General features: G+C 41.5%; 8 protein-coding genes and 1 long non-coding RNA gene across 16 annotated transcripts; 4 read left to right on the top strand and 5 right to left on the bottom strand.

The window, feature by feature from the left end:
- The first annotated feature begins 245 nt into the window (after positions 1 to 245).
- On the top strand, positions 246 to 68,246 carry fbn1 (fibrillin 1). The gene is made up of 67 exons (XM_086106812.1): positions 246 to 465; positions 675 to 932; positions 4,286 to 4,368; positions 7,012 to 7,110; positions 8,823 to 8,918; positions 9,929 to 10,024; positions 19,380 to 19,577; positions 20,460 to 20,585; positions 21,476 to 21,601; positions 23,250 to 23,402; positions 23,488 to 23,745; positions 23,819 to 23,971; positions 24,072 to 24,191; positions 25,290 to 25,415; positions 27,160 to 27,282; positions 29,140 to 29,262; positions 29,997 to 30,149; positions 30,484 to 30,537; positions 30,809 to 30,934; positions 31,023 to 31,148; positions 31,241 to 31,360; positions 32,502 to 32,639; positions 32,707 to 32,757; positions 32,819 to 32,944; positions 33,032 to 33,259; positions 33,341 to 33,466; positions 35,570 to 35,698; positions 37,162 to 37,287; positions 37,735 to 37,860; positions 37,955 to 38,077; positions 39,565 to 39,690; positions 40,059 to 40,184; positions 43,671 to 43,793; positions 44,029 to 44,151; positions 44,246 to 44,371; positions 45,904 to 46,026; positions 46,139 to 46,261; positions 46,362 to 46,529; positions 47,096 to 47,164; positions 47,248 to 47,373; positions 49,009 to 49,131; positions 49,511 to 49,669; positions 49,747 to 49,818; positions 49,911 to 50,036; positions 50,111 to 50,233; positions 51,205 to 51,330; positions 51,413 to 51,529; positions 51,614 to 51,739; positions 51,816 to 51,935; positions 53,485 to 53,610; positions 55,783 to 55,935; positions 56,037 to 56,099; positions 56,167 to 56,292; positions 56,386 to 56,505; positions 56,800 to 56,922; positions 58,006 to 58,137; positions 58,554 to 58,679; positions 59,116 to 59,322; positions 59,503 to 59,628; positions 59,863 to 59,985; positions 61,391 to 61,507; positions 63,202 to 63,330; positions 63,424 to 63,543; positions 64,956 to 65,187; positions 65,274 to 65,457; positions 66,660 to 67,111; positions 67,561 to 68,246. The coding sequence occupies exons 2-66, from the start codon at positions 757 to 759 to the stop codon at positions 67,044 to 67,046; spliced, it is 8,727 nt and encodes a 2,908-aa protein (XP_085962938.1). The 5' UTR covers positions 246 to 465; positions 675 to 756; the 3' UTR covers positions 67,047 to 67,111; positions 67,561 to 68,246.
- A 738-nt stretch (positions 68,247 to 68,984) lies between these two features.
- On the bottom strand, positions 68,985 to 71,585 carry dut (deoxyuridine triphosphatase). Of its 3 annotated transcripts, XM_086107972.1 has the most exons (7): positions 71,428 to 71,580; positions 70,677 to 70,827; positions 70,251 to 70,342; positions 70,077 to 70,121; positions 69,844 to 69,918; positions 69,219 to 69,289; positions 68,985 to 69,120 (listed from the first exon to the last, which is right to left on the bottom strand). In XM_086107972.1, the coding sequence occupies exons 1-7, from the start codon at positions 71,525 to 71,527 to the stop codon at positions 69,064 to 69,066; spliced, it is 591 nt and encodes a 196-aa protein (XP_085964098.1). In that variant the 5' UTR covers positions 71,528 to 71,580; the 3' UTR covers positions 68,985 to 69,063. The 3 variants fall into 3 exon arrangements, with proteins under 3 accessions (XP_085964098.1, XP_085964099.1, XP_085964100.1); XM_086107973.1 differs by lacking the exon at positions 71,428 to 71,580 and having other exon boundaries at positions 70,677 to 71,421; XM_086107974.1 differs by lacking the exon at positions 68,985 to 69,120 and having other exon boundaries at positions 69,219 to 69,358; positions 71,428 to 71,585.
- An 815-nt stretch (positions 71,586 to 72,400) lies between these two features.
- On the bottom strand, positions 72,401 to 90,447 carry slc12a1 (solute carrier family 12 member 1). Of its 2 annotated transcripts, XM_086106802.1 has the most exons (26): positions 89,963 to 90,444; positions 87,670 to 87,810; positions 86,582 to 86,657; positions 85,166 to 85,261; positions 84,948 to 85,087; positions 83,648 to 83,758; positions 83,430 to 83,541; positions 82,292 to 82,419; positions 82,081 to 82,165; positions 81,722 to 81,879; positions 81,531 to 81,638; positions 80,880 to 81,003; positions 80,644 to 80,745; positions 79,832 to 79,987; positions 79,649 to 79,748; positions 78,882 to 78,993; positions 78,652 to 78,792; positions 77,114 to 77,220; positions 76,930 to 77,012; positions 76,489 to 76,614; positions 75,591 to 75,719; positions 74,597 to 74,708; positions 74,338 to 74,424; positions 74,130 to 74,265; positions 73,261 to 73,328; positions 72,401 to 73,174 (listed from the first exon to the last, which is right to left on the bottom strand). In XM_086106802.1, exons 1-26 carry the CDS (start codon positions 90,206 to 90,208, stop codon positions 73,039 to 73,041), a joined length of 3,120 nt encoding a protein of 1,039 aa, XP_085962928.1. In that variant the 5' UTR covers positions 90,209 to 90,444; the 3' UTR covers positions 72,401 to 73,038. The 2 variants fall into 2 exon arrangements, with proteins under 2 accessions (XP_085962928.1, XP_085962927.1); XM_086106801.1 differs by having other exon boundaries at positions 74,130 to 74,424; positions 89,963 to 90,447.
- A 7,499-nt stretch (positions 90,448 to 97,946) lies between these two features.
- Positions 97,947 to 101,758, bottom strand: ctxn2 (cortexin 2). Its single transcript, XM_086106800.1, has 2 exons — positions 101,390 to 101,758; positions 97,947 to 100,606 (listed from the first exon to the last, which is right to left on the bottom strand). The coding sequence occupies exon 2, from the start codon at positions 100,544 to 100,546 to the stop codon at positions 100,301 to 100,303; it is 246 nt and encodes an 81-aa protein (XP_085962926.1). The 5' UTR covers positions 100,547 to 100,606; positions 101,390 to 101,758; the 3' UTR covers positions 97,947 to 100,300.
- Positions 101,592 to 115,654, top strand: myef2 (myelin expression factor 2). The gene is given in 19 exon segments (XM_086106466.1): positions 101,592 to 101,663; positions 105,723 to 105,743; positions 105,745 to 105,929; positions 107,567 to 107,769; positions 108,472 to 108,524; positions 109,241 to 109,248; positions 109,355 to 109,448; positions 109,619 to 109,807; positions 109,940 to 110,093; positions 110,177 to 110,226; positions 110,308 to 110,368; positions 111,264 to 111,365; positions 112,199 to 112,240; positions 112,328 to 112,423; positions 112,530 to 112,625; positions 112,742 to 112,792; positions 114,236 to 114,399; positions 115,053 to 115,104; positions 115,260 to 115,654. Coding segments are annotated over 19 exon segments (1,842 nt in total). The 5' UTR covers positions 101,592 to 101,606; the 3' UTR covers positions 115,424 to 115,654.
- Positions 115,655 to 116,317: 663 nt separating this feature from the next.
- On the bottom strand, positions 116,318 to 126,624 carry slc24a5 (solute carrier family 24 member 5). The gene is made up of 9 exons (XM_086106798.1): positions 126,349 to 126,624; positions 123,641 to 123,820; positions 122,267 to 122,350; positions 122,065 to 122,168; positions 121,864 to 121,964; positions 120,710 to 120,996; positions 119,517 to 119,723; positions 117,865 to 117,966; positions 116,318 to 116,749 (listed from the first exon to the last, which is right to left on the bottom strand). Exons 1-9 carry the CDS (start codon positions 126,509 to 126,511, stop codon positions 116,427 to 116,429), a joined length of 1,551 nt encoding a protein of 516 aa, XP_085962924.1. The 5' UTR covers positions 126,512 to 126,624; the 3' UTR covers positions 116,318 to 116,426.
- On the top strand, positions 119,195 to 135,711 carry LOC147207502 (uncharacterized). The gene is made up of 3 exons (XR_015100418.1): positions 119,195 to 119,411; positions 119,526 to 119,657; positions 134,030 to 135,711. It is a non-coding gene; the product is annotated as an uncharacterized LOC147207502 (long non-coding RNA).
- An 8,179-nt stretch (positions 135,712 to 143,890) lies between these two features.
- Positions 143,891 to 146,778, top strand: LOC147207501 (E3 ubiquitin-protein ligase RNF128-like). Its single transcript, XM_086106799.1, has one exon. It carries the CDS (start codon positions 144,326 to 144,328, stop codon positions 145,403 to 145,405), a length of 1,080 nt encoding a protein of 359 aa, XP_085962925.1. The 5' UTR covers positions 143,891 to 144,325; the 3' UTR covers positions 145,406 to 146,778.
- A 28,350-nt stretch (positions 146,779 to 175,128) lies between these two features.
- Positions 175,129 to 197,442, bottom strand: sema6d (semaphorin 6D). Of its 5 annotated transcripts, none has more exons than XM_086106789.1 (20): positions 197,281 to 197,442; positions 191,084 to 191,255; positions 190,286 to 190,397; positions 189,188 to 189,248; positions 188,927 to 188,989; positions 188,700 to 188,801; positions 186,914 to 187,004; positions 186,539 to 186,658; positions 186,176 to 186,264; positions 184,607 to 184,824; positions 184,365 to 184,496; positions 183,645 to 183,800; positions 182,926 to 183,099; positions 182,452 to 182,592; positions 182,149 to 182,226; positions 182,009 to 182,067; positions 181,404 to 181,460; positions 180,778 to 180,960; positions 179,723 to 179,964; positions 175,129 to 178,667 (listed from the first exon to the last, which is right to left on the bottom strand). In XM_086106789.1, the coding sequence occupies exons 2-20, from the start codon at positions 191,208 to 191,210 to the stop codon at positions 177,543 to 177,545; spliced, it is 3,330 nt and encodes a 1,109-aa protein (XP_085962915.1). In that variant the 5' UTR covers positions 191,211 to 191,255; positions 197,281 to 197,442; the 3' UTR covers positions 175,129 to 177,542. The 5 variants fall into 5 exon arrangements, with proteins under 5 accessions (XP_085962915.1, XP_085962916.1, XP_085962918.1 ...); XM_086106790.1 differs by lacking the exon at positions 197,281 to 197,442 and adding an exon at positions 196,515 to 197,068; XM_086106792.1 differs by lacking the exon at positions 180,778 to 180,960.
- Positions 197,443 to 243,793: the final 46,351 nt, after the last annotated feature.

The raw sequence follows: 243,793 nt of genomic DNA, 5'->3' as shown, positions 1-243,793 counted from the left end.
GCTACTTCTAGTGATAGTAAAGTCCAAACCAAACATCCAGAGCAACTTTTACATTTTTGGCATTGCCGGTATAAGTCTCGCGAGAGCTAAATTTGGGTGGGTGTATATCGGGTGGTGTGATTCGGGAGGGGAGTTTTTGCGGTGGAGGTTGGTGTGGAAGGGAGGGGGAGAGGGGGGGGGGCAGGCAAGGGATGAGGAAAGAGCCGAGTAAGGGAGAAAGCCTCAGTGACTTTTCAGCCCTCTCCTCCTGTGGAATGCATCAGCTGCTCTAAATGATCTCTCGTGGATCCACACGCAGTTGGATGCGCACGGGCCTACTTCGCGCGTGACCGTGCGCATCTATTCACAGGCGCCCTTCGGAAGCTTGCGCTCAACTCTTGAAACTTGTATCATTGTCATACCTGCGTGGAAGCGTGAGGAACTCCTCTGCTTGGTTTGAGGCGAATCTCCTCCTCGCGAGACAAGGTAATTAATTGATCATTTTTTTCTTTGTTTGTTTGTTTGATTTTATTTTTTTTTATACTGCGTGTTTTTGCGACTCTCTAACCAACTTCAAAATACGGACTAATCACGACGCACCAGATGTTTTACTGAGTGCAATGGAGTTGTTTTGACCTTTAACAATCCTCTGCCTCTTCCCCCCACCCTCCTCTGCTCTCTTATTGTTTTTGCAGCTTTGACTCCAGACTGCACACAAGTTCCACAGATAGAGGGCTGGACAGCGGGTTAAGCCCATTGCACACTTGAGGAGTGGATATGCAGGACAGTAAGAGCGGAGGAGAGCGGCTCTTGCAGCTGGTTCTGGTGGCCCAGCTGTCACTCTGTGTCCTGCTCGGAAACGCCGCAGAGGTTCTGGACACCGGAGAGGTTAGAACCACCGACTCCAGAACCAGCAGAGCCAAAAGGAAGGGAGGGACGGACGTGCTCAGAGGGTAATGTGACTATGATAATCCCTCAACCATTAGACCCATATGGGCAGCCTTGATTTTATCCCCCCCTTTTTCTCTTCATTCTTCTCTGGAGAATCACGTGCTTTCGTCTTTTCAATGAACATCTCTAGCTACTGTGTTCACATGCAGTCATACACAGTGAACCCCCGCACGGTCGTAATTTGGCATTTGCAAATTCACTTACTTGTGTTTTTTGGTTGGGGGGTTTCTGTTATTTCCAGAAAAACTGAGCTATTTAAAAAATATATCTAACTGGTGGCCTCTTGGTCCCAAGAGGAGGTGGATAGAGTTGCCAAAAAGGATTCTTGAGTAAAAATACTTTCGTAAATTATGACACAAGTAAAACATTGTCAAGTTCAAGTTTGAGTCAACTTTATTGCCAAATGTGCTCTATGTGCAACATACAGCACAGATGAAATTTCTTTCCTTTCAACCACTAACAAATAACTACTGGAGTATCTCCAGTAGTTACCCTGTGAAAAATAATACTCAATTACGGAGTAGCTGTTGAGTAACTTCTTCTTATTAGGCCATCAAATAGCCAAAAATATCAAATGAAAATGTGCAACTCAAATATTACCCAACACTTTACATTAGACAATAATGAATTAAAACCATTGAAAAAAAGATTACATAAATGGAAGTGGAGGAGTGGTTAGCGCAGTCACCTCAGAGTTGAAAGGTTGGGGCTTTGAATCCCGTTTCTTTCCTCATTCCAAAAACATACATTGAAGCCTCTAAATTTGACTTCGGTGTGAATGTGAGTGTCAATGGCTGTTTGTCTCTTTGTGCTCTGCAACTGGCTGCCCACCAGTGCAGGGTGTAACCTGCATCCAAGTCTGAATTCAGCTGCGATCAGCTCCAGCACACCTGCAACCATAATCAGGACATGCCATACTGAAAATGGATGGATAAACTAAGGCAAATTCAGCCACAAGAAATGGTAAATTACTTTCTGTGTTTGCACAAAAAGCACAAAAGAATCACCGGGCAGCGATTGCAAAACCACAATACGTTTTCTCAAGTTTTAAATGGAGTTCTTGTCGGCTGAACTGTCAACATTTTTAGGCAGATGGATGCCAGCACATGAGCTAACTATTCCTTTTCATTATCACGGTCTTCACTCAGGTAGCTTGAGTCGTGGCAATTGGGTGCGGTCATGCAACTGCCTGGCTCTGTTTGATTGGTTAAAAGGAGTCAAACGTCACGAGGAGTTATGGTGGATTAGTGAAAGCTAGGATGATAAGTACGATTCACCCAAAATGTCACTTCTGTAATAATAACGCAGGAAATGTAACTCATTACAATCTAACTTTGGCTCCGAGGAAATATGTTGAAGTGAATTGAGGTTGTTCATTTAGACAGAAGTAGTGCTTCTTGTGGCATCTACAGTATAGGCTATTGTAAAACTTTTTTGGGGCAGGACGTCAATTACTTGCAGAGTTTCGCTGTTTACGGCTAGAGCAGAGGAACACTGTACCCACACACACACACACACACACACACACGTCCTTTATGAGCCCTGAAGGTCAAAGAATATGTGTGTGCATGTTTTAATAATAACAACAATGCAAGGCTGGCTGAGATGAGTAAGATTGTCCATGATGGGGAAGTTTGGAGCAAAGCTTAGCAATTAAATACTGGCAAGGGGATCACATTCCTGCTGCCTGCAATAATAAATTACATCCAAACAAAGGAGGCCATTGGTCGTGTGTGGCTGTGGCAGAAAGAAAGAGAGACCAAGAGAGAGACACAGAATCAACCTAATCCTTTTTCTGGCCCCCAAAAAAATGTGGATAAATCACATCTGCAGCTGTACACAGTTCTCTGCTGGAGTGTAAGTGTGGCTTTGCATGTGCATATGTGAGAATAAAAGCAAGCAAGGCTGGAGAAGAAAGACCCCGAAAAAGAGACCATCTGTGCGCCAGTGATGACAGCAAACAGCTGATGAAGGTCACACAGTAGACATTTTTATATGACATGCTTTAAGTTCATTTATGTGCACATCTGCGTTCAGGAAGAGGCTGTGTGCTGTGTCACGCTGACTTACCACCAGAAGAATGTTTCTGACATCCTCGTGATTACCTCATTGATCTGGTTTGGGTTATATCCGATGACCTGCAGGTCAACACGGATTTGAGTCTGAATTATGTAGGCCTCGAGCACACCTGTAGGCAGGATGGCTCTCAGGCAATGACATCATCAGGAAATGTTTGCATAGGTGCATCATTCAATTTTGTTTTCTAAACGCATGCAGAGTAGAAGGAGTGTTCTCGACATAATAACAGCACGCAACTGTGACGTGCATCATCCGAAGCGGTTCAGAATGAGTGCATATCAAATAACAACCACTCCCAAAGTAAATAAATAAAATGCAACATACTCATCAGATATGCAGGCGATTCATCCGATTGGCTAAAGAAAGAGTCCCATTGCTAATATACAGCAGTGTTTTAAGATACAAGTTTAATTCCTTCCATGACCAAGCTCATAACACAAAATACTCATATCGGCATGTCATCTTTGGGTCATTGAAATGAATGGTAATGCCATTCCATAATTACAGCGAGCCTCTCACCCCCCCCCCCCCCACCCCCCAAAAAAGTTTGTTTTAATTTTTTTTTAAAGAAAAATAACAGTATAATCTTGTAAATAATAAAAACATAGTTAACATAATCACAAAGAATGTAAACAAATTCAACAATTTCTGCATCGTGATTTTTGTTGCAATTTACCGGTAATTCATTGTGCAGCATCCACATCTCAAGTTTGCATTCACAAGTCAAAGCTAAAAGCTGATTGAATTGCCGACTCATAACTCAAAAACTCATCACGTTTGTACTTTAAATTACATCAGACAGTATGACTGAATTTGAAGGCCCTTGGCAGATTAGATTAACACGGCAAGACGATAGAGTCTGAAATCTGATTGGACTGGGGGAAAAAAAGATAAGACACACTGGAAAGACATATCGACACACTGGAAGCAGTCTGGCCAAGAGAACGGCAATAAGATGAAGAGAATATTGTGAGATGAAATTAATATCATTTGATGGAACAAATATTAGAATTGAGGTTGTTGGCCACCGCTTCTGAGATGGAGTTTTAATATTTTGGCTGCGTAATCAAGCTAACTGAGAGGAAAAGTAAAATCAGCTGGCTGTTGGTGTGATACAGTGCAAATTACAACCACAATCGCAAAACCATATTTTAAGTTACATTTCTGATGGTGCCAAGCAAAACTGAGCAACTCACTTGTCTAGAATCTCATTAGGGTGAAAGGGTTTCATGTCTGGCATGTGAATTGTTGAATACGTTTTGTTTTTTCTTCACAGACCCAATGTATGCGGCTCAAGGAACAATGTTTATTGCTGTCCAGGCTGGAAGACTCTGATTGGGGGAAACCAGTGTATTGTCCGTAAGTATCACCCCCCCCCCCCCCCCCCCCCAAATGGATTGACAGACCATATCAGCCTTTTTGACCACAAAATTTGAACATTGGTTATTGAACGCATTCAACTCTGTCAGGAACAGTCATCTATTTATTTGTGGCAGCTCAGTTTGTTGTCCAACAAAAACAGTGCATTTTATAACTGAGTCTACAGTGGAGACTGACAGGACTTAATTCACCTTATACCACCACAATCATGCCATACATCAAGAAACATTCATCAACTGGAGCAATTCAGAACCATATGTATCTAATGATTTTACAAAAACAAATACTTTTTTCCATAAAATACAGCATACTCACCAGATATACTGATTATTAAATGTATTGACATGTGCAGGTAGCTTGTCAAACTTGGCTTTTGCTCTGACCAACCAGTCGGATGACTGCAAAATGCTGACCATTTATTCATACATGTACTGAGTTCTGTGGAGCCAAGAGAAATATTATTTTAAAAAGTCAACAGACTGTTGGGAATAATATTGCATAGCTTCATGAGCAAATATTAGAATTGACGTTCAAGGTCAACTGTCAAGTAATTTTAGAAAATCCCAAACAAAATATTTGTATGTCACAGGTAAAGAAATTAAACAAAATACTGAAAAAAATATGAAAAAAATCTATTTTGTAAATATGACAAAGTAATTATTTTCCCGAAGTGAGATCCTAACGAGCGTCAAACCAAGAAGTGTGACGTCACTTTAAGACAACAATAGCGGAGTTCACTTTGGAAAGTGTACAAAGGCAGTCAGAAATCGGTTCGCAAAGTTACGTTTCAAACTTATCTGAGGGGATCCATGTGTTTGAAGAGTTGGAGGAAGAGGCAAGATGTATATTGGACCATACATGTTGTGCCTGAATGGCCGGACATGGAATAGAGACGAGACCCATTGGAATTGGAAGAACGGAAAACTATATAGGCTGCAGTTGTTATTGTTTGCTATTCAATGCCGTGCCGTGGTATAAATCACACATGATGGGATTTCCTATTTGGTTCATGTATTCCCGCTAGCACTGAGAGCATACACTATAGTGGGTTGGTGTCCTACATTGTCAATGCTAAGGTAGTTCTGTTGCATTGTCGGTCACTCAGCACATGATATCGGCAGCATTTAGTTGTAAACCATTACAGAGGATTCCTTCCATGCACTCATAGTTTGAATGTTTTCGTAAAGCATTACATCCTTGTACGCGTTTAGTACTTTGAATTGAATGTTTTTGAAAACAACAGTCAGAGTTATTAATTGATTGACACACCCACCTTTTTTGCAAATCCGGTTGAGAAAACAGAGGTCTTTGAAGTGCTTGTAACAAAGAATGCTTGTCGACACCGGCATGAAATTCATTCACTTTCCGAGAATGCAACTATATCCTTCCAATTTTGTGGTCCATTTATGTGCCCTATTCTTTTCTTTTGGTTACTCAAACAGATGTTTGCCTGAATACGAACAGCGCATCGCCACACAGAGCCGAGGCATTTCGCCTAATAACTCGGTAACAGTGGCAAAGAGCGGTTAACGGGACAATTAACAATGCAGTGCAATGGCTGACTCTCACTTGGCATTCTGGAAATGACATCACTCCCCGGAGATTGCCCACCAAAACCATTTTCATTGTTAAGTGCTTTGCTCCGGGTCTAACTATGAATCTAGGAGGGGTATGTAAAAAAACGAATGAAAGCATGCTTGAAATAGTTTTAGCCCGAAGTATGACTCAAAAGATGGTTGGCCAAGTTTACTTGACACCTGAACTTTAATGTAGATCAGTGCAATGTGAAAGTGTTGAGCCCGCCAGAGAATGCCTTGCTGCCGCTGAGGGCTCACCACTGTGCAAATAAGCAAAGAAGGAAGTGTTGTCCTATAGTTCCAATTCCCCACTTATTTGCTGAATTAATTGGACCGACATTGCAATGGCGAATGGATGATGTTTTCAAAGGAGAGACAAATCCTCTTAATAAAGTGCGAGCAGACAACGTGACCTCACGCCAGTGGAAATTTTTAATTCTGCTTCATTTACACCGGCATTCTTTCAGACGTTTCTTTTTATAGTTTCTGTTCTCGTTCTTTCCCCCTCCCTCAGTAGACAGGAAGGTCTGAGAGGCCGTAGCCTCATATGATTGCAGTCTGGCGGGCCGGCCGGCTGCCAGGATGCCTGTCACAGCTCTAATGACATTGTTTAGCAGTGGGGTTCAGGGAGTAGGGGTCAGTGGCTGGACTCTACCTGACCAGAGCTGAGACTACGCAGCAATGCCAACAACAGGCTGTGGGAAAGAAAGCCGGGGAGTGAAAAAAAAAAAAAAAGGCAGCAGCAACTAAAAACACTTCACTGGTGTACTTTTATAGCAAGTCTGAAAAGAGAATGGCTCAGCAACATGTGGCGCCAGCTTCTCCATGACCATGATTAGGGTTAAGGAAGATCGGGCCCCATTTTCACTGGAGCCGCTTTGAAATTTTGAGGGTTTAATGAGGTTGAGATCATAGCTACATCCTCTGCGAGTGAAAGGCAAAACCTTCAGCGAATGCATCGCTTCCGCTCTCTCTCACGCACATTGAGGACTTCCTGAAATGAAACATGTATGTTGCTGAAGGTGTGCCACGTTGCTCTTTGCAGCCATATGTCGAAGCAGTTGCGGAGATGGCTTCTGCTCCAGACCCAACATGTGCACCTGTCCCACGGGCCAAGTCGCCACGTCCTGTGGATCCAAATCAGGTGGGGCTACAGCATCTGTCATGTCTTACCTGGACACAGTGAGTTGGTTCTACTGACTTGTTGTTGCATTTTACAGTGAAAATTGGCTTGACAGTGCCCCTCCCGTCCACCCCCTTATCATGGGGCGTATACAGTGATAGGTGAAAAAGCACAATATAGAAATGCTGTTAACACACTTATAAAGTATTCCGTAGTTCTCATTCTTACGCTGTCAAGAAATAGGAGGCTTGTGGTATAACATCAAATTCGAAGAAATGAAAATAGGGAAGACTCCCACATGTACTTTCCCCAAATAGGAGGGAAAGCTGTTTATTTGTCACTTCAAAGTGACTTTAAAATCGACTTTAAAATACCAAAATAAACCTTCAGCCAAACAAGATAATAACCGTATGTGTTGTTTAAAAAAATAAAATAAATAAAAATAACATCATTATCAAAACTTGAAATTGCTTTTAAATTTGCAGTTTTAGAGCATCCGTAACTGAAAACCTAAGAAAATACAAAGTACTTCAAGAGAAAGTCAAGTCAGCATTTTCTTGAGAATAATGTGACCTGATCATGACATTACAATGCCTAAGGACCCAATTTGGGAATGTCACTTGACCAAATGCAGAAAACAAGTGAGTCATGATTGGTCGTTACCCCTGAGCAACTGTGATATCAACATGGCAAATTGGCCGCCACATGAGATGGAGAACAATGGTTGGATTTTTGCTGGTTAATTCATATTCCACAAAAGCAACATAATTCAGAATGCAGTGTTATGACTAATCGGGACCCGTAGAAGAGATTATTGTTCAGTAAAGTTGACTTGACTTCCCCCTTTAAACAGTTTATGAACATATGAAGCATTTCTTTTGAATGATCAACACAGAGAAAATTTTTAAAGTTTTTACTCAAAAGTCCAACAAATGTAGAACGATATAAAATAACAGTGAATTACTAAAAGGAATAATTAATATGCCTTAAAATGTAAAAAATGATCATTTTAAAGTTATCATGTATGTGCAAGTCAATGTGCCGTGGCATTATGGGAAAATGCTACATTTGTAGCCTTTAGCCAACAAGTACGTTCAAACATACTTGGGACTACGTTTGAACGTATTTAAATATGCTTGAACGTACTCGCACGTGCGTTTGAACGTATTTGTCAGTCCAAATCTTTTTACACCACTTTGGCAACTCCATGCTTCCGTACACTGTAATATCACGGTTGTCAATCATATCATCGCTCAGCCCTACTTGTACTGCCCTTTGGAAGATAATTTCCGGGGTAGAGGTTGTGGGGTTGCTGACGTTTATGGTCCGTGGTTGGGGACCACTGCTGTCGAGTTATTTAAAATAAATAAAGAAATTTAAAAAATGATTGATTAAAAATCAGTGATTGGGTTGTATAGCAACCGACTGATTGGACATTAGATTGGATGACATATCATTTGTCTTTGGGGATCAGTATTATGCAATCTATAATCCTGTTGAGGACGTTTTTGCTTAGACAGTATTTCTTCAAGTCCATATACAGTATATACTTTATATATTCACATGGTCCTCTTTTGGTGGCTAAAGTGTACCAACTTATAGGCAAACATTTTTTGTTAGTTTGCTAAGTTTTTGGGGCGTACACATCTGCTAAATTGATTAGGATCAATACCCACTCAATGCCTCATTAATAATCACCTAGGTGTTATATGATTGTATCGTTCTGCCCACAGTCCAGCACTGTAACATCCGATGCATGAATGGGGGGACTTGTGCTGAGGACCACTGCCTCTGTCAGAAAGGCTACGTGGGAAACCACTGTGGTCAACGTAAGTAGCACTGCTTATTTGGCCTGATTGGTCTTTTTGACAGAATCTCGTCAAAACTAGCAACAACATAAAGTGTGTCGACTGAATATAATGTTGCCTTCTCAACAAATCTCCAAAATTCGTTCTATTGTTTTTGGACCCAATTCTAAGGCAAACACCACAACTTTGAAGAACCTCTATTTGTATAAAAATGATATAATAATAAACAAGTTTTAGCTCAGTTCCGAATGACCCTCAGAAAGATGTAGAATCCATCCACCCATTTTCTGATCCGCTTATCCTCACATGGGTCATGGGGATATGTAGAATAGAATTGAATTATTCACAATATATATTGTGATTGAAACATTATTTTAACCCATGGGACGCATTTGATTTTGTTATTGTTCCTCTGCCTCTATCATCACACATGTTGAGATAACAACACCCGGGTTTACAACATGGGCCAAAAATAGTATACCGGTATTCTTTCAGTTTTAATGACATTTTCCCAGAGTACTAAAGTGTTGATGAAACTCGTGGGATACACTGAATTTAATTTGACCTTCTCTTAATGTTTGAATGTAGATGTCCAACTGTTGAGTGTTTCAATTTTGCACAACTTGCTGTTTTCAAAACAATGAACTGAATGGAACAATTCACCACAGGTATTTGAGTATGAATGGACGAATACAGTACACTAACTGGACCTGTTAGAATTTGACATCAGGAGGCCTGGACGGCACCTCGCAATTGATTTTGAATGGAACTGTTCCATTTATTAATTAACAGTAAGAAGCAACAACAAATTGTGATTCATATAAGTTGTTTATTATTCAGTTATTTGCCTCCACCAACGCACATAGCAGCAAACAGTGGAATTTGCCGTGGAGTTAGCCCAAATGCTAACAAGCCAACGCATCAGTTGTCCACAACTTTTTGTCAGTCGTTATGATTAACATGTTGCAAGATAATAATAATAATAATATGTTATGTCAACAAAACATAACCCTTGTCCTCTTTTTATACAGCGGTTTGTGAAAATGGCTGCCTTAATGGAGGAAGGTGTGTGGCTCCCAACAGATGTGTATGTACCTACGGCTTCACCGGGGCGCAGTGCGAGAAAGGTAATGATGACTCCTTTTCTTGCCTACATCCTTCACAACCAAAGTGAGAACTGGGTGCTGAATGTTTTTTTTCCCCCTCTGGAACCGAAGAGCCCTTTTGGTTATTTGTGCCACCGAATGAGGTTTGTTGTGCAATCAAAATGTTGACATGTTGTGCTCAGCGGTGACCATCAATTTCCACATCTGCTCTGCGATGAAGCGCTGGGGAATGTACCATCTATGCTCTTCGCAAATCTTCGCAACCTCCTGCGGGTGTGAACGCTCCAAAGTAGAAAAGTCTGTTCAACGTCATAAGTCAAACATGGGAGAGCTGACGCGCTCGAGGTCTGCTGCAGTGATGAGCAGCAGAGGTCAAAGTGTTGACCTCGTAAAGCTAATATTTGGATTGTAAGCAGAGCTCTTAATTAGTATTATCCCCTTTAACCAGTCCAGACTTTAGGGGCCTCTCAGAGGCGTCTGATGGATGATTTGTCCTGGTTTACACTTCAGTGTTTTCTTCAACCCTCGAACTATTAAGACGCTATCTACGAGCCGGATGAGTTGGCAACACGCATTATCTACTGAAAAACACTTTGACACACAGTGCTTTGCTTTCTGTTCCTTTCCTGTGTAGAAGCTTAGTGTTGTGGGAGCATGTTTTTAGTTCTCAAATGGCAAGGCCTATCTGCACACACTTTTTTATCTTCCAAATCTCTTGTACGTGCATCACAGGTGACATGATAACTGTAAATTTTATTTTTTATTTTTTTCGAATATCAGACCCAAAAAGTAGGCACATGAAACAGGCGTTTGAAACACCTTAAAGAAATGCTTGTCTATATAAGTAATTGTGCTTTGTGTTCGGGAGTTGATGTTTACAGAGTGCCAGATATGAGATTAGTGAAATTATGGCACATGAACGTGTGCGCATAAAATAGTCATTTATGGCCACAAAATTTCTGCCCCGAAATAGGAATAATGCACACAAAATGTGAATTCACTTTTTGTCACAGTTTCGATGTGATTAAGTGCCCATTATTTTCGTAAAATTTGAGAAATAATTACGTACGGTACTATATTTTCAAAGAACTGGACATTTCACAATAAAGTCACACATTCTTTATCCGAAACTTGAATGATAATTTATACCGTCTTCTTTTTTGCTGTACTGTTGAACGTGTAGCTATAGTGTCAGTCGAGAATAAGTTGCTACATGACAGGAAGTTACTTGGAAGGGAAACCAAGCAGCCATAATTTATATTTTAACAGGTATCCTGATCTTTTCTTACCTTTTGGATTATTTTGGTGACTCACACTGTTTGACTTTGCATCTTTTCGGCTTTGGTAGATGGTCAACTTTGCTGTTATCCAACTACGAAGGGAAGGATCGTTTGAGCATGACTTTTCTGTTGCGCCGATTCATGGCACAGACATGCTCTTTTGATGTTTCAATGGAATGCGGGTTGTAACTCAACCAAACATTTTACACATACCTGTGAGAAATATCTTTCACAAACCTGATGATGGAGGTTTGATGCCCTGTCTTTTTAAATTTGGTCACTCTGCCACCACCAGGTAAGAATGATCTTCACTGTACAGCTAACCATTGCCAACGTCCACTGGAAAATAACCAAATTGAAAAAACAAAACAAAACCTTTTTTGAGGTACTATATATCAAGTGGCACAACCGGAAACACAACAAGCATTTTCAAGTCAGCAATAGTCCATCACTATTTTATGAATAGACACAGGCTACTGCTGTTAGACACATGGCCGAAGGTTTGTTTTTTTCCTTGTCACATGCTGCCTTTGATGACACATGAGACAAAGTAATGAAATGAAGGACAATGTGCGATGATGCTCAGTGGAACACAAAGGCTACCAGAAGCAGAAGAAGCTACTATTTAATGTATAAACTTTGCTTTGCGTTGCATTAAAGTCGGTAGCAAAACGAGTGTGCCACTGTGGATTATTCAAAAGGAAAATGAAGAACGCAGTGTTTAGTAGTGGATTCAAGCATTTGATCGCTTCAAATTGAAATTAAATGTGGCTACTGGTTATCATGGTGCTTGTTGCCTTTTGGGCTGGTTTAAGAATGACAATGTTGTCTTTTGTGGTCAGTTCCACTGAGTGAACTAGATGATGTATCCAATCAAAAGTAAATCAAATAAGTTGGTTTGAATGACTGCATGGCTTCTAAAAGCTTTTATAGTGGGTAATGTTCTATAATTAGCCGTTGGAAGTGCTGAGCTGACATTTTGTCATATTTTATAGACTAAACATTTATCCCGGTGTGATATTTATGTTTCCAATGACTTCATGTTGTATTTTGTCTTCAGTGAGACAAAAAGAGGACAAATAGACCCGCTTGTGTTTTGGCTACATTTAAGTCACTTTCACAGGCATTTCCTTGACGACTGAATAAATGAAGTACATGTGCACAGTCAAACATGAACACATTAGACTCACACAGTTTTCATGCTTGAAACAGAGCTGTGTCCCATTACGGCTAGATCTTATCCTATTAGTGAGCGCACAACCACACACACTTGACCTGAAGCTGGAGTCATCTTAGGATGTGAAAAGTTTCTCCTCTAACGTGAGCATGTCTGCTGACCGGCCGGCTATAGCACCGTGCATGATTTAGTCGGACAAAAATGCACACGGGTTCGTCAATATTTTCTTTGTTGCTCCTAAATGTGATTATTGGCTGGAATGCGGGGTTAGCCACAGCTGTCCATAAGGCCGATGATCGCGTGCACTCATTTGATAAAATCAAGCATTTCCAAGCATTTGAGTTGGTGGTGACACTTAGAGCTCAAACGAGGCAGAACGTGAAGCCCGCAGACTCCTTCAATGCCTCGCTGAGTTGCTTCTATCTGTTCCAGCCCAGTGCAAACCTAAGTGGAAAGATGGCCACAAGTTGTGTGTATTTTCTGTCGAGCGTTGTGTTTTTTGTTGAAAGTAGCTGATTTGAGGCTTTGAAGATGGCGGTGTGTGCCGATGCTCCTTCTACTTTGGCTTTATTTTCTATTCCCAATGCTTACACTCAGGTGCCACTTGTGCATCAGTGGCGGATGCTGGTCTGTCAAGGAGGGGAAGCTCAATTTCGGCCTACATCCTAAAATGTGTCCGTTTATTTATACGTGGATTCTACACTCTGTTCCTTTTCAAGAAAATGATCTGTGACCCTGTCATACCAACAAGGCGTCTTTTCCAGAGACTTAACTAGTTTCCTACAACTCCAGCAACTACAGTCAAATACCCCCAGAAATAAAATATTAATTTATCGCTAGTCGTTTTCAACAAAGAGAGTGTCGCTCAGATGATTAGAAGAAGTCTCCAGTTCAACTCGGAACGGAATGAGAATTGAAAAATGCTCCCACGATGCCGACACCAAAAGATCGGTCATTGGCTCATTTCGCTGTCAATCAAAAAGAGATTCAGCCTCAGACAATCATCCAATCATCCAATCATCATGCAGAAAAGCTCAGCTCAGCGTCCGGGGCACCCTATAAACGCCCACTGTCCATAGACTCCCAGAGACGCTGAGCGTCCGATGGGCGGGACAAAACCAGCATTTATCCAATGACTCGTCTCGTTTCAATGCATTGGGACAACCTACTGTGAACTCTCTAGACGCCCAGCGTCTGCGCTGTAGACGCTCAGCGTCCACACAGTTTAAAGCACAGTGAAGCTGCGGGAATGAATGAGAAGAGAGTCGCTTCGTAACCAGTGATAAGAAGCTGATTCGGAAAAAAGTGGAGCGCATATTTAGTCAATGACATGTACACACAATTGTATGTCTACACATGTATTTGATCACTTATTTTTGGACATTTTAGGGGAAGCTCAGCTTCCCTTGCAGTCTTAGAGCAATCGCCTCTGTTGTACATATTAAATCCAGACCATAGACTGTCACGCGAAATCCCCGTTCCCTTCTCCTGTTGACTTTGTTTTGGCGGTCGGGAAATACTTTTGGTGGCGGTATTGCACCAAAAGTATTTGCCAACGGGCAAGAGAAAGTACAAGACAAAATGGAGGAAAAGGAAGAAGTGGTAGTCACAGCAACTAATGTGTAACGTATCGCCAGATTAGCATGCGGCTTCCTTACGCCGCAACAAGTATTCATAGCATCGAAAGGCACAATAACCAATCAGGATTTAACCTTTAGTGACACTGTAACGCAGGATTCTAGTTGATGTGATCTTAGACTCAAAAGAAAATATTTTCTATAGTTAGCAGAGGAAGTTTTTGTCCAACTAGAACTCTTTTGCTGTCCTCCACTCGAGGTGCGTTCAGAAATTCACTCTGCTAAAATAACGCCGCTCTGAGTGTGTGTGTGTGTGTGTGTGTGTGTGTGTGTGTGTGTGTGTGTGTGTGTGTGTGTGTGTGTGTGTTCGGAGAGGCAGAGTGCACTTCCCTCCCATTAATTTTCAAATGCAGCTTATGTTGGAAACCACTTAGCAGTTTGTGCTTGAGCGGTTTCTTTCTGTACTGCCTGAGACACTGGGCTCCGGCACTCCTTTTATGGGGCACTCCGAACAACCGAGCGGCACGTTTGAACAACCCTCTGAGTTTCCAAAAGGTCGGAGTGAAGCAGTGCGCGCCTATTTCCATATGCACCCATGATTAGGGAGCGGGGATTTGGGGTGCGAGTCTGAGCTCGACTGTTCTTGGTCTCGGTTTTTGTAAAATACATTTCCCCACAAATGTGACTTATGGTACTCCAGAGTCACTTTTATCTGTTTTTTACTTCTTCATGATGCATTTTTTGACTGTTACAATTTATACTCAGGAGCGATTTATAGTCCCTGAAATAACATATTTACAAAAATGTGAAGAATGTCTTTACGTTTGAGAGAGACTGGAACTGAGGCTAACAATTTATTTGGAAGAGTTTTAGGGATGTGGAAGTATAGTCATTGACGTTGACAAACAGTGGCTACAGAATAGTTCTTCAAATGTTTTTGTGCGATTTGGAACGAATCCAAGGAAACTCTTGGACCCACTTCCTGCCTGGCAAGGTTGTTGTTATGCATACAGTGCGCATGTCCTTGGGGAGGCAGATATTTCTATTGTGTTCAAAATATCTGGACGTGTACCAATATTAAATAGCTGGCCTTGAGTTTGAAATAAACCCTCCGCTTCGACATCACATGTACATGTTTACCGAAACACTTGTGAAAGTGTGTGAACATTTCTCCAAATAGTTTGGGAATAATTTTTTTCCGAAAGTAGAGCAGTGAAACAAAGAGCCCGACATTCTTGTGAGTTTTGGTCTGTTTTGAGATCATCGTTGGCTAGACTATAGATGAGCGGGCCGGGACTCTGACTGTGTGCGTGTGCGTGTGCGTGTGCGCGTGTGTGTGTGTGTGTGTGTGTGTGTGCGTGCGTGCACACGTGCAAGCACTCCCAGCTGAACAGGCCGTGGGTGGATCCCCCACCCCAGCTGCACACACTTCATGGAGAGAGGGGACAGATAAAATGACACCACTACTTTCCCCCTCCAACTTTCAGCCTCTCCCTATTTGTCTAAACTCAACGCTTACATTTCATTCGAATTCACAACTATACTCTTGTGCTGTTTTGCAGTTAACAGCTCCTCCAGTTAACTGTTCTACTCACAGTTTATTGTTAAACATCTGGCCGTCCCCGTCAAATTCTATGTCTATAGAGGAAAGTAAAACATGCCGTCTATATTTTTGTGAGTCAGTATCTTGTAAATCAGTTAAATGATGTCATGCCATGATTGTTCAAAGTGCCTTTATAGTGAAGTCCATAATGAAAAGGGGGAGCAGCCACAAGTGAGTCACGCGAACATGAATTATTCGGGATGAGCAAGGGACTAACTACAAAAAGTTTTATCACTTATTCATCCATCCATCCATTTTCTAATTCACTTATCCTCACGAGGGTCACGGGTGTGCTTGGGCCTCTCACAGTTGTCTTCTGGCAGTAGGCGGGTGACACCCTGAACTGGTTGCCAGCCAGTCGTAGGGCACACTAAGACGAACCATCCACACTCACAATCACGCCTAAGGACAATTTAGAATGCTCCATTGACCTGCCACGGATGGTTTTGGAATGTGGGAGGAAACCGCAGTACCCAGAGAAAACCCACGCAGACACAGGAAGAACAAGCAAACTACACACAGGAAGGCCAGCGAACCCCGCCCCCTGCACTGTGAGGCGGACGTGCTGAGCAGTCGACACTGTGCCGCCTCGCTTATTTATAGACTGTATAAAAAATGGTTATGTGAAATGTTGTTCCCAGAAAATTGTGTTTTTCCATCAAAGTTACATACCATAGGTAGAGTAGCCAAAAATCATACTCAAGCAAGAGTACTGTTAATTTAGCATAATAAGACTCCGATACAAGTAAAAAGTTGTCTTCCAATAATAATTGGGTACGAAGCTCAGGTGCTGAGTAACCAGTGATGAACTTTTTATTTTGTTAATTTCAAATTGCACATGAGTGTTCAATACACAAAACTATCTGATAGCAAATTCAAATAATGCCCAACAACATCACTTCAAAATAACATTTTATCAATAACAATAACATAAGCTATGAAGTCGATTTCAGACTAAAGAAATGGTCTTGACTTCCATTTTTTCATGAACGTGAAATCGCACAATAGACTCACCCGACATTATTAAATGTAAAAACAATGCTGACATCTGTTTCATGAGTCAAAAACGATTTGAGTTTTGCCAACTTACCACTTTTATCTTCGGCACACCGTGTACATTGCTGATCGCTTATCTCACTGTTCCTTTTGAGAGTGCACAACCCTTTCTACAGCGAGGAACAAAGAACGCCACCAGGCCCGATTGGGTTGGAGGAAATACAATTTGCATTCACGTGCTGTGGCCGACTTGACGCTTTTATTCCACAGACCATTACATTTTCTAAAATGCAAAACAAGACTGCCTCTCGTGTACTTCTCAAGTTCCAAGTAGAGTCAATATGACATAGCCGTTCTTTTCTCGCTTGGGTTAAGGTGAACTGGAGCCTCTCTGTAAGGTCAACAGAGATGTTTGCCATGCTGCACGCAATGTGTCAAACTTTGCTTCTTCGTAGGGCCTTGGCGACTTTGCGGCCAAGTGGCTACCTGGCTCCATTGGATTGATGAAATAGACGTGACACGACTAATAAATACCCGCATGTAGATAAGTACACTCCAGCACACTCTTAAAAAAAAAAAAGTTGGGTTAAATGTCAAGGCATCAAGCGGATCCAATTTTAAGTTGGAAAATTCTACTACCGGTAAATGTTTTAAGTTTTGCTTTTTTTGGAAACTATCTTTTCCACATTTCACAACAAAGAAATACGAGTTTACAAAACCCTTGTATTGTCACCCTCCAACTGAAAAATATAAGTTCACCCAACTCAGAAAATTGTCTTGGAACAAACAACTCACGTGCTTTGTTGTGCTAATTCAATTTGTTGCCATAAATATCAATCATTTTAAAGTTGATCCTAACTTAAATGACTGTTTGAGCCCCCCCAAAATACGAGTTGTTTTTTTGCAGTGTGGAAAACGGAATGTAACTTAAAGTCACGGAATGAAAATAGCCTTTCTCCTGAACAGAATTACCCAAATAAAAAAATATAGTGCACTACTCTGACAAGCACATTTCAATGAAAAAGTTACTGCAGTAATCAAGTAAATGTAAAACTACCCACCTCTCCTTTCCACACAGGTAACTTCAATATTGTTGTTGTTTTTGTTTTTACGCCATTCACAACAACTAAACGGTTCATCTCTGTTGAGGCGCAGTTAGTTTCCTCTTGTGGTTGGGAGGAGGCAGTGGTGGAACAATGGCAAACATACGTCTATAATCGAGATTGTGCTACTCAGGTTGGGAGGAAGGGAAGGAGAAGGAGGGATGACCCAGTTCTGGTTCACACAGAGTTGCCGCCAGAGGCCGAGACACGGTGGAGGCCGTGGCGCACGTGACGGGCCTGGGCCGGGCCCTGGTCCATGCACATGGGGAACGCACAATGTCCCGTTTGTTTGAAACAAATGCGCTGTTGGAACTTGTCTCCGTCTTTTCTCTCGCTGTCTGTTGTCTGCTGTGAAATGTGGAAATGATTTTTTGGGGGATTATTTACTGGATAGAGGGACAAGTTCCTCACTCACCCCACCCCCTCCATACACTTTATTTCTAGCCGTTTCCTATCTGTTGTTCACCATCTACCGAGGTTTTCACCGAAAAAAGATTTGTTGATATTGCCCAATCCAAAACGAAATAAATGACTGGTGTATGGGGAGAGACTGATGGATGTAGATAAATTTATACCCACTTTGGGATTAAGGGAATGAGCTTCTCAACCCAATTTGAAGGGGAGGAGAGACAGAGGACGTTTTGCTCATATTTAACGAAAGCTATTTAGCTTTGGTTTTAGTGTGGTGGAAATCACCGCCATAAACATGAGCTGTCAGTCAGTTTCTAGATTAGGCTATTCCTAAAAGTGTAATGATAAATAAACCGAAATGTATTCGATTTTTATGAGCTTTTTGTCTCATGAAACTTGTCAAACAATATTTTTGGATTTGAGTGTTATTATTAAGGTTTCAAATGTTGCTTTTTTTAACCTTTGATTAAAGACATCTAAACTATTTTAATTGATTTTTTTCTTTTAGTTTTTTTTTTACAAACCTACTTTTATTTCTTTATTTATTTCTTTTTTACGTTTTCTGTTCATATGTTTAAATGGTGTCAATGTACGCTGTGGTAATTTTTGTCAGCCACTTTTGTTTTCTCTGCTTTGGTTCTGAATGTCGGTAACTGTTTTGTTTGGAAATGCTTGTCGATGTCTCTGTTCGTGTGAAGCACATTGAGTTATCTTGCGTATGACGTGCCTCGCCTTTATTCATATTCCACAAGCACAAACACAATACAGTGATTAGACTAGCGAAGGCACATATAGTTGAACATATAATGCGAAGAATTTTTTTTTTACTTGACTTTCCCTTTCAGTTTTTGCCATGGTAACGTTTCAGTACGGTATCAAGTTAGGTTTGTCCCTGTATTTATCGTGACAACCTGAATGGAAATTTCCCCACAAATATTCTACCTCTTTACAACCCTTAGTGTATAACTAGACCAAGGATTCAATCAATCGAGCAAGGAACTCAATTATCTTGCCGTTGCAGTCTGTTTGCACGCAGTGCAAACGCAGATGGCGCTCCACTGAAGAAAGCTTGCGGTGCGTGGCAGCCCATATCAACCTTGTCATGATCATTGCAGTATTGCCACCTTCAGGTGTGGCGCCGGTCTTAACCGAGTGCCATTCCAGTTGTATGATTATTTTCCATCCCAGTTCACAATTTGCACTCACTCTTGTTTTGCCTTCCTTCGCAGACTATCGGACCGGTCCGTGCTTCGCCTCAGTGAACAAACAGATGTGTCAAGGCCAGCTCACTGGTATTGTGTGCACAAAGACTCTGTGCTGTGCCACAGTGGGACGGGCATGGGGTCACCCGTGCGAAATGTGCCCAGCCCAGCCTCAACCATGCCGGAGAGGCTTCATACCAAACCACCGCACAGGAGCATGCCAAGGTAAAGTCTGTGCCTAAATCTCTCTTTCTGTGTTGGCGCTTTGTTTCGGCTTTGGAAGAAAAGTTCAGCTCTAGTCATGCCTGACGCTTTTACAGTGTCTTATTACCCTTCTCGTCTGCCTTGACTCTCTCCTTCTGTCACCCCTCATCTCTATGCACCATCCCCTCTCCAGAGGATTAGTTCTAATTGGGTTAAATTGGGGTGGGTGGCAATGCCTCCCACATGTGTATGGAATGCCCGCAGTCCCCTACTGTGCTGAGACTGTCAGAGTCAGTAACACGGGTCAGTGGCGGTGCCATGTGGGAGAGCTCATTTTAGGAAAGGCGTCCCTCGGGCCGGCTGCCTTCTCCAGACCCAACAACATTGCAACCCCCACAGGAGATGAGCGCCCGAGCCAGGATGCCGGGCAACCTGGTGTATGCTCGGGCGACATCAGGTCACTGAATCCTGAGACGGTTTCACTTTGAAGCCTGCAGTCAAGTCATTTACACACTATCGATTATTAATATAAAACTGGGTACGCATAAATGTTCATTTTTAAGAATCTCAGAAGCCCCTATGGTCCCATTGCGTTTCATCAAATCCTATTCCATCAACAGACCCTTTCACAGTCGAATGAGGTCCAGCACAAGAGCTGTATCACATTGTGCAAAAGTGTCTCTGTGTCTTCCATTTCCTTAAGCGACTTGGCTTCCGTGTGTGCTCTCCTTCTGGAAAACGTTCTTTTCTCATTTTTCTTTTTTTCCTTTGTCATGTTGAAAAGTCCGAACGTGGCGGGACAAACATTCTTTAGCCTTTTTGTATCCGGGTATCTTTCGTATGTGAACTGCACGTGTACATGCGACAGCCAGCGTTAACGATAAATATGTTGTGCTTTTCCAGATGTGGATGAGTGCCAAGCAATCCCTGGCATCTGTCAGGGTGGAAACTGTATCAATACAGTGGGATCCTTTGAATGTAAATGCCCTGCTGGGCACAAATTTAATGAGATCTCACAGAAATGTGAAGGTAAGGATCAAGCTCTGGCAGCCCTATTAAATCAAATGACAGAGTACACCCAAAAATGACTTGAGTTAAAAGTTTCATTAACAAACATGAAAGTATAGTGTTTGTCAAGTTGTGGTTAAGCTGATGCCAGGCGTGGTGAACTGATGATTGCTTTGCGAGCACGGACCACACATGCGCGTTTGGGTCTTGGGCAAGCCTTAAACCAAAAACGCATCCTCTCTTAGTTCTTTGATCCAAATTGAGGTTTTTGTAACTCTGAATGGGCTTGAATTTTTATTTTCCCCATCAGTGAGGCTCAACCATCTGAATATTACAGCCACATGGAGCTCGGGAGACATTTAACTCTCGGCGGGAGTGCGGAATCATTTTTTTTTTGTTTTGTATAACCAGCGCCGCAAAACTCTTGGTAACCCTACGGCTCCTCAACTAAGACCAGTCGTGTGCCAGTGAAAAATTAGAGCTCATTAAGACATGGATATGAGAAATTCCAGACCAATTTTAACTCCAGACGACAATCGAGGGAAACACATTGAGCAGTTTGTGGTATTCATATGAATGGTAAAATACAGTACAGTATGCCCAATTTTTTTTTATTTTTATTTTTTTATTTTTTAATGGCTGAAAATAATTGCTGGAAAATGTCTGGACAGTGTAAAATATGTGTTCAACAGTTGTGTGTCACAGTATCGTGTGTCTGGTGACGTGCAACAGAGGCCCAAGTATTCAATGTCCTTCTTAATATATGCTAGATTGTGTATGCTTCGGTCACCCTGACACAGATTCAAGTTTCCATTTGAAACTCTTTCATCTCCGGTTGTGATTACATTCCAATTGCAACAAACAAACAGAAACGATTTTGAGAAAGGAAATCACACCTGTTCTCTGCTTAGATCTTGATGAGTGTTCCAACATTCCGGGTGTCTGTGGCGTTGGCGAATGCTCAAACACTGCTGGCAGTTACTTCTGCAAGTGTCCGCAGGGATATTACGTCTCGATGGATGGCTCCAGGTGTATAGGTGAGTCCATTTGGCAGGGCGAGCTGTCGTTAACCTTGCATGTGGTTATCGGCTAGTCGTGATTTTTTTTGGACCAAATCAGATAAGTCATGAGAAAAACAGCTTGAGGGAACCATTTTGTCTACATGACATCTCCCCTGTTCTCTGTTTTTTTCTTGCGAAAGAAAGTTGGTTCAAGCTTCCTGCTGGTAGAATTTAGGTCAGCTGTTTGTTTCCAGTTCCTCAACAATGAGTTGCTTTCTCAGTATGGGGCACACCCATTAAGCAATTAATTATTCAGCATGAAATCAATCTTGATTTTTTCATCCGCCCAAAACATGTACACCATTTTGTGCTTTCAACTCTGCTGGGAAAGTTTGGGGAAATGCTCTTGATTGCTCCAGTATGAATGTGCCCAAGTGCATCTTGCATAAAGTTTTAGATGAGTGGAACCAACTGCGTCTGCAGCTGCAATTGGTGACTGACTGTCGAAATTCTTTTGTATGTTTTTTCCTCCACACTAAAAAAAAATAGCAGAGTGTAGAATTTACTCAATTTTCTCCCGTCAAGTGTTTGCAGGAAATACAACCATCTGACAAATCAATTTTTTGCAGCCACTTGACAAAATGAAAGTGGATAAATTCAAAGCACAATTTTTCTCAGTGCATACAGTGCTTATTTATTGATGTTTTTTTGAGGCACAAGGAACGATTTGATTTTCGACACACGCGTAACAGGAAATAAAATATATTGTCCTTAAAAGGTGTGGGTGCACAGTCCACATTGTTTTTGACATGTTCTCAACAAGTGAGTGGTTAGAACATCCGCCTCACAGTTCTGAGGCAGGAGTTTGAAAGTTGGAGCTCTAGGCTCCTGTGTGTAATTTGCATGCTCTCTCCGTGCTTACTTGGGTTTTCTGCGGGTTTTCCTAGTCCTTCCACGTTGCTACCAATTGTCATTGAAAACAAACTTGTCCTTAAGCGTTGACGTGAGTGTCAATGCTTGTTTGACTAAATAATGTAGTGTGGCACAAATTAAGGTACCGTTACAGTTCGGTTGTATTTAACTTTCAGGTACATGTGCATCAAAAGCTTGAAAACGGTTTGTTTTGAAATATTTATTTAGGTTCAGTTTATATCTAATTTATGTGCATTGCATCTTATAGATCTACTTGCTGTGCAATCATCATAAAAGAAATCTGTAAAGTGCAGCTCACTTTGACCCACACCATCGAGGAATTTGGGTCCAGGCGGTCAAAAAAATTCACACACACACGCATAGAATATACAAAGACATTCACTCTCCTCACTAGGAGAGGTTGTTATGTGGAGGGAATGTCTGAGGCTTTCTGTCTAGTTACGCCAAACATTTTGGTTTGATTCTTACGTTTGCCTGGAGGATCGAGCACATGTTTTTGAGTCAAACCTCACCACATGAAGACTGTTGGGTCTGGGTGCGAAAGAAAAAAAGTGATATATTTGTGTTAACTAGAACCTTAGTGTTAGTCATGCGCATATCCAGTGCCAGGAACTGTTGACATGGATTCCATCTCGCGAATGATGGAAAATGTGGATCGTCTTTTTTTTTTTTTTTTGATTCCTCGCCACGCTGACGACACAGGGCATGTTCCATCGGTCCCATTGATTTTATGCCATGGGGTTTCCCACAGATGCTCGCGGCGGTTACTGTTTCGCCAGCCTGCTGAATGGGCGCTGTGCCAACCAAAACTCACAGCTGTTGACCAAAATGCAGTGCTGCTGTGACAGCGGGCGATGCTGGTCCGATGGCTCCACTCCGGAAATGTGTCCCATTCGCGGAGCAGGTCGGTTTAACACTCGCATGACCCATCTCCCTTTCATGTGCTGTCATGTTTCATTGCTAAGACATGTATTTTCATCTCACTGTAGAAGAGTACCAGAAGCTCTGCACCCAGTTACCCGATATTGGAGGTGGGGGAATCATACCTGGACGTGGACCGGGGAGCCCTGACATTCCAGGCATCTACCCACATATCCCGGGCCGTACTCCTGGTCAGGGCCCAGGACCAGGAGTAGGACCGGGACCAGGACCTGGTTGGACGCCGGGTCATTATCCAGATCTAACCCCGGATCGTCCCCCAGGTCAAGGCGAGTTTCCAGGACAGCTACCATTACAGCCTCCTCCAGGTACACCACACGACACTTTAGACATGATGAAGAAATGACCACTTTATGATATGTTTGTGCCTATTTTTGTCAGGTCCAGTCATCATCCAAACCCAGAATATCACCAACATTTGCCAAGCCTATCGTAACCTCTGCCCGAACGGCCGATGTATCCCCCTGCCGGGTGTTAATTACCGCTGTGAGTGCAACATGGGCTTCACATTGGACAGGAGAAACGTGTGCATTGGTAAGCCACTGCAGGATTCAGAGAGTGTGTTATTTCTTCTACTGGAGAGAAGAAACATGATGGTGACAATGTTTATTGGCACCTGATGTTTACACTGCAGATGAGGATGAATGTGAGAGAAGCCCTTGTGCTCATGGAGAGTGTGTGAACACCCCCGGGTCTTATATGTGTCGATGTCCTGTCGGATTCCAGTCCACAGCAACCAAGACAAAGTGCAGAGGTGACGGACACACGCATAAACATACATTCAGCATAACCTCGCTCACACACGAAACACGCTATCACACAGACAACTGAAATGCGTTCACACACCCTATGAAATGCTGAAATGCTGTCACTCACAATTATTTTTTTTCTCTCACACGAACAAACACAACTGAAACACTGTTACACACAAAACTCACGCACATCCAACTGCTCTTGCACACACTCCTGAGAATGCTCTGATATTTGCCACTGAAATGTTTTTCACTATAGCTACTAAGATATTCTAGCACACACTACTAAAATTCATACACATACATCGCTGATATTTTGCTCACATACCCTCATGAAGTGCTCTCAAACACACAATGGGAATGCACCCACACCAACCCCTAAAGCACTCCCATGCTCTCTACTAAACATGCACAGCCACGACTGAACACTCTCACAAACGACTGTTTTTTGTTTTTGGACTCACATTCAATAGTGACTACTTCAACACATTTACACGAACGACAGAGATGCTCTCATATAGACAACTGAAATGCTCTCGCATTAGCTTGATTTTTTTTTCTCTCTCTCACACAACTGAAATGCTCACTCACACTACTGAAATGTTCTCCTCCTCACCCTTGAAACACTATCCTATGCCACTGTATTTTTTGCTCATTAACACCACTGAAATGCTCACACATACTGCTAGGAAACCTCTCACACACACTACTGAAACACTCTCACACCTGAAATGATCTTACACTCACTACTAAAACACACTCTCACACGATAAAGATTTTATTTTCACTCACACGCATCTGAAAGAATCTCACATTCTACTCACAGTAGTGACTACTGAAATGCTCTCATACACACAACTGAAGGTTTGTTTCGGTATTGTCTATGAGTATTTTGGTATGGTGTAAAGGGATTTCAGTGGTGAGTGAGAGAGGATTACAGTTACGTGTGAGAGGGACTCCAGAAGTATTTTGCTGATGGGACAACTGCTCTCACCAACACACACATACTCAAATATGCACACAAAGGCATCAACAGACAGACAGACAGACAGACACACACATTAGAATGTTCTGTTCGTGATGACAGCCTTGTTTTTCAGACCTGGACGAATGTGTCGCCAATGGTCGTATCTGCAACAACGGTCGCTGCGTGAACACAGAGGGCAGCTTCCACTGTGTCTGCAATGCCGGATTTGAGATCTCAACGGATGGCAAAAACTGTCAGGGTGAGTCAACACAACTGCGTTAATGGAATACAAGTTTGGGGATTTTTTTTTCTTTTTTGATTGTGGTCGGTGTAATCCTGTCTAATGAACCTTGCTACTCTTTCAGTCAATGCTCAATGAGGCTTTTGGCAATTGGAAACAGGGTGTTTCAAGGCTGTTTGGTGCTATAATGACCAACTGCTCATGCCAGGGTGTTGTCTGTTTGGCTCATTATTTAATGTCATATATTTCATGTCAAGTCCAACATTTTTCCAAGGTTACAAGTTGTAGCCTTCCACTGATTTTAAGCAAGCCACTGGACACAAATGAAAGTGTTGAAATTTGAGAAAGTCTTCTCCCAGTGCAATTAAAGAATTCAAATGCAAAAGCAGACATCCCCCTTTTTTTTGTAAATGGATGAGATGGTTTCCAGATTAAAGCTAATGTTTTGTTTTGTATTTTGTTTTTTTTTGGGGGGGGGGGGTTGCGTATTCTAAGTTAATACTAATTATGCAATTGTAAAATCAGACAACTCAAAGAAAATAATTTTCTTCACATAACTCTAAAATTACACCCAAATAGTATTATGCTTTGTCAAAAATTCAGAATGGGTGGACTAGAACTAAGATCGCTTGAAGTAACCTACAGTATATCTTACCGGGACATTGATGTTTAATACTAACCCTTCAAAGGCAGACACAGTGCTTAATACGTCCATTCATCCATCAATTTTCCAAAACTGCTTATCCTCACAAGGGTCACGGGCATGCTGGAGCCTATCCCAGCTGTAGCACCCTGAATGTGTTCATAATACACATTAATTGCACAGAGTCCGTTTTGTACTTGGTTGCCGCCCTCCTCGAGATCGGAATGATCCACTTGATTGCCATCAACATCGGTGAAGGCCTCCTCATAGAATCTGCAGCCCAGATCCCACTATCTCTCGAACTGTTGCATGCAATTAGCTATAGGCAAAAGATGCGTGTGGATATTCTAATTTACAGGTGTCAAAGGCAAGGCCCGGGGGCCAAATCTGGCCCGCCACGTCATTTTATGTGGCCCGTGAAAGCAAATCAAGCATGTCAAGTTCCATGATGCTTGTTAAAGTCTGACCCAAAAATTCAAAATGTCAAATGTAATCCACAATAACAGTCATTATTCTTGACTTCTGATTTTAAAGCTAGTTATTCATCAATTTGTTGTGCGCTGTGTATGTAATATATGGAGGGGTTTAAACATTTACAGTATATGGCTTCCAAAAATTCACAACGGCCCTCCAATGGAAACCGTAACTACAATGTGGCCCGCGACAAAAATGAGTTTGACACCCCTGTTCTAATTCATCTCGGTAGTTTCATAGTCATTAAAATTGGAAGTTCTCATATCTTACACTCACTTTCAAACACAATAAAAGTTATATCAGCAGCGAGTTAATGAGAAATCACAGTCATTAGAGAGAGACCCAGAAGTGGATTTTCTCTCCTGTCCCATCCCACTTCCACGGAAAAAAAATCCCGACCGTCTCAGACCACAGTTAAAAAATAAATAGATAAAAATCCTATCCTGTCTCATCTCGGTTAAAACGACTCCAATTCCTTCCTGCTCCTGTTCAGAATGACTCCCACTCCCGCACCGCAGGATTCCCTAGAGCCGCAGCATTCCCTAAAAAATGTCAGCCCCTAGTAGACATGCTTGAGGACGTGTGTGACGAATGACAAGATGGTGATGCAATAACATCCATTAACTAGCTTGTGATTGTCCTCAGATCAAGACGAGTGTCTCATCCGAAACATGTGTCTCAATGGACTTTGCATCAATGAGGATGGCAGCTTCAAATGCATCTGTAAACCCGGCTACCTACTCGATGCTAGTGGGCGCATGTGTGTAGGTGAGTTTGTCACAACCTTCTATGCTTACTAATATTTAGTAATCCTTACCTCACTTTGGCCAGTGTGTCATTGGCGTAGGTGGCTTTATTTCGGTAAACTTGGAGGGTGGCCACATGCCTGGTTTGTTAGTAGTTCTGTTGTGAGTGTCCTAAGGGCAGAAAACAAAAAAAATCCCCTATAAAGCCTTGCAAAAATCCCTCAGCATCCTGGCAGCATCCCAGCTGGACATGTGGATCGCTGGGGCCTGCCTGCTCTGACGTTCTTGAGCAGCCAACCATCTTAAACATGCTCATGTACAGGGAAAAGAACTTGTCGTAAAATTAACATAAGATGGAGGAGAAGCAGCTTTTCCACTGACAAGCCAGACAGACAGACAGTCAGACATTCACTTTTATGAGTCTGCTGTTACCCTCAGTACATCAAATACATCCTTGAATGCCAATTGGATTATATCAGACACTGCAATGGACCCCTGCTATTCGTTGGAGATTGGGACTGAACCCAACCATAAATAGTAAATTTCCACAAACTTTTGAAACTCCTTCAGAATGTTTTCCAGCATTGCTCTACCCTTGAAAATACAGTATGGTGAACATTTCACAACAAAGCATGAGGATTTCTGAATTACTTGTACAAACTATGTAAACTTCAACAATTGTCAGTCAACAACAATGATCAGAACGAAATGACTGTAGCAGTGCAGTGCAGTGTAACACAATTAATATTTGACTGCACAGCCAAAAGCATGTGCGGACACTGCCCTGAGTACCCTGTGTTGGTGGTAAACTCTTCCTTTGTAGGCTGTTTGATAGGTCTGGGTGACTAAACTGGCTACAATACTGTCACTAGTGCTTTGCAGCCACAACGCAAACTGGCGGTTGTGGACAGGTTTTTGGATATTCCGATGGTCTGTCGTTACGGATTCCACTGCCGTGTTTAGTCTGAGTTTGGAAAAATTATTCTATACAAAAGCAGACATGGTTGCATCTATGATATCCTGCTGTCAACTACAAATGCAATAGCAGCTATGTTAGATTTGATGACCTTCTGTCTGTCTTCCACTGTGGAACTGCGATTGAGCAGAAGTGTGTTTGAGTGGATCACTGGTTTGATGTTTTTTGTTGTGTTTTTTTGGTGTGGCAAACAGTAATCATGTGTTGCCTCAATTATGGAGACGGTACAAAACTGTACAATTAAAAAATATATATTTTTTGTGATGTTACATACAATTTTGAATGGTACGGGGCAGCTACTTTGGATAAACACCTTGCATTGTCTCATCAAACACAAAGTGCAACTGTGGCTTCTTAACTACAAAATTGAAAGGATTAGAATTGTTCACAAATAAGACAGGGAAAAAGATGACTTGAAGTCATGTTGTTCAATTTGGGATTTGGTATGGAGATGCTGACCTAGTTAAGTCATAGGGTGTGTGTGAAGTGTGCTGACGTATGTAGTCATTAATGAAACGTGAGTCAGAAAGGTCCCTGGAGTCCCCGTCTCTCTCAGCAAACCAAAAACCATCTGCACGCTTGCAGCATTGTCGTTTATCATGATCATCAATGTGATATGCTCAAGACCGTGGTGTGAGGGAGTTCATGGAATTGATTCAGGGCCACACGTTTCACGACAATTTCCAATCAGTCGAGTCATACTCAAAGTAGCCATGCCACGCTGCAGCTGGAAGTAGATTCACGGGGCACTTTTTTTTTCCATGTGTTGAGAATTTCAGTCTGTTCAGTTACCCAATAAAATTGCACATGTTGGCAGAAAGTGGTTTAACACAATATTTTTATTTTGTTGAATTTATATTGTTTTCAAAAAAAGCCCAACCTCTTTTGTTTATCTGCTTCCAGACATTGATGAGTGTGAGATTCCAGGTATGTGCATGAATGGCCACTGTGTCAACACGGAAGGATCTTTCCGCTGTGAATGCATGTCAGGGATGGCGGTTGGCCTGGATGGACGTGTCTGTGTCGGTAAGAAACTCTTCTGCTCGATGTCCAGGGGTGTTTCGATGCTTCTTGTGCACAGAGTGACACACTCATTCTTAAACATCCTCATCAAGAACCGTGACGAGCCAAATAAAATAAAGGAAACACATTTTAAACTGCCCATTGTACTGGTATGCGTGCAAATGTTTGGCAGCTTATAATAGGACCTCAGCGTTTCATGACTGCTCCATTTTCAAGATGACTGAGTGATTCCAATGAAGACACCATTGGCACTTTTTCAGTGATACTGAACACTTGACTTTTGGGGAGTTCTAAAAGCTCTAAGCCTACAAAGTCACCGATGTAAAATTGCTCATTAACCTAGTAATTTGGTTTAAACAATCATGAAAAGCAATATATCATCCACTTCAGTGTTGATATATATTTGCCAATAACCTCACCATGTAGAAAGAAAATTAACTATGTCACGATTTGTCACAGTCTCACGATGAATAGCTTCGCACGCCTAATATCTCTGTGGGTGTTGTCATGGTAATGAAATGTTGATGTTTGTTGAGGGTCAACTGTCACCAGGATGATTTCAGCGCAGCAGAATGTCTCAAACCTCTGGACATTATATAGAGGGAAACAACGGCATGTTTTCCCTCTGTTGTTGTTTACTTCTTCTTGCCTCCTCGTTTCTCTTGTGAGCCTCCCCCTAGATTCTTCTGCCTCATCTCTCACACACTCACTCTGTTTGGTATGTCCATATGACACAGACACACACATGCGCAGCTCGTGCTACGGCGGTTACAAGCGAGGCCAATGTGTTCGGCCTTTATTTGGAGCTGTGACCAAATCCGAGTGCTGCTGTGCTAGCATCGAGTACGCCTATGGGGAGCCCTGCCAACCCTGCCCACCGCAAAACTCTGGTAAGAACATTCAAGTCACATATGGAGTCACCTCCCACCCTCTTAATTCAAAACACAGATTCGACTCTGGATGCCCCAAACACTTGGCCTGCTTTGACACGCTGGTTCCAGCAAGGGCACATACACACACGTCAAACAGGCAAATCTCAATTCAATTTGTCCCACCTAATTCAAATCTCTTTCCGGAAAGCCGACATTGCACCGCATTAAAGAGACGTCTTAATATACCATCCAGGCATGACAAAGCATATAAATCGATAATAGCATGGTATCGGATGTCTTGAATTTTGAGAAAAGGTTTTGGTTGAACTGACTAAACTGTGTTGTGTTGCAGCTGAGTTCCTGGCTTTATGTCCAAATGGCATCGGCACAACTGGAGATGCAAGAGGTACGGATGCCACTGTGTGTCGTTTCTTATTATTACGACAGGGCTGTGGAAAGCAGTTACTATAGTATTGTTTTTATTTTTATGGCTTCCAATGGCGACAGTTGTGTCCAAGGAAAGTCTGAAAAGGTTTTTAGATCTTCTACAGGAAGTTCTCTTAACCTTGACAATGAAAAATTCAAAAACGATGATAAGTTATGTTTATGTCGATCAACACCGAATATTTTTTTTTCTTTGTGCATGGATGTGTAAATGGCCGTCTTTGTCCTCTCAGATATTAATGAGTGTGCCCTCGATCCGGACCTGTGCCAGAATGGCGTCTGTGAGAACATGCTGAGAACATACAAATGCACCTGCAACGAAGGCTTTGAGGTCGACCTGACAGGCAAAAACTGTATTGGTAAGGGACTTGGCTTTTCACCAGGCAGAAAATATTGGACATCAAAAGCTTCCACGTGCAAAATCTTCATTTGTGTGTTTTTCCTCAGATATTGACGAATGTCTGGTTAACAGGCAGTTGTGCGATAACGGCCTATGCAGGAACACACCTGGAAGTTTCAGCTGTCAATGTCCCAAAGGATTCCGCTTCAGTCCGGAAAAAGATATCTGTGAAGGTCTGTGATGTATTCACTTTTGATGACGATAGGACGTCTGCAACCAGGAGCAAATACGGGATCCGTCATTTTGTTCATTTTGTTTCCGGCAGATGTGGATGAATGTGTGTCTAATCCCTGTGTGAATGCGGACTGCATGAACAGCAAAGGGTCATTTGTTTGCTTGTGTTCAACGGGCAGTTCCCTGGACAGCTCTGGGCTTGAGTGCATTGGTAAGTAGACTTTTTTTTTTTTTTTTTTGGATCAATGCTATACTACAGATCATTAGTATACTGTCTTACTTCAGAATCAGAATCACCTTTATTGTCATTTGATTGCAAACAATGAAATTTGGGTGCATTTCGTAAAAAAAAAATAGAATAAAATAATTATTATAATATACTGTACATACAGTATATATTATACATTAAAATATTATAAATATTAGAAAAAAAGAATGTGATAATGTCAACTAAAGTAAAATTGTTCCAAAAAATCCGGTCCACATACCTGTCCAATCTACATCATCTTTTTGTTTGTATTTTTAATACATGTTCATCGGAAATAACTACTCGATCATGGCACATCCGTACAGTATAAAGTGAATATAAAAACGTCGACACACCTCTGCTCCTGATATTTTTGGGATATGAAGACAATGAGACCACGAAAAATCATTTCTCAACAATATTCGAACCCTTGTTAAATTGGAGTCAGCACACACTTGTCACAATTTAATTGCATCCGATTAACCAAATTTAATTAAATTAAATACGTTTCAGATGTACTAATAGGCTTTTCCGGACATTTTTCTTGCTTTCTAGAAGTAACCTGAAGGTTTTATGCTCCTAATGACAACTGTTTGGAACTGTTTGTAATTCCCGCAGCTTTGTCATTTTGGCCATACCTGTAATTCCAAAAGGTAGATTTGGGGGACACACAACACTGCCCCTCACCAAAAGAACACCATACCTGCAGTGAAAAATGGTTGTAATGCCATCTTGCTTTGGGACTATATTTATTCATCTGCACATGGGGCCTTAGAGAAGATTTTCATGATTATGAACAGTTCTATCTAGCAGCACAAAAGCTTCAGGCTACTGTTAGCAAGTAAAAATGAATGTCAGGAAAAGCCTACTTGAACTTCTGAAACTAATTTGAGGTTCATCAGAGGCCAATTTAAACGGTGGCTGGTGTGTGGTGACTCCCATTTAACATGAGGTTGAATGTGATTGGTTAACGCTGAACAGAGCCACATCAGAGTCGTAAGATACTTCAAACATATGACCAGTTCTCAAATCACTTACATGAACTTTTTTTTCTACATTACTAAATATGAGTTTATATTGTATGTTTATTTGTCGGCTGAATCAGAGACAACTAAAAGCACTTGCTGGCTGAAGATGATTAATGATGTCTGTGAAGTCAACATCAACGGGGCAACGCTCAAGTCTCACTGCTGTGCCACACTAGGAGTGGCCTGGAACAGCCCTTGTGTCAAATGCGAAAAAGGTAAGCTCGCTTAAAAGTTTACTTGGTCCAGTAAACCATCTAAAATGGCTTTGTTTGTCATTCTCAGATCCCATTTGTAGTAAGGGCCTTGCTCGAGTCAGAGGAAACGTGTGTGAAGGTAAGTTTTGCTTTGACGCATTGTCTGGATCTGAACATAATTCCACAAATATTTCCCTCAGATGTGGATGAGTGTCAAGTTTTTCCTGGAGTGTGTATCAATGGCAAGTGTGTCAACACGCACGGCTCCTTTTTCTGTCAATGCCCTCCCGGAATGACCGTTGATATTAGCGGGAGAACCTGCATCGGTAGGTTTCACAACTTCATACCTGACGTATCTTTGAAAGCATACACGTTGAGCAATAAAACTGATGCAAATTTCCGGTCAATTCCAGACTTGCGCACAGAGCATTGCTACCTAACACATGAGGATGAACGTTGTGGAGCTCCTATCTCAGGAAAACACCGCGTGGATGCTTGTTGTTGCTCAGTGGGAGTAGCCTGGGGTCCAGAATGCGATGAATGTCCCGAGAAAGGTACCCCGGAATACACTCAGCTCTGCCCTCGTGGACCAGGCTTTTCCCACCGTGGTGACTTCATCAACGGAAGACCCTTCCTCAAAGGTATTACTTTGATCAAAGGTTGGGTTACTGTCCAAGCCGTGTTCTCTCTCTTACCCCTCATTGTCCCTTGACTCTTCTCAGATATAAACGAATGCAGGATGATCAATGCAATTTGCTCAAATGGGAAGTGCAGGAACACCATTGGAAGCTTCCGGTGCCGTTGTGATAATGGATATGCATTGGATTCGGATGAGAGAAATTGCACCGGTGAGTAACAATCAAGTCATCATGTCATACTTGAAAGACTATGATCCGCATAACCGATGAACAACACATAGACAACGTTTGGGTCAACAAAACATGCTGTTGGCTCACTTCAACTTACCGTACTTTACCTAACACTTAAACTTCCCATTTAATACTTATGTCTTGTTCTGTGTGCCCAGCAAGTGAATAAAAATATATTTCTGGACCAAGAAATGTGGTCATTGTGGTTTTACACAGACTGACACACGTTAAATTTAAGTGTTCCACCAATCAGAGGAAAATGATTTTAAGGCCTGAGAGCTCCTTGTATTTAAAGGGCTCTGGCTGGTAAGGTTTTGATGGCGTTGGATCAGGCCTTCTGGTAAGCTACATTATTGCCCTGAAATGTAAAAACAACCTTTTGTGTTTACATTTCTCCTGAAGAGAAAAATAAAATAAAATAAATAATAATACAGCAACATTTTTTTGTGAGAAACATTGTGTTGTGAATGTGATATTTGCTTATTTAAATAAAAATGAACATAAAAAAACAATTCAATAACAAAGTTAAAAACAACAAAGACAATCAAGACATGAAAACAAGGGCAGTCTCATGGTGTGATGGTTGTTGTTGTGTTGATTCTAGTCATGCACAGTACTACACTAGCACTAGCCGATCAGAAATGTGCCAAGGTTATGTATGTATGTATTTCGGATTGAACCAGTTTTTTTTTTTGTTTGTTTGTTTTGGGTTTTTTTTTTCAAAGTCCACAAGTAAGTAGAGATTCTGTTCCAATACAATTCTTGATTCCCTGTTCCGAGGGCAGCTAAGGGCGGGGGTGAGTCATTCCGTTTCTTGTGCATTTGGAACACGTTCGGAAATAATTCACGTCAGCTGTTCGAAAACTGAGAGCATTGCTCAACTTGTCGTTCGGCTATTCAGACTGCACCAAAAATTGAGCTAGGCACTAGGCGGTCTGCCTGGGGACTTGGTGCACCATTGGTGGCTGCATTCAGAAATGAATGGGAGCGGAACACACTCTACCTCTCTGAACACAACCACTCTCCAAGTAGTGCTCGGGCATCAGCTAATTTCTGACTGCGCTTTAGGTTAGAATTAGTTAACTTGAAGTCCATCTCAGCAATGAATTGCCTTGTAATAAAAAATAAAAAAAATCCCCCCAAAATCTCCCAGTCCAACTCCTGAAGGAGCACCAGCTGCAGTTCGTAAATGGCTTCAAAATAGAGTGCAACATTCCACAATAATAACGGGGGAAAACAGCAAGGTGACGCAGGTGTACAATTTGGGCATTTTTGTCACACTGAGCAGTGCACGTGGAAGGGGATAACAAAAGATATAATCCATTATCGCATGGGGTCAACAATCAGAATATTTGGCTAGTATTGGAAGCTGTATAATGTACAGCTCGGCGCCCTCAGACCATAATGAGTATTTTCTCCTTCATTGTTTCTCCACTTATTAACTTTCAAGGTATGTGCTGTGTCTGTGACGAAGTAGCACATTTTCAAAGCCATTTGGCAGCATCCAGTGTAGCTGTGTTGACATTATATGTAATCGTGTCGCGAGAATTGCTCAGCACACGTACGGTGTGACCGCAGTATATCTCGTATCCTCGTTCAGTAAATGTTTGGTTCGTCTTGTCAACAACGGATCTATTTCCGTTAGTTCAAACAACAACACATGCCTGCTGGTTGCATCTGTGATTGGTTGAGTGTGCGTGGCTGGAAGTTAACTTGCGCTGAGTGATGAAAGCTAGTTTGAATCAAAGGGATGTTAAATTTGAATAAATAAAACACATATTGAAGCTACTTTTTATTGATCTTTTATTTTACAAAAGCAAATGACCTCATTGATGGATTGCGCAAATTATGACGTGACAATCAATCACTGATTGCATAAAAAAATATAGACCGACTTTGATCAGATCGGTGTAGAGTCTAGTTGATTCATTTTGATGAAATAAAAAACAGCATTCTACTATTGATTTTCCATGAAATTGCATTTTCGAAATATTCCCTGTGCTTTTTTCAAGAAGGTCGACAAATCAATAACTCTACGTTGTTATTGTTTGATGTTTTGCTTTGTGTTCTTTTTCCCCGTAGATATTGATGAGTGCCGCATTTCTCCCGACTTGTGTGGACAGGGGCGCTGTGTCAATACCCCAGGAGACTTTGAGTGCGAGTGTTTTGAAGGCTATGAGAGCGGCTTCATGATGATGAAAAACTGCATGGGTGAGAGATACATCCTCCTTCACACACGCTTGCATAATTTGATGCATATTGCATTAGCTCTGTGGCTTTGAAGGGTTTATTTTTTTTATTCCTGGAACAATTTGGGCATGCGAGAGATCTCTTGGGTGAAGTTCTGAAAACCTGGTGTGACGCTACCATTCAGTCATTGAAAGCGGTGCTCTACCAGAGGAATTTCCAGTCATTTGGGGAACCTAGGAGATCATAATGAAGTCATGCAAAGATTTTGAATCTTATCAACTAAAAGTGGGAATTGAATTCTCCTATTTTCTGAAGATTATTGAGTGACTGAATCTGAGGATTATTATCGATAACAATTGAATCATCTCACCACTTTCGCTTAAATTGATGAGAGAATGTGTCAATATTTATCATCATTTAACATTTTGACTGCTTGAATACTCACTCACATCTTCCTGATAAAAGCATCATTCGTATTACTTTTCGCTTCATCTGTACTGCACCCTCCTCAGCTGACGCTGACAGCGGCGCTACAGCAACTGGCAAGAGCATCTGCCGGTGTCGGTCATGCACGTTTAGAGTCACTGTGGAAAATGTTGAAGCTTTTGGTCGTTTTCATAAGAAACGTTTGTGTTCATCTCACCTGTTCCAATTCTGCGCTCCACATAACTTTGCTTCATTTTCCATCAAACATGGCAACGGGTTTGTTTTGCTACCCTTTCCCTCTATCAATTCTGCACATTTGCAATATGAAGATGGAATAGTCCATTTTATGACAAGGGCGGAGGGAACACTTGAAATGATCACAATCCATCCGGCGGTTTGGTGTCTTCTTAAGCGTGTGAATTAAGCCATTTATGATAAGTTTGGGAGGCATGGGGTGGAATCTTGGAGCCCCAGGAAATTGCCCGTGTTAGTCAAATGGTAATTCCACCTCTGCTCTACTAACATGTCAGACGTGGAACTTACTGTTTATATGGCTGATTTATTCGTTATGTAAAGCCCCATGCACCACGCAATTCCTGCAGCCCGTCACTCAATCGTTTTTCATGGCATCATAAAGATAATTGCCTTTTATTACATCGTTAAACTCATTGCATTATAATGCACTTGGACCCTGCACAAAAAATATATATATATGTGCAGTTTCCGGTCTTACCATCTGAGAAAATACGTATTGCTCGATTTCTGTTCTAAATTATGTTTGGCCAACCTGATTAAAATTATTGAGCAAAGCGCTCACTAAATTGTGAGCATCAGTGCTTTTGTTGGCTGATGATGTTAGTCCACGATTGCCAACACAATAACACTAAAAAGCAGGTTGGTTCAAGAAGGGAAGGCAGACTTCATGATTTACGCCGCTTTTAATGAGTCACTTTATTTGAATAAGTTATTCCAAATCATGAAGGTCACATCCTCCCAGACAGCCAGATTTTTTTTGTTTGTTTTGCATACATCTGAGAGTTCTTTTTCTTCCCCATCAGACATTGATGAGTGTGAACGCAATCCTTTGCTGTGTCGGGGAGGCGAGTGCGTCAACAACGAAGGCAGCTTCCAGTGTGTGTGCCCCGATGGTCATGAGATCGCTCCCGATGGCTCGGCCTGTCTCGGTGAGTGACGAGGTTGTCAGAATGAAGAGTTGGGCGGACCACTCAAAAGCTTTTCATTTGAGCCTTCATCCATTCCTTTGGCAAATGAAACTCTCACTTTGGCTCTCTGGCAATAAAAAAAGGTGTGGATAGATGATGAGTGGGGAAAGCTTGCCATTAAGTGGACTGTTAGACTGTCAAGTGTTGGCTCCTTTTCGTCCATCCTCCTCTGAGTTCTCGGAGCTCTCTGGGGCTCAGCGTATGGTCCAAGTGTCTGTGTCAAGTCTTTAGATGCTGATAAATGCATGAGAACCAAAGACTTGACCCAAAAAAACAAAAAAAAAAACTGAAAAGCACAAATTATAGTTTTATTCTGTGTTAATATGATGTGTGTTTTGAGCCTGAAGCCTAGCAATTTTTTGCGCATGTCTTTGTCCTATATGAGTAAATTTAATTTGCTCTCCCCAGACATCAATGAATGTGACCTGAGCGACAAGCTGTGCAGGCATGGCCAATGTGTCAACATGATTGGACGTTACCAGTGTGTCTGTGACACAGGTTACAAATCTACTGCGGACAGACTGGACTGTGTGGGTGAGTGCTTCAGATATTACAGATATGCATATTGACAATACCGGTATGTGCTAGCAGTATGTCGTGTTTATTTGTCTGTTTTTGTTCCACTCAGACATCGATGAATGCACCATTGAGAATGGAGGGTGTGAAAATTTTTGCACAAACTCAGAAGGCAGTTATGAGTGTAGCTGCCATTCTGGATATGCTCTCATGCCTGATCTGAGAAGCTGCACAGGTAATTAGCCTGCGTTACGTTTTCATACTACCCTCTTTAGGTGTGACACAGCTGTTCATGTTTGAAAGTATTTTTTTTCCATGGTAGGCCAAGCAAATTGCTGTACATTGTGAGGTGGTTGAAACGTCAAAAGTTGTACAAACAAAACCATTTCTTTTTAAAGACTGTGTTTGTAGTGAGTTTATTGCAATATCTTTGAAGGAAGTAGACAACATTCTGTTGAGGAAGAAATTGCAGCTGTAATGTAATCCTTGGAATAATATTTAAAGAAAGAACCTGTAAGGTGAATTAGAGACCTATGCTGTACAGAATTGTTTAGCTATAGCATTAAACATCATTTCAGTTGTCCAGATTTTTTGGGGGGTGTGGCTAGCAACTCACCTTGGTGTCCGGCGTGCATCGCCCCTCTCCCACCTAATAAGAGCTTGAGTGCCTCTGTTTGTTCAATTGTGACATAGTTAATCAGCTGGCTACACCTACGCACCGAAAATACATCTTCCCTAAGCGTAGTCCAGAAACATAGTCCACGGAGTGCTCTCTCTAGAGAGCCTAGTTGCCTGCTGTGAGTGTGCGCACCTCATGCAGAGAAAGGTTGAAAGACCAAAGAGTAGGGGAAAAAGTCTGACTTGCAGCTAAAATTTGGACTGGGCCTTTGGGTTGCCATGACCGCTTTAGAGCACCTCGTCGCAATGTGGGAAAACCCTGCGATGATCTGGTGGGATAAATATTTCAGCCACTGAAGGCTTGAGGCAGATCCATTTTTGCTCAAACATGTAGTTAGTTACGTGTAGGCTAAAGAAAGATGCTCGATCAAGTAGCAGCCGTTTTTCCAGGTTGTACCAGTGGTTTTTGATTGACAGTTGTTAACAGTTCAGCAGAAAGAGCCGCTTATTTCATTTGATTTTTTTTTACCATTTTGAAGCCCCATTTTATATATTAATGTTTTTTAATCATTCAAATTTGACAGCAGTGTTATCAACACTTTTCTCTGTGGTGTGTCAAATAGCCATTTAGTTTCACTTTACAGGAAGTTTTATAAATGCGCACAAGATGTTTATGGATAAAACTAATGTTTTTGCCTTAGTGGAAGTTTTTTTTGTGTGCATGTCTATACTGTAGAGACAGCTAAGTACATTTTTAACCGAGGAGATATTTGTTTAAAAGAACAAATGGTTGTGCTGCACTTTTCTCAGGATGCTGTTTAATTAAAAAAAAAATGGAATTCAATTTGCTACATGCTTCATGTACATCCCCTCTGCTGCACCAGGCTTTCTTGATTTGCAGCCACATGTATGTTATTATTTAATTCTGCGCTGATGAAAAAATCACATGTTCACAAAGTTGCTGTTCATGTACAGTACATGTGAAACCAACTATTGACATTCATAAATATTAAAAATGAATTGATAATTAAGTTTAACAATTATTGACCTTACAAATATCGACTACTGTTGCATCTTAAAGATGAGTGATACTTTTCTCTTCAGATATTGATGAGTGCGAGGAGAGTCCAGATATCTGTGATGGTGGCCAGTGTACCAACACGCCGGGGACCTACCAGTGTCTCTGCTTCGATGGCTTCATGTCATCCGAGGACATGAAGACCTGCCTCGGTAACGAATATCATTTTATGACCAAAGCAAAATGAAGCAGCTGAACGCTCAATTGGTTTAGTTGGGGGAACTTCTGCTCATTTTAACGGTTATCCAAAAGATGAGTCAGTTGAATAGAATTTTATGACTCAGAGTGCGTGAGCTAGCAGTGAGTAATATTGTTGTTGATGATATTAAAATGAACATTGTGGTGGAGAGGAATGTGTGACATTTATATGCTTGGTTCAACTGAGAAAGAAAACAAAAAGCCCAAGACAATGATTTGAGTGCTTATGTATGGGCCGGAACAAGTGCCCATTGTGCTGCTTAGTAAAATAAAACACATGCTCCTCCATCATTTCACCCCCTTGCCTTTGTTGACTCTTAAGATGTGGACGAATGTGAACTCAATCCCAACATCTGCCTGAGTGGGAACTGTGAAAACACGAAGGGATCCTTCATCTGTCACTGTGAACTGGGATACTCGGTACGCAAAGGAACTACAGGCTGCACAGGTGAGCAGCACTCACATACACGCCCCGTGTTTTCTTGTCGTGCGCGAAGCAGCAAAATGACTGAAGTAAAACTGGATCATTGTTGAACCACAAAAACATGGTGCGATTGTCAAGGAAGCAGATTGCCACAAAGAAAGGAAATGAGTAGGAATGAAGGCGAGAGTATGGATATTTTGAGGCGCTGCTGGCAATGATTTTTAGCTTCATTCAATGACTGCACCCGTGCTTTGCTTTCCAGCCATCGCTATATAGAAAATTAAGAATATTATTTAACGGGTTTTTTTGTTATTTAGTACTTTCACCAGTCTTTCTTTTTTTACACATCTGAGATTCCATTTAAGTACAGCGTGAGTATATATAACACCCCTTCCTGTCAGTGTTAAAAACAAGTGAAAGTGAACAAGTAAAAAACAGTTTGTGTCTGTGGTTGGGTTGAACATGGGGGTTTATCGTGGGGAGAATGTTTGGCTAACCAGAGGTAGCTCTCACATTACTCACCATCATCTGAGACCACAAGCGAGAGCTCACACTCACACTCACACACACATGCACACGCACGTACACACTCACACACACTTCACAACATGGGCGACGGGAGCAGTGATTCTTTCTTTCAAACGCATGCATCACATCTCACCATTGTTTATACCGTTGCTGCTCTTTCATTAAGGTGAGTTAAACATTACGTGATAGTTGGAGGAGCTCTGTAGCCTGTAATCACCTGAGATGACCCCAGAACACATAAATACAAAGTCCATCCGGCCCGAGAGAGTTTAAAGTAGCTGCTCGTCTAGTCTGAGTGAATTCTGATTTACAGCGGCTCTTAAAAGACTGTTGGAGAGAACGAGCTGACAACTTGGATTGTGATCTGATCTGGCCTCGTCTCTCTAAAATGAGTCAGACGCAAACTCAGCAACAGCGTGTCTACCTTCAGACACAAATAAACAGACTGTCTGATGTGTGATTAAAAGTACCTATGCACACACTTGCTTTCCTGGCCCCATCGAAATATCCGCTGCAGCCAATTCCGATTCAGAGTTTGGGAACTTAAGCTCCAGAATACAGTGGAACCATGACAGTAATTTCTCTCAGGCAGGATGTTTTGAAACATGGATATCAGATGCAAATGCACAGCAATTACAGGAAGTCCAACCCAGGCATCTTTGAAATTATGAGAAAATATAAATATGGTTTTGTCTCAAGATACATGGCATGGTACCTCTGTAACATGGTTGATCCGTTCTGGAAATGTACTCCCACTGTTGTGGCCGAGGGAGGCAAATGTAGTCCAAAATGTTTGAATGAAACAGAATTTGGCTTTGTAAAAATGGGTCTACTCTCAATGTATATTTGATTGCACTGCTCTATATTATGATGGAAATGACCAGGATCTTTAATCAGTGATGGCAAAAATTGGATAGTCCAATTAGGGTTAAGAGATATGAATAGTTTTCAAAACAGATTTTGACACCAATGAAAATGGCAAATCTTTTTCATTGCTATCTTTGACAGCTTCTTCCAAATTTGACCAGGGTATGAATTTCCTGGGACTTAACAGTACATCCATTACAAGTGTGACAAACAGGATTGGACTCTAACCAACTAGCTACTTTACATTTTATTTGGCATTTGTACACTTGAAAAAGGAGAGCGGCAGTTACTGGTGCCATTTTAGCACAGACCCAAATGTAAACTGAGAACACTCACAAGGAGCATGGAGAAGACGGTAACCCTGAACTAATTAGCCAGTCTGAGTTGGAATAAGACCACCTGACTTAGTTGTCTTGTCTTCTTATGTGAAAGTCACTGTGATTTTGATTTTTAAAAAAAAGAAACAAAAAACATCTGGTCCTGCCAGTGATGATAGTTTTCCCCTTCACGTTTGATCAACTGTCATGCGTGTGTGAGAATTAACAACATCTGGTCAAGCTGTTGATGACATTGTCGTGTCAGTTGTATCCCACAACAATGAAAACCGCAGGGCAGGGTCTGTGGCTTTTATCATTTGTTGTATTTGTGTGTTGAGGAGCTGATTGGAAAGTTCTAGTGTGGGTTACAAGTTGGGTGGCGTCGTAGCAGTTCGGAAGAATATCAAGGGGATGTTCTTAACAGGTGGACTTTTCCACCGCAGGTGTTAGTGCAGTGCCATAATAGCAAACATTTTTTACTTTCAGACAGGATGCGAAGCTGGCCCGAGACAGCTGGCAGATTTCTCTTTATTTGTTTCCCCTTTGTTGCCCATCATCTGTCAAGCATTTGCCACATTGAACGGAATCTTATCCCTGACACCAGCTGTGGACGCCGACACACTTCTTGCCTTGTTTGTGTTTTGTATTTGCACATCAGAACGAGCGCCTTGTTTCATGTGCTGTCTAACATCAAAGCTTGGAGGAGAATTGGATTTAATTCCTTCCGTGATGCAGGGAGATTCATTTGCTCTCAGCCCTCAAATTAACCCCATCGTGAAGTGCAGTGTGATTAAGGCATAACCTTTCTTCGGGCAGACGGTAAAACAGCAGAACTGATCTCTAATTTTGAGGACTGATTTACTAGCCTCAAAAAGAGTTTGTTTTTTTTTCCTCACAAGAACGAATATCTTTGAGTTCAAAACAGATAAGGACAAAACAGATACCCTCATTTTACATACCCACTTCTGCAATCACACAGTCCTGTCACAAGCAGTCATGGCAGATCACCAGATCTTGACAATACTCCTTTCAACTCTGCATTTCTGTGCATCACTGTCAATTCAGCGTACTGTGACAATTGGTGTTGGCCTCTCTGAGAGCATTTTTGGGGGCAGACTGTCACAAATTGGAAATTTTGTTACACAGGATGGGCATATCCTTTTTCACCCAATTGCCACTCACTCAGGGCGAGTTAAATCAAACATAGTACGGCTTTCACAGAGTGAATTTAGTTCCATGTTTATTTTGCCTCCTCCACTCATACTTCCAATTCCATCACTTCAAACTTCATTTTGTACTGGGGTCCTTTCCAAATGTTCCTTGGTGGCCAAAACCTTTTAAGGGAGGTTTCAGGAGCCAGGTTGTCGTCTTCTCCTTGCCTACAATTCCCTAATAAAGTAGCCTTATGGATACACGCAGCTCCAACAACCCAGGACAACTTGAAGCACTACTTGAACTCACCACGAAAGGAAGGAAAAAAAAAAGATGCTTTTGTGCTAATGTATTACGTCTCATATCCACTTTTATACAGTACCTCTTGCTAACATAGCATGCAGTATATTACATTAAACAATTAAACACCAACCGGCGGGAATTTTTGTAGAAGCGATAATTAGAATGCCATACTGTCTTCATCCTTAAAGGTAATCTCTTCTCGGATGAAGGATGTCAACCGGGAAAAAAGGTTTTAGTTCTGCGATTTCTCACTTCTACTTTGATGCATTTAAAATGGAACTAGCTCGATGATGTGAAGTGTAACCATTATGTGAAATCAATTTATTTCTCCTCTCTTTGACAGATATCAATGAGTGCGAAATTGGAGCGCACAACTGTGACCGACATGCAACATGCACCAACACAGCAGGGAGCTTTAAATGCAACTGTGCTCCAGGGTGGATTGGCGACGGCTTCAAATGCACAGGTAACGCAAACATTAAACACATTAAAAAAAAGGTGGATTCTACAAATGTAGACTTTATAATAACCCACCTCCTCAAAACACAATTCCATAATGTACTTTTGTTCAGAATTGGCAATTTGATGTGAGTTAAAGCTTTTAATTGTTCAAATGTTTTTGACCATTTACTATACTGCACACAAATCGGAATCACATTTCATGTTATGTTTGAATGTATTTTTATTTATTTTTTGTAAAGATCTTGATGAGTGCTCCAATGGGACCCACATGTGCAGCAACAACGCAGAGTGTCTCAACACCATGGGCTCGTATCGGTGTGCGTGCAAGGATGGATTTTCTGGAGATGGCTTCCATTGCTCAGGTCACATATGCAAACCAGAAGCCTGTCTCAGATTGAACCAATGTAACACGTTATTATGTGTTCTCAGACTGTTTTGCTTGACCTCCAATTGTAGACAGTGATGAGTGCGCAGAGAATGGTAACCTGTGTGAGAGCGGCCACTGTCTGAACATGCCTGGCGGCTACCGCTGCGAATGTGACATGGGCTTCATCGCCACCGCTGACGGCAAGGCTTGTGAGGGTAAGACAAGATCATGGCAACAGTGCCTAAGACCATTTTTATTGATTTAAAATGGTTTTGTCATGAATGGTAACTTGTTTATCTTCTCGGAAAAAAGAAATCCATCCAAACAGAGAATGTATTCAAATGGGACTCATGAGGTATTGGAATGGGGCATGATAAGTCATGCACAAATTAACAGATTTGTTTTGGTTGATTCAGTTGCAGCGACACGAACGAAAGGCAGGATAAAGTAACCTACTCACAAAAAGATGTAGCAAAAGGTTAGTTTATCATTCCATCATCACATCTGCGGATTAATAAATAATCGATCAACTTGCAACAAAGCATTCTTAAAGTGTTTAGTTAGTATGTGACAATATTGTTTAATTTTCCCAGACCAGGTCAAAACACCAAACTACAAATGATTGCGTAAACAGTGACTGAAATGCTGAAGATATGACTCCAGTCCCCAAAATAAGTGTGTGTGTGTGTGTGTGTGTGTGTGTGTGTGTGTGTGTGTGTGTGTGTGTGTGTGTGTGTGTGTGTGTGTGTGTGTGTGTGTGTGTGTGTGTGTGTGTTGGGCGTGGGGGGTATGGGGGCGTCTGGTCACCTTATGTTAACACTTGACAATTCATGGACCTGATTCGGAAACTGAGGTAATGGATTATGGCATTACAGAAGCTGACCTTAATGATAGTTATGAAATGAACACCAAAAAAAAAAAAAACAGGAGCAAATGACTGTGATTCACAATTCAAGCAATTAAGTCTCAGGTTTTAATTTAATGAGTAGACTGAAGTCTTTGTGTGCATATATCAGACATCCCGAGATGACCTTTTCTTGTCCTTCCTTTTCTCATCTCACAAGGAAAAGGACAAGGGCACAGTATGAAATCTTTAGTAAGCCTCTCTAGATTTGTACAAAGTGTGTCAGAAATGTTTCAGGATCATCATCACAAAAGATACAGTATGTTTCAAACCGAAACTTCAAACACTGACCCACATTGAAGGGGTCCTTCAATGTGGGTCAGACGATCAACCTATGTGGCAACGCACCTGCTCACATTGCCTTGAGCATCTGACAGTTCCTTGCCAAACAGAACATCACCAGGCTAGAACAACTTCTCTACCCACTCAATCTGGCTTCGTGCCATTCCTCCTCCCCGACCTCATACAGTGAAACTGTTTTGAAGATCTGCACAACATCAGGATGACAGGGAAGGCTGAGAAAGTACATTTGAGTCCAGGAGGCTTAGTTCAAAAGGGAAAACACGCTGTTTGGATTTGACACTAGTCCTGGAACTTTTCTGACACACCTCGTATACTTTATGTGCGTATCAGTCTTGAGATGTCATGCCATTTTTTTCTCCCCCAGCCCCCAAAAGTGTCAAACTGGAGAAACGCGAGTGAAGCCTTCACTTCCTCTAGCAAGCTGGCAATTTTCCACCCATGATCCCATAATCCCTCAGTCCTGGGCCTGCCCCCCCCCACCCCCCTCTCTTGTACCACGTCTTCATTATTTCATTCTTCCTCTCCCTGTCTATTTCACAGATATTGACGAATGTACCTTCGCTGACATCTGTGTCAATGGGCGTTGCAAGAACATTCCAGGCCTTTTCAGATGTGAATGTAGCATTGGTTACGAACTGGACAGGAGTGGAGGCAACTGCACAGGTCTGATGACCATTGCCAATTGTTCCTGAGAAAAGTCTGTCGACAAAATATATTGTGCTCATGTATTTGTATGGAAATGACACTTGGGAATTATTTTTTTATTCTTTCTCAGATATCAATGAATGTGCAGACCCAACCATTTGCATTAATGGGATTTGCGTTAACATCCCCGGAAGCTACCATTGTAACTGCCCCCCAGATTTTGAGCTTAATCCAACCCGGGTGGGATGCGTAGGTGAGATGCAATAGATCCTGTACATGTTCATGATTAGTTCCTAACAACATACAGAGGTGGATGGGGGGAAAATACACTGTTTGTTTTTTTACACACACAGATACTCGCTCTGGAAGCTGCTACCTGGATGTGCACCCCAGAGGAGACTCATCTGAGAGTTTGGACTGCTCCAATGAGATCGGAGTTGGTGTTTCTAAGGCATCTTGTTGCTGTTCGCAAGGCCATGCTTGGGGGAACCCGTGTGAATTATGCCCGTCTCTCAACTACAGTGGGTCAACAAGTCTTTTCTTTGGCGTGACGTGTGTTGTACTTGTCTCTTCGTATTGCAAATTTAGGGTACCGTGAGGTCGTTTGAAGTTTTCCTCAGCTTGTGGAATTGCAGCGAGCATGTCAACCCCCTATAAACAAGAACAATTGAGTGTGTGAGCCTACAGACTGTGAACAGTGACAGTGAGCTGTTTTGTATGATTACTCACAGGAAATGAACCAATTTGCTCATGAGAACCCTTGAATCACTCCAAGTCATTTCCTGTTATTGTTCCTGTCAGCAGAAATGTCAGGCTTGGATAAATGTTGTCATCCAGTACACTGCCAGCATTCATGTTTCAGACTGACTGCTGAGTGTGTATATGTGTGTTTACCATAATTGATGTGACTGATAAAATGAGAGCGCTTTGTGCAACTCGCGTGAAAATTGCTAGCAGATGGTCAGAAACCTTATAGGAAATGCTTTCTATGCGCTCCCATCTATGTTTCGCAGGAACAAAGCTCCACCAGATGACCTTCCTATAGATTTGTTGATGTTTTTTTATGATTTGTCCTTGCTCCCCACAGCCGAGTATAAGACCCTGTGTCCAGGTGGTGAAGGCTTCAGACCGAACCCCATCACTGTCATCTTGGAAGGTCAGATGCAAACATTTGACCTTGAATGACTCCTACACGGAAATGACACCCTCATTGTGATGTTTGATTTTTTTCTCTGACAGACATCAATGAGTGTCAGGAACTGCCGGGCTTGTGTCAGGGAGGAGAGTGCATCAACACCTTTGGGAGCTTTCAGTGTGAATGTCCAAGAGGATTCGCACTCAACCAAGAGACCAGAGTCTGTGAAGGTATTGAATGATGATGCACCCAACAGACATATCGTCAGGCATCTCCAAAATAACTTTATTGGGAACAACCCCCCAAAACCCCCAAAACATCTTGCTTGAGTTACCACGTTACTTTGTATTGCTGTCATATACTGATGCACATCAACACCAATACAACACTGCCCCAAAATACTGTTCAGTCCTTACTTAAACATGTAAAAAAAAACATTTTTTTTTAAATGCTAATATATAACGTTGCCATTGATTAAAAGTTTAGGACATGGCCACCAGCACTAGACGTCCAACATCAGAGTCATACTTCACAAAAGCAAACGACTGTGGTTATCTCTTCTTCTTAAACGTCTTTTTGAAAGGTGCAGCAACCATGAATGATGCAATCGATCAAAAACTAACTTCCAAAACCGTGTAATAGGCGGAAATGAATCTGCTTGCACTTTCCTCAGTGGCTGACCAGTTTCTTGTGCACTAAAGCAGTCGTACAGTTATTGAACTAAACAGGCTTACCTACATTTATATAACCTATATATGTTCACTCATTGTCTAAAAAAAACATCCGGACAATCAATTTTGAGCCACCATAATGCCACTTGGCTCCCTCAAAATAAGGGAAGACATTTGAGTGTTCAAGAAAGGTAAAAAATTTGCTCTCAATCTATTTTCAAAATTTGAATAATGTGTAAAAATATCAGACGACGTTTGGGCAGACCAATAGTAATAAAACCCTTTGGCAAGGCAGTAGGAGATAAAAACTACAACCAGCACTGTTCTAAAGGCGCAACAACATTGAATGACATACATTGAATTTTAATGACGTCAGACACTATGTTCTCTCTTTCACAGTATTCTCTTTTACCTTTCTGAATTCATTCATGCAAGACAACTAAAACTGACCTGCAAGGACTGATGTTCGAACTCGGTAGTAGTCACATTGACTCCTATGTTTTTTTTTAATAACGTATCAATAGAAGAATTCTTGGCCACAGCATGAAGAGCGAAAATGTTAGCTCTGAGTCTTGTTTAAGTCCTTTATGATGAGTTTTTAAAAAGGCCAAAGGGATGCTATTGTTGCCCAATACTGTACATTCGTTCCCTGCATTGTAAAGTTTGGACGGTTGTCAACTGGATGAGATTTTGGTGTGCTCATGGGGTTAGTCCATTGTAGCTTTGAGTCAACCACAAATAGACATTTACAGAGGTGTCGTTATCACGTTTCTTTTTTTAAAATCTTTATTCCCACGCCCATTCTAACTCACAAATGATCCGATTTCACTCATCTGTCTCTGGAACCACAAATGTTTTTCACAAACGCACAATCAATCTCCTGGACTTTTATTCCCTGAAATACTGCCGGGACAGGCACTCAGTCTTTTGGTAAAACCACACTGTCTTAAAAATAGAACACAGATGTGGCATAGCTTTGAAATGAATCTTACCTTAAATTTTAAAATGTGTATAAATAAGTAAAATATGTGTTCATTGGATTGAACCACTCATTTCATTTGGAAACCTGAATGCAGAGTATCAAAAAACGCTGTCATAAAATGGTTACTTTGTCAAATACTTTAGGCAAATACTTTCCGACAGCGCAAGTCGTAAGTGAATAATGTGATTCGAATAATCTTTTTGTGTGAGCAGATATCAACGAGTGCGAGCGTCCAGGTATTTGTGGGCCCGGCCAGTGTTACAACACCATTGGAAACTACACCTGCATCTGCCCCGTGGACTACATGCAAGTCAATGGAGGCAACAATTGCATGGGTATGTCTGATATATATGAAGTCCAATTGTCCTCAAGGAGTTTATTTGTCACTTTAAATTCAACAATGACAATATCAGACACTTGAGCTACAGTACACTCGTGTAATTCAAAACACATCTCAAAACACATCTCACAGTTTGTGGTCAAATATCCGTTGCTGAAGGCCTTATAATGCCGTCACTTAGATGCTATTCCTTAGCCCTTGTATGGCATTTCCCATTGTGTGTTAGCAATAAACCTGCATCCTTAAAGGCAAAGGTATGTGGTTGTTTTAACTACACAAAGTGTAATTTCCTTTGTTTTATGTTTACTTTGACAATAAACTTCAACAATAAACTTGATTGCAACAATCAATTTCTATTTTGTAATCACTTCCAGATATGAGGAAGAGCTATTGCTACAGGAACTTTTATTCCGACAACAGAACATGTGACGGAGAGCTAACCTTCAACATGACCAAAAAGAAGTGCTGCTGTGCCTACAACATTGGCCGTGCGTGGAATAAACCCTGTGAGCAGTGTCCTGTGCCCAGCAGCGGTGAGGTCCCATATACTCACACACTCACAAACATACAAAAGAATGGGTGAAACAAAAGTGAATTTGTCTCCGCTTAGATGAGTTTGCCAACCTGTGCGGCAGTGAGAGACCGGGATATTATATCGACATCACTACTGGAAGAGTTATCGGTAAAAGTTGACTGACGACAAATGAGCCACGTTTACTGACTTTGCTTACAAGCTATTTTACATTCAATATTGATCTTGCTCCTTTGCACTAGATATTGACGAGTGTCGGGAAATCCCAGGCGTGTGTGAGAATGGTGTATGCATCAACATGATCGGTAGCTTCAGGTGCGAGTGCCCCATCGGCTTCATCTACAATGACAAGCTACTGATTTGTGAAGGTACAAGATTGAACGAATTTCCTTTTCTTGATGTCAACTCAAGTTAATACAAAATCCTCTCCTCCTGTTCTTAGATATCGATGAGTGTCAGAATGGGCCTGTGTGCCAACAGAATGCAGCCTGCTTAAACATGCCCGGGAGCTACCGCTGCGAGTGCAAACCTGGATATCGCCTCAGCCCGACGGGACAATGCCTAGGTACAGTATGTCCTTCGATGACTAGGTGTTTTGAATGTAGCTTTGACACTCAACTCATTTTAAAGTGGTTCCGATGACTCCTGATCTGTCAGGAAATACTCTAAAGCTCTGGTAGTAACTGTAGAAATGTAAACAACAGAGAGGGCACTGTTTGAAACTGAAGCTGCTCTTGCCAGATACTCGTTTGTAGATGACGTTGTACATAACATGGATTATCGCGTTAGTGGTGGGAATTATTACATTAATGCCATGCACAATTTAAACAATAAGTAGAATATAAACAGGCATCCCCTGTTTGTCGCAGGGGATAGATTTTGAACCCAACTGCAATAGGTGAAAATCAGCAAAATAGGTCGACTATGTCATTTTTGGATGTTTTTACCTCCCCGCAATGCTTTCAAACTTAGTTAGAAAAAATACTTTCAACATTTGAAAGTGTTGAAGTGCCCTTCAAATAAGAGGCAATGCCATATGTCATTAAGCTGTTTATTTGTCATTCCCAGTTGAGGTTTACTGTCAAACCAAGTCATACAACAAAAGAGAATGAAACATTGTATGTTTACCTACCAACATTTTCTTCCAACCATATCATTTCATTCAACCAAAGCTTAATGCTAACGTATAATGTAAAACTTCATAGACTACCGGTAGGTCCTGGGAACTAGCAAAGATGTTCTGGTAAATTTCAATCTTCAAAAGCTACTACTTTACCACACATGAAGCAGCAATGCACACAGAGCATACAAGAATACCAAAGGCGTATATGCTCTCTGCCGTTTGCTCTTTCGCTTCACCTTTTCAAGAAGACCTCAGTGCCACCCTACCCGGCTTGTTGTAGCACAGTGTCATGGTCCACTGAAGGCGTGTAACTCTGAATTCGGACTTCCCTGTATACTGTAAAAACACATGCCATTGCTGAAAATTCTGCAATTTACCGGGTCTATGTATGAGATTGTTTGTCTTTTCCTCAGATCGTAATGAATGTGTCGAGAACGCCGGTGTTTGCAATCCTGGTCAGTGCATCGACACGCAGGGGAGCTTCCGATGCATCTGCCCCAATGGGTTTAAAACAACCCGGGACCAGTCAATGTGTGTTGGTAAGACATTTTTTTACCCTGCCATTGTTGTTCTGTTTACATGTGAGCGCTAGCCCGTTTGATCTTAAAATGACATTTTTAGACATGGACGAGTGTGAGCGACAACCCTGCGGCAACGGGACCTGTAAGAACACCGTAGGCTCGTACAACTGTCTCTGCTACCCCGGATTCCAGAATTCACCCAACAGTGATTGTATAGGTACTGTACATGCATGCAAAGGACATGAGAACCGCAGCATGGGTTTTAAAGGTAATGAACAAAATTGTTTTGTGTTGTGTTTAGACATTGACGAGTGCTCGAGCCAGAGGGCTCCTTGTCGTAACGGACAGTGTGTGAACACCGTGGGCAACTTCCTGTGTGTGTGCAACGATGGCTATGAACTTTCGCCAGACAAAAGACTGTGCGTCGGTAAGAAAGTTTTGCTATTTCCAACTGTACTGTACTGTATGATGTACTAATTTAAAACTGCTCCCTTTCTTCTCAGATATAAATGAATGTGTCGTAAATCCTGGCACATGCGGCGTTGGCACTTGTTTGAATCTGGATGGCTCGTACAGATGCATTTGCCCACCTGGATATTATCTCCATGCAGAAACCTGCAAAGGTAATCTTAAAATGAAAGCAGGCAGAAGCATCGCACCAGTGCTCAGGCCTGTCCAGATCCCCACCAAAATGGTTTCTTCCATATCCCTTCGCTAAGTTTTGCAGACATTGGAACATAGTTTTTGGTTTTATGCTTGTAATATACAAACGTACATTAAACTACAGGCCCAAACAGAAATGGCTGCCTTACACTTTTTGCTTGGTGCAGGGGTAAATGCTGAACAACTCATGTCATAAACATGGTGGATATGCAATGGGCTGCAAAAGGGTGGAACATTTGTGGTAAATTTCCTTGGGAGGTTAAGATGGAGAATATTGGAAATAATTCATTTTAAACATTTTGTTTTGTCATAAAGCCCTTGTGCCGCGAGACATGTTTGTTGACATGTCCACAATCTCTTGGCAACAAGAAAAAGTGTTTGCAACCATTGAGGCTGTTGGCGAACATCTGGCCAACAGTTTTGAACCATTTGCGACCTTGAACGAACCCTGACGAAAAATCAACATTCAGCACTCGCAAACCTTTGCCGCTCAATGGGATAATGGGATATCTTTTCTCACGATTGCGACACACTCTCTTTCGCTTTCTATTACCTATCGTGACACATACTGTTTATACCATATGCACACATACCCTGTTTGCTTGTGAAGTGTCTCAATTTGTCTAACTTCAAACCTGTTTGTATTTTTCTCCCTTATATTCGATGTGACAAGCGGTAATTCACCGCCTATTTTTATCTTCTACTCAAAAACTGTGCTGACCACAAATCCAAGGCAATGCAACTCCTCTATCCACAGGGATCTGTTAGTTGTTACAGTTTGTTACTACCCTGAACTTCACAGGCAAGCTGGGAGAGACCTTTTTCCATTCCCACTCATTGAAAAACATACATGACAAACATTTACCAATTGGATTCCCGATGATGAATATAAACATCCACAGCAGTGAAAGAAGTTAAAAAAAACAACCATGTTGAAAATTTCCCCTAAAGTTACCGATATATGGAACCATAATTTCATATTAGGGCACTTTGCTTACAGAATAAATAAATTCCCTGAATTAAAAAGAAAAAAAAATATGCTTTTTGAAAGTATCCCCCCAAATTTGTCCGTTTTCTTCCTTCTTGATTTCTAGTAGGTTCCTAGTCGATGAGAACAAAGTTTTGCCTGTGCTGCTCCCCATCCATTTCTCTTTCTCGTCTCCTTCTCACACGTGGGAGTGGGCCCAAGCGCGAATGCTTGGATTGTTTTTGTAGTGGTGCTGATGAAGAGATATTCGGCAGACTTCAACACATTCCTACAAAGGGCTCTGTTTTTGGAAGCGGGGAGAAGCAGCCCTAAATGCTGAACATCACTAAGAGAAGCAGCTGGTCATTTTATGACGGCACGCATGACAGCAAGGTTATTCCCCTGTCATGCTCTGTTCAGAAATCACAGACTGTATTTGACTACACTGATTTACTGACGATTTGACTTCATCACCATTAACCCTGACAAGCGCCAAGGGGAACTTCTGCGCTGATTCTGATTTGATTTTCTTTATTTACCAGACATTGATGAGTGTTCGCAGTCGCCTGAGATCTGCATGTTCGGAACCTGCTCCAACACAGAGGGAAGCTTCACTTGCTTATGCCCCGAGGGCTTCCAACTGTCTGCCTCGGGACGCAGATGTTTAGGTAAGTATGTGAGAGAAACAAGACGACAGTATTTTGAAACGATGCAATAGATGGGGCGCAAGCCTTGTCTGTATTAGCTTTATCCCTCTGGACCGACCACCGTCCCACTCCTCACTCGCGCATGTGTGTGTTTATGTACTGCGTTTGCGTGTTTCAGGCTTGGGTGGGGGCTGCGGCGAGTCCACTGTTAGGGAGTTCCTTTGAAACACTCAAGCGATGAGATCACCTGTTCTGAGGTGGTGGATTAAAGTCTGCATTTCACCCCTCTCCCTTGCGTCAATCGTGCTTGGCCGAAGGGCGGAGGATGAATTAGCGCAGCAGGGTGGAGGGTGAGAAACACGGGCAATAAATGAGATCAAGGAGGAATCCTGTCACAATTGTTTAAGGGTTGCTTTTGTCAAAAAAGATGATTGACATGCAAAGAATGGAAAAAGCGACACTGTCCAAGAAGTCACGACACATGTATTTTGTTTCGGGTATCATTCAGGCTGATGTGTGGCCATCGGAATTTGATATTTTATCAACTACAAACGTACAAATTTGCAGCACTGTTCCAATGTTAATTGGTGAGTCGTGGGAAAAGGAATGATGTGCTTACAAACATTGCAAAGCCTCAGCTGTCAAATGCTAATGGTCTCATGTCCGTCCAAACGATACCCGAAATGAAGACGATATGAAATAAATGTATCAATGTTGTGACTTTTGAGACACCCTGTTGTAGGTTTCCTATTGCGTCACATCAGTTATATTTCATGACGTTTTCTAAGTCTTTGGTGTCATTGATGTTATTCTTGTGATACCATCTGTCATTGATGTAAACCAGTGCTTTGTCCGTGTTTATAATTTTGCACACGACATCTGTGCACAAGGCATCACGTGTTTTGCGGAAATATCTGCGGATTGGTTTTGTGGAGCACAGCAAGTAGACCCACGAAGTCGCTGTGTACACAGCACCAGGTGTTCATGTCCTCGCCAGGTGCGCGCGTGTGCGTGCGTGCGTGCGTGCGTGTGTGTGTGCGTGTGTGTGTGTGTGTGTGTGCGCACGCGCGCGGGCGTGGTCTGTGGTGGTCAAGACACTTATTTGTGCAGTTGGGTGAAGAGCTAGCAGGAGAATGTTACCATGTGCTTCTCATTACAAGTAAGAGCCAAGAAGAACAAGAGTCCTCACAATCCTCTCCATTTGCCAACCTCCTCAAGTCGCATCAAGCATTTTACCATAAAGCAAAAACAACAACAAAACAACTCCCTTTGACATTCTTATTAAGCTTAAAATTTAAACTTTAAACTCTCACAGGAACAATTTTATGGAAAAACGTGTTCATTCAGTAAGTCCGTATGGCAAAGGTTTTGTGGAGTTTTTGTTAACCTAATTTGTGATCAGACAACTTCTGGGTTCAAGAATGATAATGAATGATATTAAACCTTAAACCTGACAAAAGCCGTACAAACACATTGGACAATTCCTTTGATGGCACAGTGGTTCTAAAAACATTTCTCCTCACCGAACTGTAATGCTCTGTCACTCACTACAATGTTCCACTGAAATCCGTTACGTAATTGTGAAGTAAAAATCACCCATCAGTAATTTCACTTCAATTAAGCATTGACGGACAGTAGAAATGTTGTACAGCGAGATTCTTACTATGCAATAATATTTGATTGAATCAAGTTCACTTTTTTGTCATGCTCAGCTAATGCTAACAATTGCTGATGTCCTTGTATTTCAATTCACGGACAGACAACAAAGTCCGGCAGATTTGGAATCTGTTCAATCTGATGCAGAGTCATTTTGACTCCAGCGGGTTCCATTTTACAGTATACTCTTTATAAAATGAGTTTATTTCATTTGCATTGTTTTTTGTATTGCGTTTTCATGCAACACGGTGTGCTATTTTTATATTACATTCCCCCAAAAAATCTGAGGGTTTGCAAAGGGTTGAACAGATTCGCGGAATATCATTGGGGAATATTGATTTAATATGCAAGTAAACTGATTTAGGAGCTTGGTAACAGAACGCATTAAACTCACAGTACCACTCGTTTAGCTTTGAGCATATCCTTAGACTTACTTCAAAATATTTTGGCCTGTCTTACTGTTTCAAACTGTGTGATCTGTTTGTCTCATTTTTTTTCTCCTTTATTGTTCCATTTCATGTGTTTGCCAATGTTTAGATGTACGCGTCAGCTACTGCTATACAAGGTTTGAAAATGGACGATGCCAGGTTCCAAAGCCTCAGAACACTTCCAAGGAAGAATGCTGCTGTACCGGAATGCCGGGTCAAGGCTGGGGAGATCCCTGTGAAATCTGCCCTAGCAAGACAGAAGGTAGGTTTCCATCACACGGGCCAAAAGAACACCCTGACAGGCATGCAGATTCATACAAGACATGTTTTGCTACTCACGAATTGTGTGATATCATGTTGCAGAGGTGTATCCCCTTCTCTGTAGAAATAAGGGATATGAACGTGGGATCGATGAGCTTACAAAAGGTATGAGTGTTATCTACCATGAATCTTTATCCTCCGACGTATCACGTTAACTTTTCTTCCCTCTTAGATATTGATGAGTGCGTCAACAACCCCTGTGAAAACGGCCAGTGCATCAACACAGATGGTTCTTTCCGCTGTGAATGTCAAATGGGGTACCAACTTGACATCACCGCATTTACATTTAATTGTGTAGGCAAGTGAAGTGTCTCTTATTGTCCATTGTCACTCGCTTTCTTTCCTACATGGGCCGATATTAACATGCATTCAATATGCTTGTCCATTTCAGACATTGATGAGTGCGACATTGGTAACCCCTGCGGAAACGGCACTTGCACAAATGTCATCGGAGGCTTTGAGTGTGCATGTGAGGAAGGCTTTGAGCCTGGCCCGATGATGACCTGCGAAGGTGTGTGAAATTTAGTCTGTTTTTCTAACCTAAAAAAAAAGAGATACTTTGAACCAACTTCAGAAAGATTAATCTAATTTGTCACACCTAAAGTTATTAATTTGTCGCAAATTATACATATGATTTGGTTCAAACCTAGGATTTTGATTTCAATAATATCCATATCTGATCATTTTCTAATTATTTTTTTTCCAACCAGCCTACTTTATTGTCCATTTTTAGCATATAATTTATCTTGTTACCACTGGACTTCTGTAATTTTTTTAAGGATTTTTTTTTTGTGCTCTCTTCCAGACATCAACGAGTGTGCACAGAATCCTCTGCTGTGTGCATTCCGCTGTGTTAATGTAGTGGGCTCCTATGAGTGTAAATGTCCAACAGGATATGTGCTGCGTGAAGACAAGAGGATGTGTAAAGGTACTACAACTCCAGGACTAAGCAGTCCGAAACGCAGCTCTTTTAGTCACACACCATTTCACATGAAATACTTTATATGCACTCCTCGTGAAGTTACATAACTATTTCCTCAAGCCTTTTTAAAGCCTGAGGAAATGTAACCAGATGAGTCACTGTTTACACCTCCACTGTCTCAGATGGCACGGGGACCATGACAACCGTTGTATATGGAGGGAAGCGCCGAGACAGAAGGAACCTCTCAATGTCTATAGCGTCATTGTTTATATCCCAGCTCCAACCAGACCACCACCTCTCTTACTACTTGCCGATATTCAACTCCTTTTCCATGCCAGTGTCAATGGAGACCATATTGGGGCTCTGTGTGCATATAGCAATTAATAGATGAATTGCCCTGCAACGAATTGTGAAAATGCCCAAATAATTGATGGCCAGCTGGTGACGAAGCACTCAAAACGGAGAGGATCATAAAACATCAACACCACCCATCTTGCATGCATTTAATCATGAATTCATGGCACATCGATGACAATATTCACTAGTTAAACTATCCACCACATGGATGGTTGGATGGATACAAATCACCTTTACGTGAGACTCATTAGTCAGTCGTATTTGCGAGCAGAAGCCTAAATAACACAAATTGATGCGACATCACGAATGGGAAACCAAATGTACAAGAGGACTTCACACAAACAGTATTAAGTCATTAAACGTTTCGAATCTTTTGGCATTTACATATGATAGTCAATGTCAGGAAATACAGGTAACGGCAAAGTAGACAGCATGGCAAAGAGTAGCTACATCGGGAAAGAAGCAGAAACATTCAAAGCTAATAAGTCTAACGACATTTGCGGAAAAGTTTGAAAATTTGAATATCAATAATTTGTGATAAATAAATAAAGAAATACATAAAAAACACCCACGCATGTGGACTGACCAATAGTATAAAATACATATGTGAAAAAAAATGTGAGATTTACCAGATTGAGACATAGGAGGTTCCGGCCCAACGCCAGCAAATTAGACTGTAGGTACATGCTGTTATTTCTATCGTTGATAATGCATAGTATGTTTGTCTTGCAGACCAGAATGAATGTGAAGACGGTCTAGATGATTGTGCCAGCAGAGGAATGACCTGCAAGAACCTTATAGGTACATTTATGTGTATCTGCGCACCTGGATACACACGCCACCCGGGTGGAGATGGCTGCATAGGTAAGACTGTTGAAACCTATTGCTCGTTGTTCTTTATTGTGGCATTAACCCCAAGAAGTGTAGATTGTATATTTCAAGCACCTTATAAATCAGATGCATAATTCTTCTTCTTTATGAAACTAGACGTTTGTTTGGGCTTTACTTAGACTTTTAGAGTGTTTAAAAACAAGAGAGTAAAGTAAATGGAAATGCCCACTTTTAGCCATACCTTCAAGGTTGGTTTTAAAAACACATTGCGTTGCATTCTGTATCTGTAAAAGCAATATCAAATTCAAACAGCTACATTTTTACATTTGTTTCGACAATTTCTTCCCAAACAAAATGCTTGCATGTACTGTATGATGTCATGCAGTTGGGTCCTGACGGTGAACATTTATAATGAAGGCATTTGTTCTTCTTTTGTGTGTTCGCTTCAGATCTGAACGAATGTACAGCCAAACCGGGCATCTGTAAGAACGGCCGTTGTGAGAACGCGGTGGGAAGCTATCGCTGCAAGTGTGACCAGGGATTCATAGCTAACCCCACACAGACGGAATGTATTGGTAAGTGTGTGCACCATACGCACCTAACTCTGTACACGTGCAAACTGGACAAACAGTTATGTTACATTTGTTCAACGTGGATGAAAATGGTCGTGCAGCTTTCTTGTCGATTTTTAGCCCCTTTGTGTGGCACTTTCTCATCTCGTTAATAACCACGTGTTTGTAACTGTCAAGATAAAGGAAATCGTTTCACAGGCTTCCTCCCTAATCTAAATATATACTTCAGATTCAAAGTGATGTATTGAAGCCGGTGAGAAACACTCCAGCGAAACCGAGGTCTCAGTTGCTATCTGGCTTCTGACAGACATTAGTGATTGTGCGCGTGGGTTATCTCCTCACGTCTGGTGCTGTCTGGGTGGCTTTGTCTGCTTCCCATTAGCCACCTCTTTGTTTGTCTCGCTCTCACGTTCCCTTCCCCGTGTCTCCCGACATCTAGATAACCGCGAGGGCTTCTGTTTCACTGAGGTCCTGACTACTCTGTGTCAGATGACATCCAGTAACAGAAACATGGTGACCAAGTCGGAGTGTTGCTGTGATGGGGGCAGGGGCTGGGGCAACAACTGTGAGCTTTGTCCACTCCCTGGGACCACCCACTTCAAGAAAATGTGCCCTCTGGGACATGGATACACCACTGATGGCAGAGGTATTCGAGAATTTCGAGTGAAATAATCCGTCTAATGAATCGAAGCCTTAAGAACAAACGGCATCGAGTTCCCAAGTAACCGCTCTGTCACTTTAACGCTTTAGCAATGAGACACGAAAGACACAAAGATGCTGACGCTATTCTGTATTTCATTTTGTTAACATGAACGCTTCTGTTCAGATATTGACGAGTGCCGTGTGATCGGGAACTTGTGCAAGCACGGCCAGTGTGTCAACACTCTTGGCTCGTACAACTGTGTCTGCAAACCCGGCTACGCCACAGACATCACTGGCTCTCAGTGTGTGGGTAAGCCTACAGTTCACAGCCATCTCACTTCTTTTTATGGACTGGTTTCTTGCCGTGCCGACCTCTTGTTTACGTTCCTGCTACATTGGGAAGGGCTAAAACCACACGGGTAGATAGCTCTCACACACACCTGAGAAATACAGCCCGAGTCTGCTGATCTCATCATCGGCACTCATGGAATACTATATTTGTCGAAAAGATCAAGCAGTGTCTCACTGTTATGTTTCATTGTAGATGTGGATGAGTGCGTACAGGCACCAAAGCCTTGCAACTTCATTTGTAAGAACACAGAGGGTGGATATCTATGTTCCTGCCCCCGTGGATACATCCTACAGGAAGATGGAAAGAGCTGCAGAGGTGACACGCGCACACACAGCAAAAGAACCTCTAATATAGCAGCTGTCCTCAACTGTTTCCAGGTTGGACCCGCAGTACTGCTGAGTAGACCTGGCTCCCTCCCAGTATAATGCTTGTTCTATTCTGGGCCGTCTGCGTGCTTGCATTTAATCACAACATGCACCCAAATCTTCTATTTATCAGGCTTGTTTTAGTGCCTAAAACGAAATCCTCATCAGTGTTTATGGCTTCGCTTATCTGTATTATTCAAACTTGAGCTCCCCTACCTCCATCGTGCCCCTTTGTGCAGTGGCGCTTTTTGATATGTACAATATGTACAGCAGCACCAAGGTTATTTGAGGTAATGAAATTGGACAAAATAACTCAAACAAAATTTGAAAAAAACATTTTTGTTAACAAAAAAAAAAGCTTTTAAAAAACGATAACTAAATGAAAATACCTTTTACACTTAAAAAAATAACTATAACTAAAGCCAAAATGTAATTCTTTTTTGTCTTTGGCGATTAATTTAATAGAGGAGCCTTTGTGGTTGATTTTAAAGGTACCGGTATTTATTTTGAAATCACTGCACGATCGTTAGCTGGAAGAACAGATGGTAAAACAGTCGTCTGGGAGTTGTAGTCCTCTTAGTCCTCTAACGTGTGTGTGTGTGTGTATAATGTGTATATATGTGTGTATATACATTCAATATATATATATATATATATATATATATATACACACATACAGCAAAAAAGGCATTCTAGCTTTATTTAATCAGGGTGTGTGCATGCATTCATGCATCTAACTTTTAGAAGCAGCGTTATGCAGCACTGCACGTATTGTAATTCAAATTTTTCTGACACAAAACAAAACTAATAGCAACAATAAACTAAACTAAACTAAACTAAACTAAACTAAAAAAATCCCCTAAAACTAACATTGAAAACTAACTCAATAAAAAAATAAAACTCACTAAAACTAACTGGAATTAAAATTCCAAAATGATAATAGCCCTGGGCCCGGGCAAGGCATGAAATGGTTTCCCATGGTGCCACAGCATGTAAATCACTGACCTTTGTATGGAGAATTTACACCCTCTTCTGGGGAAGGGTGTTTAGATCTTTAAGGATTATGCTACTAAACAAATTGAGAGGTCATCATCATCAAGGAAGATTGACATTTTCGTTGATCGATGAGCTGAGAAGCTAATGTTCACTCGTTGTTGGCACTATTCAAGCTTGGACCGCCACTGCCCCTTTTTTCTGCCGTCAGGTTCATTTGCAGTTCACTTGTAGGTCACTGACTGTAGATGGACTGGAATTTGACTCCAACAAATGAGAAGCCCCCCCATACAGTTGTGCGTGCAATCATCTCACACCAGTCTTTAACGACGATGATGTCATGTCTCCCGCTTCCTTTCCAGACTTGGATGAGTGCTCGACAAAACAGCACAACTGTCAATTCTTGTGTGTCAACACCATCGGCGGCTTCACCTGCAAGTGTCCCCCTGGCTTTACCCAGCATCACACTGCCTGTATCGGTAAATGAACACAAGCAGAACATGAATTGACTTCCACATGTAAATATTTCTGTCCTCGGAAGTGCTCTTGTGTCTGTGTATACCTTAAAGGGATGAGCCGGATAAACATGTTGAGTCATGAGGCGCTCGTGACTTCCTGTAGCCCGTACGCACATGTCGTCTCCCTTCCCGGCGTCCCTTCTTGTATCCTCAAGCATGCTTCGTCATCGTCTTCATTGAACCCTCTTTGATGTCACACTTATCTTATTGGACTATACTCATTTGTAGTAGCCCAGCCTCGGGAGTCTTTGTTATGGAACTCAGCAATGGATTGTCTTGACAACCACAAGCTTTTTTCCAGACCATAAAGCAGCTCCAATGACCTCATATCCATCAAGAGGCAAAGAGCTCTCAGTCCAAAGTATACGATGGAATAACCGATGACAGCGTATGACACATACATCGTAGTGTGTTACTAATTTGTCAACAAAATTGTTGGAGAACCTGGGAGTCCACAACACACCTGTTTCTGAACATTAGCGGGAGTTGCTCATAGGCTAACCCCAATTACGGAAATCAACACTTTTCATGGCCTACTTGAAACACGATAAATAGTTCTTCATAATTTAGAGCCACTCATTCTTCACAATCAAGGTTTACTACACAGGCACTGGTTCTAGCATGCACATAATAAGATGTTGATTATGGTCTGAGGTTCAAACTTTCGATAACTGTACTCTTGAAACTGACATCTCAATAATATTAACCATCAGCTGCAACATCACAACTACAGTTGCCCGCCACACAGAATTTACGTACGGTATGTATAACAAAATCTCCTGAACACGTGGGAAAGAAAATGTGTTAGGGTCGGATGAAACCATGGTTGAACTTTATGGCCATCATGCTAAAATGTATGCTTGGCGCGAACACAACACTGCTTATCACCTACAGTTAAGCATGGCGGTGGCAGCATCCGGCTTGCTTTTCTCCAGCTGCATCTGGAGCCTTTGTCAAGATGGAAGGAATTATGAACGGTTCAAAACCTTCAGTCTTCTACCAGAAAGCAAAAAAAAAAAACCCCCAAAACAAAAACATGCTTTCTACAACATCTGAACTTTATTTGGGGTTAATGTGAGGCACTTTAAATGTTGGCAGGTGTGTACTGACTCCCATTTAACAATTGGAATGCGATCATTCATTTTGAACACATTCCAGTTATGAGAGGGTGTGCAAACTTGTGCAACCACATTGTTTCAGCTGCTGTTTCCCCTTGCCCTCTCAGAAAGATTACAAATATTTTTTTTCAGTTATGTTGCTTAAGTGACATTAATATTGTGAAAACATTCAGTTGTTGCGTGCTAATATCAGCATCAGTGTATATTGGATTGGATTGGATTGGATTGGATAAACTTTATTGTCAAATGTACTGTATGTGTAACATACAGCACAGATATCAATGACAAATTGTGACATACGGTATTATGCCCTCTGCCAAAGAGCTGAAGGGTTGATGAAAAGACTGAAATCCCAACAAGATAACATATGCTGTACATGTGCTTCCATGAAAAAAAAAATGTGTCCAGGTAGAGCGAATGCTGTGGCCAGTGCCTGAATATCGGGCCACCGTATTCTGCTCTCTTCCATTCCGTTCTATTTAGCACTTCTGCCCTATTTTGTTTTAATCCGAACCATTCCTCTTTTGAATGTGTTAGACAACAACGAATGCTCAACAGACCCGAATCTCTGCGGCGCCAATGGTGTTTGCCAGAACACTCCAGGGAGCTTCAGTTGCGACTGCCAGCGAGGATTCTCATTAGACCCCAATGGGCAGAACTGTGAAGGTCTGAAAACAGATGGCAAGCATTGTCTCAGTCACGGTTGATCAAATACAAAAGTTTTGACTCGTTTTCTGATGTTTTTTTTGCATCCCAAAGACACTGACGAGTGTGACGGTAGCCACAGGTGTCAGCATGGCTGTCAGAACTTAGTGGGTGGTTACCGCTGCAGCTGTCCACAAGGTTATCTGCAGCACTACCAGTGGAACCAGTGTGTGGGTAAGCAAATCACTGGTTCGTTCTCTTGTCTTTCTCTTATCAATATACAGTAACCCCTCTCACCCATTGCACGGTTACATTCTTGACCACCCTTGCAAAAGTGAAATCTGCGACATAGAAATACCCTATTTAAATACTGCCCTTTTTTAAAGGTCATAAACACACCTTTGAAGTAAACATTTAAAAGCGAGAAAGTAAAGGCAGTGAATAACACAAAAATATTGGACAAACGTAACAGGGTACCTATCCTTCTGTTTACAGTAAATGTCAGCTTTCCCAAACAAACACTTTCACAATCAACTCTCACAATATACATCAATAGTCATACGCATAGAGCTGTACATTACAAAATGAACCTGCAGCCTTGAAATATTTCCTGATTTCACTCTCACTCTTCTTTGAAATTTACATTGTTTAAACATGAGACTGTGCTAACATCTAGTGGCCCAAAATAGAATTACATCCAAAACAACTACCTGTATTTTCTGCACTATAAAGTGCTTCAGATTATAAGGCGCACCCTCAATGAATGGTCTATTTTAAAACGGTTTTCCTAGATAGGGCGCCCTGCTTTCTAATGCTCATACAATAGTGGCTGCTTTTGCGCTATGCATCCACTAGATGAGCCTACTGTATAAGAAATACAATACAATCCAGCTTTATTTTTATACAGCCCTCACAACCACTGCAGCTGTAACAATGAGAACTGGTCACAAACACGTGCATTAAACAGATCAATACAAATGGCATTAAAAACAATAAATGAAAGACAAAACTTAAGAAGACAATTGATTCATCATTTTTTGTTTTTGTTGCTCACATACACAAGGAGCTAAATATCCTTTGAAGTCTTACTTGTTTCCTTCTTCGTTTAGTCAGTAGTTAACTATGCTTGTTGTATTATCTTCGTGTCATAATGGCTGGGCGGAGCTCACAAAGTAGATGTCTGTTTGTTTGAGTCTGTGTTGGCGAATGCACATGTCAATTAGTGTCGGGCAGAACTCTTTTAGGTTACAATTGGTTTCTGCTAATAATCACCTCTCGATGGCATAGGAGCTCAAACAGGGAAACAACTCTATGGGGAATATGAAGAGAGTTACAGGCTCTTTTCATTGGGTGCACTGTCGGCTATTGAGAAAATGTAATGCTGTTAAGTGTGCCTTCGAGTGCAGAAAATACGGGACTGTAAATTTGGTTACTGCAAACCCGTAAATCGTACTTTTCCCCATGACATCGCACAAACTTTCGGGGGGTGGGCAAAAGACTGACATCTTGGTTATGAGCATTTACAGAAAGTCTGTAAAGTCATCTCGACGCAGCGCTGACATTTGACTTTTTCCCACTATTGTTTGGCCCATTTGAGTACACTGACCTCGTGCTTGTTTACTTCCCCTCAACTTCCTGTGACCCAGATGAGAACGAGTGTCAGAACAGTCAAATCTGCGGGGGAGCATCGTGCCACAACACTCTGGGGAGCTTCCGCTGCCTCTGCCCCACCGGCTTTAACTATGAACAGGCTTCCGGGGGCTGCTCAGACGTCAACGAGTGCTCCTCCACCCAGAACCCCTGCAAGTTTGGATGCTCCAACACGGATGGGGGCTACCTCTGCGGTTGTCCCACCGGGTACTACAGGGCAGGACAAGGGTATGCTGTGAAATGAAGGCCTGTGTTTAAATGCTGCCTGCTGATGTGTACCACATACAGCCTAATGGCTTTTATATTTGCTTCAGGCACTGTGTCTCAGGGTTGGCTTTTGGTGGCGGTGACCAAACTGTTGCTCAGGGAGGGGAGGAGGATGACAATGCTCTGTCTCCTGAGGCCTGCTATGAGTGCAAGATCAACGGCTACCCCAAGAAAGGGCGCCAACGACGCAGCGCCAATTCAACACAGGGTGAACCTGTGGATGACACGCAGGTAACTCAGTCAAGCTTGATTCGGCTGCTTCACATTTTATCAGCGTGTACGGGTGCAATCAAAACATGAGAGATACATGATTTTTTCCCTAAGTACAGTGGTGCCTTGAGATATAAGATAAGATAACCTTTATTTGAAATGTGCAGTCTACAGCAGCAAGATTGGTGGGCGGGTTATGAGAATAACTCGTTCAGTGACCATCTAAAAGACTCAAAAGTAGATCAGATCATATTTCCACACTGAAATGAATGGAAATGCTGTTAATCTGTTCCAGTCTACAACCCCTCCCACTTACCAAAAATGTGTTTGTGCAATTTAATGAGGAAAATTGGCACTCCATAATATTGTACTGTACAAATTTAAAAAAAAAGAAAACATCTAGAAAACCTGATGTGTTCGAAAAAAAGTAAAGGCATTTTTTAAATCGGCATGAAAAATATGCTTAGGGACCAATAAAGCCATCTCTGATTAAAATCTGCTGTTGACCAGTGTAATTAAGTAGGAAATAATTAAATTGTTTGTGCTTCATGATTTAATGCTCCAATCAATCAGTCATCAAAAATGTATTCACATCTTTTGTACTGCAAAAGTACGGTGCTTCACAAAACAAATGATAAAAGACATAGTAAGTACATTAACTCCCACCCAGAAGCAGTCTGTAGACTGTTGGACACGTGTGGCTTGAAGTCGGCGCAGTTCCAAAGAACGTGAAATACAGAGCATGGCTTCCGAGGCAAGGCTGAGCAAATAGTGGACTGAGGAAAAAGAAAGAAAAATTCAATTCGTTGTGCAGCTCCTTCTGGTGTGCCCGCCTTTACCAGCGAGAGGCAGTATCTTACAATACAATCATAAAGACACAAATAAAGAAGAATAGACTCCTCTTTCTACAACTACTGGAGGTGGCTCAGTAAGACACTGTAATGTTCGTCCTTTTATAGAGGATTAAGAATACATGCCTATGAGTATTATATTGTCTGTCCGTATGTGTTGCGTGACCATTTGTGTTCAAATATCCGTTGCTTTTAAAACGGCGATGATCAATGCTAACGTTAGCATGTCTTTGTCACTTTGCAGTGTGTGTTAGTATTAAAGTAAGTGGTCTTTTCTAGAGCAAATTGTGTGTTTTATGTCTAGTGTGACATCGTCTGGGAGTGCCATTAAACGTCTTGAAGCTTCTTTTTTGATCCATGTTTACTTTGCAGATTTCTGAGAATGAGATGATCAGTCTGGCCAGTATGGACATCGAGGACACCCTGCACCTCCACCTAAACATCAGTGACCTGAGCAACCGCGACCACATCCTCGAATTCATCCCGGCATTGACCGCCTTGACCGACCACGTGCGCTACAACATCGACTACGGAAACGAAGCGGGCTACTTCAAGATCAACCAGAGGGAGGGCGTGAGCTACCTGCATCTGAGCAAGAAGAAGGCCCACACTCCGGGCGCGTACGACCTTCAGATCAGTAGCGTCCCGCTGTACAGGAAGAAGGAGCTGACGGCGCTGGAGGACCGACATGATAAAGACTACCTCACAGGGCAACTGGGGGACATACTGAAGATGAGGGTGCAGATCATCCTGCATTAACCAGCACAAGCCTGTGGCGGGCAGAGGTTGATGATCCACAAGAAGCTAAACATCTCCAACTCTGGGTCAGTGTTGGGGCTGGGGGGGATCACTTTTGTTTTCCCCAACAGGGAGATGGGCTTGCCACCAAAGAGACAAGGAAGAGGGGGGGGACGGGCTAGGGGCGGGCAAGGGGGGGGGGGGTGGGGGGGGGGGGGTTACAGCGTTTATTTGCCAAAGATGATTCTACATATCATAGATACAATTGCTGTGAGGAAAAAAAATGCTGGCTTGAAAGCTCGCCGTCAAATGAACACATTGCGTTTAAGAAGTGTGTAAAACACCATTGGAAATGTGTTTCAGAATTATTGGTTTGCGTGTTGTATGATATGTGGAATCAGTGCCACTTTGGAAGGCATAAGGACAACCGGAAACTCTCATGGTTGTTTTTGTTTGTTTGTTTTTGTACAACTGTGGCAGAGTGGAAGAAAAGGATGTCCCATTAGTCTGACATGAATTCATTTCCTCCCCTCAGGTAAGTGACTGACCAAACCCGGACACAACACATTTCTGCCTTCGCAAAGCTGTCGAATCGTGACGAGAACAGTTAGGAGAGGAAAGGGAGCCACGAAGGACTATTGAGATGTAATCGTGTCTGGCTTCAACGACTCCTACCGCGTATTTAAACAATGCTTGTCCATCTCTTTCTATGGATCATTCATATTTACTGGTGCTAGCAACACAACCACATAGCTTTTGAAATGCACTGTACTACCATACCAAATTCTGATATTCCGTCAGCCACTCCAATTTCATGTCTGCTATCTTCCCTAAGCTGACCGCTCTCCTCTTATATTTCATGTAAATTGTGTTTATATTGTAATAATCGATGCCACTTTTAATCTATGATGCCTTTGTAAACTAGAGGAAGCCCCTGGAATACGGGGGTTTGTAATGGTGCTTATAATGACCAACTACTTTCTTTGTTAACTGTATACATTCACATATCTGTACACAGACGTACACACACACTTTTGACATTAGTGATGGCAAATCTGGACCTTACTGATCATGCACTGAGGCCTTCACGGCCACACAATTCTCTCACACGTACAATCAGTGCCGCATTACCACAGGCCAGCCTGACACCAGTCTGTGTTTTTGTTCACATCAGTGGGGGTTTAGTTGAACGTTCACAATAAAAAACATTCTTTTGGTGTATATCTGATTGCTACTTGCCCCTTCATCACTTCCTGTTTCTTCCATATCCTGCACCTTATTTCCAGGTGGTGGTTTCTGGCATGAGCAACATGTGTGACCGCAATGGGTGGCAAAAATGCCACATCGTGTTAATTATTGCATAGAGATTCAGATTCAGAAAACTTTATCCCCGTGGGGCAATTAGAGGGATGGCGTTTGTATAGAGGATTTGTGACCCCTTGTGGAGCTGCCCTCGGGAGGAGTACAAGGAAAGATGCATGTTGACGCAGGCAATATCCAAATCGATAGATTGCAGCCTCCGAAGGCCACATATCGTCACTACTGGAGAGTCGACCGCACGTGGTTCCTAAATTCCACAAAGGCTGCGTCCTTTGACCCCTCCTGATGAAGCCTCCCGTGTACCACATTACCTATGGTGAATTTGAACACCACGTGATGGAGTCGTGACAGAAATGACGTCATGCGGCCTAAACCGATTCTGCTGATTGAGTAGTCAGAAAAAAAACCCCACATTCCCTCCCATCCTTAATACAAATGAAGAGGTTGGTCATTAAATTATACTAACCTTAGTCATGGCACAAACAAATTGATAGCACAACTCATCAGTGGGTGAAATAATTACAACAGAGAAAAAAACAACTGTAAAGTATGTATTTTTTGTACTGCCTCTAAACTTTGTAATACTCTGCCCCCATGTGGAGAAACGCGACATTGTTAAAATAAAAGGGAAAATCAGACTGATATTTAAATATTTATTAACAAGTTCAAAACAGTGACCTCTAAACTCCCAACTTTAAAACATTCAACATTCAGGGCTTCAGTTGCTTCCAGTTGACCCGAAACCTCCTGCCCCGCGCTCAGTGTCATCGAGTTTCTGAAAAAGACATTTTCATGTACCGATAATCATTTATGTCAGTTAGTTGAAAAAAACACACTTAAACATGTTTGAAGAAGGGTTTTTGGGCTTCTTACCTCCTGTTCAACTAATTCTGGGTAGACGATTCTCTCGCACACCAGTTGAGCAACCCGATCACCTTTTTTCACTACAAGTTTTGATAAACAAAACAAAGTACATCGTGTTGGAAGTAGAAGGGGTTTGAAAATCCTTCAACCTATAGTCAATTGAATACAAAAGACAAATTGTTTAACGTTGAAACTGATTAAATACAGTATATTCGCTTTTCTTTTTTGATGCCTTTAATACATTTCTTAGAGGGGAGGGGAGATGAATCGGAGCAGTTAAAAATTAAGGAAAGATTCAACAAATATTTGGAACATTCCACAGGTGAATATGTCAATTGGAAATCAGTGAGTGTCATCGTTAGTTGTCAAAGGGATAATCCCAAAAAGGGTCACAAGGAGAAAGGCTGAGGCAAGGTTAAAAGTTAACCAAGTTATGAAACAACTGCATAAGCAAATAAATATCTTCTGAAGGATTTACAAATCATCATATTTTGATTTATTAAAGTTCTGCAAATTCCAAGAAACAGCGGTATCAATTCTTCAGGCAAAACCTGCTTTTTACATTTGAAAATCCCAAAAGAATTCAAATGATGATTATTGACAAAAGAAAGCCGATGAGAGGTCAGTAACTTACCTTTGAATTTCTCTTTGCCGAAGTTAAATAGGACAACACCAACATTCCCTCTGTAGTCTTCATCAACAACTCCAGCTAAGAATACATAGGGGGGAGTTTTATTTTATTTTTTAAAATCAAACTGATGAAGTCGGTTGTAGTCCAATTTAATGTCTTTTATTTCCAAAGGAAAAACAGGTATTATGTTCATGTCAGCCGTGTAGAAAAATGGAGGAATCTGACATTCAACTCACCCCCAACATCGATAAAGTGCTTTGCTGCGAGTCCAGATCTCGGTGCTGAAAAGTACAGAAAAATTACTGCCGAACAAGTTACTCTCTTTTTGTGGACAAAAACGGTTGAGCTGGGTTTTTGTTCGATTTTTTTTCTTTTTTCTGCACGCACGTATGTGTGGAAAAAGAACTCACCCACTCTGCCATAACAGCCATGTGGTACTGCTATCTGGATGTCAGTTTTCACTATGGCCTTGTCCATAGGGTCAATTGAATAATCATATGCACTGTATTAATAAAAAAAAAAGGTTACTTTTATTTAATATTATTTGATTTTACTATCCTTTTAGCTTATTCTGCGCTACCATTTTGAATAAACACGTGCTCAAACTATTCAAGGATAAATCATCTCCTCATAGCTTGTTTCCACAAATGCTATGATTTAGTTTATGTGCACAAAACGGACCCTTGAAATTATTAGTATTTTTAATTGCTATTTCCAAAGTGACCGACTTCATTGACTTGTAAAAATTTGATCACAAATGCGATTGAGTTATTGATGTTGATGATGATTGAGGAGTTATCTGAGAAAAATGAAATTAATAGAAAAGTAAAAGTAACCTGTAGAGGTCATATCCAGCTGCTTTTGTGGAGCCTCTGGTGGGTGTCGTGGCATGTTCTGAAAGTTTGGCGAAGCGAAGAACGGATCTCTCCTCGGCAGGGTTGCCTCTGCGCCTTTTTAATGGAGAAACTTCACAAGGATCTGCGATCTCTAGGACGGGCATGTTGGCAAGATTAAAATCGATAAAACGCCAAAAAGAAACAGTGAAAATAAAAAATAAGAATAATAGAAGAGATTTTTCTTGACCCCTGCAGTGAAGAAAACACTAGAGTGAACGAGTCTTCCCGGCTCTTTGTACAAAAATCGCGGGCTTGACGTTAGCCCCGCCTCCGAAACATACATTTTTTACATTTGTTCGACTAATAAGGTACTATACGAATGAAAACTGCTTGATATCAAACATTAACACGTTTAAAATACGTAAATGTGCATTTTAATAGAAAAATACAAAGATGAACGCGTCTTTTTAACAACATAACAGGAAACACGTCACTATTAAGTAAGACACCCAAAACACGCGTCACTGTCATCCCGCGAGAGTTCTTCGATTTAAGACTTCAACACACAACAGACGAGAAATGAATATAACGTTGCTTTCGCACAATAGCATAATAATCCAGGTGCATTGTTGTTGTTGTCGACGTGTTCACAATACAGATATCCATTATGTTTAACACATTTTTCACCCAAATGCAAATTACGCTAATGTCAAAGCTACGCATAAAGTATCTATCGTCGTCTGGTTCTTGCCTTTGTTTCGATTGATCATCCGAGAGTGAAAATGTCTCCTAAAAACACTCGTACAGCACAGGTTCCTGAGAGAGTATGCACACAATGGTGTTAGTGTCATGTTACTGTCTATCTGCTAACGATCAAGGGGCATTATAGACGTGTATAACCAGCCATTGAGGTCTGACGGACGTTGCCCCTATCGCCATATTGGATGTGGTTAGTGAGGAGTGAGGACGCCTCATTCGTTTGCCACTTGGACATAGACCAACCACAGAGGTGAGAAAAGTCCTCACACTCTACATTTATAAGATGAAGCATGAATTTGTGTGTAAGCAGATATTGAAAGAAAATAATAATGATTATGATGACGATAGAATAACAATTTAACGGGCAGGAAGCTGTTTTCCACGAGTGAACTTTTGCCAAAGCACGTGGTTCACACTCCTTACCAGTAGACAGCGGTAATGCACCTGAATGTTTCTTGCCAACCGCCATAAAACTTCACAAGAAGAATATGTTTGCGGAACAAGCAAACCCCCTCAAAGAGATCTCTCGGATTACGTGTCTAAAAAAAAAATTGAAAAAAAGTAATGCATTTTATTTGATAAATCTTTTGGTACTAATGTCAAAATATCATGTTCATTGTTGTGAATTCCGTGGAAGAGAGATACACTTCACTGTCTTTTATTACTAATTAAATTAGCGTTATTAAGCATTACAACAAAAAAAAACGGCCAAAAACAATCGAGTAATTTGCAGTAATTAAAAGCTGTTCATACAATCTTTTATGCCTCTAACATGTTGTAGCATAACTTAAATCATGACATTTGAAACGTCCTGTTTGAAATTATCCAACTATTACTCTTCATTTTATAATAATAATACATTTTATTTATAAGCACCTTTCAAAACACTCAAGGACACCTTACAATGCTTAATATGGAGTTCACTGTATCTCTTAGCAAACGATACTGATAAATGACAGACAAAATCAAAAAGAGCAAATTTTATTTGTTTTTAAAATTATTTTTTTCCCCAACTACTCACAACAGTACACTTAAATGGAAAGGCATTCGATTGCATACATTCAGAATGATTATGAAACAATGGTTATCTAAACAAAACCTTAAATATATCTAAACTAAAATAAAATATGTCGTGGGTAAGCTTAACAACACAATATTTTACTTTTTTATTTTAAAACATAAAATAAGGTTACCTTATTATCACAGTTCATGCTCTTAAATCATTGATGAAATGTTGTTTTATTGCCAAAAATACAGATGAATGATATTGGATTTGTACTATATACATTTATTTCACAGTAACAGGTCCTGGGTCCACCGGACCTGCATGTACAGTTTACTTGAAGGGATCTGACTGTGGTTGCAGGATGTTCGATGTGTGCATCTTATGCATTTAAAACAATCCATAAGAGTCCATTATTGATATTGTGACCCCAGAAAGAGTCAGAAAAGTATTTCCTTGTAGTGGCATGAGGGTTGCTTTCCGCTGATTAGTAACCCCACTACTTTGCTTCACATCTAAAGGTTCTGGAGCGGTCCTTGAACGTGGGATTATTTCAGCCGAAGCATTCATTCCAAGCACGCACATTCGTGGGCAAGGACCTCACGAGTAGAAGGTAAGCACACTCTTGTGGTTGCCTCTGATGAGGATAGTGGGTGGGAGGTCCTTGGTCAGAATGTCCAACCAGGCCATGTAGAGGAAGTCAGAGATGGTTTCCTTTCGTGCGATAGGCATGCTCCTGCAGAGGGGTCAGAGATTCTGAGTCAGATTTTTTTAACAGGTGACTTCATGTGGTTGTTGCAGTGCTAAAATTGTTGAACTTACACCACAATGAGGTTGGCTGATTTGGAGTTCTCCTGAAGCAGTTCATTCAGTCGAACCTGCAGATTGGTCTGTAAAGCAGAAACGGTTTTGGTCCTTAATGACTTTCAACAATTCCTGGGTGCACTGTACAGTAACAAGATCTCTGTTTTTTATGCACTCCTGTAAGAGCAGGTGGCAGTGTCTCAATTTGCATACTTTTGCGTTCTTTCTGTTCTATTTAATATGTAGGAGTGATTCAATTGTGAAATTATTTCAACCAGGGGTGTCAAACATTGAGAGAGAGAGAGAGAGAGAGAGAGAGAGAGAGAGAGAAGAGAGAGAGAGAGAACATGAACGGCAATTCCAAATGTAAATGCTGTTGCTAATTCTGTCCACCAGAGGGCGCTTTGACACCCACTTGAAATGAGTTTGGCGCCTGATATTGATGCACTTGTGAAGGCTATAAGATGCCAAGTTTCAGGCGTGAACTAACCCCACTTCATATAGAGTGTTGTGCCACCTTGATTGTTAGGAGTACAGTTCTGTGAAATAAATATCTACTGTAGAAACATTTTAAGACATTGGCTGTCAATGGCTTAAGTTCAAAAGAAGTTGGTGTGGCGGAACCCTTTAATGTTTTTTTTTTCCATACACTGCCACAACTTGTGTTTATGTAAAGGCATGAGGACAAGTGCACCGTCTTTCTGAAAGTTCCTACTTTAGTTTGTATGGTGTGATGTGTCAGTCGAGGTTTTCAAGATTTCCAGAAGAATGTGGAAATGTATGTCAAATGAAGATGATTTTGAGAAACGCAGTCAGTCTTTTAAATCTAAAACCATCCTGCAAATTCTCCAATTTAAGACGATGCAATCGTGCGTGTCTTCATTTACCTTCTCCTCAAATTCATCCAACTCATCATCGGTAATCTTCCAAGGCTGTGTTTTCCGCATGGCTTCAACCTGCGTGCTTTCTTTGGTCCTCTCATGAAGGCGGAAAGGTTTGATCATGTCATCCAACTTCTTCAAGCTGAGAACATACGAATACGAACATGAGGCACCTTGGTCCCGCATTGGACCGAGGAGATTTTCCAACACATACCTTTCGTTACGGGGTTTGACATGGATGTCATCGATGACTATGATGTCAGTGCAATTAATTCGGAATTTCTGCAGGAGCGACGTCATCCTACAAGACAGAAAAGGCACTTGATTAACTGTTAATTGTATGTTTATTCACCGCCCAGGAACATCTCCTCTAATTTCATCCCATCGCCCGCGGCACACCACATCGACAGTTAATCAAACCCATGCTCGTTAGACTATAATTTATAGTGAAACAATTAGCTGATTTCCCTCACTCCTGTTTATCCAGCTCGCTGCGTCCGGGCTGCCCTGCAATGAAGATCCTCATTTTGCAGTCTTTCCACTTCTTCCTGGTCGTGAGGATGTATGGCAGCAGCAGTGTGAGACCTGAGAGAAAGGAAGGAATAACAATGAAACAAGTTGCTATTTAAGTTGCTATCGATTATTATGATTTACATTTTGAAATTTGTGGTAAATTGGTGCTATTTTTGCATGGAAAATGACGCAACTTCAACGTGAGAGCCAACATGTAGACAGTGGATTTGTGCTGGCATGGCTGCTTTAGAGGGCCTCATTGTTATGGCGGGAATTAGCACTAAGGTGACCAGGTGGGATATTCTCCCGCCACCAGAGGCTTTAAGCAGATTCGTCTTTGCGGCTTAAACATAATCATGTGTTATCATACGCAAGATGCCAGCCGATGTTGTATCCATTTTCCAGTGGGGCGTGGTTTCACGCATTCAGCGGACACGGCCACAGTGTTCGAAAACAGCTTGCTTTTGCAAGATTGTGAAACCTCATCTTCAATATATACTTGGCGCTTCTTTCAGCCATTCAAATTTGGCAGTGTTGGAATAACCTCCCCGTGGTGTGTGAAAGACATTTTTGCAGTCACTTGGAGTTTGAACATAATCTGTTTCTGGGCACTGCACCGTCAAGTTTTTGTGTAACTTTTGAGCCAACATATTTTTATTCTAATTGATTCACGCAATCAGGAATCAATGTATAATTTTGTCAAAATACAAAATTAATTAAAAAGCAAAGAAAAAAAAAGCCAAATTAAAAGTCGCCCATCCTTAATACTTCCTAATTGAGTTCTTTACAAATAAACACCGGTCCATCAGCGATCGAGTTAACTCTGATGTGATAAGATGTGGAGTCCTTCCAATTTGTTGTCCTTAAGTGATGCGATTTGCACCTGCAAGACTGCTGCAAATATTCTGTAGCTCTTTATTAACTGCAGGAATAAACAACACAAGTGTCACTCACCTCCATCATCAAAGAGCCACCACACGTCAAGTGTTCCTTTGGGCTGTTTGGTCTTAAACTGAGCACTGGCCTGCACCAGCTTCTCATTCATCTTGGCAACCTGTGCTGGCGGGGGGCCGCATACCGACACTGTGGGGGAGACAACCGATTGGAGGCGTGAGAGTTTGATGAGAGGAGGCATTGTAAATCACTGAGCGAATGCGCAGAAGGAAGACGGAGGAGGAAATGACTGCCTCAGCAGGGAGAGACGTCCATTACATCTAATGTTAATTCCACAGAGGCCGGATGCCGATTCGATACAAACAAGACACTTGTCATCACAGGTGGCGAATGTACTCACACTTTGTACTTTAGTAAAGTATAGATACAGCAACTGAAAAAGTACATCTTTTATTTTGGCAGGGTTTTTTTTTTCCAGATTAAACGGAGGATTTTTAAACGCCAGAATGTCAATCAATCAACCGCGGTTGACATTACGACTCTTAGGTTAAGTCTTCTTCAAATCGTCGTCAGCCGAGGAAGTTGAAAAAAGTTATTTTGACAAAATAAGCAGTAAAACGTCCGGATATCTGTTTTGAAAGAAAGGTGTAAACTTCGACAGATGTAAATAAATACAGTAACAAAATAGTTGTACTTGGTTCTACCACTGCTTGTCATTTTAGGAAGACGCAGCCCTGTGTATATAGATGCTGGAACAAATATTGGATTACTCCCTCGACAAATCTTTTAGTTCACTTATATCCTAATGGAATTCTGGAGAAGTTTCCAAAAAAGGATGGAAAGACATTGCTTCCATTTGGCAAATGCTCTTCAAAGCCAAGATCGGAGATTTAAAGTCGCGTTTTGAAGGATTTATCACTTGATATGGCCTTTGCGAATAGAGTGCATTAAACCTTACCTCGGGTGGTGAGCACTTGCTGAGAGGATTTTCTGGACTTCCTGAACAATCCTTTGGCTTTGACTCCGTTTGACATGAAATCACTCTCCAGCGCCTGTTGCTCTTTTGCTGATTTTAGCATTTCCTCTGAAGAAAACATTTACGATACATTTATGTAGTGGCTATTAATCTTTTTATTGCCATATCGTTACATTTTGTTGAACTGCAATGGACATTGCTGAAAGATGTCTTATATAATGATGCAGTATTATGCAGTACAATTCCACACTGCTGCAAACTACACCTACAATAATGCACTTATAGATAGATATATGTAGCTAGCTAGCTAGCTAGCAAGCAGCGAACTTTGTTAGTCTTACAATAAGTACATTGTCACAAAGGGTGCTCCTTGAGACTGATAGAAATGAGATCTATAAAGATACATCTGACTTTCATACTGACCTTCTGCTTCAACAATATGAGAAACATCAAGTCCCTGGTCCATCCTCAAGATCACTGTGCCATATTCAAAGTCAAAGGCATCACTGTCAGAAAAAGAAAAATGTTTAATGCAAGTAAAAGTTCTGTTTTATTTCTTCATAACAACTGTGTGGGAGTTATGTGAGGATTTACGTTAATAACTTACTGCAGCACTCCCACATAACTCTGGACTGCTTCTGAACCTGAAGTCTTCCAGTTTCTTTTGAAGCCTATCATTAGTGTGTTGGGCTTCATGCGGCCAAGACCTGAGGCCTGTCAACATGTCAACAAATGGACCTGCATTAGCTCAGCGGACCTGCACTTTGACCACACTCGCACTCAATTTGTGGACCAAACATGACACCACATTTATAGTCGATACAGTACTGGAAAGATCATTTCCGTAGGTTTTGTATTTCCTCTTTCTGATCCACATGTTCTGGGGTCAATTATGACTTGTTCAACATCCCACCTCTAGGTCAATTATCTTGAAAACAAGCTTGTTGTGGTATTTTTCGTAAACTTGTTTACTGCCCATTGTTCAGAGTCATGTCAGAGCCGATTGACGAAGTGAAAGGGGGCAAGCACACCGAAATGGTCAAGAAAAATATGATTGTTTTTATTTGGATTCGCCAGCAAACATAATGAAGTCTGTTCCCATATATTCTCCAGTATTTATTTAGGATACAACTGAGCCTTAAATATGAATGGATCACAATGAGCTGTTAGCAAGGGTTAGAAAGCAAAGAAAACTAATACGACTGCATAGCCATTCGTAAAGGTAAGCATTATGGCCGCATCAGTAGAAGACTCCATAATCGGTTTGAATCAGCCAGGAACCCTCAATTGTAGGGCTGTGGATCGGCTATCGTGACCCAAGGAGTTGGTTGGCTGAGGCTTTACAGTTTTCTTCTCTTTCTTTGTCCAATTAAATACATTGAAATGGTACTTTGTTGCTGTTTAATTTTACGGTGCCATAAATCAACAATGTTTCGGGATTGGGGTGTAAAATATTGTAAACATTTCATTTTATAGAATTGCATTCTTGACGATTAACTTTGACATCAACAAATGTCGACAATCATATTGTTGCCACACCATATCAATTGTGCATCACTCGTAAACTCAAACGAATTGAAGCAAACCATTGCACCTTGAAAAAAATATTTTGGAGTCAAATCATAACCCGTGCATCGAACAGTCGAGTATTGAATCGGGCTCATGCCAGAGAGTCCCAACTTTTTCCGTTAACTTAGGAGACCACAGTATTTGAAAACAAATAAAAGGACCAAAAAGTTGTCCGGTTCCCCAAAGAAAGTTGTGTGGCCGGCTGTTTTATTGCCGCAAGTTAAAAGCAGATCAATCTGCACATTCTGTGTCTTGGGGCCCTCATCCAGAACAGTGTTAATCAATTCTAGCTTTTAAAGTGACGCACTGTTTGAAGTCAGACATCCTGACAATGAAAAGCCTTATCTGAGGTGTGATAGTGGAAGCCATAAGATTGTGTTCCTGCTTCTCATTAACTCATCTTGCCAGCTCCCCCAGAGTATAGCAATAGATACTCGGTGTATCTCTGAGGGACAACAATGGTCAATAAAAATGGCTTCTGCTATGTGTACATTTCATTCTCCAGTTATACGTTAACAAAATGGATTTTTCTGGGTCAGTCGGTTTGTTTTTTTTGTGTCACCTTATTATACTGACCTGCAGCAGTGTTTCCACTCCTTCCCGAAATTTATCAAATGCTACGGCGGTGTAAAATGCTTTACGTTTCGTCTTCTTCAGCCATTGCTGGTTCTTCTCCACGCCGGCGTTCATTTCTGCCAGGGTCTCTACTCTTGGACCCTGGGCAGATTAAGTGGACAAAAATTGCCTTTGGTGACTACACAAATCTTTGCGCTTTACAACAATAAGATCTGAGAATGTGACTTTACCACAAAGACTTCACAGGTGAGACAGAGTCCATAGTTCTTCGAAAAAGAGTGAGCCAGATCTAACAGAGCTGGCCTGGTGCGAGTGGCCCCTGTGAGTGCCAAGATCTGAGGCCTGAAGTAAACATCAAAGCAAGCAAACACATCTTTATTTCAAATAATGGCCACATGTTGGGATTTGAGACTAGCTTTATACTCTGTGGTTCATGTGAATCGTTTCCATCTTGATTTGTTTTCTTCCAAACCATGGACATGTTGTACGGCAATATGACAGCAGGAGTGTTCTGAAATGGCTTTATTGTGAAAAAATCGTTGAACTACACCTATCAACCATGTACCTGCTCTACCTGTTGTTAACAATTGCACATTTTTGCCTCACTGGTAACATGTCGTTGTCCACCTAGTGAGGACAAAGGTATTTCCTAATGACGCATCTAGAGGGTCTGAGATGTCAACTGCACTAGAAATAAAATTTGGTTTTACTGTTTGTCGTTTTTTTTTGGGGGGGGGGGGGGGGGTTGTCCAATTAAATTCTACCATATGGGTTGTTATGTTCACCCAAATTCCCATGGCCTTCAGAATTAGTAGTGCTGGTCCATGTAACTTCAACTAGATTAACAATGGGACAGATTCATTAACTACTGGTAATAAGATTTCAAATGTGTCCTACGGGCCCATGTAACAAATGCATACCACTGCTTCGAAGCATAGTCCTGTACATGCAAATAAATGTAAATGTTTTTTCTTTTTTTAATCTGCAAACCCTTTACCTGAAGTTTTTGACGTGATCTTCTACTCCGGTTAGAGACAGAGCATTGCTGACCGCACTGACGAACGTCACTGCTTGAGTCGACGACCCCCAGTTCACGTCTGGAGAGGATCATGACGGGTGAGTGCCACAATACCAGAGGTCAAAGGGCAAAACAAGGCCACCATGCACACAAACAGCTCACCTGGCTTCTTGACAGTGACATAAATGTAGAGGAGGATCTCGATACCGTAAGTGAGCAGTGCCGCCCACCAGTTGATGACAAACATGACAGCACAGCACAGAAGAGCACCCAGCAGGGACAACCACATGTTGTAGTATTTGTATGCTGGTCGCCAACCTGTTGAAACATGAGCAATGTTAGCAGTTAGGTAAGACAGAAATTTAAAGTGATTTTTAAAAAAAAACAGTTTGTGGTAGAAAATTGCAAAGAAGATCAACCAAAATTTGTGCAGACTTTGGGAATAGAGAGCTTGATAAAAGTGCTTGAACAGAAATTTGGCGCGCAAACTTGGTGAGATGCATGGTGAGCAGAGAGTGATGATAAGGCGGGGTCTCATCAATGAGTATTTTATAAATAAACACAGACTAGTGAATTTTAGAAAGTGGAGAATATCTGGTTCCCTCAACGGGGTCCGAAAATTAAGATTTGTTGACAATACTACAAATAATGTATCGTGTACATTGACAGTCAAAACAATTAAATTCTCTCCCAACAGACTGCAGATGGTACATAATTAACCTGTGTGATGTGAGATTACACTACGCTAAAATATGCGCATAAACAAAAGGTTAGCAAACACTGATTTATAAGGCACTCATTAACAGTTTTTACCACAGATGTTTCAATATTCAGAATTTCTGCTTCCAATTTTTTTTAATGTATTTTTTGTTAAATGGCTGGCAGAAATAATATGAAATTCAGGTGCAGTTTGTGCATTCTGATTCAACTGGAAGAATGTACTCCTATTGTTTTAAAACTCATTCGGTACTCACCTGGGGACTTTGCGTAGGACGCATGGAAGCAGGAGAAATTGATAAGTGCGTAAGAGGCCAAGAAGAAGTTTGAAATGATGGGTGCGATGACATTGAGATTCCCTATGGAGAAAAAAAGATATACAAATTGGAAAACCATTCATAAAACATTTCAATTTCAAGACTGCTGAATACATATGTATTTTAGTTGTAGTTACTGCATGGCAAGAAAAAAACATGAGAACAACTGAACAGACCGATGAGAATGAAGGCCACAGAAATGAGAAAGGTGAGGATGTAACCACGGAGGGGCTCGTCGTTCTTGCCGTGTCCTTTGGCAAAGAAGTGCAGGGCCTTGTAGATGTTGTCTTTGCACAGCGCCTGAGGCACAGATCAAAATGAAGAGTCAAGGGCAGTGCTGTACTTGAATCATATCCAAACAGGACCTTAAGTTGTCAAATCCCGCAAAGTAAGTTGTATGCAGTGGTGCCTTGAGAATTTAAATTCATTCCATGACCACGTTTGTAACTTAAAACATGCCTATTTCAAATCATTTTTCACCATCGAAATAAATGGAAATGCCAGTAACTCATTCCAGGGTCACTCCCCAAAACATTTAAAAATTGTCATTTGTTTAAAAAAAAAAAGGAAAATAGCACTCAATAATATTGTTTGATAAAAACATAGCGATACCAAAATTAAATAGAATGTAAAGATTTGTTCTTGGGTAAGTGATTTGCTTAATTTCATTGGGCCTTCGCTGGGCAGTAAAAGAAATGAAGGCGTGCAATATGATATTTTACCTTCAGTGGGCGATAGGCTTACTGAAAAACTCGAAAGTCAGGTCCCTTGTTTCTCAAGGTCCCACTATAGTTCCATATTGAGTAAATGTTTGGGAAATGACTGACCTGGAAGACTTTGGGAGCACTAACAAGAGAAGCCAGTGCGGATGAGAGCGTGGCTGAAAAAGTTCCAGCGATGATCAGGGGTCCAAAGCCTGACACCAGAGTCATCACCTGACACACACATCATTAAAAAGAGCACTTCATGAGAACCCTCATACAGTACGCAAGGCTGACACTTAGTATGAGCTTTTTACCTGGAAGTTGTTCATCGCACCAAACTTGCACGTTTCCACTGCGCAGGAAGAAAAATTGTAGCCGAGCTCACAGGCCGCTACAGCTGAACCTCCACATGACACTCCGGGAGTGATGAGGTCAGTTGCGTTTCCTGTTGCATCACGCACAACGCTAGCAGCTGACGAGAGAATTATAAAAAAAAAAATTATAATTAATTTTTTATTATTTCTCATAAGGAAAATTGAATCAAAAGCAAAAGTGTGGTTTGAACTTCCTCAAGAAATGGATTGTGTTTATGCACCGAGCGGTCGGCTATACATATTCAATTACATTTTTTGTTGTTTTGTTTTTGGGGTTTTTTTTCATGTAATGTACTTACAGACACAAAGGGCCACACCCAGGTAGGTGATCCCAGTGATCAGAATAGCCAATAAGGTGCCTTTAGGAATGGCTTCCTGGGGATCCTGGAAAGGAGCACAAATCTTCATTGGCCAATTTCACATTTGTAGTCACTACAGTGACAATAAAATGACTCTAAAAAGAAGATAGAGTGTTGGGGAATGTCCATTTGATTGTAAGGGAAAAGTTACCCGTAAGTCACCGGAAATGTTGGCTCCTGCCAAGATTCCGGTTGCAGCGGGGAAAAATATGGAAAACACCGAAAAGAATGACTCTCCTTTCCTGAAATCCGGTGGAAAATTCTCTAAAAAGATATTCGCTGTGAAGAAAAATAAAGAGAAAAGCACATCAAATGTGCTCTTGGAATAAATACACATAGGCCTGAGATATGAGTCACCCAATTTAGGATTTTCTTTGAGCCGTTATCAAGCCAATTGTATTATTATTATTTTAATTAGTTTTTTAAATGTATATATACAGTATATATATTTATTTTTTGTTTCGAGCACAAACTTGAGATACGAGCGCTGTATGGTGGTTGTGAACTCAATTTAACTACCGGTAACTCCACAAAAGCAGTTTGGAAAATAGTGAACAAGTCATCAAAAACACTTATCGTTAGTAGATGATTAGATACGCTCGTGTGCTGTAGCAGCTCAGCTAACTTCATGCCTTTGTGGCGGCCATGTTCGCTGGGGCGATGTTCCCATCAAAGGCAATGCATCAACATTGAAATGAAGTCATATTGTGCACAATTCTCAACCGATTTCCATGAGGTTTACTCTTTTGTCAATGCCAAAATGTGTGCTATCAACACAGAACATCTGGGACAAAAGTTCCCAAAATATTGCTACTCATGAAAGATTATTCCCAGTACACTTGTTGTAATTGTACAGTGTTATACGCAACCGAATGCAACACAACGTGCCGGCATCCTTTTTTTTTTCCAGTTTCCTTGATGTCCACGCAGCTCAAAAGGAGCATCTCGTATCTATGTTCATATCCATGCTTACAGTAGTCATGAAACTATTCTTCTTCGTTTGTATCCTCTATTATACTGACCTCCGGTGTCCAAGAAATGCACACCAGAAAGAGCATCACAATGAATTGAAACGCAGCATTAAATCATGATGTGCAAATTGTTAAATTATCTACGTTGTACTTAATTATGCTATTACTCTGTTTTTGTTTACTAAGTACAACATTTTAGAGTGCAATTTTCTTAATTAAATTAAATACACAAGCACAACAATTTATATCTCAAGGCACCACTGTAGTGCATCTGCTGAAAATGTGCATGCTGATAAGTCTGTAAAATTGTTTTCTTACCGTTATAATTAAATACCCCCTTGGATTTCTTGTCTTCGGTGGGAGGAATGAAGGTACCCACAAATACATTCACAATAGCTGCCAGTAGGATGAAGAGTAGAACTATCTGAGCCTGTGGGTGGCAACAGGATTTGGTTGAATTTATTGCAATGCAACACCTAAACATTGCCCCAATATGCCTGAGGGTTTTCAAACTAAATATTCAATGTGACGCTAACCTTGGCTTCCCATTCCATTCCGGCTACAGATATGCCCAACAGCAGCACCACTGTGATGACGCCAATGATTCTAATGTCATTTAATGGATCCACCATGAGTACATCGTGCTCCTGAAGCGAGAGAACACAATTACGTCACATATGAGCTACAGTAGCAGTCAGTTTTTGTGCCCAGGTATTATCTCACAGCTTCTTTGTGAAATTCCTGTTTTCAAACCGCTGTAATGAATAACAGAGCCCTGCGAATGGTGCTGTTGAATCGTTTTAACTTTGAGACCAGCGTAGCTTTTGAGAAGAAGATAATGGTTGGGCTGTGAATCTTGGCTTCCCACGTCGATTTTGATGGAGAGAAATTCCAACACATTTGAAGTCAGACATGTTTTGGCACCTCATACTTGGATCGAGTACTGTCTATATTGTATGGTAGAAACAGCGGATGTGTCACAGTAGGGAGTAGAAAGTGTGTTTTGGGAATGTTAGAAATGTTAGAAAAGATCATGTGGTGAGTCAGCATTGCTCATGGTGCGTTTGTTAGTTGTATAGAGGGATGAATACTGAAGTCTGCGCTAATTTTTGGTAAAGGACAGATTTGGGTCGGTACGATTGAGTTGAGTATCGATGTACGAGAAATCAAAGGGCACCCTTTTTCTATGTCTAAACTGATCTTTGTAATTTGTGACTGTGCTAATTTGTTTAAATCTTGCGGCTCTTTTTTCGTGCCGGTCTTAAGTCTAGCGCAAAGCGCAGTCTAACTGTGCGCTTGGGTGGAGTTTTCTTCCTTTTGTTATTTTGCTAGACTTTGCACAGGTAAAATTGGGCATAAGGGGGTGTTTGCCCCGTTGCGGGATGGAATGTTGCCGACTCACAGTGTTCTGCTTGACATGGTTGGGGGGCGGGAGGGGGGTTTAGAAAAAAGCTTATTTCTCTGCTTTTTGGTCAGACACCTGTGTTCTAGTGAAACCGACCGACGTTCTACGACTGATTACTAATGGACAGAAAGTGCTAAAAAAAAGAACTGTTTTCTGGTGAAAGAAGAGAGTGTTTTCTTTCCTTTGGTAGACTTGGTGTTTATTTTGTCCGAACACATTCTCTGGGTCTTGAAAGAAAATTCTCTAAAACAGCTGGCAATATGGGCAACACTGCTTTGAAATAGGCCGGGAGTGACTGAATTGAACACTGCTTTGGATTCATTAATATCTCCTCTACGCTATAGTGCCCATTTATAATGGCTCCATACATAAGAGTGCTGGGCTAATTAAATTAAACATTTGTGCATTGACCAGCGGCGTTTTCATATTACCTTGAGTAAATCCACAACGGTCTCAGCAAATCCAACAACATACATGGCTACAGCCACTGCATTGGCAAAGGCAAAAATCAGGCCGATGGAACCACCAAACTCTGGTCCCAAGCTGCGAGATATCAGGTAGTACGCCCCTCCTGAAAATTACACACAATGTAGATAAATCATCTTCATGCAGTTCATTATTTGATATCTGATGGAGTGTTTTGACTTACCTCCCCTGACCACACCATTAGTGCAAATGGCTGACATGGAAAGGCCGGTGATTGTTGTCACCACACAGCTAAGAGCAATAACCACTATTCCCAAACCTGAAATGTGCACAAATCATTATTTTCAAATGGACACATACAACAGCCATACAATTTTTGTCAAGCTCTTTGTTTGCAAAAATCAAACCTAAAATTGCACACAGTCGCAAAGAGGCCGAGGCTGTAGGTTATCGTCAATTGATTTGGCTACTGCATCAGTCTTAGCAAGCTTTTCAAAACACCTTCAAACAAAAGCTGGAGCTGATCAATACATTTTTGAGCAAGGAAAATACACTCTGCCCCCAGTCCCTCTGCTTTATCTGTATTCAGTACATACAGTTTCTCACAAAGGTGAATATAGCCCTCACGTTTTTGTTTCTATTTTATGATATCTTTCCGTGTGACTTGGGGAGCGAAAATGGCTCATTGGGCCCAGTCTGGACATTTTCACTTGGGGGTGTCCGCACTTCTGTTGCCAGCGGTTTTAGCCACTAACAGCTGTGTGACGACGAGTTACTAACAGCGACCCGCCAGGCTTCTCATTCTGTCTCCACCATGTTGGTTATTGCTGTCTTGTCTATGTTCCTCTGAACGAGTTATAACTGGGAAGTAAATTCCTTGTGTGTTTATTGCATACTTGGACAATGAATCTGATTCTGATTGAAGGGGACAGTAAATGCACACAAAGCTTCAACCTGACTACTTTATATTGTAGCAAAGTGTAATTCTTCAATGTTGTCCCCTTACCATAGTAGCAGCATGTCTGTCATGTTTGTAGAATGTTTTTCACACTGGCGGAAAGTAATCCCTTTCAAACGTATTTCATGGTCCAGTCTGAGACTGTTGGGAATGTTGGCTTGTCTCAGTTCGAGCTTAGGAAGTTCAATCACCGAACATTCGGGTCAAACACAAACACGGCTTATTACCACAATCAACTCGTGTTTGTTTTGTGTTGTTTTAATGGATCATTTGATCATCAGCAGGACAAACCTGATCATATCTGTCTGTGAAATCAAACTTCCTAGTTCTCTCAAAAGCCACATAAGTGCTACACTCAATTCCCTATAAGTTTTTCTATGTATTTTTTTACATAACATGCTGAGGAGACACATTTGCTTGTGATCAGTCACTCCCATCATCGCTTTTATACAATAGCTACTGTACCACAAGCACAGGTATAATAATATAATAATAATAATAGATTTTATTTATAAGCGCCTTTCAAGACACCCAAGGACACTTTACAATAACAAAAAACACAAAACAATACGGGTTGAGCAGCGGCAGCCAAATATGTATGCCAATAGCTAAATCAACATCACTAAATTCCAATCAGGAGATGCTGAACTGGACTAATTGTGTGCAGCGGCACTAACTCACCCCAGCCAGCCTGTCCAAACACCCAGGACAGGCGGATGAACAACATGACTCCCCAAATGTTCAGCATGCATCTCACCTGTGGACCACAAATGTCATGGGTGAGGCCCTTGATCTATCATCGTAAGATAAAACAAATAGGCAGTGTGTCATTTACGAACGCATTTGCCTGCAGGTCTGAGGGAAGCCTGACTTGAAGCTGCTAATGATGGGGGTTTTTTTCACCTTACTGGCATGACATTTTTGTGCGCAAGCATAACAAGGGCACAAGCACGCTCATGTTACTAGTGAAGCAAAACTGTACTGGAGTTAACCTCTGTGCTATTAGTTATACCTGTACTCGTGAAATATTAGATTTTAACCAGTATAATTTTGTAATGTCACTAATTGTACTACTACAAATAGCACACAGTTGTCAACTAGTACACAGTTTAGCCTCACTAGCAACAGTTGTTCTACTTGTGGGCTCTAGTTACTCGACTAATCCGCCCCAGTTGTTGCAATAGTGCAAAGAAATGTCTTGCTGTAGTGTTTGGTTGTAGTGGAGAGAAACCTCACCGGTAAGACATAGTCATTCTACCAGTTTGCAGAATTGTCATACAGTAGTGGAAAAAAACAGCAGTAGTAAGACAGTTGTTCTACTAGTCCGCCCTAGTTGCTGTATTACTGTACAGGAGTGTTTGATTGTACTGGACAAAAACATCACCAGTATGACATATACGTTGTTGTTGTTCTACGAGTGTATTCTAGTCATTCTACCAGTGCACAGAAGTGTCCTAAAAGTTTAAGGCAGTTGTGGGAAAAAATGTCACTGGAAAGAAGACATAGGCATTCCACTACCAATTTGTAGTCATTCTACAAGTGCAGACAAATTTCATACAGTAGGTGAAGAGAGTGGTGGAAAAATGGCACCAGGAAGATATAGTCGTTCTACAAGTGCGCTGACTTGTCTTACTACTGCGGACAAAGAGCGTTCCAATGCGTGGACAGTTCAGCGAGCTAGTAGGATATTAAATAAACCTTCCAGTCATTTTCCATATACTCTGCTTCTATAAAGCAATGGCAACCTGTTACGGCACACCCTAACTTACCAGGACACCTCTGATCCAGCCGAACTTTACAACTCCTTTGCCACTGTCAAGGTGAACGGCAGACTCCACATCATCCGAGGGGGTGCCGTCGCTCCCCTCACAGTCATCCTCCACCGTGTCGGGAACAGAGATGGCTCCGTTCTGTTGGAAAGGCGTTAGAGCAGAGTAGGGTCCATTTAAACCTTAATGGGGTTTGCTTGGAAGTAGAATGTGCATGTTTTTGTCAGGATCAAGATTGATCAATCATTTGTCAATCGATTATGCTGTGTATGCGTGCCCTTGAGAACTAAAGAGAAAAACACAAAACTAATTTTAGCGTCCTATGAAGACAAATACAGAGCATTAAATGACTCCCCAGCATCTTGTTTAGTCTGACCTCACTCATGCGTTTAATTTCGTTGTCGTCATAGCGCCGGTGTCCTTTTGAATTCGGTCAATTGCACTCTGTGCAATTTAGATTTTATTCAGTTCAAAACTATGTGTCCAGGCCATTCATCCATTAGAGAACTGTTTGTGCCATTTTTTGTTGACGGATGACCTTCCACATTTTTGATTTATTTCGAAGTTTGACAACAGGCAGAAGTACTGAAAAAAAAAGTCCAGAAAGGCTAATATAGTCACGCCTATCAAACAAAATCTCTTTTGCAATAGAAAGTGTTATAAAGGTCAAATAAAAGAAGCAGTAAAAGTCTTAAGTGTGTCAAACACTTAAATGAAGGAATAACTTCCAGCGCCTTGTTTTCATTTTCACAAGTCTTTCAACTTAATACGTGAAATGTGGTATGGACTAGTGAGAGGAGGTACCAATACATCGTTACTGTACTTCAGTAGATGTTACAGGTTTCTGAGCTTTATTAGAGTATCTGACAACTTTTTTTTACTTTTACTTCCTACTACCTACAACTAAAAACAGGTATCTCTACTTTGTAGTCCTGACTTTGTCAAAGCAGGCTCATTGCGTTTTTTGTAACCTCTTTGGATGACATCACAAGATGTAAAAAACGAAACAAAACAAAAAAGGACATAACTAGATAGAAAGGCTAAGTGAACTGCAGTTGGAATCTTGATCAATTGTAATCTTTGGGTTTTTTAAGGCAGGAAAAAAAAATAGCAGCAGCATGGAAAAACATATACCAGGGAGGAATACATGACAAAGTGTAACGTGGTGGTGTGAGCCGTGGAGGAAACCGACCCTGGACATGTACCGCCAGACAGCCGAAGGAGCAAAGACCTCTCGAGTTTCCTCAACAACGAAATACGAGTTCCTCAACTTCACCATGTGCCAATCTTGAGCACAGTCCATGAAAACAAAAATGTTCTCCGGATGTTTAAGGTAAAAGGGTGGCCAACTGACATAGTTAATTAAAGAGGCTCCACCATGTGGCGTGATACCATACTATAATAATGGACTGTTACAAGAGTCAAAACATTCGGAGAAGCAAGATCCATGGCGACAGGGCCTTGTCACAGTGACTACCTTGTGCCTGGTCGCATGCTAAACCAAAAAATAAATAAATAAAAAATACAGCCTCTGGAATTCAAAAATGCATAATCTAATCCGAAAAGAGATATATAGGTAAGGTGTATTTTTCCCTTGCTATTATTCACTCATTTAGTATGTTTTTGTTAGTTAGATTAAACATGAGCAAACATATGGAAACATGTTTTGTTAGTCTCTCCGGTCATTTTGCACTAGGTAGGTTCATAAATTATTTTGCGTGCAGAGAATTTACCTGTCACAGTCGGTACATTTTTCCTCTCACTTTAAATAATTAAGGACTTAAATCAAAAAAAAATTTCAACAGGAGTACAACAATGAAAAATGACATATCTGATTAAAGAAGTCCATCATCTAATCTATTGCCCACACTTCTCTTCTCATTTTGACACGTCTACTTGGAGATCTTATTAGTGGATATTTTGAACTGAAATCGAAGTAGTTCCCCACGTAATGAGAGTCAAGGAGATATGCTGAGGAATAATCTAGTTGTACTGTTTTTACTGGAATCTAAGGCAGCTTTTGACAAGCGTTTCCACAAACTGTTGCGCGTTGTATTCAGGTGAGAGTGGCCAGTCCAATCAGAGTCAATATTTTGGCAGACTCATTTTCAGGAAATCTTGTCACATTGGTCGTATGACTACTTTTTTGACCTCTGATTGTCTGTCAGGACCTTGACATCAATTCAAAAATAAGTGTCAGAAAATGGGTTCGCTTCTCAACATAAACGGCACATATTTGTAACAAAACAGAACAGATCATGAATGAGGAAGAAAGCACAAATTGATGACTCACCTTTTGAAAGACATCGTGCAGCTCCTGCAGCGATGGCCGCACCGCCCGGTGACCACTCATGCTCCCCGCATTACGATAGAAGTCAATGTTGGGTACGCGGTCTAAAGTGTCATGGCCGAAGGCGCTGACAACCGAGGGCCGGACCGTCCGGTAATCGTCGTCGTTCTCGTAGACCGGCGGCCCATCCAGAGTGGAATCATAAGCGAGGTTAACATGCTCCCCGCCGTTCGACTTGACCTTCTCCATCAGGAATGCTGAAGGATCTTTTCGGGTTTAAAGATTCAAGGGAACAACACCTGCTAGGGTTTGATGTCTTCAGGCATCCAAGAATGTTTTTGAAGAAAAGAGCCCTCTGACAACTGGTTTATCGACATATATATTCTTGAGGCAAACGTCTTCCAAGAGCTCCTTCTTATATACAGACTCGAGTCATCTCCGATGGCTCACCTTTATACCCTACATCCCAGGATCATATCCCAGCTATTTCAATTATTGGCTAACTCTCAGGATCAACCCTCAGAAAACCGAACGACGGGTGTCAAACTATGTCCTTGCTCCATCACAAAGGCATTGCTTAATGATTAACCAGGCCATAAAACACCAAATGAGCGATAAAGAAGCTCATTGCCTGAGCGCTGGAGAATTGATCACTAATATTATTGTCTGAAGTGCAGCACATGTTGTTCAACGGTGGCACTTTATGATGCTATGGGCATTTCCTTTGACCAGAACATGTTTTGGATGAGTCATTGCTGCAGGAAATTCCCATTGAGGAAACTCACATAACTAAGCAGCGCAAAGCTAAGTAGCAGCGGTAATAGAAGACTAATGGTGCCTTGATGATTACTTGGATTTAGATCAAGCAGCTTAACGGGATGAAATACAGGTTAAAACTTAGTGAATCTGTTACAGTATTGGCGAAATAAATGCTATTCGTCATACTCTCTGCAGGAAAGTCTTTGAAGGGAAAGCAGTGGTTCGACTTGAAGTGAAGAATTAGCCATAAAATGAGAGTTAATGTGAGACCATGAATTACAGGAACATGCCCAAGGCACTTCTCTACAGCCGCATGACTCCTGAATTGCCTTTAAAATACTTTTTAACAGGTAAACTTCCTTATTACTGGCACGCTCTGTGATTTATGCACTAGTGAAAGGCAGTCTAATGACTCGAAATCTGACCTTGGGGCTGCTTTGCAATGTGGAGAAGTAGTTGTCCAGCGTATGTTTTTATGTACATATGGAAAGGAAGCAATCCCTGGCAGTAAGGCTTATCAGTATTAGGTTGTAACCCTTTTCTTCAGGAATTGAACTGATTGAGTCAGAAAATTTTCCACACTCGCATCCAGGCTTTCTTTTTTTCTCTCTTCTTATCTTTGTTTTCAGCTCAGTAAAAAAGAAAGCTTATAATTTTGACTGACATTAACACAGATATAAAAAAAAATACTGCAGTCTTCTTCATTGGACAACACCTGGTTCTTGCTGCTGTCTTCCGCCTGGATATAAAAATCCTTCAAACTGACAGCGCCACTAGACTTTTTTGTGTGTCTGCATTAATTTACAGTCTGCAGGTCACCTCAAACAACTGTATACTCCATTTAGGACAGAACAGTGGGTCGAGCACTCCAAATTGTATCGGCAGCAACGGCGCAGGCAGGAAATCTTCATTATATTGTTGAAGGGGCTCAGGAGACAGTACACTGCAGCGTTTTCTAAGAGGTGGCTCCTCTCACTGCAATGTGAACTAGTGAGAAGTGTACATTGCAGAGAACAAAGGAAAAATCCCTGACGTAAAATGAATGCAGTCAGTAAAAGATACAACTGCTTCAGTGAATCTCATTGACCCTGTCAGTACAGGCCAATTACTCTACTTCTGTACTGTAAAATTGCAGCAGTAACTGGGACACATTTCAACCTTTTTTTTTCAATCCTGTTCCATCTGCTGGATTTGCTGACCCAATACAAGTGGACTGTAACTGTGAACTTCAACTAATACCTCACGCCACGTGAGATATTAGTTGAATTTGTCCTGTGAATCAAATCATTTTTCCTCTTTAAAATGAACTGTAGTTTTTAGGGTTTTTTTTTTTTTTGCTTCAATTCAATGAACATTGTGCTGCTCCTTCTCATGTACGTGCCTTGGCCACCTGGGGGCAGTATAATAGATTTATATATATATATATATACTGCATATATATATCCATCCATTTTCCTATTCGCTTTATCCTCACAGGGGTCGCCTATCCCAGACCCAAAAATGTTACATTTGGTCAACCACTAACATTACTTTGTCGAAGAGCGCAATCAATTTTCAATGCTTTAAATTGGTCAGAAAAAATAACACCCACAGCTTGGACTGATTAATAATATAGATTTGTGAAAAAATATGAAATTGACTCAATTGGGATATAGGAGATTCTGGCCCAACACCAGCGATATACAGTAGAAGGTCCAATATGCTCAGTAAACATCGGTAATACTGTTACTTTTTACAGCGGTAATAGCTGTCCCTCACAGGGGATAAAGAATATATGCCTGATAAGAGTGTTCCAATGTCTGTATAGATATGTTGCTCCATTATTTGTCTTCAAATATCTGTTGCTTAAAAGGCCATAACACAATGACACCAATGCTATATGTTAGCTTGTCTATAGTGTTGTGCATCGTTTGCATGAACTGAACAGACTTTTAAGTTAGCGTACAATCCTGATGATATGTTCAGTCCGAACATGAAATTCTGCATCGCCCCAGCCTCTCACGTGTATTTGTTCGCAGGGGGACAACATGTAGTTGCTTAGAGCGGAGAAGAGGAGGGGCTCCTATTTCACCTCTAACAGAAGAAAAAAAAGGTTTGAACATTGTTAGTAAATCAGGTGGTCGGTGGTTGTGTTACTTTAGCTGCTACTGAATGTTCTCTTGGATGACAGTCAGCTGTAAACAATACGCTCACTGAAGTCAAAATAACAAAAATAACACAACACAACACATAGGACACAGACAGTCGTGCAATCTTCACCAATTTTCTGCATACACTTTGTTGTCTGAAGCAGTTCTAGATGAAAGAGGAGAGGATCAAAGTGTCCTTTCACCAGTGGATCAGAGACGTCATGCTGAAAATGTGCACACGTCTGCTACAAGCTAAGTTTTGAAAGCAAACACGAAGCTGTAGCGTCCATTGACGAAAAGAGATTAGTTCACTTCTCCTGTCCCACGTAATCCGCTTCAAACTCCAAGCCGCGACTCCCAGTTCCAAATCCGCATCGGCGCTCCGCGCTAACGCTCCTTTCTTCTCGTCGTCGGCTCCTCAAGACTTACATCCATCCAGCCGCAGACCGTTCAATAGCACCGATCTCTCCGTTGAACAAAGTGGGGCTGTGAAAAATGCTTCCCATTACAGGCGCAAGACACAAGCGCCCCGGGACTGTCCAGCAACGACAGTCAAATGGCGCCGACATTCCTCCCAGTCAAAAACAGTTCTGGTATACCCATGCTGCCGAGAAGGCGCAACCACCAAGCACAGAGTCTCCTCCTTGATGAATGTCGTGGCCAAAAAATGCTGAAAAAGATTGTGGTGCTATTTGTTTCTTCCTCCCTTGTTGTTGAATCTTGACTCAAAAATCACTTGTACAACACTGTTTGTGACATTGCACATTCTAGAAGCTGAACAGCTCCTGCAATGCAATTTGTTATAGAAGTTCAATTTTTCCAACTTGAGCGAATGACTGACTGTCTGAATTTTCGGTGCAAACGCATCATCCACACCGCCATCTTTTTAAGGGAGCGCAGCGAGTGCACGTGAATTTTTGCTCTTGGCGAACGGGCTGCGCCATTATCCCCCACTAGTACCATGGTTCCTCCAGTATATACATTGATGTTACGCTGACATCTAGGCATTTATCGGCATATACATATAAATTACTTTAATGACAAAGAACACAGCAGAATGTAGAACAACTGACATAAATTAAAATGTCAAGCAGCTGTGTGCCTGTTTGCTGATTAATAAAACAGTTGACATACTGTATTTTCCGCACTAACGGCACATCTAAAAGCATTCCATTTTCTCAAACACCAACAGTGCGCCTTAGAATTCAATACGCCTTATATATAGATCAATATTCTAATTTCCTGGACTATTTTAAATGTTTTTTAAAACTCTCTGTTATAGCTGATGCAGTAGTGAAAGCACATTATAAATAAAGCTGTCTTGTATCATATTTTATTTCCTTTAGCATAGCTCCATTTAGTGGATGCTTAACCCAACCTCAGCCACGATTGTAGCTTCTATTCTAAGTGCCTTATAATGTGGTGCGCCTTATATATGAAACCAGTTTTAAAATAGGAGATTCATCGAAGGTGCACCTTATACTCCAAAGCGTCTTTATAGTGCGGAAAAATATGGTGATATTCTTGTGATAATCTGTAACTAGGCTCATATAGTGGGGCCGGCCTCCCTGAGGGTGCACGGTGCGATATTGGTAGTTGTGGGGGTAAAGTGTAATTGCACTTCCACTACAGAACGAAGCAGTGGCACTCTCATTGGCAGTGTGCGCAGGGAGTATCAGCTCTAAGTCAGGGGTTACCAACTCAGGTCCTCGAGGGCCCCGATCCACAATGTTTTAGATGCTTCCCTCCTCCAACGCAACTGATTCAAAGGTTCAGGATTGCTTTCATGCTCTGATCATTTGAATTAGGTGTGTTGGAGGAGGAAAATATCTACAACATTATGGATCGGAGCCCTCGACAACCCGAGTTGGTGACCCCTGCTCCAAGGTAAATGCGCACCCAACAGCAGAGAGCAGCCTGAAACCTGAAGAGACACCAGGGAAAAATGTTTAACAGGGATGAAACGGAATTCGTCGAGAAGATAGAAAACAATGTTGATAAGTCAAGTAGTCTAGTACAACTTTATTGTCAAATGCGCTGTATGTGCAACATACAGCACAAATTAAATTTCTTCCCTCCCAACCAGACAACAAGAAGAGTATAATACTAATAAAGTTATTGTTTTTTGTAAGTTGATCTATATTTATTTATTTTTGTCCTTTAATATTAGCAAGAATACCGTGTTATGCATTGGTGCACTTATAACAATTTTAGAAACAAATGCTACTATTCATAGTTGTGGTAGTGAGTTGAGGGGGACGTGAAATACAGTATTTTAATACCAGTACTAACATTACTAATATTAATACATCAGAGTTTAGTTTTAAAACCTGTTTCTTCCTTACTCGTGATTGATTTTTTTAGTCCAGACCCCAATTTGGGAAATCCCTCTCCTAATAAGCTATTGGATAACAGAGAGTCGTCCTTGGAGAAATCAGCATTTTCAGGTCAAAGAGGTGATTAGGACTCAACTGTAATCACAGTAGATCTTAGTGTTCATTGAACACCTGTTACAAAGTGTAAGAACAAGTAGTAAGACAAATCATGAACCTTAGCTATTACTGATTATAAATCATAAATTTTATCACTTGTGGTCTTCGGACTTCTCGAGCCTTTTGTGTTGTGATAAGATCGCAAGATACAATGGCCATTTGTTTTTTTTTTTTAAATATTGAAGCTTTTTATGCAGCCCTTAACCACTATAACATGAACATTTATTAATTTGATTGATTGATTGTTATTTGTACTTCATTAGAAATGATCATAACAGCTTTTATCCCAGAAAAAAAAGACATTCAAAAAAACAAATGGTTTATCAGTGGAATGGAGAGTTTTGCAGCTCCCGCAAATATTGACGCAAATTATACCCCTCCTCAAATTCCTCAATTGACTGTGTCCTCTGAAATATCTCAAGTCAAGCGAGATCTAACTAACCTGGGCCCCTTTTACTGGATCTATTAATGATTCTCTACTGCGACATGAGTCGTGTTCTTAATGATCATAAAAGTATTATGTTTAATAACTGACTTGCCAATTATGAATTCTGCAAAGGGAACATCTATTTCCTATCAGATAACTTTTGTTCTCAGTCAAATGTAGGCCAGATTCCATGAAATCGAGTTGAAATAGAAAAGAAACATTTGCATTAAAAAGCCTAAATAACAAAATCTAATTAAATGCAGTTTTATTCAATCTTGAGGTTTACATTTTTACAATCTATTTGTCTTTTTAAGAATAGCTCCTCTCTCTCTCTCTCGCTCTCTCTTTGGTCATCGATAGTAAAATAAGTAATTTAACAAAGAGAGTTACATATTGTAATTCTTTCTTTTTATCATTATTTTATTTTATTATAGTAACTATTTTGGTGTTGTGAAATACTAATGTTGAGTTGCTTATCACTAAAACATTAAACATATAAAGAAACAGTGATGTCATTTTTTTTTTTGATTGATGGTCAGTCTTGTCTGCAACAACCAATCACGGTGTTACTGAAAATAAGGTTTGGTAGCCAGGCATATATCTGATGAATATGTCAATGTTTGCATGCGAGAGTCCTGCACATTTTTCAAAGTGTGGCATTCTGTAATGTTGTAATAATGTTATTTTACGGACAATATGTTTCTCTCGTGAAGTGAGCGCCTCTATGAAGAGGAAAAAACCCTAAAATCCCTAATACTTGGACAATCATTCTAATATTTTCAGAGGTTGATGTGAGCATTAAGAAAGGCATTTGAGCTGTTTACAAGACTCCATGGGAGCCGTAAACTCTGGAAATCTAAAATGAATATAAATATTCTTTTCGATTCTGGAGCAGACAATTGTTGAACCGGGTCGGCGCAATATGTCAGCACATCCACTGTATTGTGTGGCTTGAATATTTGATATAAATTTGGCAAATAATATTGTAAAGCTGAGCTTACGATATTACATATACATTATACAATTAAAAGCAATAATTCCAGATTTTGCTTGATGATACATATTCATATTCACAATTTGCTTCACTTTGCCACATTCAATATGGCCGCGGCGTCAACGTCCTCAAAAAGGTGTCTTTGTAGATGTAATGTAAACGTTATCTATGATAACATTTGCTTGTGGTTGTTGCAAAAGGCGCCATTCAAGATGGGATCAGCATTGCTCCGCGAATGTATGCAGCAAAGTATGTGCTGTTGTCAAGTTGTACATTTAAGGATATTTCAAGGATATTCCCAACCCCTTGTCAGTAATATTTGGCAATACAGTATGTATTGCTGCTTGAAAAAAAAAAAAGAATGCAAGTGGCCAAGGTGAGACAGGGACATTGTCAAAGGCAATGAAAATGATGACCAGTCCAACTGCCACTGTCTGGCCAAAAAGAAAAAGCCCGTCTCAAATATTAATGCAACCGTGGATTCCAGTTTGGGTAATATTATAATGTACTGAATGAGGCCTGAGTCCTCCCTTGTTTGAAAGCTATCTAGCTGTCCAGTTAGATAGCTAGAGAGGGAGAGAGGGAGGGGCGTATCTATCTAGCCATCTGTCCATCCATCCATCCATCAGTCTGCACATCCACCTCACAATACAGAATTTGCAGGTTGGAATTCAGGCTCTAGCCTTTCTGTGTTGAATTTGAATGTTCTGCCCGTATCTTTTTGACTTTTCTCCAGTTACTGCAGTTTCCACCCACATTCCCCAAAAATGTATGTTAAGTCAAGTCAAGTCAAGTCAACAGTATTTATAGAGCACTTTCAAACAGCCATCGCTGCATACAAAGTGCTGTACATGGAGCAATTTAACATGCACAATAAACAGTAAGACAAATCGGTAATAAAGGCGGTAGAAAGCACCAAACAGTAAAACCAAGAACAAATCTAAGTCATGTTAGGTTACTTGTAGACTATAAATTCTTCCTCGGTGTGAATGTGAGTGTGAATGATTGTTTGTCATATTTGCGGGGGCAATCGTGTACTGTATATGCAGTAACATGATAAGTTGATGATATGTTGATTTGCTTTTTAGAGTCCTAATGTCCACCCTCCATAAAAATGAATTTGACACCTCTGACAAGAAATTGACAACATTCCCTCATTTCTCACACAAAGCTTTCAAATGCACACTTTTAAGTGAAGAAACTCCATTTATTTTACATCATTGAGTCAAATGTCATCAAGAAACCTCTACCAGCAGCTGAGCAGGCAACAGGTCCGCATATCTGTCATCATGATATGTCACGCATGCCCACACAACATACAGGAGCTCTAATGTTTCTAGATGAAGGCACATAAACCCAATGAAGGTCACAGTAAGGCAAATTCACAGCACTGCAGGCAAAGTGTAGATATTTGCAAAGGAAAAGCTCAAGACGTTGACCAGTCTGCCACGTGACTGATGCTCTCCATCTTGAACTATCCAGTCCTGTGTTGTCTGAAGGGTGGAGTGGGGTTGGCTGAGAATAGACGATTTCCTCTACAGTGCTAATAAATGTCCAGTCCCAATGTGACCTTCTCCTATTCAGACAGGTCATGAGAGTCTAGCAGCACTAAAAGATAGAGAACGAGTCCTTTCTTGTTCTTTAATCCTTATTTGGTTCCTTCGGCTCCATCAGCCAACCTTTGGACAGGATCCTTGACAGACATTCTTTATCATTTGTCATTCCGAGACAGATGAAATGGAGAGTAAACGTGTTTCGTTCTCTCAGACTTTGGCACCAAACAGTAAGCCATCATTCAACAGCAGCAATAACAGCTGTACAAACTCTGAATGATGGCTTCGCATCATTAAGAAACAGTAACACCATAATACAAATCAATTTGCCGTCCCCTATGTGGCTTCTCAAACTGATATGTGCACAGCAGCGTCATGTCTTTAATTCACTGTCTGACTGGATTTGATTGGCTCACACAATCCACATGATAGTTTCACACCAATACCCTGTATCCAATCACATACTTATTCTTGTGCAGGACGACTCTGCCGTGCAGATGTGTGCAATTGCTTTTGCCATTCGGAGATCACTTAAGGAAACTTGTCCCTGAGTCTACATTGGAATAATACCGCTGTGTACCGCAAAACCTCTCGCATGTCCTCCTTTCGCCGTGGGCGCCTGCACATATTCGGCTTTCGGGTGAGGTTTAAAGGGAGGTTCAGCCATTTCCGTGCCAATTGATGAGCTGAAGGAGAATATGACGCAGCATTTGCCTCACACTCACTCCCACAATACCATGTAGACGCAGTAGAAACCAGCCTAGGCTGACTGAAGAGCAAACGCTATGATCAACATACGGACACTACAGTATATTACCAAAAGTATTTGCATACCTGCCTTGACTTGCGTATGAACTTACAGTGAGTGACATGCCATTCCGAATTCATATGGTTCAGTCTGACGTCGGGCCTCCCTTTGCCTATATAGCAGCTTCACTGTTTCTTGTATTCTTTGGCATTTGACTCAGCATGATTCAGACTTGATCTACTATTTGGTGCTTTCTACCGTCTTTGTTACTGATTTATTGCTTTATTGTTGTACGTATATATGATAGTTGCTCCATGTACAGCACTTTGGATTGGACGAGAAACGTCAATGTCTTAAGGTAGAAAGTAATTTTGGAACATGAAGGCACCATCCCCAAACTGTTCGCACATAATTGGGTGCATAGAATGTCTAAAATCTCTTGCTATGCTGAAGCATCCAGAGTTCCTTTCACTGGAACTAGGTGGACAATATTTTTGAATAGTACGTCCAACATCAGTGTGTGACCTAAGAATGTGCACCATGAAAAAAAAATAGTCAATCACATTTCTGAACTTTGGGGAAAAGCTTCCCATCAGAGATGTAGCTGTTAGAGCTGCACAATGAGGAGCAACATCACATTAAAGCCCATGGACTAAGAAGGGGATGCCACAAAAGATCAAATGCATGTCAAGGCAGGCGACCAAATACTTTTGTCTTCATTGGGCCATCACTGACATGTTGGGTCCAAACTTCTAGAAATGCTCAAAGGTTAACACTTTGGATGGGAATGAACGGACAGAATGTAAAGTTTGCAAAATTGGAGGTTTGTTGAGAACATAAAGTAATTAGAAAGAAGCATCATTCTGTCGCATAGTCTTTAAAACAACCAAATCTCACTTTTTGACCTAACGCGTACACACACATTTTACTGCAGGCCGATGTAGACCACACCTACCACATGCACGGATAATCTGCAAAACAACATAATGTTGACTCTGAAACTAAATATGAACTACTGTACCGAAGTGATCCCCATGGAAAGTATTCACCTTCGGATATCAACCAAATTCTCTTTAGTTGCACTTGATTGAAACCTAAGTTTCCAATTCTTGTCAAGTAAGCAACAATGACCTGTGTTTCTGTTTGTGTGGGTGTTCCATCAGTGACTGACTGAATGCATGTGAAAGCCTAAAATAATCAAGCTTTTTGAGGACATCTCTGGATGTCTGTCCCCCTGTGTTAAGTCAAGGCATACTCAAACGTCCCTTTCTCCAGCCCTTCGATGCCGTCTGCCCAGTTAGAGGACGGCATGCTGCTGTAAGGGTCCAGTAGGATCCTAAAACACCTCACTATCAGCAGTCCCAGGAACACGAGTAGCATCCCCACAAAGGCAAACGCCGTCTTCTGTTCCAGAGTCAGAGAGTGCGCCATCATGTCGTTTCCGCTCATGGCAGCCAGGGAGTGGTTGTAGTGGACGCTACACATTGTAAATCAACTTCTAGGTGCCTCATCTCTCCTCTGACTGGGTCACTGGTTGCATGTTACCTAGACAAAGATGATGTGATGGCTTCAGATTGGGTCTGTAAAATTAACTGAAACAGTCTGTAACACTGCTAATCCACTGACGAACCAAGAAGAAATAAAGTCACGGGTAGGCAAAATGTTCAATTTAGATAATTTGCAATGCACACAAGAACTCACCGTGACTCATGAAGGGTGAAGAAATCTATAAATAGCTTCATTCAGTTATGCTAAGAGTCAAACTTCGATCTCTCCATCTTGGCACAATGTTGCAGAGATTGAGATCAAGAAAACAGCAAAGGCGGGGGTTCATGAAGTCAGTAATAAGAGGACATCTTGCCGAAAGCATGACCATACAGCTTCTGAGTTAGAATTCCAGGGTGTCGCAGTGCTTATCGTCAGATATTAAACACATGCTCAGCAATAACAATGGAAACATTGCATCGCATTCAGGCATGACACGATGGATTGTAAGTTAGTTTTGGGAAACCAAATGGCTTTCGACCTGTTGCATGGGCGCATATGTCTGCCAGACAGTGTAATTCCATTAGACATAAAACAGTGAATGCCCACATTTGCTGCAAGTTCGCCTCTGTCAGTCGTTGGTCCACAAATCTTTTCAAGCAGCAGGTGGCTCAAGAGAATGGGCGAGCCAATGGAATAGACGGTGGAATGAATTGACAGACACAAGAGAGGGAAGTAGGATGATTAGTGAGATACAGGTATGCACGATGAGAGAGAGAGAGAGTGAAAGACAGAGACTGCACTTGCAGGTGGGTGTCCTGAGAGGGAAAGCAGGCATCTTACCGTCATTATGGTGCCAATCACAGACCTGTTGATAGCACATCTTCTGCAGAGGTCCTCCCTCTCAGACAGTGCACATATATGTCCATGAAACCTACCACTATTAGCATGTTTGAAGGCTAGTTTCTTACCAAAACAAAAATCCAAAAAGGAAGAAGGCAATAGAGGAGCGGCGAGTAGGGTAGGGGGAGCTCAACCGGAGATACGTCTCTTCTCAGGGATGCTACTGCTCATCCTCGTGCCGCCTTACTTGCTGCCTCCTGCTCATTATCATTCTGTTTCTCGATTTCTTATCTCTCCCAATCGCAACGCACATGCTCCTGCTGCATGGCAACCACTTGTTAGTCTCACTCAGCTGCCCTGCTGCCTCACTCATTCACAACATTCCTGCCTCGGCAGCGCAAGGATGGCCGCAGCGGCACATAAACAAGCGATCTTCTGTCTCCTCCCTTTGCATCTTTGCAGCCTGGGTGTGTTTGTGTTCTCCCCTCAAAGTGACAACACCGGAATGAGAGTGGAAAGTCACGGTTTAGTCTGCAGGAGAAATGCTGCCTCTCATTGTGCCTGGCGAGTAAATACTGCAAAGGTATCACAACAGCATCATTCATCAAGCCGTGTTTGTTTATAACTGATTATAATGATGATGCTCTCAGACATGATGAGGCAGATGAGCCCATGATGAAATAGAGTGGTTTTACTGTTATGAAGAAAGCACAGAAAACTTGCACTTTATCTAGCCATAGCATTCAGTATGGAAGCGGCCATCTGTTATGCTGTTATGCAGTACAAGTTTATATCAGCTATGAGGCTTTTTTGTCATAGTGGTGCAGTGACTCAGATCTGAGGATAAGGAATTCCATGTGGGAAATGGTCATTGTTTTTGTGTGTAATAAATTAGAGTCTACAAGTGGTAAACTGCAAGCTCCATTTTCCATTTTGAAGTGTACACAAAAGAAAGGGGAAAATGCAACAAATAAAAAAAGATTCAATTTCTCAGAAATGCAAACTTGAAATAAATTCACCAAAATCATCAGTTTAACAACTAGAATTAGTGAACAATTCTCGTAAAAAAAAGACTGCGCTGTTCATTTTGTACTCCCTGTTGAAGTTTGTTATCAAAGTAAACATAAAACAAAGAGAATTATACATTTTGTATTTGAAACAACCAAATCGTTTTTGCTAGCTTAATGCTAACACGTCATAGGAAACCTCATAGACAGGCTTGTGTATATCATGTAGAATCAAGGTGGTTGTGTTAAAACACTGTGAGCAACAAACAGTGACGCAACACTTGTTGACGCACAATACAGTAGATCAATACTCATAGGCACATAGGCTTTATTCTCTGCGAAGGATGCTTTATATTCATCAGGATTACTGAGGAATAGAGAAATTGACTGAGGAAGGAGAAGGCTGCATGTGTAGTTGTTGTATGTCAGTATTATACTGTCCCTGGTGGCCTAGGTGCAGAAGACCAGAAGTACCAGCACTAAAGGGCCTAATTTTCCCTCTTAAGCATTTCAAGGTCAATGGTTTTCATCACCGTGACCTTTTACTCGGCAATGCGTTATAATTTAATGACGCCCAATACAGCAAATGACTAATCCGATATGATTAGAAGATCTTTAAAACATGCATAGCTGGATCTAATATTCATTTTATTCTATATCTTATGCAATTCTTACACTTGTGTGACTGAAATCTAAACCTGTTGCATAAAGACTCTCCTGTGTCCATAGGACACAAGGATAACGATTATTAGACTTTTATCTCAGGGTCAGTACACAGTATACCTTTAATGCTAATGAGTGAAGTTCACACCGCTTTTACAGTGTCGTAATCTCCCCTGAAGAGTTCAAAGACAGAAGTGTTAATGGAAATGTACAGTAATTGAGAAGTAGCAATTATTAATCCCTTTTAAGTAACAGAGGTACATTGCAATACATGGCCCTTTTTTTTTTTAAATTTCAGTTCAAGTTTTGCTGTGTCTTCTTTATAGTGAGGTTATAGAAATGCCAATCTGAAGTTCTCATAAGGTTATTACAAAAATCAATTTACCCGATAATGATGGTTGGTTGGTAAACTAAGGCCACAGAATTTATCACAACTTCAAAAGAAAAAACAAATTGCATTTTTTGAGTGTTTCTGTTTCTCAGAACTTAATTAGACTCCTCAATTTTATGAATGCGTGTATATTGCCAAGTCAACAAACGATGCATTTATTAACCTGGTTTTGTTTACTTTACAGGTTAATGTAAGTGTTATGTTAAAGGTTAATTACTTTGCAACTTCTATGCTCTGTCAAGGTCAACTTGAGACATGGTAATAAAATGAAGTCAGAGCAATCCATTCTCAGTAAGTGACTAAGAACAATGCGTTCTCAAATAAAGTTCAATTATAATTTGAATTACAGCTGCAGAGACCTTGACACACGTAAATGGATGTTTTACAATATGAGATTGTATTCGGGAATCCAACAATCATCCTGACGATACACAATGATCATTTCTGGGACAGGATTAACTACAACACTGAAAAGCCTGACTGAAAGTATGGAAACTGTGCTGCATAAGGGGAAACCAAGTTTATAGTTTCTTCCTTAGATGTTCATGGTGCGGTGCCTCAATTATTTTATCCATATAGTCTCATTGTATTCATTTGCAAAATACGTATATAAATACATTTAGAGGCCCAGCTGTGTGCTGACTAATGGTTGCTATGTATTTTTGAACTTGTCTTACCTGGTTCAACAAAGGAACTTGTTTTGATTTCGATCTTTTTCAACATACAGTACATGCAAGCCTGTTACTAAAACCTTTTAAGCCATCTAGAGGAGTAAAAAAAGTGAGTGACATGACTCAGCAAAAATGACATCTTCAAACTAATTGCTCGGACCATGATTAGAATTAAGGTAAATCCTTTCTTCTATTTTTTTAATAGTTTTTCAGTGTCTTCACCTTAATTTAATGTCTTACTTAAACGCAACACTATTTGTCGTCACATGATAAGAAGACATTAGTATCAAGGTTTTTCTTCCTTTTTTTTTGTTTTTGTTTTAATTAGATCGTAGCTAATTTTGTTTTGGACTTCTGAGCAGAGCAGCAAACACAGGTAGCATTTAGCTACTCCACCCCAAAAAAAAAAACACATTTCCAGCCCATTTTTGGCGGTGCTAAAGCACCCTTAAAATGAACACCAACACCACTAAATTTGAAGGATCAAAAATTATGTGGTAACTACCTGTCTTAAACCAAGATATGTGGCACCTTTCTTAATTTCAACCGCTCATTACCAACATAATCCTACTGTTAAAGGTCCTCACATTTGCAGCATTTAATACTAGGTAACTGTTGATGTTTTTAATTAGGAGTTAGCTGGCGTCTTTGTGCATCACATTCCAAATAAAATTACGGTACAAATAGAGTACAAGATCGAGTTTCTGTAATTTTGTTAATCATTTGAAAAATGCATATATTTTAATGTGTATGTAGACTTTACATACACATTAAAATACCGGTATATGCATTTTGAATGAGCTGTCTTCCCACAGCTCTTTAAATAAAATTGATCAGAGAGTTTAATCAATGGCCTTCGAATACCGTGTTACGCTTTTCTTTCACAAATACCGTCTGGGAATGAAGTTGTGTTAAAATGTACAAAACAATATTTGTCTTGCCTGACCGAGAGCTCAGCACCTGTAAACTGCTAAGCCTAGAATCACCCGTGACTATCATTCGCATTTATTTTTCATCATGTTACTGTATTTACCCCATGAGGATAAGGAGTTTGGAAAATGCATGCATGGATGGATTTAATAACTGTGTTTGTCAGACACACCAAACTATGTGGTATAGCAAATACTGTAAAATGTCTTCTAAAAATTGTACAGTTTATAGTTGCGCTCAATGAATCATATGATTATTTTTGATGATTTTTAAAAAATGGCCAAGATTAAAAAAGTGTTGGTGCACAAAGTGTCCTCCAATTCTGGAATGACCCATGGATGTGCATTTTTAAAACTGTGTCAAACATTGACAAACATATGTGTATTTGCAAATTGGACGGATTTTTAAAAAATCTTTATTGATCCAGATAAGGCCATTGAGAACACATAATCTTTTGCGATGGCAACCCGGCTGCAGGCAGTTGAGCAAGAGAAGGCAAAATAAGAGCAAACACAAATTGTCATATACTGGACAACAAACTACACACTAGAATGTAAACAATCTATACATAAAAATTATATATATTAAAAACAAGAATAATATGTACCCTCATCTCTTCTACTGTATTTCTTCGTCATCCTCAAGAATTCCTCCACACCGCTTGGCAACAGTCTCTGAGACTCGCGACATCCCCAAGTCTCGCGAGATGGAGCAGGTTTGCAAGTGCGTCAAGGCATCTTGTGTAGTCTAAGGAACAGCGCCACAATCATGGAAGATATCCCGTGTCTTGATGAAGAGCCAAAGCTAGAGGAGCCTACTGCATCCGTCAAATCGGACACTAGCGAGCCTGGTCCCGAGACACCCAATGGCGTAAAGACGTGAGTGAAAGACCGACCTATAGCGCTCTTCATCGAATGTATGAAGCTAAGCTAAAATGGAGTCTCTGTGATGCTAACCATTGTTAGCTGAGACGGTCCGTTACCTAGTGATGCTGTGTAATCTCCCGTTCGTAAAATCGCAAATGTGTATTTATTTATTTATTCATTCCTTGCTGCAGTTTATCTTTTAAAAGTATGCATGGATATGTTTACACTGGCTCGAACGCTGGGCATGGTAGATCAGGTCAACGGCCAACCAAATGTTAGCAAATGCACATGTTCTCAAATTTAGCGCTCGCTAAATCCTTTTGCGGAATAAACTCTCGATCCTAAAATTAATTACGGGTCTTTAATTCCGAAGCTATTTCCACGCCAATCTTGGTTGATCATCGCAGAAAGTATTTCTAGTTTAGGTACATTCAGTAAAGATTCTATGTTGGTAAATGTAAATTATTTACGTTTATAAGTCAATTTATTTACGGCTGGCTTACGGTAAATAAGTCAAGGAAGAAACCTTGTGAGGCGATCACAGATGGAGGAATACCCCCCGTCCCCTCTTCGGACCATATGAACAGTAAATGATGTTGGTTTCATTGACTGCCACGAGGGTCCATTTGATGATTCCAAAAGACCCCGGTCAGTCGATACAGAATCCCCCACAGGAACAGCAGCAACCCATGGCCAATGGCCAATTAGCCCCCTGTACGAGCGAGAGGGTGCCAGGAGAGAACAGTCAACTTTAGGTATTTATTAGTTTGAGTCATTAATAGTTTTTTTTATGAAGTAAACTATTTCTTTATTGTAAATGGCGATATAAAAACATAGTAATATTTAAAAACAAAAACAAATCAACTATAAAGTGTAAGATGCGAATACAGTATCTCTCTCTCTCTCTCTCTCTCTCTCTCTCACACACAAACACACACGCCTATACGAGCTGTGACTACAGCTCCATTTGGCATTGTCCAAGTCATCTCCTTGTTCGTGTTTTCATTTATTTACTTTTCTGACTTAATTTACATTTGGCTTGTCCCATTCAATAAACTGCTGAAGTTCAGTATCTGTCCATGGTGCTGTCCTCTTATTCCGCTTCACTTGAGTGATGGTTTACCTGAAGCTTGCTGCTGAGTCAGATTTTAGCTGAGCACACAAAGCAAATGAAATGACCAAGCAACGTCCTGTATTGCAAAAAAAAAAAAACATGAAAGTTGGAGCACAAACCGGAAAATCAAGATACCATTGTACTCATTTATCCCAAAAAGGTGAATTCAACTTACACAGTTGTAATACAGATGCCGAGTAGCATCGCTCCAACAACTAGTTGCCAATTGACGTTTTTGTCCGCGTGGGACTCAGTTACCCTCAACTTCCTCAGCTCAAAGTTTATGCACCCAGTAACATAGATTTAAGATAAGAATATTATTATATTGGGAAGGATCATAATTATCGACCATATAATACCATCCTATGGCATTAAAAACCAGTTACAGCTCACTTTTGGGGGTGATGTCATTTATGTGTGGATATTTGCTATTGGCGAGTAGCCAGAATTTATTGGAGTGGCTTTCAGGGGACCCCAGAATGCTTCAATGTAGCAAGCAGATCTACAAAATCTCCCTCATTTAATATCTTTTTAGGGATCCTGAAGATTTCAAACCTTCTAGAGAGAAACTTGATGGTAAAGAGAAGTCTTCTGGAAGCCGAAGAGGAGGCCGCTACCATCCTTACAAAGACAAACATGGTGGCGAAAAGAAAGGTGGTCAAAGGAACCGGGTGTTCATCAGCAACATCCCGTATGACATGAAATGGCAAGCAATTAAAGATCTCATGCGTGATAAAGGTAAGTCTGTCTATGGCGGGCTTTGTGTCAAGAACCTCATTTTGCTCCGAATCGTTACAATACTGTAGTTTAGTTCTCCCTTCTACGTTAGCACATGGATTTACATGTTTCTAGTAGTAGTAGTAGAAGTTACAACCTTTCTCTGGATGTACAGTGCTCAAATAGCAGGAAAGAAGCCTTCAGTGCAATGGAGTTTAAATCCTCTTTGGATTGTGTTATTGCAGAGTGGCATGATATGCTGAGAGAAAAGCTGGATATGACATTGTATCACATGCTTTGTTAGCTTATCTCAAACGTGTAGTAGAATATGACTGTATGACATTGTTGCATCTGTTGCAGAGTGAACCTTGACTCCGTGTATGAACCTTTCACTCTTTACGATATACTTTTTTTAGAGGCCTCAAAGACGGCGTAAAACTCACTTGGTATGAATGGAATCTGTTGACCACCTGATCTATAATGTTGAAGTATTTTGAATTTCCCAGGTTGAATGTAGCTGTGTGTTTCTCTGGCCTCGGCCTTTGGGTGTCTCAGTCACTGCCCACAAAGGCATGGTGTTATCTGGTGGGCTCTTGGTCTGTTTTAACGGGACATCTCCAGCTTTAGCGGCATGGCCAAGGCCGATGGCATCTTGATGACTTGGTGATTTACATTGCCTTTTGTTCTTTTTTTGGTATTTTTTCCTGTGTATGTCTCATGTAGTCGGTGAGGTTACATACGTGGAGCTCTTTAAGGATGCAGAAGGAAAGTCAAGGGTAAGTGATGTGGCCAACTTGCTGCACCAGGTTTTAAATGCCCTCAGCGGGCTCTCCTTCATCAAGTGCTTTTGAAGGTTCTGATCCTTTGGGTCTGACTAGAACTGGAGGTACTCTAGGTTGCTTCTAGAGCCTGATAGTTGGATCATGATTGACATTTACTAGAAAGGGAGATGTCCTGTTGAATTTTTGGAAAGTAGCTTTCTGAACTCCTCCTCCAAGGAGGACTTTTTTTTTTTTTTTTTGCTTTTGTTGCTGTCATTGTAAAAGTTAGTTTGTTTTGGCTATTTTCCAAAGGGACATGTGGATTGTGTGATTTGTCTACTGATTGACCATTAAATCTCCAAATGTCTCATCAAAGGAATAGAACTCTCTTGCAAGATCGGGACGTATCTTTTTCTATCCGTATGTTGTTACTTTTCATGGGATAAATGCATACAAAAGATGTAGAAGTGTGTGCCTCTATTAAAAATCTAACACTAAATGCTTTTTTTGATGCATATTATTTCCTTGAAATAAATATAATAATTGACCTTTAAAAGTGGTCTGCAATGCACCTATTGAATATTTTGTACTAAAACTAAAGTTCAAAATCAACAAAGCAAATAGATGAACACAGGAGCATCCAAGTGCCTTGGTTTTCTTTAACTGCTTTTTGTCTTCTCCCTTTGTGTTACGCAATTGCAACCTGTACCTCTGTGATATCGCTCCTTTAGGGTTGCGGGTAAGAAACATCTCCATCATCATTATTTATTTTACAATGTTTTTTTTATGAATGCATTTTGTGTTTCCTTGGTTTAACAATGTGTCTTTGTGTCCTGTTTAAACAGCGTTGTGGACTTCAAGGATGAAGAGTTTGTGAGCAAGGCAATCGAAACGATGAATAAATATGACCTGAATGGACGGCCTCTCAACATTAAGGAGGTATGTAGACTTTGTGGACCAGTCAAGAGAGGTCTACATTTGATGGTAGAGCCTCACACTTCCGATTCTTCTTTGTTTCTTTTTTATTTTTTATTTTTTTGTAGTAGTAGTAGCTCAAGCTTTAATGTCTACCCTCATCTAAGTGAACCTTTACCTGCTTCTCCTTCAAGGACCCTGATGGAGAACATGCCCGCCGTGTGCTGCAGCGCATGGGAGGCCAACAAGGAAGCCGGGGGCAGGACATGGGACCTGGTGGAATGAATATCCCCCCCTCCATCGCCAATAATCCCAACATTCCACCTGAAATCAAGCACGCGTTGCAAACTGGTCGATTGGGGAGCACAGTGTTTGTGGCCAATGTGAGGACAACCGAAATGTTCCTGTCACATGCGAGAATAGACAGGCCCGCATTATTCATGCCAACGGCGTAGTAAGAACATTGATGATATTGGACAGTGACTGCAAATGATAATATTTTGTTTATTTTATAGCTTGATTTCAAGGTCGGCTGGAAGAAGCTGAAGGAAGTCTTCAGCATGGCGGGTGTGGTAAAAAGGGCTGACGTGAAGGAGGACAAGGACGGCAAGAGCCGTGGGATGGGAACTGTGACTTTTGAGGAGCCGCTGGAGGCCCTGCAAGCCATTTGTATCCTTAGCCTGCCAGCAGAAAATCTAGAAAAACTCAAGTGAATGCTATTATTTTTCATGACTCCTTGACGCTGAAATCAGCCATGTTCAATGGACAGATGCTCTTTGATAGACAAATGCATGTTAAAATGGTGAGGCGTTTCGAATCATTTTGATGGGATTTGAGTGAATGTCGAAACGTAAATACACTACATTTTATTGTGTTTTGACAGGATGATAAATCACTTCCCCCTGATGATTATCGCCCAATGGAAAAAACAACTCAATTACCGCGTAAGTGTGCTGCTGGGGTTGAGGTTATTTGCATGGAGGGATGCTAGAGACGCTTTTCAGTGTCAAGAAATGAAATGTTTTAGTTGGTCGCAAGAAATTTTCCCTCTAAGTTGCGCCCGTGAGCAGTTGGACACTGCTCTCTGTGCACCATGCGCACACTTTACATTTCTGTACTCATTCCTTCATTTCCATCCCAGTATATTCATCTACAAACAGGACACCACACCATTTCCATTTCCCTGAAAGTTTCATGAGCGTGACCAAGCAATCCATTGTTCAATCATCGTTTGAATAATACATTGACACACTCACACTAAACACTGACAATTAGCTGCAGGCAACAGGCGGACCGCTCCATTCAGAAAGTCCAAACATGGGAGTTGTTTATGAGTCCCTTCAGTGAAGCTCTTTTGCGCGTTTCAGTTTTCAAGTGACAAGAATTTTTTTTGTATTTTAATAAATTATGTTTTCCGTTATTAATGACTTCAATATTAATACAGATTGTATTGAGTCTTAATTACATTCATTGTCCTTAAAATTACCCGTGTGCTAAAATAAAAGTAACAAACTAGGACTGATTTTATTCATCTCACAACTCTCTATTCAATTATAGGTTGCAGTTTGATCAACTGTATAGGGTTTTTTTGTGGTTTTTTTGTAACATGCCTATGTCATGTAACTTATGAACTCAAGTTTTGGACAAGTGTGATACTGGTTTGGCAGTTGTGTGCATGTCCAATGTTGCTCACCGTGGTCCAAGGTGTGCTGAAGGAGTTTGTGTCAATGCTCAGATGCATGGAAAATTAGAGGGAACGTTGGCCACAAATAACAGAATGGAAAGAAGGTATGGTAAAGATTTGACGAATTGTATGTTGTCTGTTGTTTATGAACTCAGGAGGCCTGTCTGGTATCGGTATGGGACTAGGACCAGGAGGGCAGCCTATCAATGCAAACCATCTGAGCAGTGGAGGAGGCATGGGCTCCATGGGGCCAGGAGGTATTTTGGAATTATCTGGAGGAAAAAAAAGTACAGTCAAACCTCGGTTTTCGAACGTCTCTGTTCTCGACCAGATCGGTTTTCGACCAAATATTTCGAGTTTTTTATGCCTCGGATGACGACCCAATTTCCGTTCTCGAACAAACTAAGCGCACTTGAATGCGTCACTTGACTCCTCTCGCCTTCCTTACATGAGGATGTGATGCTTCCTCGGGTAGACGAGGAAGTGACGCTTCCTCGTTTAGCGTTCCATGGTGAACAGACGTGTTCAATAAAGATCTTTTTTTTTTTTTTTTAAAGAGCGTGGTTTTGGTTTTCGAACAAATCGGTTTTCGAACAGCCTTCTGGAACGGATTATGGTCAAAAACCGAGGTATGACTGTACATGCTGTCAGTTTCTCTTACGGTCCTTATACAATTACAACTACATATCTACAGGTTGAGAAATACATTTTTGCTGTTACAGTGGACACCCGCTATTTGTAAGTGACAGGGACTGTCCGCGAGTGCGAAGAGTGAATAGCCATTTTTCCCACTGTTTTTATTTTTTGCTAAGTTAAAGAAAATTGTGAATCTACAAGTTTTTACTTTCATGCCAAAGGATAGGCTAATTCACAAAAGCTGAACTGCAAATTTACAGGGGTCCACTGTATACAGTAGACAATCAGCGTCATCGCTTGGCAATCCATTATGAGTACATGTATCAGATAAAGATTTAGAATGGGAATGTGTTCTTGACTAGAGCGTCCAGCCACATGTAGCATTGTTCCATATGATGTAGTGTGTTGTATGTACCCTTAAGCATGATGTGACTGCCTTTCCCCTTGTTTTTAGGTATGGACGCTGCAGGTTATGGTGGAATGAACAGACTTGGAGGTGGTCAGTAGTTAATTTTGCCAACATTTGTCAATGGGTGCTTTATTTGTCAGATTTGAAATTGTCATTTGATGATGGTTCTGGCAGGAATGGGTGTTGGTGGGGGGTTTGGAGGCATGGACAACATGGCCAACCTGGTTAACTTTGGAGGCAGAGACATGATGGCGATGGGCAGGATGAGCGGTGAGTGTTTGTTCTGCCACTGTGCTAAAAACAATTAGCAATTTAGTGTAAGAACTCCGAGATTAGTGACAGCTGCCGCCAAAAAGTTACGCTTTTTGCCTTTCAGATGTATTCCTGTCAAGAATGGGCGGAATGGATCGGGATTTTGGCAACAGCGACATGCCAATGAATCGGGGATTTGGAGATTCATTTGGAGGAATGAGTAAGTCCTCTTCGTGTTGTGGGGCTGCGCAAGATGAGCTTGTCAGTTCTTGAACTGTCTCTGGGTGTACCTGCGGTCTAACCCATCATTGCCCCAAATTGCATTCTCTCCATCAGGTGGAAGTTTTGGCGGAGGCATGGGCGTTGGTGGCATGGGGACTGGATTAGGTACACATTTATCACATATTACCCAGGATTACCAGAGGTTTTGAAGATTTCACATACAGAGTAATAATTACCATTATCAGCCACCCCAAGCCTCCTCAAATTAACACCTTACAGAAGTAAACATTCAGTGGCTACATTAGATGCACCCGTACAGTCAGTCTAGAGTTAAACCTTCTTTGCTCATTTTAATCGGTGCAGTCAAGAGAGGTATTCATTTCATGTTTTATAGTTGCTGAAGTGGTGTAGAACCTTGACGCTAAGTGCAAGCGATTTCTATTAGGCAGCTTAACCCTTTTATGCACCATGTAACCCAGGGGTGTCCAAAGTCGGTCCTCAAGGGCCGCTGTCCTGCCTGTTTTCCAGCTCTCTCAGGAGTAACACAACTGATTCAAATAATCAGGATCGTTCTAATGATGATTCAGAGCTGGCTGATGAGCTGATCATCTGAATCAGATGTGTTGCAGCCGGGAGAGGTGGAAAACAGGCAGGACCGTGGCACTCCCGGCCCGGAGCTGGACATGCCTGATGTAACCTGATAACATGATAAGGTGTCTATTGTATCAATCACTGACCCTGAAAGGGTTAACTTCCATGAGAGAGGACTGCATTACATTGAGCAGGTTCACCTATTTGTTTTTGAAGTATAAACCCACTTTCAATGAAGTTGGGACATTTTGTTACTTGGATGAAAACAGTATGCAATGATTTGCAAATCATCTTCAACCTATATTGAATACACTTCGCAGACAAGATATTTAATATTCAAACTTCTCAACTTTATTGTTTTGGGCAAATACGTATGAACTTAGAATTTTAAGGCTTCAACAAGTTCCAAAAAAGATGATGAAATCCCTTAATTCCTTCCAATTGTATGTTGAGGAATATTGTATTTCCACTGTTGGACTATTTTCTAATGGAGTTGTCCACAAATAGGTGAACCTCGCCCCATCCTTGCTTGTGAACTGTGATTGAGCAATTGATGGAAGCTCTTTTTATAGCCAATCATGGCGCCCACCTGTTCCCAGTTATCTTGTTTACCTGGAGGAATTTCCAAATAGGTGTTTGATGAGCATTCCTCAACTTTCTCTTTCTTTGTCTTTTTTTGTCACCTGTCCCAGCTTTTTTTGGAATGTGTTGCCACGATAAGTTAATTATAATTTGTTTAAACCAACAGTGTTTATCAGTTCGAACAGCTTCCTGTACAAATGGTGTCTCTGGACAGGCTTAGTATTTCGGTATCGCACACGTCCATTGCACATCATGATCACAACTGAATGGAAGCTGTCAGTATTTATGAAGTCATTTGTCGACGAATTCCAATCCATTTTCCGTAATTGATCATCTTGATTTATCCAAGCAGGCCTGGGACAGTGTTGGAGTCTTCAATGACCTGCCGGAGGCGGTTGCTCTCTTTCTAAAATCTTCTGTCTCATTTCGCCACAGGTGGTGGCAGTATGGCGATGGATCGCATGGGCTCTGGCTTTGACCGCATGGGAATGTCAGGAATGGACATGAACCGCAGCTTTGGAGGTGGCGGCCCAAGTCACATGGGCATGTCTGACCGAGGCTATGGGCCCAAAGCCGGTTGTCAGATCTTTGTGCGAAATGTAAGTTCGAGGGATCCACCAGATGGTGGCTATTGTACCAACCGTTAGTACAGTGAAACATTGGTTTTTGTGATTAATCCGTTTGAAGAAGTATGACTAAAACTGAATCCAGCGAAAACGTTCTTTATTGTAGTCGACCCCAGCATGCTTGTGGTTCAGAGAGTTGCATGTTTGCAGTTTTTTTCCCCTGAATTTTTAATTACTGTTTTTCATCATTTTAAATACATACATATATTTATTATTAACTATCGTGCAACATAAAGGAAACACTGAAATAAATCAGGGCGTACTGATCGACTGGCCGGATCAGTGCAGATTTCCTTAATTTTGGTGGATTGGTGAAAGGCCGTTCGTTGCCTTAAAATAAAGCCGATCTTGTCCACAGAATTTATCAGCCGATGCAGAGGTCTGAAAAAGTCAGCCACTGTCCTCTTCTGCTGTAAAATGTATAATAGTCCAAGGGATAAATATCGGTCATGAAAAAAAAAAATCTAGAACCAAATCATACCAAGGTATAACACAAAAACCTTTCACATGAAAAAAAAATCTAAAACCAAATCATACCAAGGTATAACACAAAAACCTTTCACTGTTAACTGAAGTGTGTTCTTCATTATATGAAAAACTAGCACTGTTTATTTCTTTCTTTGCAGCTCTCCTATGAACTTACATGGCAAAAACTTAAAGAGAAGTTCAGTCACTGTGGTATGTTTTTTTTCCCCCCTCTAATAGAAATCATGAATCTTAGAATTATGTAAATCATACCACATCCTAGAGATTCTCTTGTTGTGGCACATCGATGGTTGAGCAAACATAAAAAGGAACACTCTGTGAAATGTTGCATCTTCTGTTGGCTTCAGGCCAGGTGATGTTTGCAGAGATCAAGATGGAGAATGGCAAGTCAAAGGGCTGCGGAACAGTGAGATTTGACTCTCCAGAGAGTGCCGAGAAAGCCTGCCGGATGATGAATGGAACAAAGATCAATGGCCGAGAGGTGGATGTCCGTATTGATCGTAATGCCTAGGTTTTTTGTAGGAGCCCGTTCCCTCATTTCCACATTTTGAACCGTCTTTGCCAGTGAGCTCTTGTTTTGTTTTAAAAACACAAGTACAGCACGTCATCTAACTTCACTTCCACAGTTTTCATTTGTTTCTGTTAATATATCTACAACATGGCTTCTTTTATCTTGTTTTGTAATCCTTTTTTTTAATTGTCTGGCCATTTGTTTGAAGAAATAAACATTTTAATTTTTAAACCCGCTGGTAATAAAAGTCTGTTTAGTTCAAAGTCTTAAGTGTGTAACATGAACCCAAAGCTTGGTTCCATTGCACATTATTGCCTAACACTGCCCTATAGTGGCCTCTTTGCTGTGGTAACATTGCACATGAAACATTAAGGCTGACTCTCATTTCCACCCTGTAATTTTTTTGTTGTACTCCCCGATCAGAATTTGTTTGTTTGGGTGGGATGTGGGGGTTGTCTAGTTAATGACCCAAATTGTATCACAGCTCAGAGAAGCGCTTGTGGCCTTGTGAGCTCATTGCAATGCAGTTGTTTTGAGCAAGGTGACAGCAAGTGGAAAGTTTTCACTTGCTATTCATGGTTATTTCCACCTCACCTCGCAGGCAATAAGAGCCGGCTCATAAAACTTAATCAGTGTTCAGTTTTTGGTGCCTGCTTAAACACAAGAACTAAGTCAGTCAACATCATTCTTTTATTTCTTTCTGGATGGAGAGTTCACTCCGGTCGCAACATATTTCCCATTTCTGAGGTTTTAAATAAGACATCTCAAAGCTGACTGTACTGGAGAAAGTTTCACATCGTGGTGGGAAACCGATTGAACGTTTACACCAACAAAGTGATCTTTGGTACGTTGACATGTCACCCTCTTCCTGAGACGATACAAAGCGGACCATGCTTCATGGCACAGCAGATTTAATTGTGAGGATGCACGAGTTGAAACATGCTTGGAATATTTTCTCAAGTGTCTTGGTAAACATGGCTTTGGTCCTGGAGAGGGCCATTTCTCAGTCGCTGCACAGTCTTAAAGGATTATTTCCAATAATCCCCAGCTCATATAGGATAGACAGAGTAGCAAAGAGGATGTAGCAAACCAGGGAAACGAGTCCTAATTTCCAATCCAATTTCCACCCATTCACATGGACGGCCACGAAGAGGAAGACGATGGAAAACAAGAGCGTTAAGGATATAAACACCAGCCCAGTGCTGTTAACCTCCACGGGGTTGTTGGTATCCATAAATGCAGTCTGGATGAACCACGGTAAACCCAGACACAGCATGTCGAACACGTTTGAGCCCACAATGTTGGACATGGCCATGTCAGCCTTCCCTGACGGAAAATAATTCAAATATTGCCATTTAATGTCGTAAAACAAAACAGCTTTTGTACTCCTGGTCATATTGCAATAAATACGAGGTATGCCAGAAAAGTTCCAGGATTGGTTTCACAACAGATAAAAGAGTAATTCACTATTTAGTAGGGATTACATTCCAGGGCGATATATACCTTATTTAAATACACCCTAGGCATGACTGCACTTTTTCAGCAATGGATAACCAAAAATATCGTGCAGTGTACCAATCTCTCTGTGAAGCATAAACCGTTTTTAAAAAAATATCGTTTCACTTCATACATCAATAATCATGCCCAAAGATATAGTGTACATTATAAAATGAGCTACAGCCATCGCTTTCTGTCAGTGTAAAAATCTGGATTTAACGGTATTGATGTTTAGAAGAAAAACTAGTGTGAGCTAAATTACTGCTCGTTTTCAATCTTATACATCGGTCAAATTTAGTGTCGAACTGTGTGTGCTAACATCTTGTGGTCGACAGTTGAATTACACCCAAAATAAATTAATGATATACTGTAGTTCTGAGCTGTACAAAAACAATGCGTGAAATCGCGGCACTGCGAACCTGAAACCTGCCATGGAGTGGGGTTTACTTCACACTGGTGCCGAGAGATACAAGTTCAAAATGGACTGTTGACATGCTTCTATTGCAAATGATCTCTCTCCATTAAAATGAAAGGGAATGCAATGCACTCCTTCCAGCCCACTCACCCCCCAACCCCGCCCCACCCTCAGCAACGCCAATACTAACCTGCAAACGTGGAAAATGGTGGTTAGCAAGTCACCGATCTCAAGAGAAAAAAAGCAATGCTTGTATCTCTATAACCTCAAAAGTAAATTTAAGACGCCACTGAATTTCAAATCCAAACTACAAGTTTTCCCCTTCGAAGAAAAATCTGCTCCAACGCTCACCACTTCTAACAAACAGAATGTAGCAAACGCTGCAGAATATCTTTGTAAATGTGCCTGATCATCCGGCCCAGACTGAAAAGGGAACTTTGTAATTTGTATTTTGGTGTGAAATACATCTTTTCTGAAACCAGTTCCAGAAGTTTTTTGACACCTCGTATTGTATCAAGGCTTGTTTTACCTTCTCTGGCCACCATGACACTGGCTACAGTGTCGGGTATACTGGTTCCAGCTGCAAGCAATGTGAGTCCCATTACCGTGTCGGGAATGCCGAGTGTCTCACCTGTTTAAACAAAAAGTAATTACTTCATAACAAATATTGCATACTTTCAAATCATAGTATAGCATATGAAGATAAATGATAAAGTATCAAAACGTTGCTTTTTAAGATGTTTTCTAAGTCTATCGATACTAGTAATGCTAATTCATTGTTAATGTCCTGACTCATGAGACATTCATTATTGTCAAAAGGTCATGTTTTTAATAAATGTAATATGTGAAATCTGTGAGTCTAGTGTTCACACTGACGGTATGCGTCTCAATGCAGAGTTGTAAACATTATGATGGTGCATTTCTCAAGGAATTGAAACTCCAACAACCAAATCTGTGGTTCATTTGAGATTGGTGATCTTTGACAGATTGGTGATTTTTGACTATTCCCAATGTCAAACTCCAAATGTCAAAATAGTCGTACAGTTTGGAAAGTGATAAGATTGAGCGCACATGGGGAAAGTCTGCTGTTGAGCCTTAATGTGGCGAAGCTCGCCTTGTCGAAAACATGAAATAATCTCATGCGTCATCAGAGTTCATGCTACGTGCAATTACAGGAGGTTTGAAGTTCTGCTCTCGAACTCTGTTGAACAACATGATGCATGAAGTTGACTTGACTTTTGATGGCACCGTTCGCCGTCTTGAATATGTTATGTTCTGCATTACTGCTGTTTTGTATGAGCTATCTGAAATGGATTTCAAAGAAAATGGTTTTGACTTGAAATGTTGAACTGCGTTTTATTCAAAGTAGTGAGGAATGGGGTATCCCCCCATATAATTGAAAAATAATCAAGTTTTATTCATTGATTAATTTTCAAATGACACAATTACATGGCACTAAATCAAAGAATTCGCTTTGCTTGGTCCTCGCAACTCCCAGTTCCAAAATCATATTTGCGCCCCTGAATAGAGAATTAACTTCATAAATGCAAATCCTCATGCAGATAGGAATACAGCAATGTGCAGTTTAACATTTAAGGACGAACTTCAAAATGAGACAATGTGATGCCACTGTACGAATCCGATCCACAAGGAAACAATCCCACTCTCCAGGCTATATCTCTACACCCTTGGTCTCATGTCGACTCTTTCACAAGACTCCTCCCATGAGATTCAATCTGACAACTGTGGGATAATAATCTCATTATATACTTCAGTACAACTAGCCCGTCACATGATGAGACCCCCAGCCTGCTCTCAGTTGTAACTAAAGCCGTTCTGGGAGCTGTGCCCGTGGGGGGAGCTCTACGTGGTACACCAAGTGTTCACATGACTGGTCCCTGAGGTGCGGGGGGGGGGACTGTAATCCTGCAGTGGCGGCATCAGCACATGCTCGTTAGAGCTGCAGTCCCAGACTGCACCCCGCGCCCCCTCCGCATTCTCCCCCCCAGCCCAAACACACTCACAGTCATCTGTCCAGGACCGAGGCATCTCAGGAATTAAGCAGCAGACCAACATGTGAGTCTCCTCTGACGTTTTCCTCACAAATTCCAAACACTGTGATCCGTAATTTACACTACAAAGTGTGCATTCTAATTTAAAACTCACGAGTGAACTTCTTACCAACAACAGTGACCATCCACACCAGGATGTAAGTGAAACCTGAGATCCAGACTGCGGACATGAAGAAGGTGATGACGAACCATTGCTTCCAGAACCGCCTTCTGCAGTCAGGGACGGTGAGGAAAAGCAGGACGATGATCGGTAGGGACAGAACCCAGAGGATCCGTTTCAAATCGCTCTCGGGCACAGTGAACACACCTTTATGCTCTGTCGATAGATTAGAATTAGGCTAAAGTCAAGTGAATTCAGGGAGTTGTTTCAAAATACATTACGCATGTTTAAAGATAGTTGTTGAAAACATGAAAAGAGTGAAAACTATACGTATTAGAGTGAGAACTACACGTATTTTAGTACCGAATTATAGAGATATAGTATTGAAATGTTTTTAGTTTCCCTGATTTTTTTTCTGTGGAGGCGTGGCTAAAACTGGGTCCTCCCCCACAGTATGATTTGAAATGACTTGAATAGCAGCGGTTGTCCAGCACTCACTTGTAGATAGCAACCTATGCCCACACCCCAAAAATACATCTTCCCTTTGGAAAGTCCCCAGGAATGCCCAATTTAGAGTGCCTCGTTGCCTGCCGTGAGTGTGCAGGAGATCTTGGGATTTAAAAATAAATAACAACTGCCAGCGTGCCGACGTGGCGTGGGAAAAGCCCTGCAGGAATATACTTTGCATAAGAGCCACCAGAGGCTTTTGAGCGGATACATTTTTCATGGCTCACACATGTAATTATGTTAGAAATACATTTTTCTCGGACACGCCGCCCTAGCATTTGACTGTGGACACGAGGACTTTTTTTTTCATTTTGAAGCCTCATTTTAAACTCTTTTTGATCAGACAAAATTGTTAGGGTTGTGACAAATAGTCTTCAGTGCCGTGTCAAATTCAGAAAATTGATATTTTCACTTTTCAGAGACTTTTGCTGTCGTGCTTCAATAAGATTGTATGTTGTAGCGAGGAACTGGTTGGCCTAAATTTGAATTGGACCACAGCATCTTGTTTCTTGCGGGGTTTTGCTTAGCAAAGTCTATGAGATTTTGAATGTGTCTTGCAGTGAGGACTGAAACTTTCCTCTTATCTCCACACATCTGTGGAGCTCAGCCACAGTGAGATCTTGTTCTCAGTTCCAAAGCCTCGTCACATCTGATTGTTAAACGTTAGTAACAGTTGTGATTGTGTCACAGCTTACCATCAGGAATTTCATTGAGGCCATGCAAGCTAAGGGACAGATGGGAATATCCCGAGTCATCCTGGAAGATTCCACTGTCCGTCCTGGAGCGGCTGTGGATTCGCAGGCTTGTGTCGTCGTGCCAGAGGCCCATCAAGGGTCTCGTTTCGCTTTTCTCCCCAGAGCCTTTACCCAGGCAGGTGCAGCAAGGACTGATCTTCCTCAGGACAAACTCACTGATACGGAGGTCAAAGCATAGGACGACAATGTAGATTCCGTAGACCAGGAGGAGACAGGCCGCGTCGTACCTGAAAAGGAAGATGTATGCGTGATATTTGCCCATGGCAGAGTTCTGCTCGTGGTTAAACTTCTTGTGTCTGACAGGTTGTTGTTCTATAAACAAGTTAAGACTGAATTCGCCGCACTTCTGCTTGTACCCAGGTCAGAGGCCGTGTTCCCTAGCATATTTGCGAATACTGGATTTTTTTTTTATTCACTTATAAGCACCCTGCCAAATAGAAATGAATTGCTTTGGCGCCATTTTGTAGTCTGTTGGAGTGAAAGAACTACAGTATGTTGAAGTAGTGAGGGAGGACCTTAATTTAGTCAGTCCACAGCCCAGTGTAATAAAAAAAAAAAGTAGTGCTTGTGGCACCTATCGGCCATTCTAAACCTTTTTGGGCGGGTATCAATTATTCACAAATTTTCCACATTAGTGGAGCTCCGACCTCCCGCAGATAGCGAGGGAACCCTACTCCACACACTGCTTGCGGTAGGTTTTCTTCCATTGATGTTCCTTCCTTCGCAATTGTTGAATCACGTTCGGGCTGTACATCTCGCATTGCCCTTAATCCGATGATTTATTGATCTCTAGTTAACAAATGTTTAAACCTTGGTAGGGGTCAAGACCCTCAAAATCCTCCTTGTTTATGAGTAAGAGTTCAAATCTTATCATCTCTGAATCTTGACTCATATCTTGATCAGAGAAACACAAATGATATGCATGAAATCCTTCCATAAAGGAGACATTTATTACATCGTGCTATCACTGTCATAAACGTCTGTGATGTCTTTTCGGTACTGTTTTTGTTCTTGCTGTCACGAGACATAATCAACAGCTGCTGTGTTTTACAAGCACCTCAAGATCGCATTCTCCTATGGTCATGCTCACTCACCAGTACACCTTGTTATCAGAAATGATGGCAATAACGGCGGCGACACTGATGCCGTACGCCAAGCAATCCCTGAACAATGGCCAGCAGGTGAGACGTCCTGCCTGGAACAACAAAAACAACATTTACAACTTCCATAAAGATCACACTTTTACAGTAGCAACTTAAATAGGTCAATGTGTGGATGTACTGGAAAATCTGTACCATAGAGGCCAAAAGTCCACATGCAGCACAGATGCCCAAGAGGTTGTACACAGCTGAGCCCACTATGGTGCTGACCCCAATGTCCCCCTTTGTCACAAAAACACCTGACACACATTGAAAAAACAAACAAACAAACAAAAAAAATGGATGTTAGTTGATGGAATGTAGTGAAAATGACAATCATCCCTATCACAATGTTTACCCAGAAAGGCTGTGACCAGCTCAGGTGCAGAACTCCCAGCGGCCATGAATGTAGCACCAGCGACATCTTGAGACAGTCCCAAACCTGAAACATAATAGAATCTTGGAACCAATAAAAGCATAAAAGAAGAAAGTATATATCCATCCATCCATTTTCCGAACCGCTTAATCCTCACTAGGGTCGCGGGGGGTGCTGGAGCCTATCCCAGCCGTCTTCGGGCAGTAGGCGGGGGACACCCTGAACCAGTTGCCAGCCAATCGCAGGGCACACAGAGACGAACAACCATGCACGCGCACACTCACACCTAGGGACAATTTAGAGTGTTCAATCAGCCTGCCATGCATGTTTTTGGAACGTGGGAGGAAACCGGAGCACCCGGAGAAAACCCACACAGGCCCGGGGAGAACATGCAAACTCCACACAGGGAGGCCGGAGCTGGTATTGAACCCGGTACCTCTGCACTGTGAAGCCGACGTGCTAACCACTGGACTACCGGGCCGCCTAGAAAGTATATATTGATTGTTTAAAAACCAAAAATTTGGGACTATTCTCTTTTGCCAAGGAATTGTGAAAGTGAGTTGAGGAGCTTCATTTAGACAAAAGCAAGTGAAGAGACTTTCAGGGTTTGGTCAATATCAAACTCAAATAGCAGGGGCTCATTGTTCTATAGTGAGCGCTGTTGTTTTCTGTCTACATTTGCTGCTGTACCATTTGTGTTCAATCCTTTGCTTAAAAGAAGTCAATCACTGCAGCATCGATGCTATTTACAGTTTGCAATACGCTAGTCGACTGAAAGGATAAGCTATGTCGTAGTTTTGAATAACACAAGACGGAATTCTTTTTACGTTTAGTTTGACAGTTGACTTTGACCTGTTATCTTATCAAACAAGGAAGTATAATTCCTGCACAAGGACATGAGCAATGCCTTTCAACATAATTACATGTTTTATGTTGTAATTAAATAGGCATGTATAATTTTTTTCAAGAACAATCATAATCGAAGCACAATTCATAATGTGGCCTTAAAATACACATTCACATACAAGAAAAATGACATGGACATGAAGACAGTGCTAACTCAACGACTATGATGGATTTTTCATGAGTTGAGTTTGACCACTTTGTGGTATGCTTCCCACTTTGTAGGAACGCTTTAATGAATGCCTTTTCTGTAAGGTCCAGTTTGTTGTAGAACTTGCACAGAAATCTGACCTCAGCCCCAGAACCCCTAGAATGAACTACTAGAAGAATGGAGGAATGACAGTGAGCCAGCAGGCCCTTTCTCAGGTTTAACATTGGTGACTTTACCTCCCGGATAAATTCCCACCCGCACACGAGTTAGACATTCTACTAAAGTATTTAACACCAACTTACGCTCACTGATGACTTCTAAGGATGGGAGGAAGTAGTCATCACAGACTATCGCAACGGCCAAGAGCATGTAGAAAATGAGCAAGAAGTAGATGACGAGGCCTCCATCCTTCCTCTCCTGCACGGTGAAGAAGCCATCAGGGAATTCCGACGAGTGAGGTGCGATACACTCTGTCTCATTCTCTGAAATGGAGATGTAGTCATATTGGGACCCCATTACATTCCATTTTTGCACATCTTTATTAAAATACCATTAGAGGGCACAGTAGTTGTAATGCGTTGGGAAACGGGAAACTAGTGGTTAGCATATCTGCCGCACAGTTCCAAGGGTCTGGTTTTGAATACCATATGTAGTTTTCCTCTGTGGACTTTGCATGTTCTCCCTGTGCTTCTGGGTTTCTCCCACATTCCAAATTAATGCATGTTATCCAAGTTCAAGACAATTGATGAAAGTTGTTCACTGGTCCGAATGTGTTTGGGATTGATCGTTTGTCTTATACAGTGTGTGCAATGTGATTGGTTGGCAACCAGCACAGTCCAGGGTGTACCACAACTCGTCCAGTCAGCTTGGATAGGCACAGTGTTTTTCCTTTTACAGAAACCATTTAAAATTTTAAAATATATTTTAAAATATTTCGAAAAAATTGGGTACATCCATGGGTGACGAACCGTGAGTAGGTGGGAGTCCACTGCATTTGTTTTCAATTCAGTGATCCTTTTATGTACCACTAGAGGGCGCCCATATGACAATTTGAGAATCACTATGACCATTCGAACTGCATCTGATTCACGTACTTACGTATATGATAGGCTAACAATGGCACTTGCTCGCCGTAGTGAGAATTGAACTACCGGCAGCCATCTTCCTAGGCGCACCTATCTCAAATTCATTGACTTCTCAACGGTGGTTTCACATTATTTTCTGTCTCTATGGCAAAAAGGCTACAAGGTACTCCAAAAAATGTATTGGCATCATTTTATCAAAACGATTAACAATGACTTGAAAGGAAAGCCCATTATGACAATATTCGCTGTGAAATGTAAACCGAGCCTCTGTCAGTCACAATTCATGATACTGAGGTAAAATTATCTGACTGTCTGACACAAACAGTGAAGTTCGGTCTTTGAAAGGCTCTTATTATGCCATACAGGAGTTGTGGCATAAAACATGCTCCATGAACAGTGTTTTCAGCCAAAAACCAAACAGAAGTTCTCAGTAACAGTGGCAACATAAGATGGCTGCCCTCTGTCTTCAGTCGCAAGGGGCCAATTGTTATTCCATAAATCGGTGATCTGAATATAAATTGAGGTTACGAGAGCTGTAAAAGGTGGTGTTTGTATGCAGTCAATCACACCCATGATATTCTTAACATACTCAATTCACTTTTTTTCCATTATCAAAGCATTGTTCTTTTATTATTTACAAGTTGCTTTCGAGTTATTATTCTGACTGGTGGCGGAGGCCAGTAAACGTCAAACTTGCCACAACAAATTCTCAACTAAATCATTGTTCAGTCTTAAATTGTAATTTCATGGCTTTCCACGCCAATGAGATGTGGGCATTAGTGAGTCAAGCACTGCCACTGTTTGAAGTGCAAAATCAGGCGAAACATTTATAATGAAGCGTTTAATTGCTTGAACATTACATCGGCCTAATGCCTACCAACATCACAATGGAAGCTAGTGTCGCTAACAGAACTGCACTGGTGAATATCAAAATACAAATACTTTGATACTTAATCAGATTTTGTCAGGCATGTGGTTGGAGAGCTATGCCGGTTCATGACAGAGGGAAAGTAAGAGTTTTTCTTCCCAAGTGCCACGCTATGAAAACACGTTTTGTTTGGACACGAATACAGTAGTTCTCAAACTTTTTACATCAAGCACCCCTTCAAAAGATACTTCCCCAAATAAATACGAATTGTACTTATTGTAAGCCATAGGAGCATTGCAACATTAATATGTTGAACTTGATGACTGTGCTTAAATATGGGAAAATGTATCTTTTACCCCTTTGATTCCATATTAAAATCAGTGGGCTACCACCAATGATACTGATATCACACTTATAGAATCACTGCACTAATCCATTGATTCGCAAAGTGTCACATGAGTATATAGGCTCCCTTCTACTGGTACATGAAAAAAATAATTGAATTAAAAATTCTCACTCTGCTCAATGTCACAGTGGCCTACACTTATTATTATTACCATAATTGTGTTATGTACAGTTCAGTTATGTTTAACTTCACTTAAGTCATTCATTATTTAAAAGTATATTTGACTTACATTTATACAATATTAAAGTTTAAAATTTAAATTGTGCTTACAGGTGCTTAAAACATTATACTTGTATACGAACAATAAATCGCCACTACTTAGGAATAAATAAAACCCGTGTTTCATTTTTTTTGAAGGCTTGGGCCCACGACGCCAATGTATCTGAATGTCGGGCATGGCCGTAGGTACTTGAAGTCTTTATGCAGGTGGTACTTGTAAAAAGTATGACAAGCACTGCACTAATCCGTAGTAAAAATTTAATTTTACTTTGGTACTTCTTTCATTTTATTTGAGAAAAATAGTTGAATCAATAGTTGTACTATATTACCAGTCCCTTTTTCATGTGTCTGTACTTTTTGCAGTAAATACAGCGGGTGAGTACTTTAGCCACCTTGGTATGACTATTCAACGTGTAAATGTGCTTTACTTACCAAGTGCACGGCGCACCCTTATCGTGTGGCTCCAGTCAGTTGTATTGGCTGTGAATGACACAAGCTGAACGCTGCAATACAAGAACAGGACAAACCCTAAAAAATAAGGTATAAAATCTTTTCTCTTCTTGCTCTGACGAGCTGCGACTTTATTCGTGGCCATTTGAGTTAAAAAAGACGAAGAGGAATCCAAGAAGTCATATAGGCTTATGAAGTGTGCTGTATAAGAACTACAACACTACAAGCTGAGAAGTGAGTGAGGGAAAGAAAGAGAGTGTTTGAGGGGAAAAGCATCTTTTAAGGTCTACTTTGTTAAGAATGGGGGATCACGAGTTGTGAGTCATTCCAGTTGAGCAGACTGCAGCCCGGGGCGGTGGGGAGTGTGTGCAATCAGGATTAAGTGTACAAAATGTAATTACAATCAAAACATTGGTACAAGTAAATCAGATTTACTAATAAGTGAAACAACCATGCAAAACATACAGTAACTCACATAGTAGGGCTGAATGATTTTGAAAAATAATTATTGCATTTGCCTTTGTTTGTGATTGAAAATGTTTTTAAAAGGTCCTATTCCCATGTAGGGGTTTTTTTTTTTAACAAATCAGATTTCTGATACATTTTTGGTCTTATAGGTTAGCCTTATGCTAAAATGCAGGAAAATGAACCATGAATAAATATGAAAGACAGTTTGTTTTTCGATATCATTTTTTTATCATTTGTTAACTTACTTATCATTTTGACTTGCAGACTGGCAGTCTTGTAAGTAGTTACTATACACAATTTCACCAAATTATGTCAAAGAAGTGCAGTGTAAACATAAGTCAGTAAATCATAAATCAGATTCCAACAATAATGCAAACAAATCTGTGGCTTTACAAATGTAATTTTTCATGATCCCTGAAACAATGACATGTAGACACGCACTACCCAAAGTGTACCTGTGGTAGTCAGAAGAGAAAATATATCTGGTTTATAAGGAAAAGTTGCTTTCAAACACATTTTAGTTACACTGGTTGTATTAAAGCAAGTGTGCAGACCTACTTGCACCTTCTTGGCCAGAAGGAAGTGCAGCATCGTTGGAACTCGTCTTGGCCAATTCAACACGATATTGTCTTCACAAAATTCTGAGAGATCTGAGTCAGTCTCACCGTTTTGGTGGAACTGGTTGTACTAAAGCAAGCTTATAACAGCTCGCGGGACCTATCTGTCGGAGACTCCATGGCACGGAACATGCGGTATTGTTTTAGCCAGATTCTGACAAATCTGAGCCCAGTCTCGCCATTTCCCAGGAGGGGCCATTCCCCCAATCTTGACGGAAGGTTCATCAATCAGTCACTGACAAATGTCTCTTTTGTTGACCTCTTCTTGGGGGAACGGCCTTGCTCGAATAGCGCTTGTGAAATCCACTGTATAGCAAAGCAATTGAAATAGGAACAAATACGAGAGCAAGATACAAAGTAAATGTTCTGTACTCACACACAAAATTGCAGTGGGTTAATAAAATAATGCATGCAATACAATATAGTGCCTGTGTAAACCCAAAAATTAAATCACAAAGCATATATCACCTCAATGCATGAAAATAAATAAAACTACTGATTGGCTTTTGCAGGGCTTCTGGGTGTCACTAAAAAGCATTAAATGGTCACTAAATGGATTCTGTGAAAATAATGGCCTTATATGGCATTAAAATGCACCAAAGCCGTTTCTAAGATACCAGTATCCCGCCCTCTCCTCCCCCCCCACACACAGCATCAACATTCACGTGTTGAAAGGCCAACTCTCCTCTGTCCGCTGGGAGGCACTGTTGCTATCTCTATTGAACGGAACGACCTATCTCCTGTTTTTCATTTCAAACTTGTGAAAGTGACAAGAGCCTTTATCTCAGCGGTCTCAAACTCAGGTCCTGGAGGGCCGCTGTCCTGCATGTTTTCCAAGTCTCCCTGTTGCAACACACCTGATTCAAATGATCAGATCATCAGCAAGCTCTGCGGAAGCCTGACATTGAACCTGTTCATTTGAATCAGGTGTGTTGCAACAGGTAGACTTGGAAAACATGCAGGACAGCGGCCCTTCAGGACCAGAGTTTGAGACCCCTGCTTAATCTGATCATTTCGTATGCGTTTATTTCACACAACCCGGGAACCTAAATACGACTTTCCTCAAACACAATTCCAAAATTCCCATATGGAGTCATGATAAATGCACACACACACACACACACACACACACACACACACACACACACACACACACACACACACACACAACATTAAAAAACATTTGAAAGTCAATCAATGAATCAAACTTTATTTATATTGCACTTTTCATACATAAAAATGCAACTCAAGATGCTGTGCAATCAAAACTTCAAGGTTAAAACGTAAAAAGAGGACTCCCCGAACATACACAAATATTTGTCCCCACAATCATACCTATGCTGGCTCACACACACACACACACACACCAGTGATGTGTTCCTCGAGCCGGTCCTCGAGGTCAAGGACCGGCTCGAGGACCGAAGGGCGGTCCTTGGTCCTCGGCCTTGGCCTCGGAGTCAAGTCCTTGGTCTTGGCCTTGGGTTGCCATTCATCGGATACAACGAGGGATTAGAGCCCCGAATCCTTCGTCCACAGGTATAAAGTGGGCCAGAGGGCGGCAAAAATCACATAGAAATCAAACAAAATCCATCCAGGTAAACCCACGTTGATAACTTTGTCTGGCGCTTTAGGAGGGGCGGGGCTGTCACTGACAGTCAGTACAACGTGTAAAGAGCGACATCACAGTTAGTTTCAATCACGGTTCGTTCCGTTCGTGATCGGCAGTTCAAATAGCGTGTAAAGCCTTTCTGTAACAGTGGTGTCTTTTATTGAGTTATTTTTGCACAGTCGTCACGTTTGTGCGGTCGCACTAGAATGTTTATTTGAACCAAGTAATTTGCGTTACAGCTGGAGTCAATAATGTCGGCACTTCACTTCCGGGTTTGGCCGTTGGGATTTGGAGTCCTTTTGCTCGATTCCAGTTATGTTTGCTGAATGCTTTCTCATGTTTGGAATAATGAATATTGATAATACATAGTTTAAAATCATGGTTGATTTAATTATTTTTTATTATTATTGTGAAGTTGAAGGTATTAAATTAATTAATGTAGTATTAGTGGGAGTGGTAATAATAGTAGTACTCAAGAGAATGTTTAGAGATTCAGCCATCTCGTTACCTCTGCGTCCCGCGTCCTAGACGCATAATTTTCCCACGGGGCGCACAGTTCCAAATAATGTGCGTTTTTGGGACGCAAGGAAATTTCTCAGTCAAAACAAATAAGATAAGAAAAGATAAGAAAACCTTTATTAGTCTCGCAATGGAGAAATTCCCGATTCACAGCAGCAAAGTTATGAAAGGAAGAAGTAGAACAACAAAATATAGGAGCTGCTGGAAAGGCAGCCACTCACGCGGCGCCATTTTGAAGTCAATATAACAAAAATAACACAACACAACACATAGGACACAGCCAGTCGTGCAATCTTCACCACGTTTCTGCATACACTTTGTTGTCTGAAGCAGTTATAGATGAAAGAGGAGAGGATCAAAGTGTCCTTTCACCAGTGGATCAGAGACGTCATGCATAAACAAACAAAAAAAAAACTACGGCAAGCCTGAGGATTTCACGGTAACAATCGTTACCGGTAGCATGTCGTTTCCGTGGTGTCATTTTAACGGTACCGAAAAATATTTTAACCATAAAAGTCACCGCATACGAGTTGACTGTGTGATCAACGCGATTTCACTGTGCCTGTATGTGTGTTTGTGGTGTGGTGTGTGAGTGTCTTTCTTTTAATTTACTTTCGTTTTGTTTTTCTTTTCAGTGTTGGGGGGGGGGGGGTGCAACAGATAACGTTATGTGCGCATGCGGGTTGCTACCCAGTCAGCAAAGGCATCTGGCCCGGATTCGGCATGAAGTTGGCACAGCTGGCCTTGAGTCGGCACTGGCATAATGCATGTGGGCCGAACACGGCCCAGGGGTGGCAAAGGAGGCACTGGCTTGACTCTGGCAAACCAGATGAGGGCCAGTTGTGGAGTGAAGTATTTGGGCCAGAAATCAATTTACCACTCCGGCCCGTATATGGCCAGCCAGTACTAAGCCACCCTTAAATGCAGTTTCAGATTTATTTTTTCAACACACGGCCTTGTTTTACAACTGCACACCGATGCGGAATTCCATTCATCACACACACACACACACACACACACGCACACACACATGCGCGAGGTTCAATCAGGCCCGCAGGATAATTTAAAAATGAAAAAAATGCATAAAAGACACAGAATTAATATTTTTAATAAGGTGCAATTCATTGAGTATCCGTTAGGGGACACTGTTTTGACCAGAGAAGAAGACAACAGCAGCCTCAGTCCGTCACTGAGACAGACCCATGACAGCAGACGCGATCAACAGAACTCTCACATTTACACATTTAATAGCACTCTCCTTAGTTTGTAAGGTGTAGGCAGGGATTACATTTAGATTTTATATGCACGTGTAAATGGTTTAAAACTTATTTTCTTTATAAATCTTGTTTAATCATAAAGTGCATTGCTATATTTTTCAATACCAATTACTTGTTAAAGTTTGTACAATCAATGGGATCAGTTGCAATGCATATATGTGAATGATAAAAGTAAATTGCACATTTGTTGAAGGAAATGTAAGGTGCTTCAGGAAATGTTATGTAAAAGATACGTTCATTAAATTTCAACATTTTCCAAATGTTCTTGTGCTTCTTTATACCAAAACAAAGGAAAGACATTTTGTTTGGTTGTTTATAGCAAAGTATGGTATAATTTTAATGGTCCGGCCCACTTGACATCTACCGAGGCTGTATGTGGCCCACCATGTGAAATGAGTTTGACACTGGTGATGTATAGTAAGGCGTTTTTAGCCGAAAAAAACGACCATGTATAGTAATGCGTCTTTAGCCGAAAAACCCCCCGACCATGTATAGTAAGGCGTTTTTAGCCCAAAAAAAACGACCATGTATAGTAAGCCATTTTTGGACGAAAATTTTAGCCGAATAAAACGACCATGTATAGTAAGGCGTTTTTAGCCGGAAAAAAAAGGCCATGTATAGTAAGGCGTTTTTGGAGGAAATTTTTAGCCAAAAAAACGACCATGTATAGTAAGGCGTTTTTAACTGAAAAAAACTACCATGTATAGTAAGGCGTTTTTAGCCGAAAAAAACGACCATGTATAGTAGGGCGTTTTTAGCCCAAAAAAAAACGATCATGTATAGTCAAGCGTTTTTAGCCGGAAAAAAAAACGACCATGTATAGTTTTTCGGCCAAAAATGCTTACTATACATGGTCGTTTTTTTGGGGCTAAAAATGCCTTACTATACATGGTCGTTTTTTTCCCTCTAAAAACGCCGTGCTATATATACATGGTCGTTTTTTTCGGCTAAAAACGCCTTAATGTACATGGTCGTTTTTTTTCCGCTAAAAACGCCGTGCGATACATGGTCGTTTTTTTCGGCTAAAAACGCCTTACTGTACATGGTCGTTTTTTTCCCGCTAAAAACGCCGTGCGATACATGGTCATTTTTTTTCGGCCAAAAATGTCTTAATATACATGGTCGTTTTTTTTCGGCTAAAAACGCCTTACTATACATGGTGGGGGGGTTTTCGGCCAAAAATGCCTTACTATACATGGTCGTTTTTTTTCCGGCTAAAAGCGCCGTGCCCTACATGGTCGTTTTTTAAGGCTAAAAACGCCTTACTATACATGGTCGTTTTTTTTTTTTCAGCCAAAATCGCCTTATTATACATGGTCGTTTTTTTCGGCTAAAAACGCCTTACTATACATGGTCGTTTTTTTGGGCCAAAAACGCCATGCTATACATGGTCGTTTTTTTCAGCTAAAAAAGCCTTACTATACATGGTCGGTTTTTTTCGGCCAAAAATGCCTTACTATACATGGTCGTATTTTTGGGGCTAAAAATGCCTTACTATACATGGTCGTTTTTTTTTTCGGCTAAAAGCGCCGTGCCCTACATGGTCGTTTTTTAAGGCTAAAAACGCCTTACTATACATGGTCGTTTTTTTTTTCAGCCAAAAATGCCTTACTATAGATGGTCTTTTTTTTCGGCTAAAAACGCCTTACTATATACATGGTCGTTTTTTTTCAGCCAAAAATGCCTTACTATACATGGTCATTTATTTTCGGCCAAAAATGCCTTACTATAACTGGTCGTTTTTTTGGGGCTAAAAATGCCTTACTATACATGGTCGTTTTTTTTCGGCTAAAAGCGCCGTGCTCTACATGGTCGTTTTTTAAGGCTAAAAACGCCTTACTATACATGGTCGTTTTTTTTTCGACCAAAAATGCCTTACTATACATGGTCGTTTTTTTCGGCTAAAAGCGCCGTGCTCTACATGGTCGTTTTTTAAGGCTAAAAACGCCTTACTATACATGGTCGTTTTTTTTTTCGACCAAAAATGCCTTACTATACATGGTCGTTTTTTTTTCGGCTAAAAGCGCCGTGCTCTACATGGACGTTTTTTAAGGCTAAAAACGCCTTACTATACATGGTCGTTTTTTTGGCCAAAAACGCCGTGCTATATATACATGGTCGTTTTTTTCGGCTAAAAATGCCTTACTATACATGGTCGGTTTTTTTCGGCTAAAAGCGCCTTGCGATACATGGTCGGGTTTTTTTTTGGCCAAAATCGCCTTATTATACATGGTTGTTTTTTTCGGCTAAAAACACCTTACTATACATGGTAGTTTTTTTTGGGCAAAAACGCCGTGCTATACATGGTCGTTTTTTTTGGGCAAAAACGCCGTGCTATACATGGTCGTTTTTTTCGGCTAAAAATGCCTTACTATACATGGTCGTTTTTTTTCGGCCAAAAATGCCTTACTATATACATGGTCATTTTTTTTCGGCCAAAAATGCCTTACTATACATGGTCGTTTTTTTTCGGCTAAAAACACCGTGCTATGCATGGTCATTTTTTTCGGGTAAAAACGGCTGACTATACATGGAAGTTTTTTTGGGCTAAGAATGACTTCCTATACATGGTCGTTTTTTTTGGGGCTAAAAATGCCTTACTATACATGGTCGTTTTTTTTCGGCTAAAAGCGCCGTGCTCTACATGGTCGTTTCTTAAGGCTAAAAACGCCTTACTATGCATGGTCGCTTTTTTTTTCGGCCAAAAATGCCTTACTATACATGGTCGTTTTCTTTTCCAGCCAAAATCGCCTTATTATACATGGTCGTTTTTTTCGGCTAAAAACGCCTTACTATACATGGTCGTTTTTTTGGGCCAAAAACGCCGTGCTATACATGCTCGTTTTTTTGGGTTGAAAACGCCTTACTATACATGGTCGTTTTTTTGGGCTAAAAACGCCTTACTATACATGGTCGTTTTTTTTCGGCCAAAAATGCCTTACTATAAGTGGTCGTTTTTTTCGGCCAAAAATGCCTTACTATACATGGTCGTTTTTTTTGGCCAAAAACGCCATGCTATACATGGTCGTTTTATTTTGGCTAAAAATGCCTTACTATACATGGTAAAGTATACAAAGTTTGGCACCCAATGACAACAACCCTTCCACTTGAATTGGTAGAAATGTCCTGTTGTGATTGAGATGGTCAGATGACATATCCCCTTTCTTCGACAGGAACTGGTGGAGAAGATCGAAGCCAAGAAAGCCGCACAAGAGCAAGAAATGACAACACAGGGAGAATTAAGAGCATCATGACTTTTAATGTGTTGTGTTGATCCTTTATTTTTTTTTAATTAAAAAAAAAAAAAAGGTGTTTAATGCTTTCATTTATACGTTTGAGTGTGACACTCGGTTGGCTCCGTGGCCTACTGGTTAGTGCATTGGAGTGCGAACGCAGAGGTCCAGGGTTCAAATCCAGCTCCGGCCTGTCGTGCTTGCATGTTCTCTTCTTGCTGGCATGGGTGTTGTCAGTCCACCCTCCCATCCATTTTCTCATCCCCTTGTCCTCACAAGGGTCGGGGTCGGGGTCGGGGGGGGGGGTGTGCTGGAGCCTCCCCCGGCTGTTTTCGGGCCATCGGCAGAGGGGAGGGGGCACCCTCACCCGGCTGACAGTCAATCAAGAAAACCATTTGCACCGTTTTTTTCCGGCTAAAAACGCCTTACTATACATGGTTGTTTTTTTCGGCTAAAAACGCCTTACTATACATGGCCGATTTTTTCGGCTAAAAACGCCTTACTATACATGGTCGTTTTTTTTGGCTAAAAATGCCTTGGGCTAAAAATGTCGTTTTTTTTTCGGCCCAAATCGCCTTATTATACATGGTCGTTTTTTTCGGCTAAAAACGCCGTGTTGACACATTTGTTTGTTTGCAATCAGTGTGCGTGTGTGTATGTTTTTTAAAATGTAGAAAAATCCAAACCGTAATATTAGATTTCTAACTTCCTGTTTTGTTGTTATACATCGTCGTTTTTTTGGCTTAAAACGCCTTACTATCCATGGTCTTTTTTTTCGGCTCAAAATGCCTTACTATACATGGTGGTTTTTTTCGGCTAAAAACACCTTGCTATACATGGTCGTTTTATTTTTTTTGTTAAAACGCCTTACTATTCATGGTCGTTTTTTTCGGCTCAAAACACCTTACTATTCATGGTCGCTTTTTTCGTCGAAAAACGCCTTACTACACATGGTCGTTTTTTTCATCTAAAAACGCCTTACTATACATGGTTATGATTTTTGGCTAAAAACGGCTGATTATATACATCAGTGGTGTCAAACATACGGCCCGCGGGCCGGAACCGGCCCGCAAGGAGGTTTGATCAGGCCCGCAGGATCATTTAAAAGTGAAAAAATGCATAAAAGACACGGAATGAATATTTTTAATGATGTGCAATTCATGAAATATCCGCTAGGGGGACACACTGTTTTGATCAGAGAAAAAGACAACCTTGTTTTGATCAGAGAAGAAGACAATACCAGCCTCAGTCTGTCACTGAGACAGACCCAACACAGCAGACGCTATCAAGGATATGTGAATACTTTATTCTTTACACATATTATAGCACTCTCCTTAGTTTGTAAGGTGTAGGCAGGGATTACATTTAGAATTTATATGCTCGTGTAAATGGTTTTAAAAATTCCTTTCTTTATAAATCTTGTTTAATCTTAAAAGTGCATTACTATATTTTTCAATAGCAATTACTTGTTAAGGTTTGGTGCCTTTGTACATTCAATGGGATCAGCTGCAATGCATATATGTGAATGATAAAAGTAAATTGCATATTTGTCTAAGGAAATCTAAGGTCCTTCATGTAATGTTTTGTAAAAAATATATTCATTAAATTTCAACATTTTCCTAGGATTCTTGTGCTTCTTTAGACCAAAACAAAAGGATATACATATTATTTTGGTTATTTACAGCAGAGTATGGTGTCATTTTTAATGGTCCGGCCCACTTGACATCTACCGAGGCTATATGCGGCCCACAATGTGAAATGAGTTTGACACCCCTGATATACATGGTACTTTTTGTTCGGCTAAAAACGCCTTACTCTATACTAGTGGTCCTCAACTAGAAAGGCTGTAGGTCCACTTTTTTTTTTTTTTTTTTTTTTTAGAAGACCAAGGTCCGGTCCCATGGGGAGCAGGGCTATATGCCAATTTAGTATGGTCAAGCCAAGCCTATACAAATCAACACTCCTCACAACCAACCAATAATGGGGTGCATGACAATAACAATTATTCACTTTGCCAGTACACAGCAAATAATGAGAGGTATTGTGTTGAGGCAGAGGGACTCTTTTATTTTGTTAAGTTGTGCCTGCTTAATAATAGAAATAGCCCTTTTAGGGAAATAAGACATTTTTACTTTAATTTTGTTAAACAGTAGTTGTCTTTTTTTCCCTTAATTTAACAAAAGCAAAACAAAATACTAATTTTACCAAAAGAAATACTAAACATGAAAACAAAAATATTATTTTCATTTGTACAATTCCCCTTTTCACATCCCCTCTGAAATCACTGAAAAATATATCAGAAGAGGAGTTAAGAACCATTTTAAATACTGACACAAGGGAGCACAGGAATGTGCAGTGCTGTTCTTCCACTAAAGGTGAATGCAATGTCTGAGGCATGCAAATATTATTTGAGGACGCCATTGGGACGTTCATTTACCATGTTGCGGTGTTCTGCTGTTAAACAGCTGCAAAGATCCCCGGGTAGACGGGAGCAAAACTGCACACAATCGAAACCTCCCGCGATTCGTCTTGTCTAATTGTCTGTGTGCGGCTCTCCTGTGCTGAAGCTGTGAGCACACTGTGGCGTCGAGCATGCGTCCGTTTCCTGACACAATCATCCATTTTGAATGCGTGTGTATTGGGATAGACGCGTGCTGACGCTTATGTATGGGCACACCTTAAGTTCAGAGGAGCCAATCAGCGCATCATATATGCTGACGCTTATGTATGGGCACACCTTAAGTTCAGAGGAGCCAATCAGGGCATCGTATATGCCGACGCTTATGTATGGGCACACCTTAAGTTCAGAGGAGCCAATCAGCGCATCGTTATCGCCGACATGCCCTGCTCAGCCAGGGTCTCCAGTTCATCAAACATTATACACACTCAGTCGCGCTGCTGCGTCCTCTGCAATACATTTGTTCGTGTATGCAAATAATAAAACGGATAATTTTAACAAGCGATCGCGGTAATGCACAGATTATAGTCCAAAAATATAAAATGTATAACGTAAAAATCACTTTATAATTTATTATTTTATACAATTTGCCGAGGGTCCGGACAGAGGAGGTCCGGACAGAGGAGGTCGGCGGTCCGGTCGTGGATCGCGGTCCGCCAGTTGAGGAAGACGGCTCTATACTGTACATGGTCATCTTTTTCAGCTAAAAACGCCTTACTTTACATGTTTTTTTTTTCGGCTAAAAACACCTGACCATACATGGATGTTTTTTTTCGTTGAAAAACGCCTTACTATACATGGTCGTTTTTTGGGGTTAAAATGCCTTACTATCCATGGTCCCTTTTTTTTCAGCTAAAAACGCCTTAATAAACATGGTCGGGGGTTTTTCGGCTAAAAACGCCTTACTATAAAAACACCTTACTATAAAAACGCCTTACTATACATGGTCGTTTTTTTCGGGTTAAAACGTCTTACTAAACATGGTTGTTGTTTTTCGTTGAAAAACGCCTTACTATTATACATGGTCGTTTTTTTCGGCTAAAAGCGCCTTACTATACGTGGTCCTTTTTTTTTCAGCTCAAAACGCCTTACTATACATGGTCTTTTTTTCGTCGAAAACCCCCTTACTACACATGGTCGTTTTTTTGTTGTTAAAACGCCTTACTATTCATGGTCGTTTTTTTCGTCGAAAAACGCCTTACTATACATGGTCGTTTTTTTTTTGGCTAAAAACACCTTACTCTACATGGTTGTTTTTTTCGCTCATCGTTCACTTCAAGAGCCGGCCGGCTCTTTGTACCGGCTAGTTCGCGACCGACACATCACTTGTGAAAATGTAGGTCATTGAACAGTCAGAGGTGCTGCCAAAAAGAACCCTTTCTGCACTGAAATACAATTATGTTAATTTTGATTCCGTTTGCTGCAATACAAACCGGATACTTCATACTTGACCATAAAGTTAATTTAAAACTTAGTACCTCAATTCAAAAACAAAATCTGACGTTGAAAAAAACGTCATTTTGTATTTGTAAGACTGAATATGAAAATAAACAGAATTTAATTTTCAGTGAGGATCAAATACAGTTTCAAAGAAAAAAAAGTCTATCGTTTCAAATTCAGATTGTACAATTCAGATTTAGTTATTCAATATGATTCAGAGTAAAATATACAAATCCATCCATTATCCGAGCCACTGACCTTCAATTCATGTAATTCAAATTCAGTATAAACTATTTAAAAGTTATTCACGTTTAGTTTTTGGTGGCAAATATTCCGCCCCACAGCGTCACACCTCGTTTAGTTTTGGTCGTAAAGTGTCCAAGAGTGTCTTGAAAGACGCTTATAAATGAAATGTATTATTATTATTATTATAAGAAATTTCAGGGGTTATTTTTACTGACTATTCATTTTTCATGACATGTACAAATGTTTGTTTTCCTAACACACTGTCCATTCTTGTTTTCTTACAGTTCTTACAGCCGCTGTGAGACCTAACAGCCTAACATCTTGGGCCTCAGACCAGGAAATTGATGTCACAATCAAAAGATGGCTACATCTGGCTCCTGATCGGGATGGTGACAGGAAGGAGAGCATGAGAAGAAAAGAGGACATGGAGAGCGCAACAATTTGATGGACAGAAAAATACCGTTCAAGAGTAAGCTGCATCCCAATTTGGACTTTGTGTTCACTGTTAAATCAAGAAAAGTGCATTTTTCCAGTGTATGTGGAGTTATATGTGAGGTTGACAAATTATGACAATAAACATATTTTTATAACAGTAGTTTTTGAGACTTTTTTTTTAATGTGGGTCAAATATGGCTCAAGAAAGATGTGGCTTAGTTGAGGTTGAATTCAGGCTGATATCAGGAACCTGTTCTGGCCCAGCGTCGGGTCGGAGTAGGGCCAGATATGGTTTTACAATGCGGCTCAGATCTGGGCCGAATGCGGCCCACATCATGGATGCCAGACGTGGGCCACTGCAGGACCGTCATTCATTGAGGTATGTGGGCCGAGTGTACGTGCCGTGTCTGCCCAAGAGCTGGGCCAGACCAATTTTGCTGACTGGGTATTTTAGTCCGCAAACTGAGGAATTGCGCGGATGAAAGTTTGAGATGGCGGCGAAAAAAACAACGGTCTACTAATTACGACATTTAAGAAATGGGAATGCCAGTCTGATTCTTCGTATGAATCGTCCAAAGGGCGTATCACTAAACTCACCTGAAATGTATGCACAGAACACGAGAGCAAGATACGACGAGAGGCACGATTACGAGGCAAGTTGGTCATTAGATTTGTAGGCTAATCGTTATGAAAAATATTATGAAGCAGTATTGGTTATTCTATAATTTACTGGTTGTAGCATGGTAACTTTATGAATAAAACCTTCGTCACAAGGTGTAGTAATGCTAATGTTAACTGTTGGTAGAACTCATGATGACGTGTGTTAAATTCTTTCGTCAAATTGATCATAGATTACACATGCATCATCTTGGGAAGAGGATGTCAAGCCACATCAATACTTACCTGTATTAATGATTACCAGTAAATTAATCTTTGCAGTGCGAGATTGGAAAAAATACTCTGATGATGCCACATGAGTACACCAGTTTTTGATCCATTTATTTTTTGGAATAAACCTGGAGTACACAGCTACTGATGTAATGTTCATTGTTAATGCATCGTTTTCAAACATTTACCCTTGAAACATACTTTTGAGTGTCAGAATTCTTGATTATGAATATCAGTCAAAATAGAAAAATGGGTTCCCATGATGAACGTTTACGGAACCCAACATTAGTTACCATGGTTTCCCATTGGGTAATCCGACGGAACCGAAAAACTGTTACCATGAATTTCCGAAATCCTCAGGCCTGCTACTGAATTATTTAAATTTTTGCAGCATTTGTTTATAATTGGGGCGGCCCGGTAGTCCAGTGGTTAGCACGTCGTCTTCACAGTGCAGAGGTACCGGGTTCGATTCCAGCTCCGGCCTCCCTGTGTGGAGTTTGCATGTTCTCCCCGGGCCTGCGTGGGTTTTCTCCGGGTACTCCGGTTTCCTCCCACATTCCAAAAACATGCATGGCAGGCTGATTGAACGCTCTAAATTGTCCCTAGGTGTGAATGTGAGCGTGGATGGTTGTTCGTCTCTGTGTGCCCTGCGATTGGCTGGCAACCGATTCAGGGTGTCCCCCGCCTACTGCCCGGAGACGGCTGGGATAGGCTCCAGCACCCCCGTGACCCTAGTGAGGATCAAGCGGTTCGGAAAATGGATGGATGGATGTTTATAATTGTATGTATATATTGTTGTTTGTGTTATTATCATCTGCAATTGAATAAGTAGACCATTTCAGAATTCGAAATTTGGGACTCTCTCAATTCATAATGGGACTCATACTTTTCTGATCAGCGAGTCCCTGGGACTCGCTGCCGGTAAACTGTAAAATTATCACTGCAGAGATTACCGCTTTTTCTGCCCTCAGTGATTGACTTCTATGCAAAATCATTTCTCAACTTGTCTTCCGTGCCATGTCATGCCTGTTGAGTGTTCATTTACTTCATATTAAGAAACTACTGCACTAAAACATTAATTCATAAATATATATCATATGCTTTTTTGTTTTTCTCAGTATAAATAACACGTACCCTGACTGTTCTACTCTTTGAAGAAAAACACTTCATTCAAGCGTTGGGGAGTGCAAGGGGTTATGATGGAGGTGTGTTGCAAATCATGAAGACCTGCCAAGTGGTATGATAGCATTGTTTTATACATGTCCTCGGCTAGGCCTCAGCTTCAAAATCAGTCCTTGGTCCTTGGCCTTAGAGGCAAGTCCTTGGTCCTTGGCCTCGGAAAATTTTCCAAGTCCTTGGCCTTGGCCTCGGAGTCAAGTCCTTGGCCTTGGCCTCGGGTTGCCGGTCCTTGTACACAACACTGACACACACTAATAAAAGCACCTCAAAAATAAATCCTAAAACACACGGGGAGCCAATGCAGCACTTTTAAAACTGATGTAATGTGTTCCCGCCTTCTGGTCCTTGTCAGGACCCGTGTGCCTGAGTTTTGGAGTACAGTAGTTGTAAATTTGAAATAGTCTTTTAGGAAGAGCAGAGAGCAGGACATCATTTTAATCGCCTTTTTCAAGAAAAAAAAAAGTAGACGCTCCTAAACGAGTGGATGTTGGTTGAAGTTGCCCAGGGTGCTCTTCTGGACTAGTTTTTCTTCACCCCCAACTCCGTTTTCCTGTTTTTCTTTTCTTATTTTTGGAGATACATCTTTTTTTTAACGTCACCATCCAAGAGCCTACACCTAGTGGTTTACATGGTCTACATTCAGACAGCGCCCGCTGACGGACTTTGGCCTCGCACCTCCACTACATCGTACGAGGAAACATGAGCTCAGCCAAGGCCAGTGGGAGCAAAGTACCCAGTAAGGTAAACTTCTTGCTTGGCTCTCGACGAAGGCGGACGCTTTTGCTTTCTGCTCCTGTCCCCCACCCCCACCCCACCCTTCCCTGCTCGCCACTCAGTCCATGTGCTGTCTTTGTCTGACTTTTCCTAGCCTCCTGTCGTATTTTCATCCTAAAAACAAACATGGAATTGTTTGGCTGGTCTCTTGATGCCATCGACAACATTTTCTCGATGAGAAGAGCAGGCAGTGGGGAGCCTACTTGCCCCTCGGGGACTTTTGATTCTGGGTACACCCTAGATCCTTGGCGGAAGCGGAGAATGGTGTGTCTGTCAACACTGTCCGTTTTCGGCCTTCCGATAACAGGTATGCTGCTGTTTGGTGTTAGCAGTTTCCTGATCTATCGCAAAATTCAACCGACGGGAGCGGCTCTATTGGAAGTGAAGAGGCTGCCGGTCTAAGGATGGCATAACGCGGATGTCCAACACTCAGACTCAGACTGTGCTCAACCGCAAACTGTTGCGGTTTTGGAGCGTCTCTGCAAGATGGTCAAAAACTTGGAGAAACTGGAATCCGTGCTCAAATATTGACTGAAATCACGGATTTGGCTGATCGACGCCACTAAAGAGACATAAGCCACGGACTCAAGGCTGTCTTAAATTCTTGGGCAGCCTGCTACCAAAACAACATCTGCTATCTCGACCTTCCCCTGATGAAAGTACGCACGGAAGCTAGTCCCCCACCATCACCCCCTCCCTCATACATTCCCTTGTTTCACCGTCTTCATTGTTTATGTCTTGTGACCTGTTGTAACTGTCATATGCTTGTGCAGGAGTTTTTTGCCTCACTCAAATTATCCTCAAATGAGGGTAGTTCGAGCGTGGGGGTTTTTTTCTCCCCCTGTCCCTCCCTTGTTTCTGACTTTTGGGTTGAGTGAACGCTGGCGCGTTTTGGCTGCCGCTGCTCAACCCGTATTATTTTGTGTTTTTTGTTATTGTAAAGTGTCCTTGGGTGTCTTGAAAGGCGCTTATAAATAAAATCTATTATTATTATTATTATTATTACAATAATCCAAGCGAGAGGAAATAAAAGCACACATCAGCACTTTGATGTTGGCCTGAGAGAGAAATGGGCGCACTCTGGCTACATTCTTGCGATCAACACAAACAGTACAGTAATAATTAACGACTTTCACTGGGTGTGGTTGCTCTTGTCAAGGGCCTGCACCAGACACTTAAGACAGAAGGTGGCAGTAATTCTTGAGAAAACTCTTGTTAGTTTTTGTTTGAATTGTACTCATGCATACCGTATTCATATGAGGAGAAATTCAACTTCCAGCATGTTTTTTGTTTATTTGGGTGCACACCACACTGAGAAACAGACACCACACGCATGTCAGGCTGATGGGCACAGACATGAACTGTATTCTCTGGTTCCAAAGGCCAAGTTCTGAGAGATGAACTCCTGCTACCCCAACTATGAACATGTACAGTATCAAATATGCATTCACTAATATGGTCTGGGAAGGGGTGGGGTGGGGGAGGGGGGACACACCGATAAGAATGAGTGTTTTTCTTCCAACCGTTCAAAGGTGAATATTTCAAGAATTCACTGGTCACAACTTCTCAATTGTTCTTGTTATCAAAAAATGTCAGAAATGATTATACTGACATCTATTTACTTAAATCTGCCCTTTGGATAAAATATTTAACAGTGTTCTATTGAGGTTGGTCTGCTCCAGTTTAGTGAGTGGAGAATACAGGAAACCTCTCCATCTTGTTTGACATTGGAAGCGTCTCTTGTTGTGTTTGTGTGTATATGTGTGTGTGTGTGTGTTTGTGTGTATATGTGTGTGTGTGTGTGCGCGCGTGTATGTTTTGTGCTTTCACTTGTGTGTAAGGTGATACAATGGAAATGTTTGCCATTACTGTACTCTGCTCCATCCCATTAGTCTCAGATATTGCACCCCTTATGAAAAAGTAGTCTGTAGGAAGTATGCTATATGAAGTACATAAAGTGTACCTTTTCATACTAAATTGGAAGCCATTAAAGTTTAAAAGTATACAGTAAGTGTTTCACTACAATCCAAGTATACTTGTGTGAAGTTGATCAAATGTAGTATTTAAAAAGTACACTAAAAGTTTATTCTCTCCAATTTAGCATTAAAAAAAAAGTTCGCTTATAATATACTTGAATAAACGACCTTTTGTTAAGGGACAGCTTTTGGTACAATGAGTGCAGCTATTCAAACACAGTCATGTTTGCTCTCCTCGAGTGACTTTTCAAACATGTTGAAGTTGTGTGTTCCGGGCTGAGACAATTTGCTCAAAATACCGGGAGACAAGTTCTGCCTCTTTTTACAGAACTCACCTCCACCACAAAAACAGGGAAGGAAACAGGCCAAACCAGAATAACCAGATGAGTTGCTTTGCTCATCATTACACAAGCAAAAGTCAGCCGGTTGTATGACTCAAACACAACAGCTTTGCGCTTTGGACCCATGCCCCTAAAATTGTCCTTATCGCACGCTTATCGCTTCGTGTAATTGCTATCTTGAGAGTAAGAACAGTGTAGATGTGTGCTTTTTGTGTAGTTTACCTTGTGGAATAGCAGTATCCTACCCTGTGCGGAAAGTGCGCAGCGTTCAAGGTTCAGGAAGATAAGGAGAGGTGAACGGCTGACGCGTAGCTCGTGTTATGTTACCCAAAGGCTCGTATCAGATTACTGCTGGCAGCAGGTAGGCTGAAACCAGAGCTGCATTTACATCGCCGTGCCTCCACCAAGCAGGAACCGGGACTGGAAAAGGCGTGTTAAAGAAGCTAAAGAGCCTAGCCGAGCGCTTCCTTTTGTTTTGAACTGGAAGAAGAGCGTTACCATGGCCAAGAAGACACAACGCAGCCTGTTGCTTCTGCTGTGTTTGTCTGGACTCGTCCACTGTTCGGCCGCTCTGGTTTTTTGGACCGCTGTGGTGGAAATCAACTATTCCATCAGCCCCAACAAGACTGTGGACAAAGACTGCGAGTGTGGAATTTTCGGCCGCAACTCTCCGCTTGCACAAGCCGCAGGTGTCGTCGTTATTCCCAGGGGGGACCCCAAAGGCTGCGGCCCGGATCCTGTGTACAACGTCAGCGGCTTACCCTGGATAGCGCTCGTCAAAAGGGGAAACTGTACGTTCAGTCAGAAGATCAACGCCGCCAAACGTCAAGGAGCGTCGGCCGTGGTGGTGTACAATGTGGACGGCAGCGGCAACGGCACCGCTCACATGGCGCACTCGGACGCTCTGGAAATTGTCACCATCATGATCGGTAACATTCAAGGCATGGAGATCGCCAGCTTGGTGCGCAACGGAACGGAAGTGCGGATGATGATCGACGTCGGCAGCCCCCACGGCCCCTGGATGGACACTTACTGGCTTTACTTCATGTCCATCGCCTTCTTCATCGTGACGGCTGCCTCGGTGGCCTACTTCTTGTTTATCTCGGCCAACCGCCTCTACAACATGCGCATGCACCGGCGAGCTGAGAGGAGGCTGAAATCCGAGGCCAAGAAGGCCATCGGGCGCCTGCGAGTGCGCACGCTGAAGCGAGACGACGAAGAGACGGCGAGCGAATCTCACATGTGCGCCGTGTGCATTGAGTCGTACAAGGCGGGCGAGGTGGTGACTGTGCTCACGTGTGACCACATTTTCCATAAAGCCTGCATCGAACCGTGGCTGCTGGAGAAAAGGACCTGCCCCATGTGCAAATGTGACATCCTCAAGGCTCTGGGAGTGGAGGTGGACGAGAAGGACAGCATGTCTCAAGCGTCGCCACAAGAGGTCACCGTCATCACAGTGGCGGGCGGGGAAGCCATGTATGAGGTCCCGCTCACTGACCCGCTGAACTTTGACCCCGAGAGACAGCAGCATCACTACGACAACGGGGCCTTTGAGGGCGAAGCTGCTAGAGGACAGTGACGTCACCACGACAAAGAGAAAATTCCGTCAAATTATCAGGCTAAAAATCAATGTGCTTTGTTTCTTGGACCCAATGAATGCACCTCTTCATTGGAATACAGTGAACCTCCCTGCAAATCTGCGAATACAAGTGATTCCTCACTAAAAAAAAGGTTTGTAAATGTTTATGGCTGCCACAAGATGGTGGAAAAGCACTATTGATGTCGAAATGAAACTCCTCAGACATCAACCCACTTCAACATACGTCTTTCAACATACTGTTACTGCTTTGGCCTGAGCACCTTTTCATGGAGTAAAAACAGGCACATTCGCAAATATGCAGGGCTTCACTGTAACCTCACAGGACGCCGGGTGAATAGATTCACTTAATAATGCTGCTGCACCTTGTGTAATTAGCTCGGATGCCAATTCAGGGTGCGCTCATCGAGTCATCATTCAGCACAATGAGAAGGTCGAGTCATGTCGAGGCGAGGAGCGCAGGTTCTGTTTCGCTTTGCTCACATCACAAGCGAGTCACCCCTGTCAAAGGAAGTACGACAGAAAATCGGGCTCCCTCTGCTTCCAAATGTAACCTTTTCAAGAATAGGAACAAGAAATATGCGCCATATTTCTTGTTCTTATCGGGTTATGTGCTTTTAACATGGCAACCACACATCGGGTCGTCGAGCTGGATTTGCCACCGCAAGCCGGCGAACACACCCTTGGCTGGAAATGCAGCCTGACACATTGCACCATGTTAAGTGGAGAACATCACCCCAGGGGCTTCGTTCTGGGTCTCCTTACGAACACGAACCACAGATACGTGTACATGTTAGCGCATATCAACTGCTTTCTTTGTCGATTCTGTTCAGCTTGTATTTAGAAGTGGACGGTCCCACTGTAATAAACGCAAGCAATAAATGTCCAAAGTGGAGATGACGTCTGTGATAATAGTGTTTGTTTGTTGGGGGAGGGGAGGGGGGTTATCTTTTAAGTGTACTTCTTATAAAATAACAGCGCACACACTGAGATTTGTTATCATCTTGTTTATATTCCTGTCGGTTTGTGAATATACACAAGCGCACGTTAGAATTAAATGAATCCCTGACTGTATCTTTCAACAATTTCTCATCTGGCTACTTTTTGGGACAGGCTCGAGATACATGAGATTAAGTGAGTCCTCCTACAACGGAAATAAAGTTGATATCAGTTTGTCGTTGGGCCTGTGTCGTTATCATAGTGTTCTCTCCATATTTTTGTATTCTGAATCATTTTGTTACAGATTTTAGGAGTCTTAAATCATTCTGTAACAATGACTATCATTTGTTGTATGAAATCACATTGATGCGTATCGGAATGCAATAAATCCCTCAAAATGAGGCTGATTAACATAAGAGTTGATGCGAATTTTGTGTGTGTGTGTGCGTTTTACAGTATGCCCCACAACATTATGAACACTTTCACGACATGGAATGATAAAATCCACAAAAAGAGTAAATACCGGTACGTTTTAAAAATCAACATCTATCTCTGCTTCTATGATTTTGGGTTGTGAGATGCAGGAAACTTCTATATCACTGAAAAACTACTGTGACAGTAGAACACAATACCGGTCTTTCAGTGTCACAAAAAACTGGGCATTGACGTCTTTTCATTGGATGCTATACTTAGAATAGTAGCAGTATCTTGCATGATTGTAACTTCCTCAGATGGGGCAAAGGAGAAGTCACAACAACATCAACAAAAGCAGCATTACATTAGTTCAAAGTATATTAATGCAGTAGAGATCGGTGTTATTGTGTTGTGTCTTGCAGATACAAGGTAATGAAGCAATGTGTTTTTTTTGCCAGTTAAGGACTTGTAAATTGCCCGGGGGGGGGGGGGGGGGCTGTCCTGGAATCTGCAAAGAAAACAATAGGAAATACAAATAAAGTACTTTATATGGTGCATGTGCAAGTTTCTTATTACTGTGTGATGGGTTGAAAAGACAAAAATCATACTCAAGTGAGAGTATACTCTATGTTATTTGGGGTTAATATGATTCAAGTAAAAGTAAAAGATAGCCCTGCAAATAAATACTTGGAAAAGACAAGTGTCAATCGGTATTCAGTATTACAAAAAAACAAAAACATAACTCCCACATAACTGGTAAATAACTTTTGATTTCTTTATTTGAAAGAGAGCATGAACATCAAACAGATCAAATATAAAACAGGAATTTGCCTGTTGAGATACTGCCCAAAAGTATCACTTTAACTAAAACTTTATCCCATTTAGTCCTTATCCAATAACAAAGCGTAACACAATATAATGGAAAAAAAATGTACCCACAAGAAATGATCTTCAATCAACTTTTTTTGTTTGCATTCATCCAAAGTACTGTATATCCTGTAAATTAATGCACATCTTAAGTAACCAAAACACTTGAATATTAGAACTAGCCATCAGTACAGTTTGACACCGCTACAATTGCCTTGACAAACATCGTTTCATTACTCTGGTCATTTTCACTCATATCTAATCTTTATTGTTTGGCAAAGGCCGTTTTTTATGATTGACAAAATGACTTTGCGATTGATAAGTCTGTTCAGGTGCACCTAATGAATCGAATGGGTGTGCGGTTGGCGCTTAGGTGAACTGTACATATTGTATCATATCCGAGCGATAGGAGAAAGCGGCGGTGTAAAAGTCCAGCTTGCTGCTGTGATCTCAGCATTCACAGGTCAAATGTTATTGCAGCATCACAGCGAGACAGAGAATCAATACTGATCTAACTAGGCTGGCTGGGAACGGCTGGCAAGCCTGAGTTTAGAGGCACACTCTGCTCACTGGTGGCACTCTTCTGATTTATTGCAGTTGTTACTGTGAAAATTGACTCGGAGGGTTTTCATTTAACGGCATACTATACAGTCGGTGGCTGTACACTCGAAACCGCATTTGACCTTCAATCCCTGATAGGCATCAAAAAGTGGAATGAAGCAAGAGTCGTTTGACTTGACTTCAGACCAATACCCTGCAAATAAGAAAACAAGCATGTTTGTGGGGTGGACTGTAGGAGATATTATATCAGTGCTTATCCTGACTGTTTTGTCCTTTACTACCATCTGCTGGACAATAACTTCTCTCAGTCGAACAGCCTTTAATTAAAAAAAATAAAAATAAAAAATCTAACGGAGAGAACATTTTGCAGAGAATCGATTTCCCTCTATTATTGCAAGTCGCAATGTTCTTTCTTTTTGTTTTTCAATCACAAAAATAAAAAAATAAAAAATCACGCAACAGAAATGATGCTGTCACGGAGCAGTACTTTGCTGTTATTATGTTGTGAGTACACACGCTTGATGGAGACCCTTCTCGAGTAGAAACCGTTTCCCCATCACCTCAGAGAACATTACATCCTCTGACATAATTTTCCTGGAGTGGAACCTCACTTATTACTCCAAGTGCTGTTTTCCTCACCCCGACCAACCATCATATTTTCACTCAAACGCAAGATTCTGTCTGCTGCTCTGTGCAGCCTCAGCTCGGCGAAGGTCTTTAGAAAGAAATTACTGCGGCCGGTCTTGTTGGAGTCTCTCTTGTCCCAGACTGCCTGAGTAATTATCTTAATGAAGGAGGAAAATTGAATTACAAAAGTGCAGCAAGAAACAAATGAATCCATTTAGTGATTATATGCAACATCAAACATTGTTTCCTCCCCCGGCCCCTCCACCTCAGATGATTAGCTCAAATAGCACAACGTACTCTCCCATTGTGTGTGTTTCTGGTTTCACTGATGAATCACAAATATGGAGTGCACTGTTGTGATGATTATTACGTATTGTTAGGAAATAGACGCCTAAACGTGTACACTGTGGTGGTTTCTGCAATGCGCAATATGGGAGGCAGCACATTTCTGCGGGGTAAAAAGTAAACAAAATGCCTGTTTTTCTGTCGTGGGAAATATGCGCCCCCTTGTGGAAGCATCCTCAAGGATTTTGATTGACAATTGGACATTTTGCGCACTTATTTTTTATTTTTTTGGACCGAGTAAGCCTGCACCGACTAATGAAATCAAATCTAAGTACAGGTCCAATAAATACAAAGTGTTGTGTTCAAATTCGTCCTTTACAAGGTGTCAATTTTTATTGACGCGTTCATAAAGGTACCAGTTTAATGACTTGCAGTTCTCGTTTCCACAGTATTGTAGTACAGCAAGGGTCAGTGCAAGGATGCGCCTTATTCAAAGTCACTCAGTCAGTTTTTAAATTCTATGACAACATATATGGTTCCAGTGGCTACATTAACTGTAACATTCTGATTATAATCCAATCAAATGTACAAGTATTATATATCTGGAGAAATGAATGAGACTACAGTAAGCTGTATGAAGCTGTTTAAAGGACAGAAATATTCTGTCACAGTCAAAATTAAAAATAGCCTTTAGTTGTCTTTCGCATTTTTGCATACTAATTTTATAGTCCAGTACCCAATTCAATGCACCATAATGATTAATGCTGCTATCTAGTGGACAGATAGAGGCAACACATTTTTACGCACCGAGAGTCACCAGCTGGTTCAAAATTGAACCTTCTGTAGTATGGAGAAATAGGCTCAATATCATACCTTGAATAAATGCTTCCTACACATGGTATAGGTCTTCAGCAGAAATTGTAATTTTATTTCTAGCAATTAACAACAACATAATCTTAAGAATGGTAGTTATAAAACCGTATCCATTGCACCATAATCAAAACTGACTGGGATATATTCAGTATCCGTGCCATGTGATAATAAAACCAGTTATGCTACAGAATAGTGTGAGTTCATCTTGAAGATGTCTATTCAATATATTGATGACTAAAAGGTGGCATGTATTTATGTGAGAACGGGACGCAGAACTTCTCGGAGTTTAACCGTTGTGTCAGTATTGAGTGAGCACCTGTCCCGGAGCAGCCTTGTACCAATCAAATCCAATTTTGCCAATATAAATCCAGGTTATTGGAGTCCTGTGTGGGTTTCCACTTTCACAAATCTGTTTGTTTCCATTTCATCAAAATGGTATGTCAGCACTCTTCTGTCTTCAAGATTGAGTTTCGTGCAATCATATTTTGGAAAAATACCCCAGTGCCTCACTTTGAATGTTGATGGCCCGAGGCCTGGCTGGAACCAAAGTGTCCTCCAAGGAAAAAAAGTACCTCTCAGCACACTTTGACAGCTCCAATCAAAGATCAAGCCCCCCCCCCCCCCCCCCCGCCGTTGCCTGTGATGATATTCATCCCATTGTCACAAACGGCGTCTTTATTTTTTAATATCGCCTGTAAAAATGGTACCGGTAATTTCCGGGAAGTACAGAACGTTTTTTCATTTAGCGCGGCCATTTTTATTTATTTTTGTCTTGAGTAGCAAACACAAACTTGAGTTATGTATTTAAAAACCATCTACGGTACCTTGTGAAACTCTGCTAGTTTAATTCTCACACAATGCAAAATATTGGCAATTTATCCTCTGTAAAAAACGGAATGAATATTAATTATAAGAGTATTATAACTTAGAAGCCACAGCCTTTTTTTGTAAGTATGATACTGACCAATCCAATTTCGAATAAGTCTGTAGAATAAAATGTGGAAAAAGCTTGGGATACTTTCCGGATGCCCTGTATGTGTCGGACTGTTTTCCAAGCAGGCCATCGTTTGAGCCGTATTAACTCCTGGTGTGTCCCGTTACCTCCAGCCGTCATTAATAAATGACCCATTTGCTGAATTGCAAAGAGCCTGCAGGACAAAGGGTAAGCAGAAAAAAAACCCTAACAACAAAAAAACATCCTGCGGTTTTCACCGTTTCCTCCTCAGTGTGAGAGACCAGGAAAGCGGGGTGGCCAAAACTAAATGTGTATACAGTACATCGCGGTAAGTGGTAAGAGAGCCCTTCGGCGTCTGCAGGAAATCGGCTCGGGGCCCCGTGTCGCATTGAATTTCTCCGTGACTTGTTTTGCTGGCATGTGCATCGCTGGTTTGCATTTAATGTGAGCGTGACATAACAGAAGCTTCGGGTTGTTGTCTCTGTGTCATTGTGCTGAACAAGGTCCCCAAAAGTCACTCCGTTGCAGTGACCATCTGTCATGGCCGCCGTTTGTCCACAAGCTGTGCCTGCCATTTGCTTCCCAAGAAATGTCACATGGAGGTTTGTCCTAATTATTGTACTCCAACAAGGGTCACTGCTAGGACGTGGCTCATCTATGGTGAGAGTTGACTAAAAGGACATGAAGACTGTGTTTCCTTTTGTTTCCATTCTTTGCATGATACAATTATATCCTAAAATATATAGTTGCGGCCAGATGTTTTCATACAGTACCAGTACTCTAACTACAGACTTGAATGTCATGTCAATATTATCTTTTTACTGGCGACGTCTACACGGACAGTAGCATTCCAATTGCAACCTCATGAATGAACAAGACACTTATGTTGACATTATTTTATCACCTTATGTAGAATTAAAAAACAAACAAACAAGAAAAATAGTTGAGTTTATTTTGTTGTAGATGCATTCACCACATTCGTGCTCTGCTGAGTTTTTGAAGTATTTATGACAACTTGTGTGAGGGCTGGAGATTTTTTTTACTAGTATAAACAGTATATTACACAAATGTAGTCAATATACAGCCTCAAAAAAATCCCACCAGTAAAAGGTGAAATGTGCAATAGCAAGGTGGTTTGGAATTGAAAAACATTGAGGGCCCGTTGCAGTCGCAGAGCTGTCAAATTGTCAAATTAAATGCAAACTATGTATTCTCTTTTGTGGGAGATGACAAAAGGTGTTGTTATTCGAGCAGAATAAGCAGGCTTTGTCTCCCCTTTCTAAAATGTGCAGGCCTGAGTTACATCCCAATCGGAGCCTCCTTTGTCGAGGCATGGAGGAGAATCGGTGTATGTGTCTCAGCAGAGACACATACTGCTGAGACTTACTCGAGGAAGTGATGCTTCCTCGGGGAGACAAGGAAGTGACGCTTCCTCGTGTGGCGTTCCGTTGTGAGCAGACGTGTTCAATAAAGATTTTTTTTTTTTTTAAAGAGCGTGGTTTCGGTTTTCGAACAAATCGATTTTCGAACAGCCTTCTGGAACGGATTATGGTCGAAAACTGAGGTATGACTGTGTATATATATATATATACACTGTATATATACAGTAATCCCTCGTTTATCGCGGTTAATGGGGATCAAAACCACCCGCGATAAACGAAAATCCGCGAAGTAGCGACCCCGCCCTCCTCCATATAGGTACATGTACATAATAAACATGTACATGGGCGACGCCTATGATTTCAGCCTTAAAACTTTCGATCACTCTCCTGCAAACTTTTAAAAATTGAGTTCACCCACGATCAGGGGCGGTTCTGGATCAATTTCACTGAGGGGGCCGGGCTGGGGCCAGGGGTTTTGATGGGGGGGGGGGGCACATTCAACCCAGGGCTAAAAAGACAGATTCGAAATCTTATTTGACTTTTTATTTCTTCAGACTTTGAAATTGTAGTCATAACATTACAGTGATGAGAAAAAAAACAGTATTAGGAGGGCTAAAATGTCTGCAAGCGTAACAATACGTCTGGTGAGAATATTCAAGCCAGGGGATGATATGGTACCAGCCTGCCGGGGACAAAAATTGCAAATACACTGAAGCTTGATGTTTTACATGCATATAATTATCCAAATTTTAAAAGGCAATGTCTTATATATTGATCCTGTTAAATAAAAATTAAAATAAAAAGGGAGACTAAAAAAGTTACACACACACGCACACACACACACACACACACGCGCGCGCACACGCACACACACGCAAATAGCACTTGTGTCGTGGTAATTTCCTTCTCTGCGGACTGCTTCTCATTTTCCCGCTCATTTTTAAATGGCGCAGCGCACTAAAGGGTCCGACTAGAATGTTAAATCACGCACTTTGGTTCCACCTTTCGCGTCGGCGACTCGGCACGACTGCGCAATCTGCGCTCGGAGGGGGGGCCGGAATCGGTGCTACAGGGGCACTGGCCCCCGTTGCCCCAGAACCGCCACTGCCCACGATACCTCTTTGTGTCTTCTAAAATCAAATCCCCTTGAGGTCAAAAGGAAAAGGTTGACTTTGATCGCCTGTTGTCACACGCGTTTGATCGAGTCAATATGCTTACAGTTGAGCAATGGATCAACCTGAAATTTATTGCAAACACTAATCGTGTTCACGTCATCGCCCTGCACAGCTAATTGAGATTTTATGAGAGCAGGGGCGGAGCTATGAGGTGGCCAGTCGGGGTTTATTTGATAAAAGCCTGACTGTGGATGGTATGACAAAGAATGATGCACGGCTTCAGCCCTCACTGAGGTATTTTGTCACCCTGGCCACGCAACTGAAAAATTCCTGGCTACACCCCTGTATGACAGTATCAGTTTGTACTAGTTGCTCTAAGAATGTATTTTTCAAAGTCCAAACAAAACAGATGTCGAACAGCGTCCTGCACTTTTTCCAACGGTTTCTTATAAATCTTCACATGAAACAACGATTCATTTCCGAAGAGGGAGCGTTTGGCCATTTCGCTTCTGAAAAATTTGTCTACAAATAAGTCAGTGAGTTGTTTGCCAACAAATCGGTTCAACCCACCTGGTTTCATCTCTTCCAAATGGATGTTTCCATGAGCTATGAGAGCAAAAGTAATCCCCACCAGGTGCTTAGAAGAACGTGATAGCATCTCCGTTTGACCACACAAAACACCAGTGATGAACCACCCACACAAACACATTTCCCCTCCCTCTCTTGACCCTCCTGCGTGAATAAAAGTAATTTACTGCCCCTGAACACAACGGTGCCTCGCAGTTTCTGCACGGCAAGTTCAACTTAATCAGCGCCGAAAGCCCGCTTGTGACAGCAGCTTGATCACAGAGGAGCGGCGTGGAATACGAGATTGGAAAGATGTCACATCACAGTGGGAGGAGAGACACACGCTCCTTTTCGACTACGTGCATGAATACACATGCATGACTTTTTCTTTCGAGCCACACACGCACACGTACTGCAAAAAGTAGTCATGGATCTGCATAGCGTTTCATTGCTTAGTTCAGATCCCAGCAGGCAAGGGATAATATTGTTCACCACTGAATGGGGAACAAAGAGTCCAGTCACACCATTTCCCTTCATTTGCATTTATTTCTTGTCGTCATAATTCCTTATTTGTCTGCATTCGGTTCCATCCTGGAGAACATACACGCATGTGTGCTCATTTTGCGCCGTGTGGATATGGAAAACCTTTCCCTCAGGGATTAATCGATACCGTGCTTGTGTGCGCCAGTGGCTCACGATAAATGAGCCAGTGTGCATGACTGGTCATGTGATGTGATGTGTGGGACCGGTAACTGTAGGCTCAGATGGGATGTTTTCCTTGTGATTTAGCCAACACGTCATCCGCCTCTGTTTTATGTTTCCTTGCCCTTACAGTCGTATTTTGTTGACGTGTATGTGTTGTATGAGAGTTGAAATGAGACCGTCACAACTGAATAATACGACTAATCAGGTGGAACACTGCAGACAGCAGCAAGTAAGCCCAAATATAGTCACGGTCAACACAACTGCTCTGCTGGTCTGCGTCTGTGCATTATTCCCACAGAAAAATTCTGGGTGGTTTTCCGAACCACCCTGCTGGGGTAGCTGTGGATTTTGAGCAGATTGGCGTAATTTTAACCGTGGTTTGCTTAATTATTTTTTGAACCAGCCAATTGGGTTAAAGACCATATGGACGGGCTTCAGAGCTGAAGCTGGGTGGAAGTTGAAATTGATTCCATGTTCTATTCTTTAAAACTATCGGTGGCGGCGGAACATGGACACTGGGATCCGGGTTAAAATCCCAAGTAAAATTGGTAGCTTGTGTTAGGAAGGGCTAACTGTGCTAAACATGTCATGTGAGTGACTTACTGGGTGAAATCCTCAAATCTGAAGCATTTTGAATAAATGACCCAGCATATTGGCTCTGCCCCTTTTGGACCTAGAGCCGGGTTAGCTATTTCACCCAATTTGGTTTACTTTTGACCCAGCAGTTTTAAGAGTGTATTCATGTCATTTTGCCTTACATTGCTAAGATACGGGATACAACCCATCACTAAAGTTGCTGTATTTGTGAGACGCACAAAAGCACACACCTCTCTCAAACATTGTTATCAGCGTTCCTCAATAGCATTAACTGTAAGGCAGCACAGGTTGTTCCCGAATCGGGCCTGACAACTTGTTTACTTTCTTTTCCAATGCACCCTTCTGACATAATAAAGCCCAAACGGACAGACCATGTGAAGTGGAGACGAAAGCCGACCTACAAATCCTCCATCTATCCGTTTCGTGATCCAATAACTGATAAATGTGCTTTGCCACACTCATTCCCTTTGGTAAATATTGACGTTGCTTTGGTTTGCAATGAGGTTGGGACGGAAACAACTACCGAAATTAGTAATGCTCTTGTTCATTATCGTCCGCTTATGTTTGTTTGCCGTATTTGATTGAACCATCACCTTCACAAAGGCACAACATACCCCCATGCCCTTCTCCTGTTGTGTTTTTGATGTGAGTGGAAAGTGTTGAAAGAGTGGAAGGCAATTCATCTGAAAGGTGAATGCTCACTGCGAAAGTTTTTCCATTATTTCTCATCAGTATGGATCACTGTTTATCGTACGTGAGATGGATACACATATTGAGACACTCCCATTGTAATCCAATGGGGCTTGATTGAAAAAAACGCGGATACCCCGTTAATGTAGAAAATGCTAAAAATGACAACATTGGACGTAGAGGTGTTTTTCACAGGACAGCGACAATATGCAAGTCCCACGTCCCCCAATACGGTATAGAACTCCTATACAAAGTCAGCGTTATCGGCGCCAAAAATGCTGATCGAACGGTCACTGTGCGGACTCCATATTTCAAACAATCATAAGAATAATAAATTCTGTCGTGATGGTTCACTCACCTCACTGTTTGGAATACGAATGGTTGTCTGTCTATGTCTGCGCCCTGTGACTGGCTGATGACGCTGAATAGGATCAGTGGTAAAAAACTAGTGGATGGCTTTTCCCATGGTCACTGTTCAGTTAATTCCGTTTTTCACGGCCCTCTGAATAGGGATCGTCGGTCGGCATGGAAGGATCACTCTTTCTGTACTTTTTTGGACACATTTATTGGAGCACTTTGCAGCAGAAGTAGTAGTAGTAGATGTAGCAGGTAATAACCTAAAGCACACATAAATGCAGTAAAAAATGAATATATCTATCTTTCTGCATCATGATGTAAATATGTATAAAATTGACAATTAATACTTTTATTTTAACAATATATTTAATAAGTACTTTAATCAACCATGATTTCACTATGTATTATTATCGTCATCATTATTTTAAACGTAAGAAACCATACATCACAAACATATCAAGTCGACTCGAACAAAAGAACTACAAGTCCCAAAGGTCCAACCCGGAAGTGGAGCGCCGGCATGATTAAGCCCAGCTGCAACGCAATGTACTTCGTTCAAACATCAAATTGCAGCTGGACAAACATGACAACTATGCAAAAATGAGCTGAATAAAGACACCACTGTTCTAGCAACACTTTAGCCCACGCTGTTTAAATTGCCGATTGCGAACGGTAACCGACTGTGATTGCATAGAGATGCGGCAAACATAAAGCACAACGGACACAATGCAAAGCAGACAAACAAAGCAACCGATCATGATCGAATCTAAAGCTAACTTTACATATCTGGTAAAGAAAAGCACACGCGTAGCTTACCATTGGGCCATGCCGACGACGAAGCGAGTGTATTCACGAACGTGACATAATGCGATGCTGCTTTTTATAAGTCGCGCGAACGGTCATCTGTCAATGGCAGCCCCGCCCCTCTTAAAGCGCCAGGTGAATCCAACAGTCACCCAACTTGGGACCCAAGGACCAATAGTCAAATTCCCATTCCCCAAGTTCATTGTTTTCCTTTTCCTTCAATAGTTATTATTTTCTCACTTGTCTCCTCCTCATCAGTCATCCTAGTAGCTCGTGTCGGTCCCTCTCCTCCTTCTGTAGTGTCGCTCTAATTGAACATGGGGTCGGTGGTGGTACAGAATCTTCCAGCTGAGTAGAGGAGAAAGACTTTAATTCCAGCTCTCAGGATGGGACCGTGACACACAATGGCCCTGCCATCCTCTCTGCCCCCATAGATTCCCTGCTGAAAGCCTTCTCCTCAGGCAGCTTTTTAATAGGCCTTCTCTAAGCCTACATGCACACACGCACACATCCACACATGAACATATACACTCACACACACACACACACACACAAGTATCAAGGCACAAGTACACGTGCACCTTTGCAACAAAACGCATGTACCCAGTCCGCACATTCAAAGTCATTGACCCCCCTGTGTGTATCTGTCACTTGTGCTGCAGCTCACGCTGCTTTGGGCTGTCGGAGGTGCTCCAAAGGCCAGATGACAGCCTTTTAACTCTCCATATCGTGCAGAGGTGGAACCGCTAGGCAAAAGCTACTTCTTTGCCGGGTCGCAATTGTAAGGAAAGCACTCAAGAACCGACTTGAGGCGAGGTTCTTGACAATTCTCTCCCCTGTATTTTAAAAGCACTTGATGCGCGCTGATTTATGAGGAAAAAAAACTGATGACAGCTGGGTGCTGTTCCTGATTTTGGAGTGTAGCTCAGTTCGTCAAGAAACTAAATTTGAGGGCAGCTCATCCACATGGAAATCATCATTTCGTAAGGTCTTTAGATTTAATGTGAACGTTTGTGGCTTTGTTGGCCTAGGTTTTATTTCCTCCCCAAAAGAGTTACAGGAGAACATCAAAAGTTGATCATAATGCATTCTGGGATGCTGGAAGAATATTTTATTTGGCCACTGAAAAATAATAGAACAAATTTCTCGCTAACATATTCATGTTTTAACACTTCGATTAACTCTTTTAAAGCCCACGATGTGTGCGCCATGCCGCGCACATGGGAAATGGATCACATGCGCTCATTCATGAGTGAGCCATATGGAAACACGTGTCGTCATCACACACACACACGCACACACGCACATGCGTTACATCATTTAACCACAGCATCATCCTGGGCAACGTGGTTCGGTGTGGTGCACACACAACTACAACCACCATTATAAGCTTATTTTTAAAGAAGTGCTTCTTTGTCCATCTCAATTAAAAAGTGAGCATTATTATCGTTTGAAATGTACAATTGTTTTGAGGCTGGTTCTGCACATATACTGTACATAAAGTTGAGGACTGATTGGTGTATGTGTCCAATTGACAGTATTTTCTACAAATGTTGTCTGGCATGGCTTGAATTGATTTGTGTTCATTTGAAATACCGGTAATGTATTCCATCTGTCAGGGAAAACACAGTTTCCACAGATCTCTAGAAAACAATATTTTTATTTTTTGGTCTTACATCCACATGCAAATATTTTTCATTTATTTATTGATTTATTTTTACTCACTTTTTAAGCCAAGGGTGAAGACTTTCCAAAACTCAGATTTTCAGCGTCTGTTAAATATATCACATGATGTGATGTATTGAAACTTACGACTTATGCATGCTGAAATCATTTTGTGTCAAGACCGACCAGTGAAACTTCTCACATGGACGGCCAATTAAAAAAAAAATTATGTTTGGCCACCGAAGGTCTTTATTACTCCAGATATAAGAAATTATATGTTGTGGCAAAAAAAATGCTGCCTCACAAAAGGGAACCCAAGCATTGATCTCTTGTTTTTCAATTACATTTTTGACACACTATAGGAATGAACTCAAATGCTATATGTTCAATATGTTCAAAGTGTTAAAATGGGACGTGCAAAGCAAACAGAGGCTCCCCATTTCGTGTTACCAAACAAACAAAAGCTCCTTCAATTCAGACGTGCCTGGAAATAAGTCCTGTGCTCATCTTAACATTTGTACTTTGCTTCACGTTTCCAGAACGCTGTCTTGTTATTCTCAAGGCAGTCTTGGCAGGCGGCTAACAACTAGCGTCGATTTACGGCTGACTGGCGAACAAATAAACAAGCTGTATCATTTGCTTAAAATGTGGCCAGGGCATGAATAATTTTGGGCTCAGTCTCTGTCTCTGTCTCTGTCTCTCTCCCTTTGTGTTTGGCTTTTGCTGTGAGAAAAGTGTACAAATGCTTTCAAGTGACATTGGAATTTTGAATGCCACTGTGGATGAAGGCAGCAAGTGGACCTCTGCCATTATTTCTTTCATACGGAGTTAATGTACATTGTAAATAACATCAGATGGCATAATCAGAATTAGAATCAAACATTATTGAAACATAAGATCCTCATTCCACACATTGCGGAATATTTAATTAAACCCCTGTGTAACATGTTTGCATATTTAAGCTGTTGAATATTATCAGTAGACACAAATACAGATGAATAACTAACACTGAGTTACAGCACAAATCAACAAGTTTCAGCGTCTTTCACCACACTTTCAACATCCTGGACAAGATAGCCCAACCAGTGGGATCACTGTGGATTGCTGTCGGGTCTGGCAGACGCCATAGACGGCAGAGGGAACGTAAACACACCAATTCGGGGTTGCCGGGCTCAAGGCTGGGCTAAGAAGCAGTTTCGCAAAACTTTGTTACCTCTCCGATGCCGGATCCATAAAACAAAAAACGGGTCATTTGTAATTACAACTAGTGATACGTGATATTTTGGATATTAACACTTGCGATCGTTTTTGAAACCTGAACACGTCAGTACTGACGCGTAAAGGCAAACACGGGCACCCGCAGCGGCTCCTCTTGTTTAATGTTGTCTTTAGAGGGAAGAAATTTCAACTGTGCTGTATGCACATTTGACAATAAAGTTGTATTTGTCTTGACTTGACTTGACTTGACTTGATGCCATTCTGTATTCGTTCAGCTCAGGCTATCGAACCTTTGCTGATATGTTTTTGCCCTGAATACTAATTTTGCCTGCTGGAAAGAGTCAGGGTTGTTGTGCAACATCTTTCCATTTAGCTCTTCCCGTTTTTTTTTTTTTTTTTTGGTGCCTTGGTCTCTCCTCTGTCACCCTGTGGTATGACTTTTCTATTTCCTTCCAGCCACCAGCCTCTTCCAGTGTCCCCGGACTAATGTGCCGCAGCGATATAAAGAGACAGTGTTCAGTCAGGACGGGAAGGGAGACAGACACCTTACCCGCTCAGTGTGACACCTCTTTCTTATTTATCTGGGCAGAATGAAGGGTAACAAGGCCACCTTTTTGTTTGTATCCATACGGAGAAAAACAAAACAAAACAGGGAAGCACAAGAGCTTGTTGCTGTTTCCATCGGCCTCTGTGTGCTTATCTGATTGATAAACAAGGGCATTTCGAGGATGCTACAGTGGCAGAAAACAAAGCGGCTGATGCAGCAGCCCGCTTGCAAATCGGCAAGTGTATGTGCCAATGCGTACAGGGCATGAGACCATCCATCGATCTGCAGGGACAAATAATTTGCTGTGGCACTAAAGCGAGGGGGCGGGGGGCCTACGTTATGTTGTTAGCCGGTTTCAGATCTAGGCAACTTTCAATGTTCCTGTTAACCGAGACAAAAAGAGCCAAGCGCTGACAACGGCGCAGTATAATCTGATTGGCGCACACTTGCCTGCAAACAGCCAAGGACAATAATTTCAATCTTTTTCAGCGGAATAAAAGCATTTTTCTAGCACACTAAAGACGTCTCATGTGGTGTGATTTCAGTCAGCTTCCTCCTCTTCGCAGTTTGCTTTGGCAGAGCTGCTAGGGCTGGCCAATTCATTGAAACTTTTTCATGATATAGATTTTCGCTTCTCTCTAACTTATAAACAGTATAATGGAAGAAAAATGATTAATGTGCCGAACTGTGTGGTGTGTATTCAAGTTTTTGACCTGAAATTACCGTGAATGCAACATGTTAATTGCCCAGTCACGTGTGATATTATGCGATTCCACCCTACCTCAGCATGCATAAAACTGTTTAATGACATCCCAGTTGGGTTTACTGTAAAACTAAACTCACAAAAAATAATTAACCACATTATGTATTAAAATTCATGGCACAGTGGTCGACTGGTTAGCACTTCTGCCTCACATTTCAAAGGTGCAGTGTTCGATTTCAGGCCCCGGCCTTTCTGTGTGGAGTTTGCATATTATCCCCGTGCCTGCGTGGATTTTCTCCGGGTACTCCGGTTTCCTCCCACATTCCAAAAATATACATGGCAGGTTAATGGAACACCCTAATTTGTCCTTAGGCGTGATTGTGAGCGCAAATGTTCGTTTGCCAATGTGTGCCCTGCAATTGGCTGGCAACCAGTTCAAGGTGTACCCTGCCTACTGCCCGAAAATGGCTGGGATAGGCTCCGATATGCCCGTGACCCTCGTGAAGATAAGCGGATCAGAAAATGGATGGATGGATGGACGGACAATAAAGTACCGGTAAGATAAAATACGATAAAGAGCTGCTTATGCCTATACACGGTTGAATGTGTGTGAAGATGCATTGCATCAATTGTGAGGATGCAGCAGAATGAAAATGCAAATGGGGTGAATTCCACATGATATTAACAATGATCAGCAAACCCTGCAGAAGCCTGATAATGATCCTGATCATTTGAATAAGGTGTGTTGTAGAAGGAAAACAGCTTTTCCATAATCACCCAGCTCTGAGCTGGTTATATAGAGCAGGGGATCGGGTCAAAACACTGAAGTTATTAACAAAGTACATCAAGCTAAGGCACAAGAAATGGCTAAGGAAGGGTGGGCATGAAATAAGCAAAACTTGCCTTTTTTTTTTTTTTTTTTTTTTTTACTAATTACCTTACCAAAACAATATTACAGTACATTTAACATAGCACTTAATGATCAATATAACCTTATACGAAGATAGTTCGGCGGTTGGTGCCACTGCCTTTGCTCATTGTAGCGTGTTACATTACAAATAATGTGGTTTCAGCGCAACACGATATGGTCTCTCATGTATTTACCCACAGCATCGACAAGTTGTGGAATCATCTTGAACAGTTAAAGAGATGACACACAGCAACAACACAGCAAGACATGTCATAACAAGCCATGCAATTCAAGTACTTTGGTTACTTGAGAATTTTCTCACAACAGGCTGTATTTTCACTTTATTCACTTGATATATGCAGAGCAAATCCCAGCATATATCATGATAGTTTAGCAATTGAATTTTACAATAACATATGATGTCAACTAAATGTTTCTTTTATTCACAATTACTGAATGAATGAATGCCATTCCATTTCAATCGGGGAATAACGAAATAATTATTTTCTATGGCCCAGGTGGTATTTATATGCATTAGTTGTCTGAATGCACCCATGTATTATTTATACATGAAAATATGGAACCGGTTATTCAAAGCTTGGCAAGTGTGTGGCCCTGAACTATATGTTGGTGTAAAACAATCCAGCTCATATGTCAATCACTTAGCTAAGAAAGTGAATATGAAGATATGAATATAGGTGAATATTCATCAATAAGCAGAACACAAAGCTTTAACGACATAGTGATGAATCGGGATTCATACTTAAATACAGGAATGCATGAGCCTGCACCTTGTTCATCTACTTTATGAACCCAGCAGGAGTCATGGATTTGTCATCATCTCAATGTATGATTTGGTGTCTGGAAATGTTTCTATGAACCAGATTAAACTGTGCATTCCCTTTTATTTCACAATTTCAAAGATTTCGCAGTTGTCTTCATAACGTGTGTGAAATGCTTTCAACGGGATCAAGAAGTACAACACCCATTTCCCCATATTTTTAGAGTGTACAGAACCTGAAATGAGCCTGTTTTGGGAGCGGTGGTCCTGGCTCATTTAAATGAGCACTGCACACACTGAGCAGGGATTTGTTACCATGACAATGATGTGTTGCGATGAACCGGATCCATTGCAACCAGGTTTTTCAGTGTTTGAAGAAGAAAGAAAACATAAAAAAACTAGAGCTGTCAGTTTAGCGCGTTATTATCGGCATTAATTTAAATGAATTTTAACGTGATAAAATATTTTCTCGCGAGATTAATGCAGCACACGTCACAGTGGATTTTATGTTGCTCTCTAAATAAACCGGAAACAAAACAACAAGCACGGTGCAGAAGTCCACGCCCATGTCTGTTTTGCCAGCCATGACAGCGTGAGACACCGAAAACATATAGAGTTTATGAATGGAAAGTTTACTTTTAAAAAGTTGTCAGATAGTTCCACTGACAAAACCAAAGTTACCTGTATGTTTTGCTGTCGTAAACTGAGCTATCGTCATAGCACGTTGAGTCTGAAATACCACTTAATGGCCAAGCACAGAGCTGATGTGAGTACTTCGCCCCCTCGTCTAAGACAGACAGCTATGGATCATTTTAAAGTGAAGAAAATGGATAACATGACGAAGAACAAATTTGCTGAAGCCATAGCTAAATGTATGGCTACTGAATGCAAGCCTGTCAACATTGTCCACAGCTCGACTCAAGCTGAAATCATTTGCATTGCATCGGACGTCTCCACTTCGGATTGCCACCGAGAGCCTTCAACAAGCTATGTACAGAGATTGAACGTAGCGGAGAAGGCTAAGGTACACCAAACGGGAGAAGACACTGTTTCGGGAGAGAAATAAGAATAAAGAGCAGGTAGCCTGTCGAATACGATGTATGCCACTGACGCGATTGTTACTTGTTTGGAACTATTTTGTGTGGAAGGTTACAGTGTTCCGTGTCCATATAAATAAAGGGGGTGGAGCTTCTCTGTGTTCGTCTGACAGTGACGGTGCGCTGAGGCACGTCGAGAGTTCAGTGGCGCAGTCGTAGTGACCACACTGAAAATAAAACGTCTCCAGTCTTGTGCCTCGAACCAAGTGTAGTCATCCGAAATGATGTCTACACAAAACCACAGAGAGACTTCCGAGCAGGAAGGACCAACAGAATCAACATAGCCTGACTGCAGGGGGTGGAGCTTCTCTGTGTTCGTCTGACAGTGACGGTGCGCTGAGGCACGTCGTGAGTTCAGCGGGGCAGTCGTAGTGACCACACTGAAAATAAAACGTCTCCAGTGTTGTCATCGAACCAAGTGTAGTCATCCGAAATTATGGCTACACAAAACCATAGAGAGACTTCCGCGCAAGAAGGACCAACGAATCAACATAGCCTGACTGCTGTGTTCAAAGCAAACTTGCGAAAAACGAAATATGCAACCATGGCTTAAATTTTTTTCACTGTTGTTGATAGACAGTAGTATTGTGTGAGAGATTATGAGTGAATAACTGCTCCAAGTGAAAAATGTTCATGCAAAATTGAAAATTGAAATTGTTGTTTCAGTAAATATTTGCATTTTGCACATAGAAAACTGATCCATGATTCCATGTTGATGAGAGTATTAAAACGGGAAAAAATACGACAAAAAAAATAAAAGGAAATTCAGAAACGATAAAAAAATGGATGAGTAATCATGATTAATTATGAGTTAATTAGGACAGTTGCGTTTTTAATTCGATTAAATATTTTAATCGTTTGGCAGCTCTAATAAAAACACAAAAGGAATCATTTGAAAAAATGTGAACAATATTTTAAATTTTAAAAAATAATATTTTAAGTCTCTGCACACTGTAAGAATTATACAATTTGTATGTAGTTACATTTTTTTGATTAACATTTTATGTTTGTTTTTTTCTGAAGCATGCGGCCTATTTTGTAGTTTCAGTGGATTTTATAATTCACCCCGAACTGTAATTAACTAGGTCTTGTGAAGGCTATTGCGCCTCGTGATGAAATCTTTTTGTCATTATTACAGAGTTCTGTTCATCCTGACGCACTATTTGCCCTGAGGCGGGTCGTTCTGTGCATGTTTGTGTTTGACAATGAAGGGGTTCTCCCAGGCTCCGGGCCCTGCAGGTAATGAAGCCCCGTCTGCTGAAACATGCATATTGTCTTCATCTTGAGGGTTTGCGCATGTGTGTGTGCGTGTGTGTGTGTGTGTAAGGGTGTGGCCCAGCATGCGTGTCTGGGAAGATGTGATTTCACAATGACAAAGCGCTGTAATAGTAGGCTAGGCTTTAGCCATGAATGACGAGGTATAATCCATCGTTTAACCAACAAAGCTCCCAGAACACCCACACTCCAAAGGTTCTAAAAGCTTCACAGTGGGTGAGAGTGGAAGGAATAAAACAGATTTAAAGAGAATCAAGTTGTTTTTTGTTGTAATTTCCCAATTGCGGGACAAATAAAGGATATCTTTTCCCCAAACAATTTAGTTGCATGGCTGTGGAGCTTTCATATTAATAGTGATCATAATCCTTCACTTTAACATGTGATGCTCTTTCAGCGGCATTGTCCCTGTGAGTGATAGCGCGTTTCCTAAGGCGTGGTTTGTTTGTTTTTTGCATGACTTCCATGCTTTTTCAGCCGAAAATATACTCTTTCCAGCAAATGAAATCTTGGCGATAAACCCCTTTGCACGCTGGTACTGGAGCCGTGGCTCTGCATCTTAAAGAACCAGCTTGGACAGATTGTCATCTTACTTTCTTCAGCTGATGCTTTATCTGGATTTCTCACACTGGTCCGTCTTTGGCAGGATTGATGCCACGCTGGATGACAGTCAGTACATTTCCAAATGCATTGACCCATCTTCTCTCGGCATGTTAATGTCTGATTTTGTCCCAGTGATAGGAGATGTCAACAGGCTACATTTTCGCAAAAAGGAAATCTGAGTCAATCTTGAAAGGGAGTGGATAAAACTGCAGCCTGTGAATGGAGTCTCCCAAATTTGATTTCCCTTAGCAGCATATCATACTGATGCAACTGTGACATACAGTAGTTCCGATCTCGGCAAAGTTGTTTCTGGTTAACTTTTACTCCTTTCACAACATTGGGAAATACAAACAAAAAAACTTGAGTGCTTCACATGCCGATAAAAAAATGAGTGATTATAATCTGAGGGATAATTTTACAGTTAAAGAAAATGGTGGGTGACTCAAATGCATAGGGAGAGATTTCTCAAAGTTATTCACACAAATACATCCTCGAGTTTGACGTGTTTTTCAGATCCATAAATATAATTGTGTTTTTCAATGTTGTGTGTACATTTGTCACGACTTATCAAGATATTCCCCCATACAACAGTTCTCACGATTCACGTTTTGAAAGGCCATTCCTCCTTCATCCACTAAAAGGCAGTGTTGTTGTCTCCAGTGAACGGGAACGAGCTAGCTCTCGCTTTTTGTTTAAACCTTGGAAATCAAAAAACGGAATATGAGTCTTTATCTGACCTTTTATCATGTGTTTGCAAACAAGCCTGGGATGCACTAACGCCACCTGACTGTTCTATTCTTCGTTTGAACTGTGTTTCCAGGCCTTTACTGCAGCCTCTTTCAGTTCTTATTTGTTTCGGGGGTGGGGGTGGTCCTTCGGTTTCCTCTTCAGGAGGTAAAATGCAGGCTCTTTTGTGTTAAGGCCCTGTGATTGACTTTGCCAGTCTAAGACCTTCCACTCATCCATCTGGCTCCCCTTGTGACTGTTCCTCCGCATTTTTTAAGGAGGTTCTCATGAGTATTGGTACATCAGTTTTGGGCAATATTAACAGCAGTCTCTCTTCTGGTATAGCTCTCTAATGGTTTAAATATGCTGTGGCGCAACCCTTGCTCAAGAAACCTGGCCTTGATCAAGGTGTACTGTCAAATTTTAGGCCCATTTCCAAGATGCCTTTCATTTCAAAAATCCTGGGGCAGATGCAGTTAATATCTTTCTTGGATCAAAATGACATTTTCTTCCAGTCAGGTTTCAAGATTATGCATAGCACAGAGTCAGCCCTGTTACGAGTTTTTAATGACATCCTCCTGACACTGGAGACAATGTGTGCCTGGTTTTATTGGATTTAACTGCAGCATTTGATACAGTGGATCACAGTATAGTATTCTGTTGGCTAATTTGCAGCTTCTGATGGCCATTGGCGGTTACGCCCTAAAGTGGTTTCGGTCCTATTTAACTGACAGAACCTTTTGTGTTAGCCTTGGTTTCTTTGAGTCATGAACTGCCCCACTGTCGCGTGGTGTTCCACAGGGCTCAATTCTGGGGCCTCTACCCGGTCTCATGCTAACTGCTCCCTTTGGGTTCCATCTTAAGGAAATATGATATTTCCTTCCACAGCTGTGATGATTGTCAGATCTATGTCCTGCTGAGCAAAAAACTCATTGAGTCTACCTTTATCACGTCGAGAAGAAATCAAGACCTGGATGGCACTGAATTTCTGGAATTACAATGAAAAGAAGTCAGAAGTGATGGTGTTTGGTCCCAGTAGCCTTCGTACATCCCATCAAGATCCTATTATTTGTTTAAATGGCCTCGCCCGACTGTGCTTCTCTGAGCTCCTCCGCCTCCACGCACCGGCCCGGTGCCTCAGGTCTGCGGACCAGACATGATTAGAAGTACAGAGAACTAAGTGGTGACTCAGAGGGGATTGAGCCTTTTCCGTTTCCAGGTACAGCAATTTGTATACATTGGTGGTTGTTTTAAAGTGCTCTATAAAACTAATTGAATTGAGTCCCCCCCCACTCATGAAGTGCCTTGTTGTTTTGTCAGTGTGTTTTGGGTCATTATCTTGCTGCATGGAGAAGCTTCTCCCGATTAGTTTGGATCCATTGAAGTGCAAAGACAATTTTGTGATGTGTGTGATTTATTCATTTGTGTATTGATATTGTGTCTACATACGTTCTGTGCTTTAGAAGTACAGTCCACAAATATTGAGTTGGGGAAAAAATGGCAGTTAGATTCAGCACTCGTAACTTATCATAGGGAAACCTAGTTTATGCTGTTATCTGATTCTTTTGTGTTGTCAAACGCTCAAAAATACACCATGGCAACATTGCTGCTGGCGTCATGGTTTCTTTTCAACAGTAATGGAGGAGCATCCATAACTAAAAGCCCATCTGCCCTAAACGGTATCATACAGTATTTGATCAATGCTGAAATGTCTGCTACATAACCTCTGTGTGGCAAGTAACAAACCCCCTCTTTCGTATTTTGTTTCCAATGTGTGCGGAGGGTGGGGGGCGTTTATAAAATGGTGGAAGCTAATGTCACTCCTATAGCTACACGATTCGGTTCACAGGCTCACAGCAGTGCTCATTCTAGACATCCACTGCATTAGGAAACTTGAAAATATCGCCCACGTTTTACTATTTTTTTCTCATCAAGTTTTCTCTCTTTTCATTTTCCCACTGTTGTGAATGGAGCAGGAATTGGAAACTAATTTGTCGATCACGGGTGTGATCGCAAGTACATCACCAACCGGGTGCAGAGTCCATTTAGAGAGGAGATATTGAACAGCTGTAAACTCACACCAAAGCTAAATTAAAAGTCAACTAACCCACCCTTGATGTTTTTCTTTAGGAGGTTTTAAAAACACAAAGCCCCCCCGCCCAAAGAATTGCTTTGAATGACTCAGATCAAACTGAGTAAAATATACAGTACTTGACAAGCAGACGGTGTTTCTTTCGAAGTCAGTCAAGTGTGATACTATTTCCATCAAGAAAGCCCTTCAGCCTTGTTGTTGTTTCGTCATATTTCAGTGAAGAAACATTGTCCAGGTCTGATAAAACCACTGCCATGGAGGCATCCATGCATATGTTTTCGGAGGTCTCCATTTTATGCATTTTTGCTTTAGTGATTTAACCCTTTCAGGTAACCTAATAATATAAGCTGTCCACTGTAGTAACTGCTGTCCCTGAAAAGGTTATACCTGGATCAGACTTTGCATTCAGTAATGTTAAGAGAATATGGGCCGAATCCACAAAGATTGAACTGCGGCCGCTGACAACATCTTTAATTGTTCATTAGCGCCCGCAGTTCACACCCTCTTAACGTCCTATTCATAAAAGCATATTGGACACACCTGCGCAAAAACACCCACAAAGTTTGACAGCTGAGTGCAGTTTGTACCCGTTTCCCCCGTGATTGCACACAGGACTGTCGGACATCCTGAAGGTTCTGGATAAAATCGGAGCCTACAGACGTAGACTCAGGGAAGTTGATTTAACAAAAATATTTATTTACAAAGAAGAAATAGGCGCAAGGCTGACAAATAATGACGCTGGACAACATGCCAGGAATAATGTGAAGAAAACAAACAGCGCTTGCACAAGGAAGGAAAAAACACAAACGAAAGCAGTTCGTAAGAAAAAAAAACAAGACCAAAACACATACACTTATATACACCAAGCACTACTTACCTGAATAACAAAGAAAATAATCAAAGGCAAGAGACAAAAAACAGAGTAAACCTAAATCAGGCAAGAGCCAAAAACGAAACGAGAGTAGTAAGAGAGCGCCTAAACAAAATACGCATGAACAATCACTTGCGCAAGGTGAAAATATTCAACAGTTTGACGTGGGTCCATGAGGTCCTTAAATAGTCCCAATAATTGTGATGCCAGACAGGTGCGTAGCAGGAAATCTTTGGATGGTGTGTCTCGTATATACAGTATGTCATAGCATTCCCTCACATTGCTCTGGCAATGCGGCCCTTTGCCAAAAGAGACTTCAATTGAGTAGTTTACTTTTTAAGCTTCTGTCCAATAAGCTTGGACCATCTGATCATATGCTAAAGCTAAAGTACTGTAATATCCATTTATTGTTATTTGTGTGTGTGTGAGGGTGGGGCCAGTTGTGTAGGGGGTGACGTCATGTAAGAGGGCACAAGCTAGGGATAAAGATTGGCTCAGGCCGTCAGTATGATTGTGGGGCCTACAGGCATGAGTTGTGGCCATCAGCAGCTCTGTTGCGAATGTGTTCTCTTTGTTGCCATTATGTTTATTAAAAAAAGCAAACAGATTGCATCAGTGACTGAGTGCATCCTTGACCACACTGAAGGGCATAGAGAGGAAAAAAAATCAGAACATAACATTTATTTTCTGAATTGTTCAATTTGTTTGCTGAGGACGGAGCATTATTGCACTCGGCCATGAATCCAACATTTAATATTTATCTTTGGACATCACTGCAGAATACAATGCATTACATCATTCTTTATAGGCCACCTCAATCATAATAATGTCCTGATAAAATACAGTTGCAGGCGAACACATAAAAGCAGTGATCATGTTATTTTCTCCAAGTGATCTGTGAGCATTAACTGCCATAAACATTACGTTTTATATGTAAAGCAATGAATTCAAATAGTCTTGTTGTGTTCCTCCTCTGTATTTCTTTTTGTGCAAGAATGCGTCTGATTACAGAGCCGCCGGGCTGAGCTTCAATAAATTGAACGAATTGGAAAAAAAAAAGTCCCTTGATGTGCTGTGTTGCTTTAGTCCGTTGAGCTCTTTTGCTTATAGCTCAGCCACATTGCAAATGTTTGCGCTTGCTCATGAAACCACATCTGTACCTCCAGCCCTCAAATAGTAACAAACTGTCTCTTGATAAGTCTCTTTTCAAAGCTCGGCTTCAGTTGCTGACAACACGTGTTTACCTGGCACGTGAAGGCATTCTTTTTTTTTTTTTCATACCAAAAATTTGACTTGCCGCTGCCTGTCATTTAATTATCCCTTCAAACGAACCATTGCCCGGACACCGTCAGGCTTTAATGCATCAGTACGAGCACTTGTATTTGCTCTCTAAGCACCTCTCCATGAGCGAGTGTGTCTAATTGCCGGTCTCACCCCTGGGCTTTTAAGAAAAGAGGATCGGAAGAAGTACTGATAGATAGCTATTAGTCTAATAACCATTCTTACATTTCTAAATAGGGATGGTGGTGAAAATTAATAGACAGAAACGGACCAGAGCACTCCCAGTATGTTAGCATGTGATACATTTGGTGTGCATTGGTGTGCTGCTCCAGCTCACCGTTGACCCTAGTGAGGACACGTTCTGAAGACGATGGATGGATGGAGTGCTTTGTTTGTGGTTGTGGATTTCCCTCTTGCAAAAGTTACAAGTTGCAACATCTGTAATTTATTTTTCCATTTGGAGTATCCAGATAAATGATCAATCTATGCATAGGTGGAGTTTGTCATATATGTTAAAACAGTTATTGTGACTTAATAGTAGTACGTGATAAATATGATCTATGAAAAAAAAAAAGTACATGTACAATGATTTACATTGAACCCTGACTCTCTGCGGGGCAAATGGACCAAGCCCGAGTGGAATACCAAAAATCCAGGAATGAATAATGGACTCCCCTTAGAGGTGCTATGAAAGCAACCCCACCCCCTAACAGAGGTCATGACTTTGGATGTGTCAGTTATTTGTCACACACTCGCAGGCACACCCCCACAGCTTTGCACTGACCTATTCCCGCCTTACCCCAGAGAAGCATCTTATTCATAACGAAGTGTTACTATAACACAAAATCTTATCAGTCTGAAGTCTTTTTTTATTTTGCAAGGCTGCCAGTGTGTGCTCGCAATGAAAGTGCACGACAAATGATTGACACCTCGTAAGTCATGACTGACTGTCTCTTCTTGTTTGTTTCTCCTAGGGCCCAATTTTTTCTTGTGTATTGGATTATCAAATTAGAGGCACCAGATGGGTCCAGAGTTGGCAGATTTTTTTTCACAAATCTTATTTGTCGTGTACTTCTCTCAAGGCACAATCACTGTTTCAACAGATATGATGAAAATGTTTTTTTTTCCCAAGTACAAACTCCGCTCTAAGAGAAGTGTGTGCCTACTGCTTCCTAACCTACTTTGTTAGTGTGAAAATAAGAAAGCAGACTATGCTCCTTTTTCTCTGATATTGTATTATCAAATTGCTGATTGCAGATGATAACTGAGATATGACCTCGCCTAAAGAAAAATAGACAGAAACCCTCACACAGCCATCAGGTTGTATTTGGACTGTATCCTTGCATGCAGTACTTTTCCTATCCCTTGCCTATGAAAGGTTGAAATGTTCGCTTGATAACGTCCACTTCAGTTTCCCCATGAGATGTAGAAGAAACACACATATGTAAACAGACCCAGAGTCCACCTCCACGTTCAAATGACTACAACGTTTTTTTTTGGGGGGGGGGGGGCAGGGAGAGTCTGTGCTCGTAATGAGTGTGGCCAGGCGGCTGGACAAATGAATAAAACGGCTACAGAATCACTGGCTGTGTTTGATTCGCCTTCACTAATTGAAAGAGACCATCTGATAAATTGAGAGGATGGGATGTACATCAGAATAGCAAGAGGCACTTCTTTGTTGTTCCCCATTGCCAAGCAAATCACACCCCAGCCTGTGTTGGAACATTCAGAGGGGGTGTGTTTCCTGTGTGTGTGTCAGAGGGAGCGAGAGTGAGAGAGAGAGCTGGGGTTGCTAGGATGTTTGCACATGCGGCCCCGCTGAAAGCAAATGAAGGAGCACTTGTGTCAGCATTCGAGCGAGAACGATGAGCCAAAAGCGACAACGCCACCCTTTTCTTTCTGATTGGTGAGAGCACACCCCTTTCTTTTCCGTGTATTTGACCTAACACACATAGCTCATGCGATAGTGGTTGGGATACCACAGCAAAGGTGGATAAGAAGAGGCCAACAATGTTTCAAATCCCAATTATAGTGACCAAAATGATTAGGATGTACAATAAAAAGCAAGGGTGGGTTGGCTGGAATCTGATTTTAAGTGTTTGAAATGTTCCGTTGTCCCCCGCGACAGTCTGCCGGCCAGTTCGGGGTACAGTCTGCTTTCCGCCCAAAGTCAGCTGGGATAGGCTCCAGTACCCCCATCCACCCCTGCCCTACAACCATGTTCTGAATAAGCGGTGTTGAAAATGGATGGATGTGTTCCGTCGCAATTATATGCAGTAGCCCTGCTGTGAATAGCAAATTCACCTCGAAGTTAGCACCCTAAAAAAGGTTTAACATTGCTTCTAGATGCCACACGACGGTGGCAAAACACAATTTTAGTCCAAATGAAGCATTTCGCCTCACCACAACATAGTTCAAAAATGTTTCATGAAGGCACAACAACACAGCAACATTTCTCCAGCGAACAATGGAGGATATGTTCCAAGACGTCATCTGCAACTAGATAAATTCATGAATGTTGACCTTGTGGGGGTTCACTGCATACAGTGTTGTGTATATTATGCTCATTTTCCATTACAGCAAGTTGGCTGCCACAAGGACATCTCTCAACTGACAGCTGCCTTCTTTGTTGTGTGAAGTTGGAAAACGTAAGCCGGATGCCATTTTATTCTAATCACACGAATGCCTCTTTGCTAACATACCATGTTGCATAAACCAGATGCGCTGTCATAATTAACAGCTTACCTCTGCCTTTTGTGTGCTGTGAATTAAAACAACAAGAATTCAAATACAAACTGGGCTCACTTGCTATGACTATTAGAGCATATTTGAGAGGCACCAGCTTGTACACTTTGATCGATACATGGACCTGCACCAAGACATACTGGGGTTTTCCTTGCTCTGAGCTCCATCCACTAACGTTTCAATTTTTATTTTTATTTTTGGCGTGATCTTGCCCACAAAAACATAGCTTCGTTGTCCATGATAACAATTAGATTATTTTGCATACGGTAAATGTTGCGTCATTGCATATTTGACATTTTACACGTGTCCATCAGCAGATTTTGATGATGTATTGTATGGTATTTATTTGGCGCCACAGTGATCCAGTGGTTCGCGCGTCAACCTCACAGTGTGGAGGTATCGGGTCCAGGTGGGTTTTCACCATGGTACTCCGGTTTCCTCCCACATTCCAAAAAACATGCATGGCAGGCTGATTGAACTCTAAATCAGGGGTGGGCAACACACTTGATTCAAATGAATCGAAACTGTCCCTAGGTGTGAGTGTGAGCGCGGATGGTTGTTCGTCTGTGTGTGCCCTGCGATTGGCTGGCAACCGGTTCAGGGTGTCCCCTGCCTACTTCCCGAAGACAGCTGGGACGGGCTCCAGCGACCCTTGTGAGGATAAGCGGATCGGAAAATGAATGAATGAATGGTATTTACTTGAAATATACAGGACCTGTGGATGTTTTTTCAACAGTACAGTTTGGTCTCAGAAACAGAGGAGGCACAGCGGGAGTTTTGTTTGTAAAGAAGTATCTATTGTCTTTTTGTGTGGTCTTTTTTATTTATTATGGACAAGACTCTTTTTTTACGCCATTGCTGTATTTTGTGCTTGAGAAATAAGTTTGAGTCGGGGACCGTATATTGTCGAACATATTTACAGGAGCAGAGCATATGATGGTTATCACTTCCAACCGAATTACCCACACTGAAACACTTGAGATTTTCATTCTGTTATCACCCCTTTCTCCTTTGTTGTCAACATCTTATCTGTCCCCAGCTGTATTTTCACGTCGGATCGTTTTCTGGATGTTTATTTAAATGTATGCATGTGCTGATGTGGATGCATTCCTCCACAGCTCATTAGTGGCTTAGATCTTTTGCTCTGAGCGGTAGTTAGTCCAGATGTTTGGTATCTGCAGGAACATTCTATTTTGGAAACTTTCCCACATGCTTTCTGGTGTGGTTGAGTCTGCGCTTGCCCCGAACTTCAAAACAACCCTGCTCTAAAAATAGTCTGAAGCGAGTCGTAATCATTCTAAGGACTCTTGATGGCTCTGATGGGGCAGTGTGCATTCAGGACTTACATCAAACACTCTTGTAACAACCTGCATATAGAAGCCGAAGCCCCAACCTCAGAACTTTGAGGCGGTAGTTCTAACCGATCTAACCAAAAATGAACAAACCACTTCTACAATTTATCTCTGTGCAGTAATGTTTTATTTCAACTATACATGCCGTGTTAAAAAAAAAAAAAAAGTCAACAAAAAATATGATACAAAGACCATTACTATTTACACTTTCACAGTACATCTTCAAAACATAATCTACACGCTCAAATACTCTGGAGATCCAATATATACACCTGGTTTTGCATCGCCATGTTGCACAGCATTTTAAATCTAAATGGCATGGCCAAAACCGTTTTTTTTCTGCACATAAAAAGAGCTTAAAATGAATTTTAAAGGCTTCAATTTAGATTGCAACTGAAGAAGGAATTCATATTGCAATGTACAAGGCAGTTAAGCAGTGTATGTTGAATGGATGTCAGGTTGCAGGTGAAAAAACAAACAAAAAAAAAACTGAGCCCAAATACTGCTTAGGTGACAAGCAGGAATGAAGTCTTTACATACAATCATTACTTGTAAACAAAATGTGGCTTTGGGCTTACGAGGCAGCTGATATTTAGGTTAGGTGTCACTCATGTAGATTGTGAAATGAAATCATTCCTCAAGTTATCCCTGCTGACCAATAAAAACTCAATTGAATTTGATTCGAATGGTTAACGGCTTTCGCTTGACCACCATTTTTAATACACTGGCTGCGGGCAGGATGTGCTGAATTGAGCCGACTGGTCCACAGTGCAAGGTCTAAACAGCGTACATCCCACTGTCAAAAATACATTCACTGCATGGCACCTCTGTGTGGTGGATTAATACATCGTCAACACCCACAATGCCCATCCTTTTAAAACGTTTGCGTAGGACCCGGTCACAAGCGGACTGTCGGTCACTTATGACTAGGTAGTTCATTTTCGACACGTTTTGGCCTATGAAATGATTTATATGGTAAATGACAATAACATAATAACAACTACTGACATTGCCAATAATATACTGTACTGTGGTCAATAATTCCGAGAATAAGGCACAAAATGCACAGATTCATGTTCGCTTGCCTAAAAATATGCTTATTCCTTATTTATAGGATTTAAGTACTGTATATACACAAACTTGTCATTCCCAGCATGACTTATCTGGACACATTGGTAAATGTTGTGTTGATTGTACACTGGCCACTCACAGGGAAGCTGTATTGATAACACGGGCATTGGAACCAACACTGAAGGTAAAATGAGCTTTGAAAGTCATGTATTATTTCAAGGTCAGTCTAATAATGTCACCAACATTGTGGTTGTCGGAGAAAGAAATGTTTCGTTTCACTATTGAAGAAAATGCCCCAATCCAAACGCAACACGGCTCATCTGTGTTATGAAGTCCTTTGAATGAGAAATATGCATTCTTGCTACATAAAGAAAACGTTTCTGCAGTATGATTCCAACAAGTTGAGGTTAGGATTCGGGTAATTGATCAGTCTTTGACGATGCGTTTCGTTTTTTTGAAATGGTGCCTATCGGCTACTCTTTGAATGAAAACAAAAGATGTGCATACCCATATTAGGGTCATCCCACTCTGGTACAGCACTATATGCATCAAACACACACAGCTATGTCTAAAACCAATAGCAGCAAATGTATTGAGGATATCCCAGTGAGTAAAGAGTCCCTGTCCGAGTAGACAACCCAGTGTGACCATTTTAAAAGTAGCTCAACCTTATCACCTTGAAAAAGAAAAAGAAAAAAAATGGTTGAGGCTTAGTTTAAAATTAGGTCAGAGAAGACCGAAGCAACACATTTCAGCGAGACAGTGACTTAGGTCTTAGATGGTTTTTAAGGTGCATCGTCTTAATGGCACCGCTCTCGACGTGTGAAGGCGTAACACGTGTTCGGCCTTCATTCCCATCGGCCCACACAGATGCAAACATACATGACCAAAACACACATCATTTACACTCTTGTGTATGCTTGCTGTCCGGTGTTGTTGTTTTAGTTGAACCTAACAATTACTAATATTAGGTTGATTCTCTGCTGCCTTGCATAAAGCACAGCTGACAGCTCTGTTGAGTTCACATTAGTGGGAAGACAGTGCTCAAAGGCAGTGAAAAATGAGACCCATTCTTCAAGTATTCCACTGTTTCCAACCTGGTACCTCACACACAGACAGACACTGTGGTGACACTGGTATCCTAATCCGTGTACCTAACTTGTGAAAACGGGTGACACCAAAGCACCGATGTCCACCGAATGACAAGCAGGATGGAAATCAAGAAAATGAAAAACATCGGAGGAATATCTTTGGCCGCACGTGTTTTTTTTTCCCTTTTAACTGAAGTGTGAGTGCATATCACTTAAAGGGGAACACACCTCAGGTTGATAAACACACACACACACACACACACACACACACACACTGGGGGTCAACCCACACCGTAGCCGGGCTCAAAGCTATAACTGTCAAGGCAGAGAGCTCACGCCATCGTGTTGGTGCTCTTCTAATAGCTGTACTTATTGACCACTCGCATCTGCGGAGTCTGTGGTGAAAAGCCATTAGGTTTCGGGGGCACATCTGGCTTTAGGGATGGGGTCCTTTTAAGTCCTGTACGAGGGAGTGAGCCATGCCCACTGCAGCTGCTTTGCCGGGATAAAGAGGGAGGGTTGGGCGAGTGCATACCGCCCCCCATCATTCCAACATGGGAATCTAGTCTAGAGGGGGGCGTCGGGGGCATATATCCCCCTCTGTTCATACTGTGCTGACGAGACACAGATACCCCCATAGTCACCCCGTTGGTTGAAGTGGACAAGGAGTGCCTATGAGAAGCACTCCTTTGGAGTTGGTAGCCCCCTCTGGGTCTCTCCAAGGTTCCCCCCATGCTCAGGCTGCCCGTTGGCGTGGTGGGACTGGTGGACAAGGGGACGTCCACCCGCTTGGTGGGGCTATGCCTCGGCAGGGAGGAGGAAGGAGAGTATAAGGAGGCCTCGCGACTTGGCACCCTCGGGGGTAGTTCTGTCATTTCCTCCATGGGCTCCAGTGTGAGGTGTTGTCGAGAGCGGGGCCCCGATGCCTCGTGAAGTATGGCCTTAGGGTTGGCCACAGAGTCATTGAGATGTTTTAAAAGGTCGTTTAGTGTATTCCTCGCATCCACCGACCGCTTCTGGTCTTTCCTGCTTCCTTTAGTTTCCGGATTCTTCAGCTTCTTCTCAGAAGAATGTGGCAGAGTATCATCTCCACTGTCGAGATATGGGTGGTCATGTGTGGCATTGGGAAGGACGACGGCACTGGGGATGTGGGAGTGACCCAGGGCCAGGTGAGGATGGTGGGAGTTGGATTTAGGAGGACCAGGCGAAGGAAGGAGAAACTGAGAACTCTTGGCCGCCGAATTGGATTCCTTGCGGGGGCCACTGATCTTCCGGTGATCTCTCTCCCACTGGTTTTTGATGGGCTGCAGGGCTTTCTGCTGAAGGACCGGAGTGGACTCGGGTGTTGGCAGAGCAGCCAACTCAGGGGGCGGACAACCGTCCCGCAGGATCATGGTCTTGGTGTCACCGTTGGGTGTTTTCAGGTCTTTACTCAACAGGTTGGTATACAGCTTAGGAGAATCCACATTGGTCTGGTACTCCTGTGGACAAGAAAAATTTAAACAGTAAGAATATTTGACTAGAACAGTGAAGTGTTTTAAGTCCTCCTTTTACAAATTGGTGCTTCGAGATTCGGTCCATGACCATGGTTGTAAATTAAAACACGCAAAGCATCTTTTCGCATTGAAGTGAATGCAAATGCCATTAATTGGTTCCTGCTATTCACTCCAAAACCCAGCAAAATCTGTGTAAAAGTGTATTTTGCACGGGAGGAGAGGATTCATAAAAACATACATTAACAACAGAATAGTTTAAAAACATACATTAACAACAGAATAGAACAGAATTAAACCATTCTTTGTCACACTGCATCACTTTAATAATGGTCATTGTATTGTTCTTTCTGTTGTGCCCGCCTAGGATTCCTGGGGGCAGTGTCAGACAAAAAGACAGATGGCTACACTGTTCATTGAGACATCTCAGCTCCTCTGGGGCGCTAATATTAGTTGTTGTTGTTGGCAAAGGATAAAGAATATAAAACACAGTACTGTTATTAACCGTCTAAATGTGTCACTGTGCCATTTATGTTCATTCAATTGCTTAGAAGGTTGGTAGCTCCACAACATACTGTATGTAGGTTTGGTATCAAATGAAATCAAATTCAGTATAATTGCTTATGTCACGAGTACAGAGCAACAAAATTCACTGAACCATTACAACCCGTCCAAGAGCCGTAAGAAACAATGACCAAAAGAGGGAGAATGAACGCAAAGGCTGACCGATTGGTATTTATCATCCTCACTAACCTAATAGTCTGAAAGTAAAGTGATGTGGCTCGTTTTATGTTTAATTTGAGAGTAAACTTCAACTTGTAGTGGCAATAAACAGCTTGAATGCCGTTTTTTTTTTTGGGTGTTCCCTATTTTCCCAAGTGCTGTCTGTTGTGACGTTGCTTGAGTTCACTGCCCCTATACGCCACTCATATCTCAAGTCAGCACTCACAAGTTCATCCAGAAGACAGCTTGTATCTCGAAAAACCCTCAAGTCATGAAATTCATATCTTCAGACAGCGCTTTATCTAAAGGGTTGGATGTACCTTTACAGGACTGTCGAAGAGGCCGTTGAGCTTGACGAAGCTTCCAGCAGAGTCCGAGCAGGATGGAGCAGATTCCGCATCCTTGTGGACACGCCGTTGCTTTCGCATGAATGATTCCCGATTGCAGAAGACAATCAGGCCGGCGAGTAAGGCGCCCATGAGAAAAGCACCAAACACGCAGGTGATCAGGATGTTCATGTGGACCATCTGGCTGGTTTCACTTGCTTGGATATCCCACACACCTACAAACAAACAATAAGGACGGGTTAACCTCCTGCTGCGATATGTCGAGTGGTCAGTGAAGCATTCTCCTCCCCCACTTCACCAGCAGACATGTGCATGTTTGAGCTCCAACACAACCGTGCATGAGTTTCTTCTCTCAGATCTCCCCTCAAACAGTGTACCCAGTCGTTTGCAAATAGATCATATGAAGAAGAGGTGATTAGGCATCCATGTACATTACACCATCCATAGTGGAGATTTGTTAATTCAAGAAAGGATTGGTTTCCTGGATCCATGCGCCCCAGAGGGTTAGATCATCTGACAGCTGAATTAATGTTTTCGACCAAGAAATCAATCAGCAGGAAGTTGGTCAAAGAAGCAATAGGATGTTTTTGTTTCACTGGCTGAAATAGTCGATGCTCTACAGGAGGTTTGTTAGTAACCACAGACATTGAAAGTTAGTTCACCCACTGTGCGGCCACCGTCGGGTTGTGGCCACCATCGGGTAGCGGCAGTGCAGGCCCAGTCTATCATCTACCAGCCAGCGTAAACTATTATTGGAAATAATGTTAGCTTGTCTATTCTGCAAATAAAATCAATGTAAGATTGGGAAAAAAGAACATGAAAGGATCATAAAAGAAGAAAAGCTTGGGAAAATAGTGAATTATAGAGTGAAAGAAAATGAAATATAAACGTAGCACTCCAATCTATTCTAGATAGCTGCCACGGTGCGAGTGTGAAGTGTTTGCACATGTGAGCCACGGCGTGCATTGTCAGTGGCCGGCAGCTATCAGATCAATGCAGCATGCTGGCTGGCTCCCTGCGGGCCTTACCCTCTTGCCCCCCTGGGAGAGAGTCTAAAGAATGAGAGGTGGCTGGGTCATCCTGCAGCACAAAGCCTGAGCCGTAGAGCTCTGGACGGGGCCCAGAGCTGGGGCTCTGAGTGGGAATGAGTACTGGGGGAGGTATGGGCCCACTGGGCGGGACAGTGACTGGTGCTGATGAAAACTCCATGTCTGTGGTGACAAACAAATTGTTAACAAATGGTTTGTAAAGCATACTGTCATCATCCCGGTTAGTAGGCATGGGCGATGGGAATTTGAAAAGTTAGTTGGAGTAAATCATGATTCAGCTTTCACATTTTTGTTCCAAGCACTGGAGAGGGACAAAAGAGAGGATACAGAGTTTCAAAGAGGAGCTGGTTCAGAACAGTACGGATGCTTTGGTGGGTGAGCATGCCAGGGGGAAGTGAACGGGACAGGGCGTGATGAGTGAGAAGTGAGGCAGTCATGTGACCTGGCAAATGGGTTTTGTTTGTGACAGTTAAAAATGAAGCAGGTGGCATTCACGGGGGGCGTTTCGCTGGTAAAACATGACAATGAATGAGTGGTGCCAAGACAGGGCTAGAGATGCTAAACTCAAGGGAAAGTAAACCATTTGAGTAAAAGATCAAACTAACCAGAGGTAGGGTCACCAAATGATTTGTAATCTGGCGCTGAAGTAGTGCCCAAAAATGCTAAAAGAATTCAAAAGCACAATACATTATTGTCAGGGAATTCAGAAGTTTCAAATAATACCCCTTTGAGAGCGACTGAATAAAATATACAAAGCACTCGCTGAGTTCATTATCTTTCTCAAGTAGGTCCTCTGGTTCTGATCAATACTGAGGTTCAGCTTGGGTCATGGTCAGTTGGTACATTTGGCAAGGCAGATATTTCAAAAGAAAATCAGTAATGGTCACCACTTATTAGAACTAAGGCCTCCGCCATTTGCACCGTCTCAGCATGACCCTTGAATGTATAGGTCCATGTTTGCAGCATTAGTTACAAGTAGCCATGTACTCGCTGTATGCAGACGTGTCTGTTAATACCAAACGCAGACTGACAAGTATATAGGGACAAGTTACTGGTGTGAATACTGGGGTGGGTGTGCAGATGAGTATGTATTGTTTGCTCAGGTGTGTGTGTGCGTGTGTGTGCGCGCGTGTGTGGGTGTGCGTGCGTGCGTACGTCAGCGTATGTATGTGTCAGAGGATAGATGAAGTGATATGAAGATGACTCTTACCCTGACAGTCTCCCAGGTGGCCAGTGTTTCCTAATTCAATATCCTGCTCATAGCCCGTCCTGAAAACGAGACAAATGAGAATTTCTATCATCTCGACTTTAATTAAGACATCTTGTGATAAATCTGGAGCATGAACTCACAAAAGACCGGTCTCTATCCTCTCACAGGCTCCTTGTGGTCTCCATCCACAATAGGGATCACGTAATGCAATGCAAGACCTAGTCCAAAACACACACACACACGGAAATCAGAAACGTTTAATCATTCTGCGAAGACCAGAGTAATCATTTGTGGTTTGCTGAACATTAACCCTTGTAGAAAGGGCATAGTTGTTATCCTTCCATTTATGACATTTACTGGACAAAACTAAACAGTAAAGGTGCAAAACTGCAAAATGTGTAGCTTCAAAGGCATATTTAAATGTGCATTCGGGCATTTCTTACTTGTGGCAGGAAGAATGTCTTTCACAGCGACTCAGGGGAATTCGGATGACGCAGCTTGAAAAGGCTACGTACAGGCTATGTGCGTCTTTGTCGACGTGCAGTGACAGGACGCGCTTATCATCGTCGTGGTTAGACAAGCACCTGGAAAAGGGAAATAGGCGAATCAAGGTGCATCAGATTAGTGTCTACTCTTTCAGTAAAGATTTAATCGGGTGGATAAGCTTTTCTCTCACACCTTAACATGCCTTTAACATTTGACATATGCAAATGATGATGTGCAAATCCCCAAATAAACGATTGGAAAAAAATAAAAAAACAAGCATCGCATGTGTAGAAATCTGACAGACACCACCACCCGCACAAGGAAACTCCAGTTAATAGTTGCTGACTCCTCAGCCATGAGGCAGAAGGAGAAGAGAAAGCGAGACCAAAACAAAAGCAGACAAAGCGGGTGAAAAGTGCACAATGCCTTACTTGGCTTTGTTGAAGACGTCTATCTCCTCCAGAAGCAGACTGTCGTTCAGGGACATGGCTGAGGTCTTTGCCAAAACCTTGAGGACAATTCCTGACTCAGAACCGATGAAAACCACTGTGTAGTTCTTGTGCGGGCCCGCTTCGTTGTCCACAGCCAACGCAGTCAGCCTGTACCTAGAACACATTGGATCCATTTATTTTGCGGATGCATTCATGCAGGTTGTTGTACAAAAAAATAATAATAAAGTAAAATGACAATGATACTGCACACGCCAATACCACTACCATTCATCGATACTAAGTATTAGTGATCTGTATCGGCGAGTGCTTAAATTCAAGTATTTGTACTCACTCTCAGTCTAAAAAAATGGTATCAGTATATCTGTAAGGTTTTTACTCTGTCACAAAGTTTCATGTCTATAATTAAATGTGAGGTTTGTCATTCGGTTCACAACAACAGATGTTTAGGATCTCCAAAAGCACGGCTGGAGATGACCACACTGTGTTTGTACCATAAAAGTTGTTCACCACAAACTAATAAACTCAGCATAAATATTACATGTACCCGGTAACTCTTTTTAACTGAATCTAAAGAGATACCATATTTGGTCTGTGTAAAGTTCTCAGTTAATATTAACAACACGACCCAAGTAAGACCAATGTGTTTATATTTATACATAAAATACAATATAATAATTATGTTGTTTCAGGATATTTACCTGACACGTGTCTTGGTGTACCAGGGCTCATCCCCAATGGAAGGCACAGCTGTGTCCATTAAAGGGTGGGACTTGATGAACTGCAGAGTTTCATCCGGGAACTCAATGGAGCTCTTAAAGGATGCAGCTGGACCGTAACCTGCACAGCACCCTGGTCTAAAATGGAGGGTTCACATGCCCAGAGGGCAAAAGGTCAAAAAGCAGCCCATGTGATCATTGCATACCAGGGGGCTAATCATCATGCGCAGTGAAGCAGATAGAAAGTGAAATGAAAGGGTTGGTGAGCAGGTGCTTATTAGATCACAAAAAAGGGCCTCAGCCGGAAACATTAAATATGCATAATATGCATGGTTATCCTCCATCAATGATGCACCAGGGAAATGGGGTGCTTTTTGTCTTGGATACGGGGCATGCCTCGAAATAGCCTCTACTGTACACGGGATAACAGGCTCAAACTGCATCCTGGCATAATTATGCCGCGTTAATTATTTAATCATCAGCAGATGGTGAATGTGTGCGCCCGGTCGAGGCTAATAACCTGATCTTTTACTTTGTATAACATATTTGATTTCACCGGACCAACAGAAGAAAGGGATGAGAAAAAGAACAACTGGTTGGCAGCTGCCGAGTCAAGCGCCAAACAAAGGTCACGCTGATTGTTTATTCCATCCCATTTTGAATATTGCGCTGATATTTTCCGAGGGTTTGAAAGGTCCTTACCGAGGCTTGGGGAGCTTCTCCTCTGGAAACGGCGTCCATATGGAGTCGGCAGTCTTCTGCTCTCTAAAACGACCATGGAAGACTTTCTCGATGTCAGCCATGGAAAAAGCACACACTGCTGACCCTGGAATACTGCGGAGAAGAAGATGCACAGTGATAAAATGGCCATACTTTACCCCTGTATAGCCTCCTGCCATACTTGAAATTAGACCATCCATTAGCCCTAAACACTCAAAGCCCACCTGTTCATCTGTGTGGTGAATACGCCCACCACGGACGGTACGCCGTTGATGTTGATGATGTCAGTGATCGATTGAAGCACGTCGAAGTAGAAGAAGGAGTCTCCCGGCACGGAGCAGTTCAGTCTCGCCTTAACAAAAGATGTCCAATGTTTCTCGAGAACCCGCTGCGACCCACCAATGTCATTTTTGCAGATCCGGGCCACTCGAGAGTAGACCACCTAAAAGGAGCGAGAGTTTAAGCGGGGATAGAAGCGGGAGGAAGTGGAATTCAGCTGAGTGAATGTTGCTAAAAACACTTTCAGTGCACTAAATAATGCATCTCTCCATTCTGTTGCAGCTCAACGCGGCCAGCAAAAATACACACTTTTATTTAGGCCTTACCAATTTAGGTGGAAATTGCTCACCCTGACTGAGGCTACAGATTAAAAAGCACATCAAATGGCTGGGCTAATGGAACCAAGCCATGTGTGTTTGATTTTTTTTTATTTTATTAATGCAGCACTATTGTGTGTCATTCCTGCTGTTTTTACAGCCAGTTATATTGCTGTGCCATCTTTGTTGCCAACTATGTGGCAGCAATGTTGCCCATGGTATCTCAAAGCACATGAGGTTGCATTGATGTTGTCCATTTAACAGTGGAACCTCAGTTCTCCAATGCCTAGTTTTCATACATTTGCTTCGTTTTAGTAAATGCTTGACTCAGCCATTTCCTGGAATCCATGTACCGGTATTTTAATTTGAAGCAATTTATAAGTTATGTATAAAGGGTTCTAGAAATGGCAAGGCAAATTCTAAATTGCAAGCACAACTCATGACCACAACCCTCCCATTCGCAGCAACACTTGGGCAACAGTGGAGTCGTAACACAGCCTGTCAAAAGTCAAACTTTCAAAATAAAAGCATGCAGCATAGTAACAGTTTCACCACAATTTCTTTAACCCTGTGGCGGGTTATTTAGCAATCACACTCAATAACAAAAAAAGCACAAAATAGTTTCAGTGTGACTGCTATACAAACAGGGCCTGTCCAAAAGTCGCTCCTCTCTCTCACATCCTAGCCATCATTTGTAGCGACAAGATATTAGCAAATAATCTGTGGATTTCGATAACCCCCATTAAAGTTGAAGTGTGTCCCAAGTACTAATACGATTGCAATATTTTATCAAGTGGAAACTGATGGGTGACCGTTGGCCTCCAGGCAAGTTTAGCCAGACCAGCTCAGGATGGGCCTTGGTCAAATCTGACGCTGGCATCGAACATAGAACATCCTAATGCCCCTGCATGAGCTTGCAGAGAGTGAGAGAGAGCGATACTGACCGTGCATTCTCTAGGAGACAAATCCTCTCACTGTGTAATGGTTTTACATCAGGCAAACACTCCCAGTAAACCCAGACTGTTGAAAATTCAGCTTTATTCTAATGTGGCGTACTGTAATCGCATGAGCGGGCACTGCCACTTGGGCCATTTGTGTCAGAAATGAATGGAATTGAGGAGATTTCAGACTTTTTTGGATACAGCATCTGTTTGGGAAACGCAGTGTCCTAAAACAGCGCCTTTCGACTGTTCTTACCTTGCCCAGATTGCTGTGCTCCACTGCAATCTCTCGGTAGAAAAAGTACACATAATTCCCATACTCGGCTGCGTGCAGGAAATGAGGTTCTGAGGGAGAAACAGAAGCAGAGAGTTGAGAGAGTATTTTTGCATCGTCACCACCAGTGTGGATGTTGAATATTTCAGGGATTTGTACAAGGCTGTATATGACTGGGGGTGACCTAGATTGCCTGAGAGGGAGCAGGCCAAATCCCCTGAGGAGTTAGGCAAGACAGGAGAGCTCTCCATCACAAACTTGAACGACTCTGACGCACACCATGCCGTGCCGTGGTATCACCAGAAAGGAGGAAAGTGAAGATGCAGTGAAAGAGCGCTCGCTTACCTTTAAGCCACTTGGAGTCGTATTTGATGGTCCTCAAGGCGGATCCATCACCCATACTGCGATAAATGACAGAATCACTGGCCTGAAAGTCAGCCACCGTGGCGGAATACAGTTTCCCCTCTACAAAACAAGACAAACAATAAAAATAATCAACAAAAGCTGGTCGACAACACACTTCTTCATATGTTTTTATTTTGTTTTTGTTTTTTTTATTTAAAGAGCTTTAATTGACCCAACTTGCTTTGGCTGCAGGGACGTTTGTACCGCAGCAAAAACACAGCGGTCATAATGGGAATGTAACTCGGAACACATTAGCTCTGATGCAGAAAGACAATCGTGCGCCTGCGTGTAGGCGGCGGTTCGTTTGACCCTCACCTGCAAAAAGGGCAACGTTGGTTTGCTTGGAGTCAAATGGGCACCGTGCCAGCCCATTGATCTCCTCACCATCCAACTCGAGGTTATCCAGCTGAAGGAAAGAACAAGCGCACAAATTCAACAAAGACGGCAGAGCAAATATGGACAAGAAATTGTCCAAAGAGTCCAGTCAAATGCATTGAATAACCCACGTTACAGTGGTACTTTGACTTTTCGTGTTACCAGCCACTTCCTCGTCATTTTTAACACTGTGTCGTGAGCCAATTTTTTGGGGGGAAAAACAGCACTCTATATAATATTGTACTTCATAAAAACATACAGTAATTACATTATTAAATGAAATGTAAAGAGTTAAACCATTTTTGTCACTGTTTTTGCTTCATTTCAATGGTCATACAATCCTGCTCATCCTGGTGTGGACGTCTTGGTCAAGTGGGAGCAATATCATACAGACAGAATGATATACATGGAGCCAGAGGAAACATCACAACTCCTCAGCAGTAATATTAGGTGGCCATCGCAGAGGATAAACAATATATAATGGTGACTGTTGCTACATTATCTGTCTGCATGTGTTGCACCACCATTCGTAAATATCTGTGCTCAAATGGTTATAACACAGGCACATATTGTCATTTTTCAGTTTCTTGTTCATTTCAGGGTGTATTTCGGCACAAACGTTCTTGGTCCGTACCAAAAACGGACTTCATTTTTTTAAAAAATTGATGCGATTCGTATTCACACTGGACTTTTTGCAAGTAAACATTCTGTAAACACATTGACACGTGTGATAATCAGTACTCCCATTGGACAGAAATGAGGCACCAAAAGCAGAAACCCAGAAATAAGATGAAAACAGGCAATTCCTACGTGCTGCAATCTTTCTCTGCACATTTGTGCTGTTATTAGAGCAACAAAATAATTCTGAGTGTCAAGAGCAGCTCATTCAATACATGTTTTGCAAAGCTATTTTTCCACATTTTGGAATGGTGCCAACGGGAACAGCGTGTGCTCTTATGCTTTAACCCATGCAAGGTACCGTAGCGTTTTCAGCCCAAAAAGTCACTCATATCCTGTACTTGATACCGGCAGTGGTTTGTATTCAGACCTGGAGCAAACAACACCAAGCCCATTTGGAAGTGCACCAAGACCACCTCAAAAAGTGGGTCTCAGTCTGGTTGTTTGGTCCGCACCAGAATTTGTTTGTGTGTAGAGTATTCAAACCTGCACCAGAGTGGGGGACGAACCCTGGTTTGTTTAAAGCGGACCAAACAGTGTAGGTGTTAATACAGCTGAAGACTTTTTCTAATGGTTTAATAATCAAAATAAGTTCATACATCAATAGCTTTGGCACTATACCACCAAAAACAACGATTTTAGTCATTCCATGTTTTCTTAATAACATGATATACCTTTAGTGGTAACAGGCATGAAAATGAAAAATAAATTGAATAAAACGAAGTGTTCAGATATTTTTTTCCATGAGGGTAGATGTGTTAGCATTAGCTCTAGGCTAGTGGACTGAAAGGTTAAGCTACGTGGTTGTTTTAAAGACATGGTGTGTAATTATCTTGATTTTATTTTTTAATTAAATTTAAAATGTGAAAGGCAATAAACAGCTTAAATCCTCCTTTTTGAAAAACTTCTCACTACCAGTGCACAGTGCTCATATCCAAAGTTTGCGCTCACAAATCAAAGCACAAAATTGACTGAATGACGGCTTGTATTGCGAAAAACCTGCAGGTAACACATAAGGCATCATTGAATATATTAACTGTATACTGACCCTGTAGTATCTGCACATGGGGTTAAAGCCATTGGTGCCACAGATGAAGACCAGATCGTCATTTCTGGGAACCAGCACTTTGATGAAGTTGTGGCACTCATCCTATAAATACACAAGAGAGTTGTGTTGATTTTAAGATAAGATAAGATAAGAAAACCTCTTTTCCCTTTTAGTAATTAATTGGCACTAAAGGAACTTTTGTGGGGCTGTATTGGAGTTATACTTACTCTGTGTTTTCCCTTGACGGCACACATCTCTCGGTCTGCCTGGCCTGATCGCCATGTCAGCTTCTATGGAACCAAAATATGAAGCATTAACACAACTCTCTCTGCATGCTAAATGCATGTGCACAAATCGGAATGCACACACGCACACTCACATCTCTCTTTTCAAAGCTCTCACGTTACAAGTCTAGTTTGTGATGAATGGGTGTATGTATGTGTGTGTATGTTGTGGTTTAAATGAGTAGCTTGTGGCGAGAATCTTACCCGGTAAGGGATGATCTCATTCCTGTAGGATTCTCTCAAACTCACTAGGTAGACTTGATCTCTGTGGACAGCAACATAACATACGCAATTTCAGTGATGCAACAAAACAAAGAATACATTTAAAAGATGACCAAATATAAAATTCAAATCTTAAGACGTATCCAGGGCTTTTATTAAAGACTCAAATACTAATGATGTCCATGAAATGTGCTCAAATATTAGCAGTGCCATCGTTTATTTGTTTTTAATAGTGTACAATTGCAGGGACTCTGATGCATAGTAATGAGCTCATTTGCATTGTTTTACTGATTATTTTGTTGTTCAGAATTGCGCTCATCCTTGGAAAATCACATCTGTTGTTGATTTGATATAACTCGTTAGTCTCCCAAAACACAAGTTTTGGTTTTGTGGTAACATGAGATCTTGAGTTTAAGCACTCCTCCTCAACTGGCGATGATAAACAAAATAATCTGTCAAAATAATAGTCTTTTGTGTAAAAGAGAATACAAACGGATAATTCTTCCCCATTGAAGACTGCTTTTTGTTCAACTGGCTTTAAAACCTGAATATCTTCTGTATTTTGCATGACATCACTTCTTGTTTTGATGATGTGCCAGTTATGACAAATGCGCAACACCCAACTGGGAACAATAATAGCCTTCACTTTCAGCCAACATTATGTGAGCACTCTCAACTGGCAGTGTGATTTACCTGACCCCAGTCATACATATGGTTGTGATTACAGTAGTAGGGTGGTGGGGGGCACGGTTGGGGGGCAGTTATACTGTAGATGTCAAGGTGATTTCTTGCTACAATACTAGTGGTTGGTGGTAAAATTAATCCCAGTGCTCGTAAATACCAAAACAAAACGTATAGATGCCAAGAAATCTTGGACAGAAGCATCAGCCTGGGTTGATAGATGCTTTTGCGGGATCAATAGCGACCATATACATGAGATGGTGGCCTACAAGCCAACGATCAAATAACACTAAGAACTTTCTCTCCCCTCCGCCAATCGCCGCTGTTTACCTGCCAAGGTACAGGTTAGTGAACTGGTGTGGGGAGATGTGTGAAGGAGAATCTGCACGTTCAGTATACCTGCCAGCGATGAAGAGCGTGTCTTGTATCTTGGTCATCAGCTGAAAGTCGAGGCGATGCTGTGACTCATTGCCAGAGGGCCTGCCTCTGAACACAGGGTACCTCCGTGAAACTGCAAACGCAACCGTGCACACACATTGCTTGTTATATTAAACGTAACTGCTGATTTTGGCATGTTGTGCATGCACAAATCTTATTCAATGTGTCTCACTGATTTGGATGTTATGCTGACGTTTAGGCCCACTACACTTTGAATAAATGCTCAAAAGGTCTAAGCTCTCTCTCTCTCTCTCTATATATATATATATATATATATACACACACACACATATACACACACACACACACACAGCGTATATATATATATAAAATAGTTACCCTTTTGTCTAATTTTGGAGTGTATAAATGTATGAACCTTAATGACAATGAGATTGCTCAACCTTGATGGAGCGTTGCGCTCCATTGAGTGCCACTCTACTTACTGCACTTACTGTGAATTAAATTCAATTAGACAAAGGTTATTATTCAGAGTGCTAAAATGTTTAGTCGTTAGTTGTGTTTCAGCATTATGTGGCTAGATATTACAGATTGTTAATTGAAACAAAAAATGAACTTTATAATATACTTAATATAGTATATTCTTATGGATAAAAGGCACCATGCAGCAATAGCAGGTAAAATACAAGAGGGTGTATATTCGCTACTGCGTTTTTAGTGACGCTGCAGTCATTATAATCGCGACCCATCTCTGCTGAGATTGTGTGTTTGTGTTTTGTGTGTGCGGGCGTGTGAACTCACAGTGGGCGTCAACGACATCCAGGGGTGCAATGTCCTCGGGGAAGCTGACTGCGAGGAGAGTGCGCGAGGCTGTGAGCAGCAGCAGCAGCAGCAGCTCACTGAGCAAAAGTGTGGCTCTGTGGCCCATGGCTCCTCACATACACTTCCTGTTTCACACTAGTGGAGATGTTACCTGGAGACATGCACAAAAAACATTCCTCTGTTACTCAAATTTGGAGACATCCAAACCACCATCTCCCCTTGGTTAAAAAAAAAAAAGAAGAAGAAGAAAAACAGAACTACATCCTCTCGTCATGGAATACATTTTGCTCACCAAAATATCATTAACCATCCTCTGTATGACAGTGCACCTTACCACAACAACCCTTGTAACAAGCATATTGTTAAATTACAACCACCAAGTTTCTTTAAGTTAGGCCATAGCCTTGTCTAATAGGGGGAAAAAAAGTGCTTTACGCCACCTCGTGGCATTTTTGGGAACTTACAATCCTTTTTGGGTGGGCAGTCACTCCCGGACTTTGACTATTTATAGCAAGGGTCTGTTACTAACACTGCCTATTTGGATATTTTCTTGTTATTTTACTTTGTTGTTTGTCTATGCATTGACCTCGAGTCTGGAAATAAATGTGATTGATTGAGTGCATTTGCTAAAGCTAGCATTAGATTTTGTGGCTGTGAGCAATACACACATTGCCTTATCTTGAGCATTGGTGGGTGGCAGAGCAGGAAATTTCCCCATTCTACCTTCCTCTGCATCTGCTAACTAACAGAAGGTCAGCCAAAAGTCCGGCGTGGTGTCTCAGTGTGTGTTTGGTGAAACGGAAGTCCACTCTGCGAGAAGCACGGCAGGCCCTGCTGACTCTGTACATCTGTGCCCTGATTGGTTTGTCCGGGGCCAAGCTCATCGCTGATCAGCTCATTGCGACTTCATCACCATCACCAGTGCACCATCTCATCCGCCCTTAGCTGACTTCTATTAGCGCTCTGTTAGCTCTTAGTGCTGCAGTCTCTCCTTGGGGCCAAAGCGCTTTATTGCACTGCAGTGATTCACTCCATCTTAGTGTTATGAGGACAAAGCCATGCTCACTTGTTTTGACATTGGAGTAATTACAGTGGGTGTACTTTTTCCTTGCCCCCCGCGTCCACTACATCCTAATGTAGATATACTACACCAGATGGATATAATGTATTGTAGGTAGTATTCAAGTGTACGAAATGTGTTGACGAGAGCTTTAGAGGCAGGCCCTGGCTCTAAATGATTAGTGTACATTTTAAATATTTATAAGGCAAACAAATTATTCATGTGGGCAAAGCCTGAATGGATATAAACAATTTACTCGGAGACGTCACACAGGCAAAGGCATAGATTAGCTGGGAGCATGCTGGGGTCCACACACTGGGAGCACATACATCATCATCCTTTCACATGATCTATCTCAAAGACCGACGCATGTGCACACGCACAAATAGTAATGATTCATTTTTCTATTAGCCCCAAGCACACCTGCTCCAGTCTGTCAAAGCCAGGCCATTAGTGCTTTGATTGATCCACACAGGAAGCAGGGCAGACCATCTCACTGTTTCACTAGAGTCATGTGGAAACCTCTCTATATTTGCCCCCTTTATAATTAAATTCAGGACCCAAGTAGAAAATCAGTGTAAAAGTAGACCAACAAAGCATCTGCATGCCAGCTTTTTTCCTTGTGTGCGCCCAATTGCCTCGAATACTCCATGTTGATATTAAGCGACCACATTTTTCCAAGCACTAATAATCCAATTTCAGTTTGGTAACTTATAGTGTGTCACCTGGGAAACATTGAAGTGAGGCTGTAATGGAACGCCCCATAAGTGTGTTTTAGTCATTCACGGTGTGTAATGGTGGCAATTCTGTGCTCGGTGGGACATTGTGGCCTTCCAAACAGCAAAGTCATTATGAGTAATGCTAGACCTGAAACAGGCTGTGCTTCATCTCCATTAGTCCACTTAACAGTGAAATGGGGAGTTTGATGTTTTTGACAAACTAGGGAGATTGTCTGGGGTCAAATAGCCTGGTGTACAGCTCACAAACACATGATGCTGGAGCATTTCCCTTAAATGTGGACGCCATCAAATCCCCGTGCTGGCTGGCAGATCAATAGAGACGAAACAATTCAATCTAAATGAGAAGTGATGACCGACCTGACCTCGCTTAAAGCAAAGGCCCTGGTGTTCCTTAAAAGCATCTAGTGTACTTTTACTACCTCACAAATGTGCTCACCAACAAATGCGCGCACGCCAAAACCCGAGACAGGAATAGATACCGAATGCACAACAAGAGGAAGCAGAGGTACAGCACAAAAAGTAACTAAAGAGAATATCAATTCTATGGTGCTATTATAAGCTTTGCATCACAGCCAGGTTTAGGTGTGGTTGCAGAAGACAGACTTTCTCCAAGCTTATTGCAAAAAAAATGCCATTAAAAACTGGAAATTAACGATAACTCAGCACCATTATAGCCGGACTGTACTGTAGAGGCAATGGCTTTCATTTAATGTAAAACAGAAACAGAAGACACCCAGAGGTCAGCGATCTAAAATTACTTCCAAATCTCCAGTGAGCCCAGAATGTTTTCTATTGACTATTCCTTTGCACTCTCTGGTTCCTGCCCTCCAGTTAGAGTGTGTGGTGTGCATGTACATATAGGCCTCAAACAAGCCCAGAGACGCTGAGCTTGTCACGCAACTGACTGCCATTCAGTTTTGCCTCGGTCTACCTCTGTTATTACAGGCTTTTCAAATGTCCCACAACCACACACTTCCCCGCTGATATTGTTGGCTCAAATCATGGAGTTTAACATAGGGGCTTGGATGGGGGGGGGGTCTGGTGGATTTGGTGTAGGGGGTCTCTAGCCCAATTCTGGTAGTTAAAACTGAGGATTTAGTGTTATGATCCTAAAATGACAGATTAACACATATTCTCTCTGTGTGCTGCACTTTTCGCTGGCATATGTCAGCCGCTACCTCTCTTCGACCGCACCGTTTTTGCTGCTTTGCAGGGAAGTCCGATTTGCTGCTCATAATAAAGACAGCAAACAACAGCGGTGTGTGACGTTTCGTGCCTCAGTTCTAAATGTGAGGGGTGCAGAAAACCCCAGCAGGAAAATAATCGGGCACCACTTTGGGGAAACAGTAGGCTTACGAGTCCAATCGCAACAATTTAAACCCCCTCAAAGTGAACTCATCCTAGTTCTTCAAAATGGGGACTGGTACAAACAGGGCACGCCTGGTGTCTGCTTGAGCTATGCCAAGCTTCACAATGTTGTCACTTTACAGCATTCGGTGTTTCGTGAACAATTTCCAAAGCTTTTCACAATGAATTATCCATGTGAAGAAATGGCGGTGTTTCAGCTAGACATTAAAATATACCTCAGTCAACTGGATGTAGCACTGCACAATTGTAGATGCATCCGAAGGTGGTTTTCCCATCGGCGGAATTCTTTGCCACAAACACTTAAATCACAAACAGTCTTTACTTGCGGCAGCAAAAGAATGCGCCACTTTGTTGAGGTTTATTGTCAACTTCAAACATCAACAACTGACTATGGGAAACATCTTTGGCCGAGAGCTTGCAACGAAGATACTGCAAGACATCCTAGAGCAACACCTAGGTGAATTTATTGGGAGGCATGCCTGTATAGCGAAATACAGCATAAATAAGGAAGCTGTCCGGCCGGATGTAGCCTCACACGAGAATTGGCCAGATGATCACATTATTGCCCCAGGAGTGATTATTATGTATATATTCACTCCAGTCTCAGTGACCCTGGCCTAAGCTATTACTACAACCTGGATTCACTTTTGAGGGGTTTGGGCGTGCAATTTTTAAGGACCATACCCCTGTAAAGTAACGCTAACCCTTTTCTTGTGAACCTTTGCAAGACGAAGAGTGAAACAGGCGAAACGTTGCACAAGAGCAGCGTGCACAAATGGGCCTAGTTGCAGGTGTGACCAGGAAACAAAGGGGGGCTTTGGCCACACCAATACAATGGGGCCCCACCCCCAGTCACTGGCCCTATCTATGCTCAGTAGAGCACATTTGGGAGCGACCAAAAGGGGCTTTGAAGGAACAAAGCAAACCATATAAACATGTTGACTGGTGGAACTTTTATCACCCAGTCCTTTCAACATTGAATGATTCTGATTTCAAGCTGCAGTTTGGATCCTCTATGAGGTTGTTAACATAGAACCCTAGGGTTTAATGGTTGCTGTTCCGGGTTACATCTGGCTGTAGTGGAGGTTAACTGTGGTCGTTCTGGTCACAAAATTCTGACCCGGTGGCCAGTGAGGTGAATTGAAGCACAGCAATGAGCTGAGCTTTCAGCCAACCCATAATAATAATAATAATAATAGATTTTATTTATAAGCGCCTTTCAAGACACCCAAGGACACTTTACAATAACAAAAAACACAAAACAATACGGGTTGAGCAGCGGCAGCCAAAACGCGCCAGCGTTCACTCAACCCGATAGTTGGTTGAAATGGCTTTGGCCAACATCAAGTTCGTAATTGTCTAAACTAGAACAGTAAAATGTTTCTGGGAGGGAATTACTCTAAGAGAAAAAAAATACTACTTAGAACGTTTTAATATTTTCCACATTTCAGGTGCTCATATCTATTTAGAATAAGCAGTTTGAGCGCTGTTTTGGCTCATATCCTAGACTTAATTCCTACAAATGGCAAATTTTCACAGATAATTAAGCACTCTACACCAATCCCTCAATCCACTAAAAATTAAACACGTCTGTTCACCAAATACGGCCGACACTATTTCTTTCTTTCCAACGTTAATTCATTTCATACATTGAGTGGTAATGTTCCTAGTTTGGGAGGGGTTATTTTCTCTATTACTTTTACACACACATCCATGCATCAGCGCAGCCACAAACACTTGTATTGTCCAGCCTGGGGTGTAAAGGCATTCAAAGTTCCATCCGTGATAAATCTTTTCACCAGCCTTTAGTGTCCACATGTGGGACTGGATACAAAAGACAACAAAGAGGAGGGGACACATGAGGAGAGACAACAGTGATGGAGCTTTTCTATTATCCGGCAGCGATAGAGAAGTGCAAGGCGTTCAATTAATAAAAGGCACCTTAAAGAGAAATAAATGAGCAAAGAGATAACAGTAACACTACCAACTAGAGGGTGCTTGTGTTTAATTGGGTCACTTCAATGATTTAATATAAAAATAATAAACACGTAAAAACCGAATGAATTGGACACTGTGAAATTGTTAAAACACTCTCCAAGTCCCTTTAACGACACAATGTCGTATTTATTCTCCGCCGGTGAAGTAACGGATAAAGAGGCCAATTTTTAAATTAATCTTAGAAATTTCTATTAGCACGAAAACGACACAGAACAGATTTGTTTTAAATCTCTGGGCAACCTACCTTGAGCTCATGAACGGAGCAATCCGCCCGAATGTCCGAATATTCCTCTGGTAATCCATTTAAAGAAGGGAAAAAAAGACCCAGCGTGTATGATTCTTCTTATGTTAAATTCCATTCGGACACACTTTAACGTTTTAAATCCAGTTTCTCGGCTCCGTTCGCTTTATCTAAACATTTTTGGGGACTCTTTCGTCCTGGTTCCGGGGCCCCTTTACATGTGACGACTGATGCTCAAAGCAGATCCACGACCACCGCACTCTCCTGTGGAAGTAACTAGACTGTCGTTGCCTCCCTCACACACCCCCGCAGCAGCACCTCCAATAACTTTGGACATTTATGCAATAGTAATCATATAATTATAAAATAAAAGAGGTTTAAAGCTCCAACTCACTGGTGTAGAGAATCGCAACTAGCAAAGCCACTTCACTTCACAGCTCGGGTGCATTTAGTCGAATAAATACTGGTAACTGATTCAGCCCTTTAAAAAAAACGAATTCAGAGACGATCAAAGACAAAGCTTCAAAGAAGTTAATATTCCTTGCAAAGGAGGCGCGTCCAAAAGGAACCAAGCGGTTACAGTACAAAGCCACCCGTTAAAAAGCAGCAGTTAAAAATCCGTCACAATGTATACACTTAGTCTGTACAGTAAACAATTGCACATAGATGCATTATTTCACCTCCACAGTCCCCCCCGTTTACTAATTCGACTTTCACTCAGCGATAAAGTCAAGTAATAGGCGCATGCATTTCTGCGAAAACAACTCACCTCATCTGAATGCTTTATGATTGTGTATCCACATGCAGTAATCCCAGAGAAAAGGAGGCGAATATATCGCGCGTCGCTCCAACTTCTCCTGGCTGAGAGAAAAACAAACTAAGAAGACACGGCAAATGGTGTAATTTGACCCGAGCTCGGTCAATCCACGCAGGGAGAGATCCACGGCCCGCCAATAAGGAGCGCTCTTGTTCCAGTCCCTCCCCCACCATCCAGCTCTCCTCCTCGCTCGCTTTTGGACCTCTCTGCCTAGCTCCTGGCTTCCTTCCTCTCTTTCCAAGAGCCACAGAGGCAGAGAGGGAGAGCGAGAAGGGGGGGGGGGGGGGGGGGGGGAAACCCTCTTGTGTGACCCCATATTGCACCCCCTGTGTTAGAGCTCACCCCCCCCCCCCGCCCCCAAACTTCAAGTCAGCAACTGCTCCTAGTTAAAACTAATTTCAGTCTATTTGAGGCTCAAGCAAGCTGCTACTGCTTAGTTAAAACATCTTTTAGCAATGTTTGGATTTGAAGAGATAGGGGTAAGTCCTTACTGAATTTAGCAAAGCACCATGAAAGTGGCGAAAGTATATTTTCAAAGTGCAGCGGAAAAGTTTGAGGCAAAATAAAGATGACAACCATTAAAATAAGGACAGTGCTTTAACTTTATTTGACCATTTACTAAATATTGGTAGTGGAGGGTGGATAGTAAAGATGCACTAAATATAATTTTTCTTGAGTAGATTTTTCAGGTGGGCCTGTAATTTAGTATGTAATTTGCTGATGACTTTTTGTCTTGAGCCCCAGCATTTGAAAACACATATCTGTACTTTCAACTCCTTATGTTGGAAAAATAGCTAGCTTGTTACTTTTTCAACCTCCACACATGACGATACAATGTTAAGCGCTTTGTTACAGCTGCCGCTGTTGTGAAAGCGCTATATAAATCAGCCTGTATTGTATTGTATTGTAAAAAAAAAAAAAATAGAAAGGTCATGTCAAATGCATTTGAGAAATTGATATCCATCCATCCATCGCTTATCCTGAACAGGGTAGCAGGGGGTGCTGGAGCCTATCCGATATGAGGGTTCAATGATATCAATCCATCATATTATCAATATAGCTTGCTAGCTAGCTAGCTATATATATATATATACTGTATATATAGCTCAATATCAAACTCGATACCTACCAAATGACTACCTTGCCATCATGAGGAGTGTCGTTTCCAATTGTCAATGAGCTTTGAGTTTAGCACTGGTTATTGGGGTTTTAGAACTGTATCAATGCAGAATGCTGCGATATTTCTACTGTTGTAGCTTTCTCCCCTCCCCCCCGCCAAAAAAAGGTACACTAGCTCGAAATTCTTGAAATTTAAAGGGTTTGAAGACAAGTCAATTTGTAATTTAAAAGTTTTTTGATTGAGTAATTACTGTATAGTTCTACTTCGAGGAACACGTAAATTGTGTGTTTTCTAATTTACCTAGCATGATTTTAATGAGATAAAAATGAAACAATTTGTTAAGTACTGGTCAAAAAGGTTGGTCCGAGCATATAAAATCACTTAAATTAAATAAGGAATTTACCACATCCACATGAAAGGCTTGGACGTTGATCTTCAAAGTGTTTGAATTTGTCCTTGGTGAAGGACAACAGCACTGCAGAGCATGAAAATAAACACGTTGTTATACTGTCAACATTGCAATGTTGAATATTCTCTTGGTTGCTACATTTACATAGTCGTCAGGCGTCATACATGAAAACAACAACGAGGAGGGTGCTGCGGTGTTCCTGAGGTTATCATCGAAGGTGTCAGGTCACTCCAGCCAGGTCTGTGAGGTGGCACAATGGAGGGCTATTTGCACCCCATTAGAAATGCAGGTTAGCAGATGTGTGAGAATCTCTTTTGCGTACGTGATCGTCCTCACTCACTCGTAAGTGCACACGCACTCCCACAGTCCGGACAGCCTCCATTGTGAGCTGTGAAAGTTGCATCTGCATCTGAATGCTTGCAGAGGAAATACGAGTTTGCACTGCTGATCCTAGTTTGACACTTCTTGCATGTCTTTGCTCCCCCACTCGTTCCACCCTCTTCCTCTTTTTTTTTTTTTTTAAATAACATTGTGGAGTTCTCCGTTCTGTCTCCCACTTTTATTGATTAACCGTATCAACTACTGTAGTGTTGTCTTGCATTTCTGTGACTTTGAATCCCTTTTCTGTCAATGCTCTTCTTAGTCCTTGGTTATTTCTGTGCTGTCATGGTACCCTTGTTGAGTACTGAATCAGCATGAAGCTCCATGAGTGGGAGAGGAGGGTAGTGGTGAATCAATCAATGTGTTCAATGTTTGCTCGGACGTAGGTACTGAGGGTCAGGATGGATAGAGATTTGGAGTGATGGGTGTCCGGTGAATGATGGCTGTATTGATTGGCCCTTTTTCCAGTGAATTGGCACTTTTACTGGGGCTGAAATGGCAATGTGACACAATATGAGTGGGTTTTCATGAGTAATGCACATGCTTTTTTTCCACACCTATCCAAGTCCTAATATTAGTAGACCCATTCATAAACCTTTCTTTTTACATATAATGTAATGTTTTGATTTAATCACAGAAGTTAAGACTGTGTGACAGACAGGTGAAAGTGTTTGACCCGAGTTGGTCTGGAGAGATTAATTTCTTCCTTTTAGACATGGGGAAGGTTGATGGATAAATGGCGGTGGGAGAATAAAGTCATGTGCATGAAGTATGTTAGGGGAAATGAGGGGGCTGAAGATAAAGAACAGAAGGGCCATGCTACCGCCACTACCTCACGTTTCCCCTGGGACCCCACAGTGTGTCGGTGAACCCCAGGGGGTGTGCAAGGGTGGGCCTCCGCTTGTAGTGGAGAATGCGAAGGGCTTGGCCTTGGGTTGGGCCGGCCTGTGCAACACACCCTCATTTACTGCCAGAAATGCCAGTGCAGATGGCCATGTGTCAAGGATGGGGGTTACAAGCTAGAGACCAGTGCAACTCAGGGCGAGAAGTTTTATTGCAACTGTTTCCCAACGGATAATCAGAGGACATGGCAGGTTCATTTGTAATGAAATGCTTTGGAAATAAAATTTGTGGCGGCAGTAGCTCATCTGTAAGAAGTTGTTGGAAAGACGCCTGTCTGCCTCAACTACTGATGAGATCCTCTTGAAAAAAGGACCAAATCCTCCCATAACCAATGTCAACTTCTAAGCTGAAGCACTGTTGGTGTGTCCCGTCATTGTGTATGTATTCTGGTTCTATGTGATCTGGGTCTGGATTTAATGACAAGAAAATAGTGTCCAGTCCATTCAAAATTCCACTTATGCACAGTAGCTGTCCAAGTCTGCTTATTCCAGAATTGTTCACAATTGGCCTCAGTGGCACTACCAGTACCGGAAACTGGTAAAGGTACAGGTTCTGCTGGGTTGTGCCACTTTTGTCCCAGATGTACCGTAGACTATGGCAGGCTCATGGACATGGATGGCTGCGCAGGCGCCATGTTGGCAGAGGCAAATTTATCATTGAAGGCAATGAACGGTTATAAAATACAGTATGTGGTGGCCATGTCAGCAGGGGTGACTGTCCCATCAAAGGTAATGGAAACCGTGGACGTTAGCACCGCCGTATGCACACAGCTCAAAACGAGCACGTAGTATCTACGCATATACATGTTGTTTACTGGAGCGAGTTCTTATCAGGTACGTGTAGTACATCTACACGTCTCCCAAACACACTATTTTTGATGCAGTATACAATTGTTCTTACAATTGTTGTTGTTTTTGTCAAGGACTTATCTATGGAATCTAATCATAACAGAGGTGGAAAAAAAGAAGCGCACCAACATCACGGCGTAAGTGACCAGCACACTATCAATGTCCCCCATCAGCAACAGCGAGACAAGGATGAATTAACTTTCTAACATTTCAAACAGTTTCAAGTTTAGCTTTGTTTTTTACATTTATAGAGAATACATTTGTACTTTATTGGGCATTTTTAGGCCACAAAAAAGTGCAAAACAATGATTTTGTACCATACCAGGCATTTTTAGGCCATGACAAAAGTATTTGAAAAATGGTTCTGTGTTGGGTTCTTTTAGGCCTTGAAAAAAAACTGCTTAGTTTGGTCTTACGGATGACCCCTCCCATGGTGGAGTAAACTTTAAAAATGAATACATTGATTCATTAATGAAATAAAATGACCACTGACAACATTGTATTCTGCATACCAGAACAATATTTTGCCAAGATGTTGCTATTTTATAACAAGTGCTACATAATGCCACCTTTATCCTTGTAATTAATATTGCACCCAAACTAACATATCGGTCTGAGTTTGAAAGAGGCAATTTTATTAAAAATAGCCACATTTCCACCATGTGGTCAGATTTAGTGCAGGATGGTTTCACCTTGATTGTCAACTGTTTGGAAAGGTCTCAAAAAAACTGTTCCATTTGCCCTTTTCCAACAGATCCCTGCAATCAGTTGACTGGGGTAAAAGAGTCTCCCCGATCTGCCACACCCATGGTGGGTTTCATTCCAAACCTTACTGGGCCAAAGCACACTTAACTTTACCATTTGATAGAAATGTGGATAATGTTGGTTGCAGGAGCATTGGTACACTCACTAGAAGAGAAGATTGGGCACCATGCTTTGGCATAGAGTGTTCCATCAGATGGCCAACTCCCAGGGTGGGAGCAGTCTGGACTGAGCCTCCCGAGTGACCTCTGATTGATTAAGAGGCCATTTCTGGCACTTGGCTGGCCTCAGGAACCATTTGTCACCTGACTGCGCTGTCCTGTTGAGAGGCTCCTTGTGCCCCAGTCTACATGCGGACCTTTTCTCTAAATCCCCAACTTGGTCAGATCTACAGGGGCCACCCATGTGAAAAAAATCCGGCTACTCACTCTAGAGCTCAGCCTGGATTACTGCAAACCCCAAACGGTATGTTGAAACAACATTTCACGCTGTACAATGAGACACTTTCTCAACTGTGATTTCTTCTCGTCAATCAGTAAAGACATAATATAACTATGCTAATGCAGCATTTGTAAAGGAATAAAATGTTTACATGACAGGCAACAAAGGCTAACAATGCTGAGCCACAATCATGATGATAATTATTTGGAAAAAGAAAGTGGGCAACGATGCATTTACCTGGCAGAGACATGGCAGAGTTGAGCTCACAATTACATCAAATGGAACAGTGTCTAGTTTCTATTTGATTAACTTCTTGTGAGTGCCACGGTAAACACCACATTGTAAATGGTTCACAATCATATTGCAAAATGGCAAGTGCGTTGAATGACTGTCAGGCTGTCATAGTAACATTTATTCTGCAGATTGTGTATTTGATTGGGTATCCAGTTTATGAAAATATATTCATCAAAAGAGGTCATAGAAAGGTGACACGTTTCTTTGCTGCCAACATGATAAACAGGCCGTGGTGCGGAAATAAAACTATATTTAGTGGTGAAATGACCTGTGCTCCTGCCTACTGACATTGCTGTTGCGGACACTTTTTTTTTTATGACACTATTTTGCTGATAAGAGTAGGAGACAATCTACTCAGTCATACCATGTTTTCTGTCCTGAATTTAAAGAAATGACAAAATCAACATTACTTTGATGCAATGCTGCTGACGGTCTCATTTATTCAAGGCGATGCATGGAAATGTATGAAATAAATTGTTCAGTGAAGTAATTTTATTTATTGGGGTTTTCTCTGGGAAAATGAGAAAGCTAATCTTATTCATAGCGAGTGCTATGAGTAATTTGCGGCCAGCGATAAGCGACCGCATCAACATGAACTGCTGGTGATAAAGTGACACACGTGACATTTCCAACTCATTATTTATTGATCCCATTTCATATGCTGTCTAAATGTTTTAATCTGCCTGGCCATCGCCATGCACACATAAATGAAAGAAAGAGAAATGGTCCTGGATGGAAGCTGAGAATATTGTTGCTCTCTGTCTTATTCATGAAATGGATAACATTGTGCTCGTAAAGCAGTGCCATCTTGACCCCATTATCACAATATTTCCACCAATTAAAAACATCACTTCAGGCCTTGGTTTAAAACTGATATTCACTTAAAGTCCAATTAAAGTGAAAATAAACGTTTCTCCTAACTACAACACAAGGCAGAGAAAAACAGTAACAACCCGTCCAAAGTTGAATAATTCGAAAAATTGCCAAGAAAATAAAATGAGGCTTCAAAATTGTGAAATATGAAACCATTGTCTCCATTCTCAAAAGGCCACTGAAAAATGGAGGCTCTTCCTTATGCATACATATCCCTGTGTGTTTGAGTCAAGAAAATATATGTATGCTTGAAGCCTCTGGTGGCTGGAGTCATCAACAGGCTTTTTATGCTACGGAAAGAGGTACTAGCCATAGCTAGCTAGTAAGCTGAGTGGGATTTAAATCATTGCAATGAGACGTTCTATCAATTGTAGCATTCAGGAAAGATGGATTTTCAGGATGTAAGAATAAGCAAGTGGCTAACTGCATGCTGTAGTTGTAGCAATGGGTCTTGTGGAAAGGTTTGAGTCCCGAAAATATCGCTTGAAAGCCAGGAATCTAGTCTGAAAGTGTCTGGAATCTAATCAGAATCATCTCTATTGGCCAAGTATGTAGAACACACAAGGAATTTGTCTCCGGTATAACACGCTGCATTAGTATCATCGTAAACAAGGACATGACAAATAGGTATGGAAGGACATTTCGTAATGTAAGTGAACCGTAGTGCGGTGGTACCACCCAGTGACAACTGTGAGACAATGTGCAAAGTATCAAACAGAGCTAAAGTGATCAGTGGTAGAATACAATACTATGACAGTTTGTACAGTTGGTGCAGAAAATCATTGAACCATTTTAGAGTGACCAGTAGCAGTATTTGTTGTAAAAGAAGAGTGACTGCGTCAGTGACTGTTTAGGGAGTTAATGGCTAGAGGGAAGAAGCTGTTTAAGTGTCTGCTGGATTTGGTGCGCATGGATCTGTAGCGCCTGCCTGAGGGGAGTAGCTGGAAAAGGTGGTGGGCAGGGTGCGGGGGATCCAGGAGCATTTTCCGTGCCCTTGTCTTGATTCTTGCAGTGTGCAAGTCCTCAAGAGTGAGTAGGGCGGTGCCAATTTAGTGTTTATGCCAGCGGGAAATTCAGTTGGACTTTTTCGTTTTTAATTCTCTCTTCACTTTTCCGCTTTTCTGTCCGTGATGCACTCATACCCGACAACGAGGCGCTCTAAAGAGGCAACGGACAGCGGATTATCTAAAGTGAAGATAAATATACAGTATATATATTATATCTAAAACTAGCTAGCTAACTGCACATCGCAATTATCGCAGATAGCCACTGATGAACGAAGGTGCTCATGTTCTTATACAGTATTGTGCCGGAGAACCCAATACATGAATGCCCAAGTGCATCACTGGACTCCATTTTATCCACACCACAAAATTTAGGAAAACTGAAATTGTGAAAAAAAAATTATTTAATGCTATATTTGCTACACGTAGAATGGAACAGTTAAAAATGTGCTTGTTTGTAAAAAAAATAAAAAAATAAAAATTGAGTTCTGTACAAAATGTTCATAGAAATATCACCTTTATTTTTGTTCTCTTTTCGGTATGCAAACGGTATTGGCCTTGATTGAGTGTATTAATCTATGTTGTGCTTACTCTCGTGTTGTGTAAGCAAATATAGCTGTGTCCCTCTGCAGCATCAGGCGGAAATCCTCTGCATATGTAGGTAAAAGTCCCGCCTCCGCCATCATTCATCGTCCAGAAAGAGGGAACCTGCTTAGGCGTGCTTGGAAGCACCTGTCATACATGTTCGGAAAGATCTGTGCTGTGCTGCGTTGTGTAATCAGGCTCTGAGCATCTCGCAAGGCAAGGTAGAGTACATACTGTATCTTTATGTTGTTTGTTTTTATAGAAAGACAAATGAGAAAGGATGAGCTCGGCAATCCAAAAATGATAAAAAGGTTCGAAAGAAATGTGTAGCCGATTCATCTTTTAAATGACAATATGATGATAAACTTTGAGATTTTTTTTTTTAGGACAGAAAAACACAAGTTTCCCTGGATCAGTTTGCCAAAATCAACCAATGAATTAGAAAAGAAACAGACATAATAAAAAGACATTTGAATCTCAATTTTCCCATGTTTTTATGGAAGAAGACTCTTTTTCAAAGGAGGGGCTGTGGTCCTACTCCCCCTTTCCCCCTCCTGAGGTAATTTTAATGTGCAATCAATAGTTGACATTTTGTTATAAGTGTTTCATTTCTTCATAATGGTGTGTTTTTACTTATTTCTACATTATAACATTTTTAACCAAACAGTGTTAAAAAGAAAAAAGGGATAACTTCGTTTTGGGGCTTGAACTGATTAATTGCATTTCTGTTCCTTTCAATGGGAAGCAATAGCTCCATTTATGAACGTTTCGAGTTACAAATGAGTCTACAGAACAAATTATGTTTGTAACTTGAGGTTCCATGTATTCCACTGAAAGAAATCACTAAATTCACTTAACAGGGTCTTTAACATGGGCTTGTTGTTCACGGGGCTGACTTCAAATGATAACAAAGAATTTCCCTGTTTTCTGTGCCTTTCATTAGCGCGTCAATCCCATAATACTGTATATCTGCTTAAACCATCAGTGTAGCTCCATCACTGAGCACTTAAGACTGCAACAGATTAGAGACGTCACACTGCCAGAGATGAGGCTAATGAGACGACAGAGTTGTCGACATCTTCAGGAAGGAAGGATATGACTTGGTCGAGGGTGGAGAAGGATATGCGGTGGGGGTTATAGTGTCACCGGGAAAGCAAGCGGCACAAAGGTTGCTGCGTTCACACGCTCTCACGTTTGGTCTATTCCGGTGTGTCATGGCGCTGGCACACACATGGCATACGCAGACACAAAAACACATGCAAACAGGTGGGCTGTGTGCCGGTGCCAGTATGGTGAGCAGCTGTGTGGGTAGGAGCTTGTTGCGCAGCGTGGCGGTGCTTGCATTCTCTGACCTTGCCACCGGACGCAGCATTTGACGCACACACAAATACAAAAGTCTGAGGGCAGCTGCACGGTGCCAGTCATGGGGGGCCCCCCAGCAGGCAACTGCACACACGCTCAGAAAATGTACTGTCTCCAACATGATATTTAATCTTTACAGCGAGCCTAGCCAGCACAGCTCATTCCAAATCCGAGGGAATTTGTTCCTGCTCGGCCCTCGTGCTGATTCCAAATGGTCTAATAGCCTGCCAAGGGGAGCACACTTATACCTCTACTGCTGACCCAAATATTTACCTACCCCATTCGCAAACCCCAAGCCCCAGCCCAAAAGCTCAGGCACAGAAAAAAAAAAGATCCCACCTCCCTTGCAGGCTGCCAGTCCCCAGTTAAGTCTTCCTTGGAGTAGGGAGGCTATCTGGGATTTAAGGGAAAAGCCCTTTATCCAGGGACTTTTGTACAAGCTGGGGCCAGCAAATGTTTCATGTCAGCAAAACACATTAAATGCTACAAACTGCATCTTTTCTGCTCCACGGGGGTGGCCAACAAACTTTTGTTTGTGTGTGAGTGTGTGCGTGTGTGTGTGTGTGTGTGTGTGTGTGTGTGTTGGTGGAGGCACAAATGTGTTTTCAAGACTTTGGATTTTGGGCTACTTTCTTTATTTCTTCATAAAATGTATTCCTTAACTGATTTTATGAGCCTACATTTTAATTTTGGATTTTATGTGTGTCAATGTAGGTAAAGTTATCATAATAAACTAACCCTAACCCCTAGTTGGGTAAGTTGTGTAGTCCAGTGGTTGTCGAACATTTTTCCAGTCGTACCACCAAAACAGTTTGAACATCAAAATTGCGCTTGAATGTAGGAAAACTAAAAAAGTACTTGAACGCCGATTCCATTAATACATTAGTGCAGTGGTTCTTGAGCTTGTTGGAGGTAGCGAACCCAACAACTTCATATGCACACACCGAACCCTTCATTAGTGAAAAATAAAAACAAATTTTTTACAAATTCAAGAGATAAGAAAACAGAAAAAAGTAAACACAATTAGAATAAGTATGAAGCCAAAGTTTTTAAATTGAGCACAAAATAAACCAGCCAGTGATAGCCAAGCGGGCGTATCATAACTAATTGACATGTTGAGTCAGTGTGTCTTAATCTCCATGGCAGAGGCTCCGTCGAACCCCTGAGACTGATTCACCGAACCACTGGGGTTCGAATGAACCCAGGTTAAGAACCATTGCATTACTGTATCACTACCATGAATGTTAAGACTGGTAAATCACGAGGAAAGACTAATCTGCAGAATTAAATAGCCTGTAATGTGAACTTCAAGATTTACTTCTACAAAGTAAATAGAAATGTACAGATTTCAAGATAATTACTGAAAACATGTGCAAAGACAGAGGACTACATGTATGTAATACTAAATTGTGGAACTTTAGCATCAAATAGATTTACACCGGCGGCCCGGTAGTCCAGTGGTTAGCACGTCGGCTTCACAGTGCAGAGGTACCGGGTTCGATTCCAGCTCCGGCCTCCCTGTGTGGAGTTTGCATGTTCTCCCCGGGCCTGCGTGGGTTTTCTCCGGGTGCTCCGGTTTCCTCCCACATTCCAAGAACATGCATGGCAGGCTGATTGGACGCGCTAAATTGTCCCTGGGTGTGAGTGTGGGCGTGGATGGTTGTTCGTCTCTGTGTGCCCTGTGATTGGCTGGCAACTGATTCAGGGTGTCCCCCGCCTACTGCCCGAAGACGGCTGGAATAGGCTCCAGCACCCCCCGCGACCCTAGTGAGGATCGAGCGGTTCGGAAAATGGATGGATGGATGGATAGATTTACACCATTTCTCCTGATTTTTGAGGCCGTGGCTGAAACTGGGCTCAATCGTGCACTTGGAGTCCAGCACCCCTCACGCTACATAAAAAAACGTGAGCGCCTTGGTTCGCATCACTAGTTATCCAGTTATGATGTGCAGTTAACTTTTTAGCTATGCCTACACCACAAACATAAATCTTCCCATTTACTGTTTTTAGTGCTCCTCATTTGTCAGCCACGAGTGCATACACGTGAAGGAGAGAAAGCTGGGAGAACTAGGAGCAGGATAAAAAAAATCAAGTCCAATGTGATAAAAGCCCCACAGGATGCCTTAAGTGGATATATTTCATGGCTCAAACGTGTTACTTTGTATCGGCATAAGAAAGATACTGTACTCAACAAAATAGCATCAATTATTCAGCGGTGCATGGTGTCATGCATTCAGCGGACACGCCCACAGCATTTGAGTGGAGAGAACGTCTTGATTTTTGCGCAATTTTAAAGCCTCATCTTGTATATTTGTCTTTTTTTTAAATTTTTTTATTCAATCATTCAAATTTGGAAAAGTTGTTAACACATTCCTCGATTTGTTGCATCAAATGTACAAGATATATTTATCTTCACTTTGCAGACATTTTTAGCCTTCAGCCTGAAGAAATGTCAGTCTTCTAAGGTTAGGCCAGATTTTCACATACACATGTAGCTGAGGGAAACGGTGTGTGCATGAGAGGGGGAGAGAGAGAGAGGAAATGACAAGAATGACCACGCGCATGCATGCCAGGACCAAGTGCTGGGTTGGACAAGGCAGACCAAGATGCTGAAATCCACTGGGGCATCTTTAGGAGTTATCACAGCCACATCAGTTGCTCATCTGCATGCTGATGCTTTCAACTGCCGGCCAATGATAATGCACACACCCACAACATGCCTGCTCACACCAGACACACAGTCCCTGGACCTTGGACCAGGGTTAACATAATTTGGATACTTTAATTATCGGTAGTTTTTATTTCATTTTGGCTTTTGTTTTTTAAATGCAGTTAGTTTGAATTAGTTTCTAGAGCAGGTTTGTTTGTTTTTATTTTTGAAAAATTCTTTGGCTTGGTTTAGTTTTTATTACTTTAAACTAGTGTTAGTTTTATTTTTTTTAAATATATATATGGAGTATTTGTCAAGTGCAAGATTAAAAAAGTCACTAATTATTGTTTAATAAAGCTAAGCAAACTACCATTTTCAAATAACTGTTTGACCTTCCTTCTTTTGTATACAGAAGGTATACAGAAATACCTAAATAAATCTATCTATAATGAACTCCTAAAGCTCATGTATGATGTCAATTGACAGATGAAAACGAAAGACATTTTCACAAATTATAGTTAGTTTTATAAATATAAGATTAAGTTTCACTTACTGTATTTTTTTATCATCAAAAAAAAAGATTAATAATTTAGATGGTTTGATGCCTGCTGTTCACCCCTGTATGAATGAGACCCGTCACGTTAGACCAGCTACCACCCCTGCACCAGCCACTTAAGACTCATTCATTTTCAAGGGTGATCTGACCAAGAAGCGAAGCAAAGTTCCCGTCATAATATACAGTGTAAACAATCGCACTACGCAAGCTTTTCTCTTCGCATGATACAGCCTTTCTGTCGGATCTGATTGGAGTGCGCAGGTGGATCTAATGTTGTGTCTGAGGAGTGTGTGCGTGCATGTAACAGGTTTAGTTTTCTTCCAGGGCTGGATTTATGTGACTTCTGTTCTTTGTCCAGCTGCTTGTGAAACACTATCATCATCGCGGAAGCCCAGAAGCAGTGAGTGAGCGATCCACCCTGTGCCATTAATAAGGATGCATCAGGAGAGGCAGGATGGAGGAGAGCAGCTGGAGAAGGTAATCCCGTCTCTCCAGGTCAGCCGTCAGACAAACTCTAGCAGGCCCAATTTACTCTGGCCTAATTAGCACGCACCAACAGGGAAATCTCTCCCTCTCACACTCAGTGCACACCTAGTTTTGCAGCCAGATGTTAAGATAGGGTTAATTCTTTCCTGACTTCGAACTGAGCATTATGATCAGCTCAAACATGCTTCCGCTGCAGCTTTGGTGTCACACCGTCTCGGAGGATAAGAGGAAAGATTAAACGGAGATGGGATTAGATTGAATGCGGTGCAGTTTAAGAATTGAAGATTTCTTCCACTTTTTACTTTCATGTCAAGTTGGTGTCCAGATAATCATCGACGCTTGTGAGGAGACACCACACAGTACATCGCAGAAAAGGACATCAACCTTAGAACACTGAAACAAATGAGCACGGACTTGAAGAATGTCATTGAGTGGTTGGGTAACAAATCATGTAGTTGGAGGACGCTTAGTGGAGACAATGTCGAAGTCAGCGACCATGGATTTGAAGCGGCAAAAACATAATAGCATTGCCTTTCCTAGATTTTCACATGGATCACAATCGAACTTGATCTTTAATGTGGTTCAGGAATATTTACATATTCAAACTATTTATCGAGAGATTTTACAAACACAAATAGGGTGAGACGTGTTGCAAGCCAAAATTTTAAATTATGAGCAATACTCCTCCACTCGAGTGAGGCGGGGAAAGACGGAGAGCAATAGTCGCCAATGCTCTTTCACCCGAATATTGAACAGCACAACCAGACAAACGGCTGAAGTAAGCCAAAACTCACATCCAGACACTCGGCGAGACTAACCAGCCATGTTCCTGATGTCACACACTAAGGCCCCGCCCCATTTAGAGGCACACAACTCAGTTGATGTTGGGACTTCCGGCTTGTCTCAACGTCCAGTATTTGGACTTTACAAAACTATACAATTTTGTAAAATAGAGTGCTCTTTTTGGAAGGCCTGAATGGATTTCACTTCATTTTCAAAGTGAAGTCAAAGTATTGCAAAGTACTGCATTATTGTATGTGTATACTAAGGCCTTAATGAGTGACTAGGCACACACATCGACACAAACACAATGCCAAAGTGGAGACAGAGTTGTGCTGGCGGGACAGATGTACTCTCCTGGTGTCTGACCCCTCGCATAGGCCTCCAAAACAACTCCATTTACCAGGCCCCTCCTACGCTTGCTACGCTTCAAGTGTGTCTCCAACTAAATGGTGGAGGGGGAGGGAGGGGGCTGGGGGTGAGTGTATCAGGTGTCTTTCAAAAAAAAAAAAAAGCAGTTGTCGGGACTGGCTGAAAATGGAGCATGACTTTATTCAGTCTAAATTGTACCCCGGTGAAAACAGTGTGGCCTCTCAATGCGCTCTACTTTGAAGTGGCCATTTGTGTTAGGCTCAGAGAGCTAATTTAATGGAACTCTATTAAGGGCTATGTTTTTAATAGGATTGATCCCCCCTCCCCCTACCACCCCCGCTGTTACACAAATGAATATTCCAATGCATTTATGTCCTTCCAGCTGTCACGGAATAGATAACAACATCCTGTGCGTCCCACAGGTTGGTAGTTTTCTTCTGGTTAGAGCAACATCACACATCTCAGTATCCTATTTGCTTCACACACTTTAGTGCATCTGACACACGTGAACATACACACACACAGCTGGTAGAGATTAGAAGGGAGGAAGCAGAGAGAACACACAGTGTTTCAGAGTCAAAACAGCGCAGTTGGACTTGACCTGTGACCTGCATGGATAACATCGGAATACACACTAGGAGGTGTTTGCCCAAAACACCAAAGAGAGAAACATTAACTTTGATAACATTCTTTCATCCACTTCTGAGGGTTTTTTTTTACTTCAGTGATTCTAGCAAAGTTTGAGGGTGTATGATAATTAATAGCTTCCATTGGAGGAAAAAAACCCTTTCTATGCAATTTTCCCGCTGGATGGAGTGCTGAAGTGGCTCAGCTCTATGGTTCCGTCCTACCTGGGGCTATAGACAAGCACTATCTTGCATGTTAAATAAAGTTTCACCCCTGCCGAGCCTCTACTCTGTGCCAATTCCTCAAGATTAATGAATTTTTCCCTTGCACTTCACGTTTATGCCTCATCCCCTCCTTCCATCACTTCTTCACGTATCATTTCCCCCTTCTCTTTGTTTAGTAAGGTGATAAAATTGGAAAAATTGTCTCAGACTAAGACAGATCACTCATGGCCATCAAGTATGTTATATATGTGTGTGTGTGTGTGTGTGTGTGTGTGTGTGCGCACGCGCATGCATCTGGAAGAGACACATCTGTGTGTGTCTGCCGATTCTGTCCCCATGCTGCTGTGATCGTGGAATAAGTAGGATCATTTAGCTGCAGCTTCAGATACCAGCAGGTGATAAGTCACACCAATGAGCCCTGCACTTGGAAATTATGCTTTTTTCCCTGACTACTTCTGTCTGTTTCTCTCTTAACATCTCTTTGTACTCTTCCAAACTTTTATGAGTTGAAATTCAGTTACTTTTCAGAAATTCAATTACTTTCATAGTTACTCAATAGGGAGGAACTGTCCAAGTCTTAGTAATAGTGGATATGAATACAGTGCATACTAACAGTTGAGTCGACTAATTGAGCGCAAAGAGTGATTATGATTGTCTAGGATTGATGAATTTGGGCTAATCAAGTCTTGAAGAAGGGAAGCAAAGCAAAATGGCTATACTACTTATCTGCAACCAGCAGGGGTGCTGTCAATTTAGTATGGAGCAGTCGGCAGAAGTGTTCACACACAAGATGGCATGTTCGTAGAGTGGTACCTTGACCTAAAAGTTGAATTAATTCCGTGACCAAGCTCGTAATGCAAGTTACTTGGATATCAAATTCATTTTGTTCAAATTTCATAAACATAACCAATAAACTGCTGTGGCGAAGCACTGGTTTAATGTGAAGAAGTCTAGCTGGGTCTCAAGTGCATCTTTTTCTTTCTGCTCTTCTGGCTTGTTACAAAGTTGTTATTGATGAAGAGTAAAAATACACAAAATGATGACGTTTTTGCGTGGAAAATAAATTTCTTTGCATTTGAATCTAGAAATTATATTAAGTACCAGCACTGAATAAGTATTGCACCCTAAAAAGAACACTAATTAACCAAATACATTCTAAAGTCCAATGGGTAACCCGTATTGGGGGAAATAGCTAAACCAGGAATGGGTCCAGAAGCAACTGAGCCAATGCTGGGTTACTTATTCCAAGTGCATTGGGTTGAGGATTTGACCCAGCACATTGCGCCAAAAAATTGATCCAGGAAGGGGTTAAAAAAAACAACAACACATACTGATGACTTAAGCCTACCAAAAATGGTTACCATCTCATCAGTCTAAGTGGTTACCAAGAGTACTAACAATCTCCAAGAAGAACCGATGTGTCCGAAGTCAGCTGAGTGACCCACTGAGCCATCCAATCGGTACCAATGCTTTCTGCTACATTAAATCCATCAAATCCAATTTCAACCCTATCTGCTGGGTCAAAATAATCAACCCCTGCGTGGGTCCAAGTAACCCATTCTGCTCAAAACCCATTACCCAGCAAGTAGGTTCGGAAAACAACCCAGCATTTTTTACTGTGTACATTTTCCCCGTAGTGGCGCAAGGTAATTTAGTGAAATGCCTATCCCTTGTTAATATCGACCTGGCATCTCACCATCAAATCATATCCAACGCTACGGCTGCATGAAAAAAGGGCCGCAGCGATTCTCAAAATAATTACTTCTAATTTATCGGCAAGAGAGGGAGCAAGGCCAGGATCAAATGCCCTGAGCCGTCTCGTTTCTTAACGAGTTAAATGTTGCTGACTTTCCACTTTCTAGCAGCAGGAGCAATGACCTTGTTTCAAAGAGAACTGAATGGAAGCCTGTCCTTGAGTTTACGAAGCAACAACAGGTAGGGCGTGACAAGAGAATTTAATGTAGGTCAAGAAGAGCCCTACCCTTGCGTGTAGAGTAAGCATAGCAGCCAAGGAGGGGTTGAGAGGGTTAATCATCCAAATTTGTCTCAACCCGTATGTCTATAATTTGCTCATTTATGACATAGGAATGCCAAATATGCCATCCAAGAGGTACACCTCGCCAAATAGGCAAGTTGTGCTTCTCAAGAGAGATTGATCTCATTTGGATTTTGTTTTTCGTCTTCCCCTTTCTTTAAATCTCAAATGGTATCCAAATAATACAAGAAAGGTACATTATTTCAGAAAGGACAAAGAAATGATTATTATGAGCAGCTATTTTTTTTTTTTTTTTGTCCTCCGGATATGCTGTTCAGTCGTTGGTGTGTTACACTTCCAAATTGGCAGAACTTTCTAGGATCCAAATTAATAAAACGATATTTTACGTGAATGCTTGCCAACTTTTATTTCAGGAGATGTGACCTTGAGGTCAGAGTTTTGACGAAATAAATACGGTGTACTTTAAAATACCCATATTTTATCTTGGTGAGCATTGCCAAAAGTGGGGCTGCTCAACTTGGTTTTGAGCCCTTCGCGTATTCCTCAAAGACTTGTGGGCCACTGAGCGCATCACACGGATACAAGCAGCTGGCTCACGTGAGCATGAAGTCATCAACAAATCTATGATTGCTGCTTTCTCTCGTGTGTCTGTTTTACTTTTTCCCTGTTTTGTCTGCCAGTCTCAGCCTGTGTATACATGTAGGGCTGTGACTGATGCGCAGCCAAGTTTCACGCTGAGGAAGACACGTGTACAGTAGGAGACAAATAAACGCGCTAATGAGTACCCCGGACGTGTGTATGCGAAATACCCTGACCGTAGATGTTACCTGAGGGGGTCGAGGCTGTGGTTTGAGGCTTTTGAACACAAAGAGTGATTAGACACAAGGCTGGCTGCGATGTGTGTCACGAGCATGAGTAGTCTCAAATAATCAAAGACAGACTGACTGCTCCAGGGTCGCTGGAGTTCCCCGAAATGTTTTAGATGAAACACCTGCTAGCTTCCAGTATGAACATCAAAGTTTATACATGTTTACAAGGTGCATCTTTAAATAAGCTCTTTCACCAACATGAACTGTCCAGTGTGGTTTATGTTCTAGTTTTGAAGGTTGTTTCTGCATTGAAGACTTCTCTTTACCTTGGTCTCGTCGGAATAAAATATAAAAGAGGGAGTTACATTTGGTGCTTCACAAAAGACACATTTATTTTTTTAAATTACTATTATTATTATCATATCTTTACCAGTCCCAAAACCACGGGCCACACTTGTGAATTGAAAGGGATAGACTAATAAAAAAGAAACAATGCAGAAATGAGCAGTTTGTGTTAAATTCTAATATTTATATGACCATTGGATCTAGATAAATATATTGTATAATCTGCAGTATATGATGTGCTTCTACTCCCCTGTGGCTAAAGCCAAACTGTGGCAGTGTTTTTAGTTTCTGGACCCGGATTTGACACCTATGCCGTACGCTCAGTGGTGGAAAAACGGGCGCAACGTCATTTTGGTGCCGGGGGCAAGTCTCGTCTTGTCTAGCGTGTTTGGGACCACATTGCACTTCACTGGGCGTTCCGATGCACGGAGTTGCCTCGTCACCGCCACACCTGATAATTTGATCGCATAAAGTAGACTGCGCTTGACGTAAAAATGTCATGAATGTGGTGATGGAGGGCCCCAAGAAGCAGGCAAGAGGGAGGAGCATCAGTGGACTTAATAAAATGTATGAATAAAACACAGAGAAAATGAAATCCAAAACAAAGTCCTGAAAAACAACAAGAAACCAAAGTAACAAACAAAAACCCATAACAGTAAACACAAACAACGACCCGACCCTGAGTGGTCAGGCAGGGTTTTTTAACAGAAAATCTACGAATGACATAATGACCAACAGGTGTGCCGCTGTAGGAGGAGCACCACAGTGCCACCTGTTGGTCACAAACAGATTCACCATGACAAAAAAAAAATGGTGCATCTTAATTTTCAAGCCCATTTCAGTGTGTTTGGGAATTTAGTCGACTGCGAGATGCATCACTTGGCGTCTCGGAGACCGAGGGCGTTTTCTGTTACACTCCTTCCCTTTGCATCTGCAAATTTAGTGGCAAAAGTAGACAAAATTTTAGAAGACCTAAAAGCAGGTCTAACTCGTGGCGCAGGTGGTGTAATGCGATTTTGGTGTATTTAATGGAGGCGCAGGCAGACAGATTTGGCACTTCGCAGATATGTGTGGTAAATGTCATGGGATTTTATTGATAAATATGATACTAGCGTGGGACAATCCCTCAGAATCATTGTAGAAAGCAATTCATTGAAACAATTACAATCATTATTATTACTGTGTCACAAACGGACGCATGGTCGTGGGTGAAAGGCGTTCTCCACTTGCCCACGTCACATGCATGACGACTCCATCATTTGCAAGAGGAGATCATTTAGTTTAACCGGCTGCCAATACATGCACGGATCCCAGCAAGTCTATTTTTGTGTATGAAATGTCAAGCACGGCGTAACTGGGCACACTGCTCTGACCACCCTGATTTTAATGCAAATTTCGATTGACAGGGAAAAGGCTACTTCCATCCCACAAGGGCTAAATACCAAAAGAAAAACAACTCCATCCAAGGGCACAGTGAGACTGCGTTTTGCACAGTTTGACTCATCATTGAATTTAATAAATTCACAGTGTTATTTTTTGTCACAATTTAGCATTTTAGTCATGAGTCACTGTCAGCCTATTAGCGGATTACAAAGGAGCCCCACCTTTCTGAAAGGGACAGATGTGGATCTTTTAAGAACTTTAAAAGTTTAAAATCGGAAGATGAGATACAAAATCAATTTCTGGGCCATGTCTCCCATACTCAGAACCTTTTAATCAGATTCAAAGTGTTTATCTTTAACAGTAAACAAGGTACTGTGCATCATTACCAAACCGCACTCTATCGCTAACGTCGCATATTTTAAAGGTACCAGAAGTAATACTTATGGTACAAGCGATTATTTTTAGTTCCCTTCAAAACTTCACAACTGGCAATGAAAACAATCTTATCTTGCACTGAACTGAACTGGTTTAGGAGGATAAAAGCCGGTATTGCTGCCTGAGCATGTCAAAGCGTCAGGTTGCAACACACACCTGCCTCAGCTGAGTCAGGGCACGAGCGAGGGAGACGTGTTTGGGTTGAACTCAAAACAATTTTTCTCCTTGTTTACTCTGTGTTTCTTAAGCAGGCCTCCCCCTCTTGCTAAGTCGTCGGTGCCACTCCTCAAGTTGTACGATGCTTTCTTGAGAAGATTCTGTGGGAGGAGACTGGGCCTTCATAGTTCTCCGTTTATATGCCAATAGTACGTCAAACAACATGCTGGCCAGGGGATCGCAATACTATTTTTGTAGGTCAATGAGGGTTTGAGAGGGAGGAAAAATAGCACACCATAATGCTCTGCTTTATAGAAACGTAGAGTAATAACAATAAAATAAAAAGTAAAGAGTTTGTGCATCATGATTTATTGCTTTCATTGTGCTGTTCCTTCTGGTATGCCTGCGTTGGTGACCACAAGGTAGTATAATTCAATTTTGCAGACACAAAGGAAGAAGAAACTTGCTTTTCTTGTATTTCAGTCAGTGACTCACCAAGATGCTATAATGTATTTTTTTGTAAAGGAGAAGGAATATGCCTGTGGGTATTGTTATATTGTTTCTCTATCTGTGTTGCTCCACTGTTTATAAAACCATTTCTTTTATAATCACAACAATCAACGCTAAATGTTAGTAGTAGCATATCAATGGCATTTTCCATTATATGTTAGCACCAAGCCGGTGAGCCATTTTTTTTTTTAAATGCACACAAGATATAATCTTTGTTTTATGTTTATTTTGAAAGTAAACTTCAAACGGGTGTGGCGTTGAAAAAACTCAAAGCATCTTTGCCAAACTGCTGCTTATTGTGGCTGCAAACTGATTGTGAGTTGGTTTGAGCTCACTGCCACCATACAAAACTTGCAAGTTGCGTCACTCATATCTCAAGGCACCACTGAATGATAACGTGTGATATCGCAGTTTACGGTGCCAGGAAAAAATGACATTTCCTTTTTGTTTGCTTGAGAGGTTAATCGTGTCGGGATTCCATCCATTTTCAATACCGCTGATCCTGAACAGGGTCGTGGGGAGTTGCTGGAGACTATCCCAGCTGACTTCGAGCGGAAGGCAGACTACACCCTGAACTGGTTGCAAGTCAGTCGCAGGGCACTTATCGGGATTCCCTTTTTTTGTAACATAACCTCTTCCCATCGAGAATTATTTACACCTTGTTTTGTTTTACTCTCCTTTTTGCCACCACTGCGTGTGATGTCGGAAATGTAGGAGATGTTTGTCTTTTCACTTGGGTACCATTGTCTTTTGTGTGTCTCTCTTGTCTCAAACAGCATGTCAGCCAGGCAGGGCGGCTCTGGGAGGATGTGTGTGACCGAGAAAAAGCGAGTGTGCGCTCAATGCAATGTAAAAAAAAAGGTACGCCTGCCTGCACACACACGCACACACGCACGCGCACACACACACACACACACAGCCTTTGGCCTAATGGGGGCTGACACTCTGACAGGCTTCTGAGCTCTTTATCTGGGCCTCTTGCCTTAGATTTGGTGTGTGTAGGCCCGTGTAGTTGTGTGTTGTGTTTCGCATGCATGTGTGTGTGTGTGACCCCAGCGGGGGTAGTTGCCAGGCCCCAGAGAGTTTTTTAACCCCCAACCAGAGTCAGCCTCATTTACATTGAAATGGAAGAGTGGCAAGGCCTCTTTATGGACTGTTTGCTTTTTCTCTATAGAAAAGCCTCAACCCCACCCTTCTCACATGCGCTCACATATGCACGCTAGCTACATGGGAATGCCTGGCTGCAGCTCACATTTTGCCAAATGGCTTGGTGGTTGCGCCCTCTTTAAGACTGTGTGTGTGTGTGTGTGTGTGGGAGTAGCATGAGTTATGGGAGTTGGGGTCAAAGAGGGCTGCTGGATCAAGTCTGTGTTACAGAGGCCAGAAGACTGCTAAGTGTTTTTCCGACTCTCACTCCTCTTCTACCTACCAAATGACTATGGGCCAAATGCTGATGCGGAGTCTCCCCGGCTCCCGCTCAGCTCGCTGGTTCTACACACCACATAAACTCCACCTGAGGCAGAGATTGCTGCATCAGAACTCGCTCCTTCAAGAACTTCATCGTCCTCCAGAGTGGAAGTTCTAAATCTGGCCCCAGATCAGTGCGCAGACAGAAAGGGCTCCCAAAGTCAGTGTAGGCTGCCAGAAACCACACGTCTAATTATAGCATGCAGGAAGCGAGTGGGAAGGGACCCGAAGCCCATACAATTATTTTCTGTCAGGGAAACACTGGAGCATAGAAGTGAGCACCAGTCTTCTTCCTTCTCGAATCTAGATCGCTCCCATAAAAGAAAAATAAATGTGGCCTCTTGTCCAGGTTAACGTACGACAGTATTTCTCCACTCTCCGTGCTTATCTTTCTGTCAGGGCCCTCGATAAAAAGTAGAGCAAGGTGTGGCTCCTTCAAGTTAAGTGCACAAAAAGTAAATTAAGGCGATATTGCCATATTTCTTTCTTTTTTTTTCCTGATCGAGTTCCGAGGAAGCTTTCTGCTCACAAAGAATGTGCTAATCCAAAAAATACCGTTCAATCTTCTAAATATGAAGAGTTAAAATTTAAAAGCTGTTTAGCTCAGGAACAGTTTTCGGACCCAAATGGCAGAAGGCCTCTTTAATTGATGCAATCGGCATATCATCTCTCCGGGACTGGTCCATGCAGTTAACCATAGATAGCACAGTTATGATATTTTACGTTCACTTTCCAGCACAACTGAATCAATATTAGGAGCATATTAATGAGAAATCACAGGGGCAGACAGTACGTGGTGACAAAAAATAGGAATGCACTTGTGATTGGTTTTCGAATGGAGTTGACCTCAGCTGCAGGAAAGAGCATATGGCACTTGTCGGTGTTGAGATACACGATTAGATTTGAGCAACAACAGAAATCTACCCCCATGAGGGTCATATTACTGAGTGATTTTTAACAGGATTGCTCAAGAACAACCTCCATTAAACTTTACGCAAGGTCTAAGGAAGAGCCTATAAAACTTGTCCACAATGCAGCGTTGTACCTGAATGAGTTCAATGAATGAAAGCTCATAAACTTGCTCATTTTATTTAGTCAAACATGAAGTGAACTTAGAGTATTTTTGCTGGCTGTATATTTTTGTTCATTATTTGTTCATATTTTGTTCAACAGTGCGAAGTTTGACTACAAACAAGCCTTCATTAAGCGGAAAAGCCACCAGCAGACACATGATGTACATATAACGTATATATTATATACGGATACATAATGTGATCTCATAAAAAAAAAAAAAATCCTCGTCTCACCCCCCCCTCGGGTGGTGTCCGTCCCTCATTCAGCTCGGGTCCCCTACCAGAGGCCAGGAAGCTTGAGGGTTCTGCGCAGTATCCTTGCTGTTCCCAGCACTGCACATTTCTGGACTGAGATGTCCGATGTTGTTCCCGGGATCTGTTGCAACCACCCATCTAGTTTGGGGGTCACTGCCCCGAGTGCTCCGACTGTCACCTTTAACTTCCAGGCTCTCTCCAGCTCCTCTCTGAGCCCTTGGTATTTCTCGAGTTTCTCGTGTTCCTTCTTTCTGATGTTTCCATCACTTGGGACCGCTGCATCCACTACAACGGCTTTCCTCTGCCCTTTATATATATATATATATATATATACAGTATATACACACATTCAGAGTGCTTGGAGGGCCGAGGTGAAACGAATGCGCAATGATGGAACTCACAGCAGTGCTACGAGCAGCCCCACTCCCCTTCTTGGCATTCATAAAAAAACAATCAAAAATCTTTTTACCACAACTGTAGAAACTCGATCGGCACGCTCGCTTACCATGAACTACTAAACGGAAGATTCCCCAAACCTATCAATGAGGGACACATTTGAAACATAACCTGAAAAAGCCCAAGTGTTCGACTACGAAAATCTTCATTTTTGTCTTTGTGGCCTCTGTCATTGACGTCCTTACAATTTATTCACCAGACAAGTGGTGCATGTGTGCGAGTGTGTGTGTGCGTGTGTGTATGAAGGGGGTGCTTCTTGAAAACTGTCTCTTTTGCCAAAGTTTGAATGAAGTACTTGTCAGCCGGGAATTCAACACAGCCACATTCTACATCAGTGGACACAATGTCTTCCACAGATATGCACATGTGGTTTGGTTGAATTCATGTTTTCGAATACAGTAATCACATTGAAGCAAAGTTCTACATGTTAGTTTCATACCACTTCCTTTTCCGGTTGAGGATAAGTCATTTGTGTGTCTGGGTTGCGCCACCACAATACGGGCCACTTTTCCTCGCTTTGACAAAATCCAGATGGACATTTTTAGTGGAATTGTTCCATTCTTCTAACATTTCTCAAGCTTATTTTTCTCTCAACCAAAATAGTTGCACTGCCCTATAGCAAATGCTAATTTGTGTCATTTTTACTCAAAAAGGTAAAACTATTACGATACATACCGGTAATTTCTTATGTCAGGTGCGCATTATCTGCAAGCTTCGAACGGCCTCACATTCACCTCAGTTATTCCTGATGTCTCATTTCCACTACTTTCGGAAGCAAAACCATGGCATCATCTTTGCGCGATTCAAGCAGTCCCTACGCAGGGACACACACTACTATACTATTTCCAAACAAGAGTGCTCTGAACTGTGACCACTAAACCCGCTAGTGTCCAAGCAAGAGTGCTTTCATTTTTGGCCAAGTGGTCAAACCATTCCTTCGCCCTTCAGGATGCGGGACAAACATCCAGGGTCAGTTTACCATTTTTAAAAACAGTCTCATGTTCACAAACCAAAACAAGTTGTTATTGACTTGTTTTGAGGTGACAGGTTCTCAGCTGTCTGGTGTCTCGACAACCAGGTTTGAGTTCTGGGTTATTCGTCTCCATTTGGGGGCTCCAAATATTTTTGAAAATGAGAATACTTAAAACCTGTCTACTGGGAGTATTTGCATTATACGTGCTCAGTCAAGGAATGCACAAGTACTCCACATGAAAAGGCTGCATACATGAACTGTACTGTGAGCTGGGGTGACATCTCCACTGACAATGCATTTTTATGCTCTAAACGAATGAGGACGAGCTATTGATGGACATGCATTGTGTTCGTCCCTTAGGTGGCTGTGCCATTCTTATAATTCTTTAGTCTGTATGTGAAAGTTAAAAAAATAACCCACAAAGAAACATTCCTGTTTTAAGCATCACTGTTGAAAGCATCAGAAAGAGCCGCACTTCAATGGAAATAAAGATGAGCGATTAAAAAAACAACAACACACAAACAAAAAACTCAATATACAGTTTTCAAGGCATGCCTACAGTGGACCTGTGCTATTTGCAGGGATAAGAAACGGGCCAGCCCATGAACAGTGAAAATCCACCAAAATTAACGGCCATTGAAATGCATGAGGAAAAAGCAGTAAGAAATTCCCCGACACCGCAAAAAAAAAAAAAAAAGAAATGCTGGTAAATATAGAACATACGTTTTTCATGAAAAATGGAGGAAATAATGAATGAACCTCTGCTCAAAAATCCTCAAAACAAACAAAAAATAAATAAATTGGATAGAAAAAAGAAAAAAATATCCATGAATGTGACATATTGTTCATGCAGCATGAAGGATTCTGATGTTATCTATACAGTATTTCATTTTTTCTACATTGAGTCATTATCACTTTTGACTCAGTGTCTTGCTTTTGCAAAAAAACAACAAAAAAAAAACGCAAGTAACAAATGATTTTCATTCTGTTTCCGACTGCGGTCTTAAAGGTCTCCCTTAACCCTGAATTATTACAATAACCATGACAACTGGAGTCACATAACATCCAATAATAACAAAATCCAAGCCACCATGTTTTCCTAGCCCTAAAGCATGGTGTTCTTTCGCCTTACCAGACCTAAACGGTCATGTTTATCCATCATAAAACATAATTCTTTCAGTAAACACTTTTTTTTGGCACATTGCAAAGAAGAGGACTTCCTGAACGGAATGAGACACGTCTGTTTGCTCCAACTTCCTATTTGAAAGTGAAGGGCCTTTGTAGTTGGAAACTAGAACATATTATGAGAACAAATGCCACCCTCTGCAGTGGTCTATTTCCCTCATAACCACAAGCACTCCAATTTTCCAGCACAATGCCAGGATCACGGGAGTGGGGTTGTAAAGCCATTTCTTATCAACATCATCTCTGACAGCCATCAAAGTGTACGTTTACCAACATAAAAACGAGAGCAAAAAAAGTTTTTCTACTCTTTAGCGGGCATACATCACTGCTTATCTCAAGCACTGTTTAACCTCGGCCCCCTAACTACAACAATAACCGCGTCACATTTTGGTCAAACCACTTAACCGTGATGACCTCAAATCTCAGCAGGGAGACAGGCAATGCCCTGCTGCTTTTGGAGTTGGACTTGTCATGAATAATTCACTGGAAGTTCTGTAATATACACTTACCGCAACATTTGCTACACATGCACAAGCTAATGAACAAATGCACATTTTATTGAATTTGTGTTGTGGGGCGGCCTCATGGCTAGTCTGTTTTTTAATGAAAACAAACACAAAAAAGAATGCTGTTTTAGCTTTTAGCTATGTTTAAGTTATGCTTCCTGTGCCTTCACGCCCATGCATTTGAACGGAAATATGCAAATTATGGTATTTCAATGATGACATCATTGACCTTATTGGACTGAAAGAGAAAAAAAATCAATGTAAAGCGCAAACCAGAGAAATAAAATGGCTGACCCCACATCCTTGGTCCACGCTATGGCACTACCACCACCATGCTCTACTAATGAGATGGTGCAGTATTTAACAGTCAGTATGGCAATGAAACCTCTCACCTCCAAGCTTTTGGAAGAGAATAAATCAGCAGGCACCGAAAAGCCTGAATTGAGTTATTAGCAAACACATTCATCTTTAAGCATATGCCTCTTTGGAAAGGCACTCAAGACTGCATCCGCTTGCAAGCGATTGTTTCTTATCTGACGCTAAATGGAAGTCGAGGCGACAACCACAATTAGGCGGGACAGCGCACGATGAGAGAGGGTCAAACACATTGTAATTACTCTGTCACCCCAGAGGGGGCCATTGACACGCAAGCACTGGATACAGATCAACTAAATAAGTCACCAGCGCAACAAATATACACACTGTTCGGAGCAAGATAAATGCAGTTTCCAGCAAGTCTTCACCATGAAGAGGTCCGCAATATTTAGGGCTACAAGCCAAGCATGTGCTTAACATGTGTTTTTGAGGGTGCAGTAAATGTCATCATTTTAACATCTCCCCCACATAGAGATACATCGTTGTGCCTTTAGATATGAGTTTAGTTTGTCTGACTGCCTTGCTTGTATCCTAAAACACAGTTTTTCCAATGATATGAATAGAAATGGCATTAATCCGTTCCAACGTTTTTATTTATGGAAAAAGGAAAAGTGGCACTCTACCATGTTGTACTTTATGGAAATATGCAGTAATTACATCATTAAGTAGACCGTTTTTGGCACACTTCAGCACCGGAGTGTAAGATTTTTTCATTCTCCGCAGAGGATAAAAAAAAAAAAAAAATGACTGTGAGTACTGTCCTGTTGTATTATCTTTCTATGTTTAGCTCCAATCTTTGTGTTCAAATATCCCTTGCCTAAATGGTCACAACGCTGCAACATAGATGCTATTCGTTAGCCTATTATTCTATGGTGTTTCCTATTATCTGTTAGCATGAAGCTAATCGGCATAAAGGCAAAGATATGCAGTTGTTAAGCCGAGTCGCTCGTATTTCAAGGCATAGGTGCATTTCACTGAAATGAGAAGTAAACTCTTGATGGAGCCAGAACTCACCGTAGTGCAAAAAATATATATCTTACACTCTGTCATTTGTTTTGCTGCTCCACAGCAGAGGTGAAAATTGGCAAAGCTTTCTCAATATCCAGTTGTTATTGCAGCATGAGTCCAGGCAGGTCCTCTGAGTCAAAACAACAAAGTTGGTTTGAGCGTCCTTTGAAAACAAACCTGAACTCCCTGAGGTGCAAGACATTTATTTATCCTACAGATACCGGCTGAATTGCTCGGGGGCTGCCTGACACAACCTTCCTCCATATTTTATCCATCCGGCTTGGATAAGCTGACCCTGACAGTCTTGCTCTTCATTCTGAAAGTGTGTCACAATATGCTCATGTGTGTGTGTGTGTGACTCTGTGCTTTGCGATAAATGTTAAAGCAGTGACAGAGCATCTCTGCCCTCAGCATCCTTTCAAAGTTTCCACTATATTCGGTGACTGATCTCTCCTTTCCCCACTTCATCCTCTCTTACGATCTACAGTATCTGTCCTCAAACTAGTCTCTGCAGTTGCAAAATCATCTTTTATCAACCTCCTTGTTCGTTTTCTGGCACTTTGTAAGTACAGGCGAACTCCTCAGTCATATTGATCAAAAAAAATATCACTTGACATCAGGAAAAGATGGTGATTGATGAAGTCCGAAGTACTGGATGCATCGCAGCTGTGACTGTGTTTTTGAGACGTGTGCACATTTCCTGCTGGGCTTCATACATTTCTTGGGATATTTACACTCTGAGTTGACTGATAACGTAATTAAAGCTGTGTAGTGATCTGTGGCAGCTGTGTTCCCACTGCACATACCAAACCGGTCAGTAAATAAGAGACTGGCGCTCCAGAGACACAACGTACAGAATATTCACTGGAGCCGTCCAGACATATTGGACAAACAAAGAAGGTTATCGCCGACACTATCATCATAACCATTAAAAGTTTTACTTTTGAATGCACTTAGAAGTATTTTTGTGTCTGGCTTTTTGCCTAAAACAGTACTTTTCTTCATCAGGATAATAACAGCTTGTTTGGATTTTTTTTTTTCAGCAGATGCAACTCAGAGAAAGCTGTGCGCTCTCCTTGACTTGCCATTCAGTTGTTTACTCTACCAAAATAAGTTTTGAAGTATCATCTTCAATTATTGTTGTACTCTAAAGTTGTCAGAAGACATTTTATGTCTGGCGAAATAAAATCCAGGCTTTTTATCGTAATGCTCAATTTATTTAAACTTTATTTGAAAGTAATTACCCAACATTTCATCATCTCTATTTTTAGAAGATTTAATTGGAAATTAGTATTTTTAAAGTTTTGCAATACAGTTTGATCATATATTCTGTGTGATATTTGAACTCTTGACATTGTTTTAAGATTCAGTTCATGATGACTTGAAAGGGGGCGGAACGGTGGTCGACTGGTTAGCACTTCGGCCTCACAGTGCAGAGGTGCAGGGTTGGATTCCGGCTCTGGCCTTCCTGTGTGGAGTTTGCATGTTCTCCCTGTGCCTGTGTGGGTTTTCTTCGGGTACTCTGGTTTCCTCCCACATTCCAAAAACATGCATGACAGGTTAATTAAACCCTCAAAATTTTCCCTAGGTGTGAGTGTGAGCGCGCATGGTTGTTTGTCTCTATGTGCCCTGCGATTGGTTGGCAGTCAGTTCGGGGTCTCCCCGCCTACTCCCCGAAGACAGCTGGAATAGGCTCCAGCATGCCCGCCACCCTCATGAGGATAAGCGGATTCAAAAATGGATGGATGGATGACTTTAAAGCTTGCTAGTCCTTCAAAAATGTTGATGTATATTTTTAATGATTGGTTTCTGCCCAAAGACATTCCTTGCCTCAGTTGATCGCCAGGTGCATCGCAGACAAATAAATGCCTCAACTCAAGCAGCAGCCACTACATTTTCCACTACAGAGTGGTGGTGCCACAACCTTCACAACAGCAACTTTCATTTTGGCACACTGCACCTGGACTTGGTGAGCTCAGGGGTCACCAACATTGGCCTGTTTTAAAATGACCTGACTAATGTTGGCCATTGTGATTTCCGAGAAATGCTGTCGAAGTCATCATTTGCAATTGCACTTGCGAATTTTATATCACTCGAGTGTTACATATTGGTAGTTGTTTGACACCTTCATTGTTGATAATTATTGTCAGAAATTGTTAACATGATCAGGGATTTAGCATTCATTATTAATCATAGCGTGATGTAAAATCAAAGTTAACATGAGCAAATCTATGATTTCATAAGTGTGTAGTAAGTGCCTCGCCCTTCGCATTAATCAGAACCCAAGAAGTAGCTCTCAGTTTCCAAAAGGTTGGCGACCCATTTTGGCGACGGGATGTGCGTAGCTACATGTGCTCCTCTTGGGTGTGTGTTTTATTTTTGGCAAATTTTAGATGTTTAAAGTTGTTTCATTCATCGTTTAAAGCAAAATCTTGCTCTCCTGTCTCCATTGCAAACCATGAACGTGTCAGCATCACAACCTTTCAGATTAATCGTTTTATGTCATTTCAACAAACAACAGCCTTATAGAGTGCTTGCCAGTAGCAAGGCACATCTCTATCTTCAGAGGAGGACAACAAGAGTCTACTTGATCCAGACTGACCAGCCAACCACATTCACTCTCGAGGATTAAAGGCACTTTTAAAGGAAAAACAAAAGCATGACATCTTAGTTCACTCAAAAGCAGGCACCAAAAAGTTCAAGAGAGAAGACTTGGCGGGAAGAGCGAAAGAAAACAAGGCAAGTGAGGTCAGAGGGGTTGTGTGGTCCATTTTCCTTTGGTTTTGGCTTATGTTGGCAAAGGCAAGTCCAGGAAGCGGTTGCATGCCACAACAGAGGTGACAATACAAACACAAACTGCTTTGTGGTGTTGTTTTCACATCAGTACTGAGAAATGGCCCACACAGGCCTTTGAAGCAGTTAGTGCAGCAGAGCAAGTGTATCCACTCCACAAATGGTGTCGTTTAATAGGTGTTGTCTAATAAATCCACTCTTATAGTCTACGTGAGACAATTCATGAATGAAACACATTTTGCATGGTGCAACCCAGCAAACAACCTCACAATCGGCAGAACATGAGGCACCTGCACTGATTTGTTTGGCTACATTTTTCCAGTTCAAAGCACTAGTTCAACCGCGACAGTGAACCAGAACGTAACTTCATTCTGCATCTACACTCCAAATCCAGCAGTGCCTCCGGATACAAGTTTAATCGGTTCTGGGTCCAAGTTTGTCACTGAAAACACCCGTACCTCAAATCATCTTTCCTTACTGAAATGAATGGAAATTCGAATGAATCAGTTCCACTCTCCTCTCAAAACTCCTGTCCCAAGTTTTTGCGTTTTTTTGTTTTCCAAGTAAAATGAGCCCTCTGTAATGTTGTTCTCTATGAAAACATGGAGTCATCAAAAAATTAGACTGTGAAGAATGAAACAGTTTGTGTCATGATTTAATGCTGCAGCATGGTGCCATTCCTTCTGATGTGCCGACTTTGGCCACCTAGCGGCAATACTGTATAATACAGTCACACAGACTCAAATGTAGAACAGATTTCTTCTGTTGCTACTACTGTAAGTGAGGCAGTTGCTGTAATGTTAGGCACTTTTCACAGAGGATAAAGGACATATGAGTCTACATATGTTGTTCCACCATTTGTGTTCAATTATCCGTTGCTTCAAGGGTGATGCTCATTATTAGCATGTCAGCGGCATTTTCTTCATTCATGTTAGCATAAAGCTAGTGGGAGCCCTTCATAAGACAACATTGTATAGTTCTTTTAAATAAACAACTTGGACTTGTCTTTGTTTTACGTTTAGTATGATCGTACCTTTCAACTGGGAGTGGCATTGAACAGCTTGAAGGTTATTTTTTGGGGGGGGCGGGGGGTGAATTGTTTGCCAGACTGCTGCTTTGTGTGAAGTGAGTGGAATTGAATTTACTGCTACCACACAGTTGTCGTAGCTCAACTTAATTCTTATTGAATGAGACAAAGAGTCAAACACACATCCAAAATGAAAACCCTCATAAGGAGCATGGAGGAGACACTCGTAATTAAACCAGCTGAATGACAAATGTAGACTGACTCCAGCCTCATGATATCATGATCTGTCTCTGGACTTGAGGTGTAGTGTAATGATAACATGGTAAACTTGTAATCTCATTACAGCTCAAAACTCTTCAAATCAAACCATTAATTGAGCCCCAACAATACCAACCATCCACTCCATTCACACACACACAAAAAAAAAAAAAAAAAGTCAAGCAGCAGTTTTTGGAGGAGAGAACAGGGCTGGCCTGTTGAAAGCATTCATTCTGTGTTCTTCAAGGATGTCCAGTCTTAGCACTTCTAGTTTTGTGGGATCTGTCTGGCGCTGAATTCACAGAGTGCGAGGGTCTTTCATCTCCCAGGGCCTATCACTCGGAGCAGTGAATCAGGAGCTAAGGGACCATCAACTCACAGTGTCCCAACCTTGCTTCTCCACACTCAACCCCCTCCTTAGTGCTGCCTGCTGCACTGCTCTTCTCAAAGGAGTCTTTCAGTATTGTGTTGAGGCCCGGTTCCAGGTCAATAGGAGCCCAGAGATTTAGAGGTGCAGAAGGAGTGGGAACAAATGGTTTGTTTGGTGAGGGCTCTGAAGTCGCTTTAGAACTTCCATCAAACTGAAGGTATTGCTGACTTAGGGCTCTTTAGTGTTCCTGCAGCAGAACTAATGTGACGGCGATGACAGAGGCGCTGAATCTCACCACTTAAGGTTAGGTAGAGGTGCTCCAAATAAAGTTCATATCATATTTTACTTGTTTTTTTATTTATGAGGAAACAGATTCTTCATGTCTCAACAAAATACCATGGAACGCGCAGGCCAAATTAAATCCGGCGACACATGCTGTGGCATTTCTGGAAACAAAATTAAAATGACCTGTGAGGAGCTGACATTTACAAGAAACACATATGCACCTATCAGCACAATTTCTGCAGCAAATCTTTATTCTGGAGACACATGAATCTATCCAGCTTTGCATAACCATTGGTGATTGAGTAAGTATCCATCACTCTTCTTTGATCCACAACATCAGGGTGATGCTTCTGCATGTGGTCGGTTGTATCCTTGCGCAAAGGTGTCTTTTGTTTTTTGTTTTTTTAGTCCATGTGTCCCGAGTGACATTCCGGCATCAATTGCGAGACATCACCCCGGTACTCCATCTCGAGCTATCTCTGCTGCGGCTGCTGCCTTTGTGTGAGTCTCAGCTCCAGTCCAGGCGGTATAATGTGACTGATGTCCTCTGGGCAATCTGCTGTTGGGACAAGGACGTGCTCGGGTGATACAGAGAGCCTGATTGGCGCCTGGTGAAAAGGAGAGGACACGGTGACCTCTGAGGCTCTGAGTCTGTCAGGTGCCAAACCAGCCTGTTAATTATGCATCCGCACAACCATCGGTGGAACCACCCCTCCTTCTGTCTATGTGGCGTTGAGTCATGGAAACTCAAAATTCACTGGCACCACCACGGGCTCACCGCCCCCTTTGTGTATGTTGCCACGTTGATGTGTGAATTTCGGAACCATCTGCTCTCAGGTTGAGCAGTGTGTCTGTGCCTTGATGAGCATGGAGATCATCCGGATGGGAAATCAGAATACTTCTTCAAATTAGTGAACGTTTTCAAAATTGAATCTTAGCAGTGGGATATTTCGACAAAATATAGATGCAAGCTCCCAACACTACAAGTTACTTGAACAGGATTTTGACTGAATTTTCAAGAACCGCAGAATATTGTGTTCTCTGACTATATAAGCATCAAAAGAAAAAGCGGACTATCTTCTTTCATTAGAAAAAAAAATGGATTCTAGCTTTTTGTATTCTTTAGCTTTATCAGCAGTGGACCATGGATTTGTATGTGTCATGCCAAGCAGCACAGTGGTTTCGATGCTAACATTCTTTTCCTTTTGTGACGCCTCAAATCGTGAAACAACAAAAACAAGACTGTGAAAAGGCTTGTGATAGCACAATACGACTTTCTTTACAACAAAGAAACAAACCGCGGCTCGAGTTGAACATCAGTCTCTTTTTCTACATGGCATTCCTCAATCACTCCTTGAGCGTCATCTTTTTTTCACAATCACAGCAATCATTTTCAACTCCCGACTGCGACATATACTCTCGTTGAGACCAAATATATGCAAACGCTTTTTGAGTGTGATGTACTTTAACTTGCCTCTCACAGCCAAACTGGGCGAGACCCTCTCCCACCCCTATGAATTGAAAAACGTAAGTGACGAATGCATACGGCAGTAACAGTAGGATTGATTAATAGTTTTTTCAAGGGATGGTAGCTCACAGTCTGAACGTTTTGAACCCTTGCCTTGTTGCCAGCATCATGTTGAGCAAAATGAAGCTGCCCAGAGTTGTCTTCATGGATGTGCAGTAGCTGGAAACCCTGTCGTTGATTTCATTTGGACAGCAAATGTAGATAAACAGAGCCCCGCCCCACCATCAAGATTACTATATTCGTCCCTTCTCAGCACTTTATAAACCAATAGGCTAAGTACTAAGGTTAATATATCGGATTGTTGTCTCAAAATGGCCATTTAAAAGTCAGTTCTATGGAATGAACAAGAAATGTGACCTCCTTGCACCAGTAATATCAGCACAAATTTTGAATCTGGGTTACAATTTATTGATGCACAATCCTAATTTAGACCGATTTCTGTTTATAATTCATTCATTTTCCGAACCACTTTATCCTCACTAGGGTTGCGGGGGTGCTGGAGCCTATTCCAGCTGTCTTCGGGCAGTAGGCGGGGGACACCCTGAACCGGTTGCTAGTCAATCGCAGGGCACAGCACACAGAAATGAACAAACATTCGCGCCCACACTCACACCTAGAGACAATTTGGATTGTTCAATCGGCCTGCCATGCATGTTTTTGGAATGTGGGGGGGAAACCGGAATACCCACACAAGCATGGGGAGAACATGCAAACTCCACACAGGAAGGTGGAGTTGAACCTCTGCACTGTGAAGTCGACATGCTAACCACTCGATTACCGGGCCGCCCCCTGTTTATAATTATTTTCTAATATTCTATAATTGTTTTCGCAAGAGTGGCTGCCTTTACAGCAGCTCCTATACTTTTTGTTCTTCCACTTTCTTCCTTTCCCCTACGTCAGTTCTACACGGCAGTCATCGAATCAATCCTGTGTTCTTCCATCACGGTTTGGTTTGGGGCCGCCACAAAAAAGGACAAAATCAGACTTCAACAGACAGTTAGGACGGCGGAAAAAATCACTGGCACCGCCCTACCCACTCTTGAGGACTTGCACACCACAAGAATCAAGACAAGGGCACGGAAAATCCTCTTGAATCCCCCGCACCCTGCCCACCACCTTTTCCAGCTACTCCCCTCAGGCAGGCGCTACAGATCCATGCGCACCAAATCCAGCAGACACTTAAACAGCTTCTTCCCTTTAGCCATTAACTCTCTAAACAGTCACTGACACAGTCACTCTTCTTGTACAACAAATACTGCTACTGGTCACTCTAAAATGGTTCAATGATTTTCTGCACCAACTGTACAAACTGTCATAGTATTGTATTCTACCACTGATGACTTAAGTTCTGCTTGATACTTTGCACATTGTCTCACAGTTGTCACTGGGTGGTACCACCGCACTATGGTTCACTTACATTACGAAATACCTATTTGTCATGTCCTTGTTTACGATGATACTAATGCAGCGTGTTATACCGGAGACAAATTCCTTGTGTGTTCTACATACTTGGCCAATAAAGATGATTCTGATTCATAACTTTGCTGCTGTAAATTGGGAATTTCTCCATTGTGAGACGAATAAAGGTTTTCTTATTCTTATTATTCTTAATTTGTGTTGATTAACTAGTCTCACTCAGCTAGCTGGATTGAAGTATTTTTATTTTTTATTTTTGCTGACCATGTTTGTTTTGGAGGTCTCAGACTGCTCGCATATTGGTTAACATGGTGGCTAACTAATCACCTATGTTGAGTCAGGCGTATGACTTGGGAAGTTGTCAATGTAAAAACCAAATATAACAGCACATGCGTTTATAGTAGTTGAGCTTTCATTTTGGAAAATGTTGGCCCTCACGATTGAGTCTTTTCGTCACGTTTAATGAAAAAACATAAAAGCTGTGATCATTTGCTTTGATTTATTGTGAAGAGACTACAATAAACCACCTTGTAGCTGTCTCTCAGTTCGATGAACAGACAAGACGTTTTCAGACGGCTGCTTCACCTGATTTGCTGCTTCGTACCATCAGACACAGTTTGCGATCATTAAACAGCATCAAAACGCGACAATAGCGGCTCCAACCACCGGATTAAATGATTTCTTTTAAACAGCATTAAATAAGAATTTCCTCATTTAACTTGCCAACGATGCTAATCTGAGATCGAGATAACAGCTCCGTTTCTTCTTTCTGTAGCTACCATTCAAGATCAAAGGTTAGAACATGAACATAAATACAATGACATAAATGAAAGCGAAGACCAATTACCGTTGGCTTGTTATGGACATTATTTGGGGATTCAGGACTTCTCCGTTTTGTGTTCTGAAGTTCCTCTTCCCAAAGTTTTACAGGGAACTTGTTTCTCCTTGAGACCTCTCAAGCAGCATTCTTTGCGACATCCCCTTGAGAACGGTTCGCTGATTGAGCTTTGTGACATGGAGATAATTACCTAAGACTACATGTCGTTTACACACCTAATTAATTTTGTTGCTTTTGAAAGTCATATTGTAATGTATACCGAAAATAATTCATGTATGCCGAGGTCGAAAGAGTCAAATAGGCTGGCAAGCAGCAACACTCATGATTTAGTGTCTTATGTTTTAAGTTATTGCTCTATACTCATACGTTAACAGGCCAGTGGTGTCATTCATCCGCTTTGGCACACTCGGGTGACCAATCCGACTGGCAGGATACATTATGAAAGTGAAGAAATGCATACGAAAAACAAACACTTGAGTTTTAAACTAAGATGCTGGTACTGGACGATAGATGAAAAACGATGATAGCAGTGCTCCTTCTGCTAATTCCAGTTGAGTCTCCCCTTATGAGACAAAATGTAACAAAAAAATAAATAAATAAAAAAAGAGAAAAGTGAACGCTGAGTGTAGTTTTCCAAGAAAAATTGATCACTTCCTTTTCATTCACAGAGGTGAATGGGAAACCTGGCTGTGTAATCAATAAGTGTCGAAAGGAATATAATATGCGGCACCACCGTAAGACTCTTGTCGAAAAGTATGACCGCTTGCAAGGACAACTGAGAAGAGAGAAGATAAATGAAACGCTGGTAAGTCTGAGGAAACGGCGGTCTATTGTTAACCGGAGCCGAGAGGTTCGAGACGCAGCAATAAAAGCCAGCAACCCGACTGCTAATGAAATAGCCTCCGCATCAAAAGCCATATTCCCCGCATGTTGATAGCTCTGTCCCGAGAAGCGACAATATTCTACCAACGTTAGTCTGATGAGGAATACTGTGGCAGAAAGGATTTCTGAACGAGCGGCAATTTTGGCCAAGCGTCTGAAACACAAAGTCGTTGCTTGTATTTTCTGTTGCGGTTGATGAGAGCACAGACCTCCTCGGTGTTGCTCAATTGGCCACGTTCGTGGAGTTAATAAGACACCGACCGTCACGAAGGGAGGGAGGACGGTGGAAGGAAATAATAAGGATGTAGGGAAAGGAAACTGAAAGAAATAAGAGAGATGTAATAAATAAGGATGGATGGAAAGAAGAGGAAGGGCTGAAAAAATAAGACGAGTCAATACGACCCAGGGAGGGTTAAAGGTTTATTTATTTTGAGTTTCCTTTTCTTCATATTGGATTCATACAAACACTGTGGCCAGATGTAAATGAGAATCAGAAGCGAGTTGCACAAGTCCGTCTTTAGAAGCGTGTCCATGATATGTTTTCCAAAAAGGACATTTTATTCAATGCAAAGATGTTCCTCATGCACTCCTTTGCATGACAACAAAGGGAGAATTGTGGATTTATTGTTATTTCTAGGCATTGACGCTATGATATAATGAGGTTGACACTCCGCTAGGCAAATCATGAAATCTCCGCTGAAACTTCCCCAAATGACTCGAAACCCTTTACCCACGTCCTTGTACCGAAACCTTTTCCGTCATACTTTACATACTGCATACATTACGAGCAACATCATTAGTGTGTGGGTGACCAAGCAAATATTGATGTTTTTACTGGCTAATTTCCTTTCCCCCATCCTCACAAGCTCCTGATCATCCCCATCTCTCATCTCCCTTTAAAAAATGGCTTCCTGTATGCTGCTTGACGACCCTTTGTTTGTTTTAGCTACAGATTGTCTGATAGGTAAGCTAATTTTGAAGCTTTATCACTGTATTCCGGCAAACTTAAATGAGTTGTGTGCTGCTGATTTAAATGGAGCACTCTCTGTCTCCCTCCTTGTGTGCGCCTGTGTGCGCGAGATCTATTGTTAGAGTCACCGCTTGCCAACATCACTTTTTTTAATCACATTAAAAAAAAACAAAAAAAAAACGGATAAGCCATGTTTATTGTTCATGCTGACATTGCTTTTATGACAATGACTAACGAGTGTGTCGCCGCGTGAATACGTGTGTGTATGGGAAGCATAAACGGCACAACCCCACCCCCAACAACAACAACAAAACAAGCCTTTTGGCAAAATGTGTACTTTCTGACAGTGAAAATTATGATTTGCAATTAGTGAGCGAAAGCAATGGACAAACTCGAGGACATCTAGTTCTTTGTTTCCGCACATAACCGAAAAGAGGAAAATGAGCTTTCTATCCAACTCAGGCGCCGATTACATCTATCAACAGGGATGCAGTGGACTGGGAATATGTTGAACTAGCTCAAGATGTCTGAAGGTCAGTGAGGATGATGTCATAGTGGAGGATGGTGAACAAGGTCTGCCAATAGAAGTGACCAAAAGCATGTCAAACTCCTATGAAATCTTAGCACATTATGAACTTGCCAGTGAGAAAAACAATGTTTGTTTTCAGCAGAAATGTTACCATAAATACTTAAAGATTTCAGTCCATTCCAGCATACTTGGGTTCGGCATGTGCAGGTTCACAAATTTGCGGGGGGGGGGGTTCAATATTTTATTTTTAATTTTGTAGGTTTCTTTTCTTCCCTGGGTTTGCCTCTCACCACCATTTCCCACATTTTTGTGTGGTAAATGTATAGTGGTATCATTTTTGAAGCTTTTTTTAGGGTTTCAAAAAAAGAAAAATGCCTTTTCATCCATCCATCCATTCATTCATTTTCACCACTGCTTTTCCTGAACAGGGTCGCGTGGAGTTGCCGGAGCCTATCCCAGCTGACTTTCGGCAGAAGCTGGCCGACACCCTGAACTGGTCACCAGTCAGTCACATGGCACATATAGAGGCAAACAACCATACACATCCACATCGTCACTGAGTGGGAACCGATCCCACGCGGCCCGCACCCAAGCACCACGACACTATCAGCGACTTTTTTTTTGGGAACAATTTCAAGATTACGCTGATGTTCACTTTCTGCCGGCTGCCTGAGGTGGAACACAATCAGTTCCAGGTTATTTTTGGGCCTGTGATTTATTTGCTTGAAAACAGTTGTTACCCGAGGAAATAAAGGAGAATACATCAGTTCCACGATTAAACTGCCAGCATCCTAACACCTTCATTAACTATCCAGTTAATGTTTGAAGTAACATCAGACTAGAAATCAGTAACACACTCCAACTTTATAAAACTACTTCCTTCACCAAGCTCTGTATATTCTTCCCTTTTCACGTTCTTGTTACCAAACAGTTTTATTGAAGGTGCTCCTTGTCTTGGAGGAAGTATTCCAAAAACACACAAAAATCTCAAAGAATGAGCCAAAGACAGTACAGAGTATCTGATGAATGATTCAGCTTCTGATTAAAATATGAACAGTTGAGGTATTTTGAGGTCCCGCGTCGTATGATGACGTGTTGCCCAGAGCACCAAACTGAGCAACTAAACAAATGCATGTTTATTGGGGTACATTTACACCAAACACAGTGCCATAAAAATAAGTCAAATGGGGAAAGATGAGCTACTTTTGATTATATGCCACTATTATTCAACATTTAACATTCACGGTAAAATCCGAGGTAGGAGGCTTCCAGCTCGCGCCTTATTTTTTTGTTGCTGTTGCTCTGTTGCCTCACATTGTTGCTGCAAATTTGCTGTGCGCTGAGAATGCACTGGGAGGGTTCTCAAAAGATTAGAAGGTGGCTGCCACCCTTAGAAGGCAGAAATAGCAACAAAAGCATGACGGAGGCGGTGAAAATGTATAAAGGGGCCCGAGGGATTCCGAAGAAGCTTAATTTGACACACGGGTGCACGTATACTTGCTGGTGGTTGTGACAGTTTTCACATATTGTGCGTGTTATCACTGCAAAGACACCTGAATTGGGCCATTCAAAGTAAGGGCTGTTGAGTCTCCTTCAATGACATCATAACTGGCATTGAATTCCTGTTTTCCAGTGCATAAACCGTTGTCGCAATCTCACTGGCTGGTCAAGATGTTAACTGGCTTGAAAATGAATTTGATCCTCGCGTCAGAGGATCTCAGATGAAAAGATGAAAATTGACAGCGGCTTGCATGCTTCATGGGTTGGATCAGAATGTCCTTCAGAGAAAAATACATGGAAGAAGAAGGCATCAACCCTAATTTTGTGCTTGTTTTGTTGAGCCCTTCACAGTCATGTCGGGTGGTCTGTTTTCCTGACACTTCTTACAACTGGAAATGAAATATTTTGATGTGTGCCTTTTGGCGCCTTGAAAATAAAAGCAAACTTTTTTTTTCTAAAAAGGACAGTTTTGAGTTTCTATTTTTTTTTTCAAAAAATGACAATGATTGTCTGTGAAACTGCAAAACCATATTTGGGGCTATGATCCAACTCAAAATAATGAGTTTGAGAACATTTCTTCTGCAAAGTGTACAAAGTACATAAACTGCTCCAAGAACTTACGATCAAAAGACACCCTACTTATTGTACTCAAATCAAATTCTAAAGCCACTGCTGAAAGCTGTTGCTCATTCGTTACATTTGATTTATTTCCACTTTTTACAATCTTTTTTAGGTCTTTTTAAACATTGATAGTTTGGGCAACCTTGTTGGAAAAAAACCCAAAACTCGAAACATAAAAGACTGTCGATCACTATAGACAGGGACGATTACTATTATGTAATTACAGGTTCATGGTGTTCTTGATGGCTAATAAATTTGGGTACGGGTTTTTTTGCAAGGTAAGCATAATTAGTGCACTTCCAATCTTTTACAATCCGAACAAACAGTTGTATTTGTGCTATTTAAAGCGACAGTCATATTGGTATAAGTGTCAAGGTTGTTCATGGCTGACATGTACAGAGAATGACAAAAGTTGTTTTTTTTTAACACCCTTTCTTTTCTTTTTTTTCCCCTCCTATCAAATCTTTAAAGGCTTCTTAAAGATGACTTCATATCAAGCCCTCGGAGACTGTCCCCAATGTGTTTTATACGTCTCCCACTAAGTGCTCTCAGTGCTGTCTCAATATTGACATATTGCTCGGGTTGATGGGTCTCGTTTACATTTCAGATTAGTTTGGATCAATAAAGAGCAACCAAATGATTTGATTGTGACATCAGATGGCTTCGGGTACATTCGCCGTATACAAGTGCAAATGAATTGTATAAATCAAGCATATGGTGAAAGTGTGTTTGCGTGTGTGGGGGGGGGGGGTTGAAGGGGGGCATTAGTGAGGGTTCACAGTTTCAAGCTCCACCGTAGACCCGACTACAATAGTTAGACGACCGCTTGTCTTTCTTTTGCACTGTCAAGGTACCCTTGAACAACCCCCCCCCCCTTCCCCCTGCCCTTCCCATGACACCTACTTCATTAAAAATTCCCACTATGTCTTGGATTTTTATTACTGAAGCACTGATCCACTCGGCTTTCCAATTTTGTTTCCATTTACTAATCCATATTTCCAATTGGCAACAGAAGATAATGGATCCAGTTGTTTCGAAGACCCTGTTAAGTTTCTAAACACATGATACACATTTGAAGATAATTGCTTTAAAACAATGCAAAGTATTGTAATTTCCCCATTGCGGGACAAATAAAGGATATCTTAATCTTAAAGACCGGCAACAATGGAGTATTGAACATTATTGTTCCGTTAATGTTTTGTGCCATGATAGTTTTCCAGATATTTTGGCCGTGGCTAAAATGATGCACTTGGCATAAGTCACTCTACCTCACGATATAAACACTTGACCACCTCTGTATACATTATGGTTATTGTGAGTTGTGAGTTATTGTGAGATGCTCCTGCATTATCGTGGAAGACATACAGTATTGCCTAGTCAAAATGGAATTGTGTTAATATCAACAAAAAACATTTTTATGCAATAAAAAATGACTTCTGTAGCTCTACGTGAATTTGTTTAAAGATAAGCAAACCTTTATTTGTCTCAGAAAAGCATGTCCTCTCATAGCAAGTAGTAAGAATATTACTTATAAAATGAAAGCACCTCTAAATGGTAAAAATGCCCAGCACACTGCTGTCATTGTACTTTTCTATTTATGCGAGCAGTCATGAATTAAAAATGCTTCACACGCGCACACAGTGGTACATCACCACATTCACTTGATGACATGTTCTTCCTGGTAATAAAATAGTCCAACATTGTGTAGCCATGCATTGTAAAAGGCGTTAGAACTCCATCACGGTCTTAGGTTGAGGATATGCCACTCTGATCTTGTGTTTTAATGTGTTTCCACTCGTGGTGCCAGACAACGTCACCGGTTGAGACAGAAATAACGCAGATAATCAGATTCAAATATTTATCCTCGAGGGACACAGGAGGAAGTGCGGCTGGGCTCCCAGCCACCACTGACGTTTGCACTTCCATCCCTCCTCGCCATCTCTCCAAAAAGTGACTGAGCTAAATCCACCCTGACCTTTACATGCATTTGAAATAAAACAGTGCAGATTTCCAGACAGGTACTTTTGCCTTCAAGTTATGTTTCTAAATGAAAACATAATAGCTTAAACACACTTCGTCTTATTGTGGAATATATACAAGGTTGTTCTCAAGGACAAATAGACGTCATTGTTTGTTGTTGCCCCCCCTCTCTCAAACACACATCCACACAGACTTTTCCTCCGAAACCAGGCCACTCTCCTTGTTTGTGCGTGGAGCTTGAGCTACTCATCAGACCCTGTTAATTACATCGTTCTCCAAAGGGATGACAAGTTAAGCTTCTCTCTTTCCCGATTGGGTCTGAGGCATGCAAGCATTTCTAAAATAATCCCAGTGATCCATAAAGTGGACAGACACATGCTACTGTCTCATCACTGATTCGAGCTAAGTAACTATCTCGGTCAACTGTCAGCTTGTACACACAAATAACTGAAATCTCTACGAGGCTTTGCACCTCACTTTTTCTTCGCTCTGCTCTATTACAGCAAGGGCGATGACAATATTGCAATCTGTCAGTCACTGACTCAAAAGAGACATTAGCATCTTGTAGGAGCCTGATGTATTTCTTTCACACCATCATTCAGACGTCTCCCCTCCGCGATTGTATTAAAGCCTCCATAATATTGTCTATACATGACTGAACAAGGAAACGTAGCCAAAGCTACTGTGTGTATTCTTGTACCGCAAGAATGCAAATTAAGTTACACTGATTTGCACCTGGCTGGATCCCATTCTACACCAATGGGGCTTTAAATAAATCTCTGCTGCATTTGCAGCCTATGACACGTGCATGCCAAGGCAAATGACTGAGAATGAGAGTTACCAATTTTCATTTTTTCAAAATGAAAGTTGGTAACTTTCATTTTGATAAATGTAGCACTTTGATCTCATTTTTTGGAATCAATAGGCAATTAGAGGTATTTTCTTTTTTTGGGGGGGGGGGGGTGTCAACTACACCATCCCTGTCTACTGAAAATAATGGGGTTTCACTGTACAGTGAAAAATCCTATTTCTGGCCAAATTATGGTATGTCAGTACAGTACCAGATTCTGTTATAGTTTGTATGTGACCCCAATTGCACGACAACAGGCAGGTATGGTGTAAGCCAACACTTGGCGATGTTTATTAGAGTCTTTGCAAAGTCAACTCAGGGAGAAGCATGAGGAATCCTCAGGGAAATGTCTTGTACAGGATGCGAAACCCTCACTCAGGAAAAAAACAAAACTGGGACTTACTCAAAAGTTCAAGGAGAAGCACAAGGAGTCCACAAGGAAATGTCTGCACAGGAAACGAAAACTTCAGGAGATGCCAACAGAGCTCACTACATGTGGTAATGGCACAAACTTGCACTGAGGACTGGTTTGTGAGCCAATTTATACCAGTCCAAATGAGCAGATTGGCTACAGGTGGGTGATGAGCTGATGAGTATCTGGTGTGAGGTGCAGAGCACCCTGGCTGAGGAGGCTGCCTGGCTGGCCCCGCCCTAACATATTCAAGCAGTGAACAGGACAATTTGAAAGCCCTGAACTGTATATACTTGCATGTATGACAATGCATGTACAAAAGAGATGGTCATGGTTGTATTCAAGGGCAGAGGAGCAGAACATGATCCTGAAGTGTGGAAAAATGTCTATTCTGCTCTGCTCTATGTTGTGTCTGATCAACTATGTACTGCCGGTCCTCTCGGAATTTTGCTGGCTGTAAGCAAAATGTGAATTTGCTCAGGCATCTGTCTGAAACTAACATTTTTTAGATGATCCACCACTTTGAAATAGGTGCATTTCTTTTCTCAACTCAACTCAACACTTCTATCCATGAATGTTGAAATAATGAATTATTTTAGCTCCGATAGAAAAAAAAGTCTCTTTGCTGGTTTAAGAACGGTTACCCTATGATATATCTGATGCCATACCTGTGTCCTCTTCTGTTATCAATCTACTGAAAGTTGACTTCGAGAACAATCCCTCGGTGGAGACAGAGTTGAATGATTTTCATTCAAACTTTAGACAAGTAGGAAAAGTTTTACTTTTGTAGAGTTGATCACAATCGAATCGTCTGGTTGCAATTCATGTCACACAATCATAAAATTGTCTCTTTCTTCCATCCTACCATTCCATCACGGTAGCGAAGTTCCCTCCCTTTCATTTTTTTTTAAAGGACAAACGAAGCATCTGCTTACTTCAACCTTTGCCCAAAAGCTTTTAATAAGCACCTTTATTTCTCAGCATATGGTTTGGTTTGTGTAAAATCTTCTCTGCATGTGTTTCGTGATGTATAGTTGGGTTGCAAATGAAAGGAAAAACACCACATGGGCCAAAAGGAGCTGCCAGAAAAGCTTCATAGCATCAATACACACTGGAATAGATTCTACAAGCCCTGGAGAACCATATGAGAGGACTCCAAGGTTGGCATGCATTTATCCACAATATAACACATGTATTTAATGTTGATACACATCAAACACACTTCCTCAAGATCCCATGGGTGTTGTTGTTGTTGTTGTTTTTTGCGTCACGATCTGGCGATTGCAACACCTAATAGTCAATCATCTAAGTGATTGGGAAATGTATGTGATATGTTATGCTTATAAATCATTCAAAAATTGGGAACAGCTCCATAGAAAATGTATAATGAATTAGCAAATAAGTGAAGGTTATGCAGAGACAATTGTTGTATGTTTTTAAAAATATTAAATATTTTAAATATTTATAAAGGAAACCTCTATTTGCAACAGTTATAGACCTTCAGGACTTTGGTTTTTGAAACAGCCTCACCCCCAATGACGTGGCCCGATGACCACGAGCTGGAAAATCGCAAACAAATTAGTCGGTGACTCACACCTGCACACTTGGCGGATGACCCGCACATCCATATTAACTTCCTGGAATGAACAATCTGCGAGTGATGTGGTACTTATCAGGATACAACCTTTTGAGGTACCACATATAATTTTATTGAGCCACAAACACGGTTGCACAATTTTCAAGGAAGAAACAAATGTCCTGGCTGCTGTAGCGAATTGAAAATTATAATCAGGGGTGCACCGAAGAATTGAATACACGCCACAGTATTTCTTTCTACTTTCTTTTATTTAAACAAAAATATGTTGTGAAAGTTTTTTATTGGAACTGACTGGTGAGTTTCAGGTGTTTTTTGATCATTCTCGTGATATCACCAAATCCAGGCACTCAACAAGACTACAGGCACCAAAAAAAAAAAAAAAAAATCAGGAAGAAGTATTCCTTTTTGTTTCGACTGAAATTAAATATGACTTACTGGCCACACTTCTACTTCTACATGCCATGGCACGGATATTTTGTAAAAAAAAAAAAAAAAAAAAGTGTTTTGTCTCAATATGTGCCCTGCGACTGACTGGAGACCAGCTCAGGGTGTAGTCCGACCTTTGCCCAAAGTCAGCTGGAATAGGTTCCAGCACCTTGCAGCCTTGAATTTGCGAAGCGGTGCTGAAAATGGAGAGCTCGATGGATGGATGAAATTCACAATAAGAATGCATTAATGATTTTTTTTAATTTCATGCTCCCCAAAGCTTTTTAGCAGCCTGTAATTTTTGAATATACTGTATGTGGAGCAACCTGTCTTATCTTTGGAGAGTGATAACTCTATATTGCTGGTTTACCGCTGGGTGGACATGTAAAAATCTGATAAGAACTGTTTACTACCTAAGCAAAGAAATGACCTCGTGAGGAGGTCATTTCTTTCTTCAACCATAATCAGACGCCTTCACTGGTATCTGGTGCTAACACAGCTGCTCGGTTTTCAACACTTACAATTCCACCAAACCTCCTCCTTCCTCAAATATCCCCTTACGTGCTGAAATACG

The sequence above is a fragment of the Hippocampus guttulatus genome, chromosome 3, assembly GCF_054856545.1.
Source record: "Hippocampus guttulatus isolate MCC_2025c chromosome 3, RoL_Hgut_1.0, whole genome shotgun sequence".
NCBI lineage: Eukaryota > Metazoa > Chordata > Actinopteri > Syngnathiformes > Syngnathidae > Hippocampus > Hippocampus guttulatus.
Note: the sequence above shows the minus strand (reverse complement) of the source record. Positions and strands in the feature narration are given on the sequence as shown.

What these genes read in the sequence shown, in the direction of transcription:
- fbn1 (XM_086106812.1), top strand. Translation starts at nt 757, where the DNA reads ATGCAGGACAGTAAGAGCGGAGGAGAGCGGCTCTTGCAGCTGGTTCTG. An exon ending in AACCCGGGTGGGATGCGTAG is followed by an intron (nt 46,262 to 46,361) that starts GTGAGATGCAAT and finishes TTACACACACAG; the next exon opens with ATACTCGCTCTGGAAGCTGC. An exon ending in ACCCAACAGTGATTGTATAG is followed by an intron (nt 51,530 to 51,613) that starts GTACTGTACATG and finishes TGTTGTGTTTAG; the next exon opens with ACATTGACGAGTGCTCGAGC.
- dut (XM_086107972.1), bottom strand. Translation starts at nt 71,527, where the DNA reads ATGACACTAACACCATTGTGTGCATACTCTCTCAGGAACCTGTGCTGT. An exon ending in TGGCTGTTATGGCAGAGTGG is followed by an intron (nt 70,122 to 70,250) that starts GTGAGTTCTTTT and finishes TGTACTTTTCAG; the next exon opens with CACCGAGATCTGGACTCGCA. An exon ending in CGGCAAAGAGAAATTCAAAG is followed by an intron (nt 69,290 to 69,843) that starts GTAAGTTACTGA and finishes CAAAACTTGTAG; the next exon opens with TGAAAAAAGGTGATCGGGTT.
- slc12a1 (XM_086106801.1), bottom strand. Translation starts at nt 90,208, where the DNA reads ATGGAGAAGGTCAAGTCGAACGGCGGGGAGCATGTTAACCTCGCTTAT. An exon ending in TAATGGTGTGGTCAGGGGAG is followed by an intron (nt 85,088 to 85,165) that starts GTAAGTCAAAAC and finishes TGTAATTTTCAG; the next exon opens with GAGGGGCGTACTACCTGATA. An exon ending in GCAAGTGCTCACCACCCGAG is followed by an intron (nt 75,720 to 76,488) that starts GTAAGGTTTAAT and finishes TCTCCCCCACAG; the next exon opens with TGTCGGTATGCGGCCCCCCG.
- ctxn2 (XM_086106800.1), bottom strand. Translation starts at nt 100,546, where the DNA reads ATGTGTAGCGTCCACTACAACCACTCCCTGGCTGCCATGAGCGGAAAC.
- slc24a5 (XM_086106798.1), bottom strand. Translation starts at nt 126,511, where the DNA reads ATGGCCACGAATAAAGTCGCAGCTCGTCAGAGCAAGAAGAGAAAAGAT. An exon ending in GTGGACTTTTGGCCTCTATG is followed by an intron (nt 121,965 to 122,064) that starts GTACAGATTTTC and finishes TTGTTGTTCCAG; the next exon opens with GCAGGACGTCTCACCTGCTG. An exon ending in CCTCAATGAAATTCCTGATG is followed by an intron (nt 119,724 to 120,709) that starts GTAAGCTGTGAC and finishes ATCTATCGACAG; the next exon opens with AGCATAAAGGTGTGTTCACT.
- LOC147207501 (XM_086106799.1), top strand. Translation starts at nt 144,326, where the DNA reads ATGGCCAAGAAGACACAACGCAGCCTGTTGCTTCTGCTGTGTTTGTCT.
- sema6d (XM_086106789.1), bottom strand. Translation starts at nt 191,210, where the DNA reads ATGGGCCACAGAGCCACACTTTTGCTCAGTGAGCTGCTGCTGCTGCTG. An exon ending in TACACCAAGACACGTGTCAG is followed by an intron (nt 183,100 to 183,644) that starts GTAAATATCCTG and finishes AATGTGTTCTAG; the next exon opens with GTACAGGCTGACTGCGTTGG. An exon ending in AGACATTCTTCCTGCCACAA is followed by an intron (nt 182,227 to 182,451) that starts GTAAGAAATGCC and finishes GTTTTGGACTAG; the next exon opens with GTCTTGCATTGCATTACGTG.